This window comes from Pieris napi, chromosome 19, assembly GCF_905475465.1.
Source record: "Pieris napi chromosome 19, ilPieNapi1.2, whole genome shotgun sequence".
Taxonomy (NCBI): domain Eukaryota; kingdom Metazoa; phylum Arthropoda; class Insecta; order Lepidoptera; family Pieridae; genus Pieris; species Pieris napi.
This window is the reverse complement of record NC_062252.1, coordinates 9727456-10011805: the sequence shown is the minus strand read 5'-3', so window position 1 is coordinate 10011805 and position 284350 is coordinate 9727456. Positions and strand designations below refer to the sequence as shown.

At 34.2% G+C, this 284350-nt stretch overlaps 12 protein-coding genes across 15 annotated transcripts; 5 read left to right on the top strand and 7 right to left on the bottom strand.

The window, feature by feature from the left end:
- Nucleotides 1-36216: 36216 nt before the first annotated feature.
- Nucleotides 36217-51039, bottom strand: LOC125059440 (juvenile hormone epoxide hydrolase-like). Its single transcript, XM_047663868.1, has 7 exons — nt 50913-51039; nt 44982-45158; nt 42013-42258; nt 41229-41375; nt 40260-40605; nt 37155-37386; nt 36217-36440 (listed from the first exon to the last, which is right to left on the bottom strand). Exons 1-7 carry the CDS (start codon nt 50976-50978, stop codon nt 36230-36232), a joined length of 1425 nt encoding a protein of 474 aa, XP_047519824.1. The 5' UTR covers nt 50979-51039; the 3' UTR covers nt 36217-36229.
- Nucleotides 51040-88257: 37218 nt separating this feature from the next.
- On the top strand, nt 88258-89603 carry LOC125059407 (serine protease inhibitor-like). The gene has a single exon (XM_047663819.1). It carries the CDS (start codon nt 88307-88309, stop codon nt 89492-89494), a length of 1188 nt encoding a protein of 395 aa, XP_047519775.1. The 5' UTR covers nt 88258-88306; the 3' UTR covers nt 89495-89603.
- Nucleotides 89604-93787: 4184 nt separating this feature from the next.
- On the top strand, nt 93788-95191 carry LOC125059408 (ovalbumin-related protein X-like). The gene has a single exon (XM_047663820.1). It carries the CDS (start codon nt 94032-94034, stop codon nt 95160-95162), a length of 1131 nt encoding a protein of 376 aa, XP_047519776.1. The 5' UTR covers nt 93788-94031; the 3' UTR covers nt 95163-95191.
- Nucleotides 95192-95978: 787 nt separating this feature from the next.
- Nucleotides 95979-138646, bottom strand: LOC125059409 (ATP-dependent RNA helicase DHX30-like). Its single transcript, XM_047663822.1, has 22 exons — nt 138291-138646; nt 137671-137805; nt 137021-137219; nt 136561-136781; nt 132939-133031; nt 129887-129899; nt 126038-126235; nt 111701-111896; nt 110305-110422; nt 108358-108514; nt 107582-107741; nt 107028-107179; nt 105660-105823; nt 105086-105166; nt 104310-104382; nt 103449-103585; nt 102491-102679; nt 101081-101245; nt 99368-99569; nt 98185-98374; nt 96892-96962; nt 95979-96207 (listed from the first exon to the last, which is right to left on the bottom strand). The coding sequence occupies exons 1-22, from the start codon at nt 138400-138402 to the stop codon at nt 96000-96002; spliced, it is 3234 nt and encodes a 1077-aa protein (XP_047519778.1). The 5' UTR covers nt 138403-138646; the 3' UTR covers nt 95979-95999.
- Nucleotides 138647-139705: 1059 nt separating this feature from the next.
- Nucleotides 139706-141167, bottom strand: LOC125059406 (serine protease inhibitor 77Ba-like). Its single transcript, XM_047663818.1, has one exon. It carries the CDS (start codon nt 141110-141112, stop codon nt 139922-139924), a length of 1191 nt encoding a protein of 396 aa, XP_047519774.1. The 5' UTR covers nt 141113-141167; the 3' UTR covers nt 139706-139921.
- A 4195-nt stretch (nt 141168-145362) lies between these two features.
- Nucleotides 145363-147322, top strand: LOC125059203 (serine protease inhibitor 77Ba-like). Its single transcript, XM_047663508.1, has one exon. It carries the CDS (start codon nt 145534-145536, stop codon nt 146779-146781), a length of 1248 nt encoding a protein of 415 aa, XP_047519464.1. The 5' UTR covers nt 145363-145533; the 3' UTR covers nt 146782-147322.
- An 8157-nt stretch (nt 147323-155479) lies between these two features.
- LOC125059328 (photoreceptor-specific nuclear receptor-like) lies at nt 155480-195374 on the bottom strand. 2 transcript variants are annotated; one of them, XM_047663703.1, is made up of 11 exons: nt 195121-195374; nt 188990-189139; nt 188120-188234; nt 179031-179134; nt 168577-168691; nt 161332-161480; nt 160439-160526; nt 159317-159425; nt 158195-158309; nt 156914-157033; nt 155480-156062 (listed from the first exon to the last, which is right to left on the bottom strand). In XM_047663703.1, exons 1-11 carry the CDS (start codon nt 195182-195184, stop codon nt 155824-155826), a joined length of 1368 nt encoding a protein of 455 aa, XP_047519659.1. In that variant the 5' UTR covers nt 195185-195374; the 3' UTR covers nt 155480-155823. The 2 variants fall into 2 exon arrangements, with proteins under 2 accessions (XP_047519659.1, XP_047519661.1); XM_047663705.1 differs by having other exon boundaries at nt 188990-189118.
- Nucleotides 195375-209751: 14377 nt separating this feature from the next.
- LOC125059187 (meiosis-specific coiled-coil domain-containing protein MEIOC-like) lies at nt 209752-230096 on the top strand. 3 transcript variants are annotated; one of them, XM_047663489.1, is made up of 10 exons: nt 209752-209933; nt 212192-212277; nt 213699-214675; nt 221137-221239; nt 223096-223318; nt 223996-224195; nt 225117-225226; nt 225763-225881; nt 228712-228813; nt 229719-230096. In XM_047663489.1, the coding sequence occupies exons 1-10, from the start codon at nt 209868-209870 to the stop codon at nt 229902-229904; spliced, it is 2172 nt and encodes a 723-aa protein (XP_047519445.1). In that variant the 5' UTR covers nt 209752-209867; the 3' UTR covers nt 229905-230096. The 3 variants fall into 3 exon arrangements, with proteins under 3 accessions (XP_047519445.1, XP_047519443.1, XP_047519444.1); XM_047663487.1 differs by having other exon boundaries at nt 221116-221239; XM_047663488.1 differs by having other exon boundaries at nt 209753-209933; nt 221131-221239.
- Nucleotides 215313-219283, top strand: LOC125059188 (protein ANTAGONIST OF LIKE HETEROCHROMATIN PROTEIN 1-like). The gene is made up of 2 exons (XM_047663490.1): nt 215313-215742; nt 218336-219283. The coding sequence occupies exons 1-2, from the start codon at nt 215459-215461 to the stop codon at nt 219252-219254; spliced, it is 1203 nt and encodes a 400-aa protein (XP_047519446.1). The 5' UTR covers nt 215313-215458; the 3' UTR covers nt 219255-219283.
- On the bottom strand, nt 216332-219606 carry LOC125059190. Its single transcript, XM_047663492.1, has 2 exons — nt 219369-219606; nt 216332-217161 (listed from the first exon to the last, which is right to left on the bottom strand). The coding sequence occupies exons 1-2, from the start codon at nt 219541-219543 to the stop codon at nt 216383-216385; spliced, it is 954 nt and encodes a 317-aa protein (XP_047519448.1). The 5' UTR covers nt 219544-219606; the 3' UTR covers nt 216332-216382.
- A 7691-nt stretch (nt 230097-237787) lies between the features above and the next one.
- Nucleotides 237788-241630, bottom strand: LOC125059350 (elongation factor Tu-like). The gene is made up of 7 exons (XM_047663737.1): nt 241226-241630; nt 240673-240777; nt 240339-240487; nt 239818-239941; nt 239253-239503; nt 238781-239009; nt 237788-238175 (listed from the first exon to the last, which is right to left on the bottom strand). The coding sequence occupies exons 1-7, from the start codon at nt 241530-241532 to the stop codon at nt 237964-237966; spliced, it is 1377 nt and encodes a 458-aa protein (XP_047519693.1). The 5' UTR covers nt 241533-241630; the 3' UTR covers nt 237788-237963.
- Nucleotides 241631-245150: 3520 nt separating this feature from the next.
- Nucleotides 245151-249526, bottom strand: LOC125059230 (WD repeat-containing protein 48 homolog). The gene is made up of 4 exons (XM_047663551.1): nt 247902-249526; nt 247209-247373; nt 246349-246510; nt 245151-245359 (listed from the first exon to the last, which is right to left on the bottom strand). Exons 1-4 carry the CDS (start codon nt 249414-249416, stop codon nt 245264-245266), a joined length of 1938 nt encoding a protein of 645 aa, XP_047519507.1. The 5' UTR covers nt 249417-249526; the 3' UTR covers nt 245151-245263.
- Between the last annotated feature and the right edge of the window lie 34824 nt (nt 249527-284350).

The following is a 284350-nucleotide window of genomic DNA, read 5'->3' as shown; positions in this document are numbered from 1 at the left end:
GTACTAGGAAGCCTCTTTTGTTTTTATTAGCGGGAAAAATTTTCATAAAAGTAAAACAGAAATAAAAAATGAAGGAACGTTGGAATTAAATAGCCATAAACCATCTAGGAAAAATTTCGCATCGAATGGTGGTAGTTTCATGTCGATACGATCAGTGGTTTAAGCGTGAAAGAGCCTCAAACGAATACCATTTTCTTTTTATATATATAGATTATCTATATCTCAAATCTCATGAGGTCATCGATAAATATATTTTTTAATTTAAGTGCATTTTAGTATTAAATTAGAACAAATTTGTTTTACTAGTTGTAACCTTACTTAATTATTAAACTTCCATATTTCATCTGTATTAAAGTTTACATTTTTGTTTATACAGATTTTTAATATAATATAATAGTAAATAACTGTACCAAATTTACTTCAAATCTACGTCAAATGTACAGTCAATTTTACTAATGCATAGTGGTTTTACAAATCATTACTCGCTAAATCCTGCCAGAACAGAACATGGTCCACACAATAATACAGTTTCATCAAAATGTACTACACAATAATATCAACCTTATTTATAAAAGCATAAAACTCATTTTAGGTCAGATAAAACTTTAGGAGAGCAATAGAAGTTTGCTACGTGGTACAAGGCAAGTCGATTTAAGTTTGACGGAAAGTTTTAAATGATTTCATGAATTACGAATCGAAAGTTTTGCGGGCTTTTGATGCTTTTAATGATGAAGGATAATGTTTCGCTTTATATTATTCATACTTATACTAATATTATAGGGTTCAGCGTGTGACCCTCAACCCTGAGGTCATAGGTTCAATCCCCGGCTGTGCTCCAATAGACGTTCTATCTATGTGGTCATTTAACATTCGCTCGATCGGTGAACAACGTGAGGAAACCTAAGACCCAAAAAGTCTACGGCCTGTAATCAGGCACAGGAGGCTAATCACCTACTTGCCTATTAGATTCACAAATGATCACGGAATAGATACAGAAATCTGAGGCGCAGACCCTAAAAAGGTTGTAGCGCTACTGATTTTTTATTTTTTATGGAAAATAGCGGCAACTAGAAATGTAAGTATGTAGATGCTTTTTTTTCTATGCACACTTCGACGATTTTTATGTTACACAGATTTCCTTGAAACATGGTTTTACGACCTCAATCGGTATGATTTTTTTTTCTGTGCACATAGAAAAATCACGGTAATAGACAAGAATCGCACCTCAGTGGTCTAGAGAAGTTTTAACCACTAACTAAACTTTCAAGCGCCATTTAAAACCTTTGTAATAACTGTTTTGTCTTTATATATATATGTATTGTTTGAATTGTAGTGTTTATATTTTCATATTTCATAACACGGTATTAATATTTAATTTGTGTTTTCTAAGTGTTTACTAAGTTTTGAATGTTTTATAAAAGAGCACAATTGTTTTTTTTATTTAGATACATATTTTGCAGAACAAAAACTCCAATCGTCGATATCCAAAAATAATATATTCTAAAAATTCTGTACTACAATTATTACACGATGGAATGACAATTAAATAGTATTAAGGTCCTTTTTGAATATGGAATACAGAATCAAAATATATTCGACCAGTTAGAATATCGTATGAAGATATTTTTATAATTTTGTCATTTCTGAAATATCATTAAGTTAATATGAAACTGCGGGAGATGTCATTTAGCTTTAAATCAAATATTTACAAGGTTTCTGATTACACGTCGTGAGAGCTCTCTCAGATTGCTTTTTAAATCACTTTAAAAATGTCTGCTGTATTCATAAATTGTGACGCGTTTTACAGCGGGCTTTTTTCAATCATTGCAATCGTCTGAACTCTGTCGCCTGTTATCGAACACCGTCATATGAATTGTTAATATAGTAAAATTTAATAGCACAAAATTTGCTTTTAAACTTTATTCTTATTCTCATTATATTTGAGAAATCATACAATATGACAAACACAGATGTGATAAATAAAACATGATGGGCGTATGCGACATAAAATACAAGTAAAATCAGAAATCATTAATTTTTATAGGTAACAATTTACACTTATGAACGCCACAAAAGAAATATACATTAAATGCTTCTAATTTTACATTTACTGCCAGTTCTCAAATCAAGGGAATGGAAGAGAAGAACTGGCAATAAACTTAATACACAATACACCTGATGAAACACAGTTACTCCGCAAAATAGATGTATATTTAATAATAAATTCAAAGATATTCCCAAAAAAATCATTTCAGACATTAACTTATTTAAGCCACTTAATTTCATACTATTAACAATAAGGGTATTAGTTTGTTATTAATCAGAGAGGGAGGGAGATTATCAGTTCATCGTATATTTTTAGTATGTTAATTTTTGTCTAGTTTAGTTATTGTTATTATTGGAACAATGATAGAAAAAAACTTTAATTTACATAACAAAAAAGAATATTTAGTTAAAAACACCCGGTGGGGGTCTTCCCTCAGAGATACGACCTCCAAATGTTTAAAAAGCGAGTGTGCTCCTCCCTCAAAGGCCGGCAACGCACCCACTAAAAATAGGTGTCTATGGGCTGCGAAGACTGCCCTTTTTGGTCATGCCGCAAGCTGGTTTGCCCCCCTATTATATAAAAAAAAAACAAAGTTTACTAGCCCCATACTAGGAGTCCCTGTGGCGAGGGCAACTAGACTCTTCCATTTGACATGTTAATCTTTCCTCTATAATATTAGTAGGTATATAAGAACTTCTCTTCGGAAAATGGCAGACCGCATCTTTTAGGCATTTTTCATCACCTCAATGCGGCAATAACTAATATAGTAAAAAGATTTGTTGTTAATCGGCTCCCAATATTTACAAATAGCACTTGAAGTTTTGATCACATCACAAATTCAATGGTATTTGGACGTGAAATGTTGAATCAGTGGCCACAGGTTAGAATTCAATAGTTGACAAGCGTTAAGGTACTGAGAGGATTTTGGTGTTATTAAGAATTGTATTAAATTCATTAATATGAACGTTGCACTATGAAAAACAACCACTAAACAGATTATAGTACAAAACTTAATTGATTTTATTAAACTTTTAATTACTTACAATATACAGGGTGGTCAAAAAGTCGTGGATCAAAGGCAAATATAGATGAGGTCATCAGCTGCAAAAAATTGTTCTACGGGAGGTCTCTAAGCTCAACCCCTGCAGAGTTATATTTTATAGAACCAGCACTGGTCACAGGTAGGTAAATAATCTATCATAAGTCCGAAATCTGTAAATAATTTCGTTTAAGATTCCAACTGTTTAAACTATTCGGTGATAGCTGTCCAAACCAGGCAGTGTTTGTAAAAGCTAAATATTTCAATTTCCCAATACAATATTCCGTTTTATATTTATTAAAAACTTGCGACTGAAAAAGAAAAATCTGGACTGAATAAGGTTGATCTGTAAACAAATGAATATTTAAAAACCTTACTAATAATTTTATCAAAAAATTTCCTATTTCTGGTCAGTTTTTTATATGCTTAAGATAATAATACTTCCATGTTATTAATTATATTTAAAACTTATGTTTTTTTAATAACAGGACAACAGGTACGAGAAATACTAATACACACCTTTACACACCGATACAGTATTTTAGTGGCACTTTAAGGTCTTATTTAAAATATCTTATTTTTATACTTTCTTTTTTATTTCTTTTACATATATATAAATAAATCTTTTACTTTTACATTTTGTTTATATTAAAGTATTATTTGTTTTAAACAGTAGTCGTACACTTATATATAAACAACGAAACAGTATCAGCGTCGCTACCAGTATACCAGCGTCTTTATGATTAGCTGTCATATTTTTTTTTATAAATAAATAATACGAGTCTAGTCACCTTTCAAGTATTGCCTTGATTTTAGTATTTACAAGTTGTAGGGAACTTTTGAAAGCTTAGCAGATGGCATGAAAAATATTAATTTCAGTCTCCCAAAGCAATGGTACTTACATTTATAGAGCTGTGTTCAACCTGAGGTCGCGTGTTCTAAATTTAACCACCAACAAATTTTGCTTGCAATTCTATACGTACCTACAGCTCGCTTATCTGCTACTTTTAATGGTCCAGTGAATAGGCTCTCGCTCTTACTTAACTACAAACATTGATGAAAATATTGATGTGTTTTACAACTGTCTACCAACTTACCGTAACTTTGTTTTGCAGGCTCTTAATGTGGTTTATGTTTTCATTTAGTTTTATTTATTACTGTTATTGTTATTTTTTATCTTTTTAGTTTTAGTTATTTTTAATTTTTAGTTATTACTTTTTTTTGTTTTTTATTTTTATTTTGTGGTTGTTTGTTTAATTTTTTCCTTTGATAGATTACTTATGTTCAATTGTAATTGATGTGTATGTGTGTTAAATTTGTGATGTCATATTTTCTTGTATTTTTAGGCATACACATTGTTTTAGAATGTATAAGTAAATAAACAATGAAAGTGTAAAAATGTGTTTGCCCAACATAAATAAAACTTTATACATACCCTTTGTAGTCGAACAGTAAGGAAAACTGGTATTCTGGTTTACCTTGCATTAAGACAACTGATCTCCTAGGCCTAGACTTAGGTCAAAGTTTAATTCGACCTGAATTAAAATTCAACAAATTTAAAAGTATGATGAATTGCTTGTATGAGATAGGAGCGATGTTATTAGATTGCCCTAAAATTGTATCATGTTGACACGTTAACAATTAAACATTTTGCATCAAATATCCCGATATAGTTAGTCGACAAAATAAATTGTCTCCATTGTTTTGTTATAAAATCACTAGCTGTTTTGACCGCTATTTCATTCACGTGAAAATACATTTTAATTAAACGAATATAAAAATCCCGTATGAATCTTTTGTTTGTCAAACCGAAAGAAAAGATTTCTGAGTGTTAAAGTCCTACTGAAAACTCGTTTCAAGTTTGTAGCGAACTAATAAAATTCTTAAATAACAAATCTAACTTACTGTATTCGAGGCTCTTAAGGTTTGAAATCGCTTTTCTTTTGTGCTTCTTACATTTTTATATTTATACTAAGAATCTCATTTTGTATGTAGGACAGATATTGCTAATACAAAAAGTAAACGAATCTTGTTGTAATTCATTGGATTACATTCCATTAGAGCGTTAAAGATCTTACTTAGACTAAGATTCGTCCATTAAACTATTTCCTATTTTATAAAATAAGTATTTAAAAAATGGCGCTAAAGTATAAAGTATATATAACACTAATTAAATAATTGAGAAACGATTGTCTAATGATTCTTTTTTATGTAACAGGGGGCAAACGGACAGGATGTTACGCGATTCTGCCACATAGACACTCACATTGCCAGAGGGCACGCCAGTGCGTTGCCGGCCTTTTAAGAATTGGAACGCTCTTTTCTTCAGGGATTCTAAGTCCAATTAGTTCGTTCAAATAAACCACAATCAACTGTTTCTTAACTAATTTGACTTTGACGTTATTAAATTATAAGCTCTGTGAGTGAATGACAATGACAGCTGACATTAACTCCATTGCTTCGACATATAGATGGTTTGTTATTATACTTCTCAGATATGACACAAATGTAAGTTTAAAGGTAAAGAAATGAGATATCTTTCTAGAATATTGTTTACAAGCTTTTGTGACTTGAATTGTTAAAGTTAATAAAAAGTTCGTGCGATAGATTCTTACAACTTTATTGAACTGGAAGTTGCAGTTGAAGATTAACCGCGATAGATATTATAAAAATATTGAAGTCGTATTGCCAGTCAGACAGCACAGCGCTCAACCTTTAGATTTATTTTTTGCATCATCATCATTATCATCATGACTTTCTTTTTTTGGTCAATATCTGGACGTAGGAGGCCTACATTCTCCTCCAGTATGCCCTGCACAGGCCTCTCTGTATACACTGGGAGCCAACCTCATTGACGATGTCGTCAGTCCACCTAGTCAGGTGGGCGGTTGCGCGTTCTTCTGTTCTGTCAAGGTCTCCATTCAAGGAGCCCGCGGTTCTCTTTCTCTTCTTGTCCATGTGCGCTATGCAGCCTACCCACCGCCAATTAGATGTTTCGATAGCTCTTACTACGTCGCACACGCAGGTCTGTTTACGATAACTCGTTTCTCCATCACCCGCTGCGCGGCTTTCCGCCGTGCGAGAGCGTTTTCGTTTCGGCTCCAATAATATTTTTCATAGAAGTATTGTTTTTATAATCTTTAATCGTTCTGACTATCTAAGCCAGAAAAGCTGTTTCCGTTACCTACCTACCCATTCACAGTTCCGGAAATGCCAGTTACAATTTACTTATCCATTTGAATTGGTATAAATTGTAGCAACTCGGCGACAACTTGAGTTTTCCCGGGGGTTTTCAGAATTCACAAACAGTCGCAATTTGCTAATAGTTTGTTGCGTTCTAGTTTGAATTTGTGCGATCGGTTTATATCTTAAAAGTGACAATATATTCTAACAACATTTAATAGATGTTAGGTTAGTTCCAGATTTATTTAAAAAAATAAACTGTGTAAAAATTCAGTGTTACTTGTATTTTTTTTTTATTTGGATATGCACTTTATCCTTAGTATTTTATTTTTGTATTTTTTTTCTTACTATGGTTGCATGGAAGTGCTCGCTTGTTAGAGATAAGGCCGCCCGTTGCATCCATTATAATTTATTTTATTAATTTTTATTTTTATGTAACGAAGTTCAAATAATTAATCTGAAGGATATATATAGCATGTATTTTTTTTGTTCTACTTTTATTAATTATTTTAAAGCAATTCAGTTGTTTATGCAAAAGTAAGAATCTAGTGGTGCCAAATTACTATTTTGTGGCTAAAGACAAGAGAGATAAAAATGGTATCGAAAAATTGTATGAACTCTATAATCGTTGTATCGCTCACGAAGGCCAATATTGATGATGTACTTTTATAGACAGAAGACACGTAGAATAGCGTTCTATATCATTTTTTTTTTATAGAACGGGGGGCAAACGGGCAGGAGGCTCACCTGATGTTAAGTGATACCGCCGACCATGGACACTCTCAATGCCACAGGGCTCGCGAGTGCGTTGCCGGTCTTTCAAGAATTGGATATGTATATGTCTAAAGCATACTTCAGTTCCTCAAGTGCTTATAAAGTCAGATAAACTTATTGGTTTACAGCCGGGACTTGCACACATAACCCTAAGGTACTGTACTAATACAGCTTCCCATTTATACAACTTAAAGAAACCTTATACATTTTACAGTTATGATTATTAATCGCAACTGTATACATAATTGTATATAAAATTGATATTCTGAACATCACAAGCGCGCGATCCCCAACATTTGAAAGGCAAAACGCGACAAAATTAATCTTGCGTCTACAATTCCTCGGATAACGCGGATATTTTATGACGATACTTTAAAACTGTCATTTATAAATTGGATAAAGTATTTGAAGAAAGTATCGCTTTACGAGTTTAATTCAAAAAGTTTTCCTGTTTTGTTATGCAGTTGAATACTTGTATAAACAAATTTTGCATACATACTTTTAATAGATACTGCCCTGCGATTCTGTAACTCACTTCACGAACTCACACAGCGGTTTTCGCATCGGCGGTCTCTCTCAAATCAGTCGTGAAGCAGTCATTTTATGATTTGGCATTCTGATAAACAATAAAGTACAAGCTCCCACCTTTTCAGAATGCCAAACCATAAAATGACTGCTTCACGACTGATTTGAGAGAGACCGCCGATGCGAAAACCGCTGTGTGAGTGCGTGAAGTGAGTTACAGAATCGCAGGGCTGGTCTCTTAAACACCTAAAGAGTTATGCACGTTGTTGCGATTTTTTCATCATTTTTGGGACAAATATAACATTCTGTTTTTGTTTATCATTATGTTTTAGCAATCAATCAAATTCTTATGTTATTGTTCAAAGATACTTTATATCTCAAAGAACTACATTCACTTAGTGAGAAATTTTAGAGTAGGTTAGTAATGTACATCGTGTTTCTTAACACGATTAACTACTAAAAATAAGCTATATAAAATAAATTATTAGTTGCTAACAATATGTACAATATGTTATTTTGTATGGTATGTATGTTATAAGGTATATAATAACCTTATGTACCTTATTGCATACATGCTTTACAGTATATAGATGAGATGAGTTATACAGAGGAATAATTTGACTTTGTAACGAATAAACTCAAAAACTAAGGGACACACAAACAACTTGTTTTATTTCTAGTATGTATTCATTTCCAGTTTCTATTTCCAAAATTCTAACCGTGTGAAGCCAGGCAGGTTGTTAGTTATTATGGCTACGGAGGTAACAGATAGTAAATATATTAGTATTATAAAACTTGTATTTGCCAACCGGGAAATCCAGGACCAAAGATTGTAGCGCCACTAGAATATTTAATGTTACATTATTTTATTTTCCAATAGAAGAACACTATTCTATAATCTTTATAGCATTGTACCATAATATCAAAATAACGCCGGAATCACTAATTCAACATCACACGGGGATTATTCAAATACTAATTTTGCATTAAATTCCGTGAGTGCGAAGCCTATTTATCGAAAATTACGATCCGGTGTTATGGAGATTTCTGTTGTAGCGCTGTTTATGGATTGCTGTTTTTATACAAAAACTAGATGGGTTTTGGAGCCTAAAATTGTACCTAGGGAATGCTTGTAGTGCTGAAGTTTCTTCGATACATGAAAATTAAATCTCGCAAAATGCTGCGTTATAAGTTTAAAGTGTGTCAAATTATATCAAGTCTTACTTTACTTTAATTGTAAAGAAAGCCATAAAATTAAGGTTTAGATGTTTAATTTTAATAGTCCATCAATCTCATGCGGTCCCTTTGACTAAAATTACTTAAGTTGTTAATCTTCAGATTGCGCTTTTCATTTGAAGGTGTGTGACGCCGTACTATTTCCTCCACTCCCCCCTGTCATGTCTCTTGAGGACTCAGCGCCTGAATGATAAGTTTACCTACCTATAGTTTGTGAATTAATGCAAATAATTTGCGTCTAAGTCCGTTCTTAATCTTATTTCTATAGTGTGGAGTTTTAATGTTTAATATATTTATTTCTCATAAGACAGTATACTAATACAATAGTTAGAAATAACAGCAGGCAAGAAACAGAAGACTTATTAAAATACAGCAATAACGAATGTTTTTACAGTCACACAACACAAAAAATCACGTTAAAAGAACACAGGCAACAACAATGAATAATATATAAAAATTATCCAACAAATGGTAAACACATAACTACCTATATATATATATTTATATATTTCTGATAATATGACGCCTGAGTGAACTTTATTTATTTTATAGTCCAATGATTTCTTTAAATGTTTATTTTGAATTAAAATAAAATATAGGCTTTTCTAGGCATTTAAATCGACAATACGAGAATGGAAAATCAATCATTGTCGAACTGAATTACAAGTTGATCTCACAGACCTAATCATTTTTGTTTTAGTTCGTATTTCAATATAGTATTTCAAATACTTATAAATATTACTTTATAAATACAAGTACAGTACAGATGTATGTAAGTGAACTCTTAATTCATTCATTATCGTTTTCTTTACGAATACAAAAAACCGTATCACCTCAACGTCCGTCTGTCCACAACTGAGCGTTTTTTAAGACAGTTTTTAACGCGCTTGAATCTTTTCTTAAAAGGCCGGCAACGCACTTGCAAGCCCTCTGGCAATGTATGGGCGGCGGTACCACTTAACATCAGATGAGCCTCCTGCCCTATGTAACAAAAAAAAATTGAAGGAATTTTTTTTGCCTTCAGATCATTAATCGTGCTGTTCTAATGATTTATACGAAGTCATCATTAATGATTTTAATATACAAGGTTTTAATCATATACTTTGTTCCTTATATTTCTAGTAAGGGCTGCTAGTCCGCAGAATAAATAGCAGCAGAAGAAAGAGCAGCATGTAAAATATAATTTAAATTTAGCACTCCAACGGCTATGATCACCAATTATGGTACCAATACGTCAATAAGGTTCTTGCTGTCATAATTTGTACCTATCTAACTATCTATCTTGTAAACCAATGATAATAATATGATTGTAATGAATGTCGACGCTTCGTTGGACGGAGAAATTGTGACCTTTACATAAATGTTTGATTTTTTTTAAATTAACTAAACAATTATGATGTTAATTTTAAGATTTGTAATGAGCTACCTAATTTAAAAAATATATATACCTACTAGCTGACCCGGCAACCGTTGTTTTGCAATGTATATTATTTCTAGGAAACATTTTTTTAGTTCAATAAAAATAACTATCTACAATAATAAAAAATAGGGGTTGGTCGTAGAGGGTGAAAATTAGGGTTTGTATGTATTTTTATTTGCTGAATCAAAAAAAAATAAAAACAAAAATAAATCTAAAAAAAAAAACTTTTTTCTTGTCGTGGACACAAGGGGTGGCAATCACTTAGTGTTTGTAAGATAGATAGTAGCCGATTATCAGATTTACTGAATATTAATATAAAATTTCATAAAATCGGTTAAGCCGTTTCGGAGGAGTATGGGAACGAATATATATAACAAACACATAAAAGCGACTCTGGTCCTCGTGTGTTCTTTTATTTGGAGCCACAAATCATTTTTTTTTTATAATAAAGTAAATAAACGAACAAAAAATTATTTTAAATCCTTGGGTATTAAAAAAACTATGACCAGTCGTCCCGTTCATAGATTACAAAGTTACTAGTGCTAAGCCGTTGTAAATTGAAAAACATCAATATTAGCTGTTCGTCTCGCTTAGTTTATCGATTCCACGTCAAGTTACCGCAACGCATCCGACAGTTGGAAAGTTACAGTTAGTTACTTGTTTGATACTTGATCGGAAAATCTGGCTATTAATGAAACTCGAGTTAAATTAGTAAAACAGCTGTGTGGTTTCATTTGCGTTAATTTGGATGCTTTACTTTGATTACACTCTGTGATAAGCGCTTCTACAAAGCTCCTTAGTCTATACTAATATTATAAAGAGGAAAGGTTTGATTTTTTGTTTGTTTGAAATGAATAGACTCCGAAACTACTGGACCGATTTCAAAAATTCTTTCACCGATGGCAAGCTACACTATCCCCGAGTGACATAGGCTATGTTTCATTTAAAAAAATAGGGATGCTTACTAAAACTTGAATAATCTAACCCACAAAAATAAACAAAAAACTTCCTTCAATCGTGTGCGCTGCGAAAACTATTAATGATAGAACAAAATGATGTTTCACAATTTTTCAGGACACATCACTATCTATAAAAAATGTCACGACAGCATGTCTCTATCTTTTATAGTTACGTCACAATAAGGGTCCTTTTATTAATTTCTTTTTATTAAAATTCCACCACTAGAAAAGGCGCTTTATTCGTACCTAGGTATTGATGCTTATCAAAATAATTACCTACGTTTCACATAAGCTACAATTTAATGCAATAACCACCAAAAAACCATGGTGGATTGGTGTTCTCCTGCCTTTTCTCTTGAATAGTTTACTACTATGTAACATAACAAAAATCTTAGCCACAGCAACGCTTGGCCGAGTCTACTAGTGTTATAATATGTTTTTTCATAGATATCGTAATAATAATTTATTTGGAAGAATATGGTACAACAATGTTACGGTGGTACAATCTAAAGTTCGCATATTCTGCCACACTAATTGGCAAATTTGTCTTAAAAGGAATTTTACATAGAAGTTACATACAATATGAGTAATATCATTATAGTTATTCTTATATAATTTTATTACTACATAATCACGTTATCAAATTTATATTAATTACCTGAGCACAATCACCCTCACATACATACCATGACTTACACGCTATCATACGACACACCGGAATTGGGAAGACTAAGTTATGTTACATATTTTTTCTTTAATAAGTTTTCAAAATGTTTTATAAAACTAAATAAAAACAAAACCATTTGTAAATTCTGTGTATTCCATATTTGGCTACAATTTTAGCATACTTAATATGTTTTGTTATGTACATTCGGTATAAATAAATGTATAAATTCAGTTAGGTATATGTTTCTTATGTATAACCCTTAACAAATAGAACATAAAGCGACCGAATATATCGGATAGTGTTTATCGTAACGAACAACATCCCATTGTCTCATCTCTTCGCTCCCTTGATAAACCCCGTTTATATTACACTACGCACACTAAACAGATATGCTATTTTTTACCTTTTAGTACAATTTCTTTAGTTTCTTCGCATATGTTAAGATATGTTCAAAAACATTATAAATATTAGAGATGAAAATTCTAGTCTAAGGTATTTGCGTTTGAAACAAAAAAGTACGTATATGAACAATTGAACAGTATTTAAACGAAAAGTTTTGAATAAGCCCGGCAGAACTTCCGACCGGGTTCGGACCGACTTAGTTACGATGCGGGGCGGGAATTGAATTACGCGTTATTGTTAATATTATTTTCGACTTTACACCACATAATGGTAACTTTTAGGTATAAAGAATCACTGGGTGGTCACGAAACGTTTTACTATTGGGTACAGAAAAACGTTACGGCGCGTTACATGAGGGGGGTCATTAATCTCGAAAAATTGCGTGACGTACTATTTGAACGCTCCCTTAGCTTAGCTGACTTAATAACTAATTTAATTTATTTGATTTTTAATAATAATAACACTTTATTTACATCACAGTAACACAGAACAGGAGAAAAATAAATTCTGACAAAGGATGTCAATGAGCGGTCTTACTGCTAAAAGCAGTTTCTTCCAGACAACCCAAATATAAACGATATAAACATTTTAAATACAACACCGAAGTTAAAATTATACAATTTTAAATTAGTATTCCTACAGCTAGTTATCGTATTATAAAACATATTATATAAAATAAATTAAAACACAGTTAACAATTAACAAAACAGGTTTAAAGAGCCAATTTATAGAAGTCCTGGATTTCCGAAGCTAAGAGCCGTTTAGCTTATAAAAATGTATGTGTAGAAAAGTACATAATATATTCAAATAATGCATTGTTTAAATAAACAAAACAGTATTATCCATTAACAAAATCCATTAATTATAAAGTATTTATTTCGCCATTAATTGCACTGTGGTTTGCTGTTTGAACAGTAATGTTATTCGCAAAGAGACTTAAAATGAATGACTGTCATAGAGTAATAATAATACGAATATTTGACTTATCTTTAGAATGACTATATACAAAAGTATTTTTAGAAAGTAAATATTTATATTCTTACAGTAACTTAATACTAATACAGTAAAACCTTATTATTATAAAATTTAAAGTAAGAACATAATATTACATATCAACAAAACAAGTAAACATAAAACCTAAACCTTTTTATAACTAATTAGCAATTGTGAGCGTTTACCACGCCGAGTCTGATTATTTGGCACACAGCCCCAGTCTCACCAACAATTACGCATTATATATCCGACCTCTGTGTAGTGTCTAGTGTGATAGTAAGTAACATAAATAAATATTGCTTATTACGAAATTTATTTAACTAATTCTACTCTACTAACTTGGCGGCTCTTCTCAGACCAGAGAACGTATCTTTACAGTCAATGAATTAAAACGTATTGTCTTTGGATTAAGGTTTTCCAGCAGCTAAGAATTTCAGCCATAATGCGCAAAGGCGATGGGAACTTGGAGAAACTGATCGTGGTTGGTAACACAAGGCGTGTCCACCAACCAGATGGACCGGTCAAGTGAAAGACATCCTCAAAACTGCAATAAGAGAGGCGCTGGACAGAAAGCGGTGGAAACAGATAGTCTGCTCCAGATGTTTTCTTACAGACCACAACGCTCAGACAAGAGCTACCGACTGTAGAAGGAGACATATTTAAATAAAAATCATGTTCTCTCGTTGAGCACGACTGCTCAATAGCAGTCAAAGTATTGATATGGGTTAATACCTGAATGTTTTATTTAAATTTGGATTAAATTAAAAAACAAATTAGCGTCGTTTTCTGACCATAAAGCATTCTTAATATAATGTTTTCTAAAAAGGCAATTATTAAACATACAACATATTGGCCTACTTTCTACTTAAAGTCTTGCGGGGGGTGGAGAGAAACCTCTCCAAGAACTCGGGTTCTTTGTACCTAAGGGATTTGTGCGACGGCGAAAGCGGAGGTTGTTTACCAAGGGCCAGAACCAGTCAATACCGACAATATAGACCTTTATATGAATGCACATTAGCGATATTGTATATCTTATGTATTGAATATTATATATTTTATTTTTTGACCTTATCGTATTGGTTGTAAGTGTATGTATTTTAAGCTATTGTATAGATTTTATCGCGGGCTTTGAGCGTGGCGACCGAATCAAGAAATTCCGTAACGAAATAAAACTAACACACGATGACGTAATATAGGTGCGGCCAATACGCGTTAGGGCGGGACAGAACGCATACTGCGTCTCACATCGGTTTAGCGTGATCGGATAGGCGTGTTAGTCTGAGTCTGGTAGAGTGGTAGATTGAATTAATATCAAAGAAAAAACTTGAATTAATATCAAAGAAAAACTTGAATTAATATCAAAGAAAAAAAAATAGTGCAAAAAATAAATAATGCATAAGTTTATAAAAAATGCTATGCAATAGCTTTACCGCGGCAGTCCCCGAGTGCCACACGTATTTTTTGTGAATAAATACTGAGTACCAAGCTCGTAATAACTATCACAAAGCTAACATCGTCAAAACTGTTTGTCATCAATCAAAATCTATGTGTTCAAGTGCTTGAACTCTATAGTAAAGATTTTTTGCGTAAATTCAATCAATGAATATGTCAGTATATTCTGGGAAAATGAATTAAAGCTCTGTACTGGTCCTGCTCTGTGCAGTATGAAGTAAGAGTCATATTGTGTAAAGGGACAGAAGTTGGTACAAATAGGCATTGTTTACCGACTTCGTACCACTAATGGTACTATTATGACTAAAGTGCTGCGCCTAAAGCTTTGATTTGCATTTTAATTGATGGTACATTAATTAGTCTGTTTGATAGTATTGTCTTTGATTAACATAACTCATAACATTAAAAGAAAAACGCTTTTTACCGGATTAAAGTTATGTATTATTATAAATTTACAACTATTTGACATAATTTTAAATTTATCCGACGTTTCGCGTGCTTTACAGCGTGCGTGGTCACGGTGACTGAAGACAAAAGATGTTGAATGTCAAAAAGTATCACAGCTGCAGAGAAAGTTGCATTATCTGTATTTATTTCCCCGGAGTTGGTATCGACTAAAAGATGGAGGGTTTTGGCAAAAATGGCTCACGGTGTCCTCTATTTTCGCGGATTGTTTTTCTTTTTGAGATTTTAATTTGGATATTATTGGATCCCAGGTGTTTGACAATTTTAGGCCGTCTTCTCTATTGAAATTGGGGTGTTTTTTGATTTCAATGGCTTCGCGTACCAATCTTGGGAAGAATCTTTTCTCTTTCGCAAGTATTTTCGGTTGGTCAAAGCGTATGTAGTGATTAGGCCTATCTAGTATGTGTTCACAGACTGCTGATTTTGTGTGTCGTCTATGTCTTATGTCTGCAATGTGTTCTTTGAGTCTGCTGGACATATTGCGTTTAGTTTGCCCTATGTAAGACAGGCCACAGTCGCAATCCAGTTTGTATATACCTGCATCTTGCAATGGGGTGTTACTTTTGATTGGTCTTAGGAATTGCTGAATCTTCTTGTGCGGCTTGAAAATTGTATGAATAGAAGCTCGTTTTAGGATCCGGCTAATTCTATCTGTAACTCCCTTTACATATGGCAAGTAGGCTGGCTGGCGGGGAACTGTTTGTGTCTTGTTTTTGTTTTTGTGATGTAGCCGGGGGATGCGCAGCTTGTTTCGGTGTAGCACCTGTTTGACATGCTGTAGTTCCTCCTCGAGGTGGGCATCATCACAAAGACGTTGGGCTCTCTGAAACAAACATTTACCGACAGAAAGCAGTTGTGAAGGGTGGTGGTGGGATTCACCATTGAGGTACCTATCTGTGTGGGTTGCCTTCCTGTGTATTGTGTGACCTAGTGTGCCATCTGCTTTGCGTATAATTAAAATGTCTAAAAAGGGCAGACAGTTGTTGTTTTCTTGTTCAACAGTAAATTTAATGTTCTTGTGTATTGAATTTAAATGTGCTAGAAATGCAGATATTTTGTCATTGGGGAGTACTACAAATGTGTCATCGACATATCTCTTGTACAGTCGAGGTTTAACCGGGGTATTGGCCAAAGCTCTCTCCTCAAAGTCCTCCATGAAGATGTCAGCGACTATAGGTGACACTGGAGAACCCATGGCTACTCCATCAACCTGCACATAGAACTCATCTTTCCACATTAAGTAACCTGATGTGAGACAGTGTTTTACAATATCTACATAATCTGGTGACATGTTCTGTTCCCTAAGTCTTTTTGCAATGATATCTAGGCAGTCATTTAGTGGTAAGTTTGTAAATAGTGACTCAATGTCAAAACTCACCATGGTTTCATTGGGGAGTAATTTGAGATCTCTCAATGTTTCCACAAAATGGTAGGAGTCCTTAACATGAGCACTAGTGTGCCCCCTGAGAGGGGATAATATTGACACTAAGTGTTTGGCTAATTTGTATGTGGGTGAGTCGATATGACTGACTATGGGTCTTAAAGGATTGTTGTGTTTGTGTATTTTTGGCAATCCATACATTTTTGGAGGTTTTACGCAGGCTGTTGTTAAAGATTTGACGTCTAATGACAGTGTTTCAGAATATTTAGTAAGGAGGCTAGATGTTTGTTTTATTACCTTGTTTGTGGGATCTTTATCGACTTTTTTGTAGGTATTGACATCGTTTAAGAGGAGAGCCATCTTGCTTTCGTATTCCGACGTATCCATAACAACGGTTGCATTCCCTTTGTCAGCTCGGAGTACTACCAAATCTTCGTTCGCCTTTAGCTCCGCGAGAGCCTTTGTTTCAGCGAAGGTGAGGTTTCTTTTTGGCGGTTTGCTTGCTCGCAATATGCACGAGATATCCTGCCGTATGGTTTCAGCCTCATCCTTTGGTATCGTATTTTTGAATATACATTCCTCTACGTAACTAACAATTTCTTCGTGAGGGATTTTTCGCGGTGCCGTTGCAAAATTTAAACCTTTGTTCAATACCTCAATGGTTTGTTTATCCAAATTTTGTTTCGACAGATTGATGACAGTGACGTTTTGACTACTATCGGGTGTGTCATTTAAAGTCGCGACGTTTGACAATTGTCTATTGATGTTCTGTGCTAGTTTTTCAAACTTTTTTATTTGTGTGACTTTGCAGTTATTGAATTTGTTGTGAGCCCGAGTGTTTAAGATGTTTATGCACTGCCTCCAATCTGTTTCCGATAATATCTCACGAAGTTCCTCCGTTTCATTTTGGATTTGAATGTTTAGTCGTTGATACTCTGTTCTATGTCCGGCGACAAGTTTAATTAACAATTTTCTACTTGCTGTTTCAAGAATACTGGCGCTCCCAACTATGTCCTTTCTTGGAGCCAATCGTACACAGTTGGGGATGATGTTGTGGTCTCTGCATCTTTTAAGAAAATTTATGGATGCTAGGAGACGAGATGCCTTTGTTTTCTTGAATTCCAGTCGTCTAATTTTGTTTGCATTTTCCAGTCCGTACTGTTGCACATAGTATTGTCTTTGATTAACATAACTCATAACATTAAAAGAAAAACGCTTTTTACCGGATTAAAGTTATGTATTATTATAAATTTACAACTATTTGACATAATTTTAAATTTATCCGACGTTTCGCGTGCTTTACAGCGTGCGTGGTCACGGTGACTGAAGACAAAAGATGTTGAATGTCAAAAAGTATCACAGCTGCAGAGAAAGTTGCATTATCTGTATTTATTTCCCCGGAGTTGGTATCGACTAAAAGATGGAGGGTTTTGGCAAAAATGGCTCACGGTGTCCTCTATTTTCGCGGATTGTTTTTCTTTTTGAGATTTTAATTTGGATATTATTGGATCCCAGGTGTTTGACAATTTTAGGCCGTCTTCTCTATTGAAATTGGGGTGTTTTTTGATTTCAATGGCTTCGCGTACCAATCTTGGGAAGAATCTTTTCTCTTTCGCAAGTATTTTCGGTTGGTCAAAGCGTATGTAGTGATTAGGCCTATCTAGTATGTGTTCACAGACTGCTGATTTTGTGTGTCGTCTATGTCCAATACCCCGGTTAAACCTCGACTGTACAAGAGATATGTCGATGACACATTTGTAGTACTCCCCAATGACAAAATATCTGCATTTCTAGCACATTTAAATTCAATACACAAGAACATTAAATTTACTGTTGAACAAGAAAACAACAACTGTCTGCCCTTTTTAGACATTTTAATTATACGCAAAGCAGATGGCACACTAGGTCACACAATACACAGGAAGGCAACCCACACAGATAGGTACCTCAATGGTGAATCCCACCACCACCCTTCACAACTGCTTTCTGTCGGTAAATGTTTGTTTCAGAGAGCCCAACGTCTTTGTGATGATGCCCACCTCGAGGAGGAACTACAGCATGTCAAACAGGTGCTACACCGAAACAAGCTGCGCATCCCCCGGCTACATCACAAAAACAAAAACAAGACACAAACAGTTCCCCGCCAGCCAGCCTACTTGCCATATGTAAAGGGAGTTACAGATAGAATTAGCCGGATCCTAAAACGAGCTTCTATTCATACAATTTTCAAGCCGCACAAGAAGATTCAGCAATTCCTAAGACCAATCAAAAGTAACACCCCATTGCAAGATGCAGGTATATACAAACTGGATTGCGACTGTGGCCTGTCTTACATAGGGCAAACTAAACGCAATATGTCCAGCAGACTCAAAGAACACATTGCAGACATAAGACATAGACGACACACAAAATCAGCAGTCTGTGAACACATACTAGATAGGCCTAATCACTACATACGCTTTGACCAACCGAAAATACTTGCGAAAGAGAAAAGATTCTTCCCAAGATTGGTACGCGAAGCCATTGAAATCAAAAAACACCCCAATTTCAATAGAGAAGACGGCCTAAAATTGTCAAACACCTGGGATCCAATAATATCCAAATTAAAATCTCAAAAAGAAAAACAATCCGCGAAAATAGAGGACACCGTGAGCCATTTTTGCCAAAACCCTCCATCTTTTAGTCGATACCAACTCCGGGGAAATAAATACAGATAATGCAACTTTCTCTGCAGCTGTGATACTTTTTGACATTCAACATCTTTTGTCTTCAGTCACCGTGACCACGCACGCTGTAAAGCACGCGAAACGTCGGATAAATTTAAAATTATGTCAAATAGTTGTAAATTTATAATAATACATAACTTTAATCCGGTAAAAAGCGTTTTTCTTTTAGTCTGTTTGAGTATTGTTTAGTATGCTCGATGCATCCTAAGAGTAATTACTAATGCATCTTACGAATTACTAAGACATACTGACTAAGCAGTAGCAGATAAAACTGTTTTTGCTAGACATAAAAAGCTATATCACTATAAAAATTACATTTACATGAATAAATTATTATACTAAAAGATCGGCATTTTGTCCGAAACATCTAAACATTTCTTGAACTGACAGCATTATAGTCACGGCTTTAGTATTAAGAATTATATACTTAACACGCAGCTACTGTGATTCAATAGAAATAAATAATGAAACATATAACAGAATTTTGGCCAACGCGTAAATTTATATAACAACATAAAACATATAACAAATAAATAAATCATTTATGTTTAATACAAATAATAATTAAAGGTAGACGGTTAGTTTGTTACGTTACAGCTACTTAAAAAGAAACAACTTTGCGTAAATAAAATAAAAATAGCTGCTGTGGTCTCTGGCAGAATGACCAGCGTTGTGGAACAGGCTGCTCCTCAGCATAATGCTGAGCCAGGGCCAATTACAACCACAGCATACACGCATTACACACTTGAAACGAACCGAATGGCAATTTTTTTTAAATATATCTAATTATATTTTATATAATTTTTTTCTTTGATTATTGTTATTTTGTGTGTTTCTGTGTGTGTGTGTGTGTGTGTGTTTTTGTTAGTAATAAATGTTATGTCTATGTCTAAAATAAAGAATGTCGTAGTATTGCCAGTTCTTCTCTTCCATTATACGCCATTGTTTTAAGAACTGGCATGTAGCATTATTTTTTAGGTTGTGTGCAATGTCACTCGTATATCTTATTAATAAGATTAAAGGCAGCTGTAGTGTTTCAGCAAAATAAGATTTGATTAATATAACGAACAAAAGACAATTTGACCTTTTAAATTTGTTTAGCTACAAAAGATTGGAACGTTTTAAAGTAAATGGATGACAATTGTTACAAAGCAGTGTGTCGGCTAGTTAAATATATTTATATATCATAATCAAACCCCTGTTTAATTCACACCGTAACATAATTTTAATGAAAGAGGAAGGGAAACTTTTACTGTATAATATTATCGATTAAATTGAAGCCTTTTAAGCTGGTGTAGTCTTGCTTTAAGTGTGCTAAGTGGACTTTGATGTTAGTGAATACTGTGACGTGGATTATTAGACAACATTTTAAGTAACGAAAGTGTTGCCAGAGATTTTATTTCCCGAATTAATTTATTTAAAAAGAATGAACAGAAATGTGACGAACCTGCCTCTTAATGACATGTTATTACTTCATAAAATATCTGAATATATCTTAAATCAAGGAAGTGGGAACAGAATAACGACCTATGAATCTTTTTTGTTTTCAGAATTAAACTAAGCAAAGATACAGTGTGGTCTACCGCATGTCCCATTGAAATATTTTTACTTTATAAAATAACAAATGAAGAGCTTGAATATAAGCCTTGATCGCGGAATATAGTTAAAATGAGTATTAAGAATATCCATAGTGCAAAATCACCTGCATCATGAGCATACCCCCTTACATTTAGACACATTACAGCATAACTATGTAATACATAGTTAAATGTATTGAATTGTTTTTTTCCATTTTGTTAATGTTTGAACTTTTTGTATTATGAATTCCATCTTTGGCTATATTTTCGTGTATTTGTTTGTTTTACATATATTTTTGTTAGCTATAGGATTACGAAATAAATAAATATTGTAATAAATCAAGGAACTGGAAAAGGAATGATCTATCAGTTGAAAGTTTTTTGTTCCCACGGTCACACGTTTGTATGGAATATTCTTTAACGTAATTTGTATGTTGTAAAATTATTCTTTATTACATCTGCATAACAACATTCTCAAAATACGACGTCGCAAAAGTTTTAAAATTCGTTAGGAATGTTGTATATTGCATAAGTTAAATTGTTTAAAATATAATGTTATTATTTCTCAACTTCAACAAGTGTGTATAATGTTAGAAAGTTAGCACATAGTTTCTATATTCAGCTGAAATCTTAATACATAAGTGTTCTCTGGAGTATTCTAAGAATGGACAAGTTTTAGCGTTTGTTGTGCGAGTAATAGCGAGTAATATAATACAGGAAATATTCTCGAACAGTAAATTTTTCCTTACGGGAGTTATACATACCTATGCTTAGACTTAACGTCAGACATCAAATGTCTGATTGAACTGTTCTCTATCCATCTTTGGTTTTTAGCTGAGAGAAATGAAAAAAAGGAGTGTTAGCCTAGCATGCTAAATGCTCATCCTTGATGTCGTTCGATCACCACCTGTGGAGCAATAAACTTTCTGTCTATGTGCATATAACACCAGCTCGTTCAGTTAAGGAAAGCATTATGAAACCGGCATGCCTTAGACTCCAATAGTGGATGGCGTGTGTCAGGAACAGAAGGATCAGCCTATTAGATCAGATTATTAGACAAAACAAATGATCACAAAATCGACATCTGAGGACCAGACCTAAAACGTAAGGTTTACGAGGCTAAAAGAGAGATTAAAAGGTCAAAGAACGGTAAAGGTAAAGGACTTAATATATCAAAAAAGGTAAAAAAAAAACTGAGAAATTATTTACTATGCTTTTCAATATCAACAGAAATCTAACAATTAACAATATCTACAAATATAGAACAAATAGTTTAAACTCAAAACTGAAGGCCAGAAGGCTCGCAAGTGTGTTGCCGGTCTTTTAAGAATTGCTACGCTCAAAAATATCCTCCTATCCTCGGAGAGAGTCGAGAGAGTCGAATCAGTTCGGAAATACTTCAGTGGGCAGATGGTTCCACATAGTGGTGGTGCGCGGCAAAAACTGCTTTAAAAAACGCTCAGTTGTGGAGCGCCGGACGTCGAGGTGATACGGATAGTACTTTGCATTCTGCCTTGACGTCCGGTGATGAAACTCATCAGGTATTAGATACTTTTAAACCATAATTAAATTAGTGATGTGGAGAAAAATAATAATAATAATTTGACCGCTGTCAATGAAGCCACAGCTCTCTGCATAACTAAAGTACATTATATTCTTAAGCAAGTTTGTGCTACGGTTTTGCTTGAATGCAACTCAGAATCCCGGTCGTATTGTTTATACTAAATGTTGGTAAATTTTACAATTGAAGAGAATTGTAATGCATTTCAGCAGTACAGATTGAACTACTTGTATACAAGCGCCATCTGGAGTGAAGTGGTATCGTATCGAACTATACAGAAGAGTTATTCTTGAGTCAAAGTTAGGCACTGCGTAAACGGTTACGCAAAATGTATAAAAATAGCGATGTATAAAAATCTAAACCTTTCTTTTAGCAAGTTATTGTACATAAACGTCAGTAAAAGGTCCAGTAATGGTGACCCCAGAGCTGGTGCTCTCCTCGCTCAACGAATAAGTATCGCAATACAGCGGGGAGTTGCTGCCAGCATAAAAGCTACACTGCACAGGCACATTTATCAATTCTTAATTATTATTATTGTAGATACTGTATATGTGTGTTGTAAATTAATTTTACTGCCTTTATTTTGTAACGGTTCGGAATATTAAAAAAACAGACACAACCTTATTTCTGTTTTTAATCGACTTTAATAAGAAACCAAAGTAGAAGGTTATCAATTTGTAGCGACACCTATAATACTGCACTGCGAAGTTATGACGTCTGAAACGCACTAACGAAGTTATTCCAATCGCAAGGGCTATACAACTACTACCATAGGCACTGGGGCCTTCTGGCCAGTCAGTGGTTACACTTATGGAGGGTCTCCCTTTAGTTCAGAGGAAGAACAGCACCTTCTTTCCTCCGCCAATTCGATCTGTTTATTTGGGTATATATGTTTGGTCCCTGTGGCAGTGTACCTTTAACGCTGGCAGCATTTAGATATAGAAAGCACCAGCTCTGGGTTCACCGGTACTATCTACCAGGCGCCAACTTCAATCTTTAATTAGCGTCTGTGCACTTGAACCCCACGGCCCAAGAGTCTCTACTTCAAAGGAAAGAAAACCAAAGATGGAATTCTAATATATTAAATTTTATCATTTGTCTATTTACCAAATTATATTTACGAAGCCAAGACATCAAAATTGATGAAAATTTGATCGTAAATAAAAATTGAGCGAAGGAAATTGAATGAAAACTTGAATGAGGTCGTTTGTGAGCCGGTCACGAAACCGGTCTTCGATAAAATTTTCTATGTAGAAACGAATGATCGTTTTTTACGCTTTTAGCGCCGCTTTTCGATCTATGTCTTTAAATGATAATTATACTGAGTATATCACAAGAGCCCTCTGGCATTGAGAGTGTCCATGGGCGGCGGTATCGCTTAACATAAGGTAAGCCTCCTGGTGCACACCCTCTTTAGGTCTTGGCCTCAGATTTCTGAAACTGTTTCATGATCATTTTTAAATCTAATAGGCAAGTAGGTGATCAGCCTCCAGTGCCTGACACACGCCGTCGACCTTTTGGGTCTTTATTTTGAATTAATATGACATTTGCATGCCTATTTTTATCTGGCCGATTGTGCGGTTTTTTTTATAATTAAACAGTCTGAATGTACTACTTTCTTTGCAAATAAACGATTTATTATTATTATCAAATTGTATGGCCAAACATGTGAATACTTGCGTGCGTTCTTGTTAACTAATAGTCGTACGGAGAATTATACTCATATACTACACTAACACGACTTATAAAAAATATAAATATATATTAAAAAACACCACTATATCAGATTGCAAAACACATCATTTTTCCTAAATATCCCAAAGACACTGGCATTCAATATATTAAATATGTTTCAGACGGGAAATTCTCGTGCTTCTTTAGTTGAGAACAGATCTTTAATATGAAAACTTGCTGAACACTCCAGTATTTCATGAAAGCAAGCAGTTTCTTTAAATCTGAATTCAATTCGTATCACATTCGTATTCGAATCTCGTTCTATACGATTTTCTATTGAGTTTTTTGCTTCGCTTGTATTTTAGTGCTAAATCTATTTTGTATTTTGAAAAATATTCTGTATATGAGGGTTGGTTAAGCGCTTTTCATCGTGTGATTAAACCCAAGCAAATTACTAATGGAACTAGACTAGAAGAAGTCTCGAAAACAGGCATATTTTAGAAGTGAAACTTCTTTAGGCGCATGAGGGTAAAATTTTTACGGATGAAACGCAATAATAATATTAGCGCCACGAAGATGTGCTGCGTTTTTGTCGAAAAAAAGGGAGAGAGCGATTAAGACCGATTGAGAGAGAGTGAGAAGGGTGAATTACCTTATAGAAAACTTATTTTTAAAATTAAAATTTCGTGAAGAGAATTTATGAAATATTAGTATTTTATATTTTATGCAAAATAATTTTGTGTCGTACTAAGGTGGTCGTGCCGGTAGTCAGTGCAAATTTTTAATCTGACAATAATTGCAGAAGCAATATAGGTCATTTATTACTGTACGGCATTTGTTCCAGTTATTATTAAGGTCTTAGCTTAATAGAAAAGTACATATAAGCGATTCGTGGGTAGGTATTTGAAACTAACAGAAACGTAAACGTTATTTTTTTTAATGGGATAGTCATGGGCACTTTGAATAAAGTGATAATCGCCGTCCATTCAACGCCGGGGGCAAGCGCGGGTGTGTCGCCAACCTTTCGACATCTCGAATCCCAACAGAATTCGTGTTATCTTTATATATATAATTCTTCTGTGAGTGTGTATGTCACTGAACTTCTCTCAAACGACTGGACCGATTTTGATGAAATTTTTTGTGTGTGTTCAAGGGGATCTGGGAATGGTTTAGATTCTTATTCTTACTTAATATCCTAATCACTTGAAATATCATGCAGGACAACGTCTGTGGGGTCCGCTAGTATAAATATATAATTCGTCCTAAGGTGTCATATCACTTAAATAACTTAAGATACATGTAAAATACGCTATACCCTACTCATGATCTCACTAATTGAAAGAAACCTTTATCTCTGAGTAAATCAATCATACATTTCCCTTGCAAATGCTATTCATATATCAGAGCCTTTAGAAATCGGCCCTCTCTGTCCGTCTATTCAGAAAATAATGAGAGCGAAAGAGACGGCTTAAGAGTCCTTGTGAATGCGCTTAATTAGTTCATTAGGAATAGGATTCTGCATCGCTGTTTGTATTCAGTGGATGAAAGATGGTGTTTTTCAATTATACGTCAAAGTTCTGTAAACAAGTTATTGTTAGTCTATTTAAAAAAGTTAGAAATTTTGTAGGATATTTTTCTAGCTTTTGCGGCTTGCGTGCTTTTCGTGTATTTTTCCAAGAATATCAACGATCTCTTCTATTTTTCATCCTTATATATCAATTTACATAACATCACACTAAATTATACATCTAAACCTTTCTCAGTCATATCTATATTAACTATTCATGATTTACACCTATAGGCGACCCTACAATAGGTACCCCTTTATAGTACAATAGTAATAATAATCCAGTAGCGCTACAACCCTTGGCAACAGATTGCATTCGTTTCCTTGATATTTTGTATTTCATAGACTAGTAGGTGATTATTCTGTCTGAAACATGTCGATTTTTAAGTCGAATTTCCTTACGTTTGTTTTTTTTCTACTATATGAGAGTCTTAATTGTGCATAGACAAAAAGCCCATTGGCGCACAGCCGCGGATGCAACGTACACGTACGTATCGTTGCTGACATATTCTGTGCTATATCAAATGCAATACATGCATCAAAAACCTTACATTCCCCTAAAGTCAGTCGATATCCTAACTCTTATCCGAGCAGACATGCTTTTATTTTGTTCTATTTTCTTTGTGATTTATCTATTATATATATATATTAATTATATTAATCTAAGTTAATATACCTATAATAATTTCCGCGTAATAGTATGACGTCAGGTAAGAGTGAAACACGCGGTCAACACTGCTATTAAAAGTACAATGATATATCTATAATATGGTGTCCAAATATTCATATAACAATTATGTGTACATTATGTAATTAAAATAATTTTAAACTTCATAAGCTTAAGCACTATAGAAGTACGTAAAAATTACTTTATCAATCACCTTCAGAAACTTAAAAAGCTATGCAAGCTTTAAGAATATAAAACAGCTTAATCGCCATAACATAATATGAATAGAGTAGTAGCCACAGTCATGTTTCAAAGCTAAATAAAAATCGTTTTTCCTTGACTTGGTGCCACTTCATAACTGTGTATGAACAGATAAATAGCACTAGAGTTCCTCCTAATAAAACCATACAGCACAAGTAAGAGCAAAATGAAACCAATAAAATTATTCAAAAGGAGTGTAAAAGTTGAGATATAAAATGCAGACACCATTGAATTCAGACCGGGGCTTCAGATGCAGGCGCATGGCCTTTAGTGTTACTTCAGTCGTCTTAATAAAAAAAAAGGGTGCGTGTACTTATGTACGCGCGTAAGAAGTTATACTTTTATTATGAAAAATAGTTTTTGATTGCATGCAAATAATTAATTACAATTAAATAATCAAAGACTGGAAAAGGAGTCATTATAGTCAATAAAGTTCAGTTTACATTTGAAAAATTAAATAAATAAATATTTATTTTAATTCTCTTACATTAAGTGCAACATAAATCCTATTATTATTCGAATGTTGATTTAAATTATTTCCAATGCCGTAGCATCTCCCGTGGGCAACTTCATTCTGTTAATTTTGTGTAACGGTGCGCGGGCATCGTAAAATTTCACATTTTTCATAACGCGCCTAAAGAAGTATAACTTCAAAAACTTGTCTGAAATGCAACCAGTAAACCACTCCTTATAAGGAAATTGTATTTGTTTTTACAACAAACTCCAAAGCGAAATTAGAGAATTATCACTAAATAAATTCAAAGCCCTCGTTAAACGGAAATTAATCAATAAAGCTTTTTATAAATTTGACGAATACTTAAATGATCCTAATCCTTAGGATTGATTTGCACTGAGCAATTTAAAAGAGTGGCGGAAAGTTTATTGCCAGTTCTTCTTGCCCGCTCTACGCCCTTGACTTGCGAAGTGGTAGTAAATATAATTTTACAATTAATTGAACTTCTTTTTTGACGTTCATAAGTGTATTTGTTTACCTAAATGAATAAACATATTTTGAGTTTGAGTTTGTCTATCTATCTATCCTTAATAAACTCCCTTAATTTGATGACTAGGTGACGAGGCTTACGTCAACGTTTTTATAGATATTTTTATGTTTAAAAGGCTAGAATCCCATGCATGTATATAATGTGGACTAGTTTTCGCTCTTAGACGCCCATTTCGTTCATTGCGCGTAGCGAATTTAGCCAGCCTAGCTCCTTCCAGAAACTTAGTAGCTTCGTAGGCACTTCGCAGGCTTCACGGAACGACCACGCTGCTTTTTATTCGTTGGAAAGCCACAACCACGCATTCCAGGACTACGTGGGTGACTGTTTCCTGTGAGGTGAAACAACCTCTACACAAGGGACTGTCTGTCGCGCAAAGGACAAAGGGATGTTTAATAATAATTTATTGCAAGAATATGGTACAAAAATGTGTAAGATGGTACAAACGTAAGTTCGTATATTCTGCCACACACAATGGCGCGCAAATTTGACTCTAAAGCAATTTTACATTTTACATTATTAGTCATATGAATTGGTCAATTCTTATATTATTTGTATCGTACATATCATATCATACGTTATTAAATTTTTATTTATTAAGGTGACAATTACACTATCATTATTTTGAGATTAAGTCTATTGAGGCTTAGAAGTCACTAGTGGCTATAATCCTTGATGCGAACATTTTTAAGACACATGACGTTTGACAGCTGCACAGATGATAGTATAATATTGTAACACGAATTAGACAAATCTTGTAATTTACATTTATGAGTCACTTTGCATATTCGAAAGCGCACATTAATGTTAATCACTATAGAATATTACGTTACATTACACTATCGGTAAAACAATTGTATTTGATACAAACACTATATTTTTTTATAATAAAATAATGATAAAAGTTGAGTAGACAATGCAACATGTTCGTTTGTTTGTAAATTGGTTATATTTATATTTTTAGTAATTCTATTTTTTTATTGAAATTGGTAAAATTGTTGTTTTGTTCAGTGTATATATTGATGGTTTGAGTCCACTGAAAAATTGTGTTCAGTGTTGCTGAATTGGACCCATTTATTAAAGTGTTTTTTTTTATGTAATAGGAGGCAAACGGGCAGGAGGCTTACCTGATGTTAAGTGATACCGCCCATGAACACTTACATTGCCAGAAGACACGCAAGTGCGTTGCCGGCCTTTTAATAAATGGTAGGTACGCTCTTTTCTTGAAGGACCCTAAGTCGAATTGGTTCGGAAATACTTCAGTTAGCAGCTGGTTTCACATAGGTGGTGCGCAACAAAAAGTGCCTGAAGGAACGCTCAGTTGTTGTTTATATATGTGTGTGTACTTCAATCAAATAAATGTTTTTTTTTATTTCTTTCATAAATGATAATAACATATTCTACATTTGATAGACATATCCATTTTAAATTAAAACATATAAACATTTATTATAATCATAAACAAACAAAACATAAATAAAAAACAGAGTATGTAAACTGTCTTGTTATTTTACCAGACAACATTATTAATAAACTTATCTTTTAAAATTACATGAATTGAATCCATAATAAAATATGATACTAACAAATAACTCGTACGTATTGAGAATCCACTAATGTATACAAATTACTCGGGTATATCATGACTAGACGCTGGAATTAATATAATATATTCATAAAGGATCCATGAAGTGGCGTAGCTAAGTGAAACTGGCATACATGGGAAATAGGTCTCGGAAAATTTAACAATGCAATTTTTGTTGTGAACTTAAACTAGATTTTATTTAAAGAATATTTGAATAAAATATATAATATACAGTATAAACTCTTTATAATTCAATGTACCGAGCGTTTTTTTTTTCGTTAAAGGGAGTGATGAGAAAGAGATAGGTGACGATGGTGCGTTTAGTAACTGAGACCAAAAAGCCCAACAGGCTTTGTAATCTAAGAATAATGGCACACGTGTTCATGATGAATTAATGAATGGGTTTTGTGTTAATCCAAACATATTAACACGTTTTTACACAGAGTTTTTCGTTATGACGAATGACGTTATAAAGAACTTACACTGTACCTAAAAGAAAACGTCTCTGTCGTGACAGGTAATTCATTGATATTGATATTGGGACATTAAAAAATCATCAGAATGTAGTAGACTAAATTTAGACGCCTGTCTGATGGCGACGTTCATCTCGTTCGTATTTTAATATTAAGTTTGTCATGATAACAAAAATATAATTTTGTATTAGAGAAACAAAGTTCTTTAAACTTTTAATTGTTGTGTACCTTTAAAAAAACAATTGCGATATGTTAGTAGATAACATTCCATTATTACATAGTTATAAAAGGAAGAACAAAATGGCGGAAGGGTAACTAAACAATGTCTGTCCACAAGGCACATATACAGACTAAATTAAACTAGATTAGTCAAAACAACTAATTACTAAGAATAGGTACTCTAAGTATTTACACTTAACGATTTCTTCACTTTAACATTTTACATACATTAGTTTACTTTGAATCGCCGAGGTGTCAAACGACAAAGTGACACCTGAAGTTAGTGTTGCTAGCGCCATCTATTTTACTGCCTATTAACCACATTAATATATGTTATTTTAACAAAACTGTTTTGTTTGATTGTACGATTGTTCTAATAAAATCTTTTATTTTTAGAAATAATCGACAACATAGCTCTTTGTCTTGTTATTTGATTATCCCGAAAAAAGATGCAGTAAGAAATTACGGACCACTCACCTCGTAGTATAAATACTATACTTATATGTTGTTTTATAAAACTATTTAAAAACAGGCCACGCGTACCATTTCCATATTGAATGCGCCACTTAAAACTAGGGTTTTAGCAGAATTTCCGACAAACTTCTTGAAAGCACGTTCTATGAGGTTTCCTTTGATATTTTTCGTCAGTACTAATTAGTCAAGTCCAACTCTATTCATTATTAAGGACTTGATGGTTATCATTTTTTACCTTCCTTACTCTTAGCTAAATGTACGGTATTTATATATTAGCACTAGGTAAATTATATTTTACTCCCAAGAGGAAAATTAAATTTTAAAAACTAGCATTACAGTTCTTGGTCTCAGAATTCTATATTTTTTATACTTTAAATAGGTAAAAAATCACCTGTCAATACGTGATATACACCATCAATAGGGTTTCTCATGATTTTTTACTTTGCAAGAGTTGATGCAGTCATCCTGACTAAACTTTGAATGCATGATTATCGGGTTGAGTATCCTATGCTGCTCAGACTGGTAAATACCCATCCCATCCAAACACATAAACATAGCTTTCATATTTTAAAATAAAAGCCTTTTTAACTATTTACTTATATTAACATAAAACCTTAAAAACCTTCGCTGACAACTGTTTTATTTATTTTAACATTAATTTGTTTTCGTCGCGGTTTAAACAATAGCTAGCGAATATTTTTATTTTAGTAACAAAAGCTTGCTAACGCTCTGCAAACAAAGCGAAAAAAATACAAGTTTTAATGTGAAACTTATAGACAAACATAACGATATTTTTATTTTATGTTTAATAAATAAAATAAAAAAATATTTACACTTGCAGACCACTTCGTACAGTATTATTTTTATGCTCGGCCTAAATAAGAAACCTGCTTGGGGGCGAAATAAACTATGATTACAGCATCTCTAAGTCTCTAAAATTGGCATGTTATTTTGATAAAAAGGTCCGAAGGTTTAATGCTATATATGAAGGATCCTTTCAGACTTTCTTTGCGACTTATACTTTCTATATTATAAATAACTTTTCCTAACTGGCTTTTATAAGTATTTGGCATTTACTCGTATAACTTAAAATATCCAAGAATATGATCACGTACTATCGATAGACACTACACCACACTTTGACAGATGAGAACACTGACAATTAAACGAATAATTTTGCACGAACTGCTTTAATTAGCTGTATAAAAGTACTATCCTTTATGTGGTAGAATACAATATTTATTTATTGCGCTATCGTACACACACATTACAATTTATATTACATTAAATCGCCGCGCCAGCTGTCTACTCTCCATTCGCCTGACGAATTTTCGATCAGGTCACGTGTCCTGACGCGAGTTTAACATTTTTTACCCATTCAAAAAAAGTGTACAACGCCGCTAAAGAAGTTTTCACTTCAAAAAATAGTTACTTAATTTATAAATAAGTATTACACACATACGCTTTATCTGGTTCGTGAACGCCTATGAATAATAACTAGATTTCAAAGACGGTCAAAAAGAAAACTAATTTAAATAAGGAACTAAAAAGTTCCTACGTGGCCCACAAATAAAATGCTTAATTAAACGGTTGTCATGGCAACTCCTTAAAATAGGATATGCAAATGTCAAAAACTCTTTTAAGATTCACTCGACTTAGCGAATTTGCAATTCCAGCAGGTACAATTGTAAAGTACTTATAAGAGTCATCTAATTTATTTTTTATAAGATTTGTGGATATAACTTCTAAATATCATATATCGGAGATTTTTCAGTTGTCATCAGCTAAATACTGTTAGATCACAGATATTAAGTATCTATTGATTTGTGTCCTTATTAAGGCGCCATCTATGGAGTACTTTTAGAGTTGAAATAAATTACGTAATTGTGCGTCATCCATACATCCTAGCTTCATCCATATATGGGTCTTAAGCCTAAGCGTTCCAGCATCCCTCTCCCCCCCATGTAACGGGCCGTAACATTTTTCTGTACCTTCCCCTCCTCCCTAGTAAACCGTTACGTGACTACCAAGTGACCATTTAAAAAAAATCAAGTAGCCTTTTAAAATCAGAAAACTAAACGTTCTGAAGGGTTATAAAACAATGTTACGGTACGCGTTAATCAATCCCCCGGCCCTGTAATGCATCGTATATTACGATGCAAGACTCCCCCCTCTCCTCAAATTCGTAACGTAATACTTGAACACTCTCTTAGACATCTGCGTCTATTGCAGTAATCATTTTCCTTCGCAAGGTGAGATCTGTGCCATATCATTGACACACATCGCTGACATTTTCACGACCTAATGATGCAGTCTACTATGCTGTAGATACAGCTACGGCGTAGTATACGTCTGTCGTAGAAGATACTTCTACCTACGTCAGTTACTTAATTGGACTTTTTATTTTTATTTATTTTATTCCATATCATTATTTTATCTTTACAGTTATTACTAATTCGATAGAACGACACAATATTTATACCCACACCGATTAACCTTGTTAAAAAAACATTAAAAAGATATATTTATATACCTAAATCTTATAACTAATAATATCGAAGGCAACTCTTGTGAACTCAGCCAGTGTACAAACAAATAGGTCTACCTCATCAGAAATTCTATTTATGATATGCATTGCTCGCGTGAGTGGTGCTTCGCTAACCAAGTTGGAATGTGCGCGCGGTACATCCGAAAGTTGAGACTTCCGCCTCAGGTTTTTACTTGGTACCCGTAGTGAGTCTCTCCATTATATCCAGATTATGAACCCGACCCGTAAGTATCTTAAATAAATACACTGACGTAGCTAGCTCTCTTCTAGGCGTAGCTGGTCCTAGCCCACCATACCAGAACAAACAGGGTCGGGTACATAAGTGGATACAAGGGATATACTCCATACAGTCTCTTGAAGAGGTAACGGGTGAATTTATTTTGTACTCGCTCCAACATGAGACTGTATTTAGCCTCATATGGCGCCCACACCATTACGTTGCACTCCAAGTGACTTCTAACTAAGACATTGTACGAAATGTTAATTGCACTGATAGTCGTGAAGCCACAAACTATTCGTAATATGAACCCCATGTTTCTGTAAGCCTTTTTGCATGTCTTATCTACGTGTTGCGCAAACCCAAGATTCGCATTAAAATATAGTCCCATATCTTTGACCTATTCTATCTATTTAAATAAATCTTTCTACTCTTTCTCTGACTACGATTGCTGTAAACCACTCAGAACGAAGATTTATGTAATTCTTTCGCTTTTTTATCCGTTTTATAAAGTTAAAAAAGTAAAAAAATAAATGGCATTTATTATATGTGTATATTTAATACGTTTATGTTAAGTTCATTTCACGGCCAAAAGGCATTTTCTTGTTTATTTTTCTTTAATGACTATCTATCTATCTATCTATCTAAGCAGACTTAGCGTAACGAATACGCTTTAACCCAATACCTAAACCACTATTCTAAGGATTGTATGATTATTTAATAGCTGCATGCTATCTTCACAAATTACATATTTTAAAATACAGATCTGTGAGATTAAACACGCTTTTTAAAAACGACATACATAATAAAAATCCACCGATAATGGTCTTTTAAATACTTTAGTAGTGAAAAACGAGGCGTTTATTGAAAAAAACAAAACTCCACCGGTCCACAGATATAACTCGATTTAACGGCGCTGATTCGATTCAGAGAGATTACTATAATAGGGCTGTCACAGATTTAAACTATTATTTTATAAAACATTAGACTTTTATGTGTGCATTTAACACTCGCTTGTACATTACGGGCCACTGTCTCCATAATAAACATCTTTTGTCCTAAAAAAAAATTAATTTAATAAACATATTTAGGCGTGATAGACAGTCACCTCGACGTCCATCGTACAACTGAGCGTTTTCTAAGGAAGTTTTTGCCGCGCACCACCACTATGTGGAACCATCTGCCCACTGAACTGTATTTCCGAACCAATTCGACTTAGGGTCCTTCAAGAAAAGAGCGTACCAATTCTTGAAAGGCCGGCCACACACTTGCGAGCCTTCTGGCAGTGTGAGTGTCCTTGAGCGGCGGTATCACTTAACATCAGGTGAACCTCCTGCCCGTTTGCCTCCTATAACATAAAAAAGAAGTCCCTTGTGTAGAGACTACTTCAGCGCAGAGGAATCAGTCATCCAACGTCCTAGAATGCGTAGCTGTGGCAATGAACAGAAATCCTCGGAGCAGTAAGGTCGCTCCGTGAAGCCTCCTGCCCGCAAAATTTGTCGACACGAACTCGTCATTTCCATACAAATTTCGTTTTCGTCTTTCTACATACACTACTATTAAGGCATCATGACTAAGCCCCCAGGAAACTTCTGAGCTTCAGTAAGCAAGGCTGGCTTAATTACCCAGAAATTTACTCACAACGGAACAAATGAGCGTATAAGTGCGGAAATTGAATCCACACTACTACTACTATACTTACTTGTGTGGTGAAAGAAAGCTTTGTGAGGAAACTGACATAATACCCAAACATCGACGACATGTATCTGGTACAGAAGATGTTCACCTTGTGACTTCACACTACTAGAAAAAAATTACAACGCAGGTATAGTTATGCTAAAACCAAGAGTACAACTACAAAAGCGCCACTTTTATTACTAAAATTATAACAGATAATGTTAAAAACATCACAGCGTTTAAAATTGCTTTATTACTTATTCTTTTGCTCGTTTACATTTGAGGTATCATTCATTCATTGTACGTGGTGTTAATTCAATTATAACGAATTGTGAACGAGTTCGAATTGCGGTCAACTTTCCCTTGAAAGACTAGATAAACTGACACAATTATTTTATTAATTAACACAACAAAAACACAAAAGTAGAATAAAATGGCAACCCTATCAATCATTGAGTTTGCTCCCTGTTTAAGGTTTTTAAATGGATTTCGAATGCGCCTCGTCTTATCGAGTTTCGGCTTGTTATTTATTAACGACTACATTTTTTTTCTTTTTTTTTTAAAGACAATTCACACCAATTGACCTAGTCCTATGCTAAGCTGGTGAAGCTTGTGTTATGGGTACTAGGCAACGGATATACATACATATTATAGATAGATAGACATATAAATACATATTTAAACACTCAAGACCTAAGCACAACACCAAATGCTCATCACATCGATGTTCGTCTCAACCGGGGATCGAAACCAAGTTCTGAATAAACACGTTGAGTGGTTATTCAGAACCTACAGTAACCAATACATTCAGATGAAATATTTCTGGTTTTACTGGTTTCACGTATGCCTAGCCAAAGGCTTGAGTCTCAACTTTGACACCAAACACCTAAACTGTATTTTATGAATGAGAATATATAACTATTTTTTATATCTCTACTGATAATCCCTCCCCAAAGTTGTTTTTTTTTATTTGTCATTAAAAATTTCACTCCCATTTTTAATAGCGATATTAATACTGTATTACAAATCGATTGTCGATAACTATCCATCACTAGAATTAATTTATATGGTAATCGTTTGCTGAGTGACACTTAGTATTAATATTTTAATACTCTAAAGACCATATGGACTCTTTTATATTGTAATAATTACTCTACACTAATTCATAAAGGTACTATAAGCCTCATTTACATATTGAATATTTTGCCCTTATCACTCTCAACATACACTATCTAATTGAAGGTTAACTATACGATTCTAGGAAGGACACGGATTTGGTGTCACACAAGTTTAAATATTATGAATAAGACCAAATACGGAATTCACGTGCTACGGTGTGCTTTGGACTTTGCTTTTGGATTATCTAATTAGTAAATGATAAAAAAATAAATTAGGTAAACATATGTAAGTTTAGTTTATCCAAATTCAGTTGGAGTAAAAAAAATATTTAATTAAAAACTTATTTATTTTTAAACTTCAAAAAACTATCAACAGCCTTAAATATATCGTCGGAAAAGGCAACAGGTTTTTCAAAAGCTAAATAATGGCCTCCTTCGTCAAGATTTGTTATACCAAGTAAGTTTGGATACTTCCAACGTAGAACAAAGTCGGGTGAATGGTATAGTTCATGCTTTGGTCGCAGCGCCCATGTGGGCACTGGAGTTGGTATTCTGAAAATAGATAAATACAAGTTTAGGTATTTTTATTTCGTAATTATCTTTGATAATTCATTGCTGCCTTTTTGTCCAATTAATTATTGTTTAGTCATACGTGAATTGTATGCCAATAAAGTTTATTTTATTTATTGTATGGAAAGTTTAGCACAGAAATGACGTGACTTCATCTTGACATTTCAATAGTGTCATGATCTCGTAGTGTCATTATGCTGGCATTACAGGACATATGGAGAAAGACAGCCTCAGTAGGAGGAAGAAGAAAGTTAGCGAGAGTGTTTGCTTTTTCACTTACCCTGTGCCGTGAAAAGAGAGCTCAAAGAAAAACTGTCTTGTAACTTATTTTCTAACGTAAGATTTTGTTTTGTTTACTTTTTATTTCTATCGAGTATATGCATTATTCATAATATATCTATGTACAATTAAAGTATGCTCCACTACGTGAAACGTTTAAATCTTATACGACTCTACTTTTGATGTGAACAATATAATATAGATACTGTAACAAAGAACCTTATAGTATATTTATTTATCTCTTTCACTAAACGCTTAAAATAAATTCCTATTTCGACAAGACAATACTGTTAACTTTGTAATAGACTTCAAACACCCGAAGGAGGTTTACAAATTGATATAAATTTTTACATCAACGGGAAACTGAAGAAATTTGGTATCAAGCCGATAGTCTAACCTTTCGGCCGTAATACTTACTGGGCTAGTACGTCTTCCATATCCTGATTAGCAGAAATCTCCTTATACAGCCTCAATGAAGTTGTTATACTTCCGGTACTCCAGTAGACCATGACGTTATCCACTAAATCTGTTGTGTTGTAATTGACAAGACCGCCGTCTTCTCTCAATTTATTTGATGGATCCGTTAATGAGAGAATTCTGTCGTTTATATACGCACACAGACCTACAGGTGAGTCCTGAAGAGCTATACCTAAAATAAAAACATAACGCCAATATTTATTTATTCACACTTCGTTATATTTATACAAAAACAAATAACGTAATACATAACAATTATAAGGGATGCAACGGACGGCCTTATCGCTAAAAAAATCTCTTTGAGCGATCTTTACGAACTTGGTATTTTGGTAGTACAGATCACTGCCGTGTAATGTTTTAAGGGGATAGTGATTACATTTTAAAAAGGCAAGGTAGGCCTTTTTAGCGTGGGAGAGTATTTAGACCGTAAGTTTAGACAAACAATTATAAATAACTTAACTGTTACTATTATTACGACATTATGATAATTAATATGGCATTTGCATGCCTATTTTTATATGGCTGATTGTTTACGGTTTTTTTATCAATCAATCTGGATGTGCCTTTCTTTGCAAAAAACGGGTTAGTTTTATTAAGGAAAGTTAACTTTCGTCTCTTTCTATCAAATTGACCCGAGAAATTATGCGATTGGATCTCCAGCTTTCTGGCCGATCGGAGCATCAAGGTCGTCATCGACGGAGCATGTTCCGACCTTAAACCCGTGAACGCTGGGGTCCCACAAGGCTGTGTTCTATCCCCGACCCTGTTTCTTCTGCATATCAATGATATGTTGCAACTTAGCAACATTCATTGCTATGCGGATGACAGCACTGGGGATACTTTTTACACTGGCCGGGCAGGTATTTCTCGGGCAGTTGTCGATGAGTACCGGAACAAACTTGTGTCTGAAGTCGAAACTCTACTACGTGGAGTCTCAGACTGGGGCAGACTAAACCTAGTCCAATTTAACCCCAAGAAGACACAAGTTTGCGCGTTTTCCGCTAAAAAAACACCCTTTGTCGCCACTCCTCTTTTCGAAAACACTCTTCTTAAAGCCACAGCCAGCATTGGAATACTTGGCGTTGACATATCGAACGACGTTCAGTTTCGCGGTCACTTGGAGGGAAAGGCTAAATTAGCCTCCAAAAAGCTTGGTGTGCTCAGCAAGGCGAGGCGGTACTTCACTCCGGGCCACCGCATGCAACTATATAAAGCGCAAATTCGGCCCCACATGGAGTACTGCTCTCACCTCTGGGCAGGGGCTCCCCAGTACCAGCTCCTTCCACTTGACCGTATACAACGCAGAGCGGTTCGAATCGTCGACGACCAATCCCTCTCCGAGCGGCTTGATCCTTTGGCGTTGCGTAGAGATGTGGGGTCACTCTGCATCTTCTACCGCATTTACCATGGAGAGTGTTCAGAGGAGTTGTTCGGATTAATACCTGCAGCTGAATTTCATCATCGGACGTCGAGACAGAATACGAAATTCCACCCGTATCACCTCGACGTCCGCCGTTCCACAACTGAGCGTTTTTCAAGGCAGTTTTTGCCGCGCACCACCACTATGTGGAACCAGCTGCCCACTGAGGTATTTCCGAACCAATTCGACTTAGGGTCCTTCAAGAAAAGAGCGTACCGATTCCTGAAAGGCCGGCAACGCACTCGCGAGCCCTCTGGCATTGAGAGTGTCCATGGGCGGCGGTATCACTTAACATCAGGTGAGCCTCCTGCCCGTTTGCCCCCTGTTTTATAAAAAAAAAAAAAAAAAATTGTATTTACTCTGTGATAAAAAGAGACAGAAGTTTAGTACCTGTGAAATAAGAATTGTTTTTTTTTAATTTAAGGTAAATAACAGTACATAACTGTACCAAAGTGTGAACCTGCAAGTTGGGAATTTCACTGTATAGTCCTATACTGTAGAGTTCCCATACTAACTAACATTATATTTTATATTTATTTATAAGTTCTTAAACGCCGTGTAAGCATAAAATTATACAAGAAATATGTCAACACAAATTGTACACACGTACACATACACATCAATTATATCAGAACATAGCTATAGGGCAAGCTTGCAAGGAAAAAATTTAAGCAAGCAACCACAAAATTAAAAACATAAAATAAATACGTAATAACTAAAAAAAATAATAATAACCAAAACTAAATATAAACTTAAACGCTTAGTTACGGTATTGGAAGATTGTTATTTTAATTAAGTTGTAAGAGCGAGTTAGCCTATTCATTGGACCATTAAAAGTAGCTAATAAGCTAGGTGTAGTAGGTATAGAATAAAAAACATAAGACTTTTAGTGACTGGCCCTGGTGTTACACTGATTAACTTACTAACTGTCGTTTTAAAGCAGTGATACTGATGTACTTACTGACTGTAGTTTTAACCCAGTGACACTGATGTACTTACTAACTGTAGTTTTAACCCAGTGATACTGATGTACTTACTAACTGTAGTTTTAACCCAGTGATACTGATGTACTTACTGACTGTAGTTTTAACCCAGTGATACTGATGTACTTACTAACTGTAGTTTTAACCCAGTGACACTGATGTACTCACTACCTGTAGTTTTAACCCAGTGATACTGATGTACTTACTAACTGTAGTTTTAACCCAGTGATACTGATGTACTTACTAACTGTAGGTTTAACCCAGTGATACTGATGTACTTACTAACTGTAGTTTTAACCCAGTGACACTGATGTACTTACTAACTGTAGTTTTAACCCAGTGATACTGATGTACTTACTAACTGTAGTTTTAACCCAGTGATACTGATGTACTTACTAACTGTAGTTTTAACCCAGTGACACTGATGTACTTACTAACTGTAGTTTTAACCCAGTGATACTGATGTACTTACTAACTGTAGTTTTAACCCAGTGATACTGATATACTTACTAACTGTAGTTTTAACTTTCAATTTCCAGCGTAGCACGATTAATAAAATGAACTGACAATGCAAAACATATAATATGTTACTGCAAGTCCAAATAAGCGGTATCAATAGTATGTTTATTAATTTCTCCTTACCAATACTGTCAGGCTTTGTGGCTTGCAGGTGCAAATATCCAAACTCTTCCAGGTAATAAGCCAATTTATCACTCAGAGGGTACATTCTGTCCACAAACTCGTTGCTGACCAACGAAGGCCACAAACTACCAATCACCCACAACCAGTCTGCTATCTTTGAGAAATTGACTGGGAACGTTGTATGGAATCCCAGGACCTGGTTAGAGAAGAGGGTTGCCATATGCGAGCCAATGTTGTGTCCAAGGTTGCCTCCATGTACGTAGAATTGCTTGTGGCCCAGTCTCTCCATAAGGTTTCTCATGACTATTGCTATTTGGTAGGTTGTGAGTCCACGGCGTACTGGACCCTTAAATTAATATTTGTACAGTTTTTATTACAATATAAATGTTATTAATGATTGAAAACAGACAAAGTAATATCCAATATCCCAAAATAAAAATTGATCTTAAATCATATTTTTTTAATTCTCGAGTCTCGAGAACTAAGTGTCTTCCCTTTAATAGAGACTGTAAGTGTTATTGGACAGTTTTTTATGTTAAAAATCCATATTAGTAAATTAGATTTAAATTACTTTTTAGTAAGGCTAGATCGTATCGATCCTTTTATAAAACGTTACGATGCGGGGCGGGGATTTAGTTACGCGTTAATGTTAATATTATTTTCGACTGTCCAGTACTTTACACCACATAATAGTTTTAGGTGTAAAGAGTTACTAGGTGGTGAAGAAACGTTATATTATACTTGGGTACTGTACTGTACTTGCGTACAAAAAAACGTTACGCCGCGTTACTTGGGGGGGGTGTCACTAATCGCCAAAAATTGCGTGACGTAATACTTGAACGGCCCCTTCTCTGTTTGTATAATGTTTTCGACATCAAATTTCCCTTATTTCAAATCTTAAAAAAAAAACCCTTCAAATCACAACATTCACAGGTGTGCATTACATAACAACGGTTATGTAATGCACACCTGTGAAAATCCAAAGCCTGGCAAGCTAGGTACTATCAGCTCGAATACGAAGTCATATCCCGGTTTGGCCGTAGTCAAGAGAGGTACAGATTCATAGAACTCTTTGATCGATGTTGGCCATCCATGTAAGAGGAGAAGGGGGATAACCTGAAATAACATGCGGATTAAACCCATTTTGAAATAGCACAAGTATATTTATAACATTAATTAATTCATAGCATTCTCTCTTATATTTAATAATTTTAGAAATATTGACAACTTCTATCTCAGGAATTGATTACTTCAATTTACATTATATTTACATATCGATTTATTAAGATAAGTCCTAATTTATGGTTAGTGCACTAGCCTACTTCAATTGAAACTCATAATTTAAAATATCTTATTTGTATTAAAACAAAATGTTGTATAATCTTTATAAGAAAGCTTTATATTTATTTATACATTACCCCGTTAACGATAAATGCCGCTTATTTTAAAAAGAACCTTTAAAGAGTGTTTTAAAAATCGTTGTGTAAGGTTTTTGCCACGGACCACCACTATGTGAGTTCCACTGAATTATTTTTGAATTATTAATTATTTTTGGAACTAATTCGAATTATTCTTAAAAGGACGGCACCGTACTTGCCTTCTAATATGTGTCCATGGGCAGTTCAGTTAACATCAGATGAGTCCAATTGTTCTGTTATATAAAATAAACCCGTGTCTATAATATTTTTTAAAGACACGGATACAATGTGAGGTCCTAGTGTTTTAGTCATTATTATTATTAACTCGCGCTCACCTTAACATTACTTCTCTTTGGTTTCACGTGCATATAATGTATATCCAGCCCTTGTATATTAGTTTTGTAGTGCTCATACTGATTGAAATACCGCGCTCGCTCTGGGTACTTATATTTGAACTGCCAATTCCCAAATATTTGCCCGAGAACGTCGGAGTTTATACCGTATTCGGATGTCTCTTTCAAGCTTTTGACACGAGGCGCCCGTTTATATGTATCGAACTTACGCCGTTTGTTTTCGAGCATCTGCAAATACAAATTTAAAGTACAAATACCAACTTCGATTTAATATAAAATTAGTTTTGTCTTCTATTGACATAACCTATACAAATTTAAAGAAAAAACTTTTTAACCGGATTAAAGTTATGTATTATTATATTAATAGAGATAATGCAACTTTCTCTTCAGCTATGATACTTTCTGACATCCAACACCTTTTGTCTTCAGTCACCGTGACCACGCACGCTGTAAAGCACGCGAAACGTCGGTTAAATTTAAAATTATGTTAAATAATTGTAAATTTATAATTATACGTAACTTTAATCCGGTTATAAAGTTTTTTCTTTAAAATTAGTCTTTTCTTTTGAACACATTTTTTTTAGAAAAGTATTTTAGAAATCGGTCCAGTAGTTTTTTACAATTTCTGTCTAAAATGAATATGCCACGCATTTTCGAAGGTTTTCTTAAGACAGCAAACTCTAACAAGGACCGAATAACATAAATAGTATGATTCTGTCATCAAGTTCAAATTATATGGTACATCTACATGTATTGACATTTTATTGATTGACAAATATACAGTATTTTTAACAAATCAAGTCAAGACAAGGCGCTTTGCACTCAACATGGGGCTTTTAAAAACTATTTACACAGATTCAAACTGAACACGAAAGAACTGACCAAATGGAGGTTCATTTACTTATTGACTGTCCCACTTTCGAAAAAGCAAGGTGCGATCTGAAGTTCGAGACTGGCTTGAATCCCGTGGTGGGATATCCGACAAGTTTGCTCGAACACAGATCGCAGCTGGATAAATTCTCCTATGTTAAAACGATTAAATTAATGAGTGGATTGTCTATAAAAAATAAAGCTTATAATTGTAACGGATTTCGTACAATGTTTGTCTAAAATTAATTTTTATTCCGCATAATAATAATTTCAATTAAAACAGAGAGAAGTTCTAACATTTCAACAATTCTTTTAACAGTTAATTAAGGGAAAGTTATAATTGGAATCTGTATTGTTTACAAGGATTCTCCTTGAAACTTGGAATGGAAACAATTTGTTGAAAAACTTCAATTAATAGAATGCTTTAATTTGTTATTTATACAGTATTGGAATGTAATGTATTTCTATCTAATTACATAATTTACGTTACAACCGTTCATTTTCACCCCTCTACGATCAACCCCAATTTTTTACTATAGTAGATAGTTATTTTTATTGATAAAAAAAAATTACTACAAATAATATACATGGGAAAACAACGTTTTCCGGGTCAGCTAGTATTAATATAAAAATTAAACTAAAAACAAACCAAGAAAACATAAAATATGACCTTTTCATAACTAATTATAAATAATGCAAATCTTTTGAATTCAGGCAGTGTGTAACTAAATATATCCGTCTCACATGCAATAATATTCAGGATGCACAATACACGCGTAAATGACAAAAGCAATTGCGACCGATTACCACGCCGAGTGTGATTACTTGGCACACCCAGTCTTTCTAACATTTCCGCTTTATATATTCTACCTCTAAGGCCATTAAAAAATATAATGTGATAGTAAGGTTCCTCCTTACCTCTAAAACTATCCTACCATAACTGAGACAAACAAAGTTGGAATCATTACTGGATAAAATGGGTTTGGTTCACAGATAACTATTTGATATTATTATTAGATTACCTAACGTAGCTTCGGTCTAATTATTTTAAATGTTTTCATTGCATTGCAACAAGTATATATATATTATACCTAGCAAAATTCTTTAATATTATAGTACAAATAACTATATATTAGATTTACTTATTTGTAGTAAAAAAACGTGTGTGTACTTACGTACACACTACACACGTTAGAAGTTATACTTCTTTGGCATAACAAGATATTTTTTTATCTTTCGCCTTATTTTGTTGTTTGTAGAAAAAACGACACTAACAATAGAAAAAACTTAAATGTTGACTGTAGCTCACTTCAGGGTGTCGGTTTTTTGTGACGGTGTGCGCGTGCAATGTAACTCTCATAATTTTTCTCCAACGTGCCATAAGAAGTACAACTACAAAAGCTATTGTAATACTTGATTTTCATTTATGATATAATAGATGTTGAAGTTTGATCGTATCGATGATTTAATTTTATACTATGCAATTATATCTTTGTCTTTGAACCAGATGTTTTTCTCAAAACCAGTGTTTATATTAGCGAAAGACAAATCTCGACCTACTGTGGCAATTAAATAGCATGTGGAAAATATAACTGATATTATCTCTGCAAGAGCAGTGTTGACCCAGTGGCCTCAGCGTGTGATTTTTATCCCTAAGGTTGTAGGTTCGATCCCCAACTGGGCACCTCTTGACTTTCTTACTATGTGCGCATTTAACATTCGCTCAAACGGTGAAGGAAAGCATTGTGAGGAAACCGACCCAAGACGGCGGCTGATCACCCTTGCCTATTAGATTGACAAATGATCATGGAACAGATAAAGAAATCTGAGGCCCAGAACTAAAAATATTGTAGCGCCACTGATTATTTTTTTAAATTTTAATACGCGGCTGATATACTCGTAGCCTGAAAGCTAAGAGCTTTTTCCCTCAATAGATAAAAATGCAATTTTATTAAGCGACTTATTACACGTTATCTGTAGTTAAAAGTTTTCAATTAAATAATTTGTTCGCATGAATTTTACATTTTGTAACATTTCAGATATATTCTTAAAAATAATTTAACTCTACATCTATAACTTACGGCCTCATGAAAAACAATTCTGAATTTCCTGATATCAGTGTTCTGTGTACAGTTGCTCCCCCAACAGGTGTCCAGATCGAACTTCGGCAGGTCAGGGACGCTTGTCAAGGTTATGTAGAACTGTAGCGCTCCCACTGATACTATTACTACCGCTATGGATGCGAAGAGAAGGAATTTCTGTAAATAGAATAGATTTTTATCCAGCTGGTCGTGTCCTTTACCGCAAAATACAGCATAGTTATATGTTATAATAAGGGAAGTATGGAACAGTTGAAAGAGAAATGACATAAGCATCAAATTGCGCCGCGGCTCGCCCATGATTATTGTAAATAAAAATATTACCCATGTAGCCGATTTATTTATCTATTTATCTATTTCGCGAGACGTGTAACACACCATTCGTGAACTAGTTTATTGTAATTAATATAGTGTATCTTGTTTTTTTTGGTAAAATTTGAGCGATAGAAAAAAATCCCTGGACACAATGGACACGTAGAGTATTATTAATAAAAAAAAATATCAAATTTAGTGTAACAAATTCTAACCAAATATATGGGCAAACGAGCGGGAGGCTCACCTGATGTTAAGTGATAGTGTCGTCCACGGACACTCTCAATGCCAGAATGCTCGCGAGTACGTTGCCGGCCCTTTTAAGAATTGATACGCTCTGTTCTTGAACCCTAAGTCGAATTGGTTTGGAAATACTTCAGTGGGCAATTGTTCCACATATTGGTGGTGCGCGGCAAAAACTGCCATGAAAAACGCTCAGTTGTGGAACGGCGGATTTCAGAGCACTACAATATTGCCAATCATTTAATCTTTAAAGTTTTGAAAATTATTTATGACGAAAGCTTTTTATCACAGATCAATAAAAGATTTCTTCTAGTTATTGCTAATGTTTTTTTTTTGCTGATGCCGTGTTAGTACAGTGGTTGATCATGCAACTCTCAATTTATTTATGTACATAAGAAACACTTGCTTGTCCTATAACCCACTTACTACTACCACACTAAGAAGACTAAACACTAATAAGTGTATTAACCTAGTGAAATGAACGCACTGGCATGTCTTAATCCCAAAAATTGGCGCACATCCTTAAGAGACTAATTTTACAAGTTTATAAAAACAATATTTAAAAAAAACGCTTAACAGGTCCCGTGGGATGACTTCATGAACCTGTATGCGGCTTGTTATAAAGTATTTAGTAATGAAAAGCTCACACGATACATTAAATACGCGGCCGATACAGCCTGAAAGCTAAAAGCTTTTTCCCTCAATAGATAAAACTGCAATTTCATTAAGCGATGTATTATCTGTAGTTAAAGGTTCTCAATAAAAAAATTGTTTCACGTAATATTATTTGCATGAGAGTTATTGATCGTACTAATAAACAATTTTGTAAGGATGTTCAAAAAGGTAGGATGATTTTATTAATTTAAATCATGTTACAACCTCCGTGTTCTGTAAAACTTGATACGATCAAGTTCACTTGCGAAGTCAGTTTGCCAAATCGCCGTGATTGGTCAATTACTTCTCTTTCTTAAATTTGCTCGCTTAAACAGGACGTGGTTATTCTTTTATTTATTCCCAAAGCCATAAAATAAGGACATTAATTCAAGTTTTCCTATACCAAGATATAGCAATCAGTCGAGCAAAGCGGCACGGCCGTACTATTCTTTTCTCGTAGCAGTTCAGGCCAATTTCGACTATAACCTCGTTGTATAGATGTAATTGATGGAATTGGAAAATGAATTAAAAGCCTGAATTTTCAGTTACCAAGCACTAAACAATCTAATTTAATATTATATTTTGAGATACGTTGTTTCCATGCGATTGCCAAGTCCATGTATTTATTTAAAACATATAAGAATTGTAATATTTATATGGTCACTATAAAATGTTGTTAGGCTATCCAATTACTTTAAAACTTAAGACAGCTCACTTAAGTAGGGACTGAATAAATTGACCGACTTGGTATTACATTGATCTCACAACTTTTTACGGTATGGCGTTGCGAGACTTGGATTTTTTACAAATTCTGTTTTTGATAGCTTTCATTTCCTATTTAACGTAAATTGCCTACGGTTGCGTGATCGACCTATCGCTGATTAAAAAATCCCGACAATCAAGTTCGCAAGTGAATTTTAGTGTCGGGATTTACTGAATTCAACTGCTTGAATGACAAGAAACGTAACGAATAATTTTATTAGACCCTTTTTTATACATTTGGAAGAGAGAATTTATGTTTTGCACATCGACAGTCCAAGAATACCAGCCCTGCGATTCTGTAACTCACACAGCGGTTTTCGAATCGGCGGTCGCTCTCAAATCAGTCGCGAAGCAGTCATTTTATGATTTGGCAATCTGAAAAGGTGGGAGCTTGTAGTTTATTGTTTATCAGAATGCCAAATCATAAAATGACTGCTTCGCGACTGATTTGAGAGCGACCGCCGATTCGAAAACCGCTGTGTAAGTTCGAAAAGTGAGTTACAGAATCGCAAGGCAGGCATTGAGTTTTTGCAACGAAGTATGTAGCAACGATTTAATCAAGGTTACATATTTCCAATTTGACCCCGATGGTCCATATTTGTCATTCAAGGGTCTTAAAGGTTAAGGTCAAGTTCGAAATCTTGAACTAGAGTATGTATTGTGTGTCAGCATAAGAATTACCGTACTTGATGAACACTAAATTGGCAGAAGCTTTACTGGGAGTAATTATATTACTCGCTCGCGAGTACAGTGATATCGGGTAGTATTATTGATTTACTGTTTTGTATATATCTAATGAATCATGTGTCATTGTTATGTGTTGAGTGGATCAAATAACACAGAGCATAGTGTCTTCCAAAAGATCGACTGTAAGTTGTGCTATGGAGCCTCATAGCCTAGCGGTCTTATTAAGTGGCAGCTAGGTGAGGGGTACCGGGTTCGATTCCCGGTTCAAGAGCAAGTTTTAATTTAATTTAAATTTGTTCTCAGCCTTTGGCAGGGTTGTGCGGTACCGGGCGAGTGCTTAAACCGTACATGGAGGACACGGTCGAATTTCTAAAGACAAGCACGAATTATAAAAAATCCTATATTTGACGCTGGCTAATGCACAAATCATGCCAGAGCCATTATGAAAAAAAAGATGTGCTATCTGACATTTTCTTTTGTTAAATATTATATGTAAATTAGGCTAGACTAAAATTACTTATTAGGTTAAGTTAGAAGAAAATCCAATTATGCGTCAACCAAGGGACAAGTTTCTAAAGAATTAGGAGTACCAGTGTTCGAAGTTTCGCAACTTTAGTCATTTAGAAATTATAAATTTTGAAAATCCGTATAGAACTTGCTATTTTTATTTGTTAATAATTTTAATAAATAGATATTGATGCACTGCTTTTGGTTTTGAAATCCAAAATAAACAGTGAACACTCGTAGTCATACATTTCATACATGTATACAAACATACATGTATGATATCAAATTATAATTTACATTTTCATATTATTCAACGCTAACGTAAAAGAAAAAATGGAATTGGCCTGTCTACACCGAAGTATCGAAGACATCAGCTGCCATCTACACATTTTTATTCATATGAAGTCTATATACTACAATTTAATATAGTTGAAGCAAGCAAGTATTTAAACGTAAACTTTAATTTGTGTCCGTGTTTTTCACATTCATAACTTAACATTAGATGTACAATTGTATTAGAAACAATTGTTGTTTAGTAAAAAATACTTAAACAAATTATCAACTGTTTTTAATTGAAATAAAGTAGTATTGGAGTATTAATTACACTATAAATAACACCTGGTATTTACAAAGTAAACTCTTCATACTGAATAAGTTCCTTCAAAGTTATATAACTAGTACTACGGACGACGGGCGTAAGTACTGTTGATGCAACAATAAACAGTTCTCTGAATCCTCTTTGGTTATTTTGAATTTGGAACACTTTAATTATTCAAGAGCAGTGTTGGCCTAGTGGCTTCAGCGTACGACTCTTATCCCTAAGGTCGTAGGTTCGATCCCCAGCTGTGCACCAATGGATTTTCTATCTATGTGGGCATTTAACGGCTCAAACGGTGAAGGAAAACATCGTGAGGAAACAGGCTTGGCTTAGACCCAAAAAACGTTGACGGTGTGTGTCAGGCACAGTAGGCCAACACGCACAACAAATGATCATGAAACATATACATAAATCTGAGACCCAGACCTAAAAATGTGGTAGCGCCACTGATTTATCTTTTATTAATTTTATACTGGCTTTTTGTTCTCTTATTACTTAGAGGACTCCCAGATTGCCATGGAAAGTTATTTTATAGCCACCTTCATGGTCTGGAGATTTTTTTTTTTTTTTAAAGACAATTCATACCAAATGACCTAGTCCCATGCTGGTGAAGCTTGTGTTATGGGTACTAGGCAACGGATATACATACATATTATATATAGATAGACATATAAATACATATTTGAATAGCCAAGACCTAAGCACAACACCAAATGCTCATCACATCGATGTTCGTCTCAGCCGGGGATCGAACCCAGGACCCATGGATTCGCAGTCAGGGGTAGTAACCAGTAGACCAATGAGTCGTCAAAATGCATTTTGTATATATATCTAATGAATCATGTGTCATTGTTATGTGTTGAGAGGATCAAATAATACAGAGCATTGTGTCTTCCATAAGATCGACTGTAAGTTGTCCTAGCTGACATTTTCTTTTGTTAAATATTGTATGTAAATTAGGCTAGACTAAAATTACTTATCAGGCTTAAGTTAGAAGAAAATCCAATTATGCGTCAACCAAGGGACAAGTTTCTAAAGAATTAGGAGTACCAGTGTTCGAAGTTTAGCAACTTTAGTCATTTAGAAATTATAAATTATGAAAATCGAATAGAACTTGCCATTTGTATTTTTTAATAATTTTTATAAATAGATAGTGATGCACTGCTGTCCCATTGGTTTTGAAATCCAAAATAATGATTTCTTTTCTTTAGATTTTTTTAAAATTTAATTTTAGTCATAGTAGCAGTTATAGCATGTTATTTTTAGTATCTTTTTGTTAATTAATTATGCATCTCTTGTACTTTACCCTCTGTAGGTGTTTCTTTTTTTTCTATTGATCCATTTTAGGGTTGCCTGGAAGAAATCGCTTGTTAGCGATAAGGCCGCCCGTTGCCTAATAACTTATGTAACCTACTTACTTTTTGTTTTTTTTTCTATATTTATAATTATGTGTATTATGGCAATGAAGTGTAAATAAATAAATAAACAGTGAACACTCGTAGTCATACATTTCATACATATATACAAACATACATATATGATATGATAACGCTAACGTTAAAGAAAAATGGAATTGGCCTGTCTACACCGAAGTATCGAAGACATCAGCTGTCATCTACACATTTTTATTCATATGAAGTCTATATACTACAATTTAATATAGTGGAAGTAAGCAAGTATTTAAACGTAAACTTTAATTTGTGTCCGTGTTTTTCACATTCATAACTTTCATTTAGATGTACAATTGTATTAGAAACAATTTTTGTTTAGTAAAAAATACTTAAATAAAAGATCAACTGTTTTTAATTGAAATATATATAATTATAGCCACCTTCATGGTCTGGAGATTTTTTTTTTTTTTTAAAGACAATTCATACACACCAAATGCTCATCACATCGATGTTCGTCTCAGCCGGGGATCGAACCCAGGACCCATGGATTCGCAGTCAGGGGTACTAACCACTAGACCAATGAGTCGTCATTGACGGATATATACAAATTAAAGGTGTACTTTTAGAGCGATCCCAGCTGATAATAAAAGTGAATCTACAAAGTCTTATCAATTATCAAATCTTTTCATGTGTTTAAAAATATATTTAAGATAAATTATATTATTTATATTAAATAGTCTACATAATCGTTTTACTTACACTAAAACCTCCCTTTTTCTCCACATTTTTAGCCTCATTTTTCACACTATCTTTTTTCTTTGCCATACTGTCCGCACGGTCACTACAAACTAATTAATTTGGACTTATCTTCATCGATAATGTTATCTTTGGATTATCCAAACGTAACGTGTTATCTTGAATATTACGTGTCGATTTGTAAATTGGTCAACGACTTTTGATAAGTTATAAATCACTGGCCCAAAATATATATAATTTGATTATAAAACTTGTATAATACAAGTTTCTATGAGAGTTTCTATGATCATTATAGACGCATTGGGACTGCAACTATTATTTATTTATTAAAATTAAGTTTTACAATATCAAATAAAAATGGCAAGTTCAAAACACGGATATTCATTATGTATGTTTTCGAAATAACAAAAGTTGCGAAACTTCTCGAACACCGCTAAAAATCTCCCTTGACTGAGACAGTATTGGAAATACTAATAATTGTGATACGTTTTATTAATCCATGAAATATTATGTAATAATTATTATTTGTTTGACAAACATATAGATATGCCTTGAAAGTACTATAATAATACTTATTGTTACTAAAAAATACAAATACTTATTTCTGGGTGTCAGCTATAATTTTCGTTATTATAATTGGCGTAATACATCAAACATAACCACTTATCTTAGAAAATTATACAGAAATGTAATTACTTCCCCAAGAATTCAAAGACATCAGGTTTCTTTCATCTGAGCGTCTTTGGAGGGTAAAACGTGTTTTCTAGGCCATTCGTTTCAGAGCATTTCAATGGCTTGCCTAAGAACTAACTTTTAAGGTATCGTGAGAAAAGGATTTTAAAAGTCGTTTTTGAAACAAGGACGTATTATTAAGATGACGTAATACTACCGTTAATTGTTACCTTTGAAGGTTGTTTATGTCTTAAGATCACAGACTAATAAATCGCTTAATTAATTCCCGGGTGTAGCAAAAGTTTAGTTGCTTTTTTAAAAATGTTTGTGTGTGTGTAAATCTTTCAATCTAAACTGCAGGTTTAGTATATTTTTTAAATAATTATTACATCGGTTGTAGTAAGAGTTTACTTGCTTTTTAAACATCTTTGTGTGTGTGTATTTCTAACTAAACTGCAAGTTTTATTATATTTTTTAATAATAATTATAAGCGTACGATGTCTCGATCTGAACGACGCTAATATCGAAATGAAACTCTAAGTGGAGTTATAAATGTTTCGTTTATTGGTCGAATGTTAGTGATGGTCAGACTAAATAATAAAGCTAAGCAAGCTTATGACTAACGTCAGTCCGGCACGGCTGCGTAAATCTATCTAAAGAATTACAAATAATATCTTAAAACTAAAGCCTAAACTACACGCTGGTAAACGGGATGTTTCGTTGTCCGTAACAATAATATTTGCCTGTTAATTACGATTTTGAATTGGATTATGGGCATAGTAATGAAATTAATTAAAATATAATCAAAACGTAAATAAACATGGCAATGTTCTAGATTAAGACACAATTTCTTGTACAAATATGTCTTAATCTTGTTGTAGCAAGTGCTTGATCAATTAAATCTTTGTTTATTTTCGATAACGGAGCTTCCAACTACGTAATTACTAAATAGTTATGAAAATAATGGTGATGGGGATAACGTTTTAAAGAGAATTAATAATGTTTACTTCTCTTAAATGTTTTTTTTTTAGTTTTTAATTTTATTATTTGTAAATTGTATTGTATTATTATTATTCTAGTAAGTGTTTTAACTAAAATTATATCATCTCCCATATTTATACATTAGAATTATTTTTTAAGAGATTTTCTTGAATTATCAATGTTTTTTGTAAATATCGCAATGATTAAATGTATATAATTATATGAAATATTGTATTGAAATAAATAAATAATATTCTAAAGGAAATGTACTCAATTAACTTGTGAAATAAATCACAACCTCCACATGCAGCGTGCAGTAGCAAACACGTAAATATTAGCTCCGGAAACGGCGCCATTTTTCGCCGGATGTGACTGCAGTGCGATATGTCATGACACGATAAGGCTTTCGGTATGTTTACCGATCGTGAAAATGTAAGCTCATTTTGAATTTAGACTTTAAGGCTTTGAAGTTTACGCTTTACTCAAAAGATAGTGATTTCAGAGTAGGTTTCTTGAGATATATTGTAAGTTACTTAATAAAACATGTTATAGACATTTTTCTGCATTTGTTTAGCTATACGTGTTAGCTTTCTTTGCCTACCGATTGAGAATCAATTTGCCGGCAACGTACTCGCGAGCCCTCTGGCATTGAAAATGTATGTATGTATCACTTAAGATAAGATGAGCTTTATAGCCGTTTGCCCCCTGTTTTATAAAAAAAAACCTTCGGATATTCGAGTGGTATCACTATGTTTTATACAAATTATATAATGTTAAAGTGTCAGGCTGCAATACATGATTTGTTTTTAAAAATACTTCCTCTAAATAAAAATGGATGAAACAAAGTAATCTTCGAAACAAAATTATAGAAAATCGTATAACCTAACATTAGTTAAGTTACATTTATATATTTTAGTTAATTATTAGAAGCGCAAACCAAATGTTAGCAATCATCGCACACTTGAAGCCAAAATGAGCCCTTTAGTTTTTCTCACACTCACAAATTGTAATATAACACTTGTTTCCGATAATGTCCAATAGGTCGACTACACTTATATTGAAGTGTCATTTAGATTTATAACCCTCTAATAACCCAAGTTAGTTTTTTGTTACCTTCGTAACTCCACTACCCCTAAATTTATGTTAGTTATAAGTTCATGTTTTAAACAATTAAAGCCAGTTGACTCCCAAACAAAGAGTTTCATTTAAAACACATTTGAACTCCCTCCAACAACCGCCACCGAACTTAACTCGGTTTAAGATATTTATTTCTCATTTAGAACCTTACAACATTCACTTACATGAAAAAATATACTAATTCAATAATACATTAGGCTTATTAATTAATTTTAGCAGTGTAGGCCTAGTGGCTTCAGCCTGCATCTCTCATCCCTGAACACGTAGGTTCAATCCCCGGCTGTGTACCAATGGACTTTCAGTCCAAGTGCGTATTTAACATTCGCTGAAACGGTGAAGGAAAACATCGTGACGAAACCTTGTTTTAGACCCAAAAGCCGACGGCATGTGTCAGGCACAGCATGTTGATCACCTACTTGCCTATGAGATTGACAAATAATCATGAAACAGAAACTGAAATCTGAGGCCCTGACCTAAAAAGGTTGTAGCGCCACTGATTTATTTTTATTTTTTTTAATAGTAAATGTATAAAAAAAATTCAACAGCAAGCAAGAAACAGAAGAATTATTAAATAAATTATACTAAAATTACAAATTTTTAACAGTTACATAACACAAGAAAGAATTCAAAGTAACAACAACAATGAATAATACAAGTAATTGAACAAATACCACACAATAATTAAAATTGTATTACCGTATAACCTCGCTTATAAAACCCGAAATATGTATTAAAACCGATGAAACGTGAAGACACCAGAATGGATATTTGCTTGTTAAATAACTGGGATTTGGATAATAATCAAAGATATTTGAGGAATCGTTTCGTTCGATTCGAAGACACGGAGAACGATTTACATATCGCTAACATCCATTACCTCAATCCACTGACAAGCTATGGCGAACAGAACTCGTAGAGTTAAAAAGTTATACTGGGTGGAATTATTCTTAACGCAGGGTTATTTGTAGTTTTATAAAGCCTTTATTGCTGACACCAAGTAAAATATATTAACACTTATTTAAGTTACATAAAAAACTTAATATTATCTTTATATATATAATTCTTCTGTGAGTGTGTATGTCACTGAACTTCTCTCAAACGACTGGACCGATTTTGATGATATTTTTTGTGTGTGTTCAAGGGGATCTGGGAATGGTTTAGATTTACAAATCAACCCGGCAGGTGGCGCTGCAGTCGGAACTTTCATACTTTGTTTAATGAACTAATCGCTTGAAATATCATGCAGGACAACGTCTGTCCGGTCCGCTAGTACATAAATAAAACTTAATCTAATACATCACTTGACCCGTTTTAGGTAGTCAGCGTGTCCTGACACATAGACCTCTTCCAGCTTTTTCCATTCTTTTCTGTTGTTAGCTCTTCTTGTCCAAGTTGTGCCCCCTATTCTCTTTATATCGTCTGGCCATCTCTTGCTCTGTCTTCCTCTTTTCCTTTATTCATCGCGTGGTTGCCATTCTGTAATTATTTTTGGCCATTTCAACCTGCTATCTCTCGTCATGTGCCCGGTCCAGCGCCATTTCAATTGCCTCATTTTCTTTAAAATGTTCTCTAATTTGGTAAGTGACCATTCCATCTTATCTCTTCTGCTCTTTTTCGATGTCTGTGTTACACCCACCGTGCTTCTTTCTATTTCTCTTTGGCGTGTTCTCAACTTTAGAAGATCTTATTTGTTGTAAGTTTAGTTAAATATCGGCTTATTTGATACTAATAATATACATGTATAAAGCGTCAGGCAATACATGATTTGTTTGTAAAAATACGTCCTCAAATGAAAAAAACTATGTAACATCAAAGTAATCTTTCAAACAAAATTATAGAGGAACAAATAAAATGCAAACATGTACAGACCTTGATGCCTTAATGAACAACTGTTTTTCCTTGGCACTACAGATAGTCTAGCCAGAGGCTGTTTCAGCGCCGAGGAATCTTTCTATTATGTCAACATCATGTTAAAGTGTCCACACCAATGAGTATTAATTTTTTTGTCAGATATTTTAAAAATCCCCTCTTAAGTGTCAGTCGTTACCTAAGAAGGCATTAAACAAAGAACAGAAAAAGTAAAAAAAACTTAAATGACGCTAAAATTCATAGGTTAAAACACAAATAAAAACTAACATAACACTTAAAATTGTGAGATCACTATTGGAAGTTTAAAGTTAAGTTATAATTTCGTTATTTATCGCAATTGTGTCAGTAGATTAAAATAAACAAGAATAAGAAGTCTTTGAACCTTTTGAAAAGAAACCAACCTTCAGAAAAGAAAGCAAGTTTAAGTGTATCACGAACCTAATACAGTCCTTAGCATTAATCCCAGTAATGGATGAAGATTCAATGGATCTTCAGACATTGTCAGTGAACCACGTTCGATTATTATCTCTATTGGTTTTATTTACAATGGTTTTTGTACGAAATCTCTCACAGAAATCTTACTATAAAAGTACATAAATGAAAGTTTTTTTATATACTTAATAATAATAATCAATGTCGCTGCAACCTTTTTTGGGTCTGAAATATCTGTTTCATGATCATTTGGTAATCTAATAGGCATTTAGGTGATCAGCCTTCTGTGCCTGACGCGTGCCGTTGACCATTTATGTCCAAGGCAAGCCGGTTTCCTCACGATGTTTTCCTTCACCGTTCGAGCGAATGTTAGATGCGCGTATAGAAACAAAGTCCATTGGTGTACAGCCGGGGCTCGAACCTACGACCTCAGGGATGAGAGTCGCACGCTGAAGCCACTAGGCCAACACTGCGATATCTATATCTTATATACTCAATAGGTTGATTAAAACTTGCACAGCGTGTATTTCTAGTCTTGAGACCCTCAAGAAAAAGTACTTACGTCTCCATATACATATTTATAATAATTAGAATCTGTAGTCATGACCTGTGGTGTAGCGGCTCGATGTAGAAATACTTCATCTCCAAGCACTTTATTGGTAACGGTTGTGGTGCGAATTGCAGCCTGTTTTTGCAGAATGGTAATGTCTATTATAAAAATATATAAATGAAAGTAGAAAAACATATGTGTCTCTTAAGTATTTTATAGAATAAACTGTCCCCACGAACTTTGTTTCTCTTTAATGTGATTTTACTTAGCCTACCTTTTCAGTACATACCAACATGTGGAGTGAAACCTATTAAGGTTTTTCTGCGAATTTTTCTCTTTATAAACCTCAGAGTTCAGGTCATAGGATTTTAATTAACAAATAAAAATAGGGGTTGATCGTACAGCGGTGAAAATTAAGGATTGTATGTATTTTTGTATGATACAGATCATAAAAAAATAAAAACAAAAAAAATCTAAAAAATAAAACAAAAATTTTGGGGTGGTCACTCCTTATCATTTAGGGGTTTGTTAGATAGATAGTAGGCGATTCTCAGACTTACTGGATATGCATAAAGAAATTTATAAGAATCGGTTGAGCCGTTTCGGAGGAGTATGGGAACGAACATTGTGACACGAGAATTTTATATATATAGCTTTTATTTAGACATTATCGTATTGACTTAGTAATAAATAACTTGACAGCTGCCTTTCATGTTGAAAAATAGGTCGGTTCAATATTCCAGCTCCACCACCATTCAATCAATGGCGTACTCAATACCGATGACGTCATTATAGCGGCGTCATTAGTGCCTCCAATGCAATCCAATTAAAAATTTATCAATAGTACTCTTTCCTCGCTTCCCATACTGAAATGTTTGTTTATGGAAACGCAATTTACATTTTAAAGGAACATAACAACGCTTTGTACTCTTTGAATTTCCGTACCGTTTCATTATTGAATATATTTATATAGACTACTAGCGGACCCGACGGACGTTGTATATTTCAAGCGATTAGGATATTAAACAAAGTATGAAAGTACCGTCTGCAGCGCCATCTGCCGGGCTGAATTGTGAATCAAAAACTTCTAAACGCATCCAAAAAAAAATTCATTCAAATCGGTTCAGCCGTTTAAGAGGACAGTTCATGTTCAGTGTTATACACACATACATATACATAATTATATATATATATGTAAGCTATCTTAACTTTTAAGATCAAACTACACACGGTGTGCAGATTTGATTGAAATTGGTTAAGTAGTTTAGGAGTCCATAGCGGACAAACAATATGACGTGTAATTTATATTGTTGAAAGTAGAAAAATTTAACCCTAGTTTACCAACTCATATTACAAGTACATCTCACATATTAAGATATATTTATCTCTTTAAATCTATATACGCGCTCATAGAATTTTATAAATTTACATATATTTTAATATATTTATGGTTTAAGATATTTATTTATCATTAAGACCATTACAACATTCACTTACATGAGAAAATATACTACTACAGTAACACATTACGATTATTAATTAATTGTATATTACATTAAAAAAGTACAGCAGTAGAGAAGAAACAGAAGACTGAGATACAAAAACAATTACAATTTTTTAATAGTAAAATACAAAAAGAAAACAAAAGAAACAATAATTGCGCATAATAAATAGAAGTAATTTAACACAACACACAAATCTATGATTTATTATCTTCAAAAAATTTGTGTACCCTCTAGATACCGCAGACATCCCATCATTCCATTTTTATTATCTCTTGTTTTATGTTTGCCTATAAGTGCTTGTCACATTGAAAATTGTGTTTTATTTTTCTTGTACCATTGTGCCGAGCGTTGGCAAGCTTTTACATATACATAAATAAAGACTACCTCTAATAGAAACATATCATTATTTAATATATTGTGTAATGCACTGCATATATCACCGTGAAAAATTGTTAATACTAAAGAAATACACGAAGTTCTGTCCCACTTTCTTCGTCAACGTTTCCTTTACAACGAGTTCAAGATTCAAATCATTTATCCATTTAGGTAACACAATGTACACTTATGAACATAAAGAAATATATATTAAATGCTAAATGCGTCTTATTTTACATTTGCTGCCAGTTCTAAAATTAAGGGCGTAGAACGGACGAGAACTGCCAATAAATTCTCCATGTCGCGCTCCAAGACCAAGGCGAGCCTAGTCTCATCAACATGCTCATGTAGCTGCGCAAGGTGTGTAACCACCATGTCTCACCACATTGGTGACGTTAAGAAAAAAATAAAAATAAAACAAATATTGGTTGTTTGTAAAGTAGATTTACGATCGAGATGTTTACGTGATAACGTCTTATTGGTGATATAAGTTTTTGGGAAGTAAGGAATTAATGAAGATAACAATTTTTTCAAATTTTAAATTACATCTATCGTTTTATTCACACTTTTGATGATAAATTTCGGGTGTAAAATGACAAGTTTACTTATTCGGCTATGATATACATTTTTCTTCATACATTCACGGAATGACTGGCAGCGCTCGAGATGAGACGGGAGATCGGTCCGTCTCTCTCTCGTTATACCTGCGATCGCGCTCGTGAGGTTTTGGTGTGACACAAGTTTCTGAACATGTCACCCGACTAAAACGATTTTAAAGACGTTATCACGTCAAAAAATATTGGTTAAAAATACTTCTATCACAGTACTTAAAATTGTACGTCATCGCTCCTTCCTTCAGCATCAATCAACACCAGAAGTCATAGCCAGTCAACACTCTCGGCTACAGGAATTTATTCTGTCCACTAAGGATATGTACAACTTGACCTTGCCTTGGGTCTTCGGGCCAGTCAGAGTCTTCAATCAGACTAGTCGAGGATTCTTTGGAGGAACAGCAGCACCTCACCGTCTCCACAACGGTCTATTTATTACACTTGAAAAAATCCATAATTATTTTAAGTTTCACGAATTATTTTCCTCGAGATTTTTTCTATAACGCCAAGTTGTCTTTGATATTTTTAAAGCTTGTATATATTTGTAGTTCCGAATTAGAAACCTTAATTACTAAGACAATTGTATTGTCGACACACACACGCGCGCGCCCGCACACACACACTTACACATACACACACACACAAACACACTCAAAATTTATTTTTACGACACCGTTTGCAATGTTATCTTTTAGCATCTACTTATTATCTTCTATAGTATCTTATGACAATGACCTGATTGTATGTGTTCCAGTCCGGTGGTGGAGAGGCTGGCTATCTGTCACTCAGGTCTCCTGTTACAGAGACCAGTCTCTCACATACACTTCCTAATGGTGTCATCTTAGTTTAATCATAATAATCTTGTATGTATATGTGAGAGAAGAAATAAAGATTATATTATTGTAGTTATAAATATACTTATTTAATATTATAAAGAGGAAAGGTTTGATTTTTTGTTTGTTTGAAATGAATAGGCTCCGAAACTACTGGACCGATTTCAAAAATTCTTTCACCGTTGGCAAGCTACACTATTCCCGAGTGACATAGGCTAGGTTTCATTTTCAAAAAAATTAGGGATGCTTACTAAAACTTGAATAATCTAACCCAAGGTGTAAAAAAATAAACAAAAAACTTCCTTCAATCGTGTGCGCCTCGAAAGCTATTAATGATAGAACAAAATGATGAATGACCGCTAGAAAAGGCTCTTTATTCGTACCTAGGTATTGATCCTTATCAAAATAATTACCAACGTTTCACATAAGCTACAATTTAATGGCATAACCACCAAAGAAGCATGGTGGATTGATGTTCTCCTGCCTTTTCTCTTGAATAGTTTACTACTATGTAATATAACAAAAATCTCAGCCACAGCAACGCTTGGCCGAGTCTACTAGTATAGTTATAAACTTCCTTAAATTCAAACCTAAAAGTAAATCATTTTGTACTGGTATCTAACACGCACACATAAAAGCTAGTGTGCAATAAAAGTTGACAGAGACCCCGTTCCAGTATAATAGTCCAATTTACCAAATTTTATCCGAATAATATTCTGTTGAAATTAGTTCGGCACGCGTCGCCCGTAATTTCGCTACTGAATAGAGGACAATTTGTGACGTCACACGCAGACATTTTCGTGGCTGGGAGCGTGAAATGTGAATGTGCTTTAATAAAACCTTAATTTACCTCGGATCTAAGTATTCAGAAAATAAAAAAGGAAGTAATGTAGATAACATTAATTTTTCAGTTTTAGTGTGGTCTAACGGTTTGTTTTGTGTTCGTTGCCTTATACAAAAACATACATATAAAAAAGCAGGTTACATAAGTTATTAGGCAACGGGCGGCTTTATCGCTAACAAGCGATTTCTTCCAGGCAACCCTAATATGGAACAATAAAAAAAGAAACACCTTCAGAAGGTAAAGTACAAGAAGTGCATAAATAAAAAAAAACTCAAACTCAAAATCACATATAACAGTACCTATAACTAAAATAAAGTAAAATCTAAACAAACAATAAATAAATATGTAAAAACAAAAATGTAAAAGCTTACTGGGGTTGGGTTATGCTTTTGCCTAACATATATTACGGCCTTAAAGAATATATATTATGGTAGGGGAGCCCACGATGCTAAATGGGGATTTACTCGAGCGTCGTAGAGACCTATTGGGATGCAAAGCTTAGATAAAAAGAAGAAAAAAATGTTATATGATAAATTCCTTTTCATCGGTGGGGGAAGCGGCTATAGATAGTTAAATATGTAAAAAAAAACTGTTGCATGGACATCCTCGAGCGCGTCAGATATTGATAGCATCTATGCCCTACGTATTTTTAATAATGTACGTATGTTAATCTGATCGTTTGCATGATGCGGGTGGTTGTATTTAAGGGTTGAAAAAAAAATTTAAAAAAAAAAATTTTTATCGAGCGCGTCAGATTTTCTAAGGGAGTGTTAAGTGCACCAAAAAAAAGCTCTCATTCACTAATCTGACGATTTCGATGGGACACAAACCCACAGCCATTTTCTTAATTTGCAAAAAAAAATCGCAATTTTGAAATACTCAAGCGCGTCAGATTAAGATATATGTGGTTCATCTTTATGTTCTAAACGTACTGTCTCATAATCTGACGATTATCTAGAGGGATTCGCCTGATCTGACAAAAAAAAAATAGAAAAACGGTTCACCTAAAGGGCCATGCCTGCAACTTCCCGCTAATTCCATTCCTGGGCGCTTAAAATTGATATTTTGAGCTTGCTGAGTTCAAAGAAATAACATTTCTATGCATTTGAGCTCTCCCAGCTCGAAAGTCTGATAGAAGTTTCATAGAACACTATTTTTGGAATTTTCAAACCGCAATAACTTTTGAATGGATCAAGCAATTTTCACGCGGTTGGCGGCATTCGACGCAGTTTTATCATCCTCATAAATAATTTTAATTGATCGAATCACAAATTTCGGAGTAATCCCGAAAAAACACTTTTTCGGGTTTCTTTCGTGTACGATATCTCTCACACGAATCAACCACTTTTGACCAGCTTGGTTGCGGTCGACGTGGTTTTTCAAGCTCAAAGGCGGATTAGTTTTTGAAATTGATCGATAAAGAAACCACTTTAAAAAAAAATATTTCTTATTTTTTTAAGATTTTTCAAAATTTCTCAAAATCTATCGGTCCGAATCGGTTCAAATTCACAGGAAATGTAATTTTGAGGGAAATATTTAGAACGCCGTTTAGTAGATTCCGATCGGTTTAAGGAAATGTAGGCATCACGCAGCTGCACGCATTTAACTTTATCGACGAATTTTTGTTATTTCGGCTTGCGGAAATCGTCAGATTATATATTTTTCATTATTCTTGAATTATTTCCTTCAAAATAAAAAAAAAATTAGCTACGCTCGAGAATGTCGAGATGACGTTTTTTTTTACAACTTTGTTGCCCTCCCCTTTTTTTCCGTCACTCTCAAATTGTCAGATTAGTGGAATATACACTTTTTAGGATGTAATTAACTCACCCTACCTTAATCTGACGCGCTCGGGAATTTCTGATGGTCAATTTTTTTTTACTAAACTGATCCTGTCTCCTTCACGTGCGGCCTTATATATGGGCCTCATATTTTGTGGAGGTACTTAACCGGGTACAAGGTATCCCCCTATATATTAATCTGCCGCGCTTTAGTAAATCCCGAAATCCCCTCTTGGGCTCCCCTACCATTAACTTGTGTTTATTAATTCGTAATACTTTTGGTAAATTTTTCTTGGAAGCTGCCCACACAAAATTAATCTACCGGAAATCAAACCCGCATTGGCTTGTATTACTACAAACAATTAATCGTTATTTTTAAAAGTACTTTAAAATACTTTAAAAAAAACGATTATATAAAAAAGTACAAAAAAATAAATAAAAATAGCCTTTATTTCGGACAAGTTTATTGATGTTATTTGGTGCGTTAAGGGAAAATGATCAGAGTAAATTTTTACGATGCGCGCGACTAGAGGCTACGGATTTTTGTTTTAAAATAATTTATTTAAATGAACAGAGTTACAGCACTTACTTAAGAATACTATACTATAATCATCTTAATATCTATTTCTTCTCGTATTTATACATTAAAATTACTTACTAATTATTGACCTACATTTGGTCCCGGCTAGCAAAGCATATATCTATAGGGTTGGTACTCTTAACTCGCGCACACCCTCACAAAAAACCGTCACCCTTAGGTCAACATCAACATTTTAGTTTGTTTTATAGTTAGTGTCGTTTTTTCGAATAAAACGTAGAATAAAATTTTTGTAAAGATTTTTATCTTATTAAGTACACACACGTTTCTTACAAACAAGCAATTGAAAACAAACTTAGTCCGTTTGCCGCTCACGACAATAGCCTCATCCTGTACTCCTGACCAAACCTTGCCTAAAACCAGTTTTAATTCATCTTCCCATCTCTTGTACTATCCGCCTTTTTTCCTTTTTCCAATTTTTGGGTACCAACTCATTATAATGTTACTCCACCTCTTCCTCGCCAGTTGTGCTCTGTCTCTATCTCCACCTATTCTATACACAAACAAGAACAAAACAAAGTCGAATCATAAATATGAGTATATAAAATATGGTATGAAACAATTAACGTTCTAAAGAAATGTAATTTTTGAGTCATTCAATACATTTTCATTCGTGTTCTTCTGGTTCTAGGTTCTCACGGGTTAGCATATATCTGGAATATATCATACATTTATCACAATTATTATCTCAATAAGTTGTTGGACCAAACAATAGTTGTGCTACAACTTTATAGGCCTCAGATTTTTGTATCTGTTTCGTCAAAAGTCAAAATCATTTATTCATATAGGTAACACAATGTACACTTATGAACGTCAAAAAATATATATGTGAAATGCTTCTAATTTTATATTTACTGCCAGTTCTTAAATCAAGGGCGTAGAATGGAAGAGAAGAACTGGCAATGACGTAGTCATTTCTTTTGAATCGTGAGCCTCTTTTGCTTGATATATATCGAATTTTTCGATCTAAATCTAAAATATACTTTTGTCTATACAATTGAAATTTCGCAAGCTCATCCGATCTTCGTGATCACAGTATATTATTGTCTGGTTGAATTCCACACATAATTATTTCTGGCCACAACATCGCGTCCACGTATTGTACATGAAAATTATGTACGGAAAATAGGTCATGTGATTTCCACGAATTGCCCTTATTTAAAGTGGACTAAAGAGGCTTTAATGAGATAGAGCCTTTTTAAATTGATCCAATAAATCTTTTATTTGTTATTTAAGTGAATGTTGTAAGGTTCTTAATGAGAAATAAATATCTTAAACCGAGTGAATTATGTGGCGGTTGTTGAAGGGATGTTCAAATAAATGGAACTCTTTGTTTGAAGCTAGGTGTATATTATATAAAATTAGGGGTAGTGGGGTTGCGACGCTAACAAAAAAAAATCGGTTGTCTGTAAAGTCGGTTTACTGACGATAGTTGAACGTGACAACGTCATAAAAAATATTGATGGGATGGTTGCATTTTTAAAAAAAAAGTGTGTGTATGTCAGCTACGACGCACGATTGGAGTTTACTCCTTACGAACGATAATTGTGATATACATATATCGAATAGAAAAAAAGGGTGAATGAACGCATCTGCTAAAATGATAAGAGAAACAAACATATATCTGTAATTATTCGGATTATTTATATTACTTCAATAAAGCGTATTACATAAAGTATGTTACAAAACAATATAGTCTATTATTTAAAATAAATCTTGATTTCTATACAAAACGGCACGATCGACTTCCATACTTTATAAGCTGTGGTGTTAGCTGCTTTCCCAGGCTTATAGTTTCGGCTTGTGTCAAATGCACTGCAGAACAAAGATGGCGATAATGTTCTGTGGCTGTCGACCATATTTACATACTAAGAATATATGTTTTTATAATATTAATGTTTGTAGTAGTAATAAAACGTACCTACATCATCTATGCCCAAATAGGATTTTCTTTCTGTGACCAAAGTTACCTTTATAGTAAGAGAAGAATAAGAATGAACAATCTTTTTAGTTTTAATTTCACTGACCATTACTATTGACAAAACTCTATGACACGCTAGACAATCTACTTTTATTTTTTACACCTGTCAACACTGACAATGTTGTAACGTGGTTGTCAAAACGTGAATTCAAAATAGTAAAGTCTGTGTAATGTATTCCATCTCTCTTTTACACGTTCAATCCTATAGATATAAATGTTTGTCTCTTTCTACATAACGCCTCAACTTTTCGTGTTACACTTGATTTTACTCCTCATAAAATTTCCGTACCGGGCCTTATGACTCAAATCGTTTCTTAAGGAGTAAACTCCAAAAATTAAATTTTATTTGTTTGATAGGTATTTTGTATAGATATAGAGAAGGAGGTAAATGGAAATCACAATTGAATTGATCAAGTTACATTTATTTGTACGCATAAATATAATACAATTATGTCAATTTTAAATGGAACGTCTCAGAGCGAGGTAACGCCTCAGAGCAAGGTAACGCCTCAGAGCGAGGTAACGCCGCATGAGTCATGTTTTTTCGTGCGTGCAACCGGCTCCATCGAATTATAAGACGTTGTCACGTCAAAACTAACTAGGCTATTTAAGGGTTCTTAACTCTAAGTGACACTCAATATAAGTATAGTCGACCTATTGGATATTATCGGAAACGAGAATGATATCGCGCACTATGTGGAACCACTGAAGTATTTCCGAACCAATTCGACTAAGGGGCCTTCAAGAAAAGAGCTTACCAATTCTTAAAAGGCCCGCAACACACTTGCGTGCCTTCTAGCAATGTTAAGGCATTTATTACTTAACATCCGGCGAGCATCCTCTCGTTTGCCTCCTGTTACATAAAAAAAAACTCCATCCCCCCAAATCAGCCTAGGTCTACCAGGTGTTCTCTTGCCACCAGGTTGTGAGTTCAGTAAGGACCTGGGGTTCTGTCGTCCACCATTCGGTGCACCTTAATTCATTTAGGTAACTGAAAAACTAAAGCGCAAAAATTTACAATTTCTGTATAACGGACGAGAACTGGAAAGAATCTCTCCACCACTCTTTTTAATCAATTATATTTTTTTAGATTGTAAAGACTAACATTACTTTCATTAAAATAAGTCAAGTTCATGACGCCCTCATAAACTAATTTTGCCTAAGTATAGAACCAATTACGGTAAAAAAAAATTTAGCGTTGGGGGAGTGCTGCGGTATAATACAAGACTTCCACAAAATATAAAAAGTGCAGACAGCCTGGCAATATTTAAATGAAGACTAAAAGACCATCTCTTGAGTGATCCCAGTTCTGTACGTAAATGAAAGTCCACCCAAGTTCTACTTCGCTAATTCATCCTTGAAGCTCTTCAATGACCCATGACGTGAGAAATTGTATCTTTAGTAGGTATATAAGTTCTTATGTAAGTTACATAAGAACTGTAACACGAACATACTCTGTTATGAGAATAAATGTCTTTAAACCTATAGAGAAAACATTTCGCCTTGCATACATGAATATGAAAAAATAAACCAACATGAAAAACCTGAACGACGTACTCATTATTAATAAATAACCAATACAGTGGATTATAAACTTTAGAAGATATATATGTTTTTCGTACAAAAGCTCGCAAGTTGAAGGCGCAATAATTAACAAAGTTCGTGCCACACTTCCGGCTAACTTCATTGTAACAAACAAGCAACTTCGTTATGCTGAGTCAAGATCCACAGCGATAATTAATAATATGCGTTGGAAATCACGTATTTGTGTATGCTAACTAGCTTTAACTTCCCAATGCAGTGCTCCTTACACGGCATGTTAGCCCCAAGATTATAAGTCGAGAATTAATAATAATAATAATGTATTGCAAGAATATGGTACAAAAATGTGTAAGGTGGTACAAATACAATCGTAAGTTCGCATATTCTGCCACACACAATGGCGCGCAAATTTGTCTTAAAAGGAATTTTACATTTTACATTATTAGCCATATGAATTGGTCAGTTCTTATATTATTTGTATCGTACATATCATATCATAAGTTATTTAATTTATATCAACTACAGTGTCTCGCGCAAAGAATCATTTATTGATTAATACATTTTTTCCAAGTCGATTTTTAAAGAGTCTAGTCGGAAGATCTTTTAATCGTTTTGGTAAATTATTGTAAACCTTAGATAAGATGTATAAAGCGTAGATGGATAAAGCGTATAAGAAACGAATATAATCACAAAAAACCTTTTTACGTCTGGACCTCTGATTTCTATATCAGTTTCATGATAATTTGTCAATCTTATTGGAAAGTGATCAGGCTCCTGTGCCTGACACACGCCGGGTTTGGGTCTAGGACAAGCCGGTTTCCTAACAATGTTTCCTTCACCGTTCCAGCCAATATTAAGTTACATAGAAGGAAAATCCATCGGTGCCCAGCCTGGGATAGAAACTATGACCTCAGGGATGGAGCCGCACGCCACTAGGCCATCACTGCTCGCCTATGGATATACCCTCACATTTATCAAATATATCGGAACAAAGACTATTGCTGTCGGCCATTGAATAGTCGTTAATTTATAGATCTAGCAATATTGGCAAATTCTAGTCCCAATGGTTTTGAATTAATTTGACTATGATGTTACTTTATAAGGTCTGTGGCATATAATGGCAGCTGACAGTAATGCCATTACTCTGACAATTATTATATTCATACCTCAACCGGCAGCTAGGTGAAGGGTACCGGGTTCGATTCCCGGTTCGAGGGCAAGTTTTAATTTAATTTAAATTTGTTCTCGGCCTTTGGGAGGGTTGTGCGGTACCGGGCGAGTGCCTAAACCGTACATAGAGGACATGATCGAATTTCTAAGGCAAAAAGCACGAATGATAAAAATCTCATACTTGACGCTGGCTAATGCACAAACCGTGCCAGAGCCATTAAAAAAAAACACCTCAACCTGTCCTATGCCGAAACGGAAATAATTATTATTGTACAACAGTAGTTTATTTTAAAATTGTAAGTGTTATGTAGAATTTATTAAGTCAAGTATCTATAATAATTAATATTTCAAATAGAAGGAACTAGTTGACCAGGCGACAGAATCCTAGTGTAGGGGGCTAGGAGACTTCTATTTTTACTATATTTCCTTTTTGATTATGTGTAATAAAGTTTTTCTTTCTTTTCTATTGTCAAGGCAAAATACAAACCATCCGTATCACCTCGACGACCGTCCTTCCACAACTGAGCGTTTCCTACGGCAGTTTTTGCTGCGCACCACCACTATGTGGAGCCAACTGCCCACTGAAGTATTTCCGAACCAATTCTTAAAAAAGAGCGTACAAATTCTTGATAGGCCGGCAACGCACTTGCGAGCCTTCTGGCAGTGTGAGTGTCCATGGGCGGCGGTATCACTCTATATCAGGTGAGCCTCCTGCCCGTTTGCCTCCTATTACATAAAAAATAGAAACGATTAAAAAATTTAATCATTCACTTCCAACTAATTAAAAACTCCCTATGTCAACATTTATATTATAAAGTAATTTTTTTATTTGTAGCTTAAGTTAACCGATAAAATAATTCACCTATTAAAAGATTTCAGAGAATTTATATCGAAGTCCCATAATTTTAACGTTAAAAGGATGTTATAATTCTCTACACGGATGAAATATAGGTAAAAATAATAGGCGTGGAAATGAGTTTTCTGATAAATATGGAAAAGTACCGAAGCGCGAATACGAATTATAATCCCTGTCGAAGTCATCTCGATTGAGGCTGACAAGTGGAAAATGTTTTGCGTAAAAAGTAATTTCGGTTAGGAATATAATGTAGTGTTCACAACAAACGCGTTGACGATTAATTGTAAGCTTAATTCCAGAGATACATCCGATCAAATCACATCAAGATTTGATTTTGAATTCTGGCGCATTGAAAAAACTCAAATCCAAATATAATGTATTCATGTACATAATGAATGGCAGTTAATGCTTCTAAATTTACATTCATGGGCGTAGAACGGAAGAGAACTAGCAATAAATTCTGCGTCTCTATTTCAAATCACCATGATCTTTTTACATATTTTTTTTGTATTTTCTCCTCGCATGTTAAAGCAGTTAATAAGAAATAAATAAGGAAAAATAACGTTTCACATTTGAAATAAATTAAAACTTATTTTAAGTCAATTACTTTGAAATGGAAATTATAAAAAATATTCTCGTACATTTTGCTCATTGTAAATGAATGCGTTTTAAATTGGTAAGTATCATAGAAAAACACTTTTTTAACGGATTTGAAGTTATGTTTTATTATAAATTTACAATTATTTTACATAATTTTAAATTTAACCGACGTTTCGCGTGCTTTACAACGTGCGTGGTCACGGTGACTGAAGACAAAAGGTGTTGGATGTCAAAAAGTATCACAGCTGTAGAAAAAGTTGTGTTATCTGTATTTGTTTCCCCGGAGTTGGTATCGACTAAAAGATGGAGAGTTTTGGCAGAAATGGCTCAAGAAGTGTTTTTCTATGTCTAAAAGTTATGTCAATAAAAGACAATACTATGGTAAGTATCATTTACAGGTCTAGTCATACATACACATTACACAGCTTATACGTGCTATATGTACCTATTAAGTTGTTAACGATACAATAAAATAGATATAAAAATGAAGACTGACTCGTCCGATAAAATCGCTCCCGCAAACGCTTATAACCGAAACGACCCGAATCCTACTTATTACTAAGATTGGAGCTTCGTTAGAATTAATGATATTCAAGAAGTTTGTTGGTTTCAAGTGAAACTTTGTAATTTATTGCCAAACAAACGCGAGCACTGAATACTGATTCGAGACTGGTATTATAACTGGTATTAAAAATTACAAATATTATTTTATGACAAATGTTTTACATAATTAATAGCGAGATACTGTAAAATTCGTAAAACACTCATTAATTTATTTATTTACAGCTATAACCAAGTATTACCTAAAAATATAATAATTAAGTTATTTTTATACTAGTAGACTCGGCCAAGCGTTGCTGTGGCTAAGATTTTTGTTATATTACATAGTAGTATACTTTTCAAGAGAAAAGGCAGGAGAACACCAATCCACCATGCGTTTTTGGTGGTTATGCCATTAAATTGTAGCTTATGTGAAACGTTGGTATTTATTTTGATAAGGATCAATACCTAGGTACGAATAAAGAGCCTTTTCTAGCGGTGATATATATATAGATAAATATAGATAAAATTGCACTGTCCACATCGTATCCCTAACTTTCGTACTAACTACTAACTGACGTGAGACTGATCTTAAATTAAATTATTATGATTCATGTGCACTTTTCACTTTTCATGTATCCTTTATTAGTTTAATTTGTTTTTTGTTCCTGTTTAGTTCTTTTTTCTTATTAACAATATATAATATGTATTCTTGCACTACTTGCCTACCTTATCTAATTTAATACATTTTTTTTCTCACAGTGGTTGTCTGGAAGTGATCGCTCGAAAGCGAGCTCTAGATGCCCTCTAAAATCGTTAAATTTTTATATTGTTATGCAACGAAGTGTAAATAAATAGAATAAATAAAATTAACCGAATAACTTTGCTATCCATTAATCTTTTGTTTTCTAAGTACATTTTAAAATCATAGTAAATTACCTCGATACGCTAAAGAAGACGCTAAGATCTCATGGTAAGTAAGGCCGCCCGTTGCACTACATCTTATAGTAATAAGAAAGTAGTTACTATTTCCTTATTTCTTTTAAATTATTCTCAATAAAGCTCAAAAAACATTCATTGCTTATGATTACGCGAGTATTACAAATGTATATAAAACTTAAAATATATATAGTTGCGAAAGCCGCTGTCCGCATCTAAAGCATTTACTATATAATTAACGTTATATATACATTTTTAATTTAGAAACAAAAACATATTATTTATATGTCAAAATCGCACCGATTAGTATAAAATAACTGGAAGCATTGCACTTAATAGCTTCAAAAGCTGAATTTTAGGGCGGCCTTCCGCAAACCACTCCGAAAGTTTTGAAAATCCAATAAAAATCTTTACAATTTAGTAGTCACCTCGCATCCAGCCAATAGTAGTACCATTCGTCTCACGTCGCTCCGAGTCGCACAATAGTTTACTCAATAATTCAATGTGTTCAGTAAATTTGCTCGTGGATAAGAGATTTTTGTATTCATGTAGGCGCTATCTTCCATCACCTAAATATTTTCAGTAAGAAACTGAAAACATACGAGAATATCGCGATGAAATTGTCTAAATCAATTTATTCCAACACACAAATATACAGTATTTAGAAGATTCATAAAATAGCAATAATAATCACTACATAGTATAAAACAAAGTCGCTTTCTCTGTCCCTATGTATGCTTAAATCTTTAAAACTACGCAACGGATTTTGAGGCGTTTTTTTTAAATAGATAGAGTAATTGAAGAGAAAGGTATATATGTATATAACATCCATTAAATAATGGAGAAATACTGTTATTTTTGAGGTTTATAATGTGATGTCGTAAATAATTTCATTTTTTCCCTACGAGATTTATCAAAATAATGTACTAAGTATTGTACACATTGAAAAGGTCTACAGAAAACTCCGCGATGGTATATGTCTATCTCTTATGGATATCCCACAATAATATTTTTTTGTCATTTACTTTTTACGACGAATAATGGCTAATTTTCGAAGCGATTTTAACCAATACAGCATTAATCCTTATCCAATTAAATACCTTAAATACATTGTTGATTTTATATAGATCTATATGGCCCTTTACAGCATATGATTTAAATGAATATTTTCGAAGATATTACAAATTTAAAAATTGCGGGACGCACCGCGTCGTCGGAGGCCGCGGTTCTCCCTATACTCTATAGCACTTTGAATTTAGTATCAGCATTGCACCCATGCGAAGCCAGGACGGGTCGCTAGTAATTAATAAATAGAAAATTAAAACCCAGGTCCCTGTGGCAGTGCCTTTACCATGCTTCAAGATGAGCGTTGTTTGAAAGGGGATGACGGAATTGTGTAGTTCCATGGAACATTCTAGTGCAATATATAGACAAATGAAAGGCAGGCAACTGAACGGCGATGATCAAGACTTAAGAGTTGAGATTTAACGAGTGAATAGTCGTCTTCAATTCGCTTAGCCCGCCTCTTAATAGCATCCAAGGCACCCATATGACATTTGGCAGCACCCAGAGATGACTGCAGTACTACACACACGAACGGACTTTAATTTGATAAAGATTTAGAAGCTAAAACTATATGCTAGTAAAGAACATTTGTCCACACATTTTAAAAATATCTGTACATTTTTTCACGATATTCGACGTGAGAATTTAATGCCAAAATGATCCTAAAGTGATATGACCAATATAACAAAATACATATACGAGTTTTGCATAGAAAATATTATCAGAGCTGGTTACAAAGTATAATAACAGGGAAGACTGACTCGTCCGATAATTTCTCCGGGGATAACGGGGTATAACCAACTAGGGTTGCCAACTTATAATTCCAATTCGAGTATCCTCACCCGATGACATAAACAAAAATAAATTAAACTTATCGCAAAAAAATATTTTCTTCAATAAAGTAAAGGTTAAAATTCAACTTAACGATTTTTTGAAACCGTATCATACATTAACAGCGTATGCGGGAAACGTCGCATCCTGGTCCTTCAAGAAAAGAGTGCGAGTGTCGATGGGCACCTGATGTTAAGTGATACCGCCGTCCATGGACACTCTCAATGCCAGAGGGCTCGCAATTGCGTTGCCGGCCTTTTAAGAATTGGTACGCTCTTATCTTGAAGGACCCTAAGTCGAATTGGTTCGGAAATACTTCAGTGGGCAGCTGGTTTCACATAGTGGTGGTGCGCGGCAGAAATTGCCTTAAGAATAAACATAAGAAAGTTGTTTCATTTTTAGTCTTTGCAGTCTGTAAAAGGAATTTATTATAATTGTAATTCTATACAAAAATGAAATATCATTGTGTAAGTACATGTACAAAGGCAACCCTATAACACCTTGCGATGTTCGGACCTCATAGACAGCATTGAGCCAGGGAATAGATATCTAGATCATTTGTAGCTTTTCACAGAACTATTTGTAATATGAAAACTGCAAATTGAACAAAGAATGAGTCACAAGCTTACTGGTTGTATATTATGTAGCTGTCATGCTTCACGTGGTGTACAATCATCATTGTTGTGTTAAAAAATAATATAACGTTTCCAATACACAAATAAAATAATTTACAACATTCTTACCCTACATAGTAATAATAATATTCAAATAAATAAATAGAAAATTTAAACAAATTTAAAAAGTTTGCACCTTTAACGCTAGCAGCATTTCCTCACAGGGTCTCTCTCACAGGGACCTCTGGGGTCATCGGCACTATCTATCTAGATAGATAGATAGATACTAATAGATACTTGCTAATTAGATTTTAGGAACTTCCGTCTTCACAGAAGAAGCTTGCACGCTTAAGCCACTTAACCAACAGTGCTTTGCAAATTTCTGCATTGTATTTTTTTGGAAGTGAAACTTCTTAAGGCGCATGAGGGTAAAAACGTCACGAAGATGTGCAGCGTTTTTGTCGAAGAAAAGGGAGCGATTGAGAGAGAGTGAGAAGGGTGAATTACCTTATAGAAATTCTATTTTTTAAATTAAAATTTCGTAAAGAGAATTAATTTTATTTTTAATATTTTATATTTGATGCATAATAATTTTAATAATATGCCCGATGGAGATCCAATGAAACAATATTATAGAAATACTTTTATTATCAGCGAATAGCGGAGGGTATATACAAAAATGTCAACTTCAGTTTAAATATAATATTTTAAATGTCTGTAAAAGTGGCATTTTCCGAGATGAGAATTCTTGGAAAATTCATAATATAGATAACAGTAGCTCTCTAAGATATTAAAAATTGCATCTGGAAACTAAACACGTTTTAAAAATAGTATCTCGAATCGGAAATTGAATATTGTGTCACGCGCTGTATAGGAAATTGGTTCGTGACTTAGACTGCCTGGGGGGTGGTGCTCATTTAACCGACTTTAAAAGACGCAATTTATTGTTTTAAATTCACTCAAACCTTGGCCCGAGACAGTAGTACAATATTACTATACCAATTTATATTTATGCTTTGAATATATTTGACTTCGAAACATCGATACTGATTAGTATCGATGTTTCGAAGTCAAATATAATCCTAAAGTAACTCCATAATTTGAGGCAATAACAATGTTTGTAAGTCCTTGGAGAAGAGGTAATTGAAGTGATTAAAGCTAAAATTTGGAACCTTATCAAAGTAAACAACATTAGCAAGTTTTGACTTCAGAAGTTTTACATCCTCTGATGCTGACATCAAATCATCAAACATTATTACTAATGGTGTAGTTATTTTATCTATATAATCTTCAAGGACCATATTTCGTCAAATTCAACACATTATAGTCAAATTGGCGGAAATGACCAGAGTTTATCAACTGTCCATAGTTATAAAAATAGGTAAAAAAACTTTTTAAGTTAAACGTTTTATGTTAAACATACATTGCAATGTTTAAGATAAATGTACTAAAAACCAAAAAATAATAAAATAGATACAGTCGTGGGAATTATAAACATATGCATAGACTAGACTAAAATAAAACCGTGGGGCATGTCAATTGTCTACAAATTATCGACTTAATGTGCGATAGAAGAATCGTTTAATTCGTCGTTAAAATAGGCAGTTGGCCCGCAGACGGTCAGGAAATTACTTACTATTTTCTTGCTCATGGAGATTCCAATAGTTATACACTCCATGTAAATAAAAGAGATGTTTCAACTAGTTTATCGTTGGACATTCACACTGCTGGCTGGCGAGGAATCGTTTCACTGCTCGTAGTTTGTCTTTAATCGACAAAACATATGATAAAAGTACTACTCGCTCACCACTATGAAACCCTAAAACTCGCTTATAATCGAGCTTGCTAGCTTGTTTCCACATTCTAGCCCTACTTATCACACGTCCATCGTTGTCGGTTGAACAACTGCCTAATTATAGTGTAACATTACAAAACAAACATTTTAATCAACGATTGTAGACAATTGACGTGCCCTACGGTTTTATTTTAGTCTAGTCTATGCATATGTTTATAATTCCCACGACTGTATCTATTTTATTATTTTTTGGTTTTTAGTACATTTATCTTAAACATTGCAATGTATGTTTAACATAAAACGTTTAACTTAAAAAGTTTTTTTACCTATTTTTATTTTCTAGTTTTTAGTTTTTATTTCGCATTCTGTTAAATTCATTTAGTGCTTCATTATTGCAAGGTTCCTTGCCCGTTAGTTTATATAAATAAATCAATTCTATAATATTAATATAATATATATTTAATTAATAAAATAGATACAGTTTTTAATATAATGTTATATATATATATATATATATATATTATATTATTATTATTTTATATCTATAATAATATATATTTATATATTATATAATATTTATTTATTTTTATTTTATTTATTTAGTTTATTGTATTGTCATCAAAATCCAAAGTGTATACAAAATTTCAGATTAATCGGTTGACAGGAAGAGGGTGAAATTTGAATTACTAAATTTGACCCAAGAATAAAACAAACGGGGTGAGCTAAATAAAACCGTTTAAAAATAGTAGATTGCCAACCTTTCAATATTGGCTTGCTTTAAGTTAAAGTTCTGGCAATGTTAGTGTCTATGGTTATCCATTAATATCAGGTGATATCTTCTGCGCGTTTGCTGCGCAAATGAAAATGAGGAAATGACAGCATTTAAGGCTACAGGGACCAAACCTTTTAAATTCGTTTTATTTTCTATTTATTAATTATTGACACAAAAACTGAAGGTCATAAGAATCTTCTCCTGACAATAACAAACACAACAAAAAAAGAATTAGCAAAATCGGTCCAGCCGTTCACGCGTGATGCTGTGACCAAGGGAAATAGGGATTAATTTTTATATAATATATACTAGCTGGCCTGGCGAACATCGTACCGCCTAACAGTCGATTCTTTTTTTTTAATACTTATTCTGCTTTTCGGGACACCTGGCTAGTTATTAAATTAAAATAAGGAAGTTGATAAGACAACAAATACATGATGTCAAAAAATTTACCTTCCCTTCCCTTTACTAACACTTGAACATTATGATATGGTATTAAAGTTCAAATTGACGAAGAAAAAATATTATTACGAATATTATGTATGGGAATATAGAAAAGTGTTGTTTTTAGACTTTTTCACTCAATTTTTTTAATTTTTCTCTCCGTAAGAACCATGGTACTTCAAGGAATATTATAAAAAAGAATTGGCCAAATTGGTCCAGGCGTTGTTGAGTTATGCGCTTACCAACATATTTTGCGATTCATCTTTATATTATAGATAAGATATACGGTCTATTATGTATAATTATGTTTTACAAAGTGTCTGGCAAACCGCTTAATGCAACGCTAAATGCAAATGCGGTGTAAATTGTTCAACATACTAAGCTGTTTCTACTTAAGGTATTACTTGGGCACTTAACAGATCTACGCTTTTGCTTGTGTGAGCATAGAGTATAATTTAATCTATGGTTGAAATCATAGACTAAAAGATTTTCCAAAAATTAAACCTGGTTGAGAATCTTACAATATTTTTTCTGGAACAATTTTGTTAGTTAAAGACCGACATCGTTTTTTTAATTAATAGTTTTTAAATTTAGCAGCAAATTTTTATGCGGTTTAATAGACACTGTTTCAACTGTGAGAACTCTTTTTTATAAAACTTCTACAGTTTAAAACATTTCTTTCCACCGACATTACATTTGTTTTGAGTAATTTTAATCACTTACTGAGCGCCACTGATTTATTTATTTTTAATATTCAAAATAATAGCGTAGGCTTCGTCTGTTAATAAATTAATTTGACATTACATTTAGTTTAAAATTACGCAATTAAAGCGTAATTTTATGTACTTGTTACTACTAGTTGTTCGGATTAATACCTGTAGCTTAGTTTCATCACGGACGTCGAGGCAGAATACGAAATTCCACCCGTATCACCTCGACATCCGACGTTCCACAACTGTTTCAAAAATCAAAATCAAAATCAAAATACGTTTATTCAATTTAGATGCTTCTTAGAGCATGCTTATGAATGTCAACAACGTTTACAAAATTCACGAAAGAGCAGGACTACGCCATCCGTTCGCAAAACTACCAGGAGGCCTTGTTCTGAGAAGAACGAGCAAGAATCTCAGCAAGTTTTGCCCTCCTGTTTTTGCCGCGTACCACCACTATGTGAAACCAGCTGCACACTGAAGTATTTCCAAACCAATTCGACTAAGGGTCCTTCTAGAAAACAGCGTACCAATTCCTAAAAGTCCGGCATCGCACTCGCGAGCCCTCTAGTATTGAGAGTGTATGGGCAGCGGTATCACTTAACATCCGGTGATCCTCCTGCCCGTTTGCCTCAGTTCTATAAAAAAAACATAAATTCACTGGTCCAATGAGAAGTCCTACCGCTAAGTTTAGGGTCCAATATGTCAAATCCAATACATTTTTGACATAAGGCAGCCATGCTTAGCTGGTGCCAACTGGAAAATCGAAGAATAAACACTAATATTCGTTTAAAAAATCAGTGGCGCTACAACCTCTTTAGCTCTGGGGCTCAGATTTCTGAATCTGTCTCACGATCATATTTTAATCTAATAGGCAAGTAGGTGATCAGCCTCCAGTGCCTGACACACGCCGTCGACTTTTTGGGTCTAAGACATGTCGGTTTCCTCACGATGCTTTCCTTCACCGTTCGAGCGAATGTTAACTGTGCACATAGAAAGAAAGTTTATTGGTGCACAGCCGGGAATCGAACCTACGACCTCAGGGATGAGAGTTAGCCGGGTCAGATAATTATAAATAAATAAATCAGTGATGCCTTATTTAGGTTTGGGCCTAAGATTTCTGCATATGTATTAATATCATTTGTCAATCTCATAGGCAAATAGGTGATCCGCCTCCTGTGCCTGACACACACCGTCTTTTTGGGTCTACGTCAAGCGGATCAAACCTACGACCTCAAGGACGACAGTCGCACGCTGAAGCCACTAGGCCAACATTGCTCAGTATTCGTTTAAGAGAGTAAAATTACTGCCGTTGTTTATGAGTTTTTTATTATAGTTTAAAAAGATCGTATCATCTAACAGAATAATAAAGCGTTCTGAAATAACATCTTTATTAATTGCGTGGTGTTTCGTTTCAAAGCCGGGCGCTGTATTAGCTGTGTTATTGAATTTTATATCATGTTCACGGGAAATAGAAATATCGTGTAATTTATATGGACAAAACGACATTCAACTTGGATTGGATTTGTTTAATCAAGACACGATTGTTTAGTAACGGAAAACATCGTTAGAAAACCTACGGTATCCGGTACATAACGCAAATTACTTATTTATTAAAATTACTTATGTATTACACTTCTTGATTTAGACATTGTTATTGAGATATTTGACAACAATTGATTATAAATAGCTTGACTTATTATTATAACATTATGTTTATGTTTTTATTATATGACATTGCAAAAATTTATGACATTTGCATGCCTATTTATATATGGCTGATTGTGCGTATTTAAAATAATGTGATTATAAAATTACATAAGGTTTGATTGTAATATAGTAAAATTCTAATTTTTAATTATGTACGTAGTACGATAAATTTGCACGCCATTATATGTGGCAGAATATGCGGAGTTAAGATTGTACAACCATAAGATTTTTATACCATATTCTTGCAAATAAATTATTATGATTATGATAAACACAAGAGATTCAGGGTTATAACGCCATTCTTAATGGATCGGTATTTATTTAAAATAGAGCAGTGTTTGCCTAGTGGCTTAAGCGTGTAACCCATCCCTGAGGTCGTAGGTTTGATCCCCTGCTGCGCACTGATGCACTGTCTTTCCATATGCGCATTTAACATTCGCTCGAACGATGAAGGAAAACATCGTAAGGATACCCGCTTGACTTAGACCCAAAAAGACGGTGTGTGTCAGGCACAGGAGGCCGATCACCTACTTGCCTATGGGATAGACAAATGATCTCAGGTGGTACTCATTATTATCGAATCAAATATAAATTATAAAATATGATGTATAACTAAATGTAAAGTAGGTATGTATAACAATATAATAGTATCGCTTTCGGTTAGTAACGCAAATTGCAAACAATGAACGTTTCATCTTATATACGCAAGTTTGCCTTAATAAATGAAACCATTTCGCCATGTTAGCTGCTGGTTCTTCCCCTTATTTATAAAAGTAATTCCATTGCACCGTAATAAAGTACTCGCCTCTCATATCACAGTGTTAACAAAACTTGACAGAAAGAGACGAAAGATTAAGTTGAGAAATAAGTTGTTTTTTAATTTCCTGTACTTGAATCATCATTCATTCTAACATATGGAGCAACTTGTAATGGTGTTCATCACATACATATTGCAGCTCTTCACAAGCATATTTTAAAGCAAAATGATTGAAAGGAGTGTCTTTTTTACATGATAAATTGAGGATGATAAGATACTTATAAAAATATGTTATAGAAAGGATATACCGAAAATGACATGAGAACTTAAGAAGGCAGTGCTACCCAGATCCATGCAACTTCCTCACAATCGAGTAGCGCGCAAAATAGCACACAACATGAGGGGACTCTATATTATATTGAAGGCATGGGTCCGCCAAGCATCCGCAAATATACAATGTAATAATGATAGGGGAAAAAGAAAATTAAAACAAATTTAAAAAGTTTGGTCCCTGAGTATCTTTAACGCTGGTAGCATTTCCTCGCTGTATTGCGATACTTATTCGTTGAGTGAGGAAAGCACCAGCTCTGGGTTCACCGGTACTATCTACAAGGCGCCAATCTTTATTTAGCACTTAAGCCCGGCCCAAGAGTCTACTCCAATGAAAACAAAATCGAAGTTGGAGGAAAGACTTGAATATTTGAACATAATATTTTCATTATTCCTACATAATTATGTCTATGATTTTCACGTCCTTAGTTTACACGCACTTTACACGAGTTAATTAATTTAAATTTAGAACCATTTTTTTATATTCGTGTACATTTAACATGAATATTCGAATTTATACAAGAACTCTATAGTCAAAGACAAACTATGTTTACCTTATTGTCCTATGAAAGCTTAGTTTTTGCCCAGTAGCCGTTTCCATGGCAACGGAAATACAGCCAGTAGCGACTCGGGTTTATCTGGGGAGCCTTAAAACAATACATTTGTATTTCAAAGGTGTTTCACCTGCCTTGTTCTCACGCGAAACCAATATAATTATGTTAATTTCGTCTGTTTATTGTTTCTCTTAATGATCTCGCTTTTGTTTCAAGACTGAGTTTTGGTAGCTTATACAATATTTTATTTCTCTTTAATTGAATACAGTTTTTATAAAAATACTAAGTTTTTATGTCATTCGCACCTCAAACAATTGCAACATTGAAATAAAAATAATTTAGAGGAAGACAAAAGCCAATATGATTATCCTAATATTACATATATATTTTAGAAATGCGTGCGAAATAAATATCTCAAAAAGATATTAAACCGGATTTAATTAAATTCAGATGTTCCCTGAGTTGGAATATTTCTGGTTAAAATAAAAAAGAGTGTCTTCTCCATAGAGACTGTAAGTAGGATTAAGGCAATCTTGCGTATATAAACTCGTAGTTACAAATTAGTTTTATCATAAGAAGAATTTGCATTTTGAATGGAATTTTTGGATTTTGAAGAATCATTTAATTGCATTTATTTAATGAATAATAACGACATCTAGACGTTCATGTGGAAACTTGAATACGATATGAATCCTTCATCCACGATACATCAGAATGCATTATCTAAAACTAGATGGCGCTGTCTTTGAATTCATAATAAAAAGTACGAGATTTTTAACGAGTACCAAAAATTTAAATTGCTTAGAACATGTGGTGTGTTAGATTGAGCTATTATTCTTTGCCGCAACATTTAAGTGACCAAGGTTTAAACAAGTAGCCCTAGGTCTTGTCTGTATGTGGCCGTTCAAGGATTACGTAAGCACTATGGTGAGGGAGGGGGGGGAGGTATTTGATTTTCTTACTTGGTGATTACGTCAACAGTAATTATTTACTTTTTTACACATATTACCCACACATTGTCTATGCTTGAAAACGAAATACATTTTCGAGGATTCCTACAAAAAAATAATACGTTTATGTACCTACTATTATTTTTGAGAGATTTGCTTACTTTTGCTGAAAAGATGAAGGGGGTATAAATTCCAGTAAATCTGCTTACGTAATACTTGAACGGCCCCCATCTATTTCGTGATAATTTTTGTCTAATATAATGTATGTCAACCTTCTGCACCTGACATACGCCGTCGACTTTTTAGGTCTCAACCATGCTTTTAAGTTTTAACTGATAAGCCACTTGGCAACACTGTTCTACTGTTTCGTTTGGACTTTCATTGATAATTCTTACCGGGTCCTTCTCTAGTGATTTCTCTCTGAGTTATTATGGACTACTAAGAGACCTTATATAGATTGTATTAGCCATACAATTTGTTCGAACGCACTGGTTTGTGTAGAGGTTCCACCTTTTTTGTTAACCCAGAATCTACCATCTGCTTAATCACAATCACCTCTGGATCTGCTAGGCCACGTTCTTCTTTCGAATTCTACTGACCCGAGAAAATCTCTAACGAGCAACTTTGGGAGCGCTGCCGAGAAACACCGATTACCCAGCAGATCAAGCGACGCAAGTGGAATTGGATAGGTCATACACTCCGCAGGGATCCCAATCACATTCACAAGAATTCGTTTGATTGGAACCCGCCATGAAAGCGGAAGCGTGGCCGTCGCAAGCAAACCTACAGTCGTACAGTTGCAGATGAGGCGAAGAGAGCCGGAAAGACTTGGAGCCAAGTGAACTCGACATACGAGGCTCAAGAATTTAGTATTAATTCAAAAAGTAGTAAAATATTTCTGATATATTGAAAAAGTCGTAAAATATTTCTAATATTTCTGATAACACATTCTTAGTAGATATCGAACCGAGGTTAACCTAAATAACTTCGATTTAATACAGAAACGTCTCACTTTACAACAGGATTTATCATATTATAAAGGGCCGTTCAAGCATTACGTAATTAGATTTACTGCAATTTATCTTCCCCCCCTCCCTCCTCTTGTAAAAAAATAGTGTGTAAAAAAGTAAAAAATTACTGTTGACGTAATCACCAAATAAGAATAAGAAGAAAATGAAAGAGATTATAACATAGACGAGAATATAACAAGGTCATATAATTCTATTTCCAAAGTTCAATGAACCAAACAGTTAGCAACAGAATTGATAAATTATGTCTTTACCCGCATAACTAATAACGTGGAAACATGCAAATGACGTGGAAAAATTTTGTTTACACAAGTTACTATTGCATTAATTAAAAGAGCCCTACTCCAGCTTTAGCTTAGCTGGTGGTTGCGATGTTAGTTTTATCGACTATGTATTTGCGTGTTATTCCCACGAGAATGTAAGTGCGGGCTCCTATTTCACCATGCCTTTTGCTGATAGAAGACAAAACTTCGTTTTTTATTTTTATTATTAATTAACTACTAATTACTTAAAGATGTCATGTGGAACTTCATGGTGTAATGGTTGCAGCTCCTTACAAACGTTGTAAAACAAAAAACTTGGCCATTAAAAAGAGTGGCGGAGAGTTTATTGCCAGTTCTTCTCGTCCGTTCTACGCCCTTGATTTGAGAACTGGCAGTAAATGTAAAATTAGAAGCATATTTTAATATGTATTTCTTTATTTACATTCATAAGTGTACATTGTGGTACCGAAATGAATAAATGATTTTGAATTTGAACTTTTAACCGCAGGGCAAACCATCATAAGGCAAAATGTTTCGAATTGTGACAAACAAAAATCATGGCAAAACCAAGTAGTGCCTGGAAGAACTCGTTTTTTGTTTTTTTATAATTTTATTAAGTCTTGTAAATACAATAATTTTGCGTAATATACTATGGTATTATTTTCTCATGAAAGTGAATTTTGTAATGTTCTTATTATTATTAAGCCTTTATTACTAACACCTAGTATAATATAATTAAACACTTGTTAAAGTTCCATAACCTAACTTAATCTAATACATCAGATGTGCTGGTTTTGGTTATCACCGTGTCCTGTGACACATAGGCCTCTTCCAACTGCTCCCATTCTTTTCTAATGTTCTCTTCTTGTCCAAGCTGTTCCTCCAATTATCTTTTTATCGCCTATCCAACTCTTGCTCTTTCTTCCTTTTTTCCTTATTCCGTATCGTGCTGGTGGTCATGGTGCTGTCCACATACAATTGTCGATGATGCACTCCGTTTAAATTTGGAATATCTTTATTTTATTTTTAAATGTGTGGTGTCATTTATAATTTAGTTCATATATTTTCTCATACAAGTAAACACAATGTTTTCAAGTATTATCACAGCTATCTCTCGCACGGTCCAGCGCCATTTCAATTGCATTATTTTCTTTATAGGTCATATGTTCTTAATGAGAAAGAAATGTCGCTCGAAAGCGATAAGGCCGCCCGTTACTGCTTAATAGTTCATATTGTACTTATTTTTGCAACGAAGGAATGAATAAAAATAATAAATCTCAATACAGTTATTTTGCGCCAAACCAAGTTAAACAACTTGGTTTGGCGTGGCGTAACAATAATTAATTGGGATTACTACGATACAATTGAACCAGAAAAGCCTGCTTCATGCATTATTCTGGGTAGTGAGAGGTAAATACACTACAACATTGACTAAAATACTCATTCGCCGCAAGAAATTCTATTAATATTTCAATGAAAGCAAACTGTACAATTGACTCCCGGTGGGGGTCTTCCCTGGGGACCTCCAACTATTTAAAAAGAGAGCATACTCCTTCAAAGGCCAAAAAACCAAGAAGTTATTATTCTAAAGGCTTAATTACTAATATATAGCGTCCGTTTCTACTACTCTAAACCTCTATTAAGCTGTATTAAAAATTTAACATCGTACTTATATTCGTTAAAGAATGTATAATCCGGTGTATTAATCAAGAATCGTTATACATATAAAGTATAGCGGAACACTGAAACACAAACCTAAGATATATTTTGTTTGTCTCGTGAAACCATTCGAGTGATCAATTGGTAGGTACTATAATATATTTGGGACAAATTCTTTGCACACACTTTTGATATGTAACACATAGTAATTACTGCTAAATTTCGAGAAATTTTAACACGTATTTCGTGGCTCTAAGTCAACAGAAAAAGTAAAAAATTATGTGTTTATTTTTTAAAACTGGGCAGTGATGCGCTAAGTACACTAAATTTTTGTAACAACAGGCAACCGGGCAGGAGGCTCATCTGATATTAAATGATCCCGCCGCCCATGGACTCTCATATTGCCATAGGGCTCGCAAGTGTGTTGCCGGCAGGATTGGTACGCTCTGTTTTTGAAGGACTCTAAGTCGTATTGGTTCGAAAATACTTCAGTGGGCAGCTGGTTCCAAATAGAAGTGTTGCGCGACAAAACCTGCCTTAATAAATGTTCAGATGTGGGCCGACGAACGTCGATTAGATACGGATGGTATTTTGTATTCTGCCTTGACGTCCGATAATTAAACTGTAGTTATTATTCCGAACAACTCCTCTGAACACTCCCCATGGTAAATGCGATAGAAGATGCACAGAGACCCCACATCTCTACGCAGTTACACGACTAGCTAGCCACGAGTCACGACTCCAAAACAAATGAAGGTCAGGGAATGAAGTTGAAGTCTGACTGTCAGTTGTTTCTCTTTACGACGCAAATGAACCCTTATTGTTTTTGCCGAGAATAGAACCGGACCCCATTAACCGCAAAGACCAGTATAGCATTATTTTATTATTTTCCTTAAACAACTCCAACATACTAATAAATAACATTGGCATCTGTAACAGGAATGTAGAATATTTAAATCGTGGAAAATAATTAGATTAGGTATTATGGTAATTGGTAGTTTTATTGTTTTTGTCATTAGTTTGTTTACTACGCATTTAAACGTTGGTTAAAAAATAATAAGATCAAATAAATTAATAGTTAAAAAGGTTAGGTTAGTTTAATTACCTCCACTATGTTGCTGCTCACTGAAGTATTTCCGAACCATATCGATTTAGGATCCTTCAAGAATGGAGCATGTCAAAAAGGCCGGCAACGCACTCACGATCCCTCTGGCATTGAGTATCCATGGGCAGTCTTCTGCCCGTTTGTCCCCTGTTATATGCATAAAAAAATATTATATGGTCGCGGCAACACAAAAAAAATAATCTTAACTTTGTTTAATTTGTATTTGTGTTTCCATCTAAGTCTTCTGTTTATATATATATTTATAAACACTGCTTTATATATATTTTTTTTCTTACTAGTGTAATACTCAATTCATAAACTAGTCTAATGTATTACTAGTTAGTATATTTTTATTTTGTTTAGTTTAGTTCTTTTAAGAAACACATATATACAGTTTTACAAAATTCTTAACCTACCCAGTAATAATAATAAATTAAAATTTGATAAAAGAAAATAAAAACACACTTTAATAAATATCTTAAACCATATTTATTCTCATCAAATTATTTCATAGCCCTATTTGGTTATCTTATATTTTAAATTAGATTTAATTAGTTATAGCAGAAACATATAGCAGGAACCTTCGCGTGTGTATTCACCAGGTTGTAGAAACTCTCAACTTTCTTCTTTTGGTGCCTCTCTATTACTCAAGGTTGATCGTCAATCTCGTCTCTCTTAATTAAGGACAAAAGATGTTTATTTTTCAACCCCCGGCCCTTGTCCCCATAACCTGCAGTCGAATATGCATACCACTTGCCTAATAAGATCCTTATTTATTGAGCTATTAATGCAAAGGTTTTAATTCCTTTAAAAACAATGTAAAACAAAATCTTACGATAATGTCTCAGTTCCGTACATAGTAATAGTTCAAGTGGAACACGCGCGATTTGTCTGAAGTGACCTCTCTTTTACGGACAATGCAAGGGGATTGCGTAACTTAAGGATTATTAGATACGAACGTCCGAAACCCTACAAAACCATTTCTCAGCATGCACTATTTCAATTTCAGAATTATTCCAAGTTTTTGAAAGCGCTTCTACGGGTGAGAGTTCTCTAATCGTAAGATTTAGAAACAGGATTGACCATGAACTTATGACTCCAGTATGTCAATACAATACATTTTTGACATATCTATGGAAGTGATGATGAAGATGTGCAGATTTACCGTTAAGTCTCGGTTTATTACCCTAAAACAATATCAATGCTTAAAACTACGGAACGGAACTTTATATACATTTTAATAATAATAGAACAGAAAATTTATAACTAAATGTATAATTAAAACAAGTTAATAACTATGATAACATCATTGGACTACAATATTTCTGACTAATTTACTATTAATTACTTAAGATGTCATGTGGAACATGGTGTAATGGTTGCAGCTCCATACAAACATTGTGTAAAACAAAAAACTTGGCGATTAAGAAGAGTAGCGGAGAGTTTATTGCCAGATCTTCTCTTCCTTTCTAAGCCCTTGATTTGAGAACTGGCAGTAAATATAAAATAATAATAAAAAATTTGGCGTTCATAAGTGTAAATTTGTTAAAAAGATTTAACAAATATTGTATCCAAACTATCTTTAGTTTGAAATTGCTTTAAAACAGATTGTTTTAAAGCAATTACACATTTAGACCGGTCCACGGACGGGGGAAGTATTGGGCATACACAAAAAAAAACCCATGAAATTGAAAAGCTCCTTCGACTTTTTCGAAAGAGAACCTTTAGCTTTAAACTGCTCGTACATAATATACCTTATTAACGTCTTCCAAGCGAAAAATAATTACCATATTATATCTTGAGGGTTATCTGGATCGGATATGCGACTGTTTCATTTTGAATGTGATTTCGGCAACTACTCAGATACCTTACAACATATTATCAATAAGAAAAGAGAGCTAAAATTAAGTCCCGAGTATACTAAGTGCCTATTTTGAGTTACTTTTTGTTACTTCTGTATGTACTTCTTGTACTTTACCCTCTGTAGGTGTTTCTTTTTTTATTGTTCCATATTAGGGTTGCCTGGAAGAATCGCTTGTGAGCGATTAGGCCGCCCGTTGCCTAATAACTTATGTAACCTGCTTTTTTATATTATGGTAACGAAGTGTAAATAAATAAGAGCCGCGTTTTAGCGACACGTTGTCCCCGGAATTTAAACTTACAAAAATCACTTCTCGCTGTTATGTCGCTGTTATATATTTTGTAATAATCGCTTATATACAATTTATTATAAGCTGAGTCTATGTTAATCAGTTAATCTGTATAACTAAATGACACTTCTGATCTTTCAGGTAAAATCGCAGGGTACAATTTAATATAACTACGAAGATTCAGAACGAATGAGAAATAAATAATTTAACTATTGTGTTACGCACGCTTTTAAATAAGTACATACTCGCAGTACTTTATAAGTTTATTTTCTGAATGATTTCCTGTTTATACAATTTAATAATATACTAAACATTTCCATGAGATCTTAGTTATACTTATACTTCTATGTAGAAACTACTAAAATTTCCTATTACTGAATAACTTCGCGTATTTTATAAAAAGCAGGAAATATTCAAGTGTATGAACTGGTTAACATGGTTAACTAGAAAATTAAATCTATAATTAAAATCATATTATTTTATTGGCTATTTATATAATATTATACGTGACATAGGGGCCATGCGTAAGCAATAATACAATTAAAATATATAAGTGCGTCGTTTTAGTATCTCTTAAGACACCCTTAGCAAGATGCATCAGCCAATTAACAAATGTTTAATATAAACGTTTATTACCTTATATTAAAACCTTAAGCTCAACGTGACTAGACCCTTAATGGAACTTTTTAATTGCTTTATTGAATCGTGCGTCAAATTGATTACGATATGGGTTCCCGTATACACACAGCGAATCTCATTGTATCCGTGAGATTCCATTGAAATTGATAAAGGCACCGCTTGCAATACTAGTATTGCTTCAAACCTTGTCCTATCAAGCCGCGTGATGTGGAAGATTATTTATTTAGTTAGCATCGTGGTTGCGACACCTACCAACCCTGGTGTCAACTTCACACCGATCAACGAATTTTCATTAAAACTACTTAACAATGTTTATGCTTTCCAAGAGAGTTTTGGTGAGAAAAATGTGGCCATCTCACCTTTATCTGTATGGAGTATTTTCTCTCTGCTAGCGGAAGGATCGGCTGGGGAGACTTTCCAGGAGTTAATGAGAGAGTTGCGGCTGCCGAACGATTTACGATCAACCCAGGCACTGCACGCTGCTGTTGCAAATCTATTAAAGAATTCAGATAAAGATGTCACGCTTAAAGGACAATCAGCTATGTTCTCCGACAACAACTTAAAGATACACAAGGAGTTTTGTGACTCAGCAAATTATTACAATAATAAAGTGTACTTTGTTGATCCGACCAATACAACGCTACTCGCTCAGGATATCAATTACTACATTTGCGTAGCTACAGAAGGTAAAATACGCAATGCAGTGAAACCCAAGCACTTGGAGAATTTACGGATGATATTAGTGGACGCTTTGTACTTTAAAGCAAGCTGGACGTATCCCTTTGACCCGACTCAGACAAAAGAAGAAGCATTTTATAATTGGCAAGGAAAGACGATTGGTTCAGTCAACATGATGTATCATAAGGCACCTCATAACTTTGGAGATTCAAATCAAATCCGTGCTCAGATATTGGAAATGACATATGGCAAGAAAGAGCAGTTTTCAATGTTGATTCTTCTGCCATTCGACGGGATGCCGATAAAGGCGCTGCTAGAAAACCTAGCGAGCCAGCCGTTAAACTGGATGACAGACTTCAAATCTGGTGAACTACCGGAGCTAGATTGCTATATACCAAGATTTAAGATATCCACGCAAGCAGATTTAATACCACCCTTACAATACTCAGGAATTCAAAGGATTTTCGACGCTGAAAAGGCGGAGTTACCAGGTGTATCTGACAGTCCACTATATGTTTCTAAAACAGTGCAAAGTGTTGAAATTGAAGTGACCGAAGAAGGTACGGTGGCTGCGGCTTCTACTGTCGTTGGTTTAGAAGACCGAATTCTAGGACAGAGGTTTGAAGCGAACAAGGAATTTGTTTTTGTCATCACGGATCGAACGACTGGTCTAATATTATTCACTGGTGTGTACGCGGTGCCACAAATTGTATAAATTATTGAAGAAAAAATCCTGAGGCTCAAACTTGTGGCTTAAATATTCGATAAAGGGCAGCTTCACTATTTTATACTAATAAATGACTGATGAAATAAGTTTAATACTATATTGTGTTTAATTGCGTTGAATCGTTAATGATACCTACTTCCATCATATTAATTGCTTCGAAACACCTCAAGTAGAAGAAGTAAATTTATTTGTTATTATCATTTCAATTGTTTAAAGATTATTCTAAATTGAAAATCGAATGTTTTAGACATTTATTAGGAGTTCAGGTATCTCTCTTTAGAATTATTCGTGAACACAACAAACCCTTCTTATTCAGAGCTTGTATATATTCGGTAGTGGGCTGATCAATTAAAAAAAATAAGATGTTAGGCGAATAAGGCTTAGGCGAAAAAAAAAATACTAGTAAAAGTAAAACTTGTAGATATATTGTAAAATATACTGTAGAAAATGCATTATATTTGATGTGGTATACTTTAATAATGAAATAAATAGATTAAACATCACTCACAAGCCGTGATAAATTTGTAAACGATAAAAGTAACTTTATGTTGTAAATGGTCATTATTGTCATGTGTTTAGTCACCATGACATTGAATTATAAATACGGTATGTACTGTATACCTAGTGCTTTGTGAATACTGAGTTTTTTCTGTTTACCTATTGGCGAGGTCAAAATATTAGTACTTATTGCCTTTCAGACATATTTTTTTATAAATGGACTTAGATCTCTAATCACAAAACTGATAACTACAATTCATAAGTTAATGAACATTAGAGACTTGTGATACATACAATTAAAAAATATAAAGTGTCTACATAATTGAAATTATAAAAAACGAGGTTCTAGCAGACTAGTTCTTTATTAGAAAAAACTTTATTATACACAATATACAGGATGTTTAGATTAAGTAAAGTGCGCTGGCCCCCACACTAGGATTCCCTGTGTTGTGGGCAGCCAGTCTCTTCCTTTTGACATGTTCTTGACAGAACGATTCAAGCCTCCAACATGTTATATACTGTAGACAAATATAAATGCAACTTTGATAATTATCATGATAAATCTATCTGAGGTGTTTAAATATTTCTCAGCAGTGTTGGCCCAGTGGCTTCAGCGTGCGACTCTCTACTCTGAGGTCATAGGTTCGATCCCTAGATCCCAATGGACTTTCTTTCTATGTGCGCACTTAAAATTCGCTCGAACGGTGAAGGAAAACAAAGTGAGGAAACCGACCTTAGACCGAAAAAGACGACGGCATGTCTTAGACAAATTATCATAAAACAGAAACAAAAATCTGAGGCCCAGACCTAACAAAAAGTTGCGGCGCCACAGATTTTATTAAATAGAATTTTTCCCTGGAAATATTCTCCATTACTGATCAAGACAACATATAAATCTTTGATTCGCCAATAAAGCATTCAGCGCTGAGCAAATTTAACCAAATCTCATCAATATTCGTATTTATCACGCTGTACATTATTCCTACATTAACATGCCACTTAAAAGTCGACACGCTTATCCGTTATAATTGTAACGCGTAGAGGGCTCACGAGCGCTTTGTCGACCTTTCAAGAATTAGTACGCTCTTTTCTTGAAGAATCCAAATTCGAATAGATTCGGAAATAGTCGCCAAAATTAGACCACCTAAATGGCACTTTTGAACGTCAAATAAAATATAAAGAAGATTCTAGTTGCCCCTTCCAAAAGGTAGTTTCGTGTGGAGAAGAATGGGCAAGAAAGTCCACACTTACTCTTTTAAAATAGGTTTATAATATTTTAGTAAGAATAGGTTTATTTTATTTTAATATACTTTAGTTAAATACAATGTGAAGATAATGTACTCCTAGAATAAAACTTCTATACTAAAAAAAGGCTCAAAGTATTACTTCAAATTAAGCAATACAGCAGATAGGTAAATGATTGTATATTTATAAGTACAAATATGTGAGGAACATGTATACTAACAATACTATTTATGGAAACCGTAGAATAGTATACATTAAAAAAAATGGTTCTCTAGTTGTGGTGCGCGGCTAAAACTGCCTTAAAAAATGCTCAGTTGTGGACGACGAGGTGATAGGGTTGACTTCTAAGCCTAAAAATGCTAGGTAAATTAACTACTGCATAAGCAATTATATAAGTCAATTCATTTCGTGTTAACAATCATATTGAGGTTTTTACATTTTACTTCCCACGTAAATGACATCAGTGTTGTGCTACGGCCACACTTTAAACTGTGGGCTTCATCTAATAATAATAACAAAAAATCATTTTATTTTTTCATAGTTAAAGTAAAGTAAACTTAACCCTGTAACTTAATATTACACAAAAAAAATATCTGTACCCCTTTCGCAGGCCGATCCTTGGAGGACCAAGGATCTCCTGGTATCTCTGTCATAGGCAAACTGCATCCAGCTCGAGCTAGCCGTTTTGATGACGTCATCCGCCCATCTCGTGAGCGGCTACCATTATTTAATTATATAACACTAGCTGTCCCCCGCGGTCAGACTCGCTTTTATTGAGTATCACCGTTCACATTTAATGTCCGCGAGGTAACCGCGATCATAACTTTGTTGCGAAGGTGATTTTTGGTTAAGTTTTATAACTAACCGGAACGCACATAGCTAATAGAGGCTCTCAATATGGAGTATTTATGTTTCATCCGAAGTAGATCGCTTATGGCCGTCCTTGAAAAATGGACTAATCAACTTTTTTTATATTTCGAATAGGTATTAAGTGCGTTCAAACACAGAAACGCTTTATAATATTGGTATGTTAGATTTCATTATTTTTTTATTTTAACGCAAAAGTTCGCATTAGGCTTACTTAGCCGCATTTAATGTGCTTTGTGTTTCTGTTACACTAGCAATATGAACAATTTTATTGAGTATAAAATAAAAACAGGAGGTCGGCCTAGGTACCACTGGATAATGGAGGACCTGCGCCAGCTGTAAGCCAGCAATTGGGCGAAGGTAGTGGAGTATAACAGAGAGTACTGGAAGATTCTCAATTGCGAGACCAAGACACTTTTTGGGTCGCAGAGTTAGCGGAGTAAGTATGTATAACAAAAAAATCATTTTTGGATAGTGATGTATTTTAATTTTTACGGTTATTACGTAACCGTAAAAATTACGTAATAACCGCTTTAATAATTAATTTTAATAAATGAAATAAAATAAAATTTATGAATTTTTGAAAATTCATAACAACCTGTGTGATCCTAGCATAACACTATAATAGCGTGACCACGACATTGAGTTTTATCGAAACAATACAACAATTTTAGCCATCTTTTCAAACCGGCTTGTAGTCACACGTTTTTCGAACAACATTTTTGTTGAATTAAAATGTTTGTAATTGGTTAATTAAGAACGGACATATTTGATATGTTCTGCACGATGTAATAGTTTGCTTAGAGTGTGAACTGTGAACATACTGCAATGTCAAATCAAAATCCGACATTTTTATTCATGTTCTGTGTCAGTTATTTCTATAAAATATACTTCAGTAAATTTCCGTAAAAAAACCCCACAGGGACCAAACTTTTTCAATTTGTTTTGATTTTCTTTTTAATAATTTTTATTACTACTATGTAGGTTAAGAAAATTGTAAATAAGTACTGTATACTTGATTGTAAATATAAAATATGTTTTATAAAGAATTTCTTCAGTAAAACACATTCATTATTTAGAGAAAAATATAATATCAACAAATGGCTTAATGTTCATCTTACACTGAAGAATAACAAATACAAATGCTTTTTAATAATTGTCTTTGATTTGGGTGTGTTTCTACACATTTAAATAAAACTTCTTCAATGGAATTTTAGTGTTTTAGCAATTTGATGACAATAAGTTAAATTGAGTTTGTTTTTGTTTTGCTTAATAATAATAATCCAGTGACACTATAACCCGAGGATTAGATTTCAGGCAGTCTTAGATTTCAGCATCTATTGGATTAATGAGTTACAAGAATAACAGATTTTTTTTTATTTTACAGACTTTTAACATATTTCTTTTATTTTTTGTATAAGAAATACATCGGATGTTTCTTATTGTTTAAGTGCCTCAACCCACGCACTGCCTACTTTTTTGCGTTGTTAATTATTTTTAAAACAAGTTTTGTTTCGCAGGTTACCAACAAAATGAGCATCAACGACACGGAAACGGGGTAATTTCGCATTTCTTTAAGAGCATTTTAGTGCGCCTATAAAAATTATAGAGCAAAAGAAGTTACCTATTGTCATATATTATGTCGTTTACACTTACACTAAAATCCTAGCTCTTAACAGATATTCAAATATACTTTAAACGTGTTTTATAACCTGGAAATAACTTATGGATTCAATATATTCCAACAAACATTACTCAGCCTTTATCAGTAAGCAATTAACATCCTTGGAAACCATTGGCTTAATCAAAGTTGGGAATTCCTAACATATATCATTATTACAATTTTATCCTCCACGTTGAGCAAGAAAACAGGTTTTAAAAGTGATAGTCGGTCAGTCGCCATTGAATCAACAAAATGTATTTACTTGTCGTGTTTTGTTTTATATTGGGAAGTCGGGCACAAAATTTTATAGATTTTAATAAAAGAGTGAACATTTTCGGCATAGAGCTAATGTATTTTACGCATCAAGAAATAAATAATACATTGATATCGCCGTTCGGAGTGTGGAGTGTTCTTACAGGGTTGACAACCGGCGCCACAAGTGTGAGCAAAACTCAGCTGTACGACATTCTGCGCCTCCCCAACAATGACGTAAGAATAACAGATGCCTATAAGAATTTGACGCAGATTGTATTAAACAATACCATTGTTCAAAGCAAGAATAATTTGTATTACCATATGAATAATACAATTTCGAAACAATTTGAAAATGATCTGACTGATCACTTCGATATTCTAGCAATAAAGCTGGATTTTAGAGAGTCGCACTCGGCTGCGTTGGTAGCGAATACAATTGTATCCGACGCTGGAATCAAAACCAATAATGTATTAAATGATACTGATTTTGCAGACGCAAATGTGATATTGACCTGTGTCATTAAGTTTAGTGGTCTCTTCGAATCGCCGTTTAGTAAGGACAGGACAACAATTCGGCCATTTTACGTGAGCCCCAATGATATTAAAGAAGTGAATATGATGAAGCAAACTGGACAGTTTCATTATTCAAGAATAGATTCCATAAAATCAGAAGTAATCGAAATGCCTTATACTAAATATAATATATCAATGATTGTGATTCTTCCTAACAGAAATGTGTCCCTAGATGATTTATATGACGGTTTTAGACGAACATCAATTGAAGATGTTGTGCGCCAACTGGAAATGGAAGAAAAGAAGATAGTGTCAGTTTCAATACCAAGATTTAAAATAAGATCAAATTTAATTCTAAATACACCTTTGAGTCTTATGGGTTTAGATGTTTTTACACCGTACGCGAGATTTAGTGAAACGTCAAATAATTTTTATATTTCAAAATTAGTACATAAAGTTGATTTGGAACTTATTGAATCTGGTATAAATAATCAATTACAATTGAATCCCGCCAAGATCTTCGTAGCGGATCGACCATTCGTCTATGTGATTGTAGAGAAAACTACAAAAACATGTGTAATTAGCGGCATTTTCATGAGGCCTACACTGTATTAACGCTTTTTGGAGAAAAGATGGGACCATAGTCGTATTTTTAATTAGATGAAGGCAACTGACGTTTACGGTGTTGTCATTTAATAATGAAATAAAAATAGTGTTGTAACAAAGTGAATGATTGAAAAAACTCCTGAATTAATGATCGGTGATGGCACTGGTCACCACGCCGCGCTTTGTACTAAGCCGTCAAAAAACTGATTGTAGTTACATACTACTAGTACCTAACTTATATCAGAGCACTTTTATACAATTTTAAAATAGAAATAATATTATTTTATTGTTTGAAATGATTAACTATTCACACACATTGTTCATTCATCTGATTGAACAAGAACTGAACGTATTACTTACTTTAAATATGGCAACATTAATTTACAAAGTGACAGTAGCTACTGTCAGTTGGCTTCGTCTAATTAAAAATACGACTATATACGGTAGACTGGGATATCAATTGAAACTTGTTTTACTGGGAAGCATCTTTTAATTTAATTTTTGTTCAGATAAATTTCGACTTAAATATAATTTAAGAATTTATTACCTTTATTTTATTGCAAACCTTTATGAACGTGATTTTGGACTATGGTCCATGAACACAGGTTACTTTATCATTCGCTCGAACGGTGGAGGAAAATATCGCAGTTAAAGGAATGTCTTAGACTCAAAAAGTCAAATATGTGGCACAGAAATCTAATAAACTACTGGCCTATAAAAAAACAAACAATCACAAAACAGATAAAGAAATAGGCCAACATCAAAGCATGTAGCGTCACTGTTTTTTATAATATTCTTGTCATAACTATAAGTATAAAAATAAAACACTTTTTAATCGAATTTTTATTATCTAAAATCAGTATTCTTGATATATTTCTCAACATATTCGCTATTCGCTTCAACTAATACACTAGCTACAGTCTTCATAAGAGTATTTTTGAATGTTGACGTCTTCGTGAACTCGTCGAAGTCAATTTCGTTGACATTTCTTTCAATGTAGTACTCAAATGAGTTCCATAACATTTCTCTTAAACGTAGAATGTGATCCGCTTGGCTGAAAAAAATACAGATTAAATCACGCTATGTCAGTTGTCATTGTGACAATTGATAAGTAAATTGATTATTGACACAGATTTTTCAATATTTTTATATAAGGAAATCAAAATAGAGTATACTAAATAAGTATAAATAAGAATTGTTTAGAATTATTTTCCAAGAGATATTTCCCGGCGAAACAATAATTATTTTTGGTTGTCACTGACAGTGGCACAGGCATTGAGGTAAAAAAGTATCGTTCTAATGTATTTGCTATTGTAAAATAACTGAAGCAGTGTTGGCCTAGTGGCTTCAGCGTACGACTCCCATCTCAGGGGGTCGCAGGTTCGAACCCCGGAAACCGGCTTGCCTTAGACTCAAAAAGTTGACGGCGTGTGTCAGGCACAGGAAGCTGATTACCTATTAGATTGTCAAATGACCATAATACAGAAATTTGAGGCCCAGACCTAAAAAAGGTTGTAGTACTAATGATTTATTTATTTATTTTTAAATAACTGGGCTATATGAGTTGACATTAACAAATGTCAAACTCACACAATATACTTTTAATGATTACTGAATAGCGACTGTCAAAATTCGTATATATTTTCTTTAGTCACAATCTCATGATAATTATTTTTTTGCAAAATTCTAATGAAATTGATCTCGATACGCCATTTTTTTAATTTAAATTTAGTCTTACCTTGTTGGCACTTCGATTGTTAGTCGGTGTCTTGGCAAATACAAATCTGTCGTGTCTTCTACGGTGGCTTTCTGAAAAAAAAAAAATTAAATTGTAAAATTTAATTACTTCTTAAATATCCAAAACAAAAGCCTTCTTGACATTTCAAAGGTAAAATTATCGCAGAGACTAACATAATAAACTGTACTTAGTTAATCATTGTTTATGTACACAATTTAACATTCAAACGTTTATTTCATATAAAAAGATTGAGAAATTATTTCTAAGACGGCTAATCTGAGACAATTGACATTATGGACAAAAAACTGGAAAAATTGCACCTAAAAAAAACAAGTTTTCTTTTGCTGTAAATGAACGCAAACAGTTTCTATGGGGTGGCATAGCAAAATTTACCGTATGTTGGTATGTAGCTACTAAAAAGGTAAGCTAAGTAAAATCATATAAAGGCGAAACGAAGTTCGCGGGGGCAGCTAGTTTTTTTTTTATGGCTCTGGCACGATTTGTGCATGAGCGTCAAGTTTAGGATTTTTTATAATTCCTAGGGCCGCTAGTTTAGCATGTAAGCTAAACAGGAAAATTATTGCCATAAAATAAAGCGTGCGTGTACTTATGTACGCGCGTAAGAAGTTATACTTCTTTGGCATTATTAAAAATAGTTTTTGATTGCATGCAAATAATTAATTACAATTAAATAATCAAAGACTGGAAAGGAATCATTATAGACAATAAAGTTCAGTTTACATTTGAAAAATGAAATAAATAAATATTTATTAATATTATATTTATTATTATTATTATTTTCTAATATTAATTAGTATTGATTATAATTCAGACGCACATATAAAATTCACACTTGTATAATGAAAGCACGTGTTTTAAATGTAGAAACTCAAAGCATGTGGATAAATATTATAAATATAAATACACAGTGAACAGAGGCGGCGTGCGTGCCAACATGCGCCACTAACTTCATTCTGTTAATTTTGTGTCACGGTGCGCGCGCATCGTAAAATTTCACTCTCATCAATTTTTCATAACGCGCCTAAAGAAGTATAATTTTAATTAGTGGACAACTTCATTCTGTTAATTTTGTGTCACGGTGCACGCGCATCGTAAAATTTCACTCTCATCAATTTTTCATAACGCGCTTAAAGAAGTATAATTTCAATTAGTGGGCAACTTCATTCTGTTAATTTTATGTCACGGTGCGCGCGCATCGTAAAATTTCACTCTCATCAATTTTTCATAACGCGCCTAAAGTATAACTTCAAAAATATCAAAGTTAAAACTTACCTTTTGGACGTCTCCCATAGAGAATAGAAGAGCAGTCAAGGGTGATATTAAACTCGTCTTATGGACGACCAAGGCTCGGCGTTCCGTCGAATGATATCCTCCGAAATAAGTCAGCAAATTGCTATTGTGTTTGCGTTTAGTTATTCCGTAATTAATACTTTCGCCGCCTATATGGGCGCGTTCGCCTAAACTGCAAAAATAAATATCTTTTTAACAACAGAGAATGTTTGTGCACAGGCGCTAATTAAAGATTTAAATTAGCGCCTGGTGACTCCAGAGCTGGTGCTTTTCTCGCTCAACGAATAAGTATCGCAATACAGCGAGGAAATGCTGCCAGCGTTAAAGGTACACTGCCACAGGGACCAAACTTTTTAAATTTGTTTTGATTTTCTTTTTATAAATATTTTGTTATTATGATTAGTAATAAATATTTTTGATTAATATACAAAAGAGAATGTATTAATTAGTTTATTTATAAAGGTTATGAAGATCCTATTATTTTAAACTAGAACAGCCCGTGCCATAGTTATCCAAACTACAGGAACAAAGTGTAGGTGAACAATTTGACCGAACAATATTTTAAACATTATTATAAAAAGCCCTTCGTGGACATATTTGGAACTAAACGGAACCAACATAATTCCTATGACAAACTGAGGTCAGTGTTCCACTAGGTTACTCAGTCTTCGTTTAGCCATTGTCAAATAGATAATGATATGACAGCTCTCGAAAGTAGATTTCGAGAGCTGAAGATTCGATTCATGGGGGAAAAAAATTGTAAGATGTTAAAGAGACAAGTGCAGTAATGGAAATTATTCTGAGATTTAAAGAAACATTCCCTTTTCTCATATTAAAACCCTTTAATATTTTACTAAATTAAGTAAAAATATATTTTCTCTTCCACATATATATTTTTTTTTATTTAAATCTGATCTGTATTAGTTTTAAATAATCTTTCCCTTCGCTTCCCTTAAGGCAGCCTTGTATCATAAATTATTTATCATATTTTTTTACACGTTAATTTGACATATCTGATTGTGTCCCACGAACTATATTATTATTGTGTGTCAAATTAGATTTTAGTGCTAAAATGATCTTATACTATTTTTTTTAATCATCAAAAAATTAACTCAAAGAATAAACTTTGAGACAAAGCAATAAATTTACGTATATATAAATTTACCTTGTAAACAATTCCACCGCTGTCTTCAATTTCCCTTTAGTTTTCACCATTTTCTTTGTGAAAAGTATTGTATTAGATCCGGATAATAATATCGCTGACGTCATCTCGTCTATATTCGAATATCTATTTAGATCTTCTACTTCTGGATTTTTCTCTAACATTCCACATTTGAGTAAGTGCTCCAAGTGCAGGTTTGAGAGTGCTGGAAATCAATACATATATTTGTTTGACTTTCTAGACTTTTCTAATTTTTTTTTATTTTTTTTTTTAAATTGGAATTTGGAAATGAATTACTTAAACTAATCTATTCCAAGCAAGATAAATTTCGTAACTTAATGATAATGTTTTAGTATCAAATATATTGCAACTTCAGGGAACGGACGAATCTGACTTTTTTTTTCAGTAACAAGTACTTTTTTGTTGTCTTTTAATTTATTAAGAGTTTTCTCAGCTCTGAAATTGTGCGTTCGAACGCACGCTGACACATTTTTCTGTGTGCATAGGAAAGTAGAAAGACTTAGTTTGTATCTTTCATTTGCACAATATATACTCGTACATTGAAGTAAATTAAAAAATTACATAATTATAACTAAACTTATTTTTTTTTTAAAAGCGAATCAATTATATAGTCCGATTTTTAATTCCGTAGAATTCTGACAGCTATCATTTTTGGACATGTCAGAGTTGACAAACATCTGAGGCTATGCATCAATTTTAGTTGTTAGTGAATGTATCCATTTTATTAAGTGCGGTGCTAAGTGCAAAAAAGCTTTAACGGCGAGTGATAATTATGTCCCTTTTCTCAAAAACAATAAAACGCACAAGTTAAGATAACATTTTTTGAAGTGAAACTTCTTTATCGGGGTTGGAAAAAATTTTAGTGTAACATTTTTTCGTTACGCGTCACGTTTTTCGGTTACGCGCCATGTTCCTTTTTGAAGTCAAACTTCTTTATCGGCGTTGGAAAAAAAATTACCGTCACATTATTTATTATTATTTATTATTTATTTATTATATTATTTATTATTTATTATTTATTATTTATTATTTATTATTTATTATTTATTATTTATTATTTATTATTTATTATTTATTATTTATTATTTATTATTTATTATTTATTATTTATTATTTATTATTTATTATTTGTTATTCGACACTTAATATTTTAATGACAATTAAATTCATTAAATTCCTAACATATCTTCCTTTTTCCGTCCCTCTAAGTATCGGAAATCTAAACTTTTAGATTTGTATAAATATGAACAACACTTCAAGATTAGTTTGCCACTGAAGTTTCACTTCTGACATGTGTACACACACACTTTTTTTTTTAAAAGGTTTACTAAACGTAGAATTACTGATGCCAGCTAAAGAATAAAATAAAGTAATTGAAGTTGATTCGATATATTGGTATTGAAATATTTGTAATTTCTGTATTAGGTCACTTGAGTAAGTAAATATTTAGATTTGTCTTTTTGTAGGTAAAACATAAAAATACGCATATTATTTTTTATTTTTTCAAATGGGTCAAATTTGTCCCTTTTTCGGTGGAGAACTTTTTTAGTAGCAACACTTATGAAATGTCAGAATTCTAAGGAATTAAAAATCATAGTATAATTACGTCGTTAGGAATAACTTCAGAAAATGTAAAAAATTACTTTTTATTTAATTTTTATTTCAGTTTATGATTTACAAAATATATTAACTCACATTTAACATACGAAAGCCGGTCCTTCCTCAAACCATACATGTCGCACCATCCATCCACCTCCCTCCATCCAACTTCCTCCAGCTTTAGCTCGAACGTGTCCTGAATCCAGTGTAAGGCCGCGTGATCGGACGTCAAACTAAATTTTCGCTTTATGTTGCGTATCTCTGAAAATACCAATATTATAAAATCAACATTTTTGCTTAGTACGTCACGAAGTGACAATGTACATTTTTTTAAGGAAAACTTCTTTAGGCGCGACTACGGAGTATTATTATTTTTTTTTTTACAGCTACGTTTTGTGCCAGATTAGTCAGCGTCAAGTATAAGATTTTTATAATTCGTGCTTTTTGCCTTAGAAATTCGACCGTGTCCTCCATGTACGGTTTAGGCACTCACCCGGTACTGCACAACCCTCCCAAAGGTCGAGAACAAATTTAAATTAAATTAAAACTTGCCCTCGAACCGGGAATCGAACCAGGTACCCCTCACCTAGGACTACGGAGTAACTCAGTTTTTTTTTCTGACGGAGTCTGTGTAGTTTCCGCGATTTGAAAATAATAATTCGGATTGGTCGTAAGTATATGTCAATTGTCATATTCTTCACGCTTCTTGACTTATACGCCAGCTAGTGGCAAATATCATAATCAATTAGGATTATTTATTTATTTTTAAAGTGAATAAAAAAGTTTTACTTGAATCGCGAGTAATGGCTACACGCACACACTTTTTTTGTGTGAAGTGATACCGCCGCCCATTGACACCCGCACTACCAGAAAGGTCGCAAGCGCGCTGCCGGCCTTTTAACAATTGGCACGCTCTTTTCTACGACTCTAAGTCGTGATGGTTCGGAAATACTTCAGTGGGCAGCTGCTATATATAAGTACCACAACTGGGCGTTTCTTATGGCAGTTTTTGCCGTGCACCACCACTTTGTGGAACCATCTGCCCACTGTAGTATTTCCAAACCATCACGACTTAGGGTCCTTCAAGAAAAGAGCGTACCAATTCTTGTCCCATAACTTGGGACGCCCTGTATATACCTAGCTGACCCGACCAACGTTGTTTTGCCATGTATATTATTTCTAGGAAACATTTTTTAGTTCAATAAAAATAATTATCTACTATATTAAAAAATAAGGGGTTGATCGTAGAGGGGTGAAAATTAGGCGTTGTATGTATTTTTGTATGCTGTATCATAAAAAAATAGCAACATAAAAACATTTTGGGGTGGACCCCCCTTATCACTTAGGGGTTTGAAAGAAAGATAGTAGCCGATTCTCAGACTTACATAAAAAACTTCATAAGAATCGGTCCAGCCGTTTCGGAGGAGTATGGGAACGAACATTGTGACACGAGAATTTTATATATTAGATTAACCTCATTATACATCATATAAATATTGAACAAACCATCTTTCCTGTCCGCCGCATTAGCAAAAACTTCGACGTTATCAGAGCAATGAGCGACCAAATTCCCCGCAGCGACGACATTCCCAACAATCGCCGAATGCAATACGCCCCTCGCCAGACGGGGAGATATGTTCAGGTGGGACACGAGTATCCCCAGACGGGTCAGTTGCTCTGTCTTTGATAGAGCCCCTGGAATTCAGAAATTCTGATCTCATTGAAGAGGAATTAGGACTTAGATTTAAAAATCACACTTTCACCAAGCATAGACGGTTCATCAGCAACGTTAATAATAATAATCAATAGCGCTACAACCTTTTTATGTCTGGGCCTCAGAATTCTGTATATGTTTCATGATCATTTGGTAATCTAATAGGCAAGTAGGTGATCAGCCTCGAGTGTCTGACACACGCCGTCGACTTTTTGGGTCTAAGACATGTCGGTTTCCTCACGATGTTTTCCTTCACCGTTCGAGCAAATGTTAAATGCGTACATAGAAAGCCCATTGGTGCACAGCCGGGGATCGAAGCTACAACCTCAGGGATGAGAGTCGCACGCTGAAACCAATAGGCCAACGCTACTCTCATCACCTACGTTACTATAATAAAAAATGGTAACTTGAATTATGTAACCTATTCGTTAAGTTACATATATTTTAGTTAATAATTAGAAGCGTAAACAAAATCAGGAGGCTCATCTGATGTTAAGTGATACCGCCTCCCATGGACACACACATTGCCAGAAGGTTCGCTAGTGCGTTGCCGGCCTTTCAAGAATTGTTTTATTTTATATAACAATTATATAATAATTTTTCTTTCGAACTGTTCAATAAGTCAAGTAAGTTTTTTTTAAGTTTTAAGGGAACGAGCGTAAGGGGCCCATAAAGGGCCTAAATAAATAAAATGCTTATTCTAGGATTTTTATTTAATTTAAATTGAATATGTGTAAAATAATTGTTTACCTAAATCTATAAGGTCATTGACAGCGAATCGCAATGAATCCTTGCTCGGAGGCTGCGGAAGTTGTGAGAGGAAATCTTCCACTTTCTCTTCCGGTGCATAGGTCTTACAATCCAACACTGTTTGGTCTAGTGGTATCCTGAAAACCCAAATTAAACGCATGTTATTTATTTAGTTACAACGTTTAGCCAAAATCCAAGAGACCAAGACAGGGTTGTAACACTGCTTTTTATTACCATTCTATTGTAATTGAAAATCGAGTATTCATATCAAAAGAACTGGCAATAAACTCTCCGCCACTCTTTTTAATCTCCAAGGTTTTTTTTACGCAACGTTTGTAAGGAGCTACAACCATTACAACATGTTCCACTTGATATATTAAGCAATAAATAATAAAATAAATTAAAAACAAAGCTTTGTCCTCTATCAGCAGGAGGCATGGACCAAATAGGAGCACGCACTTACATTCTCGTGGGAACAACACGCAAACACATAGTCGAAATAATTAACATCACCGCATACACGAATTCAAGTACGACCAGTCACCACAAGTAGCACCCGTTCACGAGTATGACGCATGGCCAGCCATCGGCCCCCTCGCCATATTTTAGGGAGAGAGACAACCCGACGCATGGACGCCGCCACAAACCAGGTTAATATTGTGACCATGTCAATACAAGTTGATTGAACCATATTTGTACGATTTTCTTGTATGGATATTAAACATTCTAAAGAAATGTATCATTCGTGGGATAAATAGAAAAAAGTAAAAGACGTAAAAACATTAAATAGGACGTACACGTACACGCTCCGCATTGAAAGAAAGGAGCTTACACAAATCTTACTTTTATTTTATAAAATACCTTAATATTTCTGGAGTCGTGTGAGGTGTGAATTCAGCTTCCTTTTCTTTTGTATACAGTTTGTAGCAAAAGCCTGAAATATTCCATATAATTTTTTTTATCATTCGTGCTTTTTGCCTTAAAAATTCGATCATGTCCTCCATGTACGGTTTAGGCACTCGCCCGATACCGCACAACCCTCCCAAAGGCCGAGAACAAATTTAAATTAAATTAAAACTTGCCCTCCAACCGGGAATCGAACCCGGTACCCCTCACCTAGCTGCCACTTAATAAGACCGTTAGGCTATGAGGCCCCTATATTGGCAGGGTTAGACATTTAGTCTAATTCTTTTTTATAAACTTATCGGTGGCCTCCTTGAAGATAGTGGAAAGTAAAAAATTGAAAATTAAAAACTGTATTATTTCATTTGCAATTGTCATATAAAGTTAGTTACTAAAACAGACATGTGGTTTAAGCGTGCGCCTCTCATCCCTTAGGTCGTAGGTTCGATTCCCGGCATACACCAATGGACTTTCTATGTGCACATTCAATATTCGCTCGAACGATGAAGGAAAACATCGTGAGTGAAACTCAAAAATTTTACGGCTGATCACCTACTTGCCTATTAGATTAACAAATGATCATGAAACAGATTCAGAAATCTGAGGCCCAGACCTAAATTGTTGTAGCGCCACTGTTTTGTTTGTCTTAAATTAGACTTCATAATGTTAAATTGTGTCTTTGTGCAGAGACCATTTGTAAATAATAAAAATATATATATCTAATAAATATTAACCTGGCTGAACTCGTCCCGCCCTCCCAGCGCGTTGTTTTGAACCCGCTTTGGATACCCATACTGTTTCCAAGCTTGCTGTCCCTATATGTAATAATATTTAGAATTAAATAAATAAACTAACTGCTAGGAATCTACATAAAAAAATGAAATATGTCAGTTCCTATAGGGTCAGAAATAGTTAGTCTTTTTGTAAATATTTTAATCTATTACTGTTCAATGTTGTGTATTTTTTTATGTGTTACACACACTTTTGTTTTGTATGTGATATTAATGTTGCCGCATTGGTAATATGTAATGTTAGCTTATTTTGTTAAAAATAAAAAAAATGACTAAGAGCATATCTCCAAGACGGCTGAATTCAAAATCAGTCCTGTGTCAAGCATAGAGCTGATCACCAACTTGTCTATGAACGAAGTTCCCGAGTTACAGTTTATTTATTTATTACACACGTAAAGACACGAAATATGACGTCACAAATTTTACACACATCCACATCAACCCTTCTTTATCGAGTAGACCTAAAAAAAAATTGGTCCTTCGAATCAGAATGTCGATGAATAAACGAATAACTCACCGGTGCCCTGTTTGACTCTGTTTTCTTTGTGAGCGCCCGTATCAATCACGTGAACTACATCGGGAATGGTTACTGATGTTTCCGCTATATTTGTGGAGAGAACTATCTTCCTTACGCCTGGCGGTGGTTTATTGAACATTTTTGTTTGATCTGCCGTTGATAATCTGTAATTATTATTAAGCATTCTATAGAGCGTCGGTGTTCTTCTAGTAGAAATCTATCTCTCTCTCTCTAATCGTGGCGATAGATAGATGTAAAGAGGAATTTGTGATAAGTAGTTAATTTGACTGACATTTTTGGTCAGTCATCAAAAAAATTATTCAGTGTGCGACTATTATCTCTGGAGCACTAGGTTCGATCCCCAGGTATGCACCAATAGAATAAATAGAGTATCTATGTTTTCATATATGTAGTATTCAACACACGTACGGTGAAGTAAAACATCGTGAGAAAACCGGCATGCCTTAGATCCTTGAAGTCAAAAAAAGTCTTGCCTATTAGAAATGATCACGGAACAAATACAGAAATCTGACGCCCAGACAAAAAGGTTGTAGCACCATCGGTATAATATACAGGTTATAATATTTCCTTGGTATAAATCAAGGTTTGACAGTTCATAATTTTTTTATTTCGATTAATATATATATACTCTCGATTTTTAATTCCGTAGAATTCTGACAGCTATCATTTTTTGACATGTCAGTGATGGCAAACCTTTTTGGCCTCTGAACATCTGAGTCTATACATACATTTTATTGTTAGTTAATGTATGTATTTTATTAAGTGCGGTGCTCCACATTAAAAGAAGTTGAACGGCGAGTGGTAATTACGTTCCTTTTCATCACCAACAGTAAGAAACCCACAAGTAAAGATAACATTTAAATTTAAAAAAAAGGTTTTTTAAATCTGGAATTAGTAGGCAGTGATGCCAGCTAAAGAATAAAATAAAGTAATTAAAGTAAATTCGATATATTGTTCGTGACATTGAAATATGTATTTGTTATTTTTGTATTAGGTCACTTGAGTATGTAAATATTTAGATTTACCTTTTTGTAGGTAAAACATAAAAAATACTTAGCATTTTTTTATTGCCCTCATATAAGTCAAATTTGTCCCTTATTCGGTGGAGAACTTTTTTAGAAGCAACACTTATGAAATGTTAGAATGCTAAGGAATTAAAAATCAGAGTATAGACAATACAGATTGACGCATCAAAACGTAAAAGAATAAATAATATAAAAGTTATATTATATTCTCAATAAATAAGATTTGAAAATATATATTACAGTACACTATAAATGGGATTTTACATATGATAAACAATTATTGATAATAAACCAAAAAATTAAAAAAAATCGGCGAACCAACCTCGAATGCACGGGCAATATAAGGTGCGTCCCATCATTATAGATCTGGTCCAACAGTTCCTTGCTCTTTTTAATTTCAGCCCAGCCCGGGAGAAACACTAGTATCGCGCCTTCCGTCTTTGTATTATCAACTGATTTTATGACTTCTACCACCTTGAATTATTTTTCACGATTTTCAAAAACCCAAAAATGCATTCTACACTTTTTATATACATTTATTTAGATTTTTGACGTGATAACGTCTAAAAGATCGACTTTACAAACAGCAATTTTTTTTTATTCAAATTTTATCAAAACTTTTTCTTAGAGTAATTTAGAAATTAAGAACATCAAATAGATAACAACAACTGAAAAAGTTGTTTTTTACTATTACTAGAAATCCGTGGATATCTCAAGAAAAACTTGATGAAACTTGGACTAATTTGAGAAATTCTAAACAACTTTGAAAGCTTCTGAACAATCTTGGAAGCATAAACAATGTTCATGTTTTTTTTTTTTTTTTTAATGGCTTTTATTAATGTTCATGTTATTTCAAATCGGTTAAAAACGAAATACCTCTTGACAATTGACCAGCGGCTTGCCATACTCTTTAGTGCAATTTTCTCTCGTATTCTTCAGTTTTATGTTAAATTGTTTCTCTACATCATCCAAATAAAAATCTTCTACTGGAAAAGTGCGACCTGGGACTTCTATTAATGGGCAATCTTCGAAATATCTAAAATGTAAAAATTTCATTTATTTGTAGCCAACAAAGGAGACAGACAGATAAAAAAAGAAAAGGAAGAATTTTTTTTGAGATTAAATAAATAAATGCTACGGACTAGAACATGTGCGGGTAATAGTCTCACCTGATGTCACGTTATCACTTGATCGCTAATCATGAACACTCACATTTTCAGAGATGGAATTTTGTGGATGCGATTTTAATTGGATAAATAAAATAACAAATTATATTTATTTTAGGTACAGCTTATGTTTACGTAACATGAAATAAAAAAAAAACAAAATAAAAATATTTTTAAAATTTTTTTTTGTCTTTCACCTTAATCTACGTTTGTCGAAAAAACGACACTAACAATAGAAAAAAGGAATTAAATACATTGAAAGTTTTATTATAACGCATTATCTAGTTAAATAAAGTTTATGTAAGTACCACAAAAAATTATTTCTACATATTTCAAGAAATTGACATTTTTATTTTAAAATGTTGACTATGCTAACTTCAGGGTGTCGGTTATTTGTGACGGTGTGCGCGCGCATCGTAAAAATTTACTCTCATCATTTTTCCCTAAGGCGCCAAAAGAAGTATAACTTAAAAAATTACACGATACCTTGTAAAAACTTCGATGTCCAAAGTAGCGCTCATAACAACAATCTTAAGCTTGGGATTGATCTTGAGTGCGCGTTTCAATAAAAGCAAGGTTATGTCTGTGTTAACGTCCCGTTCGTGAGCCTCGTCTATTATCACGTGAGTACATCCTTCGAGTCCTGTGAAAAAAAAATTGGTAAAATAAGTGTTTATTTGTTTTAAGTACCAGGTTTATTTTGTGTGTTAAATTCTTGTAAAATTTAAATGACATTAACACAGTGAAACACAGTAATCCCACACACACACACATTTAACACATTTGATTTTCGCCACCTTCCAAAAATCTACTAAAAAAAATGTGTGTGTGTACTAGGTGTACACACGTAAGAAGTGAAACTTCTTTATGACCTTATTTTTAGAAAAATGATCTACTATATGCAACTTTACAGAAATTGGTTAAATAACGTTAAATTAGATAAAGTTTAACAAAAGGCTTTTATTATCATAGACATGAATACAAATACAATTATTTCATTTTAACTTATTACTGTACTACTATCTAGTACTAAGATTATTACAGAATTTCATTAATTGTAATAGAATTATTAGTATTACTATCATTGTTATCGTTATTATATATTTTTGTTACTAATGGCTTCGAATCTCTTCGGATCAACCGTGGTAGGGACAAGAAAAAGATGGCGCGTAACCGAAAAATGTGACAAATGTGTGTAAATTTTTTTCCAACGCCGATAAAGAAGTTTGACTTCAAAAAGCAACATGGCGCGAAACCTGCTACAAAATTTCTCCCATACGTCGATAAAGAAGTTTCACTTCAAAAGATGGCGCGTAACGGAAAAATGTGACGCGTAACGAAAAAATGTTACACTAAATTTTTTTCCAACCCTGATAAAGAAGTTTCACTTCAAAAACTTCATATCTTCTTACACAAAATATATAATATATATGTATTCCATATTTCGCTATATGTGTAATAATTGTTTTTTTGTAGTGTATAATTCATTTTAGCTGTAGGAATACGAAATAAATAAATTTAATTAAATATGTAAAATTGAGGGCGTAACCAATTAAATCAAATGTAACGATCGGCCGAGTTACGATAGCCAGTAGTCTGTTTTCTTGAAGGACCCTAAGTCGAATAATCTGACAACTTTATGTGGCACTCTGGTCCATCGTCTTGAGCGCTGTCAATTATGTCAAACTTCATATAGAAAAAATTGTTTGACAGATTGACAACTAGATTTAAATTTGATTTTAAATGATACTAGTAGACTCGGCCAAGCCTTGCTGTGGCTAAGATTTTTGCTGTATTACATAGTAGTAAACTATTTAAGATAAACGGCAGGAGAACACCAATCCACCATGCTTTTTTGGTGGTTATGCCATTAAGTTGTAGCTTATGTGAAACGTTGGTAATTATTTTGATAAGGATCAATTCCTAGGTACGAATAAAGTGCCATTTCTAGCGGTGGTATTTTAATAAAAAAAATTAATAAAAGGACGCTTATTGTGACGTAACTATAAAAGATAGAGACATGCTGTCGCGACGTTTTTTATAGATAGTGATGTGTCCTGAAAAATTGTAATACATCATTTTATTCTATCATTAATAGTTTTCGCAGCGCACACGATTGAAGGAAGTGTTTTGATTATTTTTTTACACCTTCGGTTAGATTATTCAAGTTTTAGTAAGCATCCCTAATTTTTTTTAAAATGAAACATAGCCTATGTCACTCGAGAATAGTGTAGCTTGCCAACGGTGAAAGAATTTTTGAAATCGGTCTAGTAGTTTCAGAGCCATTCATTTCAAACAAACAAAAAATCAAACCTTTCCTCTTTATAATATTAGTATAGACAAAGCACTCGAAACGTAACAAGTTAATGTAACAAATTCCGTTTAAATCGATAAAAGCTTTCGTTAGTTTTCATATAGAAAGGACTTTTATACCTGGATTGAATTGTAACCTGCGCAAGAGTACACCAGAAGTGCAAAACAAGATGGCGCCAGATGGCGGCCGCGGGGGTTTCGATTGAAGTCGAACCTGGTATCCCACTGTTTCACCAACCTGGAATTTAGTAATTATATATTGGTCTAATTGTTTAATAAATTAATATTTTTTCTGCTATACAATTTTATTTATTGAAGTGACATATCCGGCTCGAAGGACCAAAATTTATGGTTTCTGGGTCAACGGGATGATGCAGAGAGGATATTATTTTCCTTTTATCACGCCCCTCACGTACGATAAAATAATAATTAATGTCTAATAATAAATAAATAAAGTGCTATTCGTGCTAAATGAAGCTATAATTGTGAAGAGAGTTCCTGCGTCTGACTATGATCTCGGGTCATAACTCCGACGATTTAAATAATCGCCACACTTATAAAATGAACAAATCTTGAGTAAGCAAAACAAAAAGTCTTTTGGAACATATAAAATAAAATATATTATTACAATTTACAAGCTTTCAAATTGAATTAAATTATTCTTATCATAATTAGTAGATCAACATTATATGCCACGGTTTAGCCACGCCTTAAACTTCATTACAAGAGAACTTGCGGATATAGAAATCCATGATTTTTCCATATCATTAATCACATGGAGTCGTATGACCAATATTGCTCTTTAGTGGGCAATACTTCTCCGGTCAATCACGATGGCTTAAATTATGTCTTTTGCTGTGTATGACTATTGCAGACCTTTTTTTTATAGAATAGGGGAGCAAACGGGCAGGAGGCTCATATGATAAGTGATACCGCCCCAGCAATGGACACTCTCAATGCCAGAAGGCTGGCGATTGCGTTGCCGGCCTTTCAAGAACGCTGTGGTATGATATTTATTTTCTAAGTTCTTTTTAGATACTTTATAAAAAATATATATCTTCTTAATATATATAAATTACGTCACGTTGTTTGTCCGCTATGGACTCCTAAACTACCGAACCGATATCAATCAAATTTGCACGGCGTGTGCAGTTTGATCTAACTTAAAAGATAGGATAGCTTACATCTCAATTTATACCCGCAATATTGTTTTATTGCTAATATTTGTTTATTATTTGATACAATTCTAACAGATGGCGCTGTGTTAAAAGTACCAACGTTTCACATAAGTTTTCCTTCCGTTTCCCTTGAATATTTACTACTAAGTATGTAATATAACAAAAACCTTAGCCACAGCAACGCTTGGCCGGTCTGCTAGTATGTATATAAATTATTAAATAACAGTAGTTTATGTATTGATTAACCCTGTATTAAGAAAACATTTGGTACAATTCTATTCATTTAGACGACAAATTCATTTTAATAATTTAATCCATGAAAAACCAAGTTTTCTTACATTTTCCCCTAACTCATCAGCGACTCTCTGTGCTAGTCCAATAGCAGCTACACGTCGGGGTTCTGACACAATCGCGGTAGTTCCAACACCGCAGTATCTCAAAATGGCTGCCGGCACCCTGGTTGATTTACCACACCCAGCCGCCCCTACGATCACCGCCACGCGCGATGTTTCGAGTTTAGATGTTATTTCCTCTCTGAAAAATACAATGTATAATATAAAAAATCGTCTTGTATAATAAATATTAGATAAACATACTTTTGTATAGTAAGTCACAATGAAATTCTTTTTTATTATTAAAAAAGGGTGCGTGTACGCGCGTAAGAAGTTATACTTCTTTGGCATTATTAAATAATAATATGTACTTAATTTTTATTATTAATTATTTTATTATATTATTCATTCAATTTAATTACTAGGTATGTTTCATAACCTTTTAACTAAGTAACAATAGGTCTTTGTGAAAAAGAATTGCTAAATTTCTTTGAAAAAATAATTACAGCCCCTTTATTTGTTTAAAAGGTCATTATGGTCATTCAAAATTCTTGGCATAGCTGCTAACTTCACGTATATTCTATTTATTTTTACCTGTAGATTGTCTTATTCCCATCTCGCTCGCGCACGCAACTTAATGAGAGATTTAGTGGGCAACTTCATTCTGTTAATTTTGTGTCACGGTGCGCGCGCATCGTAAAATTTCACTCTCATAAATTTTTCATAACGCGCCTAAAGAAGTATAACTTCAAAAATCTACTGTTTTTTCGAAAATAATTAATGTAACATTTGACGAGAATTTCAAAACCATGTCAGATTATTTATTAGTAGAATTTAGTTAGTTATTATAGAACTTAAACAAATTGTTTTAATTATCAATCAAAAACAATCTTCGTCGAAATTGAATTACATTTTTTATAGGCCTGCAACGCACCCACTAAAATGGGTGCTCATAGGCTGCGATGACTGCCCTTTTAAGGCGTTCTGACTAAAATCTAAATATTATTTTAAAAATTCATCAATCACAAAGCTATTATGTTTTTAGTATATATAATTGTTTATTTTTCCTTATTTCCTATTTTTACAGTAACTTAATACCAATACAATAGAAAACTAAACTAAAAACATAATATAAACATAACAAGTAAAAACTTAAAACCTAAACCTTTTTATAACTACATAATTATAAATACCTAATGCAATTCATGTGAATTCAGCCAGTGTGCAACTAAATATATCCGTCTCACAAGCAATAGTGTTTTGGGTGCGCAAACTATAATTTAATTAAATAACTATTATTTTCTTTATTTTAAACGTAAGTTTTCTGGTGCTATGATAGTTGACACTTACATTTTTAAACGTTTCCGCCAAATTTAAATAGGAGTTATCAATATTTTATTTACAAATTGTTTATAGGATGAGATCGGGTAAATATTGTTAATTTTAAACTCAAGTTAGGAAAATAAACGTTACTTAAATTATCCAAAAACTATTATTTATTTATGTATTCAATGTTATTTCATAAGAAATAGCACATTTTAAAATTACTATAAGGATAAAATTATACAAATGAATACTCAAAACATAACAATTCACAAATCTATATCGTAATAGTGGCGGGTTTTTTCTGTTTATCATCGTTTATCAATACGGGCTAATCACTTGGGACTAACCGAAGCGTGCTAGAAATCACGAAAACAATATTAAACCATACTTTCCTTATGTCCTTTGAAAATCACGTAAGCTGATTCTGAGAAACTTAAAACACACGACTTATTTGGTGTATGACGTTGATATTGACATATACATCTTAATATGTATATGTATATAAATTACGAGTCACGTTTTTTGTCCCCTATGGACTCCTTAACTACTTAACCGATTTCCATCAAATTTGCACACCGTGTGCAGTTTGATCTAACTTAAAAGATAGGACAGCTTACATCTTTAGGCGCATGAGCTTAAAATTTTTACGGAACGTCACGAAGATGTGCAGCGATTTTTTTGTCTTTAATATAGATGTGCTAGTATAATATTGTGGTTCATTTATTCATACTTGAACACCGATGGTGTTTTTAATATCATTATTATTTTATTAAGTTACTTTAAAATTACCATTTTTTTTGGTGGGTTTGTATTTTTATAAGGGCACAGAACCAAGACCTTTTTTGCTAAGACCCAGTTGGCTATTTTAGAAAATGTGAACATAAGTTAGCAATTATTATGATAATAATGAATTTGTTACATTATTTGGTAATTGTTACGATATTTATGGTGGTATTTATATATACATAACAACAACTAATTTTAGTTCTGGTTTTTAATTAGCCTTAGTAGCATTAGGTAATATAGAAAGACTGGCAAAATTAAATTATGGGATTTGGGCAGCTTAATTACTCAATAATTAATTTACAAAGAAGCTTCACTTCTGACATGTGTACTTTGTACGCACGCACTTGCACGTCCTTCTTTTTATTGCACATTAATTGTTTATTATTTGACACTCCCAATTCTAACAGATGGCGCTGTGATGAAAGTACCAAAGTTTCACATAAGCTACAATTTAATGGCATAACCACCAAAAAAGCACGGTGGTCCCCATGACTGGTCCTACCGTTTCCCTAATAGTTTACTACTATGTCATATAACAAAAACCTTAGCCACAGCAACGCTTGGTCGAGTCAGCTAGTATTACATAAATTGTAGAATACACTACTGCATTCCTACCTTGGTACAAAAAAAAATTCCTACTCTTTAGTACAAATTCCATACACGTTTTAAGATTAAAACTGGATTTAAATTTTGCCGATATTGTCAATTTGCTCTGCGTATCTAACATCTTGGGTATTCAGAGATATACACTAGGTCGTCGATGGCGTTGTAAGGTTTTATTTGCCTATAAAAAAAGCAATTAAACAAACGCAAAAATATATGCCGTATGAAACATACATGTATAATGGGATTATTTATAACACCTAATTGTTTTTTTTTAATCATCTGATGTTAAGTGATACCGCCGTCCATGGACACTCAATGCCAGAGGGCTCGCAAGTGCGTTGCCGGCCTTTGAAGAATTGGTACGCTCTTTTCTTGAAGGACCCTATGTCGAATTGGTTCGGAAATACTTCAGTGGGCAGCTGGTTCCACATGGTGGTGCGCGGCAAATCTGCGTTAAAATACGCTCAGTTCTGGAATGGCGTCCAATGATGAAACTCAGCTACAGGTAAAAAAATCTTCCCAAGATGGTGAGCGTCTTCTCCTCTTCACTGGGCCATTCGAAGTAACTTTACGGGCTTATGATTAGAATATAATAGGGAAAAGTAATTTTATAGAGTTTAAGTAAGTAAGTGTAGTGTATTCGGAAATAAGTTTGTAATTTTGATTGATAAGTTTTGATCTATATTTTTACACCTTTTTAGAATTTCATCATTGATATCCACAGGTCAACAAATTGGACCTCAAGGGTATAATTTTACTACATACTTCAAGAGTTGATACCGGTGATTACCAGAATACCAATACCAAAAAACACGAGAAGTTGCCAAAAACCTATCGACTTAGACATTACGGGACTTTATATTATCTTGTGTTTTAATACCACTTCAAATATTCAAATTGCGTCATTTCGGTTCATTCCACACGGACCATTCATGGTATTTAGGGTTGCCACCCATACTTTATAGAAAATTGTTGTATGTTAATTCAAAACTAAATACTTTATTATGACAAGAATTACTAAAGCATTCACATTATATATTAAGTTAATTACTTTTGCGATAAACGGATTTATTATTATTATTATTAAAGCTGTGCAATTGTTGAGTCGAGATAATAATTTAATACAAAATGCAAATAGCAATAAAATGTTTTTTAAATATATAATCAATTGTACTTTACTTCGATACTATGTACTTTTTTCTTGTGTATAACCAATGTACTTTATTTATTTGGGAAACAAAACAGATACAAATCTATACAATAAAAAAATTAAAAAATAAACATATTGGGTGTATACACAAAAAGTTTCACTAAGAAACGAAGATACAGAGCAAAACAAAACAAACCAAAACATGACAGCACAAAATTAATAAATCCGGACAACGACAAACATACAAGTAGCTATATTAAAGAAGAACAAGGATTAGGACAATAATAGTTGTTTTAAATTATTTTTAATTGGAGCAGTAGAGAAGTGCGAAAAATTAATTGCAAAGGTGGCAACCCTAATGGTATTACTATGACGTAATTTTAGGTGTTTTGGTTAAAGTAAATCTACGATAATGAACCTACATTCAAGCATTTGTCACGGGTTTTTTGCTAATGTATATGTCGCGGCCAACTAGCTTAATTAACCGATCTATCAACAGCCTAGCCTCTTAACTAAACAGCGCCATTTAACTAGCAGCCTGAAGATATTCAGCCAGTTGATCTAACAGGTAGGTAAATGACTTGGATCAATGACGTTTCATTACTTGCCTAGCCTGATGACTGTTATTTTTTTCGACTTTCTGCCACTCTCAAACTCGAAACTTAACTCCTTAAACTATCAATAATGGCGTCGGTAAACCACAACCTTGATGGTGTTTTCCAAATATTAATGAAATCAACAAGAAAAATGAAAGAGTTTAGTGATAATAATAATATGAATTTAGATGTGACTGACTCAAGCAATTTCATTTTTAAAGAAATATTTCTTTAGATTTTATCGCGGGCGTGGCAACCGAATCAAGAAATTCCGTAACGTAAATCAACCTTACACAAGATGACATAATATAGGTGCGGCAAATACGCGTTAGAGCGGAACAAAACGCATTTTGCGTATCACATCTCTCTGACGTGATCGGTGACGTGATCGGTGACGTAGCGCAGGTGCGTTAGAGTGAGACAGAACGCATACTGCGTATTCACATCGCGCGGTCGGTGCAGTCGGTACGCGTTAGAGTGCTAAAAAATAAAAAAATGCTTTGCAGTAGCTTTACCGCGGCAGTCCCCGAGTGCCGCACGTTTTTTTTTATTTCTGTCACATGGTCACTCTATCGTACTTATGGCCTAAGCATTAGACAGCCAGTTTATTAAAGGTTAAACGGCGCTGTTTAGTTAAAAGCCTAGGCTGTTAATTGAACGGCATATTAAGCTAGTTGGCTGCGACATATATACAAATTCTTCGTCAGTTAAGACTTCTTTTTGTTTTACTCCTCAAATAAACGACTTACAATTCAATACTGCTTTCAAGTTTCCCGTTAACGAGTTAGTAATAATTATAAGTACGTATGAGGGCAAAACCAAAATGTCAACCTGACGTAATAGCCGCTGTCTTGATTTAAAGGTTTCATTACATCATTTTAGTTTAAAAACCCAGTTTGCAACTTTTTAACAAGAATTCTTCGTGCGTTTCATTACCCGACTTTACAAGATTCTTTGTACTAAAGTGTATTTAATCGGTTAATAACGCAGAAAAACGTTTGGTATAAAGTTTGCATTTGTAATAGTTTAGTATTGCTCATTTTCGAGTTAATTATAAATTTTAATACATTTAAAAATAACGCGCAAACAGAGAGGGGTTTTACGTTCACACAATGCCACTAGATGGCACTCGATTAACTACGATCAGTTGAAATAAACATTTTTGAATTTCATCTTAAAACCTTAGATTTTGAAAATTATCCTTCAATGCGTCTTCTAAATACAATAACTTTTTCATATCACACATTTGCATGCTTTTAAAGTCAAAATTTGTGTTGATGATGTTTTTTATATACATATTAGGTATTTCTACGACAAATATTCATTGTTTATCATGTTTTCTTTTTAATTTATTTAAAGTTTACCACATCATACATTTTACGAAATCTTCCATCTTAAATGTATATTTAAGTAAACATAAGTGTTACAAAATTATATTAAAAAGTACAATTAAAATATATACAAGATAAACTAAGCAATAAGCATACAATAAAATTACCAGAAATTTTTGGTAAAACAGAAAAAAAACCCTGTTTTGCTGATGTTTTTTAGTTATAATAGGTTCGAAATAGGCACCCAACAATGCTTTCTCTAAAACCCACACTTTTTTCTCTAAATCAGCCCACTACCGAATATATCCAGCTCCGGATAAGCTGTGTTCAATCTGAAGCGGAAAGTGCCTGAACTCCTAGGTTGGTTTTAGCAGAAGGAATTTGGAAAATATTGTTGATTTTAAACCTAGGGAATGAGTAAGGGACGACAATTTTCATATCTTGTAAGAGGTCACTGCTCTGTATATGATTATTTATATAAGAAGGTAGTTTTTTGTTTTATTATTGTAAATAGTCGGGGCTCATGACGATACGACCTCAGGGATGAGAGTCACTCTTACAAGATACTTTTTGCAAAACTCCACATCCACGAAACGAAACAAAATTGACTTTCGTTAACTTTACTGTTGCGCAGTTAAATCTGGGTTTTGTGACATCGAAAGCGTTGTATGGGATTTCACAAGTGAAACTGGGGCTACGTGAATCCAAAGTACGTCACTATGACGTAACACTGATGAGTGACGTCACGCTGACGGCTTTCGAAGCTTATAAAAACAAAAATGTCTTAATACTACCTATGACGCCAATATACTGGATTAATATGACTCATAAGTTTTACTGATATTATATTTTCTACTAAGTATTATTATTATTATATTCTTTTGCTTTTTTTGGCGCAAACTAGCTGCTGTAGTCTCTAGCAGAATGACTAGGGCTGTAGAACAGTCTGCTCCTCAGCATGATGCTGAGCCAGTGCCAATTACAACCAGAGCACACACTCACACTGAAAACTTACCTTCTTCTTTAAAACTACCACTATATCTATGGTATATGTTAAAGTATTTTATCTAAAATGTTAATCAATTAAACACCAGAATTTTTTTGCTTAGCAATAAAAAAATAACTAACAGCTGATTAGTTAGAACTCTAAAAGGATTCAATGCATCATTATCTTATATGTCGTATTTAATTGAGAGACTATCAAAACTTAAGTGCTCTTAACACGTCATAATTATATCTTACAAATTAATCAAACTGATTCATAATCAAAGAACGGGTTCTTTAAGTGATTTCATGAATCATACATTTATGATTAATGTGATTGATATTTTAGTTGATATATCCCTTATTCATAAAAAAACATAAAGCCGTATTTCCTACAGGGGGCAATTTGATTGTTAATTTATTCAAATTTCAGTTTTTTTTTAATTTACTGTGTATCGTTAATAATTTCTTCCTAAAGTTATTGAAGTTTCTTAAGTGAACTAATTTTTTTTTATTAAACATTAGTCGGTGCATAATAATTTTATGGCACATGGTACAAAAACGGTTGGAAAACACTTATCTAAAGATACGACGATACACTAATCATAGAAGTACTCTTTTCCACACGAGAAAAAGAGATTAAAGAGTACACCTACAACGCCGGGGAATAATTGTAGTAGAATAGTAGTAGGGGTATGTGGGGGGAAGGGTCCGCACTTTCAGGGAATGGTATGCAGCTCGAAAATAAATCAACTGGCAGTTGGTTCCACCAAGGTGGCACGCGGCCGGTAGTGCCTTAAATTATCTGCGTAATTCGCCATTGTTTCGGGTCTTAGCTAACTACAATACAATTCATAGGTAGATGTTGACATTTTCCACCTATGAGGGTGAAAGGAAATATTGTAGGCGAAAAGACTTTCACATTATTTAGCAGTAGTACATTTTTTTTATTATTAATTTGTAGTTTGATATTTAATTCCAGTTTTCTTTTTCGTATATTTTGTTTGACAATGAAATCTGTTTTGTCTTTGGTCTAAGGGTTATCTTTTTTTATACGTATATGTGTATCTGTAAGATTTATTATAAATAAATAAAAAGCTGTGTGTGAGGGGATGGAATTTTTCATTCTGCCTCGACGTCCGATGATCGAATAACAGGAAGTCGGAACAATTATTCAGAGCACTTCCCATAATAAATGCGGTAAAATATGCAAAAGAAATAAATCAAACTGATTCTTAATCAATTAATGAAACAATTTTTTTTTCATAAAAAAACAAGTCTTTTCCGTTTCACTCTTTTGTCTACTTTCCTCACAACGCAACCACAATTCGACAGAAAGAGATGAAAAAAGGGGCCTCATAGCCTAGCGGTCTTATTAAGTGGCAGCTAGGTGAGGGGTACCGGGTTCGATTCCCGGTTCGAGAGCAAGTTTTAATTTAATTTAAATTTGTTCTCGGCCTTTGGGAGGGTTGTGCGGTACCGGGCGAGTGCCTAAACCGTACATGGAGGACACGGTCGAATTTCTAAAGACAAGCACGAATTATAAAAAATCCTATACTTAACGCTGGCTAATGCACAAATCGTGCCAGAGCCATAAAAAAAATAAAAAGAGATGAAAAACAAGATACGAGTTCGACTTAGGAAAAAATGGCATATGCCAACGGGTGCCTGAAGTGATTTAAATAATTATACATTAAACCCTTCAGTACTCATTTGTCTGTTTTCCTCACAGCGCAAATATATACGACAGAAAGAGACGGAAAGATGCAGCTATTCAAGGCTCGTAAATCAACTTTGCTTAGAATTGTGCGAGTCATATTTCAGTGAATTTTAAACTATTTTAATACAGTCCATTAGCGTCATAGGATAATAATAAATGGATGTAATTATGAGCTTCAATAGAATCCATAATACCAAGAATTTTAAATGCCTAAAACATATTTTACATTACGAAACTAAGTTATTATTTTAATCTTCTTTGTAAATTCGGATTTATTTTCTATTCATATTAAAACTGATGTTATGCGTATTGATTTATTTTTATTTATTGACGTGACAACGTTTAATAAATCGAACGCCGGCTGCACGCACGAAAAAGCATGACTCATTGTCCCGTTACGCTCATTGTACGCTTGCGCCGCATCTATCTCTCTTCCACTCGATAGGCGTATGCGTCCAACGATTCACTCCTTCTTTGTATGCAATCATTTCATCAATGTTTTGTTATGACGTTGTCACATTAAACTATCATAAGTAAACCGACTTTTAGCTATCTTTATAGCTATAGATGGTGTACGGTACAGACCTGTACACAAATACAAAAAAGTCTAATTGTAAATCTAAAGCTCATCAAAATCCAGTCGTTTTGGATGAGTTTAATTACAACAAATACATATATGCATGTACCTGCTATTTTTAATATGTATTTATTATTGTGGTTAGTTAACTGTATTTTTTGCGTGTTATTTATTGTTAACTGTTGTTTTCTGTTGCATTAATTAATTAATAAAATTCATTTTCAAATGTTAGTTTGTTAATTTTAACTGAAGTTTAAATCTATTAAAACTATTTAACAATTAACTAAATATAATGAAACCCATTTAAACGCGTTCCAATTTTAACAAAGATAATCGACTGGTATAACCCACTTTTATCAGTAAGGTCAGAACGGGGACGATTTTGGGGACGCGCGTGGGTTAAGGTCGCTAGACTAGGTCGCGGTGCCGAGTCGACCTTGTTTAGGTCAAATCGGGCGGGGTAAGGTCAACACTCAACCTCAACAACACCCGATAGCAAAGATTAGATTGTGTAACACAAAGCGCTATTTGACAAAAGTTTTAAAAACCATTTCAGATTATTGTAGGACTTAAGGAACCTATATAGAGTATTATTTTAATGTTATGGATTTAAAAATTTAAATTTGTATTTTTAATTCAACGTCATTCCCAATGACATGTCAAGTCAAACACACGTCAAGTTGTTAGTGCGTTAATTGTCATTCAGACATATTACATACGTCTTCGTCGATTCGACTAATCTGTGACAGCAGACGCACGTCTTGGTTGAAAATGTTGACTGTATTTCAAACTGAACATTTGAAATACAGTCAAAACCGTTAACGACGACATCGTTTAGAACAACATACCGGTTATATTGACCAATATCAAAGGTCCCTGTTAAATCTATTGTATTAGGTTCTTATTTAATAACAACGTCATCGGCTGTTACGACTATCGGTTTATTCAGTTCCTTTGATGCCGTCATAACAGATTTTGACTGTATAATGTATATATGTATGTTATTTTTTTTTAATAATAATAATAAATCATTTATTTGCAAGGAAATGGTAAATTTATATCAATCAATTATAAAAATCCGCACAATTAGCCACACAAAAATAGGCATGTCACATTAATTTTCATAATAAGTCATATAAGAAGAACATCTGTCATAATAATAAGTCAAGCTATTTATAATTAATTGTTGTCAAACTTATATTTTATTTACTAAACAGCTAATTTGCGATGCAGTGTTGGCCTAGTGGCTTCAGCGTGCGACTCTCATACCTGAGGTCGTAGGTTCGATCCCCATTTAACATTTGCTCCAACGGTGAAGGAAAACATCGTGAGGAAACCGACATGTCTTAGACCCAAAAATCGACGGTGTGTGTCAGGCACTGGAGGCTGATCACCTACATGCCTATTAGATTTAAAAATGATCATGAAACAGATTCACAAATCCGAGGCCAAGACCTAGAGGTTGTAGCGCCAATGATTTATTTATTTATTAAACAGCTAATATAACCGACACTCACACAATTTGCTATTGCTCCTGGCGGAAATATTTCCCTGAACCTTCCTAAAAGGGCATTAGCTCATACCCTTCGGACCTCTCCCTATACTAACACCGCCTAGTTCCATGTCCTACAGATCTGAGTATGAATATAGCATTAATAAAGTAAAATAGGGTCATTTTTATGCAAGAGTTATGTAGAAATTATTGTCAAGTACTGTTAACATGTCAAAAGGAAGAAACTAGCTGCCCACGACACAGGAAATCCTAGTGTGGCTAGTGCACTTTCTTTAATAACTAGTCCTTATGTATACCTACTCGTGAACGGGTGCTACTTGTGGTGACTGGTCGTACTTGAATTCGTGTATGCGGTGATGTTAATTATTTCGACAATGTGTTTGCGTGTTGTTCCCACGAGAATGTAAGTGCGTGCTCCTATTTCACTATCAGCGGACAATAGAGAACTCTTTGTTTTTAATTTATGTTATTATTATTAATTACTTAAGATGTCATGTGGAACATGGTTTAATGGTTGCAGCTCCTTACAAACGTTGTGTAAAAAAAATGGCGATTAAAAAGAGTGGCGGAGAGTTTATTGCCAGTTCTTCTCATCCGTTCTACGCCCTTGATTTGAGAACTGGCACTAAATGTAAAATTCGAAACATTAATATGTATTCCTTTACTGACAAGTCATAAGTGTACACTGTGTTATCTATATGATTAAATGATTTTTGAATTGTAGTTACAATAATGTTTTGAACTTCCTTGCTGAAGCACATAGACATTTGCCACTTGACAAACGCAATTTATAGCTAAATTATTGCCTACCTGTGAGACTTTTTTTTTTTTTAAATCTCTCTGGCACGATTTGTGCATTAGCCAGCGTCAAGTATAGGAGTTTTTTTATAATTCGTGCTTGTCTTTAGAGATTCGACCGTGTCCTCCATGTACGGTTTAGGCACTCACCCGGTACCGCACAACCCTCCCAAAGGCCGAGAACAAATTTAATTTAAATTAAAACTTGTCCTCGAACCGGGAATCGAACCCGGTACCCATCACCTAGCTGCCACTTAATAAGACCGCTAGGCTATGAGGCCCCCTGTGAGAGACTTATCAATCAAAGCCATAAAAAGGCTGTTAATGATTCACTATGCCACTTCATTAGAACTACTGGAATTACCAAGCTCTTTCCTCTAAAGGTGGTAAAACCACTTCGTGACCGAGGCATAAACGTTTTAAGTGTTTTATAACTTCTCATTAAACCATAATCGAAGGTAATCGCACGATTCTAATTAATTTTCTTTAATCATATTACTTACACGAACGTCATATTTAATTAAGAGTTCATGTCAATGGAGTCACCTCTCCGGGTTCGCAGGTATCAATGGGCGTCCCCCAAGGATCGATTCTCGGGCCTTTCTTATTTCTGATTTACATAAATGACCTCCCATTCTTTGTCAACGAAGTTCATGAGATGGTATTGTTTGCTGATGACACTTCACTTCTATTTAAAGTGAATAGGAATAACGTATTATTGGACGATGTAAACAATTCTATCTCTCGTATAGTTAACTGGTTTAATGTAAATAACTTACTGCTTAATGAGAATAAAACAAAATGTATTAGATTTACAACTACTAGCGTAAAGCGAGATATTGGTAACCTGAAAATTAAGGACAGTGAACTAAACTTTGTTGACAAAACTGTCTTTCTAGGCATAACAATAGATAGTAAACTCCAATGGGGCCCACACATAGAGACTCTTTCGAATAGGCTGAGCTCTGCAGCATATGCAGTAAAGAAAATCCGACAGTTTACTGATAAGTACACGGCTAAAATTGTATATCATAGCTATTTTCACAGTGTTATGTCGTACGGTATTTTACTGTGGGGTGCTGCTGCAGAGGTTCAATCCATATTTGTGGTGCAGAAGCGGGCTGTTCGGGGTATTTGTTGTGTTTCTCCGAGGGAGTCGGTACGGAATAAGTTTAAGGAATTAAATATTATGACACTATCTGGTCAATATATTCTTGAAGCCTTGTTGTATGTCCAAAAAAATATAAACGATTTTAAAACAAATGGTGACTTTCACCAGTATAATACGCGAAATAGCTAATAACTAATTTGAGTGTACGACCAACCAGGCTCCAAAAGATAAGCCACTCCTTATATGGAAATTGTATTCGTTTTTACAACAAACTCCCAAGCGAAATTAGAGAATTATCACTAAACAAATTCAAAGCCCTCGTTAAACGAAAATTAATCAATAAAGCGTTTTATAAATTTGAGGAATACTTAAATGATCCTAATCCTTGGGATTGATTTGCTCCAGTTCAAACTATTTGTATGACAATACTTGGCGATTAAAAAGAGTGGCGGAAAGTTTCTTGCCAGTTCTTCTTACCCGCTCTACGCCCTTGACTTGCGAACTGGTAGTAAATGTAAATTTACGATTAATTTAACTTGACGATTCAAAAGTGTACTTGGTTACCCACTTGAATAAAGATATTTTGAGTTTAAGTTTTGAGTTTAATAAATATAACATTACCTATACAATGGCTTGAGCAGAACTAGAAGGAGCTCTCTTTTCACGCGTTAGGGAAAAATGATGAAAGTAAATTTTAACGATGCGCGCGCACACCGTCACAAAAAACCGACACCCTGAAGTTAGCATAGTCAACATTTTAAAATAAAAAATGTCCATTTCTTTAATTATGTAGAAATAATTGTTTTGTGGTATTTAAATAAACTTTATTTAACTAGATAATGCGTTATAATAAAACTTTCGTTATAAAAAAGGTATTTAATGTATTAAATACCTTTTTTCTATTGTTAGTGTCGTTTTTTCTACAAACGTAGATTAAGGCGAAAGATAAAATTTTTAAAAAAAATTTTATCTTCTAACGCGTGTACATAAGTACACACACATCCTTTTTTACATGTTTGTAACCACCTGCAACCATTACACCAAGCTCCTCACACCATCGCATTTATTTACAGTTGTCTTACTTAAGCTAGAGGAGTATCTATGGGCTATGTGCAACGGCGAAAGCCAAGGTTGTTTGCGATACCAAGGGCTAGAACCAGTCTGTTACACAGAGCAGATTATGTTGTCTATTGAATTTTCATATTTTAGGAGTGAGTTCCAGGTAGCAATATTGTGTATCTAATTTTTTTTATTTTTTTAAAGACAATTCACACCAATTGACCTAGTCCCATGCTAAGCTGGTGAAGCTTGTGTTATGGGTACTAGGCAACGGATATACATACATATTATAGATAGATAGACATATAAATACATATTTAAACACCCAAGACCTAAGCACAACACCAAATGCTCATCACATCGATGTTCGTCTCAGCCGGGGATCAGCAGTCAGGAGTACTAACCACTAGACCAATGAGCCGTCGAATTATTTAATATTATATTTAACATTGACATTATCTTAGTATAGTAATGAATAAATATCTGCGTAATTCGCCAATGTCTCGGGTTCTAGCTAATTTTGACACAATGATTCATTGTTGAACCACAATCTACTAATTTTAATATGACAAGCAAACATGACATACACGAAGAGATAATACAAATATCAAACAAAACAATTAAAATTACAAAAACTAAACGAAAATCGATTTAAAGTGCGAGGGGAGCAACTATGGATATCCAGACTTAGTTCGTTTATCAGAATGCTCAATCTGGACATCGGTGAGCTTTAAGAAAAAAAATTTGACAACAAAATTCAGGCAAATCTAAATTCATGCTACTTACGCATATTGATCAATAGGCAGCGGGGTCAAAGAGTCTTCATAATGTTTAAAAATTCTTTCCAAGTTTCGTTCTCGCCTCGCCAGAGTTGCACTAGATGGCGCTTCTATCAATTTGCCAAACACTGGGTGAATTTGGGTTCGGAAATCTGGTGAAAAATAGAGATTTACTAAAAAAGCGATGTTTCGACTTTCGAACAATCTAATATATAAAATTCTCATGTCACGGTGTTTGTAGTTAAACTCCTCCGAAACAGCTCGACCTATTCTCATGAAATTTTGTGTGCATATTGGGTATCACTGAGAATCGGACAACATCTATTTTTCATCCCCCTAAATGTTAAGGGTAGTCCATCCCTAATTTTTTTTTTTAATTTTTATATGATAAAGCATTAAAAAATACATAGAACCCCTAATTTTCACCCCTCTACGATCAACCCCTATTTTTTATTATAAATGATAAACAAGGCAAAACGACGTTTGCCGGATCAGCTAGTCTTACTATATAAAACAAAGTCTGAACACTTATAACTCGAGAACGGCTTTCATGTTTAATGATATGAAATATTTGTTTGTCTATTAAACGTAAACAAAAAAAATCAATACAAAATGTTTGGATAAGTGTCATTTAATGTTTATCCCGTCGATATGGAAACTCTTCCCTTAAATTAAAGATCGTATTTATAGAAAGGAAAAGATATATCCACAATATTTAGATAATGGCGTATTTTAATTTTTTTTATTAATGTATGTAATGAAAAAGAATTGACATACAGTATAAAATCTTTATAACGTTATAACGAAACACTCTCTTTATCGTAAATTGAGTTGAATTTGTTATGTTTAACACAAAACCCATACATTAATTTACACTTTATAACGCAACAACCACTCTCTATTCCGACGAAATATTTTCCAATTTAGACATCGACAACATACTTAAGTGTAATTGTTTTCATAATCAGCTTACAAAACTAACCAATTGAGGTGCCGATATTTAATTATTGCATTAACAAGTGTGCCATTATTATTCTTAGATTACATTGCCTGTAGGAAATTTGATCTAAGTTCCTTTTTGAAGTGAAACTTCTTTAGAATCGTTGTGATTTCAAACCGGATGCAACGGAAAAAGCGACAGCAAAAAGAGACAGACACATAAATTAATAGGATTTGGCGTGATAGAGAGTGAGATAGGAGGCATTATACAGTGTATAAACTTTAAATTAGTGTGTATTTGAACATTTTCTGAAATAAAAGAACAGATTTGATGAAAATTAAATAAGTAAGTCAAGTAAGTAGTTTAATTATAAAATTAGATTATTTATCAATTTTATTTACAAATCATTAGTTATAGAAACTTTTTGAAGTGAAAACTTCGTACTACACTTAATTAAAAGTTTATACACTGTATAATGCTTCCTATCTCATTTTCTCCCACGTTGGATCTTGTGAATTTATTTCAAACTTTTATTATTTTAGTTTTTACCAAATTAAAGATTGATATTAAAGTTATATATAAAAATTTAACATTAAAATATATTTTTTTAAAGAAAAGATCCTACATTTAGATAGAGAAAAAGTCTAATTTACATATTTTAATTATAAAAACTTTGTTTTTGAAGGTTTCACTTCTACCACGTGTGAATTGGACACATGAAGAAGAAAATGCTTGGTCCCTAAATTCGTTATAAAGACTACACTGTATTAGATTCTCGTGTCACAGTCGTAAACAAATGTTTGTGTCCATTCAGTACATCTTTTTTAATGGAATCCCGCTAACCTTGACAGCTCGGGCTGTTCTGGCGAGCGTAGATCTGCCGGAAATTGGATTTTCCCGCGACTAGCACAAGTGATAAGGTTGTCCACAATTTACATTTTATGGTTTGCCATTAAAAAATAATATTTAATAGCGATATTATTTCTGAATTAAATCTTTGGAAACACTATTACTAATATAAAATGCAAATACAGGGGTCTAGGCTCAGAATATGATTTTGTGCCATTCGGTGTCGAGACCCTTGGTCCGTGGGGTCCTAGCGCTTTAAGGCTGTTTAAAGAAATTTCAAAAAGGTTAGTCGACATCACAGGAGACTGAAGAGCTGGTAGCTACCTCGGACAAAGAATTAGTCTAGCTATTCAAAGGGGGAACGCTGCCAGTATCTTCGGAACCTAAAGGGACTCCTTTTAATGATATATTTTAGTTTATGTTAATTTTTATGTTTTAGTTATTTATTTCAATGTATATTATTTTATTATTATAAGTTTTTATAAATGTTTTATATACAGTAGAACCTCGTTAAGTCGAACCTCGATAAGTCAAAAACCTCCAAATCTCGAAAAAATGTTTTGTTCCCTTCCCTTAAAACACCAAAACCTCCATTACTTGAAATCTTGACCCTCTGTTAATCGAAATAATCACCGAGTCCCTCCAAGCCATTTTGGTACATATTTTCACTCTATAACTCGAAAAATTAAATTTGACCTCTGTATCTCGAACATAGGAACGTTTTATTTTACAACCTTTACAACTTGATCATTTGGAATTTATTATCTCTATTGTTCGAACAAAAATAAGTTACCGACTTTAAGAACTTGCCGACAATGTGAGTACACTATTGTTTCTTAGAAAACATTTTAGGAGTATACAATAATAAATTTATGACTCATGGAAACACGTGTTTGCTTGCTTTGTGTCAGGTGTCAAAATGTATAAGAATAAGCCTCAAACTCTTTATGTCGAATCAAAATCCGCCTAAGTCGAAATCCTCCATAAGTTGAAAACTCTATAACTCGAATTTTTTGGCGTCTCCCTTGATGTTCGACTTATAGAGGTTCTACTGTAATTATAATTAATATAGTTAATATAATTTAGTATTTATGTTAACTGTAGGAGTACGAAATAAATAATAATGTTATACTAATATATTGTACATTTTTAGACAGTAGACACACCTAAGTAACACCGCCTATGGACATTGCCAGAGGGCTCGCAATTACGTAGCCAGCTTTTTAATTTTAAAACTTAGTTACATATCTTAATATATATAAATTACGCGTCATGTTGTTTGTCCGCTATGGACTCCTAAACTACTTAACCGATATCAATCAAATTTGCACACCGTGTGCAGTTTGATCTAACTTAAAAGATAGGATAGCTTACATCTTAATTTATACCCGCAATATTAGTTGCAAATTATTTGTTTATTAATTAACAGTCACAATTTTAACAGATGGCGCTGTGTCGAAAGTACCAACGTTTTTCAGAAGCTACAATTAAATGGCTTAACCACCAAAAAAGTATGGTGGTCTCCATGACTGGTTTTCTCCTACCGTTTCCCTCGAACAGTTTACTACTATCTTTATATATATAATTCTTCTGTGAGTGTGTATGTCACTGAACTTCTCTCAAGCGACTGGACCGATTTTGATGAAATTTTTTGTGTGTGTTCAAGGGGATCTGGGAATGGTTTAGATACACAAATCAGCCCGCCAGATGGCGCTGCAGTCGGTACTTTCATACTTTGCTTTACTAATTGCTTGAAATATCATGCAGGACAACGTCTGTCGGGTCCACTAGTGTAATATAAAAGAAACCTTAGCCATAGCAACGCTTGGCCGAGTCTGCTAGTATTATTTATATAAAATCGTTTAAGCTATAATTTTCTTAATATATCTTTAATACTCAAAAAAAAAGTCAATAAATAATATACATAATAAATTAAAATATGAAGATTGAAGATAATGAGACCGCAAACAAATCTGTTAATTAAAACAATAACTTTTCCTTGTATTATCAATATAAGCATGTTTTGAATATATGAATTTCCGTTACCCCTAAACGGGGTCATTTCACTGATACGAATAATCTTTGGGAAGTCCAAATCACTCAGGGAAACCACAACCACGAACCACTACAACTTCAGGCCTAGCCAGAGCTGTTCCACACCATTAGTCCGTGATGATAATTGCGTATGCAAGTTTTATTACGACGGGTATCGAACCTATGACTAATCCAGCAGTAATAAAACGAACTAGCGGATTCAACAGACGTTGTCCTGTTTTCAATAATTTACAAATCATTCTCAACTCCACTTGAACACATAAAAAACTCATCAAAATCTGTCCAGTCGTTTAGGAATTTAATTACGAACATACACAGAAGATTTATATATATACCAGCTGTTTATTTGCTGTACAGATAGATAACTTAGAATCCGACTGCAGCGCCATCTGCCGGGCTGATTTGTGAATCTATACCATCCAGGGCGTCACCCAACGCATACAAAACATTCAAATCGGCCCAGCCGTTTAATAGGAGTTCAGTCACATACACGCGTACAGAATAATTATATATATATTAGCTGATCCGGCAAACGTAGTTTTGCCATGTTTATCATTTATAATAAAAAATAGGGGTTGATCGTAGAGGGGTGAAAATTAGGGGTTGTATGTATTTTTTAATGTTGAATCATAAAAAAATAAAAAATAAATTTTTTATCTAAAATTAAAAAAAAAATTGGGGTGGACTACCCTTAACATTTAGGGGGATGAAAAATAGATGTTGTCCGATTCTCAGACATACCCAATATGTACACAAAATTTTATGAGAATCGGTTGAGCCGTTTCAGAGGAGTTTAACCACAAACACCGCGACACGAGAATATTATATATTATTAGATAAAGGTAACAATTATTAAAATACAATTTGAAAAAAAGTATATCATACCCGTTTTGTCCTCTTCTTCGCTTACTACAATGCCGTCTGAAAAAAAAACAATATTTATACATATTGCTTTAATAATCCGTAGCGTCTAGTCAACAATCATACAAATCGGTATTCTTTTTTTTAATTTTAAAAGAAAAGAAAAAACTTTATTATCACTACATATTATAAAACAAAGTCGCTTTTTCTGTCCCTATGTGTGCATAAATCTTTAAAACTACGCAACAGATTTTGATGCTGTTTTTTTAATAGATAGAGTAGATTGAAGAGGAAGGTTTATATGTACAATAACATCCATTAAATAGTGGAGAAATACAGTTATTTTTGAGGTTTCTAATGTGATGTCGTAACATTTTTTCCACTTACATTGCAAACGCAGGCCGGCCCTACGAGATTTATGAATAAATCAAAACTACTGGATTGATTTCAATCATTTTTTTAGTGAGTGACATAGGCTATATATTTTATACCCGTGCGAAGCGGGCCGCTATGTTTTTATATATAGGTCGGTTATCGAAAGCTGGCGGGTTCACAGTACTCACACTAATGCAATTTCACATACAGTATGTTTCAAAATATGATTTTTTTGCCATGCTCATTTTAGTCCACTCTGGTTTTAGTAAGGTATAAACAGTAGCAAAAGAAAAACAATAACTGTCTCTTTTATACTCATAAGCTTGACCGAGCGCGAGAGAGACGGACAGTCTTTTCGTGATGTATTTGTGATTGTACAGTAGAACCTCGATAACGTAAACCTCGGTAACATAAAAACCTCTGTTACTTCAAAAAATACTATGTTCCCTTCCCATCAGAGCCCAAAACCTCTATAACTTAAAATACGCAACCTCTATAACGTAAATAAATAATCTCTGTATAGGCCCTCAGTAACTAAAAGAAATGTTTCCACAACCTCTATAACATAAAATTGTTTGTGAATGAGTCATTTTTTAAGAGTGTCAAAACAAATGGTTTCGGTATTTATTGCTTGCACGTGTTTACTAATGTATTGTTAACGTAAACAATACATTACCTATTGTTTGCTTTATCTAAATTCTTCAAAGCTTTGCGGCGGTTAGCTTTGTGACAACGACTTACTTGCATCATAAGTTAATGTGTTAATGTATTCTCCTCTCTATTTGTCATTGAAAATCAAATCGATTTAGAAACAGTGAATTTTTTAAAACAAAAGAAAATCACAGATTTTTTTAAGTAGACTAAACCTTTAGTTGTTGTTTTATTTTTATGTAATGTAAGTAATGTGAATAAATATGATTACATATTTAATTTTCCATCCTTCTGATGCATTCAAGTAAAAATGGGAGGAAGGGTACATAGAAACATGTACATACCTCTATATTAACCTTTACCTGACATAGAACCTTGATAACTTAAAACCTCTATAACATAAAATATTTTGTGTTTCCCTTGGACTTTATCTTATCGAGGTTCTACTGTATTTCAGTTTGACATCATGTCTCGCGCTTATTCACAGACACTACACAAGCACAAAGTGTAAATGTGTTGAAGCCGCCAGCTTTAGATAACATACCTATACAACGTGCACAGTTTTTCTGTAGTGTATTTAGTATCAGCATTGCACCCGTGCGAAGCCGGGGCGCGTCGCTAGTACATAATAAAAAATCCTATTTAGTTAAAAAGAAGTGTACACACACTAGGATTATGTGTCGTGGGCAGTTATTCTCTACCATTTTTTTCAATATAGAACAGGGGGCAAACGGGAGGCTCATCTGATGTGAAGGGATACCGCCACCCATGGACACTTTCCAGAGCATTAAGAATTGGTACGCTCTTCTTGAAGGACCCTAAGTCGAATTGGTGAATACTTCAGTGGGCAGCTGGTTCCACATGGTGTTGCGCGGCAAAAACTGCCTTTAACATTAATATTTAAGCTATACTAATAAGAAAAGACCGTACCAATTCTTAAAAGGCCGGCAACGCACACGCGAGCCCTCTGGCATTGAGTGTCCATGGGCGGCGGTATCACTTAACATCAGGTGAGCCTTCTGCCCGTTTGCCCCCTGTTCTATAAAAAAAAAAATACTTTCCGTTTAATCAGCAGTGTTTAGAAGATGTTGCACTAACAAAGTGAACTTTTGAAATCGGTCCATTCGTTTTTGAGTGTACTCGCAACAAACATACAAATATTCTCATTATGGCTTACCGTCATCATCAATCGTGGAGTCCTTCTGCACTCTAACAGGAAAATTGTATTGCCTCTGTTTTGCCTCTTTGAATGTTGCATCATATATTGTTTCTGTAACACATGCAAATGTTCACTAAAAGCTTTAGCTTTAAAGAAGTTTATTCTCTTTAAAAACATACACCCACATACACACCCTTATTTTCACACCATCACACAACACACATTAGGTTTTTTTAAATTTAATTGGGTATATTACAAAAGTAAAAAATCATTTATTTATATAGGTAACACAATGTACACTTATGAATGTCAAAAAAGAAATATATAAATTATTAAAAGCTTCTAATTTTACATTTACTGCCACTTCTCAAATCAAATATTAATCGCCAAGTTTTTTGTTTTACACGATGTTTGTAAGGGAATCTCTTAGAGATAAATTCAAGGAAATTAATATACTTACCTTTCCCTCGCAATATATTTATGAAAATATTATGTATGTATACAAATATAGTGATAAGTTTACTAGAATAGAACATACGCACAATGTTAATACACGAAACAAACGCAGGCTGCAATTTCCCCGTACTAGACTATCTAAAGTTAGTAATTCTTTTTTGGGGAAAGGGATACTCTTCTTTAATAAAATCCCAGAGGCTCTTTTATCACTGCCTTTCAATAAATTTAAGAAATGTATTAAAGAAAAGCTGTGTAAAAAGGCTTACTATAAAGTCAACGATTATCTAGTTGATAAAAGGGCCTCGGACTAGTGCTAGACAGGCTACTTCTAATTAATTTGCGATATTTGTTTTAAATAAGTGTTGTTTGATGATTTGCTGTTTTAAAAGAGTACCGAGAGTTTTTTACGCCGGCTTTTTCTCTCGGCCTACACCCTCTGTCTTCTTTGCCGATGAGTAGGGATGCCTACAAATTCAAATTTAATGACGTGGAATAAGTGATAAATGTATCTTATGTTCCATAATAAACATATTTTTATTTTATTTTATTTTATTTTATTAAGGAGCTGCAACCATTACACCATGTTCCACTCGACATCTTAAGTAATTAATTGTTAATTAATAATAAAAAATTAAAAGCAAAGATTTGTCCTCTATCAGCAGTAGGCACGGTGAAATAGGAGCACGCACTTAGCACACGCATTATGCCGTTACAAGCCAAGTTTACAAAATCATATTCAGATATTGTTCTAAGTTTTAGGCGATTAATTTTGACATACATCCAAAGATAATTTGAAAACTTTCGGATGGCAACACAATCTCATTGAATTTCTTAGGGTGCGTACAGACTATGTAACATGTTATATAACTTGTGTTTTATAACACGTCCACATTATGTAACCTTGTTATTCAACATTATAACATAAAACAATGCTGTACACATTAGAATAACAATGCAATATAACAATGTTATATAACCATTTTAAATAACAAAAGAAAAACAAAAAAACGTAGATGCTGGGTTTGTCCTAGCATACATATCAATAACATGTTATTATAACATGTTTTATAACATTCAGTGTCCACATTATCTGAAACATGTTGTATAGCAATGTTGTATAGCAATGTTGTATAACATGTTATGTTATATAGTCTGTACGCACCTTTAGGTTAGTAAAATATAAAATAAAATAAAATAAAATATGTTTATTATGGAACATAAGATACATGTATCACTTATTCCACGTCATTAAATTTGAAGGCATCCCTACTCATCGGCAAAGAAGACAGAGGGTGTAGGCCGAGAGAAAAAGCCGGCGTAAAAAACTCTCGGTACTCTTTTAAAACAGCAAATCATCAAACAACACTTATTTATAACAAATATCGCAAATTAATTAGAAGTAGCCTGTCTAGCACTAGTCCCAGGCCCTTTTATCAATTAGATAATCGTTGACTTTATAGTAAGCCTTTTTATACAGCTTTTCTTTAATACATTTCTTAAATTTATTGAAAGGCAGTGATAAAAGAGCTTCTGGGATTTTATTAAAGAAGAGTATCCCTTTCCCCAAAAAAGAATTACTAACTTTAGATAGTCTAGTACGGGGAAATTGCAGCCTGCGTTTGTTCCGTGTATTAACATTGTGCGTATGTTCTATTCTAGTAAACTTATCACTATTTTTGTATACATACATAATATTTTCATAAATATATTGCGAGGGAAAGGTAAGTATATTAATTTCCTTGAATTTATCTCTAAGAGATTCCCTACATTTTAAATTATAGATTGCACGAATAGCCCTCTTCTGCAGGATGAAAATAGTTTCGACATCAGCAGCATGACCCCATAATAATAAGCCATAAGTCATTAAGCTATGAAAGTAACTAAAATAAACAAGTCTAGCTGTATCGACATCAGTTAGAGAGCGAATTTTTTTAACCGCGTAGGCTGCAGAACTAAGTCTCTTCGCCAATCCGTTAATATGAGGGGACCACTGAAGTTTTGAATCCATGGTGATTCCGAGAAATACAGTTGTATCATCCAGATTCAATTCCTCACCGTTTATAATTGGTCTAGTATCCATAATCCTTGAATTTTTTGCACAAAATTTAATGCATTTTGTCTTTTTTGCATTAAGTAGAAGGTTATTCATACTAAACCAATGGACAATCGAAGACAGAGCATTGTTCACATCGTCAAAATTTGTTATTTGTCGTTTGATTTTAAAAATCAAGGACGTGTCATCAGCAAACAAAACTATCTGATGTTTTCTCTCTACCATGAAAGGTAGATCATTTATATAAACAAGAAAGAGGAAAGGGCCAAGAATTGAGCCCTGTGGTACCCCCATATCTACTGCCGACCCAGAGGACCTCTTACCATTCACTTCAACCTTCTGAGTTCTTCCGTGTAAATAGGAAGTCAGAAGATTCAGTGCGGTATTCTTAATGCCATAGTGGCGGAGTTTCCCGATTAAGGTCTCGTGTTGGACACAATCAAATGCTTTGGATAAGTCGCAGAAAACACCTAAAGCGTCATGCGACTCCTCCCAAGCCTTAACATTGTATGATTCATTGTCTTGATACGTCATGCAATTACTCATTTTTATTTCTATTATATATTTTTTCCGAATAGTTAACAGGTATAATAGCTTAAACTTTGTTTTATTTGATAGAATATTTCGTTTATTTAATAATAAAATAAAGTTGTATTTTATAATAAATATAGTTTTAGTTTTCCATGCAATGCTAGTCATTTTAAGTATCAATAGTAAAATACTAAATACGTATAGTATTTAATTTCATAGAAATACAGTTACTATCAATGTAAAATAAAATAAAATCAAGTATCAAGTAAGTTTAATCCACTAAATATATCAAACTTTTAGGGATACCATACTATTTTTTTTTTAATTTGCCGCGCTTTTTTGTTATCTTCTTTCATTGGCCACACTCTAAAAATCTTCTGTGCGTTCGTAATTAAACTCCTAAACGGCTGGACAGATATTGATGTTTTGTTTTTTAGCTTTTATTTTTTGTGAGTAAGACGTGTGTACAGGACCACATCTGTCGGATCCACTAAATTAATTTATTTTATGTTTGATCCAATTATCTTATGCAATATAGTCGTAAAATTTTACAGAATATATATAATATATTAATAAGCTAATAAGACTATAAGAACTTACTTATGTCGCTCTCATATTCATTCCATATTTTTTCAATTTTCTCAATAGACCTTTCACTAATCGCCCCCTGTATAGGACTATAAATAGTGCTCTTCAAAGTTTTCATCACATTTGTATCATATACAGGGTTGCCTTTTTTGTCTATCCGTTTATTTATATACAGCCAATGTAGAGCTTGAATGGCTGCCTTTTCTGCGGCTTGTCGTTTTGATATTGATGTTCTGAAAGTGCAGTGTTATTAAGCAAATCTTTAAGTTTCAGTTACCATGGGATATTATATTTGACATTTATACATAGATTGGGAATACTGAATTTGTCATGTCATAGTAACTTCTGAAATGTTAAGTATAAAACAGCACTCTTTCATAATATCAATTATAAGAGTAATTTTATCATATATATTGTTTCACAAGGCACATTGGAAGGAAATGTGTATTTCTACGCTATATTAAATTGTTACCCTTCGAACTTCATCTTTTCCGGCCACACAAAAGAATAAGCACAGGTCCAATCATTCTGTGATGGCTTCTTTTTCGACCCTTTCGGAGCAACATTGGCTTGCTTATAATGTATATCAAATATTTTCTCTGGTGTCTTCGCAGTCAATTCATTTAATGTTACTCTAGGGTGTGTATATAGCTGACGTATATTATTTAACTCTGAAAGAATTTATAAAATTTAATATCAAAATACATTGTTGTATGAAGATAAAGAGTCTCATCTCTCAATCTTGTTTATATTATTTAAAAGAGCTTTATTTGAGTTATATAAAGAACCATCCCCACAGATGGATATTTTTTTATATTTTTTCTTTCTATTTATCTCCTTTTGTTATATATACTATTATACTAATTAATAATAATTATCTCCAATATGTTTATGGTGATTTCTTTATGTAAAATACCAAACAAGCTTCTTCTTATATGAGAGATATCAATTAGTCCTAATATATATGTACATATTAGGTGCTGCTTTCCATGCCTAAGAGACATTTACAGGTTTATTATATTAATTTATACTATCAAAAACCAAATACATAAGACATCTCCTCATATTTCGGACAAATTTAATGTCAGCATTACTAAGCCTCGAGGAAATCAAATAATTTACCTTTTTCCTTTTGGGTATTTTCTTCCTGAATGTTATCATCAACATGGGAATAACATTTCAAATGCAGTAAATAGGAAAATGTTGGTAATCTTTGATTCAAGGTAAATTTTGACTTTATGTTATGACACCTAAGACCTGAAAAGTGTTTATACAACATAAAGGTATTGTTAATAGTTTTGACTATAATTTATAAAAATAACTTGTTAAATTATATCTTAACAAATTACCCCATTCTGAATATACACAATGGTATAAGCAGTGATACAAACAGGCATAAAATAATAAGAAACCATATAAAAGTTTATAGCTACAACTATAACATTGTTCCATTCGGTATAAGACATAATATTATGTCGAGATAATTGTTTAATTTTATTATAGTTCCTCTATATTAGTGTTAATTAAGTATATAGTTGTTACTTTAATGACTATAAATTTAATATTTCATTATCATACCAATATTGCATCATACTACATACATAAAAAATACACTTCATTAAAAATATAGCAGATTGTATAAGTTTTTTAAAATATCTGAAACGTACACTCATAATTGCAGATATTAAGAATGTACTACAGACAGATATTTCAGAAGTAGAGGTTAGGATTATAATACTTACTGTGATAGTTATTTATTCCACCTGTTATATTTAAATTGTTACATCTATATCCTACAATGTTTAAGCTTCTGCATAGCCTTATTCTAGGTAATAACAAACTTTTAGGAAACATTTCTATTTTCTAGGAAATAATAACAAAAGTCACTTTATACTGAGGTAGTTCATAGCTATTTTGCTATAGTTATTTGTAATTTATTAAGAGTTGGATCTATCGTTTTTGTAATTGGTTACATTAATATTATTTAGAAAAAATAATTTATGAATATATTTATATGAAATTAATTCTATTCAGAATAATCTAAAACTTGTATAGTATTTTATTTCCAAATTCCAATTTCCCTCATTTTTAAAGCTCCAGTTCCAGTTATCAGTGTAAAAATGATATTGTCAAATGTCAGCTGTCATTATTTTGCACTCTTGATAGAACTAAAAAGTAAATTATAGATAACAACTTAAAACTTTGTCGAGTATTATTTAAGCAATCGAACATGCTGTATTCGTCAATGTTAAATGCAAGAGTATAAAACTTTATAATGTTCTCATCTTACTGTGAACTCAAATTCCATGTTTATTTCAGTGAGCGTATGGAATATGGATGTTGGTTTTGCTAGGTGCGCTGTTAAAGGGATACGCCTGCCGTAAAATATTGTTACTTTGTTACACATCTATCACCAGTCGCGCACAGAGAGATTCCGTGTCTTGGTTTCAATCATTATCCTACGCCAACTTAATACACATTTAAATCTCTTGCGATTTTGCAACTAATTTTTGGTCATGACTAATTTGTAGTTATTGTGAGAATCATGTATCTACTAGTACCTATTTAAGATTTCAATACATTTTTTTATGTTATAATATTAGCACCATCAGTTATAACCTTGATGTTATAAGTGTGTAAGTAACCACAACATTACGCAACTGGGTTTCAAACAATTACCAACAGATTTATTTATATAATAATATACCTATGTTTAAGATGCTTTCATTACCAATATAATGTTGAACTTCATAAAAATTTATACCTAATATTATTTTATTACGTATAAGCGAAAAATAGGAGGTTGTCTCAGTTTTAAATTATAATTTAACCTTAAAAATAAAATTAAAGTTAAAATTAAAAATAAAGATAAAATATGTCCGAAAAGTCATTTTATTATAATACTACCTTAAAATTATTCTGCAATGAAGGTTAAATACCTCTAGCGTCTGAAGCAGTATTAAACTGTTATACTCATTGTTATTTTAATGACATACCTACCTTACCTACTCTGTTTTGATAAGGCAATAATGATAGCCGATAGGATAAACATGATATTTGTGGCGAAACGCATCATACTTATTTCTATTATTGTGAAAAATTTCTTGCTTTTGCAATGCGCAATCGTTTCTTTAGGGAAAAAATTAAAATGCCAATAATTTGGTCGTATTCTTTATTATATAATTTGTGTACGAATCAATATAACCTTGACAGGTCATCGCTGCTTAAGTTTGGCAGACAATTACTCATTCAACACTGACTATAACATCCTAAACAGGAAAACAAATACGGTTTCAAGCTACAAGTACCTATTTACAAAAAACTTGTTTTATAAAAGCACACTCATACAAAACAGTCTTTATCAAAATAAACTTTAAAACACAGACGGCTTAGAGTAAATGCCGCTAAATATCACAGTTTCTGTTGCTTTCTCCATAATAAAGTACAAGAAAGGCCTATTTGCATTAAAGCGTGGGGTTGATATCCTATCAGCAAAATATGCGCTAGTCTCCGCAGAGGCAACGGTACCTGATTCTGTGACCTCTATATCAGCTTTATGTACAATGGCAGATACATATATACTCTCTGGCGAAATGCGTTCAAAACTAGCCTTGTTCTGGTCAAATATATCCACAACACCCATCTTAATGAGAGGCCCGTTCATAACAACATTTGTACTTATTTTGAACCTGGGCAACTTTATATCGACGTCTTCTAAACCATAGTTGTCTACGTCCTCTTGCAATCTGGTAAAGATGTCAGAAAAAGTTACAGTCTGGAACTGTTGATACACATCATACACTTTAACTTTCGGGTACGGCAGGACAACTAACATAACATATTTCCCCTCTTTCCCGTACGGAAGTTCCATAACCAGTGATTTTAACTCCTTTATATTAGAGAATGGAAGTTGGCCTCGCTGATACATCATGTTCACTCGGCCAATTTCTTTATTGTCTTCATTGTAGAATTTCTCCTCAGATGTGTCCGTTTTATTGAATGGTGACTGCCAAAGACCCCTGAAGGTTATGGCGTTTGTCAAAATCAATCTTGAATTTGTGAAGTCATCTGATGTCAGCACGTTGGATACTTTTGCACCGGAATTGCTGATTAAAGCGTTGGCTGTCTGTGCGGCTGCACTTGGGTCCTTAAAATTGAGATTCCTTATCATAGCATTAAAGTCATTTGTAATAACACTTTGGAATTCTGGGTAAATATGAAAATCTCTATCCAGAAACATGAAATTCTTGCTTGCGAGCTGCACATCTGGCGACGTAGGATCCAGCACGGTTTCGGTCAAGTTTGCGTAACCATTTATTATTGCCTTTTGATTTCTCGGCAAAAATAGGGCGTGCGATATTTGCGTCTTACTCTTTCCACTCGCACCTAAAGCGATACCAGTTAATAAAGTCCAAATACCGAACGGCGAAATAACAATGTGTCCATCTGTCTCCAACTGTGTGAATTGCAATAACTCTAAACTAAAGTTCCTGGCTCTCCCACTGAATTCTGGAGCGGCGTATGCGCACGCGAAACAAAAAGTCAGTATCACAATTATTTTCATTTTGTATGTGTCGTCTCTACGACATCGAGGAAGTGACTGAGTGGATTGGCCGGTTCTACCGAGGTTGATATATAATATATGTTATTATTATTAGTGAAGTGGGCATGACAAGAGCTTTAATATAAAAATATAACTCATTAATATCATAATGACGAATTGATGTAATTTACAAATCGTTTAAAAATGATTTCGTTAATTAGGTATACACTCTATAAAATAAGAAAATATTTAAAGTATTAATGGCTCTATCATAAATTGAAACAGACAGAATAAAATATCTTATAGACTGGTAATTTTTTTACGTCTGTATTATAATTAGACAAGATCATAAATTTCAATTGACCCTACACCAAAGTGGGCGGGGCATATAGTAAGATGATAAACAGGCTTTAAAGACGAAAGAAATATATGGAGAGGACCAAGGGGAAAGAGGAACGGAGGGTGCCCTAATAAAAGATGGATAGAAGATATAGAAGCGTTACCAGGAAGCGAATGGAGGAAGTAAGCCATGGATAGAGATATTTGGAGGATATTTGGATATTTGGATAGCTGGAGGAGGCCTCTTCAAGGTAAAGTGAAGGGGTTCCAATAAATAGGTTCTGAAGGAAGCTAGGATATTAGGATAACTATATAACCTGATTGGAAATAAATGGAATTTATTATTATTATATATTTCAATTGGTGACTTAAACGAAAAACTTATGCATTTTTTCTTAATTTTTTTTTTTTACATTAACAAGTTACATACGACTTAAATTTGTAAGTTGCTATGTCGATGTTCGTCCTAACAAATAACCGCGCTGGGTATTTCCCAGTCATTTATATTTTACTGTAATAAAAAGTAACTGTAGATAAAAATAATTGTCATTTTTTATTTTATTTTAATATGACTTATGAGCAGTGTTGGCCTTGTGGCTTCAGCGTGCCATTCTCATCCCTAAGGTGGTAGGTTCGATCGCCAGCCGTGGATCAATGGACTTTCTATATCAACATTCGCTCCAACGGTGAAGGAAACCTGAAGAAACCGGCATGCCTTAGACACAAAAAAATTGACGGTGTGTGTCAGGCACAGGAGGCTGGTTACCGACTTGCCTATTCAATTTACAAATAATCATGAAACAGATTCTGAAATCGGAGGCCCAGACCTAAAAAGGTTGTAAGCGCCACTGATTTAAAAAAGTTTTAAAGTATATTAATTAACGACTGGAACTCTTCAATATTACTTATTCCATAACTAACAAAAGCAAGATTGTTTTACAATTACATAGAATTTTTACAAACTAAACAGCGTTTTTTATTAAATTTTATTTAGATAATATAAAGATTTTGTAGTAATAAAGCTTGTCATGATAACCACTTAAACCAGAGTATTCGTTTTTATACAAGTCAAACGCATTGTAGATGTTCTGCTTCTATACTCGCAGAAACATAGTACCTACCTACCTATTATTACCCCTATATCATGCAAATACAGGGGTCTAGGCTCCGAATATGATTTTGACCCATTCGGTGTCGTGGTCCGTGGGGTCCTAGCGCTATAAGGCTTTTTAAGGAAATAGCAAAAAGGTTAGTCGAAGAGCTGGCAGCTACCTCGGACAAAAAAAATTGTCTAGCTATTCAAAGGGGGAATGCTGCCAGTATCTTCGGAATCTTGCCCAAAGGGTCTCCTTTTAATAATATATTTTAGTTATTATATTTTAAGGTTAGTTATTGTTTTTTGTTATATTTTTTTAAAATTAAAAAAAAGTTTTTCTACCTATTGTTGTAAATGTGACGTAAAAAAAGAAACGCATTTTAGTAATTTGAGAACAGTCTTATTTCTTATCGTTTTATTACAACGTGGTTATAATGGAACACCAAACAAGGGCTGATTAAGGGATATGACTAATAACCTCCGTGGGGCCTTAGTAAAATTGCCTTAACAGTAGTGTATGTTGAAAGTCAGAAACGAAATTTGTATGAAAACTTTTCGACACCAACTGTAATTTTCATACAAATTTAGTTTTCGACTTTCTACATACACTACTGTTAAGGCAATTTTACTAAGGCCCCTGGAATGAAGCTCGCTTTACGACTAAGTTGTATTTAGAATTTAGGTAAGTACCACTTTTTGGTCAGAGTTGAGATTTTTAATGATATGAATATTGAAGGTTTAGTTAAAGTTCTCTGCCCTTGCATTAAAATACAAATATCTAGTATATTTGTTATTTTTTAATTAATATCAGACATTATACACTTGAAAAGAATGAACTGACGAAATATAGTGGCTTTATATTTTAATCTCGTTTAACGGAAATCCCAAAGTGAAAGTAGAACACTTTCTTTAAAATACAGTTTATTTCTGAACGAAACAAAAGTTAACAATAACTGTATTTTATTTGTCCAATAAAATAAATTCCATGTTCTTGAAACACATTAACATTCTGGATGTCAATATTACGTATAGTTTATATACTAGACAAGAATGTATTATAGACATTACACAGACAGAATTTCTTAATGTGTTGGGTAAACAAATGAATAAATCAATAAGTTATATTTACTTGCCACTAAACTTGGATTTTCTATGACTCACCAAAGAGTAAAATAAAGCGCATTCGATCTTCATTGTATTTAAAAGTAACTTACATAGGTACCTATTACCTAGGTAACACAGAAAATGTTTAGAAAATGAAAAACGGCTTAATGTAGAAAGTTGCCAATACTTTTATTGCTTTTCGAAGTAATCTCCATTCCTCTCTACACATCGTCGCATTCGATGGAACCACTGAGAAAAGCAGTGGGCCCATTCTTCCTAAGGGGTCTCTTCTATGGCATTTTCGTACGATTTCACCGCATCTTCAGGGCTCGTAAAGCGAATACCTCGAGTTTTATCTTTAGTTCTTGGAAATAAATGAAAGTCGCAGGGCGCCAGGTCAGGACTGCTTGGCGGATGACTCATTATCTCGATACCTGCCATAGTCAAATATTCAACAGTCCGTTTTGCAGAGTGCGCTGAAGCATTGTCGTGGTAAAGGAGGATCCTGCTTCGAAAGCGCTGCTGTCGAATTCTTTCCAAGACAACTGGCTAACAGCGATGCTGGTATGTCACAGTCTGCAGTAACTGTCCTTCCATCTTCTAGCACAACTATCACGAAATAACCTTTCCGACCAAAGAATGAGGCAATCGTCTTTTTTCCTTGAATTCTTCCCTAGAATCTTAGCCTAGTTAACGTACAATAATATATAAAGCTTTAATGCTAAGAAAACTTTCGGTAACAATATGAAGTAATTATTGTCTATAACTAAAATAATATACATTGAAAAAAAAAATAACTAACATAAACTAAAATACCTATATTATTAAAAGGAGTCCCTTTAGGCAAGGTTCCGAAGATACTGGCAGCGTTCCCCCTTTGAATCGCTAGACTAATTCTTTGTCTATACACCTACTAATATAATATTAAGGACAATATTCTTCCGACGTCTGCTTGAATCAATAATTAAATTAATTAATTCAATAAACTTTATAATATTTATAGTTATTATCAAAAATACTGATAACGAGAAGTCTAATTTCGTGATTCTTCAATAAAAATTTGTGAGTGATATGTACCTACCATCCAATAGATTTGTTTTAAATTATTCCATTTATCTCTTAATTTAAAAAAAATATTATTTACGTCATAGGTAAGAAGAACTGTGTAGAAATAAAATACATAAACATTAAAATATAAAATTTTATTTGTTTAAAGTCCATTTTACTTCAACTTTAACGCCTCTTATAATGTATATACTAAAAATCGTTTAATAAAATTTGCAAATCCACACCTTCAGGCACGAACGTTTTCAAAATTATAAGGGATTCTAATTGATATAGAGATTAACAGGTGCATTATGCATAATAACGTTTCTATATCAATTCTCATTGAATGACGATACCTTAGATTTTTTGTTAGAGTCAGCTGTGTTTGGCGCAACCTCAACTGCAAAACTTATTAAGAGTTCATAATTATTATCATCATAAGCTTAATTTTAGCATCGTTAGAGTTGGACGGTATTAAATATACCTGTTATCACACATGTCACAAAGTCCGAATGCAAATAATATTTAATTAATCTTGAAATCTAACTAGTGAAGTAACTCATGTACCTATAATATTTGCGAAAACAATATGTAAGTACATGTATACAGTGCACACAAATTTCGCAGTTCCCCATTTGTTAATAAATAATACGATTATCGCGGTTGGGTGACCGCATACAAACCGGTTTTATCACTCGGCAGTCGACACTCGACGATGGGTTTTCCCATTACGTTTCATAGTTCTATAGATGTTCAACGTTTATAAACATTGTACATATAAAAGTGACTCGTCATTTGTATTGGCTGTATGGGAAACATACCGTCGTATAAATTTATTAGTTTAATCCTAAAATAAATGATAAACAAAATGCATATATCTGTGTCGTTATGTGTTTTCGTACTTTGTGTGTGCAGTGCTTATACTTTAGTTCTTATACCAGAACCTAGTAACAATATTAGATTATCTGAAAGAATCGGCAACTTTTCAGTGGAATTAATTGACCGGACCTTAACCCAAACACCTAATTCTAATGTTGTTATATCTCCACTAACCATATGGACTGTACTTGCTGTAATTGCTGAAGGATCTGCTAGCAATACGTTAAAGGAAGTGTGCAATACTTTAAGAATAGCTCCCGAAAACTTAAGAAGCGTAAGAGAAAGCTTTAAAAGAATAGAAAAGTACCTAGTAGTGAAGACAACCACAGTTGAGTTAAACAAGTTAAATATTTTGTTTGTCGATAAAGGTGTTAGTCCTACACAGAAATTCGCATTAATTGCAAAAGACTATAATGTGTCATTTGCAACACTTAATTTTTCTGAGCCATATAAAACAGCTAACTTTGTTAATAGTAAAGTGTACAACTTTACCCAGGGCAAAATATCAGACTTGATTTCAGGTGATGATTTAACAAATAGTCACATGATCCTAACAAGTGGCTTATATTTTAAAGGGCAATGGACATTTAAATTCAATAAATCAGCCACAACAAAAGCTCCATTCTATGACAACCAAGGAAATGTGATAGGACAAGTTAATATGATGTACAATCGTCAAATACTGCCATTTGCAAACTTTAAGGATCTTAAAGCAAGAATAATTGAATTACCCTATGGTAAAGAAAACCGTCTTTCAATGCTGGTGATGTTGCCATACCAAAATGTTACCGTTAATGAAATGTTTCTGAATTTAAACCAAATTTCATTAGATCATATCCTTGCTAACTTAGCTATGTCTATTAATGAATTTCCTGAAGACGAAATAGATATTTATTTGCCCCGCTTTAAAGTGAAAACCAACTTAGATTTGACTGATACACTTAAAAGTATGGGTATAAAAGATTTGTTTGATAGCTCACGATCAAACTTGAAGAAAATGGTGAAAATACCGTCATATGTGTCAAAAATTGCCCATAAAGCAGTGATTGAGGTAACGGAGGAAGGAACTAGTGCAGCAGCAGCTGCTGCAGCAGCATTCAGCTATCGCATTGGTGTCACAAAGTTTGAAGCAAATAGACCATTTGGATACATGATAGTGGAAAAAACTACAAACACTATACCTTTTGCAGGTTCATACAATATGCCTGAATTGTATGAGTCATAATAATGTCGAGTTCTAAAGACCTTGATGACATTTTGCCTTGCACTCATATGTGACATTTTTCCTCAAAGCACTGTTTATTATTCATCTATATTTACTATAAAACTACTTTGTTTTCTTTATAAACATAATTTCTCATTAATTTTCTGTCTATAATAAATAAAAAGTGCTATTTATTAACTAAAAATTATTTTTAAATTAATTATTTGGACAGGTAATATGCTTTAATTAAGTATTTAAATTACTTCAAATGTTTTAAGATCTGTATAGTTTCTTTTTAATGTGTGTGGATAAAATTGTATATTGTACATATTGTATGTGTATGTTTGTAGAATTGTATGCTAGTGAATTTTTACAATCATTATGTATATTTAATAGGCCTTTTAGTTTATTGTTAATAAAACGTTTGATGTATTGTTATAATTGTAAAATGATTTATAATTTATTTAGATATAATTTGATAGTCACTATCTTGTCCAGGCCATGTATGACTAGTAAGTCAACATTTTGTACAAAGAAATTGAAATATAAATGAATTATCTTATGTTTTTTTTTTTGTTGTAATGTCGGACTATTTATCTTGCCACTTACGGGTTATATATTAAACATATTGTAATGATTGACATTGTAGCCGGTGGTTGAAATTACTTTGGCTATGCAAAACCATTTGACCACACAGCAATCCGGGTTAGTGGACTCAGTTTCCGCACTAAGACTCTCAATAGGTCCGTTGTGCCTCACTGTTCCGAGGATTCCACAGCCTCGCATTCCAGGACTACGTGGGTGACTGATTCCTCTCCGCTGAAACAGCCTCTGCACTTGGGGCTGTCGCGCCTAGGACAAAAAGATGTTTACTAAGTAGACAATGGCCCGTAATTGTCCCTATCATTGTTTTGACATTAGTTCTGTTTCATCAATCAGAGTGCTTCAATTTATATGACCACCGGGCACAGAATGAATAATTATCTGTTTGCCCAGTGACGGCGAGCAAATAGGCAGGAGGCTCACCTGATGAAACAGCCGCCCATGGACAGACGGCTCACAAGTACGTTGCCGGCCTTATAAGAACTGGTACGTGTACCGGCAGCTGGTTCCACATAGTGGTGGTGCAAGGCAAAAACTTAATATACCTAAAAATTTCCGAATGTGCGTTAATTGTTATCTTACCTCTAAATACTGCACTTTACGAAACGTAATATGTCTTTTAGATGTAACGCAATATGTATTTAATTACAAAAATTTAAATCCGATATATTGTTGAAGAAAAAAATCTAAATATAGTTGTAAAATGGTTTTTAACAAACAGGAGTCATTGCGCTAACTAAGTAGGTATACTGTAGAAATTTAATCCTTAGACTTAGTTTTCACATATGATAGGAGTTAATGACCGCAATATGATAATAATAATACAGGTTAATGTTGTTTTCCTAAAAATTGCTTATGGTGACTTTAGGCCCTTTTTTTAAGGGCCTTTTGTTGCGTTTTTTTTAAATCCTTTGTAAAGACAAAATCTAGTCCTTTTTGAACAGACTGGCCATCTTAGACCCAAAAATACGTGCAGTTACAGGCCATTTTGCTCGGTCTTTAGAGGCAACCTATAATTCAACATAATAAACATTATTCCAGGAAAAAGTTTGTTTTTGGGGAAATGACGGATAGGTACTTTTGAACAGACACTCCTCAAATGTGATAAATAGCAACGCAAGAATATGCCTTAGCTTGCATTCATTAAATTCTTGGCCAAGAAATATTATAAATTCAAATCCATACATAGGCAGAAATTCAAAAGTCGAGAAATAGCCCTAAGTATGTGGTAGCGACTCTTACAAATCACTGCGATGACGTACAACGCCAACGAAGAGGCCGGCAACGCACTCGCGAGCTCTCTGCCATTGAGTGTCTATGGGCGTATCACTTACCATCACGTGAGACTACTGACAGTGTGCCCCCTGTTCTATAAAAAAAGGGTGCGTGTACTTATTTACGCGCGTAAGAAGTTATACTTCTTTGGCATTATTAAAAATAGTTTTTGATTGCATGCAAAAAATTAATTACAATTAAATAATCCAAGACTGGAAAAGGAGTCATTGAAGTCAATAAAGTTCAGTTTACATTTGAAAAATTAAATTAATATTCAATTGTTATCTTATTGTTTTTGGGAGAAAATAAAAATTATTCTTATCTATTCTTATCTTATCTTATCTATCTTATTATTATTCTCTTACATTAAGTGTAACATAAACTCAATTAATATTCGAATGTTGTTTTTAAATTATGTCCAATGCCGTAGCATCTTCCGTGGGCAACTTCATTCTGTTAATTTTGTGTCACGGTGCGCGCGCATCGTAAAATTTCACTCTCATCAATTTTTCATAACGCGCCTAAAGAAGTATAACTTCAAAAATGGTATTCCAGCTGCTGTACAACTTTTCTGCCTTAGCCACTTTTGTCCTTTGGACTGGCCAGTTACTGGTTAGACTAGTACACATATGATAATGGATACAGTAGATAAAAGTGGTACGATTTTATTTTTACATTCACTTATTGGATATTTTTATACTTAGCAAATTTTCCCAGTCAATGGGGAAGCTTTTGTATTAAAACCTAATGTGCAACTTCATCAATATTTTATGCATGTCATCATTAGTACAGTTAAATTAATTGTCGGATTTTCCACAAATTTTCCTCTGTAATATGGGTGTGTCGAAAAATACTGTTGTAAATTGTCCTTTTATTCACGTAATCAATGTGACTTTATTACCAATACATTTAAAGACGCTGATGATTGATTTCCGCAGCAAATCAATGCGCAAAAAAAATTACAAATTAAATGTTTTTACTTTAGTTCTGTAATGAACTATTTTTAACCTCATTAGATAAATCACCTTAAATAACGCTCAGTTGTGGAACGAGGAAAGTCAAGGTGATACGGGTGAAATTTCGTATTCTACCTCGACGTTCGATGATGAAACTCTGCCGCATGTATTACCCGAACAACTCTTCTGAACGCTCTCCAATGGTAAATGCGGTAGAAGATGCAGAGTGACCCCACATCTCTACGTCAAGGCATGTAACCGCTCAGAAAGTGATTGGTGTTGTTGGTAACTAGATTTAACTAGAACAATTATTCCGTACAAACATTTTTTAAAGTAAAGAAAAAGTTTTAGTGTTACTACAAATCAAAGACAAGACGTATAATAATACATTAAGTATGCGTGAACGTGAGTATGTGATTGCGTAGGTATGTATTTGAGAGTGTAGATGAGAGATGTTATAAGCGTGCTCTGTCTGTGTTTGTTTTTAGAACCTCAAGCCGGTTGCAGATCGAAAACTAAACTATGCCAAGGCTAAACTAAGCTATGCCCAGCAAGCTAAGCTAAGCTAAGCAAGAAATAAATAGCGTGCACACCAACAGCTAAGCCAAAGCTCAGTCAGTATGGCGAAGGATGTGCGGGGTAGCGGGAGGGGCTTAGCTTAGCTCGTGTAGCTGCGCATCGACATACGCAACTAACTTATCTTCGCATATTTTAGTTAGCTCACATAGCTTAGTTCGCATAGTTTGCGGTCTGCACACAAGTATGCAAAACTTCGTCAGCTATGCGAGCTTAGCTAAACTAACTTAGCTTCGCATATTTTAGTTAGCTCACATAGCTTAGTTCGCATAGTTTGCGGTCTGCACACAAAACTGCGTCAGCTATGCGAGCTAAGCTAAACTAACTTAGCTTAGCTCTTGGTCTGCAACCCGTATCAGAGTCTTGCCAAGATACGTAGTAAGACCTCTGTACTATCCAAATCCAATTCAGCTAGCGTAATTTTAATGTGAGTTGTGAGTTTGTATTAGGATAGTTTGACTTTCTCAGAATGCAAAGTTGTGAAGATTGTATTATAAAGGAAGGGGGAATGCAACGAAGCGTTGGCCAAACAGTCCTTTTGGGTTGGGAATTTAAAATGTCTGTTCTTAGATGTGTCCGGATTTGTTAGTCCATGGAGTTTGTGATATCTTACACAGATCGCTAAGATGTATACCTTTCTTACTGAATAAGTTTTTAAAGGGTAAAGTTTTTACGGAACGTCACGAAGATGTACAGCGTTTTTGTCTAAAGGGAGAGAGCGATTGAGACAGAGTGAGAAGGGTGAATTACCTTATAGAAATTCTATTTTTAAAATTAAAATTTCGTAAAGTGATTTTATGAAATTTATGCAAAATAATTATTGAAATCTCAAATGACGAATTGTAAATTAAAATGCCACGTGATTTTATCATCGAAGAAATAAATTTAACAAATTAAATGTATTATTTGTATTAATTTTCGACACTATATTTTAATGACAACTAAATCCCTAACATATCTTTCTTTTTCCCACCCTGTAAGTTTCGGAAATCTAAAGTTTTAGATTTGTATAAATATGAACAAGACTTAAAAATTAGTTAATTGCCAAATAAGTTTCACTTCAAGAACACTAAAGTACACAACTTAGTACGCACGCACTTTTTTGTTTCTAGATGGAGTTTGTGGGCTATCTAAATGGTGGGATTGGCCACTTTTAAAATTGGTATTTGTACCTAATCTTCGTTAACTAATTAACATGTAATTTTCAAACGCAATAAAGTTTTTAATTAGAATAAGTTGAATCTTATATTTACTCATAAAAATGTTGCTTATGTTTTAACTATTACGATGTTGTTAGACATTGTGGTTAGGTACAATAATTAATGTACAACAGGAAAAACTTAATTAATATTATCAAATTGTAATTAGGTATTATAATTGATACGGAATACAACAATACGGTTTACAATAACAAAACTAATCACTTCTATTTGGTTTTCCTATTAGATAGGTAATTTACTTTGACAATAATTATTCGACAGCAATTGTTTTTTTTTTAAATTCGTGAGTTAAGTTCGGTGGCGGTTGTTGTAGATATGTTCAGATATTTGTTAAATGAAACACTTTGTTTGAAGCTGGGTAACAGCTGACTTTAATGGTTTAAAATATGAGCTTATAACTCACATAAAATTAGGGGTAGTGGGGTTGCGACGCTAACAAAAACTAACTTGGCTCATCTATTCATAAATCTTAATGACGCTATGTTATTAGACATTATCGGAAAGGAGAATGCATAAATTACAATTAATGAGTGTGGTAATAACTAATAAGTAATAACTAATGGGTTCATATTGGCTTTAAGTGTGTGATGATTGTTTACATTTTGTTTACGCTTCTAATTAATGTTAGGTTACATTACTCGAGTTAATAAAATATTTTTTTGTGAAATTAACTATAATTTTCAGAGGTGTTCCAACTACCCGACTAGTCGGAAATAATATTACTATTTCGAGATGTTTCGTTTATAGCTGAATTACGCGCTACTAGTAACCGCTCCCTGCGAGCAGCATATCAGCACCTGTATTTACTTCGCATGATCTATATAACACATAGTACCTGTATTGGTGATAACGAGATTCAAGCAGCAACACACCTTATTTATTTATAGCACGAATGAAGCCACACAAAAAACTAGTATACATTGTTTTATTAAGACATTTCAATAAATTATTAAGTTAGCCTGCATGACTTCAAATTATTCCCCTTATAAAGCAGGTTAATTTTCATTTACTGGCAATACTAATATCCATGACAGCGACTCTCTTACCGGCCAAGAAATCTATAATGTACTAGCTGATCCGGCAAACGTCGTTTCGCCATGTATATCATTTATAATAAAAAAATAGGGGTTGATCGTAGAGGGGTGAAAGTTAGGGGTTGTATGTATTTTTTAATGCTGTATCATAAAAAAATAGAAATTAAAAATTTTGTCTAAAAAATAAAAATAAAAATTTAGGGGTGGACTACCCTTAACATCTGGCGGGCTGATTTGTGAATCTAAACCATTCCCAGATCCCCTTGAAGACACACAAAAAATTTCATCAAAATTGGTCCAGTCGTTTAGGAGGAGTTCAGTCACATACACACGCACACAAGAAATATATATATTAGGATATGGCACTGTACAGTCAACAGTGTACTCACTTATCATTCACATCAAGACGATATTCTAGATGTAAGGTCTAACGAAGTATTCTTATTGTGATTCTAGATAGGCATTCTGAACTCTCTCACATTCCTAAAGTGTAATCATTACAGTGAGCGACTGTCCTCCGAGATCGGGAATAAATACGAAACTAAATGATAGGACAGAAGCTCTTTATTTATTTTAATTACTCCACAATAAAATTTAATTAAAAATATTATTATTTGTTATTGTTTCTCACAAATTATGTTTGATTAGGTTTTCTCATTTTAAATTATTAGATAAATTATTTTTTATTAAGAAATTGATATCTAGAAATTTTATAAAGTTTGTTCACACTTGGTGTTGTTTTGTGGATCAGAAAACATATTGTTTAGTTAATAAATAAATATTAACGGCCATCTTTTTGTTTAATGGAATATTTTATTTAATTGTTATTATCGTCAGTTAGAACGCGTCTGTCCACCAATGGATTTTTCTGTTTCTGTGCATTTAACAGTTGTTTTTTTTATATATTAGGGGGGTAAACGACCCTACGGGACGCCCAAAAGGGCAGTCATCGCAGCCCATAGACACCTTTTTAGTGAGTGCGTTGCCGGCCCTTAGAGGGAGGAGTACACTCGAATTTTGAATAGTTGGAGCTCTCAGGGATGACCGCCACCGGGAGTCGATTCCACAGTTCGCTAGTTCGCAAAAGAAAATGCCTTGTGAAACGGACTGTGGAAGACTTCCAGCCATCAAGGTGATGTTGATGAAATTTGGAATTGAGTCGATGGCATGCGTCATGTTCAGAAGGCCAATCACCTACTTGACTATTGGAAAAACAATTATCTCGAAACAGATACATAAATTTGAGGCTAAGATCGTGGGTTTAAGCGCCACTGTTTACGTGTTATTTTGTTCTGCTGTTACTGTAAAAATGTGTGACATTATAAATTTAATTTAAGGGAATCGTAATAAGTAAATTCTGTAGAAATATCAAATCTTTTGTGTATAATTTAAAACGGTTTGGCGTACGGTTTCACAAGAAAATATATATCGTCGAGGTATGGTAGCGCCATCTAGAATAGAAATACAAACTAAAGCAATAAACGCCTGGAATTCTTAAACTAATTACGAGGTGGTAATATGAATTATAATATTTTGGTATCAAGAGGTTTTATGCAATATATTAATAAAAAACAACTGAACATCGAATTACATTTAATCATGAACATTTTGGTTAATGGCAGTAAACACACAGCTATGATAATGTTACAATGAATAAAAACGATTGATATATTATAAGCACATTCACTAATTTATACTAAATACACAAATTAAGCTAACATTTATTATTTAGGCTTTTTACATTTATAATAATATATACGAAGGAACAAGTTACCAAGTACAAATGCAAGTCTATTTACAAATACGTAAATTTAATTTCTCCTCTTATATTTACAAGTTACTCATGAAACATGAAAATTCAAAGGCATGTACCTCTACTCGATCTGTCGGGATATTGTATTTATTAGATTAAATATGATTAGAGAGAACTCTGAAAAACTTCAGCATTTAAATTTGAAAAAGCGCCATCTAGTTATAACTCGTAGTACTTCGTATTGAAATGATGCTAGCAAGTTTTAAACTACAAATTGTGTGACAGGTGGCGCTATAATAAAAGCATATTACAACTATTTATTTAGTAATGCAAATTTGTTTGTATCAGTGAGCACAAAAATTTACCAGAAACTTCGTAACATTGATTATAATGTTGGCACTTTGTTAGACTGCAACTACGATTCCATCTTTGATTCCCATTAAATGATAAACTAAAATTCAGTCAGACTAGAAAAAAACACAAACATCTGTCAAAATACGTTTTTGACATACCGTAGTGACAGTTAAGTCTTGACTCTGAATCTTAAGCTTAGAGCAGTGTCTCTCCACCTTTTTTGTGCAGTATACCACCTTAACCTTTCTTAAATGGCTAGACCCCCCTATGTAATATACATAATTTTTAATATTTAAGAATGATAAGGTTTTAAGAAGAAATTACTAGGATTTTTTTGACGAAACACAGTAAGTAATTTTTTTAAATATAAAGAATAACTGAAATGGAAATTCCAAATAATTTTAATTAATTTTCGAATAGCCCCCCTTTAACATTCAAATTTCCCCCCTGTGGGGCATGGGAAACACTGCCTTAGAGCCCGTCCACGCGGCGCAAAATATTTTGACGCATAGCCGGCCACAGAGGCGCTGCGCCATCGCAGCGTTACTACGACGTAGTCTTTACGTTCCGTCGACGCAGCGGTGACGCACAGTTGCGGCAAGCATTTTGTAAAAACATCGTAGGCAGTCTATAGGAAAGCATGGATCGGAAAAGACGTCTAGCATTGCTCCTATTGCGCACAAGCAACTGAGCGCTGCCGCTCCGTCCGCGCTCCGTCGCAGAATGAGTACACCCCCTCCCACTTCGTCTCGGGGGCTGCTGTCCGTCGTGTGTGCGTTGCGACGACGCAGCGCGCCGTGTGAACACCTTGGTTATTTGTATGTAAAACAACGCAACGGCAGCGCTGCTTCGACGCAACGCTGACGCAACGCGCCGTGTGGACCGGCTCTAAGACTTGTAGATCACGGAGTCTTAATATAAATTAAAACTGACCACTGTTTGGAGAATTTTAAATTCGATAGTTTTTGTGCTCACGCCTCACTGTTACATACTATTTACAAATATTATCTTACGAGGCCATTAATTCGTTTGAATCTAATATATAATATTTACACATTCATAAAATGACTAGAGTGTATATGTCTAAGCAAGTGCGTCTTACGAAATTCTTATACAACTTTCTCCGCTCTGATTAAAACGTACAAATAAATAAATTCCTGGCTAAAATAAAAATATTTTTAATTTAGTTTTTGTCTACAGAATACAACAAAGAGCGATACAGCGATCATAGCACGATTATATTAGTAACATCGCTGTATATTTACAGGGTAACCCTGCAGGACCGTAAAAGCCTAATTCTTATACATATCCGCCAAAACCTTCTCCATTGGCGTCTGGCCAATGGTCTTAGAGAAGAACTCCCTTTCCAACTGCATAGGAGTGACAGTTCTCAGAAGAGGCAGGAGTAACAGGAGTCTGCCGAAACGGGCAGGGGCAGCTCCATGAGCATTTCGCGTGTGAGACATTAGCATCACTTGGGCCTGGTCTTGGAGGTTCTCGATTTGTAAAGGGTCTTTGAGACCTCGTGTTTCTGGAAAGCACATTTCAATTATATTTGGTGTCTACACAACATCATATCCGCATGCAACTTTCATCCCTGAGGTCGTAGGTTCGAACCCTGGCTATTTCTTCCTATGTACGGATTGAAGTCGTTCGTACAGTAATGGAAAAGTTTTGGAGATTATTGCCCCCCCCCCCCCATGTAACGCGCTGTAACGTTTTTCTGTATCCAATAGTAAAACATTTCGTGACCACCCAGTGACTCTTTATAGCTAAAAGTTACCATTATGTGCTATAAAGTACTGGAAAATCGAAAATAATATTAACAATAACGCCCCGCCCCGCATCGTAACGTTTTACAAGATCACTTCCCCCCCCCCAAATTCGTTACGTAATACTTGAACGCTCCCTCAGGCACAGAAGGCTCTCCTACTTGCCTATTAGAACGATAAATGATCACAGATACAGAAATGTTAGGCTAAGACTTGGAGACTGTAGCACCACTAGTATTTTGTTCAGGTACCATAAGAACCCCATACATCTCCATCCAAAATTAATCAATAAAGCTTTTTATAAATTTGAGGAATACAATGATCCTAATCCTTGGGATTGATTTGCTCCAGTTCAAACAATTTGTATAACAATACTTGGCGATTAAAAAGAGTGGCGGAAAGTTTCTTGCCAGTTCTTCTTACCCGCTCTACGCCCTTGACTTGCGAACTGGTAGTAAATGTAAATTTACAATGAATTTAACTTGACAATTCATAAGTGTACTTGTTTACCTACATGAATAAAGATATTTGTTTAAATAGGAATGTAAAAATAACATAGATATTTTCAATTTTAATTTTTAGAATTTCCATCTAAGTAATATATACATACCGCATTTGAAAAGCACAATAGCCTTCATACATGCGAATTCGGCTGGGTCCAAGAGAACAGCGCGGTACCGACATAGCACTTCCCTCAAGCGACGACGGGTTGATGAACTAATACCGCTGTCTGCAAAATATTTAAAAAAATCAGTATTGTATCGCGCAGCTCAGACAACGACCACTTTTTAAGCCTCGACACTTAAACTATCGTGGAATATTACGTGGGCTTGAAAGTTCGTAGGCTGACACATAGATGGCGCTACTAGTACTAAATTAATTTTTAGTTAGCCCTAAAAGACACGAGTATAAATTAAACAACTATCGTACTATTTGTTTGTGAGATATAGTAGTTTTATGCGAGCAGTGTTGGCCTAGTGGCTTCAGCGTGCGACTATCATCCCTGAGGTCGTAGGTTCGATCCCCGGCTGTGTACCAATGGACTTTCTATGTGCGCATTTAAAATTCGCTCGAACGGTGAAGGAAAACATCGTGAGTCGGTTTCGGCTTGCCTTAGACCCAAAAAGTCGACATGTGTCAGGCACAGGAGGGTGATCTACTTGCCTATTAGATTAACAAATTATCATGAAACAGATACAGAAATCTGAGGCCCTGACCTAAAAAGGTTGTAACGCCATTGATTTTTTTTATAGTATTTTTAGTGAAGGAACTTTTGTTGTGAAGCTGATTAGATGGTTGAAGGAAAAAGTCTATATTAATTATTAAATACATTTAACTAAGTTATACCTCATGTGTTGTGTGATGGTCTATGACGGATTTACCAGCATGCTGAGTAGGCTAGAACTTAGATGAACCGTTATTTTTGATAGCTCATCAAAATCAAAAACATTTCTGCGTGACGGTTTTCTGATGTTTTACAGATATAGATAAACAATAAACTACAAGCTCCCACCTTATCAGAATGCCAAATCATAAAATGACTGCTTTACGACTGATTTGAGCGCGACCGCCGATGCGAAAACCGCTGTGAGAGTTCGAAAAGTGAGTTACAGAATCGCAAGGCTGTTCCGAATCTTAAAATTACTTAGGACATGAAAATTGTAGAAGCAAGAGCGGCAAAACTTAACAGCCTATAATGAAAATTTGTAAATCCGCCATTGGTGTTGGTCTGAAAGTGAGGGTGTGTATGTTGGGTGTATGATGCAGGCTATGCGCTATGGATATTCTTTCGAGCATATTCCGTGATAGTTTAAACAACAATTCTTAATTTAATTACATTTTGTTAGGTAATGAATATTTTTAAATGATGAGATGTATTTGTAATGCTTACCTTGGTCGGTCTGTTCTGTCCCAAATAAGGCTGCAGCAGCCGCGTCCAAAGGCAGACACCATTGTATGGCGTTTAGAAGAAACAACTCGGACCACGCTTCTTCTAATAAAATAACCTAAAATAAAATATCATTATCTATTACATTTTTATTTAATTTATTAAATATTTCGATTAATGTGTGTAGTACTAATTTGATAATGTAATAATATATTTTAATATTATGACAATGTAGTGATAAAACAATATGAGAATTGACTATGATATGATTGATAATGTAATATGTAACCACTATGTAAAATTCTACCTTTATATGTAAGACAAATTTGCACGTCATTATGTGTGACAGAATATGCGGAATTTAGATTGTACCTCCATAATATTATTGTACCATTCTTGCAAATTATTATAATGTTTGGTAACTGTTTACTTTAGCTCAGACCAAAGCCAAGTGAATGTAGTTTTTTTTTGTTTCTTGTAGAATTTAGAGTGGTGATAGCCTAATGACTTCAGCGTGCGACTTTCATCCCTTAGGTCGTAGGTTCGATCCCCGGCTGTGCACCAATGAATTTTCTTTCTATGTGCGCATTTAACATTCGCTCGAAAGGTGAAGGAAAACATCGTGAGGAAACCGACATGTCTTAGACCCAAAAAGTCGACGGCGTGTGTCAGGCACTAGAGGTGATCACCTACTTGAATATTAGATTGAAAAATGAAACAGATTCAGAAATCTGAGGCCCAGAACTAAAAAGATAGTAGCGCCACTGATTTATTTTTTATATTTTTTTTTTGAATTTTGAGGGTTATTCCTGATGATATAAATGGATTTTGGTAGGTCTAACAATTTGATAGATTAGTGTAACTGTTTTGGGATTATTCCGGTGGTAGACAAATTGATCGGGATTGATACATTGTTAAGGGTAAACCCAATTATTATTATTACTAATTCTGGACACCGATATACTTAGCCTCATATGGGCTTACCAAATTACCCCATAATGAGATGTCGATTCAGAGTTACAGTTGAGAATACCCGCTTTTGTTTCCTCTAAGAAAAATTTTTTGAAAGTATTTTGGAAATTGGTGTTTGAATTGTATCTGTTCTTTTAGATAAGTTTTTTTTACCTGATCTCTGAATGAGAGACTGGCGAATGACGGCAAGTTCTTCGCCCACTTAACAGCCATGAATAACAGACGAGCTGCCGTCTCCGCAGCGCTCTCTACGCCCAACGCACTAAAAATCGTAGTTAGAAACTTTATTAAGACTAAATGTTCGAAATAATTTCAGTAATGATTGAAAATAAACGGGCTTTATGATTATTATTATTATTAAATGTTCGACAAGGACAGGAGACAGAGACGGTGATCGTCACGGCGACAGTTCACGTGTGCGACTTAAACAGAAGTGAGACCGAAGACTGTCTCCATCTTCTGTCATTACTAAGCAAATTCTTAACAATAGGTGTTTTAGTTAATAATAATTTCTTTAAAATATTTTTTTGAAGTGAAACTTCTTTATCGGGGTTGCAAAAAAAATGTAGTGTAACATTTTTCGGTTACGCGTCACATGTTTCGGTTACGCGTCACATTTGACCGTTACGCGCGTCTTTTTCTCGTCCCTACCACGGTTGATTCGAAGAGATTCTAAACCATTAATAACAAAAATTTATAATAACTATAACAATGATACAAAAAATTATATTACAATATTTTATGAAATTCTGTAATAATCTTAGTGGTAATAAGGTAAAATGAAATATTATATTATTTGTATTCAAGTCTGTGATATTAAAAGCCGTTTGTTAAACTTTTTCTAATTTAACTTTATTTAACCAATTTCTGTAAAGTTAGTTGCATATAGATAATTTTTCGAAAAATAAGGTCATAAAGAAGTTTCACTTCTAACGTGTGTACACTAGTACACGCACATTTTTTATTATTTTGTAATATTAACATAAGATCAAATCATCTTCTTCCTCCAATAGTAACTTGGAGTACAAATACAATTCATGAAATTAAAATCTTAATTGAAACTTTGATTCGCAATTAATTGCGAAAAGACAAGAGTGAGAATCGATCATTGCTGTAAAACTAAACTTCAAACTTCATATTGAAGTTCTAAATATATTTATAATACATAAATAAAACTGTAATAAAGTTCTATTTCTAGGTTAGATCTTTATATTAACGATTTATTCCTGTGAAGTACTAAAAAGTCTATAGTATCAGTACAATAAAGAAACTCACCCATAAGGCATGCAATTCTGTGGGTAGCTTATAGCGGGGGGTGAGTATGATGTGGATTCCTCTTCATTTGTCACATCGATGCTGTCATCTGAAAGCAAAATTAAGAAGTCCTATACAGCCTACTGAGTGAACATAGTTTAATCTTAGTATTGTCTTTTATTGACATAACTTCTACACATTTGAAGGAAACAATTTTTTAACGGACAATAATATCCAAACTAAAATCTCAAGATAAACAATCCGTGAAAATAGAGGACACCGTGAGCCATTTCTGCCAAAACCCTCCATCTTTTAGTCGATACCAACTCCGGGGAAATAAATACAGATAATGCAACGTTCTCTACAGCTGTGATACTTTTTGACATCCAACACCTTTTGTCTTCAGTCACCGTGACCACGCACGCTGTAAAGCACGCGAAACGTCGGTTAAATTTAAAATTATGTAAAATAATTGTAAATTTATAATACATTAATACATAACTTCAATCCGTTAAAAAATTGTTTCCTTTAGTTTAATCTTCCTTTGTTAATGTGCGTATTAATAAAATAAACAAATATATGTCAGAGAACGCGATTAATAATTACAAAGTTGGTATCACTACCGTCGTCCGACATTATTACTGAATATTTAAACACAGTCAGTGCGCACGTCCGGCGTAGGCGCCGGTCGGAAAGCAACTCTAGCATTTCAATTTTCACGACCGATTCTACAATACTGACAGCTTGACTTTGACAATTGACACATTGACACTTTACAACCTGTAAGATGTCTATGATATTGCGTGGTGTTGCCATTGTAATCAAACAAATTACACCGTGTTCTATTATAACCTAATCTCTGACATATATGTACATAGCCGCGGGTAGACAAAAAGTTACTGAATAAAACTTACCATCACTATCAGAGTGAGCATTCCCTTCATCATGAGTGTCATGAACGGAGTCTGGCTGAATAGGCGGCGGTGGGGGCAAGGCTGGGTAATGGGGTGATAGCAGTGGGTACCGCGCTGGTGAGAGTGCCATTGCCAGCGATACTGGAGGGCTGCAATAAGCATAATAAAATGAATACTGATCAATATACTTCTAGAATTTCTTATTTATAACATAGACGACTAACTTGTTTTACTTTTAAAGAATTTTTGCCAGGTTTAATATGGGGTTCCTCACCCTGAGGTGGCCGCACTTCTTTGATTTACATATGTAACACATTGTGCAGTCAACGTGTACCTAATAGGGATAATGACCTACTTGCCTGAAAAAAATTATAATAAACAAATGCTAAATTCTGCGACCAAACCTCATTTGTTACTGAACTGGATTTAAACATTAATAACTAGCTGTGCGCGATGGTTCCATAGCCTAAAGCTTTTCTCGCTAAATAGACTTTTAAATGCAGAAATAATTCTTTTAGGTATCACAGTCCACAGACTTTTAGCTAACCCGGCAAACGCTGTTTTGCCATGTATATTATTTCTATGATTTTTTTTTTAGTTCAATAAAAATTACTATCTAAAATATTAAAAAATAAGGGTTGATGGTAGAGGGGTATAAATTAGGAGTTGTATGTATTTTTGTATGTTGATCATAACAAAAAAATTATTGTATAAAAAATAATAAAATTATAGTGGTTGCCTGGAAGAGATCGCTCTTAAGCGATAAGGCCACCAGTTGCTCTCCTTTTTTGTTTAATTATGTCAATTGTACTATATTAATGTACCTATATGCAACGAAGTGTTAATAAATAAATAAATAAAATAAAATATTTTTTAGGGTGGATATCCCTTATCACTAAGGGTTTGAAAGATAGATAGTAGCCGATTTTCAGACTTACTGAATATGTATAAAAAATTCATAAGAATCGGTCGAGTCGTTTCGGAGTAGTATGGGAACGAACATTGTGACACGAGAGTTTTATATATATATAGAGATTTAACATAGAAAGGTTCTAGAAATCATATTCACTCCAGGCAATCGCCACTATTCTAACACGCAATATAATCTAAAATAGCACGCGTAAATAATAAATATTTTCCTTTGAGCTCATAAAAGTCCCATTCACAAATATTACATTAGCATACAACTCATACAAATGATTTACTAGACACCGTTGTGCACTCCCCACGATTGCTCAGATTTGACTGCCAAATGTTGTGGGGTTGATTTCGTTTAAAGTGGGTTTTCTTGTTCGATACTTCTAGGAAGCTAAACGAATTTTTATTACATTCTTAAACATAGGTGTGGCAGTGTATTCCAACTAACTAATTAATATTCACTTAAATATTCTTAAGCTACAATAATAATTAAAAATAAATCAGTGGCGCTACAACCTCTTTAAGTCTTGGCCTCAGATTTCTGAATCTGTTTCATGATAAAAAATTTTAATAGGCAAGTAGGTGATCCTCTTTTTGGGTCTAAGATGTCGGTTTCCTCACGATGTTTTGCTTCACCGTTCGAGCAAATGTTAAATGCGCACATAGAAAGAAAATCCATTGGTGCACAGCCGGGGATCGATCCTACGACCTCAGGTATGAGAGTCGCACGCTGAAGCCACTAGGCCACTGCTCCAATTAAAAATAAAGGCAAATTTAAAAAGTTTGGTCCCAGTGGCAGTGTACCTTTAGGCAGCATTTCGTCGCTGTATTGCGATATTTATTCGTTGAGCGAGAAAAGTACCAGCTCTGGGGTCACCGGTACTAACCAGGTGCCAATTTAAATCTTTAATTAACCCCACGGCCCACGAGTCTATTCTTAAAGGGAACAAAATCAGTTGATATTGCTATAACATATATTCATAATAGTGTTTTACAAACAATTTGTATTTAATTTATACCGACCAAAATTTGTTATGATTGATCTTGATTGAGTATAGCACAAACTGTGTGCCTTTTCATTTATGTATTTGTTTATTAAAAACCTAAGATAAATTCTTCCAACTTTGATTATGATTAGAGAAAAGGTGCACAGGCTACAGATCTAAGTTCGCGTCTGGTAGACAGCACCAGTGAGCTGGTATATTCTCCGCTCATAAGCTTTGCAATAGCGAGGAATGCTGTTCGTATACAAGCACGACTACTGGGACCAATCTTATTATTATTATTTTTTATAGAAAAAGGAAAAGCCATCACCTGATGTTAAGTGATACCGCCGCCTATACCTAGATACTTTCAATGCCTTGCGAGTGCGTTTTTTTTTTTAAAGACATTCACACCAATTGACGTAGTCCCATGTTAAGCTGGTGAAGCTTGTGTTATGGGTACGAGGCAACGGATATACACACATATTATACACTCGCGAGCAAGCAAATCGACTCAAGCGCTACCTCTGCATTCAAAGATTGTTTTAAGTGAAAGTATACAACATTTTAATAAAAATTATATGTCATTTAAAAGCTTAAAACTTCAGCTTTTATGAGATGTCATCATTATTAATAACCATGTATCCTTTTTTTTATTATTGGTGTCTGAACTTAAATGGGGGAAAAATGGGATTTTGAGTAAAGGAGTTGTGTTCAGAATTGACAAATAAAGATCGATTATTTTTCTTAAAGAGTATAACATTTATTGGTTCACTATTTGGTATTGCCCCCCCTAGCCCTTCTTCAGCCCGTATTCGGTTCTTCATCGACCTTATTAAGTTTTTGACGGTGTCTTGAGGAATACCTTCCCACTCCTCTAACAAAGCTGCCTTCAATTCTTTAAGGCTCGAATGGGCTGGATTTCTTGCTCGTACCCTTTGTTTGAGCTCATCCCATAAATGCTCGACGGGATTTATGTCTGGACTGAGCGCAGGCCAGTCCATTGTGCGCAAATCGACTTCTCGAATAAAATGCTGAGTAACGCGCGCTGTATAGCATCGAGCATTGTCATGCATTAGGATGAAGTCTTCGTCAACAAATCCTGCGTAGGGTACAACATGTTCCAGGAGAATATTTGTGATGTACCCATCAGGTGTCAGTCCTGCTCTTCGGCCTACTCCAGGCACGAAAACGAGCTGAGTTTTACCCTCCAACGAGATACCAGTCCACATCATGCAACAACCGCCACCATAGGCAACGATTTCTGCGAATCAGCATTGGGAAAATCGCTCTCCCGGACGCCTGTAGACCCGGCCTCTTCTGTCACTGCCATGCAGACACATCCTGCACTCGTCAGTGAACAGGATCGACCGTCATTGCCCAATGCTCCAGTTAAGATGCTCTCGAGCAAACTGTAGCCGAGTTTGCCGGTGGCCTGCAGTCAATTTGGGGCCCGTTGCAGGCCCGTTTGGAGTCAGGTTGGCTTCCTTCAGATGTCTTCTTACTATCCACTCACTGACAGCTATACCTCGAACACGTCTCAGCTCGCCCTGCACGTCGACACCCGTAAGGTGCCGATTTCGCAGGGAGGTTGAGACAATGAAACGGTCGTCTCGTTCAGAAGTACAACGGTGGCGGCTGGTTGTTGGTCTCCGAGTGAATGCTCCAGTCTCTTGTCTATCGTCTGTATATTCGGGATACAGCAGACTGACTCAAGTGAAGCTGGGAAGCGACTACTCGCTGACTGAGTCCTTGTTGCAATAAGGCAAAAACTTGAGCGGCTTCATCAGGTGTGGTATCCATGGTTTCTTGAAAACAATGAATGCAGGTTGCGGAGATGTGTATCGGTCAACTGTTGATAAGCGACTGATAAGGGTTGAAGGGTAACGGGGTTTTTATAGGGGTAGAGGGTAGCGCAACTGGCTGGTAGCGTAGTGAGTAATTTGTCCCATACGCCCTAATTGCGCAAATTACCATGTTAGTAGTTGTTTTATTTAATCGTGTTGATGTTTTTTTTAAAGCTTAGGTTTCAAGCTTTCAAATAACATATCATTTTTATTAAAATGTTGTATACTTTCACTTAAAACAATCTTTGAATGAAGAGGTAGCGCTTGAGTCGATTTGCTTGCTCGCGAGTGTAGATAGATAGACATATAAATACATGTTTAAACACCCAAGACCTAAGCACAACACCAAATGCTCATCACATCGATGTTCGTCTCAACCGGGGATCGAACCCGGGACCCAAGGATTCGCAGTCAGGGGTACTAACCAATAAGTCGTCAAAAGTCGTTGCTGGTAAAAAATTGGTACGTTCTTTTCTTGAAGGACCCTAAGTCGAATTGGTTCGGAAATACTTCAGTGGGTAGCTGGTTTCACTACCAGAATTTTTTAGTTATCCCCTATTTTTTTTAAATTCAAATAGGCAAAGAATTTCAGTGTACTCTTGTAGCACAATTGCGATTATATAATATTAGATGAAGCACCAAAGAGGAAACCCTTCCGCTAAATGATCACGCCACGCGGTCATCCGTTACTCACCTTTGATCACTTTGAAACTTGATTTACGTCTCAATGATTTGACGTCATTCATATCCAGACTTCTCTACTTCTAAATATGGCCGGTTATTATTGGTTTTGACGCTATTAGTGACATTATGATTATTAATAGAATGGCTAGACGTGCAATTATTAGTTGACCTTTTAACTTGACAGGTTTATCACAATAGTATATTTATTACAATTGCAATGACAGTTCCGCACGTGTACTAAACAACTATTTTTAATATAGTTGCTCAAAAAGTGGCGTATTGGAGGGACGTATAGCGTTCGGGATGAGGGCTATTACATATTCAAGCTTTTTCTTTAATTTCCCGAACTCGTGCGTTCTCTTTCCCAACTGTCAAAATAATCTATTAAAAAGAAAAAACCAACCACGAAGTTTTTACTAAAAAGTTTTTTATGATTCATGCATATATTTCTAAAAAGAAATGAGTCGGAACTCTTTGCAATGACAAGCTTTTCGCACTCGTAATGAAATATACTATTTTAAATACAGAATTGTGTTAATCGTATCCTGAATGGGACATGTTTTTTTTTTTTGATTGGACATTTCACACCAATTGACCTAGTCCCATGTTAAGCTGGTGAAGCTTGTGTAATGGGTACTAGGCAACGGATATACATACATATTATAGATAGATAGACATATAAATACATATTTAAACACCCAAGACCTAGCACAACACCAAATGCTCATCACATCGATGTATTATCTCAGCTGGGGATCGAACCCGGGACCCATGGATTCGCAGTCAGGGGTACTAACCACTAGACCAATAAGCCGTCAAACATGTACCCAGAAAATTCATGGCATTAAAGATGCGTTTATGTATCACAATTTATTACCATAAATAAATTTAAACAGTGTAAAATACATTGATAATGGTTGAATGTTTCTGTGGAAAACTAATTGCGATTATAAACGTTTAGTACTCCATCGCTTAAATATATACCTCCCAAATAACATAACAACACTGGTAACAATTTCGATTCGCCGCAGAGTATAGCGGAAAATAATAAAGAAAAATTCAAATCTTTCTTCCAACTTTGAAGCAAACTAAAAACAATTAATAAATCGAAATACTTTAAGCACCAAACTGCCGAATCATAAAGGCTTCTTGCTACGAAAATTATATAAGATAAAAACAGTCTGTTTCCGGGAGAGCAGAGTGAGCACAGTATTCCACAAAGCGTTTCCGTTAGAGAGATCATGGTGAAGCCAGCGAATTGTGAAACTCGCTTTTCTTTTTACTCTCGTGATGAATGGAAGACTATTTCAATTAATTCAAAGCTCTTTTCGTCAGTAATGTTTAGGGCTTAGTAACCTCGTGACATTTCAACCTCGAAAACCGGATAAATATACTATTTTACAAGTATGTATATGATTCATGGATAGGTTTTGTTCGATAAATGATTTGATTCCGATGAAAGGATGAGAGCAAAATTATTGTGAGTTAATAATTAATTATTTAATACGGTCTAGTGTAACTGTTTGGTTATTTTTAGGCAGTTTCATTCTTACAATCCTTACTTTTCTACGAACATTTGCGTGGGCTGGGTAATTACAAGTTTTCTTTAAGCTTAGGTAATAGAATAGTAACAATGGATATTCATTCGTATTTATATATATTTTTAATTAGTTTTATTTATGTTACCTATACCTTGTTACCTTATACAAAAACATGCATTTAAAAAAGCACGTTACAAAATTTTCAGGCAACCCTACGGAACAATAAAAAAAGAAACATCTACAGAGGATAAAGTACAAAAAGTACATAAAATAACATTAAACACGATAGTAAATAAAGTAAAATAAAAAAAATAATAAAGCTAATCCTAGAATTAGTGAGTCACAATTAATATATTTAAGCTAATTACGAGGCAGAAGATAAATGATCAAAAAGAATTAATATTTTGAGAAAGAAGAGAGCATGAAGTTTTTTACATAAATTAAAAGATCGCTGATATCAAGAGGTAAGGATTCCCCTTAAAAGCAAAGAAAAAAATCCTGTTCCAAAGCAGGATATTTTACACAGTAAATGAGGATATAATTCAGTTTTATGAGTAGAGTTTTAATTCTTCTTTCCACTTTCAACTAATTGTTATATTTATTTGAATAAGAATTTTAAGACAAATCCAATGGTTTTAGTACATTTGACTTAAAACTAATATAACAAATCAAATGTTAAACATAGAATAAATAGTTTCAGTTTTTCTTAAGCGGGCCATAGACGGACCGCATGTTGCAGTCAAGACCGACTGCAATTGCGGTCGCCGCACGGCGATCTGCAGTTTCCATACTAAATTCATATTCGCGATACAAGGACCGCTCGAGCAGTTCCTGAGCAAACCGCATATTGCAGTCGGTCTTGACTGCAACATGCGGTCTGTATATGGCCCGCTTTAAGCCGGTTGCAGACCAAAAACTAAGCTATGCCAATGCTAAACTAAGCTATGCCAAGCAAGCTAGGCTAAGCTAAGCTAGAAATAAATAGCGTGCACACCAACAGCTAAGCCAAAGCTCAGTCAGTGTGGCGAAGGATGTGCAAATGGTGTGCGGGGTAGCGGGAGGGGCTTAGATTAGCTCGTGTAGCTGCGCATCGGCATACACAACTAACTTAGCTTCGCATATTTTAGTTAGCTCACATAGCTTAGTTCGCATAGTTTGCGGTCTGCACACAAGTATGGAAAACTGCGTCAGCTATGCGAGCTAAGCTAAACTAACTTAGCTTAGCTCTTGGTCTGCAACCCGTATTAGTCATGATACTAAATTTACACTTACCCAAAAACACCGACAGCGACGGCAGCTTCACGCAGAGCTCTCTCCTGGTCCATGTCTCTCAGGGTCTCAGGTCTGATGGTGGCTGTGTTGCGTGGTTGACGCTCGTTTTGAACAGCTATTGAATAATAAATTCATTAAAATTCTAACTAAATAAAACTAGCTTTAATAGCCGTGTACTAATAAATGATTTCTTGAATATAATGTTTAGAACAGATCGCAATTACTGACAAAGATATGTCCATATAAAAATAAATAAGAAAAAACAAGTGGCGCTACAACCTTTTTAGGTCTGTCAATCTAATTGGCAAGTAAGCCTTCTGTGCTGGACACAGGCCATCGTCTTGTTGGGTTTAAGGCCGGTTTCCAAACGATACTCACTGTGGACGGCCTCTGCCCCATCTAGGGGCAGAGGGGCAGGGGGGCATCTATTAAGTCAAGTCAAGTACGAACGCAGGAGCTCAGGGTTGAGAGACGTTCAACACTGGTCACTTTGTAATAAATTCTATTCATTTACACTCCAACACACTACGGAAAATGTTTATTATTTATTTATTTATTTATTTTTCTCCACATCACTATCTTTACAGGCTAACCTAATACAATAGTGTGGTCCTTAAATATAACATATCATAATAGAAATAAATAAAATCACTCCCTGTTACATTTTGTATATAATGATAAAGAAATGCTTAAAATTGGTAAAATAATAATTACTTAGACTAAAGGAATGAACGTAAATATTTTTTAAATATTGCATAAATCTTGAATTTTAATGTTACAATAAAATTGTATTTTGTTTTGAACAATGTAAATATTAATTATAACATATAACATAAAGTGCGATTTTTGTTAACTCACTCAGGGAACATGTAAAAATAATGTGTAATAGCAATACCTACCTATTGATTTTGAACTTCTGTTTGGTTCAGCCATTGTGATCAAAGTTAAAGTTAAAAAACGCTGTCATTTCATATAGGTACATATCTTGAGCGTGTATGAACCTTTCTCAATGCAGTCGAGTGAGGGTTATGTGCCCTCCCGAGGGAGGGTGTCGGAGGGCAGAAGGTTGTCATTTAACGTTATAGCTTTCGGTTCCGAGTTCCACGATCGATGCTTTGTAAACGAGCCTTATTTTATTGTTAACTTTTGCTTATATGAATGGAAAATGTAGGTTTTTTATGTAATAGCAGGCAAACTGGCAGGAGGCTCACCTGATGTTAACCGCCACCCATGGACACTCACATTGCAAGAAAGCTCGCAAGTGCGTTGCCGGCCTTCAACGTAACGGTAATCTGTTTAAATTATATAGTTATAAAATTCCTACGCTTGCTTTTATCAAAAATAATGACTAAATTAATCTTTAATGAAAGAAGGTTACAAATCTTAGTATATATAAATTACGCGTCACGTTGTTTGTCCGCTATGGACTCCAAAACTACCGAACCGATTTCAATCAGATTTACACACCGTGTGCAGTTTGATCTAATTTAAAAGATAGGATAGCTTACATCTCAATATTACTTTATTACAAATTATTTGTCATTCACAATTCTAACAGATGGCGCAGTGTTGAAAGTTCAAAGTTTCACATAAGCTACAATTTAATGGCGTAACCACCACAATGGCATGGTGGTCCCCATGACTGGTGTTCTTCTAGCGTTTCCCTTCAATAGGTTACTACTATGTATTATAACAAAAACCTTAGCCACAGCAACGCTTGGCAGAGTCTGCTAGTGCATACCTATATATTACATATATAGGTACCTAATACTTATATATATAACGGGATTTGGTATTATGGTTATTTTAATGGAATCTCGCCGTTTCCCTAAAAGCTCATCTCGAGGAATGGAAAATGGGGAGTCCACGACAAAGATTTAGGCCTAGACTTAGACACGATACCTGCTTATTTAATGCTAAATTCATAAAATACCAACACACTATTAACGGTGTAGTAGAAGAATAGAATAGCTCTACTAACTAAAGGCCGGCAACGCACTCGCGAGCCCTCTGGCATTGAGAGTGTCCATGGAAGGCGGTATCACTTTACATCAGGTGAGCCTCCTGCCCGTTTGCCCACTGTTCTATAAAAAAATAACTATACATTAACGTACCTATAATGTATATAATTCGTTGCTACTAATTTGTTTAACTGAGTTTCTGAGCCCCAATTTCAACTCAATGTTTTTCTTCAATATCATAAGTTAACAGTAACTAAATGGTAACCTAACTAAGTACTAAGAGACACTTGACCGTGGGGTTCAAGAGCAAGAGCTAATAAAAGATTTAAGTTGGCGCCTGGTGGATAGTACCGGTGACCCCAGAGCTAGTGCTTTCCTCAACGAATAATTATCGCAATACAGCAAGGAAATGCTGCCAGCGTTAAAGGTACACTGCCATAGGGACCAAACTTTTTAAATATGTTTTAATTGTTTTATTATAACTGTGTAGGTTAAGAAAATTGTTAATACTGTATATTTGATTGTTATGATATGAATACAAGTAGTTAGTAGTTAATTATATAAAACTAGTGCCTAAATTCAATCACTTATCTGAACGCTGAATAGTAACTATAAGCTACTAACTTATAACGTGTAGTTAACGTTAGCCCCGCCATGCCACACTATAAATCAAATGACTCCGCCCACTTCCGCCGGCCATCTTTGAGCTCTCACTTCCGGAGTGGGATGACTATAGTTTTTATATTTAGAACAATTTAAGCACAATTCATACTGTATTATTTTCGATTTTTAAATAAAGTCTCAGATTATTGTGATATTTTACTTTCCTATAAAAAATATTAAAAAAATAATATGTATATTTTATACAAATTTATTCTTAAATCTTATTACAAAAAGGTTTTAAATTTTAATTTACATTTTTATACTTATTACAATATCTATAGTAATTTAATACTAAGAAAATATGTGCATGTAAAATTTCAAACATTCTTGCACTTTTATAATGCGACAGTATCTCAGTGTAACACATATATGTATACATATATTTATTTTAATAAAAGTCCAAGGTTCCGAAGCCAAAATTTAGTTTGAATAAACAACTGCAATACATCAGAATTCGTTTAAATTGCCAAGTGAAATTTGTCACGTAAATTATTCTAAAAATAAAATTACCCTTTCAAAAGAAGTCTGGCATAATTGAAAAATAAAATCAAGGAGATCAGGTGCAAGCCTCATCTGCTACAGATCCCTAAATCCATTACAGAGACAGCAGACAAACATCATACCATCTCACTCAATCCCATACAGAATTTTACCAGTACCGCTCCCTCTAGCAACCAACAAATTCATTCGGCTTACTGGTTATTGATTCCTGAGAACACCCCACAAATGATTTTGACTCCAAACACCAAAGAATAAAGTCGAAAATCCTTTATAGAAATCTGTAGATTTATCATTTTGACAGTTCAAAACGCGACCTTAAGCCTTTTGAGATTGGACGCAAACTTGGTCGACTTAAAAGTTAGAAATCCTTTTGGATACTTCATTTGATCGTTACTTCATTATCAATTGAATTTGGATCTTAATCCGATGTGCTAAAGTCCAAAATCAAAATGGCGACGTGACGTTACAGGGGCGATTAAAACGGGACGGATTTGGGGGTTTTATGGAAGGATTAAAATCGCATTAATCAGTGTCTATAGCTTTAACTCTGATATAAACAGTTAAGTGTTGGGATTCGATGTTGGATTTCAGTACAGTCGTGACGAACTGCTAATAAAATTTGAATTAATCAGCTATATTACACGCATTACATTATTGATACCCCCCCCCATATAACTCGCCGTAACGTTATTCAGTACCCAAGTACAGTACTGTACCCAAGTATAGTAAAACGTTTCGTGACCACCTAGTGACTCTTTAGTTACTATTATGTGGTGTAAGTCGAAAAAAATATTAACAATAACGCGTAATTTAATCCCCGCCCCGCATCGTAACGTTTTACAAAAGGAGCCCCCCCCCCTCCCAAAATACGTTACGTAATACTTGAACTCTCCCAAAACACAAAATTCCAAAAGGTTTGGAAAGGAAAGTAGAGTTAACATTTAAATTACAAAATCTTCTCTCGTCACTGTATTTTTTTAAGTGACACCGCCGCCCATAGACACACATTCAGCTCCCGCCCAGCGGTGAGATCAGTAGGTACTCCATGTAGGCCAAATTTGCGCTTTATAGAGTTGCAAGTGGTGGCCTGGAGTGCAGTACCGTCTCGCGTGGCTGAGGTTACCAAGCTTCTTACAGGCTATTTTAGCCCTCCTTTCCAAATCACCGCGAAACTGAACGTCATTCGATATGTCAAACCAGTATTCCGATGCTGGCTCTGACTTTAAGGAGAGTGCGGGAAACGCGCAAACTTGTGTCTTCTTGGGGTCTAATTGAACTTGATTTCGTTGGATTCCAGACCGAGACTCCACAGTCCACGTAGAGTTGAGTTTGACTTCAAACACAAGTTTGTTTAGGTACTGAATGACAAGTGCCCGAGAAATACCTGCGCGGCCGAAAATCCATTATGTAGGTGGTCAAGTTTATGTGCATGTGCGTCGGCATTTTGCGATTTTTTTTCCTCAAGATGTTTTCCTTCACCGAATGAGTAAGTGTTAAATTCGCACATAGGTGCACGGGATCGAACCTCCGAGCCCAGATCAACGTGCAACTCTCATAGTTGCACGTTGACACCACTAGGCCAACTGCTGGTATTCATTCATAACTGGTTACATTTACATTAAATGTCTTTTGGTTTTTTATATTAATACGAGACCTGAATCTGTTTTTTGTAGAAACTGACATATTGAAAAAAAACTTTTTTTAGTTAAATAAGTGCCAACGAAGATTGTATTCATTTAACTCGGTATAAAAAACAAAAGATATTTTTTTTATTTTAGTTATTGAAATTGAAAAAGCAAAACTTATTTATAACGAAATTATTAATTATAATAAGCAAAATTGCAAAGCAAAAATTATTTGTACAGAAATTATTAATTATAATTAACTAAATTGCAAAGCAATAATTAATTTTCTTTGCGACAGTACGCAAAATACACAACGCCGATCCTAAAAAGGCAACAGCGAGATTAATATGAAATCACTCCATTAGCATTTCATTTTACAAATGAATCTTTCATTTCCTCAAAGAATACTCTTGGAGCTGGCAAATTTGTCTGATTGTTTCACGCATAATTATAGTTGGATAGAGTTTCTTATTTCATTGCATCTAATAGGGTCTATAGTCTATAGTTTTTATGACATTTAATGTTCCTGCCAGATATCTACGCTCGCACAGAACTTTTAACCTTCCGACTCCCAGAACCAACATTGGGTTCCGTGAGCCTCTTCACAGGATGTGTTCTACCGTGGATTCTGCCACTAACATTGACCCTTTTTCGCACTCTACTGCTTCATTTAAGAATAAGTTAAAACTATTAATGTCTTGTCTTCCTTGTTTATTATAGCTGCAAGTTTGTTTGTCGTTCTCCTAATTTATAAATTTTGTGCAGTCATGTTTTGTCTTGTTTTGCTTTGTATTATAGGTACTCTTAATCATTGAAACTTTTTGTAGATATGTCCAATGTGTTTATTTTATGTTTTACTTTTATTTTATTTATACTATATAGAGATATACGTATCTCTTTAGTTTCCTTAATAAATAAATAAATAACAATAAATCTAGTCCATAGTCTTTAGATCTAGTCTATAGTCACAAAAATCAACTTGAATAAAATAAAAATAATCATGTAATATTTCCCACGTGAATTAATGTGGAACAGGTAGAAGATAAATTAAACTAAAAGATAGAAATTAACGATTAGATATTCGTTCCTAAACCACTATATATTATATCTGCTATTTTATCTAAAAAGCTTCCATTTAGTTGAGACGAAATTCGCATATATTAACAATAGACATTGTTGAAGACCATTAAAATACATTCGTCAATTAAATAAACCACAAGCCCTTAAGCCGAATCTAATAAGACCCGCCTTCTTTATAATGAAGGGCATTACAAACACATAATTAAGCAAAAACTACAAAGCGTTGCCCTAAAGCAGTTCACACTTATTCAAATGAGCGCCCTACCGTGAAGAATCTATGCGGTTGCATTCGCTCAGACGTATTTTAAAAGTAAATTAAAATAACATAGAGTTCAGTAAATTTCCACCCTTCTTAGATAAATGCTTGATATATTTATAAAGAACAATAGTAATGTTTCAATTAATGTTAGAGACTACGGCTGAAGCCATCTTTCGTTTCGTTTACGTATTGTACGTTTTAAAAGGTATAATTTAAACCATAACGTATAAGAACGTCAACAGAATAAAAATACGCTCGCTTACTATATTAAGATTACAAATTCGTGGAAACAAAACAAATCAATCTCACGCATAAATCAGACTCGAACAAAGCTCATTTGAAACTCGCAAACAAAAATCTCCGCAATCAAACTTGAAACTTCCATTACTCGATTACCATAACCTACGAGTTCTTGAACAATGTAGCATTGATTTAATTTAACACGAAAAGAAACTGACAAAAAGATGTTGAAGTAATGAGGGCGGACCGAGTGCGCCTCCCTGCGCAACCCCGGTATATTCTGGCCTTTATAGCTTTAAGCTTTGCATTATTTTGCTCTCGGGTCTCTGCAGTGTAAAGGAAAGCTTAATTGAGTTACACTTTGAGATGTCGACGCGACAATGTCATTATCTTGGGTTCTAGCGACGGTTCACTTTGTCAAACGCCTCGGCGTTTTCCTTTGCCATTTTAATTGGTGTTATTTAATTTAATTATGTGTCACGTATTTGTATTACCCACACGTTTTTTTTTGGTAGGTTCATTATTGCGATTAGATTATGTGTTTATTATTTTTGTTTATTCATCGTACCACGAATTATTATAAAATGTTCCTTATGGCAAAAAAACAATTTTAAATACAGAACTAAGACATGCGGGATTTTCTCTTATAACTAACCAGATGTAAAACACTTTGGTACCAATTTCCTGTTATTAACTAACCAGTAAACTACACTACATAAGGGCCGAAATGTGAATGTAATATTAAAATTAATCAAGTTTACTTATAAACTGTTGTTTATAGATATTACAAGCCAAATATAATATCGACTATTGATGTAAGAGGCGTGAGTGACAACATTGTCTCTATTAGGGAGAATTGAATTGGGACAATAGTAAGCCTCAGGCAAGGGTTACTAATAACAGCTTGCCAACTTAATACTCAAGGGGACTAAGATAATCGCATGAGAACTGTGCTTCATGACATATTTATTGCTTATTTTTATGAATATTGCTTACGGTTATATGATCGATAGACTTTCAGATACAAGGTACAGTAGAACTCCAATTATCCGAATTAATGGGGACCGGGACCCATTCGGATAATCAAATATTCGGATAGTCGGATTTTAAAAAAAAAAATTGCCATTGGAGAGAATAAAAGCTACGTTTTGATATTGCACTATTTTTTTATTAAATTAAATGAAAGAAACATGAAATTTTCACATGTTTTAAATATAAATAAAATGTACTTATGTACAAGTTTAGAAATAAAAATCATTGTTTTTTAAACATCTCCGTCAATGTAAAGCTGTTTTGCGGTCTTCAACCGTTTTCGGCCAGCCTTTTTGTGATTCGGATAATCGGCGATTCGGATAGTCGGAGTTCGGATAATTGGAGTTCTACTGTACTTAAGTAGTGACATGAAGGATTATTTATGCATTTTTAAATCCGAGTATCCGAAAATGTATTTGATTATCTAGATATATATGTTTTCTTCGCTCAACGAATAAGTATCGCCAGCGTTATAGGTACACTGCCACAGGGACCAAACTTATTAAATTGGTTTCAATTTTCTTTTTATTAATTTTTAATTATTTTTATTACTTGTGTAGATTAAGATAACTATAAATACTGGATATTTGATTGTTATGATTAGGTTAGAATAAACGGTTTATTTGTTTTGGTATCATTTTCTGGTCTTTGTGCTCCCTACTAATCAAAGGAGAAAGTTAAAAGGTGTGAGGTGTATGTGAGGATCGATCCAATCCTATTATTATTCTGGTCAAGCAATACCACAAATCAAGTACTTTTAACGTGACTGTATCGGATCATTTCTACCGTATGAAGCCTGGAGGTTAGAAAATATTTACTAATTAATATTTTAGTTTTTTCGAATAGAAGTCAATATTACAACAAGTTCTTTGCTAGTGCCCTTACAGAATTGAAAAAGATAGAGGTGAAATAAAACTATTAACTGAAACAGTCTAGGATAGGAGGGTCATTAGATGTTAAGTGATTAACACTCAGACAGAAGGCTCGCAATTACGTTGCCGGCATTTTATAAATCGGTGTGCTCTTGAAGGACCAATAAGGCGAATTGGTTCGGGAACAATCGGCATCTGGTTTCACAAAGTATTTCTGTTTAATGTGGTTTTTAAACATTGATTCAAAATTTGACTATAATTCCAACCAACTGATTAATAATTTTCTCTTCTTCAGACATGCTTCAATTAGTTCGCGTAAAGTTTAACCTATCCCTTTAAACATTATTACACCATTTCAATCCCACCGGAATTGATCACTAAACTAACAAACTTATGCACGGGTTAACCGAAAAAATTACAATTTTTAGGGTCGAATAAGCCCTCATTTGTATACTGAACGGTTATGGTCGCGTGCCGACGCGTGCCAGGTTAGATATTTAAAAATATCTTTAAAACTTAGTTGTGACTTAAATATACGTAGAGGAGATTAGGAATTTTGTTTCTTCTATTTGTAGCTATGAGATTAAATCATAAAGACTTAGTCGACCAGGGAAAAATATTATATAAATTACCACGAAATAAATTGTCTTTTTTTTATAGAACAGAGGGCAAAAGGGTAGGAGGCTCATCTGATGTTAAGTGATACCAGAGACACTCTCAATGCTAGAGGGCTGGCGAGTACGTTGCCGGCATTTTAAGAATTGCCATTTTCTTGAAGAATATCGAATTGATTTGGAAATACTTCAGTGGGAAGTTGGTTCCACATAGCGCGGCAAAAACTGCCTTAAAAATCGCTCAGTTGTGGAACGACGGACGTCGAGGTGATACGGGTGGAATTTCATGTTCTGCCTCGACGTCCGATGATGATACTCAGCTACAGGTATTAATCCGAACAGCTCCTCTGAACACTCTCAATGGTAAATGCGGTAGAAGATGAAGAGTGACCCCTCATCTCTACACAACGGCAAGGGAACTATATTTCTTTCACAAAATTACTGGAATGGGTTAACTTTGTCTTTACCCATTAAGGAGTCAGAATGTTGTATCTTTGTATAATCAACATAATCGTTAACTGCCTTCTAAGCTGAACAATAACTTGCGACTATTCGCTATAGTCGCAAGTTTGGTGGTCCTAACCACAGTTCTTAATGCTACGCGCAAGTTAGTTTATGTTTTAGAATACATCTGTCTGTATGAAGGTAATAATATCATTTACAAAAATATAACTAAAGATTTAAGTTCGCGCCTGGTAGAAAGTAGCTGTTGCTTTCCTTAACGAATAAGTCTCGCAATACAGCTAGGAAATGCTGCCAGCGTTAAAGGTACACTGCCACGGGGACCAAACTTTTAAAATTTCCTTTTTATTTATTTTTATTATTACTTTGTAGGTAGTATATATATTTGTAAGGGTAAAAAATTATTAATTCATTAAAGTAAATTTAAGTTTACACGTGACCAAGATTTCTCTATAACGAAATTAATAGAGCCCATCAAATTAAGAACAATAAGCTCAAAATCACTCCCATATCAAAACATATACGCTAGCCGTCAGACACAGAGAGAATTGTACCATGAAATGTGTGCCGACACGACCCCAACGGAACAATTAAATGGAGATAATTTAATATTACGGTAGCTCATTTTAAAAACGCCCGGTATTTTCTGCAAGGTTTAATTCTTACTGGAATATTTGAACATTCATATTTATAGACAGTATTAGACTATTCTAAAATGTATTAAATCTGACTGCATATGTATTAACTATCTTCTCATAGTCTTTTAAAGGCGTTCTTTTAATAACTTTAATAGGTTACTAAGTATAGTTATGTACGTCATAAGAAAATATGTTAAATTGATTCTAAATTTACATTTACTACCAGTTGACAAATCAAGGGTGTAGAGCCAATGATCAATTGTCAATCTAATAGGCAAGTAGGTGATCAGCCTCATGTGTCTGACACGCCGTCGACTTTTGTACGGCAAGGCAACGGGTGTAAGGCAAGCCGGTTTCCTCATCATTTTCCTTCACAGTTGGAGCGAATGTAAAATGTACAATTAGAAAGAAAGTCCATGGCACAGCCGGGGATCGAATCTACGACCTCAGGGGTTGAGGCCAACACTGCTCAATCAATCAAAAGTTTAAAGGCATATCAAAACTTACCATCTTTATTCATTCCCATTGCAAGACACTTCTTCAGTCTGCAAGCTTGGCACTGGTTTCTATGTGCTTTGTCCACCACACAGCGGCCGGTTCCCGCTTGGCATCTGCTTGCAAAAAAAAAAATTAAAAAATAATTTTTTGTTCGTTTTTATTTATTTAGAAAAACATAGAAATTATAAGAGATGCTACGGCCTTATCGCTAATAAGCGATCTCTTCCATGCAACCCTAGTAACGGAAAACCCTAAAAAAAAGAATGGTTAAGTTATGGTGGGTAAAGTGCAAGAGGTGCATAACCAAATCTTATAATAAAATATATTATAGAATCACCAACCTGAATCTAAAATAATATAAAAAAATTAACTAAAAACTGAATCTCACTTATTTATGAATTGCGATGCAATACATAAAAATACAGGAATTACAAAAGTCAAGATTGAGCAGGATAGGATATGGTTAAGAAATCTTTATCTCTAAAACTCGAGAATGGCTGGATTAATTTGGTTAATTTTGATCTTGAAATATTTGTGGAAGTTCAGGCAAGGTTTGCATAATATATAATTAAAAATTAAAAAACCAAAACCGTGTAATGTGTAATGAAAGTCTTTTTGATGAATTTGTTTGAGTTTTGATGCGAGATTCGTTTAGATTTAAAATTAGATGTTTTATTAAGACGTATATCGGGTCCGTGAGTTACATAGTAATCATTTACTTAACCAAGCACTCCCCAACATAGACACAACAAAAATCTAAGTAAGAGAAAATGTAATAAATCCCGCGTCTCGCACAAGACGAAGGAAAAGCAATCAGACCCCAATCCCCGCTAGAGGAAAAACTATTCGATCAAAGCAAGAAATACTAATAAAGATTAAAGATATTTCATTACCAGTAATCCTTCGTATAATAGGCTTTCGCAGTGACATTTGTTGCAAACAGAAACTGAATAGATGCTTTCTAGTATTGTCAAGTATCTTGTATGCGGAATACTACTAATATTATAAACGCGAAAGTTTGTATGGATGGATGTTTGTTACCCGTTCACGTAAAAACTACTGAATGGATTTTAACAAAACTTCACAATCACATAGCTTATATATTAGAATAACACATAGGCTACAATTTATAAAGATATTGTGTGAATTGTACAAAATAAGTAAGTAGGAAGAAATCTACCATCTGCGAGCTATTCTGGCGTGCGCCGCCAAAACCACAGTTACACATATGTAATGTATGATGGAAATGTTTATCTTAAATAGTCCTACAAAAAAGCCCGCCATATATCTATGTCTTATGTGTAAACCATTAAAGCTAAAATAGTGAACCATAACTACAATAAAAATTTGATAATTCAATTCACATTTGGTAGTAATAAATTGATTCTAAATGAAAATAGATACTTTTATCGCTTTTGGTATTTAAAATATATATCTCATTCACGCTACAACATTTTGACAAATATTATTTTAATCCTGCGCAGACGCGGGCACCAGCTAAGTAATAATACAGCGCAACAGCGCTTTATGGATCTAGGCCTCAAATGGATAGTTGTATACAAAAATGAAAAAATGAAAAAATCAGTGGCGCTACAACCTTTTTAGGTCTGGGCCGCAGATTTCTGTATCTATTTCATGATCATTTGTCAATGTAATAGAATAGGTGAACAGCCTCCTGTGTTTTTGGATCAAAGGCAAGCTGGTTTCCTCACGATCTTTTCCTTCACCGTTGGAGTGAATGTTAAATGTGTAAAAGAAAGTCCATAGGTGCACAGCCTACGAACCTACGACCTCACGGATGAGAGTCGCACGCTGAAGCCACTAAGCCAATACTGATTAGTTTAGCTGTATGGTTATAAATAAATATCTGGTTCTGTTTTATTTATATTTTCAGTTCAACCTTTGCCTGATATATGTAGTGTTACGTAGATTTCTCGTTGAAGTCTCATTTACCGTACTATTAAACATATTATGAGCCCAAATATAGGTACATATTTTGTCCATGGGCTGCAGGGTCCCTTAATGGGTGTCCCATAGCCTAGATTGCCCCCCTATACTATAACAAATCGTTGAAACACCAGCTAAAACAGCAGCTCCCTAACCGTAACCACGTGCTTTCGTTTTATATGTTGTATATTGAAAAATAAACACAATTGAATCTAGCAAAAGTACCTTTCTACATTAAGGAATGAAAATTTTAATTTCATTTTAAATTGGAAGACACCTTTTCTGCTATTAATTATAAGTCATGTACGCGGTCTGTCGTCTGGACAAAATCTCCCTAGTAATAAGTCAATGGGTAAAACTGTATACTGTCAAAAAAGTTAATTGTCAAAGTGACAAATGACGGATCAACGTATATTTGAAGAAGTGAATTACCGCAGTAAGAGTAAATGGAATACGCCACGCTACGTATATACTGTAACCTCTTCTTTCTCTCTTCTCTCTTCTACCATCCATTTTTTATTATAATACAATTAAATCACTATTTTAAGACCCGCAACACCAATCACAACATTGTACAGATTTCGTAAATCAATTTGCTAAAGGGCCACATGTCACACTTATGTCTGAGGGTCGATTATAATACTGAGGCCGGTTTAATTGAAAGGGGATGAGAGGTCCAAATGTTAAACTGTTTTATGTTATCTACCCTTGTTCGGGATTTTTACGGAGTTATTACGAAATATAATAAAGAACGCTTATTTATATTATGGTGGTCAGAGGAGTTGTTCGGATTAATACCTGCAGATCAGTTCCATCATCGAACGTCAAGGCAAAATACAAAATACCATCCGTATCACCACGACGTCCGTCGTACAACTGAGAGTTTTTTAAGGCAGTTGTTGCCGCGCACCATTACTATGTGAAACTAGCTGCCCACTGAAGTATTTCCGAACCAATTCGACTTAGGGTCCTTCAAGAAAAGAGCGTACCAATTCTTAAAAGGCCGACAACGCACTCGCGAGCCCTCTGGCATTGAGAGTGTCCATGGGCGGCGGTATCACTTAACATCAGGTGAGCCTCCTGCCCGTTTGCCCCCGTTCTATAATGTAACACTTTGTTTGCAAATAAACGATTTATTATTGAAGTGAAACTATCGGCGTTGGAAAAAAATTACGCGCAATATTTATTTATTCTATTCTATGTATGTTTATGATAATAAAAGCCTTTTTTAAACTTTATCGAAGTTAACTTTATTTAACCAATTTCTGTAAAGTTGCATATAGTAGCATTTTTCGTAAAATAAGGTCATAAAGAAGTTTCACTTCTTACGTGTGTACACTAGTACACGCATACATTTTTTATTTATTAAAGACACTGCCAGAGCGCAAGTCAAGCCTTTAGGTCATAGCTCATTAGAGCCACCCGGCACCCGACCAGCGCCGCCTCGTCGTTAGGTGTCCACTCGTTGTCCACGGGTGAACGACGCGTTGATAGTTGTGAACGTCGCGAGATCAACCAATGAACCTCGCGTGGCCAACGAGTGAACGTCGAGTGGTCAACGAGTGGACATCGCTTGGGCCACGAATTTTCGAGTAGTCTGTTAGCATTGCCACTAGGTCTACATGTGTTTTTCGTAATGTCAAATTTTACAAACTGTGAATTGGCAGTCATAGCTGTCGCGCTTATTGAAGAAGAAAATGAAAGACGCAACAAAAAAAGAAAGCTTATTGGGTGCACGGAATGTTTAAACAAAGAAAAAAAGAGGGCGAGTATTGGACCAACGCGTCGTCCTCGCGTGGTTCATTCGCCGGCAGCGCGCGGTCCATGCAAGGCTAGCGTACGATCAGCGAGTCGTCACCGAGTGGTACACCCGCCGTCCGCGCGTGGCCAGATTGCGAGCGAAGCGATCCTGTGCCGACACGGCGTTGATGTAATGAGCGCTTATTCATAGAAGTCCATACAAAGAATACTAACCTCTCGAGGCGAGGCGGCGCTGGTCGGGTGCCGGGTGGCTCAAATGAGCTATGACCTTTTTAAGAATTGGTACGCTCTTTTCTTGAAGCATTTGCGAGTTTACGCTTACTGTTCATAACTCCCTAGTACTTTTGCTGTAGGTACGGTATTTTGAAACACCAAAAGAAGCAAACTGGGCCACAGATGCAAACAGAATTAGGAGCATTCTGAATGGATTAAGTGGAATCTAGTCCCCCATTGTCATATCCGCAGTTTTGTTACAGATGCGACAGGTTTTTGATGGAGATTAAAGGATTTGGTACCGAGGGGCACTTGATTTTTTGCATTTTTAGATTGAATTGTAATGAGGAATTGAATGGCTTTTGTTACGATAATTAAAAACGGTGGCCGTGTAATAGGGCTTTTATAAGTCTTTATAAATAAAAAAACGTGTGTGTACTTATGTACACGCGTTAGAAGTTACTTAGGCGTAACAAGATACAAATCTTTTCAAAATATTTATCTTGCGCCTTATTCTTACGTTTGTAGAAAAAACGTCACTTACAATAGAAAAAAGGTATTTAATACATTGAAAGTTTTATTATAACGCATTATCTAGTTAAATAAAGTTTATTTAAATATCACAAAAAAGGGTACGTGTACCTACTTATGTACGCGCGTAAGAAGTTATACTTCTTTGGCATTATTAAAAATAGTTTTTGATTGCATGCAAATAATTAATTACAATTAAATAATCAAAGACTAGAAAAGGAGTCATTATAGTCAATAAAATTCAGTTTACATTTTAAAAATTAAATAAATAAATATTTATTATTATTCTCTTACATATTTTTATTATAAATCTATTATTATTCGAATGTTGTTTTTAAATTATGTCCAATGCCGTAGCATCTTTCGTGGGCAACTTCATTCTGTTAATCTTGTGTCACGGTGCACGTGCATCGTAAAATTTCACTCTCATCAATTTTTCATAACGTGCCTAAAAAGTAGGTATAACTTTACAACAATTATTTCTACATAAACTTAAACTCAAACTCAATATATCTTTATTAATGTAGGTAAATAAGTATACTTATGAATTGTCAGAAAGAAGTTAAATTAATTGTAAATTTACATTTACTACCAGTTCGCAAGTCAAGGGCGTAAGGCGGGTATTAAGAACTGGCAAGAAACTTTCCGCCACTCTTTTTAACATTTACATTTTGAAAAATGATGTCCGATTCGCAGACTTAACCTATGTGCACACTAATTTTCACGAAAATCGGTCGAGCCACTTCGGAGGTTTATAATTACAAACACCATGACACGAGAATTTTATATATTAAATTAGAACCTCCAACAAATATTGTCGACCTGCCTTGCGATTCTGTAACTCACTTTTCAAACTCTCACATCGGTTTTCGCAGCGGCGGTCGCGCTCAAATCAGTCGTAAAGCAGTCATTTTACGATTTGGCATTCTGATAAGGAGGGAGCTTGTAGTTTATTGTTTATAGAAAAGTGAGTTACAGAATCGCAAGGCTGATCTGAACCGGATGTTACAAACCATGAATGAATTAAAAATATCAATAATAAGGTCACAACTGTGACACAGATCAAGTGAACACTTGAACAAACAACACACGATTTGTCATTCTTATAAAATATTAAAAATGAAAATCGTTGTACTGAAATTATAATTAAACCTTGAGCAGTGCTACCCAAGTGGCTTCAGCGTGCGACTCTCATCCCTGAGGTCGTAGGTTCGATCCCCGGCTCCAATGGACTTTATTTCTATGTGCGCATTTAACATTCGCTCAACGGTGAAGGAAATCATCGTGAGGAAACCGGCTTGCCTTAGACCCAATAAGTCGACAGCGTGTGCACAGAAGGCTGATCACCTACTTGCCTATTAGATTGACAAATGATCATGAAACATACAGAAATCTGAGGCCCTGACTTTAAAAGGTTGTAATGCCACTGTTTTTTTTTATAATTCTTATATAGGTATATTTTTTAAACTCTTCCCCAGAAAGCCGTAAAAACTCCGCTAGGATTTGTGTTGATAGCGTTCATACGGACGCAGGCCGGGCGAACGTAATCGTAATTTGTAAAAAAAATTAGCACCAAACTACCAACAAACTGAGTCTAATAAACAAACGCTTATATACTTAGATGTATTTGAAGGTACATGACTAATAAAGGAAAAATTGGGTATACCATCGCTGTAGAATGATAACCTCGTATGCCCAGAGAACCAAACATTACAGGAAACGAAAAAAAATTTTCATTACCTCAATGTTCGTTAAAATATTATTATGTGTTTTTGTCCATAGTTTTAAATGGTAAAAAGGACTTTAATAATAATTAATAACATAAACAAGTCCTTACTTCATGAAAACTGAAACGAAAATTGAAAATTCTTGTAGGTACTGAAAGAATAATTAAATCTTAGTATTGTCTTTTATTGAGATACCTAACTTTTACACATTTAATAAAATATTTATGTAAAATAATTGTAAATACATAACTTCAATCCGGTAAAAAATTGTTTTATTAATTAAATCTTATTCAGGAACCATTTTGTTAAAAGCCGTAAAAATCCGTTAAGCTTTGTGTTAACGCTATTGATAGCAGGCCGAACGGATTGTATCGTAAATATTGTACAAAGTATGTACCATCAAACTACCAACAAACTGTGGGTAATCAACAAAAGCCTATACGTATATACTTAGATATATTTGAAGGTACATGACCTATAAAGGATAAATTGGGGATATTGCTTTCATTAAAAAAAGATTGTCCCAAGCGTCTTCTAGTAGATAATCCGGGAACTCTTGGAAATTGGTCTAATTGTATACAACAATCACTAACAAATACAAGTTAAGAGAGAGCTTTAAATATTGACTTTAATGTTTGGCATACATCGAAAATGGGAGCAATTTTGAAATCGAGGTTTCTGACCTGAAATTTAGTTGACAACTGAACAAATAGTAAAATGTATGTTATATTACTCATGAGGTTTTGCTGAATTACGACTTTTTAATAACAACTCGTGTTTCCATGTTTATCATGTTCCAATACATGGTTCTTTGTTTTCTAATGTTTATTTTGGTCTTAGCCTAAATGTGACAAAATTGATTAAACTTCTGATTGAAATTCATGACAAATAAAGAGAAATGTGAATACATACACTCTTGACTATTGACTATTTTAGTAGCAAAATATTAATATATTGTTTTTACACAATTACTTAGTGTCAATATTATCCCCTCTCAGGGGGCACACTAGTGCTCATGTTAAGGACTCTTACCATTTTGTGGAAACATTGAGAGATCTAAAATTACTCCACAATGAAACCATGGTGAGTTTTGACATTGAGTCACTATTTACAAACTTACCACTAAATGACTGCCTAGATATCATTGCAAAAAGACTTAGGGAACAGAACATGTCACCAGATTATGTAGATATTGTAAAACACTGTCTCACATCAGGATACTTAATGTGGAAAGATGAGTTCTATGTGCAGGTTGATGGAGTAGCCATGGGTTCTCCAGTGTCACCTATAGTCGCTGACATCTTCATGGAGGACTTTGAGGAGAGAGCTCTAGCCAATGCCCCGGTTAAACCTCGACTGTACAAGAGATATGTCGATGACACATTTGTAGTACTCCCCAATGACAAAATATCTGCATTTCTAGCACATTTAAATTCAATACACAAGAACATTAAATTTACTGTTGAACAAGAAAACAACAACTGTCTGCCCTTTTTAGACATTTTAATTATACGCAAAGCAGATGGCACACTAGGTCACACAATACACAGGAAGGCAACCCACACAGATAGGTACCTCAATGGTGAATCCCACCACCACCCTTCACAACTGCTTTCTGTCGGTAAATGTTTGTTTCAGAGAGCCCAGCGTCTTTGTGATGATGCCCACCTCGAGGAGGAACTACAGCATGTCAAACAGGTGCTACACCGAAACAAGCTGCGCATCCCCCGGCTACATCACAAAAACAAAAACAAGACACAAACAGTTCCACGCCAGCCAGCCTACTTGCCATATGTAAAGGGAGTTACAGATAGAATTAGCCGGATCCTAAAACGAGCTTCTATTCATACAATTTTCAAGCCGCACAAGAAGATTCAGCAATTCCTAAGACCAATCAAAAGTAACACCCCATTGCAAGATGCAGGTATATACAAACTGGATTGCGACTGTGGCCTGTCTTACATAGGGCAAACTAAACGCAATATGTCCAGCAGACTCAAAGAACACATTGCAGACATAAGACATAGACGACACACAAAATCAGCAGTCTGTGAACACATACTAGATAGGCCTAATCACTACATACGCTTTGACCAACCAAAAGTACTTGCGAAAGAGAAAAGATTCTTCCCAAGATTGGTACGCGAAGCCATTGAAATCAAAAAACACCCCAATTTCAATAGAGAAGACGGCCTAAAATTGTCAAACACCTGGGATCCAATAATATCCAAATTAAAATCTCAAAAAGAAAAACAATCCGCGAAAATAGAGGACACCGTGAGCCATTTTTGCCAAAACCCTCCATCTTTTAGTCGATACCAACTCCGGGGAAACAAATACAGATAAGGCAACTTTCTCTGCAGCTGTGATACCTTTTGACATTCAACATCTTTTGTCTTCAGTCACCGTGACCACGCACGCTGTAAAGCACGCGAAACGTCGGATAAATTTAAAATTATGTCAAATAGTTGTAAATTTATAATAATAATACATAACTTTAATCCGGTAAAAAGCGTTTTTCTTTATATTGTTTTTCTCAATAGAAATTTCTCTAATGCCAAACATATCCTAAATTGAAAACTTCTATTTGAACTATACAAAACTGGCCATACTGAATTAACACGGGCCTGGGAAAGGCATGGAACTTAGGTATTTCTGATTAGAAGAAAATAAATACACTGTAAACTCTTTATAACGAATTACAAGGGACCGAGCATTTTTATTCGTTATAGATACACTTCGTTATAGGGAGTGATGATTTAATGTATGGATGTTGGGTTATAGCAAATAAATTCAACTCATTATTACGTTATAGAGAGTTTTTTGATATACCGAATAACGTTATAAAGAGTAAACACGGTATATCAAAATTAATATATGACTAAGCAGAAGTTTAAGATTGTAGTTCTATAACCGTACCTGTAAATGAGTTTCCGTCTGACGGACCTCTTGAAGAAGCCGCTGCATCCGTTGCACGCGAGGATGCCGTAGTGCTTTCCAGAGCTCGTATCGCCGCACACAACGCAGACTAAACCTGGAGTTTAACAATAATTATACCTACTGGTTCTTAAATTAGAAGCAGAATTGTATAATATAATTCAACGTATCGATAGTAACGTAAAGATAGAAAAATAGTCTGAATACACAAAATTAAATATTCTTATACTTTATACAAGAAACGTTACTGGAAACGCTTTTCTCCCATAAGATAATCCGCGTAGAAGTATCACTGATGATAGTAAACATAAAAAATTTAGTGTAAACTCTCTATAACGAATTTAAGAGACCGAGCATTTTTTTCATTATAGAGAGGAAAAAGGAGAAAAAAGCAAATTTAACCAATTACAATAATGTATATATATAAGAGATAAGTGACGATGGTGCGTTTAGTAACTGAGACCAAAATTCCCTACAGGCAATGTAATACTAATGGCACACGAATTAATGAAATATACAATAACAACGGCGAGAACGCTGTTATGACCTCAGGTTTCTTTCTTAGAAATTTCGGCACCGCAATGGCTTAGTTTTGTAAGCTTATAAAAACAATTACACTTAAGTCTGTTGTTGATATCTAAATATGAAAATATGTTTTCGTTATAGAGAATGGCAATTGTGTTATAAAGAGAGAATTCATGTATAAGTTTTGTGTTAAACCTAACAAATTAACTGATTATAGAGACGTTTTCATTATAATGAATGACGTTATAAAGAGTTGTGAGTGAAAAAATAAAACTATAATCGAAAACAAGTAGGATGTAGAATGGGGTTGATGCCAACCTGTCTTACCCAAGTGATTGGTCTTCTTTGTAGGAGGATCAGGTAGCCATGGCCTTAGCGCCGGCGGTGCTAAAGCGGCAGCTACCAATGCAGCGGATGTAGGTGGTGACCAGCGAAGTGGTGATGTACTTTCTTCGCCTGTAAAATATTTTAAAACTCCTGTAGCGATTTTCAAAGGCTGTTTCATTTTTTAGGATCTTTTAAGAATATACTAAACTAAAACGCTGCGTCGATATCAGCCTAAGTATGTCCTTTTTAGAGCAGTGTTCGCCTAGTGGCTTCAGCGTGCGACTCTCATCCCTGAGATCGTAGGCTGTGCACCAATGGACTTTCTTTCTATGTGCGCATTTTAAAATTAGCTCGAACGGTGAAGGAAAACATCGTGAGGAAACTGACATATCTTAGACCCAAAAAGTCGACGGCGTGTGTCAGGCATTGGAGACTGATCACCTCCTTGCCTAGTAGAATTAAAAAATATCATGAAACAGATTCAGAAATCTGAGGCCCAGACCATAAGAGGTTGTAGTACCAATGATGTTTTTTATGTAGTTTTTAAGTGGTATGAGTGAGAAATTACTCATTGCAACCCGTTACAAGTGGCAGTAATATTATTTCAACCTGCTAAATAATTTTATCTCTAAGCTACGATACATTTAATCTCAATAAAGCTAATAAAATAACTATTGAAATCACACCCTTTCTTCCTAATAGCATTTCTGTATACAATACAAAAGAGGGGTCCCAGTATCGACCCTTGAGTAAGTACGTCACAATTTTTGAGCTTCAAGTTCTACATTGCACTTTACTACCATGTAATAAGGGTAAACTTCGAATCATAATAATAGTTGCTAAATGAATCAATTAAGTGATTGCTGGACGCCACAGATTTCGTATTAAGATAAGGCGATTTGCAGTCGCTTAGAAATTATAATGTTAACTTATTGCGGGATATTGATGTACCGAGCAAGCTGCTTGAATTGGTAGTAATTTTATTTTATTTATTTATTAAACTTCACTTAATCATATATTATGATCGACAGTATATGTTATAAGCTATCTATTCTAAATACATGACAATAATGTAACAAAAAATACAATAAAAATTACTCTTCCAATTTTAGATTTCACTATTAAGTTTTTGATAAATAAGAAGCAAAAAATTACTAGTAAAATAGCGGTTTTGCCAATCATTTTGCCAAAAATAATACATATTTATCGTACCTAAGTCCATGAATAAATATTTAACTGCTTTATTGATTTACAGCGTTGATAAATTGATAAAGTTCCTTTTTATAAGCATTCTTAAAATTGGAAACAAACGAATGTATACCAAGAACCTAAACATAACAATAACAAAGGCCTAATCTTATCATATCGTGATTTTAGACATAGACGTAACATAACATTTATTGCATACGAAAACACACACACATAAACACACAAAATAACAATACTCAAAGAAAAAATAAAATAAGACATATCAAAAACAATAAAAAAAAATCCCTTTTCCCATTCGGTTCGCTTCAAGTATGCAATTTGTGTGTGCTATGGTTGTAATTGGCCCTGGCTCAGCATTATGCCGAGGAGCAGAAAGTTCCACAACGCTGGTCATTCTGCCAGAGACCACAGCAGCTAGTTTGCGCCTCAGTAGCAAACAAATAAAAAATATTATACTAAGTAGAAAATAATAATAATAATAGGTAATATTAAAGTTACCAATGTGAGTAACGAAAATTTTAATCCATTGCATTTTTTATAACTCCATCCAATATGACACATATCCACCTGTTTATTAATTATATTTTTTTTCTATAATTCTTTATCCAGTATAAACTCCAAACCAATGAACACGCCCTGTGATTGTCGTTCAATTATCACTAACTACCCGGTACAGTAATTTGATTTAGTTCAGAACACGCACTCACAAATTGTATTAATTCACAAAGGTTCGGTTTGAATGTTAGCGATAAAATTTATTGAACAAAACGAAATTCGGCTTCATTTGTCATATTATAGGACAAAATCTTAATAGAATATAGTAAAAGGAACAATTTTTTTTTTTTATTTGTATTATTTCTGTAAACGTTATTATTTTATAGATTTTTTAAGCTATTGCATAGATTTTCGACCGAATCAAGAAATTCCGTAACGAAAATAAACCTAACACACGATGACGGTGCGGCCAATACGCGTTAGAGCGGGACAGAACGCATACTGCGTCTCACATCGGTTTAGCGTGATCGGATAGGCGTGTTAGTCTGAGTCTGGTAGAGTGCCACACGTATTTTTTTATATGTCCCGGTAGACTGCGACAGCGACCCCGGAGCCTCTATAACGCGGCTTTGTAGGAACTACTCGATGTGGTTTTAGTGGGTATTGCTCACCCAGTCTCTGAATAGCAGAGATTTTGGCGTGGGTCGAGTCCCAAATACCGCTGCAACTTTTGAGGGCATGCGCTTATGCATTTTTTTTATATAATTGGTGGCAAACGAATTTGCGGGACACCCAAAAAGGGCAGTCATCGCAGCCCAGAGACACCCATTTTTAGTGGATGCGTTGCCGGCCTTTGAGGGAGGAGTATACTCGATTTATTGCATTTTTCACCTAGGATGTAAAAAAATAATAATATTATTTTTGTATACAATAGAGGGCAAACGGGCAGGAGTTAAGTGATACCGCCGCCCATAGACACTAACATTGCCAGAGGGCTCTCAGTGCGTTGCCATTTAAGAATTGGTACACTTCTTTCTTGAAGGTGTCGAAATCATTAGTAGGCAGCTGGTTCGACATAGTGGTGGTGCGCGGCCAAAAACGGCCTTAAAAAAACGCTCAGTTGTGGAACAACGGACGTCGAGATGGTACTGGTGACATTTCGTATCGTATTGTATTCGTATTTGTCACGGCCTTTCCCGATTCCATGATTTAAGTCAGCTAAAATATCTATTCCTACAACGAATTGTATCTTATTTTGGCCATACAATGCGCAGAGGCGAGAACTTGGAGAAACTGATCGTGGTTGGTAGCACAGAAGGCAAAAGACCACGTGGTTCTTCACCTACCAGATGGATCGATCAAGTGAAAGACTCGTCGCCCTCAAAACTGTACACTGTTATTAGAGGCGCTAAACAGAAACCGGTGGAAATATATAGTCAGATCCAGATGCTTCCTTGATGACCACGACGCTCAGAGATGAGCTGCCGATTAAAAAGTGAGAGAGAAACCATCTAAAAATACCTATATAGATTTTTTGAAGAACAATTTGAGTTAAATCTACCTCAAGTGCCATCCGAAATAACTGTTGTTTTCCAAGGATCAAATCCAGGTCCAAAAGCTTTGCATAAACATGAGAACCAACTTAGCGGAGGGGATGAAATATTCTTTATTTTAGTTTAAATTTTAGGTGTTTAAAAAGACGCTGAGTAAAGCATTTAAGAAAAGATAGCGGGGTGGGTATTAATCAGAATGCGAGGGTACGTCAAAAGAAAACCAAATAAAACGGCAAGCGACAAAGTTTCATGACTGTGTCTTGGACAGAGAAATAGGTGGAGCTTCAAACTTTAATTTTAACTTAACAAAAGAGACGAAGAATTTGTTCTTGAATTGATTTTTTATTTAAATCATTACGCGTTTGTAGTTTTGGCCTAGTGATTTCAGCGTGCGACTCTCATACCTGAGGTCGTAGGTTCGAACCCGGACAATGCATAAATAGACTTTCTGGTATCTAATTCGTATCTCAAGTCACACGTATCTTGAACGCAGTCAAATATGCCAAACTTTTAACAGACATAATTAATTGACAGCTCTTGAAACTAGATTTAAGTTTGATGGACGATTTATAATACGGGCCAGAGTCTATATTCGCATACCTACTTGCCTATTAAAAAAATTAATCACAAACAGACACTGAAATCTTAGACCCGGACCTAAAAGGTTGTAGCGCCACTGGTTGTTGTTGTTTAATTTTCTTACTCAATATTTACATTTAGAAAGACTTAGAAACTTACTTATTTATTATAAATAAATCTTAAAAACGACTCCATTCCCTTCCCTGTCCGCCCATGAGTGCCTCTGTACAAACATTGATTTATCTTGATACAGGGATTTACTTCGCTCTCTCCGCGACTTCCAATTTCCCAAACTGTACTTTTTATGTCTCATACAATTTTCTTTTATGTCTTCCTATTGCCTTCAAAAGATATTACATAAAAGAACGATCATAACGTACAGAGCTATATGTTTTGATATGTATTTTATTAATGTATATGTGTGTTAAATTCGTTAATATTTTGGAGAAATAATATCTCTAAATTTGTGAAATGTTAAATATTATTTATACAAATAATTATTGGAACGAAGTTCATATGAACAACAAACAAATCATAGACCGGAAGGTGTTACTAGTACTAAATAATTTAGTCCAAATATCTATAGAATTTATTGAATGTATACTAACCTTTTTACTGAATAAAATATTATACACAACCAGCGACCTCGGTTATTTGAAATTCGAATACATAATTTGAATTTAGAACATGAAAATGGAATTTCATCTATTGGCTATTTTGTATTCAAAACATTCGCTGACAGGGGAAGTGGCAAATCATGGAGTGGCTGAAAATCAGTCGAAGAGACCCCGCGTTACCGGAAATCGTGTTCGGAATACAAATGTATAGTAACACTGAATAATGGCGGACGGTAAATTGATTTTTTATAGTAACAAATCGTATTTCTTTTTTATTACCGGCCTGCTTCGGCACGGCTGGACATTTTGGACATAAATATTTGAAATTTTAAAACTATTTAGTAGTTTTTGAGTTTACTCGTTTCAAACATACAAAAATACTACTTTTCTTTACAATACCTATTAGTTTAGATATATAATAATAAAAAATAGCGCTAAGTGTTCTATAGATTTTTTATAGAACAGGGGCAAACGGGCAGGAGGCTCACCTGATCTTAAGTGATACCGCCGCCCATGGACACTGTCAATGCCAAAAGGCTCGCCAGTGCGTTGCTGTGGTTTTAAATTTTAGCCTTTTAAGATTTAAGTCTTAAATTATATAGTTATTATTACTAAAGTAGTAAAAAAAATTGTTATAAGTGCAAACAATTATATTAAAATCGATCCCGCAACAAACCTAAATAATTTGTGGTAATTTAAGAAACACGGCGAATGTCTACGCCGTAGACGCCTTGCAGGAATTATTAATTATTTTATTTTACATTTTTGATATAGATTATTTTATATTAAAATATGTAATATAAAATAATAAATAAATTGAATAAAATTTACTGGAATTATTTATAACGCTATAAGTTTTAATGAGGCAATAATTGCATTAATACTGAATCTCTTATTTCTTTAATAATTAAAATAAAATAAATCAGTGGCGTTACAACCTTTTTAGGTCTGGGCCTCAGATTTCTGTATCTGTTTCATGATCATTTGTCAATCTAAAACGAAGTTAGATGAGCCTCCTGTGCCTGACACATGCCGTCGACTTTTGGGCAAGCCGGTTTCCTCACGATGTTTTTCTTCACCGTTCGTTCGTGATTGTTAATTATGCACATATAGAAAGTCCATTGATGTTCAACCGGGTAACGAACCTAAGACCTCAAGGATGAGAGTCGCACGCTAAAGCCACTAGGCCAACACTGCTCTCTATAGTTAAAATATTATAATTAATTGAAAACACCTATGTTACACTGATTTAAACTTTTATTGAATTTTACTGATCAATTAAATTTCCCGACTACAAATTAATTTTGTAGTCGAGTTATGTTACAATAATCATAAGAGATAATTTAATTACCCACTGTGAAGGTAAGATTTGAGTCGTACCGCTAAGTATAAGTCCCATAAATCAAAAATGTATTACATTACTTGTATGATATTACTCTTATGGTACCTTCCACGAATAAATATAATAGTTATCTAAAAAGCTTGGAAATTCCAATAGGTACTAATTGGTATTCAATAATTACAGAAATAAATTTCTATTGAATATTAAAACAAAATAAACACAGACTAGAAAACTTAAACTAACAAAAGAGGTTTTATAGCATTGTTTTTATTAGTTATCTATGAGCGAAATAAGACCACTAAAGTATAAAATAAAGATATCATTACAGATATTTACCAGCTATTCTGCTGTCCGGATGTTCTGTTTGCGTAAGTTGTAGAGGTGCTTGTGCCACTTCCATTTTTATTATTCACACAATTCAGATTATTATAATTATAGCAACCACATTTATTTATGTACAAATATTAATTAATTAATATGTAGCTACAGAATTTAAGAATTACTTGTTAATATAGATTCAACTGGTCATTGACAATTTTCTACGCGGGTTGACGTTTCGCTGTGACAGCGATTCGCGCGCGCACCGCGGCGTTCTCAGCACTTTTGACGTACCGCACACGACGTCTCTGCGTTAAGGCGTGGCCGCTCCGCCCCGTTGCTTTTCCTCTCTGATGGGGATACAAGAATTAGGGTTGCTGATATGGTTATTTCACGCCCGTATTTTACGTTTTTATAAAGCTTACTTGTGTTAAACTTATACCTAAGAATTAAAAATGTTCTGTCAAACATTAATTAAAACATACCTAAATTAAATAATTTTAAAGGAGTACCTATTACGTTTTGTTTACGCTAGTAACACCCATTTAAAAAAATCCTTTTACAATATTGGAACGCGTTTGATAGATTTAATTTAACGTTTTAATTAGCTAATAAATACTTAACTTACTTTTCTATTTCTGTATAATTAAAAAAATAAGACATATCAAGATATTTATGCTAATTAAATACCATATCGGCAGTCCTGAAAAAATTCTTTTAAATATGAAAATTCACAAGACTACTGAATTAACTATACTAACCAGTGAGTTAATGCAACTGGCAACCCTATTTGAGGGGGTTTGGGTCAGCTGTTAAGCGCCCGTTTTAAGCTTTAATTTGTGGCATTACGCTGTTGCGTCGCGCCATTTAGAATAATGACGCCGATTTTATTGAAATTGTTTTCCAATTGCTGCGATGCGCCGTGTAATTTAATCAGAGAATGTTTAATTATCAGTTAAATATATTATTTTTACTTTAATTAAGATATTTTATTTATTATAAGTCCACCATACTACCAACATAACCGATACTACCAACATAGACAAAGGACTTAAGTCAATAAAGCCAGATCTTGTTCTTGGTAATAATTAAAGAATATTGGTAAGTAGTTTTGAAGGCCATAGTCTTCATTGTTCACTTAACTTAGATTTGACATTGTCAGTTGTATAAATAAAATTAAAAAGTATACATAGACTTGTTTAATTTTTTTTATTCAAGAAGTATTTAGATAATATTTGGCAACTTTCGTGCTAAGCAACAATACAAACAGCCATAAACAATGCAGATTTATAATTTCCTGCCATAGGCTAGGTATTTTAAATTTTGATGTTTGCTATCTGTGATCCAATGAGAATAGAATATTAGGGAAGGGCGTGGCGTTGCCGCGAAAAATGACATCAGAGAGGAAAAGTCAATAGATTTCCCGCGCTCTCTTCACCAATCAGAATATTTGGCGGGATGTTATTGTCTATGTATAGAGTTATGTACGCAATGTACTTAATGTAAACGGTGTAGATGTTATCTGATATCTCTTGGAAGTTATTTTTTATTGCATTAATATGTGAATGTTTGTTATCAGTTTTATAAATTTGTTTGTGATGCTTCTTGTCGACAGCATAATTTCAAATTAAAATTTAAATAACTAAAGTATTTCACTAATTCAAGAAACGAATTCTTATGTCAACCAAGGCAACGTAAAAAGTATGGTGAGTACAATAAATTATATATGTTCACGTAAAATTGTAAAAACCGTTAGATTGTAATCTATCGGTTATCGGTATTCGGTAGATTGTACTACACTAACTTAGTTATCATTCAAACTTCTTTGATCAATTACAGATTAATTTAACTTCCCAACAATTTCATATAACTACCGAATAATAATACGTTAAATTGCAAGCAGTATGTTGAGTTGACAATCTTTCGACAGTTTACAATCTCGCGAGATAGATTACAATCTAACGGTTTTTACAATTTTACGGTGACATATACAAGTAGGAGACAATTAAATAGTTAAATGTACAGGAATATAAGTTTCTTCTAACAATGTCCTATCGCGGCTGGAGATTTTTAATATTTGGAAATAAATACGGCTTGTGTTAGTCTGAGAGTTTTTGTATGTGGAACTAGCTAGTAGCTACCCATTGAAGTATTTCCGAAACAATTCGACTTGGGGTCCTTCAAGAAAAGAGCGTATTAATTCCTAAAAGACCAGCAACGCACTCGCGAGCCCTCTGGCATTAATTGTGTTTAAGAAAAAATGGATAGCGTAATCGTAATAGATAGGATCGATTCAGTAGTTTTTAAGTTTTTCCTTCACATACAATTATTTCTTTATATATTTCCAAGCAACGATGTCATACGACATATTACAAAACTTATGGTAGATACGGAAAATTATTAACGTTCTGAATGTACATTTAAAAATTATAAAAATTTTTTGTGTGTTAAATACAACTGAAAAAAAAGTTAGCCTAACCTATGGTGTAATACCATAGTCCATAGGTTTACTTTGCTATCAGCAAGAAGGTCAGTCTGTGTCAATATTTAGTAGGTAATAGAGAATTGAAAGAGGAACACAATTTGGCATTACCTGTGATAGGTATCGTAATTTTCATTAAATAATAGACTATCTTGTATTACTTTGTTTATATTCATAACCTGTATTAGATAGCACAGACAACAGATGAAATCCGCCCAAGACTGCATCAATTGAGAGGATTCAATATAAATCCCTCAAAGGAACCCCAAAAACTACCCACAAGTCAATCACCAAAACCCCCTCCACCCACGACCTTTCCCCCCAATTTACCCCCGAATTACCGTTCACCCCTTAACCGCGGTCTTCAGTGACAGTTCAATAAGGCACAGCGACCAATCGCGGCAAACATCGCCCGGTATAAGCCAATAGGATTAACGCAGCGTCCGTCTCTGTCTGACATCAATAGTTGTGAATCATTCTATCTCACTCGCACTCACGGTTGGGAAATTCTTGACTCGAACGCGATTGATTTCTTTATTCGAATTCTTTGTTTTGAAATTTCGTGTGGATTTTAGTTATTCTGTGGTTTGTTAATTATTAATATTCAGAATTTGGATTCGAAATTTAAAATTTAAGAAACAATGGATACAAATGGCGCATTTTTTTAAATTGTATCAATTCAAAGGAACACAAAATAGATAAAAAGGATTTCTTAATAATTAAACGTTAACTGTTATTTCATAGGTATTAGTAGTACCTAAGTGTAAAAATAGAACACAGGAACAGTGTCTTCCCCTAATAGAGACTGTATGTAGTGTTATTGGACACTATCTTATGTTAAAATTTTTATTTATTTTTTACTAAAGGATATTTAATATCCTTTAGTAAATTATATTTAAATAAAAAAGTTTATTAATAATAAGAACAATCAAATATATTGTCTATTTTTTAACCTACATAGTAATAGTAATAATTAAAAATTAATAAATGGCTTTGTACCTTAACGCTAGCAGCCTATCCTCGCTGTATTGCGATACTTATTCGTTGAGCGAGGAAAGCACCAGCTCTGATGTCACCGGTACAATCTACCAGGCGCCAACTTAAATCTTTAATCAGCGCCTGTGCACTTGAACCCCACGACCCAAGAGTCTCTACTCCAAAGGGAACAAAATCGAAGTTTCTGGAAAGACTTATGTTTGAGCCGTTTATTATTTTCCGGCTGCCCCAGAATTAAATAATTAATTGGATTTAAATTACTTATTAGTCTTAAGATAGGCTAGATAATGTTTCATGGTGTCAGTAAAGACATGTACCTATTAAAAAAACATGTGTGTGTACTTATGTACACGCGTTAGAAGTTATACTTTTTTGGCGTAACAAGATAAAAATCTTTTTACACGCTTTATATTAGCTTCACCTGTATGTATGTATGTATGTAACCGACTCCTTCGGACTCGATTTTGACCCACTTTTAACGGACAGATTTAATTCAAACTTTGCGCACCTGTCAAAGATGACAATGCAATAATCACATTTTTGACACATCAAACTAAAAAGTGAAAAATAATTCCTAATTTAGGCTGAAAATGGTAATGAACAAAAAATACTGATATTATTGTGAAAAAGCGTGAAAGTTGATGTGCTTTAAAAGCGTGTTTTTTAGTTTTTTTTTAAACTATTATTTATTAAAAACTTTATTCTGTTTGAAGAACAAACTACACTAACAATAGAAAAAAGGTATTAAATACATTGAAAGTTTAATTATAACGCATTAGTTTAATAAAGTTTATTTAAATATCACAAAAAAAATATTTCTACATAATTAAAGAAATGGACATATTTTATTTTAAAATGTTGACTATGCTAACTTCAGGGTGTCGGTTTTTTGTGACGAGTGCGAGCGTATCGTAAAAATTTACTCTCATAATTTTTCGTAACGCGCCAAAAAAAGTTTCACTTCAAAAAGATAACTCAATATGCATACGAAGCTAGGGACTTGGTCAATCGTACCAGATACACGTATAAAGGCAGAAATTCGTTACAATACCTCTGCACTGATACAATTGCATCACAAACAATCACAAAGGGCCGTTTGTAATTAATGCAAATCGACGGAATGTGTTTATACAGTGGATAAAGTAGTTCAGTGGTTTAGTGGTTGAGCAAAGTGGTTTAACAACTTATAAAATCATGAATTATAGGTTTTTTGTCTAACTTTTTAGAGCAGTTAGCCTAGTGGCGTCAGCGTGCGACTCTCATCCCTGAGGACGTAGGTTCGATACCCAGTTGTGCAACAATGGACTTTCTATGTGCGCATTTAACATTTGCTCGAACGATGAAGGGAAACAACGTGCAGAAACCGGCTTGCCTTAGACCCAAAAAGTCGATGCCGTGTGTCAGACATAGGAGGCTGATCATCTTCTTGCCTATTAGATTGAAAATTGATCATGAAACATTTATAGAAATCTGAGCCCCAGATCTAAAAAGGTCCGCGCCGCTTATTTGTTTTATTTTGTACCTTTTTAGTAGCTAGGTACATACCAATATGGAACATTTTGCTATGCGAACATAGAGACTGTTAGCTTTTCCGGAATAAAAACCTAAATAGGTACTAAATAAAATTAGATTTTTTATATAATCCAATTTTTCTCTCCATAAAAACCTTCAGAGTAGAGTTCAAGAAATAAATAAAAAAATACTCGCATTGATCTAGCCGGCTTTGAGTTTTACGCTTAGCAACAAATTTTGAGATTCATTTTTTTGTATAGATTAAAAATAAAACATTAAAACTACGTAAAACCCTATTAATGAATCTTTATAAAGTTACAACTATTGCAATAAAAAAGCCCTATTATGAACTTATTGATTTAAAAACTCTTTTATTCCTTTTATTTAAATCGTGGTTTAAATAAACATAAAATCTTAATTATTGACGTGTACAACTGTCTACAACCTTAAAAGGTTTTATTATATCATTTTTGTATTTGAAAGTAAACAGCTATAACCAACAAATTTAAGAATATTTTTTTAAATCTTATTTTCACTAATTTGTTATTAATAATGGGTATTTCACTTAATATGAATCATTTAAGTAACAAAATCGAGCGGGAGATATTAATTGTAATAAAAGACAACAGAAAATTCGTTCCGCCATTGTGATATTTCCACAGACAACAGATATTACAAATGTCAACAACGGGAGCGCCCTATCAACTGTTTTTGACATCTCGGCGGGGCGTCTTTACGTCTATTATACAATTTGCAAACATTCAATGTTAATAGAATAATAACTGTTATTGCCAATTACAAGACTGCATTCATTCTACGTGGATGGGTTTTATTAAAATACAGATTAAGTCTGCAACTACATTCCCGTGAGGCATGGGGTAGACGTTTTGATATTTTATCATTAATTATTATGCCATGAAAAACATTGTGTTGTCTCACAACGGTTCACCTGTAAAAAAGTTATGAGATCCATGTAATCTCTACTGTCTATCTGTTTTAAATTATCACGTAATTAGCTAACCTAACAACATTTAAAAGTGATCAATTTAAAGAAAAAAACTTTTTTACCGGATTAAAGTTATGTACCTATTATAAATTTACAATTATAATAGGTACATAACTTTAAACATAATTTTAAATTTAACCGACGTTTCGCGTGCTTTACAGCGTGCGTGGTCACGGTGACTGAAGAGTTGAAGACAAAAGGTGTTGGATGTCAAAAAGTATCACAGCTGTAGAAAAAGTTGCATTATCTGTATTTATTTCCCCGGAGTTGGTATCGACTAAAAGATGGAGGGTTTTGGCAGAAATGGCTCACGGTGTCCTTTTTAAAAAGTTTGGTTCCCTGTGGCAGTGTACCTTTAACGCTGGCAGCATTTCCTCGTTGTACCTATTGCGATACTTATTAGTTGAGCCAGGAAAGTGCGCTATCTACTAGGCGCCAATTTAAATCTTCCTATTTTCCAAGGGATCAACGACATATTTATTCATATTTTATGTTTTAAATACATTGTCTTGGCCATCGCATGAAAACACAAGTACTTAATAAGTTATATTAAATTAGTCAATCTATGTTCTTCCTTGATTTATACACTAAATACTAACTTAAAGCATCTATGTCTGCTAGAAGTGCCTTTAGAGATCGGTCAGTCGGTGAGTGACAAAGTAATTTGACGCGTTATAATTCTTAAACTATTTGTTCAATTGAAAAAAAAAGAAAATATAACTTGTTTATACAATGCCTGCTTGGTAATTGAAAATTCAGGCTTCTAGTTTTATCCACAAAGAAGTTATAGGGGATCGTACTGAACTGCTTCGAGAAAAGGATGGTACGGCCGTACCGCTTTTTTGCTCGACTTACGACTAGGCGGGCGCACTGCTGTGCCTCCAGAGACAGCTTTCTTTGTGTACAAAAGAATATAATTTTCAAACGCTTAGTAATTTTAGCATAAAATGTGTATTCGTTGACTGGTTACAGCATTTATCTTTAGTAGAAAATCTACTAAATTATTTGGAATGAATAAAATATTGTAAATTTATATTAACTTACCTTATACATTAATTTAATGTTTAATAATTAAATTACAATTGTAATTAATTCTTTAGATTTGCTACACAGTATATGTAACTAAGAGGGCCTAAAATATAATACTCTTTTGCATAAAAAACATTCACCTATGGAAATTTACGTCGCAAGGTCAATTTCAGTTACTCAAACTCAAACTCAAACTTTATTGCATTCCTTATGTACATAATTAATCAAAATAATGAATAAGGACCTTGGCTAGGCACAGCAATGTTTTAAAAGGGCATGCTTTATTATATTTCATTATATTCTTATACATTCCTATTCTTATAAGATACATTATTTATTTGGTATATTTACTTTGGTTTTACGTTGCGAAAAGGTACTTAACATTATTTATAAACTTAACTTTTATAAAGAAATTAAAATCTATCAGTCAGATACTCTGTAACAGTGTAATAACATTTCTTATATAATAATTCCTTTAGAAATTTGGTAAACCTCAGGTTATTTGTTTCATTCTTCAAATTTTCTGGTAATTTGTTATATATTTTTATGGAGGAGGTCAATGGTCCTGATTGATGTAACTTTAGTCTGGATGTAGGTGGAATCAGTTGGTTTTTACGAGAAGGTCTTAATGAGTAAAGGGTTTTTGTATCTTCCCTTTTTTTATACATATTAGGATGTTTGCGAATAAATTTACATGTTTCAAGTATATATATGCCAGGTAGAGTAAGAATATTGTTCCGAATGAAGTGGGGCTTGCATGAGTCAGTATTTCCTATATTAACTAAAATTCTCAGAAGTTTTTTTTGGCTTGTAAATACGGCAGTGGCATCTACACTGCTACCCCATAAGATAACACCATAGCTTAACCAGGAGTAAGCATATGAGTAGTAGGTGACTAGAGCTGTTTTCATATCTGTGGATTTTTTAATTTCGCGAAGTGCGTATGCGAATCGAGACAGTTTTAATTTAACCTTATTTACATGAGACTTCCAGTCTATATGGGAGTCTATGTCTAAACCTAATAGTGTGAACTTTTGAACCTTTTCTATGTTATAACCATTATATGTTAATTTTATGTCAATTTGAGTTTTTTGATAGGGATGGAATGTCATAAGTTTAGTTTTTTCGTAGTTTATTTCCAGATTATGTAGTCTTAGCCAGCTATCCGCTTTATCTATAGTCATTTGTAGTTTTGTGTTAATTTCTAATTTATTTTCGCCTGATATCAATATCGAAATGTCATCAGCAAACAAAATACATGGCTCATGCATCACTTTAGGAAGGTCATTTATGTAGATCAAAAATAGAAGGCATCCTATCACGCTTCCTTGAGGAATTGAAGCTTTCAGCCTTCTATTTTCAGATCTAATGTGTTGAATTTCGCAAGATTTGTGATCGAAATGTTCTATTTCAACTTGCTGTTGTCTATTGAATAAATATGATTTGAACCACTCATGAGTGTCACCGCGAATTCCAATATTGTATAGTTTATCTAATAGTATGTCAAATTGAACTTTGTCATATGCTTTCGTCATGTCGAGTAATAATCCTATTGCGTATTGTTTGTCATTAATAATGTCAAGTGCTCCTTGAATATATTTAAAGACGGACAATGTGGTTGATCTATGTCTTCGAAAGCCGTTTTGGGACTCATCGAATAGTTTAAATTTTTCACAAAACTGATAGATGCGATCGCACATAACTTTTTCAAATATCTTCGAAGCTGTTGGTAAAAGGGCAATTGGGCGGTAATTATTGGGATTTGTTTTTAAATTCTTTTTATGAATGGGCTTAACTATAGAAATTTTCAATAAGTCTGGGAAAATGCTTTCACTAAATGATTGATCTATTAACATACATAGAGGCATGGTCAGCAGTTCTGCACATTCTCTGAAGAGAGTTGGGGGAAGTTCGTCAATTCCATGACTATGTTTGTTTTTGAGGTTTTTTAATATATTAAATATTTCTAGGGGTTGCACAGGTCTGAGAAAAAAAGTATGCTCTGCTTGATATGAAGAATGGCGAGCGTGCGATAGTGACGGTGAAGAAGTTACAGTCTCTCCGATAGTTGCGAAAAAGTTATTGAAGGCGTTAGCTACTTGTTTTGGTTCTGTATATTTTACGTTGTTAATCTGTAGTTCTACGTTATGTTTTTCCTTAAATGGTTTTTTATTCGTCCGCTCATTTATTACATTCCACATTGTTTTTATGACATTATTAGACTTTTTCATTTTTTTTATGTAATTAAGTTTTTTGGAATTATTTACAATAGTTTTAAGTAGCTTTTCATACTTTTTATAGTATTCTGATAGTATTTTGTTATTATTTTTTAATATAAATGTTTTTAATAATCTTTTATTTTTAGATGACCTTTTTATACCTTTAGTTAGCCAGTATTTTTTTGGTGTAGTTTTGAGGTTTATTTTTGTTTTGGGTATACATTTATTTAAAGTATTTGTCATCATGTTATGAAATGCATTATAGTTTTCATTTATATTATTATTTTCTTTAATTACATCACACCAATTTATTTCAGCAAGTTGTGACTTAAAAAGGTTTATATTTTTATCATTATATAATCTTTTAGTTATAAACCATTTATTATTCTTTGAGAGCTTTGGTATTTTAATATTTAAGACTGTAGATAGATGATTTGTAAATCCGAAGTCCTTTACTGATATGTGTAAGTTTTTGTCAATGAAATTTGTAAATATTAGATCTAGACATGTTGATGAAGTTTGTGTAAAGTGTGTTGCTTCCTTAATGTGTTGGGTTAATCTGTTTTCTAGCATAAGTTCTAAAAATTGTGTAGTTTTTGGTGTATTTTCGAGCATGTTTATATTAAAGTCTCCTCCTATTACTACTTTGGACTTAGAATAATGTTTATTAATATATTTTAAGATTAAATTTATAATATCATAAAATATGTTCTCACTCCTTCCATTCCAGTATACAGTTACCAGTAAAATGTCTTCTTTAATCAGGTAAGTGGCGCATGCTTCAAGGACATATTCCGTTGATAGGTTACTTATATCTCGTATTTCAGTACATTCGATGTGCTCTTGCAGAAGTATACAGACGCCGCCTCCAATCCTTTTCTCGCGACAGAAGGATGCTGCAGTTTTGTACCCTGTAAATTTTATTAAATCTAATTTGGCTTGAGAAAGCCAAGATTCTGAAATACATATTGCTTGAAATGTTGGGTCTTGATCGATGAAGGCTTCTAATGTACTTTGTTTATTGTAAAGACTCTGGAAATTTTGGTAGAGGATTTTTAGAACTATATCTGGTTTTGCGAAAGGAATTGTTGTTAGAGTGTTGTTGGTAGGCGTCATAATTAGGCAAGGCTGATTGACCAGGTTGGTCAGTACTGTATCTTTCAGTCTCGTTGTAGTGAGTCATCTGTTCTTCGGATGAATTGTTAGCGTTGTCGAGTTTTATTTTTATTAATTTTCTCTCAATATAAAGTTGGTTATTTTTAATAATAGCATGTTGTCCATTTTTTCGTGCCTTAATCATTTGTTCCCTCATAATTTTCCTTTCTCGTCTTGCGTTCTTATCCAAAAATGCAATGACAGATAATCCAGTTCCCTTGAAGTAATTAGTGTTTTCTAGTATAAATTTTACCGTTCGTTTGCTTATGAGTTCAATAATTAGGGGACGATTGTAATCATAAGTATATTTTCCTACTCTACGTGTTTCCTCAATGTATCCTGTTAAATCAATATTAAGAATATCTCGAAAAATATCTATTACTCTATTATGTGTATCGTCTTCGTGCTCTTTGTAGTATTCATGCAAGCCATATAGAACTATCGTCCTATTGTTATTTTTTTCCGGGTTATCTGTAGTTGATGTTGCCATACTAGAGAGACTACCGAGACTGGTTGTCAATTTTTTTAATTCGTTTTTTATGTTTTCATTTTCTTTTGTCAGCTTTTCTATGGTATTGCGAATTTCCCCAATTTCAAGTTTTCTTAGTGAATTTTCTTTTTTTAAGTAAATAGTACCGCTTCTAATTTCTTCTCTGAATTTGTCTATTGCTTGGTTTATTTCTCCCTGAATTGTGGCTCGCAATTCAGTTATTATTGACTTATTATTATTCTTTAATTGTGTGTCTAACATTTCTTTTAGGTTTTCCAATATTAATTTAGTCTGTTCGTTTTGGCTTTGAATGGCTTCAGTGAGATGCGAGTTTAGCGTGTCTCCTAGTATGCTTAAATCTTCAGAATTAATTGAATCGTTGTTAGGAATTTTAGGTTTACGTATTGTTATATTTGAGCTCTGAGACGGTGTATTTTCCGATTGTATTCCCTCACAGGCTCTAGCACTTGTTGGGGTATTCATATTTGTTGGTTTTGGCGTCTTAAAGTAGCATTCTGGACATTTCCAGTTTTCTTTACATTCTTTATCCATTTCCTCATTAAAACGCTGTATTGATACGCGAGCACAATTTAAATCGTAATAGTTTCGACAAGAAGAACATTTTAAGAATTCTCTTTTTGGTAGTATTTCGTTACATCCGCCACATTTTGTTTGTTGCTTATTATTTTGCTTTATCTGATTCATTTTAATTTTGTGGACAGAGTCCCCTAACGGCGAATAGCGGCGCAATTACAGGTAATCAATCAATAGGGTGATTTGGCTGTATTGTTTCAACCCTTTTTTACAGATGGCGTTATCAACAATTTTCTATTTATTTTTTCAGATGATTCGTAGGTTATGAATATTTTGTAGGTTTCTTTATGTTATATTCGAGCACCAGTAATTTATTTTTGGCTTTGACTAACCTGTACAGTGCTCGGCTAGTGGTCCTGCTGTTGGTTTTTTATGCAGAAATTGACCTGTTGTTGTCAACGGTCAGGTTTGGTTATCTTGTTATATCTTGCTTTATTTTCCAGTTGCACTTTTAACTCCACTCATATATTGTATTTGATGTTAGACTTACATAGGTATGTATTTATTTCCGTATTTTGAACAGTTTACACCTAATAAATTAACAATTTATTAGGACGTTTAGTTTATACGACTACCCACAACGAAGTCCCAAGAAGTTAACCCGTTAAGTTAAGTTAATTTAAGGCTTGCGTTTTTCTTAATTTATTTTTGGTGAATTCTTTAAGGCCGACGTATACAGCCAATCAGAGCAGTGTTGGAATAGTGGCTTCAGCGTGCTACTCTCATTTCAGAGGTTCGACCCTCAGCTGTGCACCAATGTACTTTCTTTCTTTGCGCGCATTTAACATTCACTCGAACAGTGAAGGAAAACATCGTGAGGAAATCGACTTACCTTAGACTCAAAAAGTCGATAGCGTGAGCAAAGGAGGCAGATCATCTGATACAGAAATCTGAGGCCTAAAAAGGTTGGCGATAAAGACAAGAACATTTTACTTCTTTTAACTTACTTAAAATAAAGTTACAAATGTGAGGTTTCTACTCTTGCCAAAATCTTAGCTTGTGAGGCATGCTTTCCATACAATACTACTAACTGTAAATAATCATTAATTTAGATATCAATAAAAAATATTGATTTTTATACATCAGTCACGTGACAGTTTTTGTCGAATAGATGACGTGCATGCGTGTTGTTGTAATAATATGTCTACGCTTCTCTAACTTATACTAATACTATCTTGGAGTTAAAATTTGTCGAAGACCGTCTTTTATAGAAATGTATATAAGGTATGTGTAATTTAAGAATGAGAGTTTATTTAGAGAAGATTCTTGATATAATTGTCAAGTTTTAACATAATTAAAACTAACAAGTTGTGTAGGTTATATGGTCACTAATAATAATATGAAGTGGTACTGAAAATCAAGTCAACCAGTCTATTGATACGATCTTAAGAAATCATAATCAGTCAGCGGAGTAGGCAAAGACACAACATAGACATCCACGATATGTCGCGTTATTAGATTTTATAATACCAAAGACGATTATAGTTATAGACCAGCAATATTCATTGTCTTTGATAACACGGTCATATTACCTACATGATATTCTACTTTTATTTTGCAATTCCTTTAGCTATTTGCATATTTGATAGGATAATATTCATTTATTATTTTTATTTTATTTTATTCCATATCATTATTCTATATTTACAGTAATTGCTAATTCGATAGAATGACACAATATTTATACCCACACCAATTAACCTAGATAAAAAACATTAAAAAAAATATATTTAAATACCTAAATCTTATAACTAATAATATAGGAAGCAACTTTTGTGAACTCAGCCAGTGTACAAACAAATAGGTCTACCTTAACAGAAATTCTATTTATTATAATATGTATTGCTCGCGTGAGTGGTGCTTCGCTAACCAAGTAGGTATTATTACTATTATTGAGTAAAAAATTATATATACAATCAGAATATTATAAATCGTTCAATACTTTTTTTATACTTGACTTAATGTCCTATAACCCCTAGATGGGACAGAGTGCGTCCAAAGTGAGCGTTTCTGGCTCTCTTTGCCTCGTCTGTGTACAGCACCAGGTTTGCTTGGGACGGCCACGTTTCCGCTTTCCTTGCGGGTTCCAATCAAGCAACTGCTTGGGAATATGATTGGGATCCCTTCGGAGTGCATGACCTATCCAATTCCACTTGCGTCGCTTGATCAGCTGGCTGATCGGGGTTTCTCGGCAGCGTTCCCAAAGTTGCTCGTTAGATATCTTTTCAGGCCAGAAGATGCCCAGAATACGGCGAAGGCAGCGGTTGATGAAGACTTGGAGTCGGTGTGAGATGTCTTTGGTGACTTTCCACGTTTCACACCCATAGAGCAGCACAGATTTGACGTTGAATCCGAATATTCTTTTTCATACTTACCATGGTAAAAAAGTAAATGAAATGGTAAAAAATACTTGTCATGAAGAATTAATCTTTTGTAAGAAGAATCAAGATCCATCTACAATTAGATTAAAAGACTATGAAGAATAATACAAAGGAGTATAACTTGGTACTTTAAAAGTTTTAATGTTTGAAACGAGAGGGCGCTTGTACAGTTATTAAACTATCTGGCAATTTAAATGCTGAAGACAGACGTCAATACGTTGTCATACTGGACAACGTCAATGTCTGTCGTTTAGTCAATGTCAACTGTTATGGTCAACGAATGCTGCCACAAATAATTAGTAAAAATAACTAAACGGCATTGTTACAATTAATATACGAAACAATATAAAGAAGATCCTTGGTATAAAAAAATATTATGTTAGCCACGTTTTTACTTGGTATGCTATTGGCTTACCTATATATTTATAAGGGCTTTATTCAACATATTACCTTTAAACAAAAATAGTTTCAAAATTATACAATATATTCATCTTCAACCTCATACTGTGAATTATTGACATATTTTAAACCTTTCTTTCAATTTGACATTATATATATCATCTGTAAAAAAATTAGAGCGCGGGAAATTGCAAAATTGTGATTATTTTTTTCTTCGGTTTGGGTAAGTAATTTAATTTTATGGAACCAAAAATCTCGGTTAAATAAATAAATAAACTGAAAACTTCATGAAAGTCATTAAAATACTTGAAAATATTTATTTTACTTCTTGTCTCGACACTTGGTAGCTTACATGCTCCTTTACACGGTATACAGAAAGACAGCAACACCGATGGCAAGTTTATAGGCTATAGCGCGGTTTATACATTTATAGGTCAATGAAAAAATGGCTTAGTACTCGTAGCTCCTATGTATCGTGGCAAGAAATAATATTAAAATTTAAATGGCCTTCAGTGATTTGTGCCACATAAGTAACGCGTTTAAAAACGTTGAAAATGAAGCAGATCTGGTAAGTAAATGGTGTTTGTTGGGTAGTGGATTTCCCTTGGGTGTTGTAAATGTCCAATTGGAGCTGTCAATATGACCCAAAATCCGGGAAGATTATTTTGATGTGGTGTAAAACTGCGTATTATTTTGATACAATAATATAATTGATATAAATTTATCTCATTCACACCTTCACATAACGGGGTCTCCATCAACCACGTATGATATGAACATCGAGGTGAATGATGACAGAATTGTGGCGACAATATTTTTAGAATTTTAGTTTGTGCGGTAGAGGACACAACAACAAGTGACTTTTCATCGGTATTAACGTAAATTTACACAATAGCTTCAATTAATCGATAAACAAAAAGACAGCTTGAATCTAAATACGCAGTTATACGCCTATATTTCCTACTTTCTCTAAAAGTACTAAAACACTGTCCTTCACGCAATTAACAATTAAATTATTATTTGTGGCATTCATATATTGCTTATAGATTATTGTTGAAGTATTGTTACTTATCAAAAGCCTAATTAAATATTAAAAAATAAATAAATAGTTAAAAAGATAATGTGTGATAGTCTGTTCAATGTTTTTTTATGGATTGATTCTTGCATTTAATAAGTCTTTGCCCACTAACAAAGACCATATATAAATGTTAGTAATGCTCAAAAGCAATGACCTTGTTTTACAACAAAAAAATACCAGGCAGTAGTCCGCCCACTTCTCATGAATTTTTTTATATAAGGAAACTTTTCATTACTAGGCCATCAGTTAATTGACCTGACATAAAACAACCTAAAGCTAGAAATTATCAAAAACTGTGCCCAGATTTTCTATATTGTGATAGACCGTGTAACATGATACTTTTCATGGCAATAAGTGATTGTATATGACATTCGGTATTTTATAAGGAAGCATATCCCTGTGTTTTAGTAACATTTAATTTTAAGAAAGAAAAATATTACTAAATACATAAAAAGACTGTAAAGTGCAGTTTTAATTTTTTCACTGTGGACACTTGGGTACGCCAGTGACCCCAGCACTGATTTTCAGTGAGGCTGTTTTAGATGTTACAACATTTCCTTTATAATTTCTAACCAATTAAAATAAAACAAAGGAGGTGACTATCAGTTTGAAATCCTTGTCATTGTAATTGTGGGTGATGTTCTGGTGATTTCAATAAGAAAATGTTTTTGTATTTTAATTTTTTCTAAAAAACTTGCCAACTTAAATATCTTGGGCAAGACTTATCATATTATATCTGTATGTAAATTAAATAAAATCTGTGAAAAATTAGAATAATATGTCTAATTGTACTTGTAAAAGGTATTGTAATTTACCTATTGTTGTAAAAACTGTTAGCTATACTTCATATGATAATTATTTGCTTCCTATTTTGCAAGTAGCAACCTAATATGAAAATAATAATGCAATAAGCAAATTCCTTGTAGAGTTGTGAATAATAGGTAACTTGTTCAATATATTAAATATTATGCAATAAAAACAATTTTATTATATCTTTTAACTTGGTATAAAAACAAAACAAGAACATTGGCAAACAATTTATGCTTACAATATGATTACACTGAAGACAATTTGAATCGTTAACAATGGCATAATATACACTAGTATATTTATTATTAACCAAAGCAATAATTTTTGATTACCGATAACAAATAGATTTGAGATAATTTTTTGGTTTTAACCTTTGACTTGAGTATTTTCTTTTGTAAAAGATACCGTGGCCTAGTTGCAACCGTAAACCGTTGATGCCACATAAATTGTGTGCATACCTAAATTATTGCGAGAGTGTAGTATGAATAACTAAATTTTGCATGACATTTGCTACTTCAACCATATTGGTCAGTGATTTGTTTGTGGTTATTTTTCAAAAATTCTTAAGAAATATATAACCGTGTTTAATATGTACTGATTTATAGAATTATTGTGTGAAAAGTTATTCAGTTACAGTAGATCTTAAAAGTATATATAATATAATATATATCACTTAGATGAAGTGAAGTCAGAAATTAATTCTTTATCAGTTTGTTAGATACAATTTGGTGGATTTTGAGAATGGTTTGAGAGATTATTGCTCTGCTTGTTTCAGTTCTTAAAAATGACCAGTTTTTTGTTTTTTTTTGTTTTTAAAAGACAATTCACACAAATTGACCTAGTCCCATGCTAAGCTGGTGAAGTTGTTTTTTATATATTCTACTTTTTGTTTGCCAATATTTTTTGTAATCTATATATTTCTTAAACCATTGTTACAGTCGGACAGAATTATGGAAGAAAACTCGATGGTACGGGATCTCATCACTAAGATTCTGGATGAGCCAGGACCAACTGAAACAAGCTGGTAAGTTGATTAAGTCTTTATTATATCTTAATCTATGATGGTTATTACAAATTCTATAAGGCTACGTAAACAGCTAAAAATCCAGAGACTACGTTTTAGTTCCGAGCCTCAAGTTTCTATATGAAACTTTTTTGTATAGGCAAGTAGATTCGATCTGTGCCTGTCACGCTCCGTCGATTTTAGGATAGAATGCCGGTCTCACGATGATTTCCATCGCGAGTGTTAAATGCGCACATAGAAAAATCCACTTCTGCACAGCCGTTTTCGAACGTACGACCTCAGGGTTGAGAGGGGCGCTCAAGGAACTAGCCCAACGCTGCTCTCTAAAAGCCAATATAATATATTAGTTCTGTTTTATAAATACAGTGTAAACTCCTTATAACGTCATTCTTTATAACGATATACTCTATAACGTAAAAATGAGTTAAATTTGTTGAACACAAAACCCATACATTAATTCATTCTATATAACGCATGTTCTATTCTCTATTACGAAGAAATATTTTCATATTTAGACATCAACAACATACTTAAGTGTAATTGTTTTTATAATCAGCTTACAAAACTAACCTATTGAGGTGCCGAAATTTATAAGAAAGACACCTGATGTCATAAACAGCCTTCTCGCCTTTGTTAGTGTTAATTGCATTAACACGTGTGCCATTATTTTTAGATTACATTGCCTGTACGAAATTTTGGTCTCAGTTACTAAACGCACCATCGTCAACTATCTATTATATACATATATATAAATTATTGTAATTGGTTAAATTTAATTTTTTTTCTCTTCTATCCCTAGGGAGCGTTCAAGTATTACGTCACGCAATTTTTGGAGATTACTGACCCCCTCCCCCCGTGTAACGCGCCGTAACTTATTTCTGTACCCAAGTATAGTAAATCGTTTCGTGACCAGCTAGTGACTCTATACTTAAAAGTTACCCTTTTTTTTTTAATAATAGGGGGGCAAACGAGCTTGCGGGACGACCAAAAAGGGCAGTCCACGCAGCCCATAGACACCCATTTTTAGTGGGTGCGTTGCTGGCCAATGAGGGAGGAATAGACTCGCTTTTTGAACATTTGGAGGTCGTATCTCTGAGGGAGACCCCCCCCCGGGAGCCGATTCCACAGTTACTTCCACAGTTTACCTTAAGTGGTGTAAAGTACTGGAAAGTCGAAAATAATATTAACAATAACGCATAATTCAATCCCCGCCCCGTATCGTAACGTTTTACAAAAGGACCCCCCCCCTTCCAAAATTCGTTACGTAATACTTGAACGCTGCCCTATAACAAAAGCTCTCTATAACGATCCCTTGAAATTCGTTATAAAGAGATTACACTGTATAGGTATTTTATAAAACAAAGCCATGAAAACTGGTAACGAATATATAATGAAATTAAGTCTAAATATATTATTTTCAGCTCTACACAAATACCGGATAAGACACTAAGCGGTTTACATCCCAGCCTAAACCAATACGCCAAAAACGATGCTAATTACTTATCACCATCGTACTCTCAGTCGTTTCAAAACAGCCCATACTTTAACCAGAATGATAACGGCCTTTACATGCAAAATGGTTTTAACAGCTTCAATAATTTCCCAGAAAATGACATTAATTTTCTGAACATCGAACCAGTCGCCGATGACACGGTTTCACCAGAACAACTGAATCTACTCCGATTGGCAGCTCAAGAAATCGGCGGCGCACAGTTCACGAATCAAACGAAATACGACGATAAATTCTATAATTTCTTCGAACCGAACCAAAGAAACTCCCTTCCCGAAACAAATATGTTCAACTTCCCTCAGAGACCGAGCAGCCTGAATCTCGATATGAATTATTCAAACTTTGACTATCCCCAAAGATTCCCAAATAAGGTTGATACCTTCGTGAAGGATAACCAGGAGACCACGGATCTTCTGTCATACTTGCACCAGTTGAATATATCCCTTGATCGGAACAGAGAGGAAAATCCCATGAACTATAAAATGCCGGATTCATCAATCAACGGACACTATGAAGACTTCAAATTGGATGAGAGGAAGCCGCCGTTCTTCAACAGAAATTTTCCACCGAAGTTCAACGGTGAATATTATAACGATATGACCAATCAAATGCCAGAAAGAGTTCAGAACTTTGATTTCAACCAACCCCCACCGAATTTTAAGCCGAATGGCTTCCAGAATGATTTTATGCGACGGGAAATGAACCAGGGACCCAGGGATGGGTTTAATATGGAGCAGAGGCCGAGCTTTGAGAATGGGGCTAATAGGGACCAAATGCGTCAGCAGGAAATTGCGAGGCAGATGAATATGCTGATGAGGAGTCGACCACCGCCTAATCCATTGAATGTGGACGTGTCGTTTTTGCATGAGAACACACCGTTTAATCTTGGTGAGTGGCTTTTCTTTTTAGGTCTGCGCCTCAGATTTCTTTATCGTTTCTTGATAATTTGTCTATGGCCCTTCAAGTATTACGTAAGCACTAGAGGGGAGGGGTCTTTGATTTTCTTTTATTTGGTGATTACGTCAACAGTAATTCTTTACTTTTTGCATATATTACCCACACATTGTGTATACTTGAAAGCGAAATGCATTTTCGAGGACTAAATTCGTATGTTTCTGTATTATTATTTTTGAGAGCTTTGCTTACTTTTGCTGAAAAGGGAAGGGGGGGGGGGATAAATTGCAGTAAATTTGTTTACGCAATACTTGAACGGCCCCAAATAGGCAAGTAGCTGTGCCTGACATACGCCTTCGACTTAGCTAACTAACTCGCCAGAACCCGGGATCGAACCTACGTCCTCAGGGACAGTTGCACGCTGAAGCCACTAGGCCAACGTGCTCTGATTGAAATATATCTACAAAATATGTTTAAATTTTACAGTGTCGGACAAATAGAAATTTGTTATTATTGCAATTTTGCGCAATAACGTTATTGTTAAGCGTAATTGGACACGGGACAAACGTTTATTTCATTAAATAATCTACCTTTTGGGAACACCAAAGTGATCTATTTAGGAATAGAACCTTGGGCTTTTAGGGCGCTTTTAGTGTCACGCGGATTTGCTCACGCACGCGGGATTGGACCGCATGCGTAAAATTTCACGCTGCGGATCATACGCAGCATGAGTTTCAGTTTTCTACGGGCTGCGTAACGGTATAGACGTGTTCAAAAATGATCAATGTCAGAAGAATATGTGTCGCTTACATACTTTACAAACGACGAAACAAGAAGACAAGAGTACATGTTGATCCCTTTCTTGAAAATAGGCTTCTTGCTGGGGCGTTTGTTACACGCTTTGGAAAACTACAAAATAATGAACGTAAATTTAAAAATTACTTTCGAATGTCCATTCGTTCTTTTGATGAACTGTTGTGTAAAATTGAGAATAAGCTACAAAAAAGCAGTTTACGAAGGATTACAATACAACCGATTGAGAGGCTCGCTATTACATTAAGGTAAGTTTTAAATTTTAAATATTTAATTTCCTGCTATGATTTAGTGGAAAGGGATTTGAACAGGTAGGATAAACGTTTTTTGACTTCAAATTACTGTCATGTGTAAATTTACATGTGCAAAAAAAAATTTTTGTCATGTACTCTGAAATTTCATTGTTCATAATTTCATTCAATTTCATGTTGAAATTTCATTAAATAAGATTATTTCACTCATAAAATGTCGCCATTAAAGTGGAATCATTCCTACCTTTCATCACACGCTACTTATTATAATATAGATAAAAGTTATAGGTTTGCACATGACAGTAATTTAAAGTCAAAAAAAGTCCTTAATTGGTTTGGGATTGGTACGTTCAACCTACATACACAATCCTTTTTTTTATCTGATAAAGTACACATGGCCACAGATCAAGTTACCCAAAACCAGCATAAATGGAACTCGCGCCTTGCGTATTATCATACTTAGGTAACCCGTCGGAGTCCCGCTTATACTGGATTTGAGTAACTTGATCTGTGCCGTGTGTACAACCGCACTCATATGACTAAACAAACAATTAGAGAGAAACTGGAGAAAAAAAGTTAATCGTACTCATTTTAATAAAAAGAGTTTTATTCATAAATTAAAAAATCAAATTTTACATCATTCATTTCTTTGTAAATTTGTATCCTGAGCGTTGACATTACTTTCGCCTGTAGATGATGTTGTTGCTGGGGTATAAATTACGTCATAAGACGTGATATTAAACAGGCCGCTTTCAGTCGAAATAAGAGTTTCATTTTCATTCACTGCAGCAGAACTAATAGCATTGTCGTTAAGACTCGAAGTATCCTGGATTATACTATTGGTTTGGTAATCTTGATTTATCGGTGACAAACTGTCAAGCTCAGTAAAAGCACTAGAACTTGTTGTAGGTATGGGACTGTAGTATGCAGGTTGTGTTTGACTTTCCATTTCCATAACTATATTTAACACTTTTGTTCTGAACATTAGTTTTTGATATCTAGTGAATCTTTTTAATGAAGGCTGCAGAGACTGAAAGAAAGCCAAATCCTCACTTTCTAGCTCCAGTTGATTAGACTTTAAGCATTCTAATAACTGTGCCTCAAATTTAGATGGTGCTTGCTTTTTAGATTTTACTTGTTTTTGTTTTGATGTTGGGTGAGAACTTTCTTGACGTGAATTATCTGGTTGCGTGGACTCATTAGGTGTTTCTAAATTACTTTGTTCAGACATTTCTTCACAGAGTGACTCTTCTCCAGCAGTTTCCGTTGTACTGTCTAAGAAAGTCAAAATGTCATAGTAAGAATATTTCTTCTTCTTCTTCTTACTCCCAGAGCCGGATGGCTGATTTTTTTCAGATATCTTGTCTTTCTGGTAAGTGTCCCTTGCTGTTCGCCAGCGTTGTTGTATTTTCTTGTCTGAAATGACAAAATATAATAAGTAAGTGGCAAAAGTACACACAGTTTCAGATCAAGTTACCCAAAACCAGTACCAATAAACGGAACTTGCTAGGGCCTCGCCGGGCGCCGAGTCGTCTACGATAATAAACAACGCATGAGTCCTGTTTATACTGGTTTTGGGAAGCTTGATCTGTGGCCGTGTGTACAAATCTGATATTAGTTGGAAATTTAACTGCATTCGATTAAAGGCCCTCCTTAATTCACACATGTTGTCAACTTTACACTGTCTCATGAAGCATTAGATAAATCAAGCAATATATATATACCTATACAGAGTGGAAAAATAAGGCCGCAGTTGAAGGAAAAGTACCCTTAGGCGCAACGCAAACGGCGGGCCGGCGCAGGCCGGTCAATTTCGCCGCGAACGATAGCGCAAAGTGAATCTTATACTAGACGCAGACGGCGCGGCCGGGGCGGCGCGGCGCAGACATCGACGAAATAATTCATTTTTTACAAAAATAATTAGAACTTCATTTAAGGATTTTTGGAAAAACACCGGATTGAATCGGGCAATTTGTTTATTTGTTACAGTAAAATTTGCCATCATCAAAATTAAGGTGAAAACTTCCGGAAGTCACTAGCGCTGTAAGTTTTTAATTTGTTTTAACAAAAATTTGCTTTATTTGCATCTGTCAACCTTCATGAAGGAGGACATCTTGTAATGTAAATATTGCCTGAAATAAACGATATTTCATTATATTATATTATATATATTTATTAGATTCCTTTCATTTGCCGGAAATTTTACCATAGGGGTTAATTTATACAGAGAAGATTTCTTATAAAATATTTACAGCATAGTTATGTGTCTCAAATCTGCTAAAAGTGGCCACTTTTAGCAGATATGAGATACATAACTATACTTCGAACTTTTCATATGAAATCATAACTGCATAAATACCCCCCTATGATAAAATTTTCGGCAAATCATAGAAATCTAACGTAGCTATAGTACTGTAGTTAAAACGAATTAAAAACTTCTAGCGCTAGCTACTTCCGTGCCCTTTCACCTTAAGGGTATTTATTTTTCTTCTGAAGTAAAATTCGAGCGGTGCATGCTTTCTTATGTCTGATGTCAGCATTATTAATATATTATGTTATCATATTATTAATATATTGTTTTTGTTTTCAGATATTTGGCAACTGGTAATACATTCACTGATCTACACTATTCCTATGTGATTGGAATTGCAACAATTAGCGAAATAGTAAGACAAGTTTGTTACATAATATGGATTGAACTAAAGTCTGAATGTATTCCACAGCTTAATGGGATCAAATGGAAAGAAATCGCAGAGGGATTTCTCACATATACAAATTTTCCTAATTGCTTGGGTGCAATTGATGGAAAACATATAAGAGTGATTCGGCCGCCGCACAGTGGATCACTATATTTTAATTATAAGAAATATTATTCTGTAGTGCTCCTCGCAATGTGTGATGCTGATTATAATTTTACATATATTAATGTCGGTACCAGTGGAAGCAACGCCGATTCAACCATCTTTAGAAGGAGTCAATTGTATACGAAACTGGAAAGTAACACGTTGGGTATCCCTGACCCGCAAGAGTTGCCTATTATTTGCCCCGAAGTAGCTTATCCATCTAGTGTAAGAGCAAAGTTGCCGTTCGTGATAGTGGGAGACGAGGCATTTGGTTTATCATCACATGTGATGCGGCCTTATGCTCGTGATAATTTACCTTACAAAAAGAAAATATTTAATTACCGTCTGTCCAGAGCTAGAAGGTACATAGAATGCACTTTTGGAATTATGTCAAATAAATTTAGAATATTTCACAGATCCATGAATGTCAAGTTAGATCTAGCACAATTAATAGTCAAGACGGCATGTGTACTTCACAATTTCATAAGGAAACGGGATGGCTACAAGGTCAGCCATACATTTGTCACAAATGGTTTTACGGGACCACTACCCAGGCAGCAGACTGAAAGTAGTAATACGTCGGCAAGTAATATCAGAGATATATTTGCAGATTACTTTATCAATGAAGGAAAAGTCTCCTGGCAACACCGATATATAATTAATTAACTAAACTCAAAAGGTTTTAGAAGGTTTTTGATGTTTTTTGTGAATTAAATAATTATGCTTATATTAATAAAGTAATGATGCTTGTATAAATAAAATAATGAACCAAACACATACCCGCCTCTTTTCTTTCCTCTTCGCTCAAATTTTCGTAGTTAGGTGCCAATTCCTTCAAAATATCTCTCCATGCAGCCTCCCTCGCGTCCCTGTTTTTGTATAATTCATTGCGTTTATCCCACAAAACGGGCCGCAGATGAACTTCAATGATTACTCGTTCTGTATCGATTTTCATTTCGGTAGTACAATACGGCGCGTGCGCCCCGCTCGACTCTAAAATGGGCACTGAAGTTGTAGGCAGCGCCAGTGTGACCAGATTTTAATTGACGAATCTACTGCTTGTGGAGGTTAAAAACTACTGAATTCTACCGAAAGGAATGAGCAAATCTATTATACTTTTTTGCAGTTGTGTTACAACGTAAAACATGAATGTTTTCTTGATAAAACGATATAATAATAAAAATAAGAATTTAATTTAAAAGAAACCAAGTTTTTTTTTAAATTAAATTCATAATAAAAATATAATTAAACAAAAATGTATAAAATGATACTTTAACTAAAGATTTTTCGTCTTTATGTTGGGTAACATTGTCACAAAACAATTTTGAGTCCATTAACTTGAACATACTTTTGTCAGATCTATTGACTGCAGCGGAGTAGTTTTTATATAATTTATCTTCATAAAGCAACTCAAAATGGAACTCATCATGTTTTGTATGTCAGTTTAAATTTTATGAATAAGGAAAAATAACGTAAAATTTTGTAGATTTACATAACCAACTTTAAATAAGGGATCTTGCTACTATTCATTGCGATATCCTTGTGTATATTTATGTTTCATTTTAAACTCGATTATATAAATTCTCAATAAAGGAATTCCCACATCACACTCTATGCTCACGGCACGAATGGTAACGAAAAGCATGAACATTAAATAGTTATAATCCAATCGATGAAAGAGGAATACTTCGCTTTTATTCGATATGCCAAAAAAAAGTACTAGAATAACTGAAAAGCGTGAATTCTACTAAAATATACCAAATAATTTTTACATACTAAATTCTGTTGACAGTACCTCAAAATCTACCAAAAAAGTAGAAATCTACTAAATCTGGTCACACTGGGCAGCGCTTACGCATGCGGATACCCCGCACCGGGGTGACGCCCCGCACAGCGCCCCGCGTCCCGCGTGCGTTTATCACGCTTTACAATAGATACCTATATGAAATTGTTCTTTGCGGATGCTACGCATGCGGTCCAATCCCGCGTGCGTGAGCAAATCCGCGTGACACTAAAAGCGCCCTTAGGCATAATATATAATATAATACTAGCTAACTCAGCCAAGCGTTGCTCTGGCTAAGTATTTTGTTATATTACATAGTAGTAAACTATTCAAGGGAAACCGTAGGAGAACACCAGTCATAGCAACCGCCATGCTTTTTTGGTGGTAATGCCATTAAATTGTAGCTTATGTGGTACGTTGGTACTTTCAACAATTTTATAACAACACAATTGAAACTGATGCAAAGGTATGCAAAACTAATTATGCAATTGACAAATCATTGTAAATTTCACAAAATGTAACTTGACTAATCTCCGCGTTATAGTGGGGAACAGAAATCGTGTTATAGGGGGATTACTAAGAGTTAATAATATTGTATATGATAATGGGCTTTCATAAACTCTACTCAAGTAGTTTGTAGTATTAGTCAGCAAACAACCATTTCGTTTTTTTTTTTAAGTACTCACAATATATTATATGAACATCATGTGATATATATTATTCTTTATATTAAGAGTGTTATAGAAAACACACTTTCAGGTATAGGTGCCCTTCTAGGACCCAGTCCGCCTGTCCCTCCACCTGTGATGCCATCACCGATGATGGACTTGCCCCTTCTAGCGCCCTTCTACGCCATGAGGAATATGAGGTAAGGATTATATTATTATACTAGCTGACCCGGCAAACGTTGCACCTATATTATTTCTAAGAAACATTTGTTAGTCCAATAAAAATAACTATCTACAATAATAAAAATAGGGATTGATTGTAGAGAGGTAAACATTTAGGGTTGTATGTATTTTTGTATGCTGTATCATACAAAAATAAAAACAAATAATTTTGTCTAAAAATAAAAATAAATGTTTCCCCTTATCACTTAGGGGTTTGTTAATATTGATGGTAGCTGATTCTCGGACTTACTGAATATGCATACAAAATTTCATATAAATCGGTGGAGCCGTTTCGGATGTTCGTTCCCAACATTGTGATACGAGAATTTTATATATATAGCTATATGTAAAATAGCTTTATACATATATAAACAACATTTAACGAAGTAATGCGCCCTTTTCTTTTTCATGTGTCCTTTTTGTTGTCCCTTTCACTGTTTACATATGTATTAATTGCTTTGTTTTTTTCCATTAGTTGTGTCTAGTTATTTTATGTCATAATATGTAGTTTTGCACTTCTTGCGCTCATCTTAAATAATTTTCCTCATATTGGTTGCCTGGCACAGATCGCTCGAAAACGATAGCCGCTAGTTGCTCTCCTTTTTATTTAAAGATTCTACTTATATTGTATTTCTGTTACTGCAACAAAGTGTAAATACATAAATATTTTTATTTAAGGTAATTAAATAAACCTGTTAGTTTAAATATATAACTTCCGTTTTAGATAAATTTCGCGTTTCAAGGAAATGTGCAGTAATAATTTTACTTAATATATCGCTTGGTTTAAGTAATATATAAACGTTTTCACAAAAAATATTTTCTATCGTTCTAAATATCAAGATGCGCGAAATATTAGATATTTTAAAATCAGTAAAAAAAATCGGTTGTCTGTAAAGTCGGTTTACTGGCGATAGTTGAACGTGACAACGTCATAAGAAAATACTGATGGAATGGTTGCTTTTCTAAAAGAAAATTTTAATTTTATTTGTTTGATAGATGTTATGTATGGATATAGAGAAGGAGGTAAACGTAAATCACAATTTAATTGATCAAGTTACATTTGTACGCATAAATACAATTATGTAAATTTTTTGTGCCTCTTTGTCCCTCGTTCCGCGCTCTCGCTTGCACTTCAAGCCTTAAATGGAACGCCTCAGAGGTAACGCCGCATGAGTCATGTTTTTTCGTGCGTGCAGCCGGCTCCATCGAATTATAAGACGTTGTCACGTCAAAAACTATGATTTAAACATACCTATTATTTATAGTTGTTTTAATTCAAAGGCGATTAAATAGACTTTTAAAGAAAAACTGTTTTTAACGGATTAAAGTTATGTATTATTATAAATTTACAATTATTTAACATAATTTTAAATTTATCCGACGTTTCGCGTGCTTTACAGCGTGCGTGGTCACGGTGACTGAAGACAAAAGGTGTTGGATGTCAAAAAGTATCACAGCTGCAGAGAAACTTGCATTATCTGTATTTATTTCCCCGGAGTTGGTATCGACTAAAAGATGGAGGGTTTTGGCAAAAATGGCTCACGGTGTCCTCTATTTTCGCGGATTGTTTTTCTTTTTGAGATTTTAATTTGGATATTATTGGATCCCAGGTGTTTGACAATTTGAGGCCGTCTTCTCTATTGAAATTGGGGTGTTTTTTGATTTCAATGGCTTCGCGTACCAATCTTGGGAAGACACAACTTTAATCCGTTAAAAACAGTTTTTCTTTAAATGTGTAAAGGTTATGTCAATCAAAGACAATATTAAATAGACTTTGCCAACTATCGCCATTGAGAGTTACCGATCTGGTTTCGATCAAAAATTTTAATTCCAGAGGTGCAGTGTCGTCATCAAGTATCCTCCACGCGCGTTTAGACGCCTGCTATGAGCAATGGAAGCAGTTGGAAAGGGAGAGGAAGCGGACTGAGGCCAAATTGGCCCTGGCCTACCCGGGGAGGGCGGTTTCGTCGTCCAATTCGATTCCCGTGCCGAGACTGCCGCCGTGTCCCTCGAGGGTAGACAGATTGACGGTCGACATGCTGAGGGAGCATACGAAGGTATTTTTTTAGTAATACGAGACCAAATAAATAATAGTTTAAAAAAACTAAAAAACACGCTTTTAAAGCACATCAAACTAAAAAGTGAAAAATAATTCCTTCTTTGTATTCATTTTCGACACTTAATATTTTAATGACAATGAAATTCATTAAATTCCTAACTTATCTTCCTTTTTCCTTCGTCTAAGTCTCGGAAATCTAAAGTTTGAGATTTATATAATTACTAGCTGACCGGGCAAACGTCGTTTTGCCATGTATATCATTTATAATAAAAAAGGGGTTGATCGTAGAGGGGTGAAAGTTAGCGGTTGTATGTATTTTTTAATGTTGTATCATAAAAAAATAAAGAATAAAAATTTTATCTGAAATTAAAAAAAAATTGGGGTAAACCCTTAACATTAAGGGGGATGAAAAATAGATGTTGTCGGATTCTCAGACATACCCAATATGCACACAAAATTTAATGAGAATCGGTCGAGCCGTTTCGGAGGAGTTTAACCACAAACACCGCGACACGAGAATTTTATATATTAGATGTACAAGACTTAAAAATTAGTTTGCCAAAGAAGTTTCACTTCTGACATGTGTACAAACGCACGCACTTTTTTTTTGACATGGGAGTCACAACCCTAAGGCCACAGGAGACAACAGTCCCTCAACTCTAAATTATCTTTCAGGTATTAACATTAATGGGAAAGATGGAGACGTTACGGGCGAGTGTGTGCGTGGCTTATAATAAAAAATCGAATAAACACGAGGACGGCAAAATTACGGTTTTAAAACGCGGCAAGGGGAATGTTGCTGATGATAAAGGGTTGGATCCGGCTACATACGATCCCAGCACTTGGAAGGAGGATGCTAAGAACTTGGCTGAAATGTAAGTTTTTTTAAGTATTTTTAGTATTTCCCCGGCGATGGCGGTTTTTTTATACTTGCAAATATAATTTTTGTATTGTGTGAGTTTTATTAGACATAAAATTATGTAATATATTAATTGCTTTAATTTTTCTTTTATTAAATGATTTAATTTTGAATTTAATGTGTTTAGTTACTTATGAGCATTGTTGGTTAAGCGAATGACTCTCAACACTGAACACACGACTTGTTAGAATCAATGTACCAATCGATTTTTCTTTCTATATTTGTTTCTAGGGTAAAGCATGTCCCTAACACCCAAAAAATCTACATGTGTCAGACACAAAAGAAAAATAAAAACAAAAAACGGGGCAATCAGATGCCAAGGGTTGTAGCTCCACGGATTATTATTAGTTACTTATGTCCCAGTGTGTATAGTTTAATTCTATCAGATACTTATTATGAAGGGTGTCTCAGGGCCGATTTTCAATAACAAGTTGATTTAAGCGGTAGCGTTCTGTAGGTGACGAGTGCGGACGCAGTAGAGACGCACTTTTGCAATGAATTATCGTTCAGTTAATTAAGTCGTGGATAGAAAAGTTCAGAGCGACAAGATGTTTACTGAATCGAAATGAATATGAATGAAAATAGACCTGTACGATCGACTAAAACCATCGACTGCGTAGCATCCACAACAATCAATTAGAAAACATGCCTCTTTGAGCCTCCACCGTTCAAGTCTTCAACGAATTTGGCCTTAGTTATACATTATAATTTATTGCAATTATAATACATATTAAAAGTACAGTTTGTTTTTTTTATAACTATGTATTAAAAGTTTGAAATCGGCGCTGAAACACCCTATATCATTGTTCTTAGTAAATGGGTGGATCATCCAGGTGGATGGAAAGTAAATTTAGTTGATAAAACTTTAATATTTCAGCGCGCCTCATACTGAGATAGAGAGTGCGATGCTAGCCTGGCGTAACGCAGTTGCCGGAGTTCAAGCCGCGAGGAGGAGAGAGTTAGCCCCGCACAGATATTTGGATGGACGTAAGTTATTGATTACGTAAAATTTATTATGAAACTTAAGAACTGTACCTATAAAAAAATGGTGATAAGTTTACTAGAATAGAACATACGCACACTGTTAATACTCGGAACAAACGCAGGCTGCAATTTCCCCGAACTAGACTATCTAAAGTTAGTAACTAGTTTTGGGAAAAGGGATACTCTTCTTTAATAAAATCCCAGAGGCTCTTTTATCTCTGCCTTCTAATAAATTTAAGAAATGTATTAAAGAGAAGCTGTGTAAAAAGTATTACTATGAAGTTAACGATTATCTAGTTGATAAAAGGGCCTGGGACTAGTGCTAGACAGGCTACTTCTAATTAATTTGCGATATTTTTTTTAAAATAAGTGTTGTTTGATGATTTGCCATTTTAAAAGAGTACCGAGAGTTTTTTACGCCTTTTTACGTGATACTTGTATCTTATGTTCCATAATAAACATATTTTTTTTATAGAACTCTAGATAACATAATTTATTAAAAATATATTTTAAATTATAATTTTACCCATATTCTATAGCGATAGTGGCGCTAGCGGACGCAGTGAAGCAACTCTGCGTGTGCGCCCGTAGAGCAAGAGCGGCGATGTGGTGCGATCTCACTCTCACAGTTGCGCTTGCCCCGCATCCCAATCAACAGGTTTGTTTCTTATGTAAAGGGATTTTTATTTACGACTAGATGACCCCGTGAACTTTGTTTCACCAACATACCTATATTTGTGTCAAAACTTTTAAAACAGACCAAAGAGGTCGGCCCTCATACAGCAGACTACATACTAATACTATCTACTTCTCTTAAACAAACTTGAATCTCTGGGTATCCGTGGTTCTCAATTGAGTCTTTTCCAAAGTTACCTTGAAAATAGATTTCAAAGGGTGAAGGTCGGTGACCTTGTAAGTAGTGACTTGCCAATAACTTACGGTGTCCCTCAGGGAAGCGTACTTGGCCCAACGTTGTTTCTAGCATTTATTAATGAGTTATGTAACCTCCAGTTGCCAAATGGTAAGATAATATCTTTTGCAGATGACACGGCCCTTGTATTCTCTGGCAACAATTGGAATGAGGTCTATAATTCTGCTCAGTCTGGTTTTGGCCTTGTTAATGAATGGTTGAGAGGCAACGGCCTTACGCTAAATGTTGATAAAACAAAATTTATGCCCTTCTCTATTAAAAACATTCCCTCACACATTCATAATAATTTTTCTATCATAGCCCATACTTGCTCTTCAAATCAACTCTGCCATTGCAAAAGCATTTCCCTTGCCCATAGTATTAAGTATTTGGGTGTAGTTATCGACAGTAACTTGAGTTTTAATTCTCACGTGGATCTTCTCTCTTGCAGAACCCGTAAACTCATTTATATCTTCAAAACTTTAAGGTCTATAGCAGACAAAAAAATTATTAACGTAGTTTATCAGTCTTTATGTCAATCAATTTTAGGATATTGTATCACTGTTTGGGGAGGTACTTTCAAGACCAATCTCCTAAAACTTGAAAGAGCCCAACGAGCAGTATTAAAAGTAAGCCACTCCTTACCGCTTCTTTTTCCCACCAAAGAGCTTTATGCCCTAGCCGATGTATTAACAATTCGTCAATTATTTATTCTGAACACAGTTCTAAAACAACATCATAAAACTAGTTACGACCCCGATTTAAATATTAACAAGCGGATAAAACATAAAGTTTGCTGTTGTATTACAAAATGGACAACTTCTTTCTCGCAAAGGTTCTTTGGTTTCCTAGGCTGTTATTTGTATAATAAATTAAACAAAAAAATTAACATTTACCCACTACCCAAATACAAATGTAAAAAAAAGGTTACTACTTGGCTGAAGACGTTGAGTTATGATGAAACAGAGGATCTAATAACTGTCATTCTGTAACTCACCCACTTCCCCACACATATACACACACCCACGCACGCATACACACACTTAGAGAGAGAGAGACACACACACACATACACACACACATACACACACACACACACACACACATACACACACACACACACAAACACACACCAAATTTATTTTTAAAACTCCGTTGCACAATGTTTTCTTTAGCACTTAATGCTTATTTTCTTCTATTGTAACCTTTGACAATGACATGATTGTACGCGTTCCGGTCCGGTGGTGGAGAGGCTGGTTATCTGTCACTCAGGTCTCCTGTTACAGAGACCAGTCTCTCACATACACTTCCTAATGTTATAATCTTAGTTTAATCATAAAAACCTTATGTATGTGAGAGAAGAAAATAAAGATTATTATTATTATTATTATTACTATGAAACATATATTTTTGAAAGAGTCATGTAAATGACCATTTTTTATTTCTAAAAAAACGTCCAATTTCCCATCTAAGAACAGTTTGTATTGGGAAATTCCATTCTCGTTTTTAGTATTTTTCTTTAATTATTATTTACGTTTCCCATCGTTTAAATCTTCCCTGATCTTCCACAAATATTTTAAGATCATAATTAGCCAAATCGGTCCAGCCGTTATCAAGTTTTAGCGAGACTAACGAACAGCAATTCATTTTTATATATATAGAAGATAAAAATAGGCCAGTTATTAGTGAATTGTCTCCTAGACGCTGGCACCCAGGGAATACTTGGCGTCTTGAAGGATTGCAGGAGTAACAGTTATGAAGAACGCTTTGTTTTTTTTAAGAGGATGCAAGTGAACTTAGGAAAAGCAAAATCTATGGATTTGAAAGAGTCAATAGGGGAGCGTTCAAGTATTACGTAACGAATTTGGGGGGGGGGGTCCTTTTGTAAAACGTTACGATGCGGGGCGGGGATTGAATTACGCGTTATTGTTAATATTATTTTCGACTTTCCAGTACTTTACACCACATAATGGTAACTTTTACTATTGGGTACAGAAAGACGTTACGGCGCGTTACATGGGAGGGGGGGGGGTCCAATAATCTCCAAAAATTTCGTGAAGTAGTACTGAACGCTCCCTAGGACTGTATGCGATATTTTGATAAATGGAGAGAAAGTGGAAACAGAGTTCGTGTACTTAGGCTATATAGACTCATTTTGGCTCGTTTAATCTTAGCAATTCTTATTGATGTTCATCAAGCCTTATTTGGCTTTAATAGTATTTATTTCGCCAAAAAGCAAAGCTTTATAAACACGAAATTCCTTTTTATCTAATTAAATAACAAAAGTTCCTTCACTCAAAATACTTAAACAGTCATATTTATACACGTGTCTTTTGAAGGTTAGGCCTAAATAAAAATTAAACTAATACTAGTAGCGCCATCTATGTAGCCTAGTTGTTAGTCAAAGTCAATGTCACTCTTCTGATTGACATTTGACAAATGACGGTTGACAAATAAATACAATCGGTACTGTCATAGTAGTGATAATGTTGTTTTTGAAAAATGGTTTTGATATGATGTAAATATTTGTTTGACAAACCACCGAGTTCAAACTTTTATATATATCATATAATTTCAGATGGAGCATTCTCCACAGTTTTCGAACCAACAGTCGCCCAAACGCATCCAGTCAGAGTCACCAACCAGTAACTCAAACAAGGCAACCTCTGATAATAAAGAGGTAATTATTAGCATTAATTTTTATCTTTTATAAGAAAAATATATTAATTTGGAAATAGGTTGTGACTACTTAAATCGACTTAAAAAAGCAATAATTTGAGCTGATATTGTTTGAGGTTCATATTCTAAGTCACGATCTCGCCTTGAGTGCTGTCAAATATGTCAAACTTTGTACAGAAAAAATGGTTTGACAGCTCCTGTAACTAGATTTAAGTTTGTTTGACGTGGAGGTTATGGGCGTGAGTATCACGATGTATTGACGCTTGAAAGCCGGCAACTTGCAAACCTGGTTAACACTTTCAGTTTCCTGCTTTCTGTCCCATAAAAAAAGGTTTCTATGCTATATTTCGTAAATGTATGTTTGTCCTCAATTTCGCGTAAACTGAAAAACACTACTGAAAAATTTGCTTTGACACATTGACGATTTACAATGCATACGATGTCGTGTTCTGTTAGGGAGCGTTTAAGTATTACGTAACGAATTTTGTTGTTCCTTTTGTAAAACGTTACGATACGGGGCGGGAAATTAATTACGCGTTATTGTTAATATTATTTTCGACTTTCCAGTACTTTACACCACATAATGGTAACTTTTAGGTATAAAGAGTCACTAGGTTGTGACGGGTCACGAAACGTTTTACTGTACTTGGGTACAGAAAAACGTTACGGCGCGTTACATCGGGGGGGGTCAATAATCTCCCAAATTTGCGTGACGTACTACTCGAACACTCCCTTATTACATTATCTCTGGTATCTCTAATCTGGTCGGATTGTAGTAAATTTATATTATAGATACATGATCAAATGAATAATGTTAACAGGTCAAAGAAAGCGGTTTAAATAACCCTAGTAAAGAAAAAAACTAAAGGTTTAGTTTTACTAAAATACTTTAAAAATCAATTTCAGGAAAAAGCATCCACCGAGACGCCGAAAGAGACAGAAAAGCAGAAACCAAACGACAAAGAAAGACGTCGTCCACAAAACTACAGACACAAACTTAATCAGAGAAATGATCTTTACCAAAAGAATCAAAGGTACGACAATCGTTTTATGAGACCATATCACTACTTGGCCACGGGGCCGATTAATTAATTTAATTTCTGACATATGTCAATTCACCATTTTGGCCGGTTCTTTAACTATATTGGAGCTGTTCTGATCTCTAAAATTGTAATATGGAGGGTGCACGGTGTTTCTACAGGATATCCGTACCTGACAAATTTGTTTCCGACAGAAAACCGTATTGTATTGGGAATTTTAATATTTAGCTTCGGGATCGTTCAAGTATTACGTCACGCAGTTTTTGGAGATTATTGGACCCCCCCCCCATGTAACGCGCCGTAACGTTTTCGGTACCCAATAGTAAAAGTTACCATTATGTGGTGTAAAGTACTGGAAAGTCGAAAATAATTAACGCGTAACTCAATCCCCGCCCCGCGTCGTAACATTTTACAAAAAGACCCCCCCCCCCCCCAAATTCGTTACGTAATACTTGAACGCTCCCTTTGATTCGGGGCAAAATTATACCAAATTTGATGAATGGGTATTATAATGAGTGCCAAATGTGAAACTTCGGTAAATATCAAAATTCCCCCCCTCCAGTGTTGACTGGTAACACTGATGAAACTGTGATCCCTTTTAACCCACTGCTATGCTATTTTATACCTTTTTACTGAATCGGTGTTGCCAGTTTTTTATGTATTCGAAATTGTGACGGGAAATTTTTATTCGCGATTTAATGTGAACTTGGATCCGCTTCCACTGCGCTGTGCGCATGCATTTTTTTTTTAAATATTTAATGAGCTTAATGGTATTATAAAATTAAACCCAATTTCCCGACACAATATCAGTTATATCTCTAATATTCAGATTTATCATATCAATTTTGAAGTACACTCTGGTAGCCATATAGCATAGTGCTTGGCTAACTTTTAAATTGTGGTAACACCACAACCTTGCCAATTGCGTCGGTGTGAGTGCGTAAGGAATTGATAAACAACATTTTCTCACTTTTATAAAGTTTTATAAACAGGCAACATTTTTTCTAGTCACTTTCCAATTTCTACTAATCCGTATTGACTCAAATTATTAAAATTCGACTCGCGTAAATACTCTGAAATGAATTTCTACATCCTCAGTGTATAAATATATTTTTTAACTGGCAACACATTGACTTTTAAAGGTCTACAATGCCTATATTGCAATAGTTTTAATGTCTCACACCGACAGGAAATACCTTTACATGTGATGTTTCTATGTTGGTTTGATATGAAGATAATTAGTCTAAGCATTAAGTGGTTGTCTTGTCGCTGTTCTAAGGAGTTCTAAAGAACAAAATAAGTATACATAAAAGTGGCTGATTTTATTTTTTCATATGGTAATACATCGCTTATATTGTTCTTTAGTCTTGGGATTTTCGGTCTTCGTCAATTTTTAGTTTTAGTCGCATTGACATTTCACAGACTACTATATTTGTCTGTTACGTTTCTGACATCTGACATACGTCAGAGTATATTGTCTGTGACATTTTCGATTGCAGCTTATACGCTTTAATACTTAGGGGAATGTCCCGTTTGATTAGTGCATAATGTGTTGCACAAATGTTTTCACTGCCTCAATGGGCCGTATTAACCAAAATAATTAGTTCAATTTAAGTTTTTAGTCATAAGTGAAAATGGTTTATCCTCGATGCTTTTAGAATCAATTTGACAAAGACTAAATGAATTTATGAATGGCTATAACTTATTTTTTTTTAACTTAGTGCCTTTAATCGAGCATTTTCCTACGTGTACAAAAATTTCAATAGGTTTTATTTTGTTTCAAATGAATGGCGGGGTTGGTAACGTGGCGTTGTCCAAATTAGGTAAACGTGTAGTTAATTTTAATCCTACCACAGGCCTAAAAGTTTGACTTAGAGTCAAGTGGGTCGCTCAATTAGCTAAGGGCGAGTTAATATGCTTATGATAGAGGTTTATTTATAAAGAAATTAGTGAATTTAGCTTTCAAAGTACATTAATCCAAATAAGTATACGTATTTTCATGTGATTTTCGTTTACCGTGTGGCCGTTGTAATACCCTTGAATCTTTGAAGTTTAACAAAGGTTGGTTTTAATGTGAAAGGAATAATTGCCATACTTCATGGGCGTTGATGTAGATTTAAGGGTGCGACATCGTTGGCTAAGGTAATAGTATTAAGAGGTTACCGCGGAAATACATACCAACCCCATTTTACTTCCAAAACGCTATTTAGTACAATGAATTTGCACTTAGTATATTTTAGGTTAGTCAAAGATTTATTCGACTTTAAGCACAATGAAGTTTAGTTTCTTAGCAAATTTTAGTAGTTAGATGTTTTATCCTTAAATCAAATTGGATCGCTGTTCCCGTTGTTGCCATATCTAAACTATTACCTCAAACTGCATCTGCTCTTGCGCAGTTTCGTTTTTATACGCTAGATGGCAGTTTTAGCAGCGATTTCGGGAGTTGATAAAATTTACGATTTTCTAAAGATAATTGGCTCCTAATTAGTAGAATTTCGGATGTTATATTTATTTGATATATTTTATCTTCAGCCTAAAGTGCAATAGTGGCAGCCCTTAGTGCTAAGAACATGAAATGTTTACCCTTGTTGTTGCTTTATCTCAGAATTTATTTACTTAGTTTTATTACGTTTGCCGGCTAATGCATGTTTAGTTTTATTTAGTTCCACAACTAGCTTCATTTAAAATTGCACTCTATTAGCGTCGTATCCTAATTTGTTTCGCTCAAAAGTTCCTTCCGTCCAGAGAAATTGGAATTTGCATAAGCTTCCATAATTGAACCGCGAGTTTTGCGCAAATTTTTTAACTAAACTAAACTGAAAATCTGCGCAGGATTCGAAGTTTTGCCGTCGCTTTTCTATGTATTTTTTTATCTTGATTTGAATCAGATGATCCGAACTTTCTACTTGACCAACGCTTAAGCATATCTTTTAAGAATCGTGTGATATAGCCTAATCAAAATCTCCTCTAAGTCCTATTTTAAATACTAAACCAAATCTACTGTACTTAATTTAATGCTACGCTACGCGGTTAAATTGTTAGGGTTAACTTATAAAGGATAACTTGTAAAGTTAAGTGATTCGTCCTTTATCACAATTTGTCCATTTCCTGATCCATAGAAAAGTGGGAAATAGTTTATATAATTGACTTTTGCCAAAAGAGATAGTTGAAGTCAGTACCGTGTTTCGATTTGTGGAAAGCCTTCGACGACGTATCATATTCCAAGCGTAATCTAGGTGTATCCGTTCGTTATTGTCGGGAAACGCGGTTTCCCTCATATCTCTTATATTAATAGGTGTACTTAGCTAATTACAAATATAATCTTCAATGTTAGATTTTCATGGTACTGATTTGTGACACGACAAATATTATAGTAAAACATTAGAGTTTCTATTCGATGCTAGATGTTAGTAGATAGTGAATTTCCTATATTGTTGTCTTTTCATTTGAGACTTGTTCAGAGCCCACCACAGGGACACGTATTGGGGCCCTAATTGTTCATAGTGTATGTTGTTGCTCTCACGTTGTTTGCTCCAAATCCTGAATGTACAAAATAAGTGACACCGCTAGTGAATTCTGCTAGGTTTTTGTTAGAAATCGCTTATGTACCCTTAGCGTCACTGGAATTGTTCTCTCATTTGAAAATATATCGTAAGCGGAGCACTTAATGTTGGTAATGTATAATTAATCTAAATGTTAATCGTGACGAAGATATCCCTAATATTTAGTTTGATAAACCGTCGCTTCGATGTCAGATGAATCCTGAGAACTTATTTATGTGAATGTGGAACAATCTTAGAGCTTTATCGAATTTGATAATAATTTACGGAAAAATATTTATTATAAAAATAATAACAATAAAAAAAATAAATGTGGTAGAGTTTCACTGTTAGAATATTCCCGCAACTAATCGTAATTCTATTTTAAACGTCGCTAGTTGTGTAGTAAGCCTGCCGATTCTAGGTAGACTATCCGATGCTTATGACCGTACACGGTTCAAGAATCCTCTTATAGATATATGACTATTTATAATTAAAGCATATTCGATGTGAATTTCGGTGTTATGGTGACGGTTAGGTGTTATTCGATGTCTTATGAGCTATTTAGTGGCCATGGGCGCCTTTTGCATCGTGCACAAATACTCTATTGATAAATGTTTAATCTCTGATACGGGCGGAGGGAGTTAATATAAGTTGCCGGTAGGAGTCGGGAGTAGTCGGACAATAAGTAGTCCTGAGCTATTGTGATAGGTTGCAGACGGTTGTACCGCCACGGTTACTTTAAGTTTGACGCTTCTACGCGGTTTTGCCGTAAAATAGGTTTTTTCTAATGGGTATTTTGTGGATTTGATATTTTTTCAGCGGTTGTTTAGCGTGCATATAATAATATAGTCGTAACTAATATTTTTGCTACTCGCCGATTTGCGTAAGTTCTGTCCAATTTTATAGGAATGGCATCATGAATTTTTGATACGTGAGGACCAAATTGGTTATTTTCTATTCGTGTTGTGTTTAACGGATGAAACAGGATTTATTTTGCCAGTTCCTCTTAATGTAAGTGAGAATTTCTAAGATATTTTTATAGTTGTAAGCGATGAATTAAGTTTTTTTACTATGTAGCTACTGTAAGACGGTTGGCGGCGGTTCGGCGTTTCTGTTTGACGTCTTGTCTAAATCTCGTAACGATAAACATATTTTTAAACTATCCGAAGTTGAGCGAGTTTTGCTTTTGTTTGAACAGAGTCGTCGAACGGTCAAGAGTGCACAAGTATTATAACGCATGTGCTTTTAGTTTGTCTTCGCAAATGCCGATATCGAATATTTCATTGCGGTGCTATACATTTCTCGGTGTATTTTTTAAGTTTAAGTGATAATTGTTTCCAATTATTTGGGTTATTTAAGATACAAACAAATGTTTTGCATTAAGATTGTTACTGTTTATGTTTATTGTGATGGAATACTCATTGAGGAGATTGAAATTTAACTATCAAATGACAATTCACTGTAGAAGCTTCATATAAATTACGATAGTTTTAACAACTAGTCGATTCAGCGACATATCCGATTTTTTCATATCGGTAAAATATCCGATTTAACAGTTAAATTTCAATTTCCTTGTGCACAGCACAAAGGTGTATGGAAACGTTCCTCTAATGTTTGTATTTCACGAATACGCTAAATTTACTAAATCGTTGGCTTTACATCTATTTTTTATCGTCCCTGCATTTTGTTAGCCGCCAATTCGTCATGTCAAAACGTTTGAGAACTGTCAAAAACGTCAAAACTCGTAAATGTCATTTGACTTTGTTTTGACATTACGAATCTGCTGCGCGTCACACTGCCAATTTCCAAATGCCCATTATTGTATAATTTTATCTGTTTTTATTACGTTTTTTGTTTTTCGCTTCTTATGCTAACCGTACAGATACACGCTTTAGGCGGGATATACTAAGGTGGATTTGGAATAATCCATTTATTATCTATGTGCGGTGGGCCGTTAAGTTAGGTGTGAAGTTCGCTAGTCCTCAAAGTTTCGATCTGTCCGTATAGATGTTTTAGATAAATACAAATTACTGTCTGTGGTGAATATCGAATTTTATGAGCTTATTATCACTCGGGCCCGTGTTTCAAAACATAACTCAATCTGAGTCCCGTCAAAAATGAGGAAATTGTTTGCTCATACTCGATTCGGATCCACGTTTTGTAATACGAGCCCTATTCCCTCGGGATTGCGTAGTTGTAAAGTTGATTGATATTCCACGTCTCAAATATATATTATCCTACTGTTTTTTCCATAATAATTACTTTTATTATATTATATTTACCAATATATATTCTATATGAGAAAAAGAAACAATATTTGATTTATAAGAATTTTTTATCATCTACCTTTCCCTACCAATTTTAAGAAACTACCGTCATTTTTAGTTTAACAAGGTGAGACGTGTAATATCGATGAGTGCGAAAAATAAAGACGGCAAAATCGTATTATTGCAAATTTGAAATTTTAAAACTAAGTAATTTTTTAAAACTGTATTATTTCCTATGCGTCATTACGTTTATTCACAAAATTATATATTTTTAAAGGTGACTTTCGAACTATAATGACGTAACAATGTAGTAAAGAAAAACTTTGGTGCGTTGCAGTTTTAAGAATTGGTACAGTAAGGCAACGCACTCGCGAGCCCTCTGCCATTGAGACTGGCCTGCCCGATTGCCCTTGTTAAAAAAAAATAGCATACGGCCTCTTATCCCATGACGGTTCGATATGCAGATAATATTCGTACGATTTTGCCGTCGTGATAAATTTTTCAAAGGAAGAATATTTCATAAGATGCCAAGTAATCTGTCGCATGGACCAAGGTACAAGTGTTGCTCACTTCACTTGCTGGCAGTTAGCATTTTAAATGTTTAATATTTTGAACTCTACATGTTAGATCGGTGTATACAATATCTTTGTAATTTTAGACTTTCACATTGATTTTAATGTTGAATTCGCCAAATGCATTTCTTATACTCAAAGGAATAAAATGTTTTTAGAATTCAACATTGTGGGTATAATGAATTAGATGGCGTAGACGAGTGACAGACTGATTTAGGGCAGGTATTTAAAGGATTGTGTTCAGGACAAAAGGTAGCTGCTGGTTCGCAGTATTAATGAGGGTAGTTGTAATATTGTATGTCGAAACATAGCAATGGTATTGTGCAATATTGTTTAAATCAACTGATACCAACTGGTATTACGAAGTTCTTTGTTATTTCTTGAAAATTTTATATGTTGTTATTCTTGCATGACTCTGTTGAACTAAATAAAATTTAGCTGAATTTTATATAATAAGCGATAGAAAATGTATTTAAGTTAATTTGTTTCTGAAATAATATTAGTCTTTAAACCGACAGAACCTTTTTTGCGTCTACCTTAGCCATTTTTATTATTTCACAATTTTAGAAATTGTTAGCGAAAAACTGAAATTTAAATTTAAAATAATTTAAATAAATTTTCAAATAGCTCCCCTTAACAATCATATTGCCCCCCTGTTGGGCCCCACATTGGGTTGGTTTAAATTAGTATTGTTTCAGAAGCTCTAATGACAGCAGAAAATCTGTTTTTGTATCTTAATTAAATATGTACCTAGGTGTTATGTTAGATATTTAATTAAACCTTTATGACAATATTTGGATGACTTTCCAAAAATTAGGGCATCGCCCAACATATAGAAAATATTTAGTTTTTATGTGACCAATTGTTGTTCTCAATTCAGATCTTTTATTTATAAAACTGTGGTGTAAAGTAAATTGTCACCCAATCAATTTTATGTTTAAATATACAACTACCCTCACGTAGAACATTTTAGTCGTGTCGGTGTTATAGTTGACGATTTATTAGTGTTTACGCCAGTGTTAAAGGTGTTGTCCTCATGAGCAGTCATAGATATTGGTTATCTCTATTCAGTAGTTATGCTAGTTGCAGTCATGATTTTTCTTACTAATAATTTGTTACTGTTTTGGCACGATATTAATTACCTTCTGACAAAATATATAATGATATAAAGTTTTGTGTTTTATTTTATCCCTTTCGTCATACTTTTCATTGTATTTTTCAGTATTTCTCCTCTACTAAACGACTATCTTAAACGACCCGTGGGCGAATTGACATTGTCGTTCTCTTGAATCTAATCTAATCTATGATGAAGATAAAATAAGCTTCTGATCTCAATGTGATGTCTATGTCAAATGATTTCAGTATGTGTGGGAGTATAGTATAACGATTAATAATATAAGTCGACGTTTAAATGGACGGACTTTAATCAATTCGTGTCCCACGATCACATTGTATTTGGTATAAGTTTTAATATATAAATATGTGCCGTTTTTTTATATTTATCTAATATCGGTACAATTTATATTAATTTTATGGATACTAAAAAGACAAAAATATTTATAATAATTTATTAGATATCTACAAAATATTATTTACATCTAAAGTATTTTACATTACAAGCTCACTTAAGTTCACGCTCAATTCAAAGAGTTGCTTTGAACAGCTAGTACCTCCATGCTTCGCTTCAGCAGAGGGGTTTCAAACATATTCACTAGACACTATAAGACACTTCACTTTTCTTCACTAAGCGCTAGTTGAACTTTGCCCAGCTTCCCACTTGGTACGTCAATGCTATTTAATGTTTGTGTAATAATCCCCGTGGCGACAGTCACATTGTTCTCTCTGACCGTGAATGGTTGCCCAGTAACCATGACCATGCCTTCTAGAAGGGTAAGATACACCTCTGCATGGTCACCAGGCATAAGCATCTGCATTGTTGGCTCTGAAAATAAAGTGTCATAATAATAAAAGTTGTGTCCAAGAATTATTTTAAATATTGAATAAAATGAGGATTTGTTTGGTTTGTTCTACAGCTATTGATAACATTAATTTTTAAACTACACAACAAAAGACATTATTTCAAATTTAACAAACATAAGATAAAATCTCATATTAAGCTCAATAATAATAACGGACACACAAATTACTGGTGTAATTGAAAAAAATGGTTTTACAACTTGAAACATAACATAAAACGGTGACAAAATTAAAAAAAATATATTTCTTCAAACCTTTTGTTAAATATAAATTTAATTAAAAAGATTTTTAGCAAAGCACTTTTCAATTCTATTCAAACCATGTATATGTAAAACTGTTAAGGTATTTTCACAACGGAATGCGGGTGCGTTGGCGACCTTTTAAGATTTTTTCCCTTTTAAATTGTAATTACTTTTGGCCTTAAGTCGGCTATTTCATTCATACATATTCCCACTTGTTTCATTCGCTGTCAGACATCAAACTTTTTCAACCATGATCATGTAAACTGTTAGTTTTTTTTCTTACCTTTTAAGAATATTAAATAAACTTGGTGAAACACAAAATAATTACCTAAATCAATCCGACAAGCAATGTTCCAAGTGCCACTAAACATTTGCTGCGAATATTTGGAAAAGACCGGTTTCTTCCTCCCGCCTTCACTTCGGGAGAGGAAATAAATCTTCGCTTTGAAATGATTACTCATAGAAGCACTATCCAGGGCACATAACAACATCCCAGTCTCGACGGCTCGGAGTTTTAAACCACGTAATAATACACCTACGTTGTCACCTGCTAACGCCTGGAAAAAATATCTATTAAAACCCTACTTTAGTGAAACTAACGCGTCATTAAACAATCGTACTTTACACTTCATATGTAAAAATAAAAGTGGCAACACTTGAAGATTGATTATAAGGAATTGTGAGGGTAGACCACAAACAAAAATCTAATCTATTGTAAATCCATACTAAATTTTATTTGCCGGGAGTCGAACCGGGTTATAAGACAACAGCGGATGGTTTATAGAAGAAAGAATACTAACCTCTATAACAGAGTTTTTAAAAATCTGAATATCAGAGAGAGATGTTTTTACACTCATTCCAAATCCCAACAAATGCGCTTGATCATTTTTCCTCATGATACCCCTTTTAATTGTACCGACTACTACAGTTCCTCTACCAGGGACTGTAAAGGCCTTGTCTATGGGCATTAGGAATGGCGACTTTAGATCTCTCACTATGGTTGGTACATAGTTATCTATGGTATCAAGAAGTTTGTGAATAGAGGGTACTCCTAAAAAATTATAAAACTTAGATTAAAAGTTGATCAAGTTAAGAAGACAGAGTAGTTCCATATTCCATATTATCAGTGAAATAAACATACAATAGTGACTTTACTATTATATTTTACAACATGTCATATAGAAGTACCACAGTAATCTGTAACATCTTACAAGATTGCAACAACAGTTAAAAAAATGTTGTTTGGCAACTGCTTTTGAAAGTACAGAGGTTGGTGCATGATAAAAAATCCCATATCAGTGAAACATACACAACTGCACAATTCCAGCACACGCTTACATATATTCAAAGGAACTATAACTATACCTATTTCCAACATGTCATCATTTAGTGCTTTCAAGGCTGACCCTTTGACAACCGGTACATTACTTCCATCATAACCAAAGTCAGTTATCATATCTCTCATCTCCAATTCTACTAGCTCTAATACCTGAAAATATATATATAAATATCTTAGTGCCCTTATTCAAGGTAGTGTTAGGGGGATTACACACATAGTTTAAGTGAACATGTTATGTGTTTATAATACACCAGGAAAGTAAGAGATTTGAATTTTATTCTGAATCTGTAAATATCCACCAACAAAAGCTGTTTTATTCAGTACCAAACATTTTGTTAACAAAAAAAGAAATATATATAAATGTACCCATTACTGCTTACATATATCTGCTTTGGACTTGGTGTAAACAAAGAATACTTCAGTATGCAAGTTATTTAAGTATATTTTTCAAACCACATTTCCTTAAAATAGTGTGAATTCTTGTTGTATTTTTTTTTAAGAAGCTAAAACGAATTGTAAAATAATTTAAAGTTGAAGGAATACTTGCCTCATCGTCTACCAAATCAACTTTGTTAATGAAGACTATAATATATTGAACACCAACTTGTTTAGCAAGTAATAAATGTTCGCGTGTCTGTGGCATCGGACCATCATTGGCAGCCACAACTAATATGGCTGCATCCATTTGTGAAGTTCCTGAAAATTTTAAATATGAAAGTATACATAGTGAAGCTTGTTTATTAACTTAATCATTGCATTTGAGCTACCTATTCATTATACTACATTACATTATGCTTTTCTTTGAATTTTATTTCTCTTATTTACACAAGCATTAAATAAACATATAAAAAGGATGTCTCATCACACCTACATATACAAACCTGATATCATGTTCCTAATGTAATCTGCATGTCCAGGGCAATCAGTGTGAGCATAGTGACGTTTTTTAGTACTATAACCCACATGTGCTGCATTAATAGTAATACCTGGAAACCATTGTTCTGATGTTAGGTCCTTCAGGGTATGCTTTAGAAACAAGATGAAGTGATAAGTGTAACTCCAGTACATTAAAACAATTATTAGTTAGACATATGAATATCACCCTTAATGTTGTAAATAAAACTTAACTGGGTCTTCAGATTTATTAGACTACATAAATTAGTTCTTTTTATATATATTAATATGTTTTGGAAAAAAAAATTCAAAGTTTCGCTAACTAAAAATTAGACTTAAATCGAGTACATCATTTGTACACTAAATACTTTGCCTCTCTAAAGGTAGTTCAGAGGTTAGGTTAGCTAGTAAAATAAATGATATAATAATATGTACTACAATTAATACATTTTGAATCCTTTAAATAATTGCTGTACAGTTATGGCTCTATATTAGAGTATATCTTGGCTATCTTGGCAAGTAAATATATTAGGTGCATACCCCTTGCTCTTTCCTCTGGGGCCTTATCAATTTCATCGTAAGAAATATACTTTGCGGTGCCTTCTTTTGACAAAACCTTTGTTATTGCTGCAGTTAATGAAGTTTTTCCATGGTCAACATGTCCTATTGTTCCAACATTACAATGTTTTTTTTCGACAATATCAGGAATTGTTTTAGTAGAAAAATTTCGTAAATCTTTACTAATTAAACTAACACATACTCTATAACCTGGTGAAAAAGAGCGTCCTACATATTGTTTCTGTGTAAACATACAATACACGGAACGCAATATGAATCGTCCATTCATTTTTTATTATATTAAAGCAATATTAGAAAAATAGATTCATTTTAGGTTATCTAAACTTTTCATAACAAATCTTAGATAACAATTTTACAATTTACAGCACTTGACACAGATCAAGTTGAGGTATAGACTATAGAGGTAGCTCACAGGAGTCAAAGAATATCTGTCAAATGTGTTTTTTTTAATCAACAGACGTAAAAGTAGTCAAACGCTTTCCATTCTCAGCTAAAAAATTAAATTAACAAATCATTACTTCGAGGCGATAGGTGCCGTTGGGGAGCTGGAGGCAATGAAATTAACAAAATAACATATTGTAGAACAACACCTAGTAAAAGAGTATGAAAGGCTAAATCATGTATAGAAACCAGAAGTGGAAACTAATTTTCAAGTAAACAGATTTATGGACAGGTCGATTTATAGATTCAAATCAACTTTCAGCTAGATTGCGAGAGAAATACCAAAGTTCCACTTGTATGTCGGTCTTTTTTATGTTCATTTTGAATATTATTCATTATGCCCAAAGTCCTGTACAAATTTTTGTTATAATACCAGTACTAGGGCCCCGGCCTAGCGGCGAAAACAGTACTCTATGTGGGGCCAAAATTGTGCTTTATACAGTTGCAAGCGATGGTCCATGGTGAAGTACCGATAAGGCGAGAGCCTTGCTGAGCATCCCAAGCTTCTTTTCTTCCAAATGACGGTGAAAATGCTAACTGAGGCTTTAAGAAGAGTACTTTAGAAGAGAGGAAGACAAAAGATGTCTTTTTAACGGTAAACGCGCAAACTTGTGTCTTCTTGGGTTTAATTGGACTAGATTTAGTCGACCTCAGTCCGAGGCTCCACGTAGCAGTTTCGACTTTCGACACCCGTTTGTTTCGGTACTGATTGACAACTGCCCGAGGCTTTCGCTATATCCAAACTATCTGCTAGCGCCTCTCCCTGAAAATTAATTACCTCTGCCCATCTGTGTAAGGTAAACGAGAAGGTCAGCAGCTAAGCGACCACAATGATAGCCGTACTGACAATATCTCAGCTGGTGACCCTCTAGATGGTCATCCAAAGTTGAGTTGGGCGCGATTTCATACTTTTGAAGTGGGCTCTTTAGGCGCATGAGGGTAAAATGTTTGTTAATAATATTAACGTCACGAAGATGTGCAGCGTTTTTGACAAAGAAAACGGAGAGAGCGATTGAGAGTGTGAGAACGGAGAAGTACCTCCTATTTTTTTAAATTAAAATTATTTCGTAAAGAGATTTTATTTATTTTAAATTTTATGCAAAATAATTTATTGAAATCTCAATTGACGAATTGAAAATTTCACGTGTTTTTATTATCAAAGAAATTAATTAAAAAAAAAATATATAATTTGTTGTAATTTTCTACACTTTTAATATTTTAATTCATTTCATTCCTAATATCCGTTACATTTTCCCTCCCAATGAACAAGACTTAAAAATTAGTTTGCCAAAAAAGTTTCACTGCTGACATGTACTTTGTACGCACGCACTTTTTTTCCTATATCCCCGATAGAAGTTCAAATCCATGCTCACATATTTCAGCACAGCGCCGCTTATTCCAAGAAATTTAGTTTATGTTCTAGGCAAAATTCATAAATGGAACACGACACTATATAACGAAGCCCGAAGTAGTTGATAGCTTCTTCGTGGTATGAAAGTTAAGGACGGTGACGAGTTTTGAGCCCAACCAAATAGAAGACCTTTGCAAGATTCCAGTGATTCGAGACAAGGCGACTTGTTTTCGAGTTTTTTTGCCTAAAACTTCCACCACACCAATCTGTCGCCAATTCTTGACCCACGACCTTAAACCCGATCCCCCTAGGTATCACCGTTAAGGCAGGCTGTTTTTTTAAATCTCGAGATTCTGGACTTGGCTTTACCCCTATTCGAATTTGAATTCTCTCTAAGAAACTACTAAGTGAATGTATACATAGTATAATATATATAGACTTTTCTTCAGAAAACTCACTGCTCCATAGAAGTATTTGAATATAAACGGGAGCATAAAGATCATTAGTCATTAGTTGTTCAGTGGACATAGCCTTTAGCCAACGCTCGTGTAGGTATAATCTCCGTCAATATTTTTTTAAGAGGGCCAATAGACAATAGTACCATAATACTTCATCTTAAAAATTTGCGTGTATAAAATAATTTAACATGTATTTACAGAATCAGTTTATTTGAATACATAACCAATACTATTTATAATAATTTAACTGCATTTTGTTAAGTATTGACAATAAACATTTAGTAACTGTTCTATACACAAAGAGAATATTCAATGAAAAAGACATGTTTTTTTTAATAAACACAAAATCATTCAAAAATTCAAGGTCAATTTTCGATCTTCAATAGTTTAAAGACAAATACACAAGTTGAATTCTTTATATTGAAACTTTTAAAGAAAGTACAATGTGAATTATTATATTCTTTTACGATACAAATAACAAGTACAGTACAGAAATTTGTGAATAGACATAACAAAAAAACAATTCTCATTATTCTTAAAGAATAAACAACTAGTGTTTTATTAATTTCTAAATAATTCAAATCACATAATTTTTGACAAATAAATTATATTTAGATACCAAATTAGATAAATGTAAATTGCGACTAAACAAAATATTTGAAAGTTCAAATTGCTTTTCAACAAACAAAACAATACTTTTGTGGCAGTTTTTCTAAGATGTAAAACGTTTCCTAGCAGACAGCCTATTGTTTCTTCTTCTTCTCTTCTTTCTACTACTTCAGATTACGCATAAAGGGTGAGGCAAGAATGTTTACCCTTACTAATGAATTAATACACATCTATAGTCGTATTTTTAATTAGACGAAGCCAACTGACAGTAGCTAATGTCACTTTATAAAATAAAGTTGCCATATTTAAAGTAATAGTGATACATTCAGTTCTTGTTCAATCAGATGAATGAACAATGAGTGTGAATTAATCATTTCAAACTATAAAATAATATTATTTCTGTTGTATAAAAGTGCTCTGGTATACGTTAGGTACTAGTAGTATGTAACTACAATCAGTTTTTTGACGGCTTATTACAAAGCGCGGCGTGGTGAGTAGTGCTATCACCGATCATTAATTCAGTTTTTACAATCATTCACTTTGTCACAACACTATTTTTATTTCATTAAAAACTGACAACACCGTAAACGTCAGTTGACTTCGTCTAATTAAAAATACGACTATAGGTGAGTTTTGGTAGACAATTCTATAACAAACAAGTTATAGACAGTCTAGCAACTGATAAAGTTTAAGATAAACTAAATTTGTTTGATTACTGTTATTAGGTAAATTGATTTCACAGCTCAGTTCTGATTGAATTTAGTAATTGTTAAAAACAGTTTTACTCGGCGAATGTCATTTAGCACTGATTTCACTATTGCATTTATTAACTAACAGCTTTGAAAGTTAGTAATTCACACCACTTCAAGGCGTTAGATTGATAAGATTAAAAAAAATGGAGTTGTTTATGAATATTGTCAGGATTTGAATGGACTATAAATAGCCAGCGATAAATGATTTTAGACTTTATGATACAACTTCATCTTAAGTAAACACATTATGTTAGATTGCTCTCAAACCACAAATGCAAGTACTAAGATGTCTTAGAGGAATTTATTTAGCATAATTTGTAAGTGAAAAATTCAATATGCTGTGTGTCAAGCAACAAATCTTAAATCCTGTATAAAATGGTATTGAATTTCATTGTTTTATTATTCGGTAGTGAAGAGTGAACTCTACGTTAGATTTCCATATAAAGTGACGTACGGTACGTAGGTCCATGTTGGGGTCCAATACCTGAAAAGGTAATACTCTATTATTATAACGTCAAAAGAAAAATATGTGTGTTGTCTATTAGCTAGAGCAGGATTGGACCAGTGCTCTTATCCCTGAGATCGTAGCTCCAAGCCTCAGCTGTGCTCTAATAGTCTTTTTGAAGTGAAAAGAGATAGAGACATAGATTCATAAGAATTAACGTGGGAGAAAATGAGATAGTAAGCATTATATAGTGTCTCTTTTTACTGTCGCTTTTTCGTTTTGTCGACTTTCAAATTATAATGATTTTAGATTTTTTCAAAATTAAAGATATTAAATTTAAATAAATAAATTTAATAAAAATTTTTCGGAAAACGACACTAACAATAGAAAAAAACCAAAAATGTTGACTATAGCTAACATCAGGGTGCTGGTTTTTGTTTTAATGTCTGCGCGCGCATCGTAAAAAATTTACTCTAATCATTTTTCCCTAACGCGCCAAAAGAAGCTTCAAATCGTTCTTAATCATTGTAGTTTTTATCAAAATTAATAATTGGTATTTAACTAAAAAAATAAAATTACATTCGTTTCATTATCTTGAAACCAATGTAATTTTATTATATTATACACTCTCGATCGTACGGTGAGCAAAAACATCGTGAGAAAACTGGCATGCCTTAACCTAAAAGTCGATGGGGTGTTTACAAAAAATATCACGAAACAGATTTCTAACTGAGGGATGACATGAAGGGTGTGGTGCTACACCACAGTATTTTTGTGTTTCAATACAGTATAAGTTCTGCAAATGTTCCGTTGTTTCCATCCAACGTTTGTTCAGAGAACATTTTTTAAATTTGTTTAGGAGCTTACAGTGTAAATTATAGCGTCGCTGAAGGGACTGCTTTTAATGGGTTTACATTGTATGAAGGCAAACAAACCGTAAACAACCTTTTATTGTGATATTACATGATAATCGATAAAACAATTAATTTCGTAAGTTAAAGTAATTTTAGTAGTAATAGTCAACTAACCTGATCACAGCAAAGTAGTTCAACTTTTTCTTCAGGTGCGTCAGAGTTCTCCTCAGTCTTGGCTGTACCAGACCCGTTGACGTCTCCACCACCAATTATTTTTTCCACAACATGTTCGGCAACCTTACGGCATTGGATGAAATCATTGGCTACAAGACGATCCTGTAAAATAGATGGTTTATAAATATTAAAACTTATAAGCTTAAAACTTAGCGTTCGAGAAAATTACGTAACGCAATTTTTGGACATTTATGACCCCCCCCCCCCCATGTAACGCGCCGTATCGTTTTTCTGTACCAAATGTTTCGTAACCACCCACTCTTTATACCTAAAAGTAACCATTATGTACTGTAAAGTACTGGAAAGTCGAAAATAATATTAACAATATTATTAATTATTGTCTATGGGAGCGTTCAAGTATTACGTAACGCATTTTTGGGCCTTTTGTAAAACGTTACGATGTGGGGCGGGGATTAAATTACGCGTTATTTTTAATATTATTTTCGACTTTCCAGTACTTGAAACCGCATAATGGTAACTTTTAGGTATATAGTCACTAGGTGGTTACAAAACATTTTAGTATACTTGGGTACAGAAAAACGTTACGGCGCGTTACATGGGGGGGGGGGGGGAGGGGTCATTAATCTCCAAAAATTGCGTGACGTAATGCTTGAACGCTCCCTATGCTTGAAAGCGAAATGCACTATCGAGGATTCATACAAAAAATTAATACGTTTATGTACTATTATTTTTCAGAGCTTTGCTTACTTTTGCTGACATGGGGAATGGGGGGGATAAATTGCAGTAAATATGCTTACGTAATACTTGAACGGCCCCTTGATAAATTTACAAATACTTACTTTTTTCTGTCTATCCTGTTTGCTTTGACAACTGGAATGTGGTAGCAAGTAAAATGGTAGTTTGTTTAGTTTGGGTGCAGCCATCTCTATTGCTACATCTACAACCCATGAGGGCACTGTCTCTAACAAAATGTTGCCTTCTGTTTCGCCACCAGCGTCACCAACCTGAAATATTTAGGAAAATTCTATCATATAGGGTTAGGATAGTAGGACTCCTTTCTCCGCAATTAGACTCGTGGTTGGTCCGTTGTGTGTACAAATTCTATCATATACTATACTATACTTCACGGAGTAGACAAATTTCTTTTAGAGCATGTATGGGAAGAGAAGCAGTGTGGAATGCAAACTAATATTCATCTTTGCTGTGTCAGTTTTTCATATTGTATGAAGATATTTTGATTGAATAAACAAATGTATGAAATCCTGTGACCCAATAGTATGAGGTAGTCACATTTCTGCATCTGTTTCATTGCTAATTCTTTATAGGCAAGTAGATTATCAGCTTTCTATACCTAACACACATACATAAAAGTCAATTTATAGGTCCAAGACATGATAGTTTCTTAGAATGTATTCATTCATCCTAAAAGTAGGTATCAAAGACAATACATACATAGCAATAAGTATTAAGTGTGTATTGTCTATGTGTGTGTTTTATATTAGTTATACTACTGTTATAAAAACAATAATTACCTGAAGCCTATACAATGTTCTTCCACCAACCTCGCTAAAAATAAGTGGTGTATGTAGTGGTACTGAAAAGAAATTATTCCCAAATACTTTTTGACCACCCTCATTTACTCTATTCGGATGATTCCAATACTCCAATAATGCTTGTAACAGTAAAGCTCCAAAATTAACCTTTTGATCATTCTCTGTCGTCAACCCAGCTTCTTTTGCACTCACCCAAGCACTAAAACAATCAGTCTCATCTTGTCCTAAGTGTATTGTAAGCATTCCAGTTTTCAAATCAACATTAAACCAATTTGGAACATATACCATCTTAAAATGTTTCTTAACTTCTTCATCATAGTCAATTTCACCTAAATCCTCAATTTTTGAAGCCTTTAAGACATCATATAATACAACATTGTTTGAAGTGTCCTTAGTCAAAATGTGTCTCTTATCATTTAGTACTGTATAGTTTTTTATGGCACGTCCGCCTGGTATGTGATGCAAGGGTTGTGTTTGATACACATTATTTGTATTGTAATTGTTTTGGTTATACATTTCTGAATTTAATGTGTTAACTGGAGGAAGTTTCCAACACCTTATGTCTGAATCTGATGTAGAAACCCAAACACCTTGTTGATCTGCTGTAAAACATAATTTGAGTACTGGTGCTGATTCTTCACAGACAATCATAAAGTTGTCAGGGTTTCTTAACTCTGTCATAATAACTAGCCTGTCTCGACCTCCAGATATGATATGACTAAATGTTTCAGTAGCTAACAGGGCCCAAACTGCTTCGGAATGTACACGGATGGTGGACACACACCGCTGTTGTGATAATGACCACAACTTAATGGTACCATCAGAGCTACCTGACACACATTGTGTGCCATCTCTGCTGACAACCAGAGCTTTAACATTATCTGCATGTCCTTTTAATTTCATAAGACGTGAACAATTTCTAGGATCCCAAACCCTGAGGACTTTTTCGGTGGAACCACTAACCAGGATAGTCCCAGGTGGATTCATAGCAAGACTGTAAATGGATTCCTTATTACCAACAAGACTAGATGTAGTTACTGTATTGTTGCTAGCAGTTAAAGCAGTTAAAGTATTAACATCCCATAAAAATATAGCTCGGTCTAATCCAGCACTAGCAACCTGTTCTTTATCTTTTGCGTATGCCAACGTGCGTACATAATCTTTATGAGTCCTCAACGTGGACATACAAAATCCTTTAGGGGCATTCCATACTTTTACTGTGGTATCCGAAGAAGCGCTAATTAGGTTTTTTCCACCGCAACAGAGCACGATATCATTAACCCAGTCCGTGTGGTGCTCCATGCTTTGAATGTAGCGGTCCTGGGAACCGTTCCCAGCATGCCATACGCGAATGATGCCATCTCGACCGGCGGTATAAAGCCTTCCTTGTACAGGATCCAATTGAAGTGAGCTTACACCGTTTTTATGCCTCTTCTCCTCCTCGTCCCGAATAACGAATGAGACTTGGGTTTTCTTACGCATCATCGAGCTCATTTTCCGACATTTTAAACTTTAATCCAATTAAAAACTTAAATTAAAGCTAAACCCAAGTAAAATATAAATGAAATCACATCAACACAATCATTCCAATAACTTAGCCGATACTGACAAATAACAATTGACACTTGACACTTGACAGTGCCTAAAAGAAACTGCTACTGACAACTGAAAGCTGACATCTTTCAATACTTATCACTCAAGTCAAATCTTTTAGACTATCATGATGGCAGAGAAAGAAAAGATTATCAGGCGACCAACTACCAAGCTAACGAAAACCTCTATACTACTTAATAGTCAAGTCGTACTTTTTTAAATACAGGCACAGCAGAAATTTAATTATCAATACTATTGCCATGCCGATTTTGGAATCGGCCTGGCCTGGATATAGTAATAGTTAATTTACTAGGGCATTCAAAATTAAGCTTATTCTTGCCGGATCTTATGAAATATTTTATGTTATTGGTCTGTCTGTCTGTGTTCATATAACCTGACATTGAATCGTGTTCGCTTTTAACTTTAAAAAAAACGACACAGGCTTTTGAAATTTCAAATCAGTAACAAATTTTTATAAATGTTTTCCAAAAATATACGTTGCTCTGCAATTAAACAATGGTCAAGTACGACGAGCAAGTCAAGACGAGCATAAATATATATTTTTAAGTTATTTATTTATTAACACGACAGCGCTCATAAAACATTTTTATAAAATAATATTTATATTTGTTTTAATATTCTTTTTATTAATTTTTAGTTTTTATTACTTTGTAGGTTAAGGAAACTGTAAAACTGTATACCTACATGATTGTCTTGTTTACTATTGAAATAAATGAAATTAATCAATATAGAAGTTACTGCGACGTTCGCTTTTTTTTAATTTTAATGTTTCTGGAACTTAACATTTTCAAAACAAACACTGTTGGTATAGATTAAAAATAATATTTACTACTAGATAAAAGATTCTAGCTCTCATGAAAAGAAACATTTAATTTCTCAGTTGAAGTTTACTTGCGGCTTCTCAATTTTGCTAGAATACGGTTCGGCGGTAAGTAGCAATAAGGGATTAGAATTTTTTTTTCTATAAATAAAGAACACGTAAACTTAGATCAACTCAGAAGTGAAATAAACAATGCCCCCAGCTCCGCAAAGCTACAGAAGATATTCAATCAACCCCTTTGTTGGCTATCTATTAGGAGTTTTCTCGAACAAGTAACAATTTAGTGGGACAGGAAAGGACATAAAACTTCGTGTACTGGGATTTGTCGATACACCTGAATACACTGAATTGAGTGGTCTTGGGTTTTATCACAGTATTAGGTACACTTTATTTTGTTGTAAGTTTAATGCGTGTAGTATAAATAACACTAAGAATAGTCAAACGTCAAAAATCATTTATTCATGTAGGTTAATGTACACTTATGAATGACAAAAAAGAAATGTAAATTAATTGCTTCTCATTTTACATTTACTGACAGTTCTCAAATCAAGGGCGTAGAACGGAAGAGAAAAACTCTCCGCCACTCTTTTTAATCGCCAAGTTTTTTGGTTTACACAACGTTTGTAAGGAGCTGCAACCAATACACCATGTTCCATGTGACAACTTAAGTAATAAATAGTAATAAAATAAATTAAAAACAAAAATTTGTCCTCTATCAGCAGGAGGCATGGTGAAATAAACTATTAAATGATGCAACTAAGTGCTCCCACTTAGTTGCATGCATTTAATAGTTTATTTTTTTGAGCATAGTAACAAAAATGTATTACAAAAAGTGTTACTATATAATTAAAAAGAGTTTTCTACAGGTAACAGAAGACTTCTTGCTGTAAATAAATCTTCTTTATGCACGTTTTTAAATTACAGTACACGCCGCCATAGAGTAAATAGCCCCACACGCTTCACGAAGTCCTCCCATTCTCTCCGGAGAAGAGTCGAGAAAACTATTAAGAGAGCCAGCACGCTCTCTTACGTCTTGCTGACGCTGGAATGTATGAGTAGATTATATACCACAAATGTTATATTTCCGACAGTGGTGATAAAAGTAAATTATCATAATCTCTCCTATTGTGCGCTTTCCGTCTCGTAATTCATTATCTTTAAACCATCTTATTGTAGCTAAAGCCCTACGCAGTTCTAGTGATCTTAAAATCCCTATCAGAAGCTTTTTTTATATAAGGTTTTAAGGAACTTCTGTTTCGATCATTACCCTTTTCACCTCATGTAATGTATAGTACATATAACTCAACTGGTTTCAAAAGTGATCTATGAGGAATTAAACACCCTAATGGCAGTTTCCAAGACCTTTTTAATGCAGCATCTTTTCTGCAGCAGAAATTGCCCGAATTTTCACCGCAAACGAGAGATCCCGCACAAACAAAACACCACAGCATACACGGGGCAAACGTTGGCGTTCATAGAGTTCATAGAAAGCTAAAAATGCGATTTTTATTTACGTTAAATGAAGTTTAGTTACCTACCTTCTTAAATCCTTTCCTTAGGTGACTAGCCGTCTTTGATGATTGAATCTAAAACATGTCATCACGTTTCTCACGTATTCGTTGATGGTAGTAGTTATTTTCGTATATGTCACCGTAAAATTGTAAAAACCGTTAGATTGTAATCTATCTCGCGAGATTGTAAACTGTCGAAAGATTGTCAACTCAACATACTGCTTGCAATTTAACGTATTATTATTCGGTAGTTATATGAAATTGTTGGGAAGTAAAATTAATCTGTAATTGACCAAAGAAGTTTGAATGATAACTAAGTTAGTGTAGTACAATCTACCGAATACCGATAACCGATAACCGATAGATTATAATCTAACGGTTTTTACAATTTTACGTTAACATATACAGAACAGATGAATATAATGGGATTTCACAGTTGGGAGACGAATGCACGGCCCCAAGTTAAGTATCGTACGGTTACCTGGCTGGATTTTTTTTTTTAATTTTTTTCTTCTATAATAAAAACACGTGGCATTTTAATTTACAATCCGTCATTTGAGATTTCAATAAATTATTTTGCATAAAATATAAAATACTAATATTTCATAAATTTTCCCTTTTCTTCGACAAAAACGCTGCACATCTGCGTAACGCTAATATTATTATTAATGCGTTTCATCCGTAAAAAAATTACCCTCATGCGCCTAAAGAAGTTTCACTTCAATAAACAAATAAAATGTGCGAAGTGCAATGTAAGGGCTTTGTTTTATCCAGTTAAGAGAGTTTATTTATAGTCAGGCGTGAGTGGTGACGTACCACTTTAGTCTGTACCTTACCTGATAATAAACTGAAACGCCTGTCTAACTAGATGTATAAAAAGAACTATTTTTTAAAGAAAAATAGATGTTATAAGTGAGAAATTTATGAAAGACTGCGATTTTTCCATGCATTCAAATTGAAAATACTTTTAATTATTTTTATTCAAGAACTCATATTTGAACTCTCTGGAGCTCTATGTACAATGCGCTAATTAAATTACGCGTTTATCCTGTTTGCATTATGTCCTAATGATTAATTCAATTTATTGTAGGTGTAAATATAATTAATTCCCATACGAGATTGTACTACGGTCATTAAGTTTTTTTTTAATTTAAATTTTTAATTTCTATATTTTTTGTGAAACTTATGTTTAGTTTAATTGTCACACAATTTACATGTAAGATTTTGTAAAATAATTAGTGGATTTAGTACTGTGTGTGATGTCGTCAGCTTAATAACTAAATAAATAAATTAAATGTAGTCAATCAATTTTTTTAAAGTCAAGTCAAAAGTCATAAATCATTTATTCATATAGGTGACACAATGTACATGCTTCTAATTTTACATTTACTGCCAGTTCTCAAATCAAGGGCGTAGAACGGAAGAGAACTCTCGCCTTAAACTAATACAAAATTTTCATCAAAGTTATTTTTTGTTATTTTTAAGGCCGGCAACGCACTCGCAAGCCCTCTAGCATTGAGAGTGTCCATGGGCGGCGGTATCACTTAACATCAGGTGAGCCTCCTGCCCGTTTGCCCCCCGTTCTATAAAAAAAAAAATTAAAAAAAAAATTTGGGTCGTAATAATTTCGCAGCACACGTTTTTTCGTGTATATTTTTTTTAAATAATCAAAATTACCGCTCTATGATTTGAATTATAAAATGCGTGAGAACTACGTGATGTAAGATGTGCTTAATATAAATCTTCACCAACAAGTACATTTTAATATTAAGCCTCCTGAAATCACTCATTCCCAAGAGTAAGCACTAAAAAGTCCTGAAGTCACAATAAAGTTTCCTACAATATATTTTGCGGGATTTTTACCTTAAAGTCCCTCATAAACCTTAAGGCGAAAGTTTACGGCTGCCCTTTATTTGGGCAATTGTTCCTAAACAACTTTAAAGAAGATTGCCCTTTATTTAGGTGTTGCCAACAAGTGGATTTTAAATAATAAAATTGCTAAATTTTTGCTGTAATACATAGCTGCAATACATATTACTAAATCTATTTTACATAAAACAATATTCGTTTGTGTTTGCAATTGTAAAATAAGATAATATTTTGAATCAAATATAATAATTCTTACTTATCCAAATAAAGCCTCGTAATTAGCTTCTACTTATATTATATCAATTGTGGCTGTAGCGGCGAAGACAATGAGAAGTAGGCCGAGGGGCAAGTGGAATGCGGCGTAAAAATAATGGAAACACCACTCACCTAAAGTCCACAGTCTCTTCACCCGTCTTCGTGAGAGAAGACCACAAATAAAACTATAAATGCACAAAAAGCGGATGAAGCGTAAGCGCAAGCGAAAGCACACGCGTGAGCTCGCGGCGGCGGGTGATTCTTCTCTGCGGCGCGGGAGCATGTGGAATGCGGTCCCCTCCTTCTACACTTTAATACCGCAAAAGAGAAAGAGTGGTGTTTAGGGAATGGGTGCGGTAAGGATAGAGAATGTGATCAGAGAGGACTAAAGGAAACTGGATGGCGTGAACATTGCCCCCGGCCTAAAAAACCTTTAGGTTTTTTATAAAGAGATAATTTGTAATATTAAAGAAAAGAAATTATAATAAATAAAGCGGTTTTTTTTTTTTTTGAAGCGGTTTCTAAAGCGGTTTGTAAACGGTTTTGTAAAGCGGTTTCTAAAGCGGTTTGTTAAGTGGTTTCTAAAGCGGTTTTATAAAGCGGTTTGTAAAGCGGTTTTGTAAAGCGATTTCTAAAGCGGTTTGTTAAGCGTACTGTAAAGCGGTTTTATAAAGCGGTTTGTAAAGCGGTTTTATAAAGCGGTTTCTAAAGCAGTTTTGTAAAGCAGATTTACTGATTTGGTAATGGGCATAAACGCACAACAGGCCTTTTATAAACTCCTGTTGCGGTTTTTACTAAAACTACTCTACAAACTCCATCCTTTCCTGGATAGATTTCCATCACCTTTCCTAAAGGCCAAGAAAGTGGAGAAACATTATCTGTTACAATTACTACGATTGTACCTATTGTAACAGGATTGGCCTGTGTATTCCATTTTGTCCTGGACTGTAGCAAATGAAGATATTCTACCTTCCATCGGTTACTAAATGATTGTACCATACCATCCAGCAACGCAAATCGTTTTAAAAGTGAAAGTGGTTCATCATTTATTTTTATCTTTGCGGGTAGAAACTTTAATGGTGATGACATCAAGAAGTGAGCCGGAGTCAGTGCTGTGAGCTCAGAAGGATCTTCACTTAACAGTGTAAGTGGTCGAGAATTGATTACAGATTCAATTTGGGTAAGAACAGTTAACATTTCTTCGTACGTGAGTAACTGCTCACCCACTACACGACGCAAATGGTTCTTAAAAGCCTTAACAAAAATTTCGAAGCAGCCACCAAAATGAGGACTTCGAGGAGGATTGAATTTCCACTGAATACGATTATTTGAAAGCTCAGTTGCAAATGTTTCACGAAATTCATTCGAATTTGTAAGTGTAAATATATCTGATAATGCATTTTTAGCTCCAACAAAATTCTTTGCGTTATCTGAATAAAGAACAGAAACCGAACCACGACGCGCAATAAATCGTTTGAATGCAGAAAGAAATGAACTAGTACTAAGGTCTGTTGTAAGCTCAACGTGCACGGCTCGAACCACCATACAAACAAAAATACAAAGATAAGCTTTCATAGAGCGGACTCCACGTTTTCGATAAGGAATAATTGAAATAGGACCAGCATAGTCTACAGCTGTATGAACGAAAGCATTAGATTCGTTTACACGATAGTCGGGTAAGTCACCCATGAGCGGTATCGTAGGTTGAGGATTTGCTTTGAAACAAAAGTTACATTTATGTATAATTGATCGCACTATGCTGCGGCAAGATAGTATCCAAAAACGTTGTCGGAGTATCGCCATTAAAGTAACTGGACCAACGTGACAGTTATGATTATGATAATAGGAAATAATTAACTCAATTATCCTATCCTTTTGCGGTAACAAAATAGGATGCTGGTGATCATACTGAAGATTGGCATTTTTTAGTCTACCACCAACCCTTATCAACCCATCAGAATCTAGAAAAGGACATAATCTTTGAATAGAACGTGAGCAGCGACCACTAGTTTTAATGGTATGGATAACATCAGAGAAGTATACTTTTTGTAAAACCTTAAAAATCTGTATTTCAGCAAAATTAATGTCATCAGCAGAGATACTAGTAGATCTAAGAAGTCTTTTCAGAAAACGGTATATCCATACCACTGTACGGAGAAACAATAACCATGAAGAAACTCGATGAGACAGTTCTAAAATTGGGTTTGGATCACTCCACACAGTAGCGGGAATAGAAACTATTTTTCTTTCTTCTTCTACATCAACAGCTGTTTCAGAGTTAACAGAAGTGATTGGCCACTCAGATGATTCCAATTCTAACCATTTTGGGCCAGTGAACCAAATAGAATTATTCACAAATGCAGTGGGTGACATACCGCGAGATAGACAATCACTAGGATTTTGATCACCCGCAACATGATGAAATTTTTCAGGTCGAATATGAGAAACTATTTTTGTAATGCGCGTAGCAATAAAGGTCTTAAATCGGTGCGGAGATGCGGAAATCCAATGTAGTGCAACCATTGAATCAGTGAAACAAAAAATGTCATTAATGACGTGACGTTTCTTGTAAGTATCTATTACCCGCTGAGCTAGCTTAGCCATGAGTAAACATGCGCAAAGTTCTAGTCTTGCAACGGAAATGGTTTTAAGCGGAGCAACTTTCGACTTAGCACATACTAAGCGAATTATAGGCGGAGAGTTTAAAGGTTTATTTGTCTTTAAATAAACAGTAGTGCCATAGGCTTTTTCACTGGCATCCGCAAAGGCAATTATAGAAATTGTAGATTTTTCTTCAACCCCTAAATGTCGTTGAACACGTAGCTGTCGTAAACATGGAAGTTCCCGAATATAAACTTGCCAAACATCAACTATAGCTGAAGGAAGTGGTTCATCCCAGCCTATTTTAAGAAGGTGTAATTGTTGTATAATTAGTTTAGCGTAAAGTATGACTGGAGCTATTAGTCCTAGGACGTCAAATTGTCGTGCTATAAGTGACAAAATATTACGTTTAGTCACATGGTTATTATGGTTAATTGAAACTGCGTACGTAAATACCGGCGTGAAATGATGCAATAAGTTCACCTTATTGTACTCACGTTTCGTGCGGTGAGAGAGACTCCCGGAGCCCATTCCCCCCCCCCCCCATGAAATATGAAGGTGCAGAAAAAAGAGAATCTACCCCAGGGGGGTACCACACGCGCTCGCGGTGGAGAATCCCCCTCTGGGCGTCCAACACCGGGACACTCTGCGCCCGGTGGTGGACGCACAGGCTGCCCTTCGTATTCTGGGGGGGGCAATTCTGCGCTCGGTAAAAACATTAATCGTTCTCGGGGCAAACGGAGCAATTTAACAAAGGCACCCCCGTCCACACTCGCCGTGGACTTCACAAATGTTAGGGGGCTCAATTCCAACATCAACGCTGTCCACTACCACTTAGAGACTGCGAAGCCGGCCTTGCTCTTTCTTACCGAGACTCAGATATCCCCCCCGGCTGATACTTCCTACCTCTCCTACCCGGGGTACAAATTGGAACATTCATTTGTGCCGCGGGCGGGAGTTTGCGTGTACGTCAGAGAGGATATCTGTTCTCGTCGCCTCGGGACGCTTGAAGGAAGGGACCTATCTAACCTCTGGCTGCGCGTAGACTGCGATGACCATCCGCGATTCTACGCATGCCTGTATAGGTCCCATAGCGGAAATACCGAAACTGACCGACTCATTGAGCACATCCAAATGGCTACAGATTCCCTGCTCGAAAGGGTTCCTACCGCTGAAATCGTGATACTTGGCGATTTTAACGCCCACCATGCCGATTGGCTCGGCTCAGAAACCACCGATCATGCGGGAAGATCCTTTCACGACTTTGCTTTGGCTTACGACTTGACGCAAATGGTCCCTGCGATTACGCGAATACCAGATGTGGATGGTCATAAACCCTCTTTGTTGGACCTTCTGCTGACTTCACATCCGGAGAACTACCAAGTCTCTGTTGAACCGCCATTGGGTTCATCAGATCATTGTGTGGTCCGGAGCATTGTGCCGTTCACGCGCCCTCTCCGGCCTAGCTTCACTGGCTGTCGCCGCGTGTGGCACTATAAGTCAGCAGATTGGGATGGGATGCGGTCTTTTTTTGCGTCCTACCCTTGGGGGCCCATTTGCTTTTCGTCGAGTACTCCAGATGCCGTCGCTGACTCTGTCGCCGAGGTGGTCCTGCAGGGTATGGAACTCTTTATTCCATTCTCTGCGGTGCCGGTCGGTGGCAAGTCCCAGCCTTGGTTTAGGCGTTCTTGCAAAGCGGCTTTGCGCCGTAAGCGTGAATGCTTTAAAGCCTGGGCAGAAGCGGTGACATCCTGTGATGTGACTATCGGCGAACGTAAAAAAGCATACAATTCAGCCTCCAGGTCCTTCAAGCGAGAAATCGCTAAAGCAAAGTCAGAGCACATTGCCAGATTTGGTGAGAAATTGGCCCACCTCCCTTCGGGAACTCGAGCCTTCTGGTCTCTTGCCAAAGCTGTCCAAGGGAATTTCTGTCTGCCCTCAATTCCACCACTGCATAGGGAGGATGACTCACTGGCCCATACCGCGAAAGAGAAGGCCGATCTTCTAGGCTGTCTCTTTGCGTCGAACTCCACTTTGGATGATCAAGGGAAGGAACCACCGACATTATTGCGGTGTGATACTACGATGCCCGAAGTTATATTCCGGCAACGTGCTATCCGTAAAGCTTTGTCTTCCTTGGACATCCATAAGTCGAGCGGACCCGATGGCATCCCTCCAATTGTGCTGCGTACTTGTGCTCCTGAGTTGGCTCCGGTCCTAACGCGCCTTTTCCGGTACCTTTACACGCTCGGCACTGTTCCGAAGTGCTGGAAGATCGCTTCGATACATCCGATCCCTAAAAAAGGCGATCGCTCTGATCCGTCCAACTATCGCCCAATAGCTATAACCTCCTTGTTCTCCAAAATAATGGAAACCATTATTAACAGCCAGCTCCTGAGGTATCTAGAGGGCCACCAGCTGATTAGCGATTCTCAGTACGGCTTTCGTCGTGGTCGCTCAGCTGGTGACCTCCTTGTATACCTTACACATAGGTGGGCAGAGGCAATTGAGTCCAAGGGGGAGGCGCTGGCGGTAAGTTTGGACATAGCGAAAGCCTTCGATCGGGTGTGGCACAGAGCACTGCTCTCGAAGCTTCCAGCCTACGGGCTCCCTGAGAAATTATGCAACTGGATTTCCAGCTTTCTCGCTGATCGGAGCATCAAAGTCGTCATCGACGGAGCATGCTCCGACCTGAAACCTGTGAATGCTGGTGTCCCACAAGGCTGTGTCCTATCCCCGACCCTGTTTATTCTGCATATCAATGATATGTTGCAGCTTAGCAACATTCATTGCTATGCGGACGACAGCACTGGGGATACTTTTTACACTGGCCGGGCAGGTATTTCTCTGGCTGTTGTCGATGAGTACCGGAACAAACTTGTGTCTGAAGTCGAAACTCTTCTACGTGGAGTCTCGGACTGGGGTAGACTAAATCTAGTCCAATTTAACCCCAAGAAGACACAAGTATGCGCGTTTTCCGCTAAAAAAACTCCCTTTGTCGCTACTCCCCTCTTTGAAGACACTCTCCTTAAAGCCTCAGCTAGCATCGGAATACTGGGCGTTGACATATCGAATAACGTTCAGTTTCGCGGTCATCTGGAAGGAAAGGCTAAATTAGCCTCCAAAAAGCTTGGTGTGCTCAGCAAGGCGAGACGGTACTTCACTCCGGGCCACCGCTTGCAACTATATAAAGCTCAAATTCGGCCCCATATGGAGTACTGCTCTCACCTCTGGGCGGGAGCTCCCCAGTACCAGCTCCTTCCACTTGACCGTATTCAACGAAGAGCGGTTCGAATCGTCGACGACCAGTCACTTTCAGTGCGGCTTGATCCCTTGGCGTTGCGTAGAGATGTGGGATCTCTCTGCATCTTCTACCGCATTTACCATGGAGAGTGTTCAGAGGAGTTGTTCGGTCTAATACCTGCAGCTGAGTTTCATCATCGGACGTCAAGGCAAAATACAAAATACCATCCGTATCACCTCGACGTCCGTCGTTCCACAACAGAGCGTTTTCTAAGGCAGTTTTTGCCGCGCACCACCACTATGTGGAACCAGCTGCCCACAGAAGTATTTCCGAACCAATTCGACTTAGGGTCCTTCAAGAAAAGAGCGTACCAATTCCTGAAAGGCCGGCAACGCACTTGCGAGCCTTCTGGCATTGTGAGTGTCCATGGGCGGCGGTATCACTTAACATCAGGTGAGCCTCCTGCCCGTTTGCCTCCTATTACATAAAAAAAAAAAAAAAAAAAAAAACTCATCAGTGGTTGGAGACCATTGTAAACCAAGAACTTTTAAATTATTTTCTGAACCATCAAAATCTATTTTTCCTAATTGATTATCAGAAGATGATAAATTTTCAATAAGCTCCGATGTATTGCTGGCCCATTTAACAAGTTCGAAACCCCCAAGTCTAACAAGCCCCCGAAGTTCTTCGCAAAGTTTTAACCCAAAAGGCAAGGATGGCACAGAGTAACAAACATCATCAACGTACGTGTTATTTTCAATTATAGGAATAGCGTTCGGAAAACGTACTTTTTCATCATAGCACAGCTGGCGTAATACCCTCATTGCAAGGTAAGGACTACAGCGTAAACCGAAACAAACACGATTGAACTGGTAAACATGAAGCGGTGAAGTTGAATTAAAGCGAAACAAAATTTTTAAATATTTACGGTCATTTTCCGAAACGCACACTTGTAAGTACATTTGTTTTATGTCCGCAATAAAGGCAAATTTATACAAGCGAAAGTCTAACAAAATATTAAATAGATCACTTTGCAGACTATCTCCAGTATACAATATATCATTCAAAGATAAACCAGAAGATGTTTTTGCACTAGCGTCCATCACCATGCGCCATCTCGTGGAGGTCTTATCCAACCTCGCAACTGCATGATGTGGAATATAATAACCTTGATTTTTATTATCATTTTCCACTAATGAAATGTAACCCTTATTGATGTATTCTTTAATAATTGCATCATATTCCAAACGAAGTTCCTTTGATACTGACATTTTACGCTCAAGAAAATAAAATCGTTGTTTAGCCATATCATATGAGTCTCCTAAAACGGCTGGATTCTCTGAAAAAGGTAACATCACTGTATAGCGACCAGTGGAATCGCGAGAAACAGTATTTGTAAATATGCGTTCATTCTTAATAGCGTCTGGACTCAAAGGGACAGAACATTGCACCTCTTCTAAATGCCAAAACTTTTGAATTAAACTTTCTAACTGCGGCTGTTCAACTAAAGAACATAACGAAATAGCGGTACAACTGTTATAGTTATTGGTGCAATCAGAACTTAATAAGGGAACGTTTCCGATGATAATGTACCCGAATATTGTTTCGAAAGCGGTAGGAGTGCCAGGTGCGCCAGTAACACGGCCTGACAACATTATTTCGGCGTATTGCGGTGCACCAATAAGTATATCAACCTCTGAAGGATAAAAATAATTTTCATCCGCTAAGGTAATATTGTTCAAATGCTTAAGCGATGACATATTAATTTGTGACACCGGTAACGAGTCTGTAATTTTGTCTATCGCAAAGGCATTCAAAGATAAAGAATTATTGTTAATCCGAGAAGACAGAACAATTGACACTTCTCCTATTATCGGATTTGACGCGGAACCAATACCCTTTACAAATTTATTAGAAAATTTATTAACCTTTAAATTTAATCTTCTGCAACATTTCATTGTTATAAAAGTGCTTTGAGATGCACAATCAATTAAAACACGCACACTGTGTGGTTTACCATTTAAACCATATATCAATACTTGTGCCGTACCTAATAAACATGTATTATTACTTTCGGAAATAGCGGGCCGAATATTACAAAGCGAAATATTTGAGTTATTAATCGGCTGATTGTCGCTGCGTGCAGGTAAATAAGGTGTGTTATTAGCGGGAGGCACAGCAACCTGTGCAGTTGCATTGCTCATGCGATTCAAGTTATTAGGGTGAATGTTTTCTTGAGAAACCGTCGCATTACGACACAGCGTTGAATGATGTCTCATGCGGCAATGACGACAATTCCATGCAGACTTACATTTATTTAACATATGCGATAAACTTAAACAGTTAAAACATCCTTTATTGTTTTTGATAAAAGTATATTTATCCTCGATAGACAATTCTTTAAATGAATTACATTTATATAAATTAAAATGATCCATGCGTTTACAAAATGAACAAGAAGACTGCTTCTCTGTAAGCGAAACGAACGCACGCGACGAAACCGGTTTGTTATCAAATGTGCGAGTAGGATCCAGATGTTGAGCTATCCTATTATGTTCGCGTACGAATGCAATTAAATCTTTATAACTAGGTATTGTTGGGTTATTCATATTATGTAATTCAAAGGAACGAATCGTACTAGAATCTAATTTCTTACATGATAAATATAGTAAAATAAAATCAGCTAAATTTTCTAATTGTAATGATTCTAAACTTGATATTGCGGTGCAGTAATTGTCAAGAAACAATTGTAAATTTTTATGTGAAGCGGTGGTAAGCGGTTTGAAGTCTAGAATCTTTTGCATATAGGCTGAACCTAAACTTCGTTTGTCATGGTATTTGTCTATAAGCGTTTGCCAAATTAAAGCATAATTTTCGGCATTTGGAATGATACCTGCGCAAACTGAAAGGGCCGAATCAGACAATTTACTGATTAAGTATTGAATGCGTTCATGATCTGTAAGGTCAGGGTTTTCGTGTATCGTACGTTTAAAAGATTCGTGAAATATTGGCCACTTAATGACATCACCATTAAACATCATCAAGTCTAACTTCGGTAAACGAAACGATCTACGTTGGGTATTTGAGTCGGTCAAACTATTGCTACCTACCACTGACTTGTTGAATTTTTCAAACATGTACTTAGAATGACAGTACATATCTTCAAATGCATTCATGCATTCAAAATTAACAGTGTATAGGGGATTAATTGTTAATTCGATTATATTTATTTTATTTACAGTTTCTGAAAATTTATCCCGAATGTTGTCAATCGAAATCATTCCCGATAAAAAATAATTTATGTCTCTTTCATCCGATGTCTTCTTAGACCTATCATATAAATCTTGTAATCGTGAAAATAGATTGTCGCGTTTTGCTATTAACACGGCTCGTTCAATTTCAAGAGAACTGTTAGCACCTTGTTTCTCTAATGTTGCTTTACGAGTCTCCATATTAACTAAGATATATATATATATCGCGAATTGAAATAAACTAAAATAATATATCGCGGCTCGAAAGGACCAAAATAATGTAGCGGCGAAGACAATGAGAAGTAGGCCGAGGGGCAAGTGGAATGCGGCGTAAAAATAATGGAAACACCACTCACCTAAAGTCCACAGTCTCTTCACCCGTCTTCGTGAGAGAAGACCACAAATAAAACTATAAATGCACAAAAAGCGGATGAAGCGTAAGCGCAAGCGAAAGCACACGCGTGAGCTCGCGGCGGCGGGTGATTCTTCTCTGCGGCGCGGGAGCATGTGGAATGCGGTCCCCTCCTTCTACACTTTAATACCGCAAAAGAGAAAGAGTGGTGTTTAGGGAATGGGTGCGGTAAGGATAGAGAATGTGATCAGAGAGGACTAAAGGAAACTGGATGGCGTGAACAGTGGCCAATTAAGCTTTGGATTAGCTTTTACATTTTTGTTTATACATATTATTATTTATATTTTTTCTTTACATTTTACTTTATTTAATTTTAGTTATAGTTACATGTTATTTTTAGGTTTTTTTGTTAATTAATTTTGCACTTCTTGTACTTTACCCTCTGTAGGTGTTATTTTTTATTGTTCCATATTAGGGTTGCCTGGAAGAAATCGCTTGTTAGCGGTAAGGCTGCTAATAACTTATGTAACCTGCTTTTTTGTTTTTTTTTATATGTATGATTTTGTATATTATGGTAACGAAGTGTAAATAAATAAATAAAAAATAAAACCTGTATTTATGTCGACTCTAATTAACTGTCCCGATCCCCCAATTAATTGCTTCAAATAAAGTATAATGAAAACGTTGAAATAAATATGGAATTCATTACGTTTTTGTTAAAATGTTAATTTAATTAAAATACTAAAATAGTATACGGAATAATACTGTTTGCTTAAACTTAGAAATAATTTTATAATTAAATTATTCATATTTATAGACACATTACCAAGGAGGAAGTAATCATACTTTTTAAAATAAAAAGAGGAGGTTGTAATCAGCGCGTTAACTTTATTATCAGGAATTCATGTATACAGCTACCTTGTGTGAATGCACAGTACGCCGAGATCTTGAATCTCTCTGGTAACTCTATACAGACGTGTTTAAGAACGTCCGATAGGGGGCGTCACGTTACCGCTACGCACAGTCGTAGATGCTCTACGGACGTAGCTCGACGTAGCGTCGCCGCAACGAAAATTACGATTATTCGAAGTGAAAAGTGAAAATTACTGGAAAGTTTTAAGCCGAGTGCAACTTGAAAACTAAAGTGTAACTTGAAAGTGAAGGTTTGGTGAAGTGGTTTTGTTTCGAGTTTGTTTCTCTACGAAATAATGTGAGTAGAATTTATTTTTAAACTGTCGCTCTTTTCAAGTGGTTGAATTTTTACTGTGAAATTTTCTGAAATAAAATTGTAGGCGATTTTTGATTATCAGCCAGATATATTGTTTTATGGTTGCATCGATAAATTATGATAGGCTTATGGAAGTGAATTATAAATTTAAATTTATATATAAAAGTTAACGACGAGCACACTGTCACCACAAGCGCATATTTATTATACTATAAAATACGTTACAAAACTTATATATATATACCTCTCTGAAATTTTTATAAATATAATTTTGTTTATAAATTGTAAACATAAGTTCGAGGCCAAATTTTTAGTTTTTAATTTAATAGAAATAACAACATTTTTAATGGAGAATTATTTTAATCATATAAAATAATTGTTCTTGTATCCATTAATCACATTTTGATATCATTACTAAACGGTACGCAATCTATCTTAATCAGGAAAGCGACACAGCTCAAAAGCGATATTAGATTATACTAATTTCATAAGATCTTACGCAGATAATTAAAATCAATTAATAACCCAAGAAGAATTACTTCCGTACTCAGAGTGGTTGATTAAAATTACACAGTTACTTAAGCGATTTAGTAATGAAACTGAGCGGAATGAACTCATTTTAATAACTAATAATAAATCAGAGCCTAAAAGAGTTAGGAGACTTACGCTGTCTCGGTTGTTAAGTAATTGTGCGTTTCTTAGTAAGTTATTATATGATGTAATTAGTGATCTACCGTTGAAGATACTTTAATGGTCGTCTCTAATTGTTGTGTTTACGTTAAATATTAAATATCACTTTTATTTAAACATTCCGTTACCATCTATAATCTGTAAAATCTGTGAATATCTAATATATAAAACTCTCGTGTCACAATGTTCGTTCCGATACGCCTCCGAATCGGCTCGACCGATTCTTATGAATTTTTTTATGCATATCAGTAAGTCTGAGAATCGGACAACATCTATTTTTCATCCCCCAAAATTTTAAGGGTCGCACCCCTAAATTTTTATTTTTTAAACAAAACTTATTTTTTTTAGCATACAACATAAAAAATATACATACAACCCTTAATTGTCACCCCTCTACGGTCAACCACTATTTTTTATTAAGTAGATAGTTATTTTTATTGAAATAAAAAAATGATTTTGGAAATAATATACATGGCAAAACGACGTTTGCCGGGTCAGCTAGTTATATAATATATTATACATGACATTCCATTGTATGACACATGTTTGACAAACGTTAAATATAATCGTTTAATTATTAAAATATCTTACTGTAGTATAACACGGACCAAAGCTGAACTGTTTAACATGGAAAGTTTCCACAGAAATCCCTGCTTAATCAGGCTGGTTTTTTGGTGATTTAACCTAAAAAATCAAATTTAATTATCATAAATAAAATATTTTTAATAGTACACAAACTAAAGTGTGCTTATATCTAAACTAAAACTGTTCCACTAAAATATTGTTTATTATGTCATAGTTAAGTTTTTGGGTTCTGTGCTCTATGGTTCGATGTCTGTTGAGAATATAAACTCTGATCCCGTTAGAACTACAATGCAGATACCATACATTGATAGAACAGAATCAATCAGATCCAACTACCGTCTATTATTATCACAGGGCTTGTTAATTACTTTTAATAATGACATTGATGGAATCGCTATTACTATCGACTATTAATTTAATAATTTAATAGCAATAAAAATAAACTTGACTTAGATGTTTTTAATTAATAATTTCTTCAGTCATTGCTTCGACATATAATAAACTTAAGCTCCATGATAACAACATATCATTTATTTAATTATAATTATTATCTAAATATATGATTGTTTCTTTATATTCTATTTAATATTTTGATTGTCCCATAGGACATAAGCTGAAAGTTATATACAATTTGAATATTAATTCAATAAATTACTTCAAGATTGCTTTACGTGAAACTTTGTCTTGATTCAAACTTGATATTTGTATTTAGTACTTAGTGCAAATATTAATTGAAAGGAATTTTATTAAATAATGCATAATGGAGTGGTTTAAAACAAAATATTAACCAGTACGTTCGCAAGTACTAATAAGGTGATATTGTTTCTTAGTTTCATATTATATTATGTGTAGTGTATTCTTATGACAGGCATTGCTAGTTTTATCTTTTATATATTTTTTGGAAGATAGACGTTTTTGCAGTATTATATTCATCAGACGAGCAGTGTATTATGAGCAGTGGTCAAGTGGCTTCAGCGTGCGACTCTCATACCTGAGGTTGTAGGTTCGATCCCCGGCTGTGCGCAAATGGACTTTCTATCTATCTGCGCATTTTAACATTTGCTCGAACGGTGAAGGAAGGAAACCGATAATCGACATGTCGTAGACCCAGAAAGTCGACGGCGTGTGTTAGGCACTGGAGGCTGATCACCTACTTGCCTATTAGATTTAAAAATGGTCATGAAACAGATTCAGAAATCTGAGCCCAAGACCTAAAGAGGTTGTAGCGCCACTGTTTTTTTTGTTTTATATTAATCAGACAACAATCAGTTGTTTAAAATAATATAATCTTTTAAAGTTTGTCTGTGTGGTCTGTGAGGAACTCACTCACTCACTCAACTCACTCATTCACCACTCACTCACACTCTGGACCCATATACCCATAACCGACAAGCATGGAGAAACGTATTGTTTTTATAGATACGGGCATGAGGCTCACCTGATGTTAAGTGAGACCGCCGCCCATGGACACTCTTAATGCCAGAGGGCTCGCGTTGCGTTACCGGCCTTTTAAGAATTGGTACGCTCTTTTCTTGAAGGACCCTAAGTCTAAGTTTTGGTTATGTCAGGACCGTAGCAAGATGATATCCGTTGTCTGCCTTTGTGACTAAGCCGCGAGTTTTTAAATAAATAAAACAAAACTATATTATGTCATACATAACAATAACATATTGGAATATATATTTTGGTGCTTTGGAACTATATTAAAAAAACCTTAATACTTTATAATAATCATTAAAATAGAGAGCGATAGTCGTCTCCTAGGCTAGATTACAATGCTATTAGGAAAAAATGAATACAGCCTTGTCATAAAAAGTATTAACATTGTTATTCAGCGAAGAAATGTCGGCTTTGAGTACGATGCCAAGGGAGAATTTATAGTTCGATTTTTAAACTAGTTTTAATTTTTTAGATTTCTATTTTTAAATCCCAATACGAAATATACGTATAGGCTGCTTATAGTCTAGTCGACAAGTTGAAAATGGAACAAAATAGAGATACTACTCTTAAAATTATGTGCGATAGCTCATTGGATCCGGAATGACGTCTAGAAAAATGTGCTAAAAGCGTGTATTAGCACATAAAAAATTGCAAAAGTTATAGACCATTAAAGATGAAAAAATAATGGTATTTAGTTTTTTGCCAATATTTAATAAACTATTAATATTTAAGAAATTTCAAATAAAGATTCTGAAAGAGGAGGAAATTTCTAATAAAAAACTCCTGACTCCCAGAACTCTATCTCCATTATTTATAATGTTAATTTAACGCTGGAAATAGGTCTGCGGTTGACATTTTTAGGATTCGCGCGTGGCGTCAAAAGCGACTACGGCACATTAATTAATTTATTTAAGGTATTGAATATTTTTTTTTAAATTTGAAAAAATTATGGTGTGTTCTGAACACTATAATTAATTTATTCCCGTTGAAAATTTTACTTAAAGTTAATTTTTCAACAAGTTAAATAATTGTTAACTAACGAAATTTTCTCGAACGACCGTCTTAATTGTAAGTGAAAAAAAATGTTTAAATAATGGTCGTAAAAATATTTCGCTTCGTAGAGCCTTTCTTACATACATACTTAACAAGATCGTGCCATAAAAGTTAAAAAAATATTTATACTTTGTTTATAACAATTTTTTTACTTAAACAAAAACTTAAAAATCCATGTAATGATGTTAAAAAAAATTTTTTTTTTCTAAATCATCATATAATCGTTTTTTTATTAATACAAGATATTTATTGATTTGCAAAAAAAAAATTCCCGCCATTTGTTGATAAATTTTTTTTAAACAAATTGATTAAATCAATATTTTTTTAAAAAAATTTAACACAACTTTATTACATTAAAAATTTTATGATTTTTAAAAAAAAATTTTTTCCTTAATAAGAATTTTTAATTGTTTATAATCGTTTTTTTAAATTTTCTATTGTTTAAATAATTAGTTAAGAATTTTTTTTTCCTAAAAATCATAATTGACAGTCTTCTATAAAGTAACAGAAAAAAATTTTTTTTAATCAACAATTATTCTATTGTTTATTAACTTACCAATTTGTTAAAAACTAATATTCAACCTTTGTTTATTTTTTTTCTAAAACTTCTAAAATTAACAAAAACAACCATATATAACAAAGTATAGAATTTTTTTTTTAATTTTAAATAAAAGTAATATTCATGATAGTCAAAAAATTTACAAAAAATTTTTTTCTATACTTTGTTATATATGGTTGTTTTTGTTAATTTTAGAAGTTTTAGAAAAAAAATAAACAAAGGTTGAATATTTGTTTTTAACAAATTGATAAGTTAATAAACAATAGAATTGTTGATTAAAAAAAATTTTTTTTCTGTTACTTTATAGAAGACTGTCAATTATGATTTTTAGGAAAAAAAAATTCTTAACTAATTATTTAAACAATAGAAAATTTAAAAAAACGATTATAAACAATTAAAAATTCTTATTAAGGAAAAATTTTTTTTTTTTAAATCATAAAATTTTTAATGTAATAAAGTTGTGTTAAATTTAAAAAAAAAAATATTGATTTAATCAATTTGTTTAAAAAAAATTTATCAAAAAATGGCGGGAATTTTTTTTTTTGCAAATCAATAAATATCTTGTATTAATAAAAAAACGATTATATGATGATTTAGAAAAAAAAATTTTTTTTTAACATCATTACATGGATTTTTAAGTTTTTGTTTAAGTAAAAAAATTGTTATAGACAAAGTATAAATATTTTTTTAACTTTTATGGCACGATCTTGTTAAGTATGTATGTAAGAAAGGCTCTACGAAGCGAAATATTTTTACGACTATTATTTAAACATTTTTTTTCACTTACAATTAAGACGGTCGTTCGAGAAAATTTCGTTAGTTAACAATTATTTAACTTGTTGAAAAATTAACTTTAAGTAAAATTTTCAACGGAAATAGATTAATTATATTGTTCAGAACACACCATAATTTTTTCAAATTTAAAAAAAAATATTCAATACCTTAAATAAATTAATTAATGTGCCGTAGTCGCTTTTGACGCCACGCGCGAATCCTAAAAATGTCAACCGCAGACCTATTTTCAGCGTTAAATTAACATTATAAATAATGGAGATAGAGTTCTGGGAGTCAGGAGTTTTTTATTAGGAATTTCCTCCTCTTTCAGAATCTTTATTTGAAATTTCTAAAATATTAATAGTTTATTAAATATTGGCAAAAAACTAAATGCCATTATTTTTTCATCTTTAATGGTCTATAACTTTTGCAATTTTTTATGTGCTAATACACGCTTTTAGCACATTTTTCTAGACGTCATTCCGGATCCAATGAGCTATCGCACATAATTTTAAGAGTAGTATCTCTATTTTGTTCCATTTTCAACTTGTCGACTAGACTATTACGAAAACAGGTCGGTTGTATATCTCAAATTATGTTATAATAATAATAATATAAATATATATGATATATTGTATTTATATTATTATTATTATCATTGTATAGCCTAATAAGAAACTACGAATATTAGTCATGTTTTTTTCGAATATGTAATGTGTAATATGTATTTTTTTTTATAATTTGCGACCGATTCAATAATAATCATTATATTTCAGTCAGGGTAGTATATTGCATTCATACAGATAGCCAAACACAGAGAATTCTTTCATATGATGAAATGTAGTCCACATTTCATCTCATGAAAAAACTCCTTTGCTTTACGATTTTATTACTAACTCTGTATGCACTGTATGTAATGTATGTTTAGTTTAAGATATGCTTTCTAAGCCCTGCTTCCTTTTTAATAAAATAATTGTTTTTATTCTATTACGTATTTTTGAATGGCTTATTAAAATTATTATTATTAGTATTATTGGACATTTTCATTAAATACAAAAATTTACGAATTTATTTCAAATCGTGACTACTTAATTCGTTTAATCAGTGACTTCAAAATACACACACCGTACACACTACTGCATATAGACTGTATATATATACCACGCTAGAAATCGGTTTTACGTGCGGCTATAGATGTTTCACATCAAAAAACGCTTACTGATAAATTGGAGTATTAGCCTAGCGGTTTCAACGTGCAAATCTCATCCCTAGGGTCATACGTTCGATCCCCGACTATGCATCAATGGACTTTCTTTCTTTGTGCGCATTTAACACTCGCTTGTACAGTGAAGAAAAATATAATGAGGAAACCGGCCTGCCTTAGACATAAAAAACCGATGATGTGTGATAGGTACAGAAGGTTGAAATCTGAGGCCCAGAGCTAAAAGGCTATAGCACCATTGATACTATAATAAAGTACCTTTGTTTATTTGGAAGGTTTATTTTTAGAATGTAGATTACGAATACGAAATAAATATCATTTGACAGTTGAACAATAAGGGAAATGTATTAATATGATGTTAATTTATTAAAGGCAATCTTGATTAAAATGACCCTCCAAATGTCAGTTTACTTCTGTCCTATCTAGATTAACGATATTGTATGAGATTAATAATACTTATGGCTTCTTTGGAAAGTTAATCATGTTAAATATCATACTTAATCGATATGATAGCGTTCCAGCTCTGTTTTACAATTCTACTTCAATTAAGCGTATTGTTCGTTTAATTTACAACTCTCAGATGAAATTAGACAATTATCACTGAATAAATTAAAATAATTAATTAATCTATAAGGATTTTTAATAAATTTGCTGACTATTTAAATGATCCTAATCCTTGGGATTGATTTGCTGCAGTTCAAACAATTTGTATGACTCAAAACTTGGCGATTAAAAAGAGTGGCGGAGAGTTTCCTGCCCGATCTCGGCCTTTGACTTGCGAACTGGTAGTAAATGTAAATTTAGAATCAATTTAACATCTTTTCTGTTGACGTTTATAAGTGTACTTGGTTACCTATATGAATAAAGTTATTTTGTGTTTGAGTTTGAAATGCAAGAAGAAAATGAACTAGAAGTTACACAAGCTATTATTAGCTACAAAAAAATTAAATAAAAAAAGCAGAAGCCTCAAAGGCCGGCAACGCACTAGAATGGTAGTTTTCAAGGACTCGTTTGCGCCTAATATCAGGCTGATCAACTGCTTTTTTTATAGCATTGTCAGTGCTGTGTCTGGCACACGCCGACGCTTTTTTGGAATCCAAACATGCCGGTTTCCTCACCATGTATTTCTTCAACGTAAGACTGAGAATTGTGAAATGATAAGTTAATTTGCCAGAGTTCGAACCCACTGGGGTTTCGCACGATAAAGCCACTAGCAACACTGCTCACTATTCACTCACCGCTGTTGCAAGATTTACGAATCGCGAAACCAATTTAATACAGTGATACATCTTCATTTATACTGTAAAGTATGTCTGCAGCTAGGTGAGGGGTACCGGGTTCGATTCCCGGTTCGAGGGCAAGTTTTAATTTAATTTAAATTTGTTCTCGGCCTTTGGGAGGGTTGTGCGGTATCGGGCGAGTGCTTAAACCGTACATGGAGGGCACGGTCGAATTTCTGAGGCAAGCAGTGAGTATGCTACCTAAGAAAGGAGACTGTGTAGGTTTAGAAAGTAGCAATACGTTCTAGGCCGAGGATGGCAAGTTACAAGTGCGAATTATAAAAAATCTTATACTTGACGCTGGCTAATGCACAAACCGTGCCATAAATAAAAAAAAAGTATGTCTAATGTTAGTGTTAGTTGCCTCTTTACTGGTTTCCTTTAAAAAACCTTAGTAAACTAAGATAAGTAAAATTCAATTTAGTGCAGCGAGGAAATGCTGTTTTAATTTTCTTTCAATTATTTTTATTATTACTTTGTAGGTTAAGAAAATTGTAAGTACAAATTATACGTAGTTTAATAAATCAGAATATGATTTAATACAGTAACATTAGTATGTTTGTGGTTACAATTAAGTCAATCCTGTTAGCAATATATTCAATTAACGATATTTATGTTAGGGCTATAATTCTGGCTGGAGTAAGAAATTGTACTATTTGTCTTGTACGAGGTTAATTTATAGTACGCATTGCGTATTATGTGGGTCATGGAACAATATACTCCGAAATTATGAGGTTCTCAATTAACTTATTTAGTAATTGTATGTAATACAGTTTGTTTGGATTAATAGCTGCAGCTGAGTTTCATCATCGGACGTCGAGGCAGAATACAAAATACCATCCGTATCACCTCGACGTCCGTCGTTCTACAACTGAGCGTTCTTAAGGCAGTTTTTGCCGCGTATCACTTAATATTAGGTGGCAGGAGCCCGTTTGCCTCCTATTACATCAAAAAAAGATAAAATGAGTGTTGGCCTAGTGAAGGAAAACATCGTGAGGAAATCGGCTTGCCTTAGACCCAAAAAGTCGACAGCGTGTGTTAAGCACAGGAGGTTGATCACCTACTTGCCTATTAGATTGACAAATGATCATGAAACAGATACAGAAATCTGAGGCTTAGACCTAAAAAGGTTGTAGCATTGATTAATTTTATTTTATACAGATATTTGCTAAACGTTTATATAATTTTTTAAATCGAAATTAAAATCGTTTTATTCACACATTCCTCAAATTCAATAACAAAATTCTTCATCTGTTTTATTCATTTTCAAGTATCAGGCTTAGATACAAACCCGAAGTTATACATCTGTAATAGAACTCAGCACTCTGTGGTTTCTTCTAAGTAAGTAGTTTTTTTTTATGATTGGACAATTCACACCAATTGACCAAGTCCCATGCTAAGCTGGTGAAGCTTGTGTTATGGGTACTAGTCAACGGATATACATACATATTATAGATAGATAGACATATAAATACATATTTAAACACCCAAGACCTAAGCACAACACCAAATGCTCATCACAGCGATGTTCGTCTCAGCCGGGGATCGAACCCGGGACCCATGGATTCGCAGTCAGGGGTACTAACCAATAGACCAATGAGCCGTCAAATTTAGCTGTAGAGTTTGTCTGTAGTGAAGCTGCTGTTCCATGCTAGCCCTTACTTAGATACAAAAACGGAGAGTAAGTCATAAGTGTTTCGTAACAGCTGCGTAATAAAACCTTATTTTTATATTTTCTTACAAAGCTAATATAGAACGAAATTTCTTTTGTAGGTGAATACTTTAGGGCATTATTGTAATGGTGATTAGGGAAACCGTATGCTTCTACAGTTTATATAATCTCGTACGTGTTTAGACAACAAAGAAAATAAGGAAAAAGGGAATTCTGATAGATTTTCATTATGTAATATTTTATGTGACTGAATTTCTAAATAGCCAATTTATTAACACGCTGAATATATTTAAGATAACAAATATGTTCGCTTTTTATGGTGGGGATTTCTGATACGAACATTATAGCCAACTTTGTGTTTTTATGTTTTTGGCGTTCTAATTGAATCCTTTAGAATCTGTGGTAGAAAATGTTCAAGTTTGTGCGCCATCCTATCGATACTAATATTAAAGAGGAAAGATTTGATTGTTTGTTTGCATTGAATAGGCTCCGAGAGTACTGCCCTGCGATTCTGTAACTCACTTTTCGAACTCACACAGCGGTTTTCGCATCGGCGGTCGCTCTCAAATCAGTCGTGAAGCAGTCATTTTATGATTTGGCATTCTAAAAAGGTGGGAGCTTGTAGTTTATTGTTTATGTGAGTTACAGAATCGCAGGGCTGGACCTATTTATAAATTTATTTTACCTTTATATCTGGAAGTCTACACACACTATATATCCCCGGGTGATATAGCATATTATACATTTTCCTTACATCGCGCGCGCGAAAACCAATGATAATAGAACATAGTAATGTACTACAACTTTGTAGAACACATATTTAACTAAAAAAATAGTCGCAACAGTATGTCTATTACAGTTCTGTCAAAGTCTCAAGAATTTATTAAAATTATAATATCCAAATTTTACCCGTGCGAGGCCGCTAATATCTTAAAAATTCAAAATGTAATGTAACCGATTCACCAATGTCAAGCATTACAGACTAAAAGACAGTCTAGAAGCGTATTTGATGCATTTATGATATTTTTTTTTATGGCTCTAGCACGGTTTGTGCATTAGCCAGTGTCAAGTATAAGATTTTTATAATTCGTGCTTTTTGCCTTAGAAATTCGACCATGTCCTCCATGTACGGTTTAGGCACTCGCCCGGTACCGCACAACCCTCCCAAACGCCGAGAACAAATTTAAATTAAATTAAAACTTGCCCTCGAACCGGGAATCGAACCCGGTACCCCTCACCTAGCTGCTACTTAATAAGACCGCTAGCTGCTACTTAAAGAATTATTAATAATTGCAACCCCATATAGGTCTTAAGGAAAATTTTAAAGACAAGTAAGTGATCAGGCTATTGTGACACAAGTATTGTGTCTTAATACGATTGTACGATGTACACTTTTTCTGTACAAGTGTAAATTCACATAGAAAGAAAATACTAGCTAACAATGTTGCCCTTGAGAATTCTCTATATCTGAATGGATATCTGACGAAATAAAATTGGACGATTACCCAAACAACATTTAGTAGAAATATAAATATCGCAGAATACCCTGGAGGCTTTACGAGACTTAAATATAACTGAGTGTTCTATCGAAAGTTTATTGTCAAAGGGAAGCAATGGTTGATTGTCAGATTCAGTAAAACTTTGAGGGAATTGTTGTTGAAAAATACAAGCACTTTATTCGGTTGTCGAAGACAGATTGTTTGGAGAAAGTGTGGGCGAAGTGAAATTTGTCTTACGCATAAAATTGGAATGCTAAGCAATGAAAGTGGAACTTTATTTGTTGTTAACATTATTACATAACTGTGCAGATTATTTTAAGCTTGGGTTTTTTTAAATCTAATCGTTATTGCTACGAGCGGGTAACTAATAGTCCATTTTATGGAAACACATTTGGATATTTAGCGCTTTTTATAGTAATTTCAAAAAGGTTAGTCGACATCACAGGAGACCGAAGATCTGGCAGCTACCTCGGACAAAGAATTAGTCTAGCGATTCAAAGGGGGAAAGCTGCCAGTATCTTCGGAACCTTGCCTTAAAGGACTCCTTTTAATGATATATTTTAGTTTATGTTTAGTTTAGTTATTTATTTCAATGTATATTATTTTATTATTAGTTTTATTAATGCAATAACAATAGCGTTGCTAATTCTTTACTATAGAAAATATTTATTTGGATATTATTTGATCCCATAATACAACTTTTTCTACAGCTGTGATACTTTCTGACATTCAACACCTTTTGTCTTCAGTCACTGTTTCCACGCACGCTGTAAAGCAAGCGAAACGTCGGAAAAATTTAAAATGTAAATTTATAATAATACATAACTTCAATCCGGTAAAAAAGTGTTTTCTTTAAATTTGTAAAAGTTATGTCAGTAAAAGACAGTCCATTTTATTTTTATGATATTATATTTCAAAATTTATGTAATAGGAGGCAAACGGGCCACCGCCAATACCGCCGCCCATATGGGTCTAAATTGCGTTGCCGGCCTTTTAAGAATTAGTTAGCTCTTTTCTTGTAGGACCCTTAGTCGAATTGGTTCGGAAATACTTCAGTGGGCAGCTGGTTCCACATAGTGGTGGTGCGCGGCGAAAACTGCCTTGAAAAACGCGATTGTTGCGGGATGGTATTGCGGCGAGTTAATTGCCATTTCGTTTGTTATACATTGTTTATAGAAATAATATATTTTTCACGCTGTGTATGTAGTTTGGACTCAGTTTCTATACTTACGTTACTTCCTCACGTTGTGCGAAAAGTTCTGGCTCAGAAGTTTCCTGCGCACTTCGCATGCTTCACGGCGACCTCACTGCTCCAAGGATTTCTGTTCGTTGGGAAGCCACAGCCACGCATTCAAGGACTACGTGACTGATTCCTATGATCGATTGATCCAGTCTCTTTCATTGTAAAGATTGATTTAGAGAATGTCCTGTATAGCGACGATAAGCACAGAGATTCAGGTCTTGTTGTATAATATGCGACGAGTCCTAGCGGGTATTATTTCTCGCGATAAGTTTTTTTTGTTTTCTAATGTGGTTTCGACGAATTCTGGCTTTAACAGCTTTTGTAGTTAGTTCTAACAGCAAGCGGCCGCCCCGATCTTTTCTGGTCTTCGACGGCTCCATACCCACTTTGTGCAAGAACGAACAAAAAATATGTGAAATGGCGCAAAATCGAAAGAAGTTTTGAAAATAGTATACATGTTCCAAATTTAAAATAATTAAAACGCTGAAAAAAAGAAGAGTTTGTATGCAATAGTATTTATGACCAGACTAGTTGTTTACTATTACGTGCATGTACACGACCTTACTTCCAATGTCCCTTTGGTTAGACTGCTGAACAAAATGTTTATTTATTTATTTATTTATACTTTATTACCTTAATCAAAAACAAACACATAACAAAAATAAAAGGTTACGAAAGTTATACGGCAACAGGCGGCCTTATCGCTAACAAGCGATTTCTTCCAGGCAACCCTAAAGTGGAGCAATGAAAAAGAAACACCTACAGAGGGTAGAGTACAAGTAATGCAAAAATTGTTAAAAAAAAACTCGAAATAACCCGTTACGATAACTAAAATGAAATTAAGTAAAATCTAAAGATACAATAACAGTAATAATAAATAAAAATATGTAGAAACAAAAATTTAAAATACAATAAAAGGTTAAAAGAGTCACAATAATTAATACATATAAGCAGAGCTTGTGTAATGTTGTGAAACTTCTTCAACAAAGTTATTTCTAAATTAGACCTATTAAATATTTAACACGATTAATTTCTCGGCCCAAATCAAGTAATCGGAATCCTTAAGTCTTTGATCAAATTACGGAAATTATTAAATTAATATTGGCATACTTTCGCGTCTTAAAGCAGTATTGTAGACATTCTGGATTCAAGCTAAGAATTTATCACTTTGTAAGTTGAGAGTTATAGTTTGCGATAGACATTTCAAAGTTATTCGAAAGATGATAAGAACGCTATTTCAACGCGAAGCTGCTAAGAACCATAAAAACTCTGATCCTTCTCTGTTTTAATAGTCGAATTATGTTTATTTTCTTCATTATTTACTCATGGTTGACCACGATTGCTGAAATCGTCGATATATAGAAATAAAATACCAAACTGCTCAGCGTTTTCTAAGGCAGTTTTTGCCGCGCACGAGTACTATGTAGAACCAGCTACCCACTGAAGTATTTCCGAACCAATTCGACTTAGGGTCCTTCAAGAAAAGAGCGACCAATTCTCGAAAGGCCGGCAACGCACTTGCGAGCCTTCAGGCATTGTGAGTGTACATGGGCGGCGGTATCACTTAAGGTGAGCCTCCAGCTAGTCTCCTATTATACATAAAAAACAAAAAAAAAAACCAGTAGCACTACCAATATTTTCTTATATATGCGTAGTCTAATGCATGCCAATTAAAAAAAAAATGTTTTTATTATGAAACATACGATACAGGTATCACTTATTCCACGTTATCAAATTTGAATCGTCGACATATTAAATGCGCACCAAGACAGGAAGTCCATTGATTTTGGATTAAACTAATTATAAATAATGTAATTTTTGTGAATTCAGTCAGTGTGCAACTAAATATATCCGTCTCACAAGCAATAATATTTAGGGTGCGCAAGACGAGCGTGAATGGCGCTAGATGCAAACCAAGCAATGTAAAACACAAAAGAACGCAAGAAAACCAAAAATATTGAAATAAAGCCATGTCAATTTTAATGAAATATTAATAATGTTGGTATATTTTAACTATTATCCTCCATAATAAGCCGCAATTTTGGCAAAACGAGCACTTACTAACACAATTTTTATAATTGGACTTCACCGTCATTTTAATCCACAAGCATAAAGTATTTCGGCTTTTATATAAGAGATAAAATACAATACTTCATAAAGTATAATACGATTTTTCATAATTAAAATCCAACTCGATAGTATAATTACAGATTAAAGCTAATTAGGTAGGTAAGGTACAAAGCTATTGAAGCTGTTGGCTCGGAGCCCTGTTTCCTAATTAACGGGAATAAATTTTTATGCCGTCTTTAGTGTAAGAATTTTATCTGTACTTGCTTATTTTAAATTACAGTTTAAGTCCTAAGTTTTAATTGTACTAACCCTCATTTGTTTCCTTAGCATGTTGAGATATAAAGGTTCTCTAGATTTCTGTGATACAAATATATATTTTTATTTTATTTATGACACAAAAAATGATTCAAAATTTGGTCTTATCGCTATTAAATATATAATAATAAAATATGTATGAAATAAATATTATAAAGAGAAAAGATGATTTTTTTTAAATATTTTTAATAACTTAAAAAATTACTGAAGTTATTTTTTGAAAACTTTCACGTTACAGGCTTTTATTTTCAAAATAAAAAAACATATCCACATTTGCTAGTTAGTTAATCGCTCCTAATGTACAATACATTCCATATTTACATTATCATATGTGTACCTAAACTATGCTCTATGCTCAAATGGAGATGGGCAGGGCATGTATCAAGACTATCAGACAAGCGATGGACCATGACCCGGTGGGGAGGCCCTATTGGGAAACGATATAAAGGTAAAAGGTAAATATACCGTTACCATCTTGGCGTATGACATTATTAAAACGGCTGGATCGAGCTAAATGCAGTTCGCCCATAACAGAGGTATCTCCTTGGAGAAAAGAGAGATATATATATACAGTGTAAAGTCTTTATAACGAATTTCGAGGGAAGCATTTTTAATCGTTATAGATCGCTTTCGTTATAGGGACGGAAGAATTAATGAATGGATTTTGTGTTAAACCAAAAACATTTAACTCATTTTTACGTTAAATAGAGTTATAACGAGTCACGTCATGACCTGCGGAGGGGTTCTTGCAAACTAATTAGAAATTAGATGTTATTTAGTACTGATACAAATTAGTGATATTTATTTGCTCTTAAAAATTATAATATGATTACGTTTATTTTGATTTTGGAAGAAATAATTGTGTTACGTTTCGGCATGAGTTTCATTGATGATTTTTCTTTAAGGTTTTCTTTAGCCTTGTGCACCAGGCATACCTGGATTTTGGAGTCTAAAGCCGGCTAATAAAGTACGAAACAATTATGTAGAAAGAAGAATCTATTGGACGAAGTTAGAACGCACGACCGCATTATGATTTATATTACAATGCATATATAAAAAAATAATACCCGCCTTATCTTTTCATCACCATGGTAACTCTAGACCAGATCTAGGTTAGATTTTCAATAGGTTGACCCCTCTTACGAACTATATTGTTAAGATGCTTAAGAATCATTTTCTCTTGATATCTTTCTACGAAAATCGAATAAGGGATAATAATGTTAAAGAATATTTTCTTAAGTATTAGTAACTTTCGTTTACAATAATAATCTAATATATATTATATAATCTAAGGGTATTTATAAAAACGAATAATAAATACAACTAGACTACATCTTAGCATTAAATAATGTAATCTTTTATATCCTATTTATCCTAGTGTTTATTTAAGGGTTTTAAAAATAATCCCTAAATTATTAATTAGACAAATTAAATATCATTTTTACGAACCGCTAACTTTCGTACTAACTGATCTGAAACCGATCTAAAATTATCGTGATTCATGTGTACTTTTTGCCAGTTGCCCTCCTTTTTATTTAATACAAAATTGTATTATATTTCTCTACATGCAAGAACGTGTTAATAAATAAATATATAATTTCAGAAAGAAATAATTTATAACCCAGATCGTCAAATAGTCGGCAATCACCATCCGTCCCAATTGTTTATTAACTATCATCAACATAATATATTATATGCAAACAATATTTTATACTAAATACTGTTATATGTTTTGGTTATATTTTTTACTATCAAATAATACAATCAAAGTATATGTATTTACGAAAATATATTACGAATTACAATCCCATCCAATTTTCCCAAATCTTAATCTAATAATACGTTTTCTGTTAAAGAGAATTTTCTTCTAAGTATTATCGAAATGAGATTCAAACAATATTTGTTTTTAGCTTATATGAAAATTGTATTGCGAGATGTGATTTTAGATTTTGCGATCTTATTACAAGTTATGGTTTTTAATACATCACACAAGACAACTTAACACTTTGTTTTTTTTAATAGTAATATTTTTGTTTAATACTACAAGTTGAAATAATTCAAATTCGAACTCAAAATAACTTTGTTCATATAGGTAACCAAGTATGAACGTCAACAGAAAAGATGTTAAATTTACATTTACTACCAGTTCGCAAGTCAAGGGCATACCTAGAGCGGGCAAGAAAAACTGGCAAGAAACTCTCCGCCACTTTTGGCATTACACTTGGCATTACAACACCTTGTTTTGGCTTCAGATTTGTCTTTGTTTCTTGATCATTCGTAATAGGCAAGCAACGTAAAAATACGCCGTTTTTGGCCTAAGGAAAGCCGGTTTCTTCAGGATGTTTTCTGTCATCGTACGAGTGAGTGTTGAATGCGCATTGTAAAACTCCAATCCGAGGTTCGAAGCTACGATCGTAGGGATGAGGGTCGCACGCTTAAAGCTTTAAGCCTAGACCTAGGCCACACACACTAAAACACTCAAAATAATTTTCTTTTTCTTTTAAAGAACAAGGTACATTTTAAGTGTGTAAAGCGTGTGTGCTGTGGCTGTAATTGGCCCTGGCTCAGCATGCCCTGCCCAGCAGCCCTGGAGGAGCTGACTGTTCCACAGCGCTGGTCAATGGCCAGAGACCACAGACTAGTTTGCGCCTCAGTCGCAAAAAAATAAAAATAATGTAATAATAATAATACTAGTAAAAGTTAGCAGTGTACGTAATGAAGTCTTGTGTATAAGTGTATAGTATATAAAATAAAATTAAAAATAAGAATAATTATTAAGAAATAGATAAATATTTTTGGGTGGACCAAAGCTCATCAATTTAAATTACCAATTCTTGAAAGGCCAGCAACGCACTCGCGAGCCCTGGCATTGAGAGTGTCCATGGGCGGCGGTATCACTTAACATCAGGCGAGCCTCCTACCCGTTTGCCCCTATTCTATAAAAAAAAATAGACAGTTTAAAAAGGTTTTGTTACTGTATATCTCTTGGAATTTAGTATACATTCCAGAAATAATCCTTGTTCATAATGACGAGGCTATTTATAAAATAGCGATTATAAACTGGAGAACAATAGTAGCTTAGTGGATAAGCGTGATTTTCAAGCTTCAAGCTTTTATTAATAGGCTAGGCTCTGATGGATTTTATATATGTTTTCGTATAAGGAAGGTGAGTAATACGATTTAGACTCGTCCAACACAATATTACAGTAAAAAATATTAATGAAACATGTATAGCGAGTCCTTACAGTATAATTTTGAAAGTGTATTTTCCGTTTATACTAGATCAAAGATAAACAATGTGTAATGCACACAATGGAACACATTCACCATTGTCTAGACGCACCATGTAGGTCGTTTTATTTTTATGCCCGCTTTGTAACTAATTTTTAACTCCGGCGTAGACATGTTATTCCACTGCTCTTGTATATCCAGTATTCGATGCTATGAGCAGTGTTGGCCTAGTGGCTTCAGCGTGCGACATCCCTGAGGTCGCAGGTTCGATCCCCGGCTGTGCACCAATGGACTTTCTTTCTATGTGCGCATTTTACATTCGGTCAAAAGGTGAAGGAAACCGACATGTCTGAGACCTAAAAAGTCAACGGCGTGTGTCAGACACACCTACCTAGCTATTAGATTGAAAAATGATCATGAAACAGATTCAGAAATCTGAGGCCCTTCCTAAAGAGGTTGTAGCGCCACTAATTACTATTATTATTCGATACTGTCAATTTAAAACGTATAAAACAAATACAATTTATTTTTATAATTTCGGACGCTTTTTCGGTTATTGAATAACGGCTATAACTTCTGTTTTGTGGGCTAAAGTGTTAAATAATAAATGTGGTAGCAGACCGACGTAGCTTTGTGTTTTACGGTATATTGTTTCTGGTTAAACTAAAAAATGTCTTAAAAAGATAAATGCGCGGGAATATATTCTCCAATTGGGTTACGGGACACTATAATAATATCGAAAGTCCATTCATTTTCCAGGAAACGATTGACCATTTTTACTCTGTGATTAATGGATTTCAAATCCCTGGAAATCGTAAAAAGAACAAAACATGTCTTTACGATTTTATGTGAAGCTTCCTTCACGGATTTTGAAATCAGAAATCGAACCTATTTATTTAGGTAGATACTATTCTATTTTAGAGCACTGTGCACTAAATAACTTATTTACTTACATAAATACGTAACGGTTTAAAAATTTCGACGGGTTGCACTCCGGGAGTGCCGGCAGAAGTGAATACTTGCATAATAACGTTGTGCATTTTTGATATTTTGGAATGGTAAGGGAATAATTTTGCACGAATTGCTTTAATCATCAGTATAAAAGTACTATCATTTATGTGGTAGAATACAATATTTATTTTTTGCGCTATCGTACACAAACATGACAATTTATATTACATTTACTACGCCGCGCCAGCTGTTTACTCTCCATCCGTCTTACGAATTTTCGATCAGGTCACGTGTCCTGACGCGAGTTTAACATTTTTTACCCATTCCAAAAAAACTGTACAACGCCGCTAAAGAAGTTTTCACTTCAAAAATTAAATGACTTAATATCCATGGCGCGTTATGTCACCTATGATATAATAACACAATTTAGTGTTAGTAGAACTAAAAGTTTTCTATACGTACCTACAGCTCGCTTATCTGCTACTTTTAATGATCCAGTGAATAGGCTATCTCGCTCTTACAACTTGATTACTAACATTGAAGAAAATATGGATATATTTTACAACAATCTACCAACTTACCGTAACTTTGTTTATCATGCTCTTAAGTTGGTTAAGTTTATATTTAGTTTTAGTTTATTTTGTTATTTATTTTGAGGTTGCTTGTTTAATTTGTTCCCTTGCTTGCTTATATTCTAATATAATTGATCTGTATGTGAAAAAATTGGGATTGTAATTTTATGAATACTCGTTGTTTTAGAACATATAAATAAATAAATGCCTAAAGAGATAGTTCTCTTTTATGCTAATAAACCTAGTGTAGTGAATATAAGTGCAAGTGCAGTATCTCGGACACATGAACATAGTGTCAAAATATTATAGAACACTAAGACTGTTAATGAACATTACCTTAGTTTAAGCCATTGATTAGTATTGTAGAAAATTAGGTCAAAATAATATTACTTATTAGCCATAATTATTGTATAATCAAGATTGTAATTCATGTACAGTCGCACTCTTTTTTGTGAACTTTATTGTAAGATAAAAATAAACAATATTGAAGTCTTAGAAGCAACCGCTATTACGAGTTCCACAGTGGT

Coding starts and splice junctions, on each gene's coding strand:
- LOC125059440 (XM_047663868.1), bottom strand. CDS start 50,978: ATGGCAAAGAAAAAAGATAGTGTGAAAAATGAGGCTAAAAATGTGGAG. Junction 45,159..50,912: donor AGAAAAAGGGAGGTTTTAGT/GTAAGTAAAACG, acceptor TTCTATTTACAG/AAATTCCTTCTCTTCGCATC. Junction 37,387..40,259: donor CACAAAGCCTGACAGTATTG/GTAAGGAGAAAT, acceptor TTTTTATTTTAG/GTATAGCTCTTCAGGACTCA.
- LOC125059407 (XM_047663819.1), top strand. CDS start 88,307: ATGTGGAAGATTATTTATTTAGTTAGCATCGTGGTTGCGACACCTACC.
- LOC125059408 (XM_047663820.1), top strand. CDS start 94,032: ATGTATTTACTTGTCGTGTTTTGTTTTATATTGGGAAGTCGGGCACAA.
- LOC125059409 (XM_047663822.1), bottom strand. CDS start 138,402: ATGTTTCCTAAAAGTTTGTTATTACCTAGAATAAGGCTATGCAGAAGC. Junction 136,782..137,020: donor GAAAAGATGAAGTTCGAAGG/GTAACAATTTAA, acceptor CTGCACTTTCAG/AACATCAATATCAAAACGAC. Junction 96,963..98,184: donor CTATGGGAGACGTCCAAAAG/GTAAGTTTTAAC, acceptor TTTTTTTTTCAG/AAAGCCACCGTAGAAGACAC.
- LOC125059406 (XM_047663818.1), bottom strand. CDS start 141,112: ATGAAAATAATTGTGATACTGACTTTTTGTTTCGCGTGCGCATACGCC.
- LOC125059203 (XM_047663508.1), top strand. CDS start 145,534: ATGATAAACAAAATGCATATATCTGTGTCGTTATGTGTTTTCGTACTT.
- LOC125059328 (XM_047663703.1), bottom strand. CDS start 195,184: ATGGAAGTGGCACAAGCACCTCTACAACTTACGCAAACAGAACATCCG. Junction 157,034..158,194: donor GACAGAACAGACCGACCAAG/GTAAGCATTACA, acceptor AATATTTTGCAG/ACAGCGGTATTAGTTCATCA. Junction 156,063..156,913: donor TATTGTGCTTTTCAAATGCG/GTATGTATATAT, acceptor TGTGCTTTCCAG/AAACACGAGGTCTCAAAGAC.
- LOC125059187 (XM_047663487.1), top strand. CDS start 209,868: ATGGCCTTCAGTGATTTGTGCCACATAAGTAACGCGTTTAAAAACGTT. Junction 223,319..223,995: donor TGCTGAGGGAGCATACGAAG/GTATTTTTTTAG, acceptor ATTATCTTTCAG/GTATTAACATTAATGGGAAA. Junction 225,227..225,762: donor GCACAGATATTTGGATGGAC/GTAAGTTATTGA, acceptor CATATTCTATAG/CGATAGTGGCGCTAGCGGAC.
- LOC125059188 (XM_047663490.1), top strand. CDS start 215,459: ATGATCAATGTCAGAAGAATATGTGTCGCTTACATACTTTACAAACGA. Junction 215,743..218,335: donor AGGCTCGCTATTACATTAAG/GTAAGTTTTAAA, acceptor TTTTGTTTTCAG/ATATTTGGCAACTGGTAATA.
- LOC125059190 (XM_047663492.1), bottom strand. CDS start 219,543: ATGAAAATCGATACAGAACGAGTAATCATTGAAGTTCATCTGCGGCCC. Junction 217,162..219,368: donor AGAGGAAAGAAAAGAGGCGG/GTATGTGTTTGG, acceptor TTGTCATTTCAG/ACAAGAAAATACAACAACGC.
- LOC125059350 (XM_047663737.1), bottom strand. CDS start 241,532: ATGAATGGACGATTCATATTGCGTTCCGTGTATTGTATGTTTACACAG. Junction 240,778..241,225: donor CCCAGAGGAAAGAGCAAGGG/GTATGCACCTAA, acceptor AATGGTTTCCAG/GTATTACTATTAATGCAGCA. Junction 238,176..238,780: donor TGCTTGTCGGATTGATTTAG/GTAATTATTTTG, acceptor CTTTATTTTCAG/AGCCAACAATGCAGATGCTT.
- LOC125059230 (XM_047663551.1), bottom strand. CDS start 249,416: ATGAGCTCGATGATGCGTAAGAAAACCCAAGTCTCATTCGTTATTCGG. Junction 247,374..247,901: donor GAACATTGTATAGGCTTCAG/GTAATTATTGTT, acceptor TAAATATTTCAG/GTTGGTGACGCTGGTGGCGA. Junction 245,360..246,348: donor AACTACTTTGCTGTGATCAG/GTTAGTTGACTA, acceptor TTACCTTTTCAG/GTATTGGACCCCAACATGGA.